This window comes from Dasypus novemcinctus, chromosome 13 (genome assembly GCF_030445035.2).
Source record: "Dasypus novemcinctus isolate mDasNov1 chromosome 13, mDasNov1.1.hap2, whole genome shotgun sequence".
Taxonomy (NCBI): Eukaryota; Metazoa; Chordata; class Mammalia; order Cingulata; family Dasypodidae; genus Dasypus; species Dasypus novemcinctus.
Window position 1 is genome coordinate 99,918,658 of NC_080685.1, and position 288,358 is coordinate 100,207,015.

Sequence of the window (288,358 nt, forward strand, 5' to 3'; positions counted from 1 at the left end):
GAGGTTGGTTCTTGAGGTTGAAGGAAAGAAGCTGTCTCTACAACATTAAAGTGCAAGGTGAAGTAGCAAGTGCTGCTGTTAGAGGTGCAGGAATTTATCCAGAAGATGTAGCTAAGATAATTGATGAAGGTGGCTACACTAAACAACAGGTTTTGAATTTAGACAAAACAGCCTTCTGTTGGAAGAAGATGCCATCTAGGTCTTTCATAACTAGAGAGGAGAAGTCAATGTCTGGCTTCAAACTTCAAAGAAGAGGCTGACTCTTTTATTAGGGGTTAACGAAGCTGGTGCTTAAAGTTGAAGTCAATGCTCATTTACCATTCTGCAAAATCCTAGAGTTGCTTAAGATTATGCTAAAGCTACTCTGCCTGTGTTCTTTAAATGGAACAACAAAACTTGGATGATGGCGTTTGGTTTATAACAAGGTTTAGTGACTATTTTAAGACCACTATTAAGGCCTACTGCTCACAAACGTATATTCCTTTCAAAATAGTACTGATCATTGACAATGCACCTGGTCATCTGAGAGCTCTGAGGGAGATAGACAAAGAGATCAATGTCGACTCCATACCTGCTAACACAACACACATTCTGCAGCCCATGGATCAGTCATTTCAACTTTCAAGTCTTATTATTTAAGAAATACATTTCATAAGGCTACAGTTGTCATAGACAGTGATTCCTCTGATGGAGGTGGGCAAAGTCAATTGAAAACTTTCTAGAGAGGATTCACAGTTCACTATGCCTTAAAGAACATTTGTGATTCCTGGGAGGAGTTAAAAATATCAACAGTAACAAGAGTTTGGAAGAAGTTCACTCTAAACCCCATGGATGACATGGAGGGGTTCAAGACTTCAGCAGAGAAAGTAACTGCAGACACAGGAGAAATAGCAAGAAAACTGAAATTAGAAAGTAAAGTCTGATGATGTGACTGAATTGTTTCAATCTCATGATAAAACTTCAATGGATAAGGAGTTGCTACTATGGATGGAAAAAAGAAAGTGGTTCCTTGAGATGGAATCTACTCCTGGTGAAGACGCTGTGAACATTATTGAAATGACAATAAAGGATTTAGAATATTCCATAAACTAGGTTGACAAAGAAGTGACAGGGTTTGAGAGGATTGACTCCAATTTTGAAAGAAGTTGTACTGTGGGTAAAATGCTGTCAAACAGTATCTCATGCTATAGAAAATTCTTTTATGAAAGAAGAGTCAATCAATGGGGCAAACTTCATTGTTGCCTAATTTAAAGAAATTGCCACAGCCACCCCAACCTCCAGCAACCACCATTCTGATCAGTTAGCAGCCATCAACATTGAGGAAGACCCTCCATCAGCAAAAAGATTATGACTCACTGAAGACTCAGATGGTGGTTAGCATTTTTTAGTAGTTTAAATTAAGGTATGTATTATTTTACTAGACCTCATGCTGTTCACACTTATAGATTACAGTATACTGTAAACACATGCACTGGGAAACCCAAATGTTCATGTGGCTCGCTTTATTGTGATATTCATTTTATTTTGGTAGTCTGGAACCAAATTCCAGGGTAAGCCTGTATATATGCATACAATGGAATGAAGTCCTGATGCACAAAATAACATGGATAAACCATGAAGACATCATGTTGAGGGAAAGAAGCCAGATACAAAAGGACAAATATTGTATGATCTCACTGATATGAAATAGAGTAAGCTAATTTACACAGAAAGAAACTAGAGTGGCAGACTTGGCCCAGTGGTTAGGGCATTTGTCTACCACATAGGAGGTCCGCGGTTCAAACCCCGGGCCTCCTTGACCCGTGCGGAGCTGGCCCATGCGCAGTGCTAATGCACGCAAGGAGTGCCGTGCCACGCAGGGGTGTCCCCCACGTAGGGGAGCCCCACGCGCAAGGAGTGCGCCCCGTAAGGAGAGCCGCCCAGCATGAAAGAAAGTGCAGCCTGCCCAGGAGTGGCACCGCACACACAGAGAGCTGACACAACAAGATGATGCAACAAAAAGAAACACAGATTCCTGTGCCATTGACAGCAACAGAAGCAGACAAAGAAGAAGACACAGCAAATAGACACAGAGAACAGACAACAGGGGCGGGGAGGAAGGGGAGAGAAATAAATAAATAAATCTTTAAAAAAAAAAGAGAAAAGAAAGAAAGAAACTAGAATGCAGGTTACCAGCGTCTGGGGTGGGGGTAGGGAATGGGAGCTAACACTTAATTGGTACAGAGTCTCTGTCTGGAGTGATGGAAAACTTTTGGTAATGAATGATGGTAATGGTAGCACAACATTATGATCATAATTATCACCACTGAATTATATATTTGAATGTGATTGAAAGAGGAATTTTCAGCTTATGTACATGTTATTAGAATAAAACATTTTTAAAAATCCCATAGGATTGTACAACAATAAACAGTGACCCCTAACATAAACTATGAACTATAGTTAACAGTATAATTATAATATAATATTTTCCCCAATTGTAACAAAAGTACCACACTAATGTATAGTACTAATAATAGGGAAAACTGCACGTGTGAGGGGGATATATGGGAACTCTGTATTTTCTGCGAGATATTTATGTACAACTACAAATTCTCTAATAAAAAAAAATCCAAACTCCTTACCTTGCCTATCTTCCAGCCCTTGCTTGAATGAATTGATGAATGAAAACACAACGTCCTCAGATCTGTGACCTCTGAAAGCTCAATATGCACTTGTTGATTGACAGTTTGGGCCAACAGTTTAATAACAATCTGGAATTAGGATTGCATGGCAATGTATGTTACTTTCCTTAAATATGATAATTCTTGCTTCCTTTTTCTATCAGGATAGAAGATCCCAGCTCTTCTCCTTCCATTCTCTCTACCCAAAACACCATGACTTTTGTCTTCATGCAGTAACCATGACTACATTGTTGCTGGATATCACAATCACACACACAAACAAGAACAATGGTAAAAATAATAACTAACTTTCATAAGACCTCACTGTGTCTAGGCACTGTTATAAAGTTTTTACGTCTATTATCTCATTCAAACAGCTCAACCACCCTATGAAGTAGGTGAAAATTTGGTCTCCACATTCAAAGGAGGAAGCTGAAGCACAAAAGGGACTAAGTAACTTTTTAAAGTTCACCATGCTGGTAAGAGAAAAAACCAAATGTTTCTGAGGTTTTTAGCTCTGCATAAGGTCTCTTATCAGCTGCTACCCTCAGCCCTGGTCTAAACTTAGCTCAGAATGTTCAGTGTTCTGATGAATCCCAGGAGGGCACTTTGGGGTGGATGAAGGCAACACACATGAAGGCCATCCTACACTGCAGTGAAAAATACCCAGATCCTCGCACTTACTAAAGGGATGTGATTCCACCAAAAGTGTAACCAAGCCGGTGACACGATTTGGATCTTATCCCTCGTTCACCCTGTAAAGACCCTTCCTATCCCTCAGAGCTGGCCATCACTCTAGCCCAGTTGAAGGACATGTGTTTGCCTCACACCTTCAAGTGAGCAACTGGAATCCATGTAGCAATTAATTCACCCTGAACCATACTTGTTAGCTCAGCTCCATCTGGTCAACAGGCGCTCTGGTGCTAACAGGTTCCCAACCCCTCACCTGACAGGTAGAGCCTAAAGAAAACTGCCTTGTGAAAAAAATCACAGTGTCTGCACTGCCAGGCAATGAGGACCCCAGGCCCGTGTGTTGATGCCCACCTCCTGCGTCCTGGCAGTGGGTACGAACCGGCGGCTTGGAGGCCTGCTGGTTCCCTCTCAGGAACGACTGTGGGGAGACCCTGGGGTGGGACTCCCAGCAGGCCGCCGCTCCTCTCCACGGCAGTGTCAGACCACAGACAAAAGAGGTGGGGACAGGGAGAGCACGTCTCTCCAAGTAGGAGAGCACATGGCAGGATAAAGGGAACCAATTTCAAAAGAAGCCACAGGGCATCTGGACACACAAGACCCCTGGGTTATAGTTAAGGCTCTGGAGGGTCTACTAATAAGCTTTCATCCACATTACCCTTCTCTTGGGCTCACCAAATATTGATACTCTCAGGGGTACTCCCAGGATGCCCTCCGCACAGCTGGCCAGGACTTACCTTCTACAAGGTAGAAGTGGCCGAGACCAAGAAACCAATACTGCTAATGCTCAAATAGTATACGCAAGCTGCTAGTATAAATGTAGATTGGGGAAGGTTTTAATACATACTAGTGGTGCAAGTGTCCCAGAGTAATGTGGATAAAAAGAAAGCAGGAGAGAAAAGAAGGGAAACAGCCTCAGGGAAGTCCAGCCTTTGCCCAGGAGCTCCCAGGCACTGGACGGAAGCCGGGCTGGGCCTGAATGTCTCCGTTGCTGCCTCCTGTGTCGCCAGTGCCTGTCAACGGCTCCCAGCCATTTCCAGGCGATCTTCTAGGTTGCCGTGACTGTCCTGCGCTCTGGGACTCGGCCCCACCAGGTGGATCACCCCCTGTCTGATGACCGAGGGTTTTTAAGTGCTAAGGAACAAGCTTTGTGGGTGCTGGTCTTCTTAACCTGCAAAATGGGAAGGTGAGAAAATGATTTCCAAGGTTCCATGCAGCTCTAATCTTCTAGAATTTAATAATGGCCTATAGTGGGTTATTATGAGGAAAAACCCTGTACTCTTCTTGGAAGACTTGCTGGCAGTTTCCACAAAAATATCCAGTGGCATCCCCAACTTAACCTGGCTTTTAAAGTTTAATCCAAAAGCCATAAACAGAGAACAATCAAAACATGCGAAGGGGGAAGGAGTTGATTGTATGTTAACTTACCAGATATGTTCACCATTGCTCATGAGGTGAATGGCATACCCTCATAGTATCTGACATCCTTAAAATTGTTGATTAAGTAACGACTAGTCGCCCAGGACTAAGCTGGGCCGTTTGGAGAATGCACACAGAAAACAAAGGGGATATTTTTTCCATCAACAGGAGAAAAAAAGATGTATCTACAACAAACAGCTAGCAAATAAAAGAAATTTCGAATCATACTATACTTAAAACATTTAAGCTCTGTCTACTGTATGTTTTAATATTGACCAAGAATAGAAGTCTAGCTAACACTAAATCTTTGAACACAAATAGAAATGTGCGATACCGCAATCAGTAAATTGCCACCATTAAGGACAAGTAATCGTTGGCTCCATGAAAATGTGCAGAGAATATTTACCTTAGCCCAATTATGCAACAAATCTTCTTTAGGGAAAATCTGACCTTTCTTGAAAAGGTAATGCTAAGATTGGTCTTTCTAATTTCAACACCATATAGACTTTGGATTTTAGCTGCGACAACCCTGTGGACAAGACTGGCTACATAATTTGTGGGGCCCTGGGCAAAATGAACTTGGGGGTTCCTTGTTCAAAAGTTATTAAAAATTTCAAAACAGTGAGAACAGAGCATCAGACCACATGTGGGGCCCTGTGTGACTGCACAGGTCACACGCCCATGAAGCCCATTTGTAGAAGATCCAGAATTAACGAGGGCTCATGTTTAACGATGGTGCTCTCTCTTTGCTGACTAATGTTCTAAGATCTTCACATCTATGAACTTATTTAATCCTCAGATGAGTCCTAGAGAGGAGGTACTATTATGTTCTCCCTATTATAAGGAAACTGAGGCACAGAAAAGTTAAGCATGCCCATGGACACAGCAGAGATCCAAGATGTGAACTGAGCTAGACGGGCTCCAGGCTCTATGACATGAATTCCACTTCTGGTAATCATTCTTCAGGTCTGAGTCTGGAAGTGCTACTAAGGAATTTCCACTCTGTGGAGTCTGGTTGTTTGTTTTTTAGTTTTTATGTTGTTTTTTTTTAAATTTTTTAAGAAGCTTTAGATAACACGAGCTCATTTGACTTGCCCAGAACAACTAACAAGGAGATGATGATGGACAACACCCATCCCAGGGAACCCCATGGAGTCTTTAGGTTTCTTCTCTTTTAAGATTAACACTGGGCTTGAATAACTCTCAGGTTGTCACATTCTAGGGAACTGCAAATACTGGGGGCTTTTTGCGTGTGTATCTTCGGGTCCATGAGGGCAAAGCAGCCTGAATGGAGGGCAGGGAGCTGGGAACTGGTTTTCTGCCTCCCATCCCCATGGAATTGAGACCCCCCAGCCGAAGCCTTCTGACACCTGACACCTAAGGCTCTGGGTAAAAATGGCTCACACCAAGGAAGTGCACCAGCACCAGCAGAAAACAATTATGCTGGAAGGACGGGGCCTCTGGGCAGAGCTAGGCTCGCCTGCAACAGTCTGCACTTCTAGCTGCCAATGTGACCTTACTCCTGGGAAGCTCCGTGGGAGGAACCTGGGCGCTGGGTACCCAGAGGATGTTGTGAGTGGGTCATGCTAAGAGGACGAAGAATAGCACAGTTCCTGGAGGGAAGAGCCCTAGGCAGCCTGGCCTTCCATCTTCTAAAACTGTGGTTCTCCAGCTTCGGGTGTGCATAAGAAGCACCTAAGGAGACTTTTTAAAAAACAGACGTCCCAAACCCTAACCCCTGGAGTTCTGAGTAGGTAGGTTTGGGGTGGAGCCCTGGAATCTGCCTTTTTTACAAGCCTCCCAGGAATTCTGACATAAGTGGTCCATTCAGGAAATACCGCCTACGACATTTATAGCCCTAACATGATAGGAGTTTTTCCAGGAGAGGCTCAGTAGTCACTTCCCTCATGTTAAGAGCAGGTGAGCCATGGAGCCACTTCTAGGAACATTTAAACAAGCAGATGATCCACTTAAAGAAGGAGAGACTGGACCTCAAGAGCTGCAAGTGGACAGCAGATGCCAAGGCTGACTTTCTGCTCTTGCCGATAATCCTACTCAATATTATTCTTTTCCTTGGAGAATAAGTTTTGCCCTATGCCGTGATTTTACCAACCACAGTTGAGGCTTTGTCCAACTTTTTATCTGTAAATGGCCGTCAGGATCTCTCTCTCTCTCTCTCTCTCTCCCACCCCCACTCCTTTCTCTACCTACTTGTTCCTCTAAATGCCACTGACTCCTAACTTTAAGGAAATTCCTTTTTTCTCAGAATGGATGAGAGTCATCAAATGTTGCTGCTGGAAGAGACCTTAGAGAGTATTTGGCCCAGAACTTTTACTTGACAGGTTAGTGACCTGAAATGGTGTGTACCCTTTTGCACAGAGGTCAGTCAGCCCATGCAAGCAGACCCCTCATGCTCACAATTCAGAGTCCCAAAGGATGTCACTTCTACCTACCGCGCTACATCACACCAAGTAAGCTGACACCGCAGGGCATGGCTAGACTCTCTTCACTGGATTTCCCATTAAAGGGATGCCGAAAACAGGTTTTTTTAAATCTCTGGAAATAAGTGGTTATGTCATACAACAGAAATACAGCAAGGGGCCGGAAAAATCCACTGTGCACATTTTTTTAAAAGATATAAATAAACAAGATAGTCAGAAATCAGATTATGCTTCTAAGTGGAAAGTAGGAAATAGAAGATAAAGACCTGACATGCTCCAAACTTTAGCTCTGGCTCAATTGTATAATCCTCTTTGCTACATGGTACTCGAATGCATAGAAATTGCAGAACTGAAAGAGATCTTAGAGGTCAGAGGTGGTCGAGGCCAACTCCTCATCTTGGAGATGATGACACTGAGGCTCAGAGACGAGGACACTTGTCTGAGGCCACACAGTACACATTTGTTACTCAATCAGGGCTATTCTTCCGCCACAGCGGATGGACTCTTTGGTCCCTGGCAAAGCAAATTTATTATTAATAGTTTAATATCTTTCCTGCAGCTTGAAAATCTCAAACAAATCACCTAAAAGGGAAATGTAATCAAGGTTTTTAATGAACATAAAGCCTCTGCGGCCTTTATTTGTTGTTGTTATATTACTTCTATACAGTGAAAATCAATTAGGCACTACAGGCAAGTGGGTGCAGAGAAGGCGGTCAGTCACTGACAGATAATTACTCTTTTGCTGAGATTAACACCTTATCACGCTATTAGGACCACTTATGAACCTTGCAGTCCTGACGAAACCTACCATTTAGGGCCAATCCATCCAGCTGTCCCCATTTCTATAGCCTCCTTCATGGAAACAATGTTGCACCAAGTGTCTTATTTAAGGCCCTTCCCATGGCATGTCTACAGTCACAGGGAAGACAAGAGATCTCCTCTGTTAAAAAAAAAATTTTTTTTAAAGGTGATTAGTTAGCTCTGAAAGCAATCAGGACTAAAGTTAGGGAGACCACTGAAGAAGGATGAGATACTGATGAAATTTCTGAATTGGAAATTTGAAAGTACACACCTACCTCTTCTTTTAAAGTTGAAGTCACAAACAAGAAATAGGGCCCTGGGTTCCTTTTCACTTTAAAGTACCATATCATCAAAGCCTAGAATTCTCTGCCATGTTCCGAAAGTCTGACCAAGCATCTCATTAGAATTCTTAACTTCCAGATTCTGATGTACAGGTCAGAAATTGGTGATTGATGAGGCACGTAGAGTAAATCACGGGAGAAAGCATTCAGATTGGTTTGCTATGTCCAATTAAAAAGAGAAACCCAGGTGTAATGGAGCTCCGATTCTGTTTTAACAAAAGCAAGCTTTTCCTGGGACAATTCTTACAACCAAAAAAAAAAAGAATCAAACAGGCAACAAATAATTTTACCATTACCAGGTAATATGTGTTAATTGCTCAGTTTATATACTCAGAATGACATACCATTAGAGACTGCGTATGCATTGTAACTAGAGCATTAATAAATTTAAAATGTGCCTATTAGGATGACAGCTTTGGAGGTGCAAAGGAATAACAGTTATCACTTGGCAGAAGCCGCTCTCACCCCATCTGCCGAGACTTTGCATACATTTTCAGCTTCCTGAGCAATGATTAGGCCTGTCAGAACCTCTTTAACCTTCTAACTGCTGGTCCCCACTGGCCGTAATTAGAGACTAATGAATTCAGAAGATGCAGGCCGTGAGGAAAACTGCCTTGACAGTTTGTGTACAAATTAAGCCCCAATTACTTCATGCATCTTTTGCATCGCTGATACAAGTCTCTGTTATTATTTTTGAATATGGTCATTTTAGCAGAAACGAAGAACTTGGCTAATGCATTTTGTCATTTTTATGGCTCATCATAAAGAAAAAACATACTGGGCAGGTCATGAATATGTGAAATAAACTACTGCAGATTATAAAAATAAATTAATTTTCCTCTTGGGAATACCCTACCACCTTTTTATTCTCCTGCCGGATGCACTTATTAATATGGTTTTTGTGATTTGGAGACTATCTGCCTTCAAAGGAGCCTGAGGAGCTGGGAGTTTGGTTTAGGTTTAGACCCCCAGTAAGGAGCATTTGGAGTTGATATGCCTCTTCATCACCATTCCCCTGCATCTTTCATCCCCTTCCCCCCTTAAATAGATCTATTGATGGTCTCCACAAGCAAGTTCTAGTCTATCTATTCTTGAGTAGCAGAAAGCAAGATTCTCTGTAGAGTGGATTTGAACTTGACCTACTCTGTGACCCAGACCCATCTATTTGGTCCCTGGTTGAACCTCCAAGTCTCCTTCTCAACCACAAATTATCTGACTCAAGTCCTCTAAGAAAGATTCTGGTGCTTAAGTAGATATGTCATAATTAAGTCATAATTGAAGCTATCTACTATGTTTGTTTCATCATGGCATTGTGTATGTACCTAAGCATTTGGACCTCACAAAGAAGAAACACTAATTCTATTTTCTTGCCTTGCTGAGAACTTTAGTTCTAAGACCAGAAGACACACTCTTAACCCAACCCAAAAACTAGGGCCATAGGACCACATCTCACTCTTGCCAATCTCTTTCCTGTGACTGTCCCTCTAACCCAGGTCTATGTATACCAGCCATCTTTGGACAGATTCCTGGTTGAAGACCAAAGACCAGCTGGACTTGTAGAATTCGATCCTCACCTGAATGTCTGCGGTTATACTCCAAGCAACTGAGCAGATAGACACCTTAGACCAATCATATTCAGAATTAATACTCCAGGGAGCAGATGTGGCTCAAGCAGTTGAGCGCCTGCTTCCCACATGGGAGGTTCTGGTGCCTCTAAAAATAAAGAATTAACACTCAGATTCTCATACCCTGTCAGTGTTCCTAGACCCCTGCACTGTCCATTCCAGACCTATCTGGGTAGCAGAGTCCATGTTCCCCTGCCCAGCAAGTTCCTAGATCCCATCCTGGGTCCCCCTTCTCTCATGTTCTAGGTTGCCATCAGCACGCTATAATACCTGACTCTGCGTTCCAATTGTTAAACAGAAAGGCGAAATAAAGATTTGGGCCATTGTCTGAGCATTGACTTAGAAACACATTTCATTACAATGTTTTATTAAAAAGCATTTACTTAAAAGAAGCCTAATATTTATTTCTTTAGCACATTTCTATTATGTAGGCAGTGTGGCATAAATTGCATCTGAATAGCTTCTCCTCTCTCAATAGGATTCATGCTTGGTGGACTGCTTCACAGACACTCTCCTCAAGGTGATCAAGACAGAAGGTTGAATCAAAAGATTAGGTTAACCTAGTATGAAACTGCTGCTATTCAACTATTTCCCACCTACAAAAACAGCAGTTTCACATGGCTCAACTGATGGTAATGCTCTTTGCTGAAGACTGGAATAGGATGCTCCTGGTTGAACTGGTTGAATACATGCCATTGAAATCAACCTTTGTGACTGTTCCTTCTTTCCTTCCACATCTACACAGGTCAAATGTAAGATTCCTAGAGAGAAAGTAAAGCTAAAATTAACAAAAGGGGCATAACTAGTGTAATATTCGCAGACTTAGTGAGTCCCTTTCTCTGGCTTTGTTAATATCAAATCCCTGGTAGGCTCTTTCTCTACTTGAGTGAAATGTGCATGTGGCACAAGTGTGCTGGGGTGACCAACACGCGATGTCCAGCTGTTTACAGAGGGTGTCCCATTAGCAAACCACCCTTTAAATATATCCTTGTTGACTTTGCAAAAAAAAATTTCTCTCACCACCATCTAGGAACTTTGCCAAAAACAGTATGTAGAAACTCTAGACCGTATGATTTTAAACATCTTTATAACGGTTTGGATGGCTTACCAACAAAAGTTATAAGTTCTGTATACACAACTGCAGATAAGCAGCATGAGCTGAGAGACACCTAGACTGGCTCTGTTATAGGGACTGAAATTCCCATTTTTCAACAACATCTTGAATTAAGGTTTGAAATGTTTTAATGAAATTCCAGGTATGCTTTGTGGAAGAGGTATCACATAAATCTAGAATCAGACATTTACCCCTTTGTGTGAATTGTTTGTCCTATTAGCTACTTCTGGAAAGCTGATATGATAGGACACGGCTGCCACAGGGATACAAAGACAGTGGGTGGGAAAGTCTTTATCACATGGCAAGTTTAACCGGTATGTCACCACTGAGGGCCTGAGGTTACTGCGGTGAGGGCAGAGAAGAAGGAACAGAAGAAGGGAGATTCTAAAAGGGTGCCTGCACATCAAGGCTAGCCTACATCACAGTTTCTATAAAGTTCTACTCATTCACATGGAGTTGGCTGCCTCCTTATAAATAGAATATTTCAGAGGAATGAACCTTCCGAATCGTGACACCGAGCGATTGGTACGTAGCGAAGGCTCCATGATGAAAACCTCTCAGAGGGCCTGGGGGGCACTGGCACTTCCGCAGCACACAACGGGGACACTTGGATACACCATGGAAGACGGAGTGACATGATTTTTCCTTGATTTAGGGTGACCAAGGAGTAGACAATCGCACGTGAAAAACCACACCCAGAGACCTGGCCTGCAGTGAGAAGGCACAGGCACACCTGCTCCACTGTGGACGAAGACGCTGCTTGTTGAATTAGTTGAACACATGCTATTGAAACCCAGCCTTTACTGCGTTATTATGCTTTGCAGGTATTGTGGGGCTTTTGTTTGCTTCTACAGCTTGAAGGTTGGTATCAACCCTGCACGGAGCAAGTCTACTGGTGCCATTTTTCCAGCAGCATGTGCTCACTTTGTGTCTCCATGTCACATTTTGGTCATCCTCACAATATTTCAAACTTTCTCATTATTACGATACTATCTGTTATGGTGATCTGTGATCAGCGATCTTTGGTGCTACTGTTGTGTTTTGGGGTGCCACAAACCGTTTCCATGTGGGACAGCAAACTTGATCGACAATGTGTGTGTTTCACCTGCTCCACCAACCGGCCATTCCCCATCTCCCTCCCGCTCCTCGGGCCTCCCTAGTCTCTGAGACACAAGATTGAAATTAGACCAGTGGTAACCCTGTAATGGCCTCTAAGTGCTCATGTGAAAGGAAGAGACTCACGGCTGTCACTTTAAATCAAAAGATAGAAGTGATTAAGCTCAGTGAGGAAGGCAAGCCGGACGCCCAGACAGGCCGAAAGCTAGGCTCCTTGTGCCAAACATTAGCCAAGTTGTGAAGGCAAAGGAAACGTTCTTGAAGGAAATTAAAAGTGCTACTCCAGTGAGCACACGAATGATAAGAAAGTGAAATGGCCTCATTGTTGGTAGGGAGAAAGTTTTAGGAGTCTGGAGAGAAGGTCAAACCAGCCGCATCATCCCCTTAAGCCAAAGCCTAATCCAGAGCCAAGCCCAAACTCTTGTCAATTCTATGAAGACTGAGAGGGGAGGAAGCTGCAGAAGAAAAGAGTGAAGCAAGCAGAAGTTGAGGTTTAAGGAAAGAAACAGCTTCTGTAACATAAAAGTACAAGCAGAAGCAGCAAGGTGATAGCTTTTTTTTTTTTTAGCAATGAATTATTTTTTAGAAAGGCATGTATAGCAGTTGGTATTGTTAATTCCAAAAACAGTTACTGGATTATGTTTATAAATTGGTCTGTTCCTCTGGGTACATTAGATTTTTTAGATTCAGAGGTTTCGCTTTTACTTGTTTAAATTATGACTAAGGCTTTGATTGGACCACATCACTAGGACATTGAGTCCCTGCCCCCTTGCCAAGTGGGGACTCACAGAGAAAACTCACAGAGAAAACAGCAGAGGAGACAGTGGAGTTTTGGATGCTGGAACCCTGGGAAGTAAATACACAGAGAAGCAGATATGTAAGGAAAGAGAGAAGGTTCCATTAGACACGGCAGAGGCTCCGGGAAGACAGACAAACTGTTCACCTGATAGTTTATAGCTGGTTTTGTAGAGAGACCAGAGCAGCTGAGCCTGGAGAGAAAGGAGTCCCAGGAGAGAGATAAGGCTTATCCCAGCCTACAGCTGATATTGGAAAAAGCTGGGACCACAAAGCTTAAGAGGAGGAGGAAGCCTGAACCCTTGCAGATGTCAGCAGCCATCTTCCTCCAACATGTGGCAATGACTTTGGTGAGGGAAGTAACTTAAGCACTTTATGACCTGGTAACTGTGGCTTCTACCCCAAATAAATACCCTTTATAAAAGCCAACAGATTTCTGATACTTTGCATCAGCACCCTTTTGGCTGACTAAGACAGTTTGTTTAGACACAATGCTCCTGTACACTTAATAGACTATAGTATAGTGTAAACATAACTTTAATATGCACTGTGGAACCAAAAAAAAATTGTGACTTGCTTTGTTTGGTGGTCTTGAATCAAGCCCACGATATCTTCCAAGGTAAGCGTAGACAGGCTGCTACAAACTCAGGCCTTCTCGTAGACCGGCCCTTTTGGCAAACCCCTAATTTGACCCCCATCTGATAGAATGGTGGTGATAGGTAATAGAGTGGGAGCGTGCGGGGCAAGGGGGTTCCAGGCCTGTGGGGAAGCCGCTCTCCAGCCTTCTTCAGGCAGGTTGGATGGACCTTCAGGGGAGAGGGCAGACGAAATTGATGCCAACACAGGTAGCTGTGTTTTAGACTCAGAGAATTGTAGGATGGGAAGCTGTGGACCAGAGAGGACATCCTTGCTCAACATCACACTCTACGTGATCACCTTTCTCCTCCATGACGGAGACAGAGCAGGGTTCCTAAGTACCTGACGGTACTCTGTGTATGATCTCATCTTCATGGTGTTGACCTTGAAAGGAACTTCAGGAAATGGTATTGTGGGCCAGGGTCAAAACATGAATATCATTTCAGATCATCCCCACTCAAGCTCTGGACCACTCATTCCTTCCTTAGACTAGCATTCGCTAGGAGGTAGCGCCCATTCTTTGTGCCTCTTCTTTGTGCCTCTTCTAGTCCCCATTCTCTACTTCTTGACTCAGAGATGCCCACATTCCTTCAATACAGGGCCTCTTCATTTCATGGGGGGTTCTGTGGCCTTTAGAAACATAAAGTGAATTTACATGGAAGCTGGCAAACAACTTAGGATCCAACGGGGAGATATGCCTGGTACTGTCACTCCCTGGCACTGCTATACACAGAAAGCACCACCAAATTCCAAGGCTGAAGGAGTCTTCAAGCAGGTGGACCCAAGTGGTGGGAGGCAGTGCATAGAGGCGAGCTGAGCCCCGGAGTCCAGTTCCATCTCAGCCACTGGAGGCGTGTAATGCAGGGCAGCCACGACGGTGTGGATGGAACGCGTTTTCAGTCTCATTCACCTTATATTCATTTTAGAACAGACCCCTGTATTTTCCTTAGAAAGACTCATTCATTCTCTGGGTTTGCTTTTGAATTTCGGATCAAATTACCGATAATACTTTCAGGAGGAAAGTGTTACATTCATTGAAAATGGGTTTAAAGAAATCGAAGTGTGGTTGCCTGGTTTATTCTGAAAAAGCAGAGAATGCTCACCACAACGCCGGGGCAAAGTCTGCCAGCGGCCCAAATCAGAACACCAGTGTCCCATCACTAGGACACCTGCACAACCACGAGGGGCACACGCCACATGGGTACTACATACACACGTCGCACTGCAACAAAAGATTCACAAATACTGCTCCTACAACGTGTGGCACATTTCTATAGTATGCTGTTACTCCATTCTATGCAACTCTATTCTGTCAAGAAATAAAATGTGCTCAGAACCGACTTAATTGCTTTCAGAGCCGGCTGATGTGTCAGGGCCCACAGTTTAGAAAACCACCCTGTGAGCCTTGGCTCTGCTTTCCTTCTTCTAAGATGATCTCAATTACCAGCCCCCGTGGCATTAGTGAGGCAGCCTCCCATTGGCTGGAGATTTCACCTGCTCTGCTCAAACAGGAGATTTACAAAGTTCTCCCTTTCTATTTCCTTCTAGCCAGAGAATGAGGAGAATGAAATCTCTCCTGACTTGGAAACAAGGGAAGGGAAACGGAATGTGTGTGTGTAACTGTGATCATGATTAAATAAAATCCTCAGACATCCTGCCCAGGGAGCCCCATCTCCTGTTTCTGCTTAGTGTTTCTGTTAGTTTTTCTCTTCCATCTGGTAGGCCCATACAGCTCTTCTATTCCATCAGGCCAGTTTTGTAAAGTACAGAAGGGGAGATTAAAGAACATATTCAACATCATTGCAGGGAAGGCAGTAACCCTCTAACACAAAATATTTTGTTTTTAACTGCCTAAAACTAAGTAACTTCCAGAAAAGGGCCAAGCTCCAACTCTGTTCTCTCTATATAAAAATTTTAAATCACATTGATTACCCATCTGGCATATCTCCTAATTATGCATCCTTAGTGCACTAATACTCCCTTCAGAAGCAAAACAGTAAATATACAAAGGGAAACATGATTAATAATTTCTTTTTGTTTTGTCATTCAGGTAAGTCCCCATTCATTCATGTTTCCCACTGAAAACATTTCATAATGCTGTTCAAGGAATAAACCCAGAGACAGACATGATAAACTGTCCTCTGATTATCTTTTTAAAAAATAGGAAGGGAAAGGCACAGAAATAGAATTCACTTTTCAGCAGTAAAGCGGTGATAGAGAAGCACCTTGCACTGATTTTATCTTTACACCTGTACACGTGGTCAGAAACAGGTTTTACTGTCTCTTACCTCTTTTATCATGTATCTAATAAGTTCAGTGTTGCTTCAACAAATCAGTTTGTCTGGATAGCCAGGCAAATGTATTTGGTTGAACAAGCTACACTATTTACACTTGAAAGAAAACACTCTTTTCTAAGAAGCTGCATCATATTAGCCTCATTGTTCTAGAATATTAGTGTACTAGATGAATTATGTGCATTCAGACAAAATCACAAGGAGTACCCTATGAATTGCCAGCAGTGTATCTTTAATGCTTTTTTAAAACTCATATCTGTACAGGCACACCTCAGAGATATCGCAGTCTCAGCTCCAGACCACTGCAATAAAGCAAATACTGCAATAAAGCAAGTCATGAATTTTTTGGTTTCCCAGGACATATAAAAGTTATGTTTACACTATACTGTAGTCTATTCAGTGTGCAATAGCATTGTGTCTAAAAAAGAAGAGTGTACAGTCCTTAATTCAAGAACTGCTAGCATTATCTTGCTGCTTCACCTTGCACTTTGATGTTATGGAGAGGGCTTCTTTCCTTAAACCTCTGAACCAACCTCTGTCAGCTTCAAACTTTTCTTCTGCAGTTTCCTCCCCTCTCTCAGCCTTCATAGACTTGCTCTGGATTAGGTTTTGGCTTAAGGGAATATTGTAGCTGGTGTGATCTTTCCAAACCAATAAAACTTTCTCCATATCAGCAGCAAGGTTCACTTTCTTATCATTCATGTGTTCACTGGAGTAGCACTTTTAATTTCCTCCAAGAACTTTTCCTTAGGCTTTGCAACTTGGCTAACTGGCACAAGAGGCCTTGCTTTCATTCTAGCTTGACTTGACGACATGCCTTCCTCACTAAGCTTCTTCATTTCTACCTTGTGATTTCAGGTGAGAAACGAGAGACTCTTCCTTGCATTTGCATACTGTACGGTTATTAGTTGGCCTTATTTTAATACTGCTGTGTCTCAGCGAGTAGGGAGGCCCGAGTTGAGGGAGAGAGATGGGGAATGGCCAGTTGGTGGAGAAGGCAGAACGCACACAAATTTATCGATGAAGTGCTCTGTCTTTTATGGCCATGTTCTGTGACGCCCAAAGCAATTAACAACAGTAACATCACAGATCACAGAGCTCCATAACAGATAGAATAATAGTGAGAAAGTCTGAAATATTATGAGCAGGACTAAAATGTGATACAGAGCTCTGAAGGGAGCACGTGCTGCTGGAAAAATGGCACCGATAGACTTGTTCGACGCAGAGTTGCCGCAAACCTTCAGTTTATAAACAGCGCAATATCTGCAAAACACAAAAAGTGAATCCCAGTAAAAAGAGGTGTGCCTGTATACTGCTACCACTCAGCACCCTTCGTCTGTCAACAGGAACCTATGCACCCTTGTCTATCAGTGGAGAAGCCACTAGTTCAATCAATTAGAATTCTATGATTTTACATGAAATTTTTATCATGAAAACTTTAAATGTAGTATGTTCTTTCATGAAGTAGAAAAAAAGAGAGTAAAAATCCAGGCTATGCTACCCATTGTTAGTTAGCTATTCAATGGCCACTTCCTTTGAGAAGAGAACCCCAATATTCTTTGGCATGGCAATCCAGCTATCTGTTTTCTCAGAATCCTTTGCAACATGGTATGACCCTGTGACCTAGTTCAGGCCAACAAAAGTTAAGCAGAAATCCACGGTAAGTTTTCAGGAAAGCTTTCATTTTCCTAATTGTAGGGGAAATTTTGGGTATCATTGCCCTTCCATCATTCTCTTACCATGAGCAAAAACATGATGTCTGGAGCTGAAGCAGCCTTCTTTAGACCATGAGGCAAAAAAAAACCCAAGAAAATCATAAAGATATTGGTTCTGAGCTCTCTTGAGCCACTGCACCAACACTGGAAGTTCACCAATCCTATTTGTTTAAGCCAGTGGTTAGTCAGGTATTTTGCTACTCGCTTCTTAACTGAGATGCATGAACAGTTTCACATTAGGCTCCATAGCCCAAAGATTCTGTGGGGATGCCTCGGGGCTAGTGTGAGAACAAGGTAAAGGCTAAGCTGGCAGGAAGAACTCTTGGTGGCACCAGATGTTCCCAGACTGACTCACCTTTCATGTTACATAGTTTGCGGTCCTAAGTAAGAATTCATTTGAGAAGAACAAATTCTTCTGATTAAGATTTTATGTTTGGAAACCCCCCAGGATTGAATGCTCTTTCCATTGGGAAATTTGTGGACATTATCAATAAAAAGAACATTAATCATTAATCTTAGGATTTTAAAAATTTAATGTCTGTCCCAGAGGAAGGATTTTGATAAGGAACAACTTAGCCTGGACCCTCTTTGGTTACAGCACTTTCTCTGTTTCCCCTCTGACCTGTTCTGAGTACCAATCTGAAATCAGATGGCTTTTTTTCCCAGTTGGGTTTGTTGGTTATTCTACCAAGAGATGCAAAGAGGGACCACATCATCCTACATCTTCACTGAATTCCAGGGCTATCGGAGGCCATGTAGGTGATGAACACAGAGGTCTAAGGAATGTTTTTCAATTAAAAATAGGTACTTCGTAAGAGAAGAAGACACAGAGGTCTGGGAAGGCATCTTTCTACTTTGGTGTCTCTCTTCTTCTGTGACCCTGGCCCTGAGGCAGGGCTAGGATTGTTGGAAAGTCTTGAGATCAACAATCTGATGAGCTTCCTTCTCTTCCAAAAGGGCTTGAGGCATATTTCCCGTAATGGCAAGGTCAGAATCATTTTGCTCGCCATATTAATACTCTACTCTTGCAGTCAGCATCACAGAGTGTAAACTTTGAAACTAGAGAAATCTGGCTTCTTTCTCAGGTCTGTTGTCACTTAAAGCCTGTGTGACTGTGAGCTAGTCACTTAGCCTCTCTGTACTTGACAGCATAACTTCTCTACACTATGTTTTCTCATGCAGAAAGGGTCTATAAGAACAGCATCTACCTGCTAGGGTTTTTATGAAGCTTAAATAATTTAAATATGTAAAGAGCCTAGAAAGGTTCCTGCAAAACAGTAAGCACTAAAGGTGTATCAGCCATTATCGTCGTTGTTTTGTTGTTGTTGCTTATCTGTTACCAAGTTTCATCTCTCCATTGGCAAATGGGGATAAAAATGGCCCCATACAATTAGCCCTTAGCAAGTGTTGAATAAATGGACATGGACACTCTTGTTGCTAGCTTGTGCGATTTGCCCTACTGGAAATGCTTCTTGCCTAGGCGCTGCCTGATCAAAGCATCTGGGATCTTAGATCCCACACAATTTAAATTTCCTGTTTGAAGCTTTCTCCAGCTCCAATAGTCCTCCCTATCGTCTCCTGTTACAAATAACTGCAACTATTAATGTTGGCATCTTGCAATTTAATACAAAATCATAGCTTGTCTTTTATTGTTCTTTATTATATCAATCTTCCTCTCAAAACTCTAAGCTTGCTAAGTGCAAGGACTCATTCTTTTCCCACTGCTAGAATACATGTTAATACATTGCACAGTGCTGGGCACATGGGGGCGCTTAATAAATATTTGTTGATTGCTCTATTCTTCTGTACTCTTAAGTTCAGAGTTTTAGAGGCAGGCATGGGGTTTCTTTTGAAGCAGGTTACATCTGTAGTGCAGCAAAGTACCAAAAAAAAAAGAAAAAGTATACACATGATCTCACCTAAACTAAAATCGGGCATAAACCCAGTATCAGAGGAGACTTGGAAAGGGTTTCAGCCCCTCTGTAATTCTGGAGGGAGAAAGGCTTTACACTTCCTGAAGCAAACAACCCCCCAGACAAGAAGGGGGCAGCATCTTCTTGATCTTATTTCATCAGTCGCTATTCCCCCTCCTCCTCTGTCTTACCATGGTCAAATTCAAGAAACAGATGTTTGCATAAAATAAAATAAAAAAAAACTCCCTGGGGGAATTGTGGCTGTTTATCCAATTTCCACTATGCCTTCCAGACTTAGGTTGTGTCCAAGGAAGCCCAAACAGCAAGTTGAAATGTACAAACTTCAGCCTGTGGAAGGGTTCAAGGAGAGGTGAGATGGCCCCACGTCAGGGGCACTGCAGAGGAGATCTCTGCTGGGGGGTGGAGCGGAACAAGCGAACTGCTTTTTTCCACCAAGAGAATTTTCCCAGCTCAGGGTCCATAACCCTACGAACCATCCTACTTTCTAAGTGAAGACAGGCTTTGGGCTGCCCTTCTTTGCTTCTATCACCCCTGTGTGGTCCTCCTAAATGCAAAAAATAATTAAAAATTTTTCTAACCCTGCTTGGTCCACAATGCAGTTCAATATTGATTATCTGAATGTGTGTGCCTCTTTCTTTCTATTCCCCTACTGAGCTTTTACCTATTTTGGTGGGCACACGAGCCGTAGATGATTGCATCAACGCAGATTATGGCTCTGTCTTGGTGATCTAGAAACCTGTTAAGTGTGTCTATTTCGACTTCTTTCCTCCAACATTACTTTAATAAGTTGTATGTGAAGCAATAAGGGTGAATGAGAGACGCTTCTTAATGCAATTTACAGCATCTCAGAGGTGAGAATTGAAAGCCCAGCTCTGATTGCAACATCTGCTCTGAACAAGGGCATCCGGGGAACTGCCATCAGATTTTTTGTCTTAAGGATGATCACCGTGTATGTTCACAAATAAAAACATGAAGCATTCTGACAGCCAAGCAAACCATGAAGAATTAAACCTCCCAAACAGGAGAACACAGTGCAACATCCTTGCTGCTGCTCATTTGATAAAACTCCTTCATTCATAGCCCCACCGCCTCCCCTGCCCTGTCAGGTTTATCCCTCTTAGACATGTGTTTGCAGGAGGGCAAGGTTCCATCTGGAGACGGAATGGTCCAATTTTTAAGGAATCAGTTTTTTAATGACAAAGTCAGACTTTTCCAGTAAAACACGCTCAGAACAGCATTTTCAGTAGTGGTGATGGGATCTCTATAAAATAACCAGCAGGTCTTGAGGCAAACATGTTCAATGCCTTCCAAATCCTGTCCCCTGAAATGATAGCCCCTCTGTTCTCTGGCCTCAGTCTATCTTACCATAATCCTTGCTATGCTGGTCTCTTCCCACTTTAGTCTTCATGTTCTTCTCCCACAGCTGTGCTTAATGCCAGTCTTCACACAAGAAATCTTCTCTCTGACCTGTCACTGACCAAAATGTCCTACTGCCTTTCAATGCCTATCAAGGTGTTCTTTCTTCAGGAGGCCTCTCCTGATCATCAGGTTGGATGTGGTTGCTCTGCCCTTTACAAGCAAGCAGACCTGTGACAGTCATGTAGAAAGCATCTATCACACCTCATGTGATATGCCTTTCTACCCTTGCCTGGAGCCCCCTACAACTTTGCTCTCCAAGAAGTCTCCCATAACAAAAGAGCTTGAATGTAATACAGTGCCTCATACATGGTCAACCAATAGTAACTGAATGGACTTTGGAGATGGACTCCACTGGGGGAGAGGGGAAGAGATACCAGGAAGAAGAGAAAGACAGTAACTGAAGGGCGTCCTCCCCTCCACCCACTGTATTTGTGCCTCTTTCTCTGACTAACTGGCAGTGTGAGAAATTATAAGGGAGGAGGGCTGGATGGAGGGCCAATTAGAAGGCTTTTATTTTATCTTTTAGCCTGTGAAAATACTTTGATGGCTCAAAAACTAAAATAATGCAAAAAGTATGGGAGATTGAATTATGCCCCCCAATTTAGTCATGCTCTTAATCTTTCTCTTCCTATGGGAGTGGAGATATTCTTTTCAGTTAAGGTATGAGCCAATAGAATGAGAGTGGGTCATGATCCAGATTACTGAAGGTCTTACCAAAAGAACTGGGAAGTCACAGAAGCTACAGAGGAGAGGACAATAGCAGAGATAAAAAGCCAACGTGCCCAAAGATTGCCTGCAGCAGATGCCAGAACTCCAGTCTTCCCAGAGAAAGCAAGCTTGCTACTGTCTAGATCTTGGACTTCTAGCCTCAAAACCAAAAGCCCATAAATGCTTATTGTTGAAGCCAAACTGGTTTGTAGTATTTGCGATGACAGCTCTGGCTAACCAAGACAAAAATGTGTACGTTTCAGGCTCAGTGAGAACTTCTGCCTGATAAACACACCAAGCCTCGCTGGAGTGTTTCAGTCAGTTGCAATAAGAGCCAACACACTTCCACAGACCTCAGACACTGCAAAATGTGCTCGGTCAATTCACAGATTATCAGGGACTTTTTATAACCAGACTGGCCAGTAAAAATACTGTATTTATTTACAAGTAGGTTAACTGGGATCATGTAGACAAAATAACAAAGTGATTGACTCTTTTACCACTTTGTTGCATCATGCAAACCTAGCCCAAAATCCAGTTATATTTTAGAGGCCAAGTGATTTAAGAGATCATGTTTTATACCACAAACTTACAAGTTCTACTTAAATAGACAAAGGTCCAGCTGCAGGTTTTTAGCTAAGAGACATTTTTAACTTACAGTAGTATTGTTTCCCAGCATTCCTTGGGAATCCTTTGATCCTAAGTTTCCTGAGACATCCAAGTCACAAAACCTACTAGACCCAATTCAAAACAGTTGAAGGTTCCGAAAGTTCCTCAGTGCTGAATGGTATAGCAAAGTCCCATAGTGATTTCACTTATGTGGAAAACATTTCAGGAACCATCCCAATAAATTCTAGAACAGTATTGGCCAGCCCAGTATTTCAAGAAAAAAGGCCAGTTCAATCCCATCTGAAATAAATTCTAACCATTTCAGCAAAAGCATTCTTAAATGTTATAAGAAGAAGTTGCTGATAGAATAAAATTGATGACAGAATAAAGCCTAATGATAGGGCTGAGAGTGAGATGTACTGCTCAACCAGAGAATGATCATTTTCTCTCTTCCCTCTTCTTTTCTCTTCTCTTCTCTCTCTTTTGCTTTTCAATATTATTTTTATGACTTCTTGGCATTAGAAAAAGACTCTTCAAAACTATGACCCAATATCAGGCAGAAAACAGATGAGTCTCTTAAACTAATGGCTGTTGTTGAGGACTCCTTTAGCAATATTCAGCTAGGAGGAAAAAAAGGAAAAAGAAAAAAAAGGAACTTTGTAATAAACGACCTTCACAGAAGAAGACTATTCATGTTAATTAGTAGCTCTTTTCAAACATGATTCATATATGCATTAGGCCATGCCATGATGAACAATGCACGCATTGTAGTAAACATCAAGACAAGTCTCAAGTATGGTTATCAAAATTTTAGAAAACTCTAGCTAGGGTTTTCTAATAAGATTGTGACTTGCTCTTCCTGGTGCATTGCACAATAGTATCTCTCCTAATGGCTTTTAGCTTTTGCCACTGCCAACTTTTATATTTTAAATCCACACAATTATGGACAATTTATGAACATTATGAGGCTTTTCTTTTTTGCACTGATTCTGACTGATTCAAGCTAGCTTTTATCCTTAGCAAATCAAATGCATTTTGCTTACAACTCTAGATTCATTCTCACGTATTCCACTTTATTCTTAGTGTTCCTTATTATGCATATTTAATTTAAGAATGCATTTTCTCCATTAAAAAATTAGAATATGCTGAAAGAAGTACCAGAAGGTGATAATTTGCTTTAGTTTGCTTTTATTAACTATGTAAGCCCTAATGTGGTCTTCTCAAAGTTACAAGCAAAAGAAAAATGTTAAAAAGAAAAAAAAAAAAAGCCAGAAGAAAATCTACTTGAAATCATAGACCTTCTTTATGGAATGAGAATGAGCAAAAATACCTTCATTTTGTGTGACTAGATGGATAAAGGGAGAGCATAAATTTGCTATAGCGTTTCTTAAGTAAATATACCACTCAGTAAGTTTCTTCAAAGATTAGTCCAGCAAGATGTACCTAGAATGAAGTAAAGAGTATAGACGGAGTAAGGTATGAACCTTCTCTACATTCCATTCCAACCTTGAAAGATACTTTAGCATATTAAAGGCCCTGACACCCATCCATACCCCCTCCCCTCAAATATATTTTGGGAAACAGAGCTCTAGGGCATTGGGCCTGAGGAAATTCACCAATCTTTTGGAAAGAGTCCTTCGGGTACACTCTTGCACTACCATTTACCTGTTCCCCCCACCCCAAAAAAAAAAAATTTCGTGGGATAAGCTTTAGCATTTGTCCTTGCTTTACACTCATTTAACAAAATAGCTGGGAATTTAGACTATTGAGAAAGAAAGCAAAAAAACAGTACAAATTTCTTAAGTTTTCAATCACTGATTGGAGGCCACCAGCCAATTGACTGTTGTTTTCTTCTGTGTTTTTGCTTACCACATTTGAATCCCTCCTCTTCTACCTCCAAGTTATTGATTTAATGGTGAGGGTAAACAGAGCAGCCGGAGTCCTACCTCTGTGATGGTGTGGGAGCAGTGCCTCTTCCTCCCCACCTCACCCCCATTGCTTTCACCGCCACAAATACCTACGTGAGTTTGCTCTGTGCACCAGGGCTCCATATCAACCAAACTGCCTGCGTGCAATAGGGAAGGACAAAGAGCACGTTTGCTAATCAATAACCCGTTCACACTTCGCTGAAGAGCTATTGTTTGATATTGTTTAAGAACTTAAAATCTATAGACACGAGTTGACTTCAACCGAAATTCAAATAAATTAATGCTATCTACCATGCATCGAACACCTAGTGTACAGAGGTACTTTTGATACCAAATATTACCTAATCTTCGTAATACAGCTACGAGAGCTTGGGTCGGTTGCCAGGATGAAAATCTCTCTTCCTCCACTTGCTAGATCTTTGAATATGCACAAATTACTTCATCTCTCTGTGCCTGTTTTCCCATTGGAAAATTAGGAATCATAATAATAACTGCTACTGCACATCGTTGCCGCAAGGATTAAATGTGTTAAAGCAGGAAAACCCTTTGAACCTCTCCAAACCCATTTCCTCCACTGTGCACCCTGGATCGTAGCCCTCCAGCGGCCCCCTGTACTCCTTAGCATTTTTTAATTTTCAATTTTCATTCTTTGCTTTAAACCACAACAGAGAATGAAGCTCGGGCAGGATTAAAGTCAGCTCTGCTGGACTCCATACCCCACGATCTCCTCCCCACACTCTGCGCCTCTCTGTGATTGACTTACTACTCTTGCTGGGGTGCTCCTAACTTGAATGAAGATAGAACACTTTGGTTCAGACCAATAAATGCCCTTGAAAATGTAGTATAAAAAGAATCTTAACTAATTAGTTTACTAATTATTCGCTCCTGAAACCATTTTTTTTTAGCTCAAATATAACCATGATTGAAAACAAAACATCAAAAAATAATAAGGTGCTCTTTTTTGTCATCTTGGCAATTAAAGTTAATCGTGTACACAATTGATTACATCAAAAAATCACTAATATTCAGAAAGTCTCTTTCAGAAATATATGCATTTTCTACCTCGTTTTTAAAAAAAAGGAAACAAGGGTAAGGTAGGAGGGGAACCTTTCAGTAGAGTCTCAAGCATGATGCAATGATGATTATCAGCAATCTAAGTTTAAATCCATTAATTGCCCTTTTTAGAGGGGTCCAAGGATTCAAGTGTTTGTTTTCTCTAGGTGTTCTGTTTAACAATATATTTTCAGATTGATGCCTCCCACCCAAATGCTGTGTTGATGTCTCATTTTATAGCACTTATACGAGCCTGTATATTTGTACCTCTTGACCCTCCGTGAGTGCTGGGTCAGGTTAATCTTGCCTTTTTTATGTCATGCATTCTAACTGTCTGCCTCACAAGAAAGGCATGTCTGCCACAGCACAGTTCCCTAAGGCTGATGATACAGCCCAAAGCCTTCATAATAACGTGTATTTGGCATAGATTGTCTCTGCCCCAAGCACAACCTCATGCCCCATTTACGAGGCACTTGGAATTCTCCTTTGCTAGACTACATTTTCACCACAGCAGCAGAAGGCAGAGTACCTTCATGGGTGCATCCTATGCAAAACAACATCATCCTTTCGGCAAGGGAGGGTGCTTGGTGGAAATGGATTGACATCTTGAGCACCTTGGCCCAAACAGTTGGAGAGGGACCAGCTTTTATGGTGTTTAACAAAATCAGACCAAAAACTGTCAGTAATTGAGGCATACGCCTCTCCATTTCCCAATTTCTCCATGCCGAACCTCTAGACAGTTGCCACATATCTGATGGATTTGGATGCACCATTGAAATGGAGATGATAATCGATGGTGAGCAGCACCGCTGTCTTTCAAGACCACTGTACGAGGGAGAGGCCTCAAAACCCACTGATGGTGGGCAGAGGTTCCCTCTTGGCCCGGAATTTTCTGCCTATCCCCTGACCCGCTCCTGCTTCTCTGGAATCCTTTATTCACCTCTTGTTGACATCAATAGCATGACTCACTCTTCCTCAGGGCCAGCTCTGAAGATGTCCCATCCTCATTCCTCTATAAGCCTGATACCTCCATCTGTATTCTGGACCTATGCTTCCAGGTGCCCCTGGGAACTTTCTCTTCACCTCAAATCCCCTAGCATTTTGGAATCTGCAATCTCTTCTTTGCTACTTCTCTCTCTCTCTCTCTCTCTCTCTCTCTCTTTCTCTCCCCCCTCCCCTTTCTCTCCCCCCTCCCCTCTCTTTCTCTCTTATACACACATACACACAGAAGCAATTACAGTTGCCTTCTTAAGTCTATTATGATACCATAATATTAAGTAAGAGAAGAGACACTCAACAAATTCAGATTGGGTAGGTCTCACCCAGCACAGAACACAGGAAGAAAATATTTTTATCATCTTTTTTGAGGTATCTTTTACACATGATAAACTATATCCATTTAATGTGTACAATTGAATGAGTTTTGACAAATGCATACATCTGTGAAAAACATCACCACACTCAAGATATAGAACATTTTCATAATTCTCCTAAATTACCCTGTGCCCTAAAGTCCATCCCTCCCTCTACTCCTGGCCACATGCAACTATTGATCTGTTATTTGTCTTTATAGATTAGCTTGCATTCTCTAAAATGTCATATAAATGTAATTCTACAGTACATATTCTTTTTTATCTGGTTCCTGTCACTCAGCATAATCACTTTAAGATTCATCTATATTCTTGTGGATATCCGTAGTTCATTCTTTTTTATTGCTGTGTAATATTCTATTGTTTAGATATATCACAATTTGTTTATGCATTTGTCTCTTGCTGGGCATTTAGATTATTTTCAGTTTGAGGCTATGTTAAATAAAGTTGCTTATGAACATTGTGCAAAAAGACTGTGTGTGGATATTATTTCTTTCTTTTGGGGAAATACCTAGGAGTAGAATGGCTAGTTGTATGGTAAACATATGTTTAACTTTTTGAGAAACTGATAGTTTTCCAAAGTAGTAGTACCATTTAACATTTGGCCAGCAGTGTATGAACAATCTGGTTGTCCACTTCCTTGCAAACAGTATTATCAGTCTTTTAAATTTTAGCCTTTCTATTTAGTATGTAGTATTATCTTATTGCAGTTTTAATTTGCATTTCCCATAACCAATGATATTGAGCATCTTTTCATGTGTTTATTGGCTATTTGTAGATCTTCTTTTGTAAAATATATATCCAAATCATTTGCCCATTGTAGCAGTTTGATATTGCTTTTGAATTCCAAAAATAGGTACTGGATTATGTTTGTAAACTGGTTTGTTCTTCTGGGCATATTAGATTATATTGGATTCAGAGGTTTCACTTTTACTTGGTCAAATAATGATTAAGGCTTTGATTGGGTCATGTCAGTAGGACATAGTAGAGAAATGACACAGTAGAGGAGGGAGTTGGAATTTTGATGCTGGAGCCCCAAGAAGTGAACACACAATGGAGCAGATACTCAAGGAAGGAGAGAAGGCTTCGTTAGACACAGCAGAAGCCTGGGGAAAAGAGATGAGCCATTCGCCTGATAGTCCACAGTTGGCCTTGTGGAGAGTGCAGAGCAGCTGAGGCAGAGAGAAACAAGCCCTGGAAAGAGAGGAACCCGGGAAGCCTGAACCCTAGCAGGCATTGGCTGCCATCTTGCTCCAACATGTGGCAACAAACTTTAGTGAGGGAACTAACTTATGCTTTATGACCTGGTAACTGTAAGCTTCTACCCCAAATAAATACCCTTTATAAAAACCAACAGAGTTCCAGTATTTTGCATCAGCACCTTTTTGGCCGACTAATGAACCTATTTCTTAAATTGGATTTTTGTCCGTTACTGAATTTCAAGGGTTCTTTATATATTTTGGATACAATTCCTTTGTTAAATAAATGCATTGTAATTATTTCCTGCCATTTTCTGACTTGATTTTTCATTTTCTTAATGGCATCATTTGAAGAACAAAGGTTTTAAATTTTCGTAAGGTATAATAGCATTTTTCTTTTCTTTTTTCGTTTGCGTATTTTATGTCCTATGTAAGAAATCTTTGCCTACCTCAAGTTCCTAAAGATTTTCTCCTATTTTTCTTCTAGAAGTTTTTATAGTTTTAACATTTACATCTAGGTCTATGATACAAAATCATTTAAAACTTAATATTTTATAGAAACAAAATTAGCAAATATTATTCTAGAATATAACACTGAATGACTTGCTGTCAATTTTTTATGGCTGTGCTTCCAGTTATTGTTTAGTTTTGTTTTGTTTTTTAGAACATGTGAAAGGAGAAGAGAGAGTTCCAAATAATGTAAAAGCTCTTTTTTTCTGGAAATTTTATTTTACACACTTTTTATGATCCTTTTTTTAAATTTCAGAATATGTTGAGAAAATTTTCCCGTAACTTTTAATATTTTCAAACTTTTCTATTTTCAAAGCAAAATATGAAATAGGTACAGAGAACTCCATTTTATTAATATGTGAATTATATTTAACCAGTCCTTTCCTTTGGTATTTACCTTATTTCCTGTTGTTTACTATTAAAAACAATACTGCTCTGAATATCTTTGGGTGTGTCTTAGTTCCCCAATCATTCCCTCAGAATTTATCATTTTCTTGTTAAACTCAAGTTTTCTAAATGTTTGCCACATTTTGCCAGAAAGAATGTACCAATTTACAAACCTCTTAGTAGTCTGTGAAAGCACCACTGCGCTACACTCCCCCACTCACAATGTCAGATATTGTCTGCCACCCACAATGTCGGTGAAAATAATTCATTGTTTTAATTTGTATTTCCTTGACTAAAAATGACCCTGAATATTGTTTTCCCTAAGATATTTTATTGTTTGTATTTCTTCTTTGTGGATAGCTTGTTCAAGTCCTTGATCTAATTCTTCTAAGGAGATACTAATCTTTTTATTGAATTCTAAAAGCTTTTTATATATTAATCTATATTAACCTAATGTATATTAACCTGTTTCTACCAATATTTGCATTGAAAATATTTCCTGGCTTGTCATTTGCTTTTGTTTATGGCATTTTTAACATGCAGAGGTTCTAGAATTTTATAAAGTCAAATCCTCAGTGATGTATATGTTTAAAGCTATATAGATAATATTTCCTTTTTAGAAGCTCTATGGATTTTTAATTCACTTTATAATGCTCTACTCCTTCTCTGATTTATTTTGGGTATGAGGTATGATATAGGAATGCCTTAGCTCCAGATCTTTGGAACGATTTCAGTGGAATGAGATGCCAGGGAATAAGAGTGAGGGAAAGGAAAAATGAGGAAGGGAAGGAAGAAAGGTAATCAAAGGGGGTGCATTACCAGGTTGACTTCAGCTTCAAGGTAAACACAGCAATTGCTCAGTGATGCGGGACATCAACAAATAGATCTTGCAGAACCAATGAATTGGGCACAGCCCAATGAGGCCATTGGGGATGAGAATTGAGGGATGAATCTGTCAATTCTCTGTCTCCTGTCTTTTAGTGGTTCAAGTTTGCACTTTCCCCAGATATTCCAGTAGCTGCTAGGAAAGTCCAGATGCGATAGACTCAGCTGGGTCAGACCTGGGTGCTAAACTAGCTGCAGCTCCCTGTTTGGTGGGAATAATGGAGTCTGAGCCCAGGGAGCCTGGGAGAGCAAGGGTGTGAGGTGAGAAGCCACTGGAGCCGAGGTCCAGCCAGGAGGCAGTGTGGCCCAGCTGACCTAGGCAGACACTTAACTCCGTCTAGGAGACAATGTGATGATGTGATTTTAATCGCTAACCATGTACCCTAGCTTCATACAAATGAATAATCCATCTTGTTTCATCAATGTGAAATTCTACCTTTACCATGTCCTAAATTCTTTCTTAGAATGCTGGGTTTGTTTCTGGTTCCATCTCTGTCTCTTTATGAATCTACAAACATTCATTTACAATAATTTTTAGCTGCCTGATGCTTTTCATTCATTGTTTCAGTGTTTTCTTGGCTCTTCTCATAAGCTGTTTTGTGTAGGTAAAGCCATAATAATTTTAACTGGTTACACAAAGGAATTTGGATTTGTGTAGTAATCCCATTAAATTAATATACTTATTTGGGGGCTGCTAAACAGCTTTATAATACTATGCCTTGCCATTCATGAATACAACAGGAACTTTCATTTATTTGTATTTTTAAAATGCTCTTCAGTAAAATTTTCTAGTACTTTTCATGCAGATCCTGCAGAACTTCTTTACGTTTATTCCTAGATATTTTAAATGTTGTTTCTCTGGTGATCAGAACTCTTTTTCATTACATTTTTAATTGATAATTTCCATAATTGCTGACATAAAGTAAACTTTGTGTATATTAATTTCAAAACTGACCACCTCTGTGAATTCTCTAATTAGTTCAAATAATTTCCTCAACTGCCCAAATCTGCTCCTGCACCTACCTCTTTTGCTGCCATAAACGGCATAACTGTCCATTTAGTCACTGAGCTACAACTGGCAGTCATCCTACACCTCTTCCTTGCCCCCATAACCAGTCATGCCTAAGTCTGGATTGTCTTTTCTCTTTAAGTTTTCCTGTGTCACTCTTTTCTCTCCCATTGTCCCTGCTGCAGCAGACTCCAGATGATTTTTGGGCTCCAGATAGAGTGTAACTCCTCGATTTTTTTCCCCCATAAGCCAAGCTTCTTCTGACCTCCAGGCTTTCCTATATACTACATGCCATTCCCTCTACCTGAATCACTTGGCCTGCTCTGATTTTGACCTCACTGAAAGTTTCTAAACACAATCACCAACTGAGACCTCTCTCTCACCACACTTCTGCTCACCCCGTATGTTCTCACCATAGCAAATTTCTCACATCTCTACATCTCTGTAACTCACAATTCTATTCTTTGCTACCATGATCCATACCTTTGTTCAGCTTTAATCTACCTGGAATGCTTCTTCCACTTCCTCCCCTACCCAACTGTCCAGCAAACCAACAATCTATTTATCTTGTTAAAATGATTCAAAATCACCTACTCTTTGAATATCCTTCTCACCACCACTCATTTTAGAACTGATCACTCTTCTTTGTTTGCACTTTACTAGATCCTGTGAGACTTGATCTATCAAAGCCATTTAATGGTCATATTTGTTTCTACATCTTCCTGTCTCCTTATAGTAATAATGCATATTATATGTAATAGAAAGCTTGATAAGATCATTCCTTTATTTCTTTATCCACAAGTCATTTTTAAGCATTATGCTAAGCATTAGGAACATAAAGATCAATAATAGAGAATCACTGCACCCAAGAAGTCAAGAGAAAGGTAGAGAGACAAATATGTATATACACAACTCAGCAAGTGCCCTGTCAGAGATATTCACCAAATATTTATATTCAGGTCATAGAGAAAGAAGAACCAATTCAGTTAGTATCATCAGCACCTCATACTGTACCTGACATATTTCCTCAGTAAGTATCTGTAGTGTATTGAGGGCATCATGACTTCTTGGCAAGGAGAGAAAGAGCAAGCAGCCAGCTTACAGAATGACCCAAAGGAAGCTTCCCATTGACTTGGTTCCTTTCCCCTCTCATCCGCACCTTCGTATTCATTCAATTTTGCATCTGGACTATCTCTGCTGGGAGCATACTAAGGGACTCAAGGCAATTGCCAAAGGGTAGAGCAGCTAATCCCTATTCTGCCAGTAAGTTTGTGGAACTCTCTGCCAGACTTTGCCTCAGCCGGGAACTCAAAATCCTTTATTTGAAATTGAGGCCAGCCGATGTGTGGCAAGAAATAACTAATCAAACCATGGCCTTCAGCCACATTAAAGAGCCCAGCACGAGCGCCACATCTCCCGTTCAGCCTTCTCAGAATCTATCAGTCATCAAAAACTGATGGAGCCAAAATGGTGCAGGACCTTCTCTAGTCCAAAAGCACCTGAGGAATTTATAAACAGAGAGATCTTTGTTTGAATCACAGCTTCACACAGTCCTCGGCATCTCTGAGCTTCAAATGCTTCATCTGCACAATGAGGATAACTTCCTAAAAGTACTGCTCTACAGGATAATGATATATAAATCTTGAGATATTGCCAACCAGCCCAGAAGAAGAAAATTCAGGTTGGATCGATGGCCCTGGCCAGTTGAAGTTGGTTTGTGGTTGGACTCACTCCCAATGCTCTAAATTCCAATATAAGCACCACAGAGTCTTCATCCATCTGAAGTCAGGTGCTTCACATGCAATTCTACTCAGCTCTTATTTTCTTCACCACAGGTAACCCTGGTTAGTTCAAATATAGCACCAGCATTGAGAAAAAGGGGGCGGAAATGGTTTCCTCCTATGGCCCCTTATTAAAAATTATCCAGGGAGGGGGTGTAGCTCAGTGGTTGAGCATCTGCTTCCCGTGTACAAAGTCCCAGGTTCAATCCCTGGTACCTCCAAAAAATTATCCATTCTTCCTTATTTGTAAGATGAGGCAAAGAGCAAAGAAAGACAGTGAAGTGGAAGAAGAAGAGAGCAAGTGAAAAAAGAAAATAAGGCAAGAAGGCAGGAGATGGGGTCCATATTAGTCTATCGCATCTCTAAGACAAGGGACAAGGAACCATAGGACTTACACACACACACACACACACACACACACCTACACTAATAAAATGTTACAATTTGCCTCCCCTAGAGGACCAGAGGATGGTTACCTCAAACAGGAACTGGATCCCCACTAATCTCTGAGAGTCTAACAATGGTTCCATTTTTGTGATTATTCCTAACAAGTAATTAAATTGGTTTCTTTTTTATTTCCTGATGAGAAAATTTAATTACTAACATCACCAAAATGTTCTCCCTCACTGGAAAAGTCCCCAGATTTTTCAAGTATTTGAGTTTACATGACTCAATTTGGAGTTGGTTTTAGGAGAAGTAGTGTTGTTTTTTTATAAAGGAAATAGTTATACCAAAGCTTAGCATTCTACTCTCTGTAGGACAATATAAGCATTTGCCTTTCTTTCTTGAGATCTTTCTCTAATCTTTTATTCACCCTCTGTTTTAATAGTACTACTTTCCACACAACGCTTTGTATCTGCAAAAAAACATGTTTACAGATTTTTCAAAATAAATGCTGTTTCCCCAAATGTAAACCCTGGGACTCAGATGGATCCTTTGGAGATAACTACTCCACAGAAAACCAAACTTTTACAAGCCGCCTCTGGCTTCCATTTTTCTCCGAGCACAGGTCACAGGAGGTTGGGTTTGCAGATCTTTAAAGCACTTCAGCCTCCCTCCCTGCCCCCCTCCAATAAAGCAAAAACAAAATTGTGCGACAGCCAAAATGGACAAAGACATATCAACACACAGCAAATGTATATTTCTTTAAGTCAATTGCCCAGTCGCAGAAATTGAGTGCAAAAAAGACTCAGGGAGATGTATCATTCACCACTACTCCTTCTGCTACTCAGGGGAGGTTGATAATACTTCCTCCTACTTTAGGAGAGTTCATTTTCTAGGTGGAGTCTAACTCTCCAACCTTGGCACCTGCCACTGCCTGGGAACCTTTATAATAGATAAGATGTGCTCCTTCTGTTTACAATGCTCAGCTCGCTCTTCACTGGAACAGCTAAAAATCTCTTCACGAGACTAGCATCTGGCCCTGTGTGCCTTCCATTTTCCCTCTCTTCTCCAGGGACCTATGCATGCCATGATTCTTTCTCTCGGGCTGAAACCTCTCCTCTCATCTCTTTTGCAAGGCTTCTAGATGTTGGAGACCCTCTTATCCCTCTACGCGGTGCTGCGGGGAGCTGGCTACCTGGTCCCCGCACAGTACAGCTCCTCCGCCTCTCGACTCTGTGAGGCGCGGCCACCGCCAGCGTCACCTGGCAGGGTGACGCCCTCGCCGGCTCTCTGGGTGGCCGGCCTTGCTAGCAGCGCTGGAGTAACCTCTGCATCAGGAGGGTTCTTCATCTTGGTGTGACTTTCCACATCCCTCGCTACCCTAGAGTGGCCGGCGAGGCCAGCGCAGGGGCTGCAAGGAGCGGAGAGGGGCCTGACAGCTGAAAAGTGATCCTGTGACACAGAGTCTGACTGGCACTCCGTCCCTCTGTCGGGCGTCAGGGAGCTGCCTATTGGAGGGATCCCTTTGGCACCTCGAGGGGCGTCGTCCACAGAGTAATCACGGTCTTTGGTTATTTTTAAAAGTAATTCTGTGAACCCCTCCCCATTGGAGAATCTAAAATGGTACTCAGGAAATGGCAGGTAGGATAGGATGTGTTGGGTCACTGTTAGCCACTTCTCTGAGAAGAGCACTCTAAATAAGCAGGAAGAAGAAAGAAAGAAAATATGGGACCTTATCATGCAATGATGTTTTCGCTCTTCTCCTTACCGCCTCTGTTGCAAAAACACAGACACACAAACACATACACACACACTCCTTCCTTTCCTCCTTCCTTCCTCCCTCCTCCTTCCTTCTTTCCTTCCTTCGCCTCAGATCAATCACCAAGTGCTTGCTTTATATGCTATAAATGATTTGTTTTGCATAATTTTTACAAAAGTTATTCCCATACAACATCTAAGTATTCAGCCGATAATTAAAATTCATTCATTTAAAGAAACACCACAAGAGGACATTTTCCTAAATTCAAAGTCTTATTTTATTTTTAAATGGGGCATTCTTTTTAATTGAATCTGTAGTATCAGCACACAATTTATTGGGCTCAGAGTCAGTCTGCTTTGGTTGGAATATCCCAGCTCTGCCACATCTAACTGTGTGACTTTGAACAAGTTACTTTGCATCCCAAAGGCTCCATTTCTTCACTGCTAAAATGGTTATAATAATGTTAACTACCTCATTCTGTTAGGGTGAGGATAAAATTAATCAACACATATAAAGCACTTTTAACAGCCTGGTATTTAGTAAGTATATAAATTTTTTTGATGATGATGATGATGATACTGGTCTTGACTTTTTATTGAATACCTATTATGTGCTTAGAGCTTTGCTAGGCAGGTGAGGGTATGAGGGAACAAGTTAGCTATTGTCAGTTGCCCTGACAATTTACTGATGTGATTGCTCCTGTAGATACGGCTCTGTGGGCACCAACATACCTCTGGACTCTGCAGGGCACCTGATAGAATTTCTGTGACACCATTGTTCTGCATATGACTATCATTGTGAGCGTCTGCAAATTCTTCCAAGTGAACTTAAGACTCCTCAAGGAACACTGGGTAGAGAACACTGTACAAGAATCCTTTCTCATGAAGCAACATTGCAAAGTGTGTATAAAGAAAGAATGGACTTCAGTACAGTCACACCTTCCCCCTCTTCTCTAAGGAGCCTTGACTCCTTCCTTCTTTCCATGATACACCAAAGAGGAAGATAACCTCTCTCAGTTTCCCCAAAAGCATGGCTCCTAGTGCACAGCAATAAATGTCTGTTGAATGAAATTATTAGCCAGCAGACAAATTAAGATAACAAATTTTCAAACAAACAGTCCCCATCTAGGGAATCATTTCTTTGTCTCAACAATGTTTCGGGAAAATGGCTCAGAGGCTTGCAGCCATCTCTGGTAGAAATCCCCTGGAACCCTCTCAGTGACTGCCCCACCGACATGTCAACTACCTCTTCTTCTAGGATATCACCAATCAGCACTTCATGCTTACCCGTAGATAGGCTAGTGGTCTTTCAAGTGTTTAGAAAATCGATGGCGGTGGACTTGGCCCAGTGGTTAGGGCGTCCGCCTACCACATGGGAGGTCCGCGGTTCAAACCCCCGGCCTCCTTGACCCGTGTGCAGCTGGCCCGTGCACAGTGCTGATGAGCCCAAGGAGTGCTGTGCCACGCTGAAGCGGACAAAGAAGACGAAGCAGATAGACACAGAGAACAGACAACCGGGGCGGGGCACAGGGGAGAGAAATAAATAAATAAAAGTTTCAAAGGGAAAAATACTTTTTTAAAAAAGTGTTTAGAAAAATGAACTGTAGCTTCTCATATCAAAAAGTTTGGGGACCCTTGGCCAATAGCTAATGTCATGTCAAAATGAGCTTTGACAGGCTCTATAAGTAATTACCCTTCTTTCCCTCTTAAATAATTCCTCTCATCTGCTAAGTTTTGCATATTCACAAAGCACTTTAATTCCAATTATTTCATTTAATTTTCACAACTACCATGTGCATTAAGCAAGATATGCATATCAGTAACGATAATAACATGATAATAACAATAATAAAATAACGATAATAATAATAATAATAATAATAAACTTTGAGCACTTTATGTACCAGATGCTTTTTGCAGATTAGCTTGTCATACCAATCTTATGATTATACTAATTGAAAGATGAGGAAACCATAGCTCAGAGGGTTTCAGGAATTTGTCCCTGTTTTACAGATGAGAGTTATAGTGACCAACCCCAGCAAGTGCTATTTTCAGGCCCAGAAGCAAGTTCTCCAATTCCTTTTCCAAGGCACCTTGCTGATTTTCAGCATCACCAAGACACCTAAGGTGAGTGTCAATTGCGGGACCTAAGAACATCTGGTGCAAATTTTAGCCACAAAGAGGTCAGTCACAGTGGTCAATAAACTGTGCCTGCAGGTAAAGATTTGTTCACAGGCACAAAGGCCTCTCATGACCAAAGGCAAAGTACATGATCCCAGGTGGAAATTACTGAGAGGAATCCTTTTCTTCTGAGACTAGAGCTCAGATCTATAGCTAGTTAGCACCAGTTGCACTGGCAAGCTCTGTCTACTAAATGCAAACCAGGGCATTTGGCAATGGCTCTTAAATTTGGCTCACTCCACACCTCTCCTGGACCCAGGAGATAACATAACCAAATGTTTTCCAATGCTGAAATAAATGAGTATTTTGCAGGTAGGAGGAAATGCAAACATCTCTCCTACAGGGGGCTCGCTCAATCCCATCCCAAGGGCAAGATGGCTCTCTTCTTCCCAATGCATCAAAAGGTTAAATCTGAACAAGAGCCCTGGTAAATGGTCACAATGCAAACAAAGTCATGTAAATAAATGCATCTCTGATCTATGAAGCCCGGAGATGCCAAATATACCATCTGCACCATTTCTCATGATTACTTGATTTTTTTTTTTTTTTTGCATGTCTCAAGCAATGAGAATGACTATGTTTATGCAGACTAAGGCATACATCAGTCGACACTCTTGGAAAAACTGTTTTCAAATTTCAGACTCACAGACCCAAGTGCAATTTGAGTTTTTCTATGTTAGGTTGAAGATGAAAGAGAGGGATCTCACTAGAAAGTAATAGGGCATACGTCCAGGGCCTAAGAGGGTACTGGCAATTTAGCACTGTTTAGTGGGTTCTGAACTGTATTTGCAATCTATCTCACCTTGCCCATTCGTTCGTATTCACATAGCAAAACCATTATTACCATCTAATTATATTAGGAGCTGTGTTCAGTGTTAAAGGTGCAAAGAGAAGTAAAATATGATGCCTCCCTTAGAGGGACATCACTTGTGTTGTCAGAATTTGTTTGGCATGATTTACAAACTTCTTGAAAAATAAAAACCAGGGGTCTGCAATGAGAATCAAATGTGGAGCTTCTTAAAAATACAGATGACCAGGATTTATCCCTGCAGTTATTTATTAATAGGTCTAAGGTCAGATATCTGTATTATTTTATAAATGAAACAAAATGAAGCTTTTAGGTCACGGGTCAGAAAGTGTCTTCTGGAAAGACCCAGATAGTAAATATTTTCAGCTTTGCCCATTTTACAGTTTCTGTTGCAACTTCTCAACTCTGCCATTCAAGCTGGAAAGCAGCCACAAAGAATTAGAGAAAGAAAGGCTGTGGTTGTGTTTGAATAAAACTTTATAAAAATAGGCTGTGGGCTGGATTTGGCCTGTGAACTACAGTTTGCCACCTCCTGTTCTAGATGATTTTTATAGTCAACTCAGCTTCATCTATTTGTCTGTAAATTATCTTCATTTTGGAGGGTGGGTGGCAGGCACCACCACAGATGTGAAAGGGGAAAGGGGGTTGCTTTTACCTTTTAAACATTTTTCAATCAAGACAGTAATATTGTTTTTCCCATCCACATCATAGCACAGAAAATTAGATTTTTATCATTACTTGAATGCAATCTGTGTATACTTACATTGAATCAGACCAAATCCTTTTCAGAGATCCGTAATTTAAGTGCCATTCTCTTTGGGGATGAGGAATGTTTTCTAGATAGAGTCTACTGCAAGGAATCAGTCTGCTTATACTCTGTTTATCAGAGATCAGAAAAAATGCTTATGGATATTTCTCAGTTATTAGATATATCTCTGTATCTTATGATCAGGTATAAAAAAAAAAGAGGAATAATTGTCTCTGAAGAAATGCTCAAATTTCAAGCCTAGGCCTAAGCTTTTAATTTATTTATTATTATATTTGATAGGTTCAAGGAAAACAAATGAACTTTTGACTATAAAATCTTTGATGTTCTTTTCAGTTCTAAGATTCTGAAATGCTTTTCTTATTGAAAGGCTAATTCACTTCAACAAATATTTATGAAAGAACAACTTTGGGTCTAGTATTCCAACTCTTGAGTAATACTCTATTGTGTGGGGGAAAGAAAAAAAATACCTATAACATAAGTAATAAGTGCTACAGTAGGGGAGCATAGCGGCAGGGACAATTAATTCTTCTTGAATGGGGGTCAGGGAGGGGAGCAGTCCTCAGTACAACTGCGGGGGCAATGGGCAGTTAAGGAGAAGGACTTTTAAACGGGTTATTTCAGTAAGCATCAATGACCATTTACTGCATAAGCTACAAAATCCTAAGGCCCAAAAGTGATAAGAATTTGTTCCCCAATGTTCACTGCTTCACTGTGAAAACTAAGGCAATGATTTTGTGACTCCTTTTTTGGAAAAGCATTTCAGAAATCATGCAAGGGGAAGAAAACATCCTTCCAAGCACCTTTATCACCACGAAGCAGACTTTTCTCTCTCCTAATGGTAAAAGTGTTGGACTAGGTATCAGCAGCCGGAAAGCAGCTGGCCCTTCACTAGGGAGAAAACCAGACTAAGGACAGAGAAAACGGACAGAAGTACACTCTCCTGATTTTTTTTTTTTGATCATATACTCGTTTAGTATAAAACAGCTATATTTTTTCTGTCCTGTTCACAATTATCTTTCTAAAATTTATTTCATTCCCGCTTAGCTATACACCAATTAGAATATTTAGTCCACTATTTCCCAGTAATTTTATTTTAAATTTAGGACCCAAATCCTTGTTTATATATAAAAACCTGTGTCTTATTCAAAACAAATAAAAAGAGAACACTCATTATAAAAATCATTTGATATTACCATTAACAGCAAAAGACTGCATTGCCATTGAGCACTTTTCCTTATTTAGACATAGTGTTTAGCTCTTTTTCTTTATAGGGTGGGTTTGGATAGTTTAGCCTCAGAGAAGCTGAAGAAAGGAATAAAAAAAACCTCTAGGTATAATCTAGGGAAAAATCTGAAATGTTAAGAATTACATGGTCGCCCATTATTGCCCTTATCTTTTAATAATGGAACCACAGCTAAGAGCACCATGCAACAGAGCATTCTTGTATTTTTTAAATTTTAAATTGCAAGTGTCCAATTATGCACAAGGTTCAAGGCAGAAATGAACTGAAGGAACTCCCTTTAAAATTCCTTTAAAAATCAGGACAAAGAATGTCATATAACTAAACTAAAATGTTTTAAAAAGAAAAGTATTATGCATGTTGCATGGTGGAAGATCTGAGTTTTATTAATGCAAGTTTTAAATGCTGATTAATCCTCGTGAGAGTCAGTTTCCCAAAGCATTGGACTGTATTCAAGTATTTTTCAAAACCGCACATCATTTCCATTATTCTGAATATTAATTGAACAACATTATAACTAAGGATACAAAGCAAGATTTAAAACATGATTACAACTAACTGCCAGTGCTCACATCTAAATAAGTCACTGGAAATTCAAGCTTAGAAGAAAAAAATGTTCATCTGTCATATCAGAATAGCAAAACTCTCTCTCAGCCTTTTTCACAAGGGAATTTGGTGCTTTAGGATGTGAGAAACCTCCAGTCATGACTTAGTCAATATACTTAGATGGGCAATTCTGGATTAGAAATCAGAATTACAATTTTGACTTGCAATTTGGGACAATGTTAAAGACAGTATCTTTTGGGGGGAATATTATCTAGTCGATAGAATTTTCCCATCTCTTTATTTTCTATTTCGCATTCCATCTCTGTCTATACTTACAAATCAAAGAATTACCCAAATTCAATCAAACAAAACACTATGTTTTCAAAACAACTCATTAGGCGCAGACAGAGTCAAACAACTGCAGCAACCAATGTCTTCTTTTCACAATAATCAATTGTTTGTCTACATTCAACTTCTTTCATCTCCCAAATCCAGTTTGGGGGTGGATAAAATCCCCATTTCCGCCACCAGAAGCAGTGTAAAATATTGGCTCCTGTTACCACCATGGGGATTTTAGTTTTGTTTTTTCTCCTTAAATGGTTGCTGTGTATCTGCGTGATAGCTCTTTGTTTGAAAAAGATGCAACAGCCACCCTCACATCTAATTCTAATGAGATAAATGGCATGATGAAGGGAATATTAAAAATTTACAGCCCTCTTTACTAAGTTTATTTGTCAGCCATGCGTGCTGAATATTGCATAGCGCACACACACAAAAGCATACCGTCCTAATGATGAAAAAGATATGAGGAGATAATGATGCAATCATAACACGTCTGATGGAGTTTGCATAGCTCGCTTGTTGTTTGGCACGTCATTTAATTGTATTGCGCCAAACTGGCAGAATCACACAATATGTTAGTGTAAAGGGTCCACACTTTAAGGGGGAAATCTAGAAGTGTTAACTATACACTGTCTAATTATACAACCTTACTGTCCCAGAATGTGATTTCCGAAACCATTTCTGACATATGGGAAAAGGGTAGAACAGCTGGTCATTAAGGTTTTCTCAAGACTATTTAGCAACACACTTGAATGTAATTAAAGTGAGACACTAAATACTGCACTTGTGGTACAATGTATTTTTAATTTTTATGGCATGTGGTAAAATAAATAGAGGCAAAGCATTCAAGTTTCTTCCCTCGGCATCCAACTTGTCAAAGATGCAGTGTGGGTTTGTGTTTGGCTGATTGAATGCAGAGTCCTGCTGTAAGTCAAAGACATCCATCTGAGGTTTACAAGAATTCCTTAAAGGGACTGGATTTGGCAATTTGCAAAATATTGGAGACCCCAGACAAAGGCTGACATGAAGGCATTTGTTCATCTCTTCATTCATTCATCAGAAATGACCTGGCATTGTGTTAGATGATGTAGACAGTGCCCCTGCCCTCAAGTTGCTCACAGCTTACTGTGCTTAAAATACAGAGTGATGGGAGGTCGTAAAAGGGGATTACGGGAGTACTGAGCAGGGCACGTGGTCCAGACTGGAGGTGTCAGGCAGTTTCCTGAACAGGAATTATCTAGGCAGCTAAGAAATGATGGGGCCAGGCATGAGGTGTACAGGGCAGGGTAGAAGGGTATGGCATGCAGCAGAAGGATGATTCAAGCAAAAGGAGCAGCTGAAGTAGGGGCTTGGAAATTAAAGAGAATATTATAATATGGATGTAATCTTAAAATTTATTGAACACCTACAACGTTTTGGCACTGGGCTAAGCCGTTGACATATCTTTTCTCATTCAATCCTCACAGCAGCCCTATGAAGGAGGTACTATTATTATCCATACTTTACAGAAGAGGAAACTAACTGAGGATCATCAGTGGCAAAACAGTGGGTGCCTGAACCAGGATTCAAAGGTTTGTCTGAGGCCCAAGTCAATCTTTTCTCTGTATTGTCTTCACTAATTCACGTGTATTTAGTATATGAATTTAGTTTTCAAAGACCCTAGTACGTAAATTCATTAATCCTTATAAAGATGAAAAGACAAGTTATAGACTGGGGGGAAATATTTGCAAAACTTATATAAAATTCTCCGAACGCTCAACAGTAAGGAACTAATCACCCAGTTCAGTAAATGAGCAAATTATTTGAACAAACACTTCACCAAAGAAGATATATGATGGTAAATAAACACATGAAAAAAATGTTCAACATCATTAGCCCTCAGGGAAATGCAAATTAAAATCACAAGAAAATACTGCTACACCCCTAATAGAATGGCTAAAGTTAAAATATTCATATAATGATGATGATGACAGTACCAAGTGCTAGCAAGCATGTAGAACAACTGGAACTCTCATACCTTGCTGGTGGGAACACACAATTGTACAGACACTCTGGAAAAGGTTCGCAGTTTCTTACATAGTTAAATATACACTTATCGTATGATAGAGAAATCCCACTCCTAGGAGTTTACCCTAGGGAAATGAAAATTTATGTTTGTCCAAAAACCTGTACTTGATTATTTAGAGCAACATTATTCATAATCTCCAAGAACTGGGAACAATCCAAACGCCCTTCAACAAGTGAACTGATAAACAAAGGCATACATCCATTCATTGAAATACAGCTCAACCATGGAAAGGAATGAACTAGTTATACAAGCAACAACATGGAACTCGAAGGCATGATACTGAGGGAGAGAAGCCAGTCTGAAAAGATCACACAAGATTACATGCTGTATGGCATCTGAAAAAGGCAAACCTCAAAGAGATGGAGAGCAGCTCAGTGGTTACCATGGGTTAGAGGTGGAGGGAGACAATTTGACTATAAAGGAGCAGCACGAAGTAACTTGGGGGGATGGGGGGACAGTTCTGGATCCTGATTGAGGTAGTGGTCATATGAATGTATACACTGGTAGTACACACAGAACTATACACCAAAAAAAAAAAAAAAAGACAATTTTACTATATCTAAATTAAAATACTAAAAGCCCCACGAAGTAGGAATTTTTATTTGGGTTTTCCAAATAGAAGCTCCTGAAATACTAAATTGGGTACTAGGAATTTCTTTGTAAGGTGATCCCAAGAATCACACATGAAGAAATGCAGGAAGTGAGACAGGGACATGAGAAAAGCTCATAAAGGTGCATTAGTGTGGGGGTTTTTTCTGTGGATAACTTGGGCTTAATCTCCCTGAAGATCCTCTGAGAAACAGTCTGAAATGTATCTCAAAATCACTGCACTTGAAGGAAAGAAAGTTGAGGCATGTATCTATTGCCTCCCGCTTTCCATTTGGCTGAGGGGTTGCCCGGAGGAAGCATAAACTCCCTGTGCTTCTAAGTTTTGCAAGTCCCTTTGGAAAAAAATCAGGCAAGGAAGAAGAAAGATGCAGGTCCTTGACATCAGAAGATGTCAACATGCTAGGGACTGTCTATTACTGTTATCAGCCCAACAGCAGCATCTGCTAACAGGGTGATAGTAATAGATGTTCTACATGTTTGGCTTTGCAACAAATGGTGGGGATATTTACCAAATGAATAAAAGAAATGCATACAATATTGATAATAAGAATTCTAATGATTAATGAAAGCACTTAGCATATGCCTGGTACCACCTGAGGCCTGCTAGACTTCATATTCTTCCTATAATTGTTCTAATAGTCTTGTGAGGTAAACATTAATAATCCCATTTACAAGCAAGGAAACTGAGGCTCAAAGCAGTGAAGGAGCTTTTCACACATGCACAAAGCTACGGAGTCTGCCTGACATAGAAACCCATCACTTTCTGTCTGTTAGGTTAGTGCCTACTCTGATTCATGTTGCCTTATAGCATTACAGAAGAGATAGTAATTCTGAGGAAATAGTGCACAACATGAGGGAAATGTGAATTATGATTATATCAAAGTCAGCTCTAACTGGGCTGAGGTCCTACTTGTGAGAAAACCCAGGTTTCTCTTTTTAGCGATCTATGTGCACTTGATTGGTCATTAGAACTTCCAATTAGATAGTGACCGAGAAAAAAAAGAGGAGGTGAAACCCACACTAATCCACTTTGTTCTATACACAAATGTCTAGAAAAAGTTGAAATGTTGACTAATAAGAAATTGAAAATTGGCCATGGATAATAATTATCTTTGCTACTGCCATCTTCTCATTAGCATAAATGACCAAGCTGATGATCTAGCCGTAACCATGAAACCTGCAGCTTCAGTCTTCTTACACCCATTGGGGAGCTACACCTTTCGTGTTCCTCACGCCTTCATAATGGGCAGTCCTTCATCCCTGAAGATGGCTTTGCTGACAAAAGGTCAGCTACTTAGAGTTGTTTTCTCTCATAGGAAGAATGGGATTAGGCATTCCCTCGTTGTCATCATAGTGCCCAGACACAGTTAGAGGACATGGACTTTTGGCCAAAGAACAAAAGAATGCTAACTGGCCCACGTGGGCATTGAACTCCTGATCTCATTAGCACTGTTTTCTCACCACCTCAGCTGACAGACAGCCCAATTATGCACACTGAATCAACGACGGAAGTCACCCCTTCACCTGGAGCCAAGAAAAGCCTACAACTGCTGGTTTGTTTAGAAGAGAATGTTTCTCCAGTCAAGTCTTCACAGTATGAACATCCACAAGTGATTTCTAAGAATGTTCCTTTCTTGCATGAGTCAATCTAACAACAATTGCTGTTAATGTGGTTTCCCATCCCAAATGCAATAAAGGCTCCAGGAGTCCCATTCTGAGACTGATAAGCTGGAGTGTGCTGGAGTATACCTTCTCACAATGACTCCTGGGTCTGAACCAACCTGAATCTTCTGCAGTTGTGAACCGCTTCCCTAGCCCATTCTTTGAGACCCTCCCAAGCCCACTCTTTGAAACCCTTCAAGCCCTGATACTTGACACTCTGCCCATGAACAGAATACATCTTTGGAGAGTCCACTGAGGGATCTGAGGCAGACACACTTCCCCAGTGGATTTAACAATTGGAATGATTCTTATTACTCTATGACAGTATAGAGGTTCAAAGCGGTTCTTAAACATAAGTTCAACTTCCTTGTTCTGAAAAGTAGCAAATTTATATGATTTGTTTCCATGGGTTGTATGAGTATATATGTATATATAATTGTTTATTTAGGAATGTCTTTTCTAACATAAGTCAAATTCCATTTAATTAGTTTTATTCCTTTTTTAAAAAACTGAAGTTACTTAAGAAACTGAAGCTCCTGGAGATGTGACCCTTAGTCAAGGGACATGATGCTAATAAACTCAAACATGATGGCTCAATTCCCAGACCAGTTACGTGGCTTTTCTATAGCCTTGGACAACAACCCTAGCCAGAGCCAATCAGCTCCCGCACGGTATAATTTACCTAATGGGGACAGTGAGAGATGGAGTATAAACAGTCCATTGTAGAAGCATCTTTTCTACTGGAAAAAAAAAGGCAAATTCCAATGGCAAGGGTTTAGCTTTATATTGCCCTCATATACTAAGGGTAGCCCTACTCATTAATGAATGAGAAGATATATGCCCAGTTCTGGACTCAGACTGTGGCTATATTTCATAACTCATTATACTGTACAGGAGATCTGTTGACCCTATATATTTAGCTGCTAACCCTTTCTTTCCCTCTACTTTTCCCATCATGAGCCAATAATGCTGTTACCAACCTCCAACCACCACCATCATGTTTGCATAATAAACATTTACACAACATAAACACAATTTACAGCCAGGGCAAAGCCCAGGTTCATTAATCAAACCAGACTAAATTTGATAGACATTACTAGTGCCCAATATTCCATTCTTTACTTCCAGGTACAAGAATTACACATCCCCATCCTTTGAAGTTAGGTGTGCCCATGTGAGTAATTTGGGCCAATGAAATGTGAGCAGAAGTGTCTAATACATTTAACTGCTTACATGCAACTCTCTAGACTCAGCCCCTGTGGCAACAAACCCAAAGGTGAACCTGAAGCCTCCTGTTGAGATGTCAGCATCAGAAGTGGTAGAGCCTTATCAGCCTGGAATCCTGACTGATATCTTTGTGGAGAAGAGTTGCCCTCCACCATACTCCATCACCTCTAAATGCCAGAGTAAACAAGAAATCAACATTTGTTGTTTTAAGCTACTGAGACTTTGGGGCTGTTTGTTTCCACAACTTACCCTTATTGCCTCACCAGGAAGAAAATATTTCAGCATTCTCACTCAGCCATTCAGATAGCAGAGATCAGGGATCTAAAGTCTTGGTAAGTGGCCTGGGAACATAAATGCTCAGTAAGCCCCTGACCCTGACTGCATAACTGGCTTTATATGCTTCAGTTTTCCTTCAACCTAAGCCCCTCTGAGTGGAGACTTGACACTATTCTTGCCCAGCCCTCTCCAGCCCCTCTAAACCATCTCTCCATATAACATTAGGTATCTCTTGCCATCTGTATTCCTGATACAATTCTGTATTAGTCAGCCAAAGGGGTGCTGATACAAAGTATCAGAAATCTACTGGCATTTATAAAGGGTATTTATTTGGGGTAGAAGCTTACAGTCACAAGGCCATAAATCGTAAGTTACTTTCCTCACCAAAGTCTGTTGCCACGTGTTGGAGCATGATGGCTGCTGACATCTGCAAGGGTTCGGCCCTCCTCTATCCCCTTAAGGCTCTGTGGGCCTAACTCCTTCCTTTCTCAGCTGTAGGTTAGTCTAAGGCTTGTCTCTCTCCCCAGGGCTCATTTCTTTCTGGACTCAGCTGCTCTGCTCTCTTCACAAGGTCAATTGTAGACTATCAGGTTCATTCTCTTCCCAGGGCCTCTGCCATGTCTAACGGAGCCTTCTCTCTTTCCTCATGTATCTGCTTCTCTGTGTGTTTACTTTCTGGGGCTCCAGCATCAAAACTCCAACTTTCTCCTCTGCTGTGTCATTTGCTCTGTGGGGGGGGGGCAGGGGGAGCTCAATGTCCTATTGACATGACTGAATCAAAGCCTTAATCATAATTTAATCAAGTAAAAGTGAAACCTCTGAATCCAATACAATCTAATATGCCCACAGGAACAGACCAGTTTACAAACATAATCCAATATCTATTTTTGGAATTCATAAACAATACCAAGCTGCTAGACAAACCTTGCCACCTAGCTTCAATTTAGACCCATCTGAATCTCTCCTGGTTTGTCACATTCCCTTTCACATCTTCATGAGACCAGTCTTGCTTTCAGACACAGGTTTCCCCCCACCCTGCTTTCTCTTCCATTTCAGGTCTTGTTAGTCAAGTAATCAATGTGCCTCACGCTGAATCCATCTGCATTTTGGTGCCAGTTACTCCTGTCATATCCCAAGACACAGTCTAGTTAGATATGAGTCCACAGTAACCCAAGGAGGATGAAGTTACAGAACTAACTCATCCATATAGTAGAGCAGGCAGGGACCAGATTATTCAGCAAGGCCTACAGATGGGGGTTAAGTCACTTGACATGAGGCAGAAGCTGAGAAAAAATCAGGGCTTTATGGTCTCCAGAAGTAAAGCATATTGACAGCATGGTCAGATCACTGTGAAAAGCAGGTGGTCAAAATGTTTAAATTGAAACAATTTGATGGGACAACTAACAATTCATGGTCTTTTAAGAATGTTGATCAAAGTTTTCAATGGTCAACATTTTCTGGATTGGGTAGAGGGTGTAATAAGTGTGGATTTCGGTATTTCCTCAGTCCCCTGGGTATGTGTGTGGTAGTACAACTAGCTAAGATGGTTTTGTCTTCAGAGACAGAGAGCACCAGTCCCTAATAGCTCCATCATCCAATGTTCACCAAGAACTAGCTGAGTTCCCACCAAAATTATACAATGACTTAAGGACTCCTTAAGGAGTCCTTGCTATTAGGACAAAAACAGTTAATGCACACTGAGCACTGGGCAGGTATTATTAAGCAGTAGGTACTTTTGTATCAAATTGCATTGATGCAACTCTAGATACCATAGGATTGCAGGAAGGAGATATATGAATAGCTGGATAAAGTTGAAGAAGTCTTCACAAAGAGAATGGGATCTTATCTGGAACTTAAAGGAAGGGTGGAAATTGGATAGGGCTAGAGAAAGGGTATATCTGACAAGAGGAACAGCATGAGTGAAGGTTTGAAGGAGGGAGAGGGGTATTAGACAAATAGGAGACCAGCCTGATGAGAGAGTAGGGTTGTCAAGCAATAAAAATAAGTTAGGGCAGCTGGATCATCTGGAATATAATAAAACTTAGCAGGCAGAATAGCTTAAACTCACCAGGGCAGAAATCAGAGAATGATAGAAAAATTTGTTGAGGTGTCAAAGAAAAGGAGGTGAATGTGAACCAGGTTCCTAGATCATACTCCTGAGAGACCTTGACTAAGTCATCATACTGCTCCAAGAGCCTTCACGGGGCATTCTGGCACATGAAATTTTTTGCCTCAGTGACTATAAATGACTTGTGCAGTACTAAGAAATAAACTTCTGCTGAATGTCCAATCTTCAATTTAAACAGATACCAGCCTCACGAAGATGCTAAGAAACTTTGGAGGCCTCTCTGCCTAGGGTCTGTGAATAGACCCAGGTTTTCAGCATTTGAATTTGTGGTCTTTCAGTATTAGAAAGAATCAGGACCTTAGCAAAATGCAGATGTTCCACATAGGGAGCTGGGTGACTGTGTCCAATATTGGGGACAGGTGGGAAACAGACATTCCCACCTAATTAACCATGGACAACTACAAAAGTTATTTTCCCACCTTTATTTGAAGCCCCAAGGTGGGCCAGGTTCCTTTTGCTTCCTATTTTTAGAAGGAGGGAAGAAGGGATTAAAGACTTGCCTGTAGAGGCAGAGTTAAACAGGACTCCAGGGGGAGTCTTCCTCAATTTGTTGTTACAGTCCTTTGTTTCTTGATTTAAGAGTCTGTGATGTTTAAGACATACAGATCTAAGTTCTAGAACTCAATAACTATTTACATGATAAACATCATATATCTGCATTTAAAAATTAAAGTGGAATAACCAGTCAGCCCCTTGGTTATTTTCTACACTAATTTTATAAATATTTTAACATTTTGCAGAAATGACTTTTAATTCAAAGTTTTTTGGCATTGCGTTGACTTGCAGTCATATTTAGTAACTACTTATTGACAATTTTGAGAGGAATCTCATAAAATGAATGATATCTGCTGATTCTAGTCCCCTTTAGTACCATTCTAGGATCTAGGAGGTTAGAATGAGCTGAGTCTTGTTTCCAGAGAGTAAAAACTTAGCAACCCAAAGGCTCAACCTTGAACAACTCCTCTGTATTTCTAGTGGGACAGGAGAGGTTGTAAGGAAAGTCTACCATCTGCGCCACTCCCTCTTCCCAGCTTATATGGATTTACATACCAACTAAGGGCAAATGGAGCAAACAAATGTAAGTATGGCAACATGCTTAATTTAGACTCAGGTGCCCTTTTTCTTCTGGGAGGGCATGGGAGTTTGAAGCTTTTGTGGACCCCAGAAAATACTGATCTTAAAGTTAATCCATTCCTGTGCATGTAAAGCTATTGTAGGTGGAACCTTTTGATTATATTACTTCAGTTGAGGGCTTGATTAGATTGCGTGATCCAGGGTGGGTCTTAATCATCTTACTTGAGTACTTTATAAATGGAGGATTAAAAAGCTGCAGAAGGGAAGAGGAAAGATGGCAGCAGAGTTAGGAGCTCCAAGAGGCAGCTCGTCCTACAGGGCAGTTAATAATCACCCAAAACTATCTAAAGCAGCTTTGGAGAAACCAGAAAAGTCATACTGCAACATCTTCAAAAGAATGGAAGAAGGACCATCTGCTGTGAAGATTCTTGAGTACTCACGGAGGCCAAAGCTCATCCTCCACTGGTGGTACAAATCGCCTTAGGAGCTATTCCATGGCTGGAGTTGGAAACTCAATTTCCCAAAAACAGGGGCAGATGGTTGGGCATAGGCTTCAGCTACTGATTAATAAATTCAGCTGGCTAAAATATAATCCTAAGAAAAGCTAACTTTGAACCTGTCAAAGTTGGAAAGAGGCTGGTAGCCACCATATTAACTCTGCTCCTGGCATGAGGGGAAGCAGAGCTGAATGAAAATCAGAGTGATAGTAGGAATGGGCTTCTTTCCACCCAGGTAGGATTGCAGGCCTAGCCTAGGCCCCAGCCCTACCTCCAGCAGAAGGAAGATAGGGGGACCAGCACCAGCTTCTCTGAGCAACTACAGGCATTTTTGGCTGGCACAGACTGGATGGTCAGACACCTGGGACTCCAGGCCCATCATCTCCGAATAGTGAATCTGATAGGAGTGGAGCTGTGTTTCCTTGGGCTCTCTGGGCAATGCAAGTGCTTTCAGCCCACATGGACTAGATTGTTGAACACATTCCATCCCCACCCTACCCCCATAGGATAAAAGGGGGCAACCGAACTCACCTTCAGTCCACACAGACTGGATATTCAGATACCTGTAGCTCCATCTCTGCCCCCAATAGGATAGGAAGCGTTTTGTGTTTCCTCAGCCTCTCTGGACAACTGCAGGTGGTTTCAGCCTGCACAGACTAGTTTGTTGGGCACCTGTTGTTCCATCCTCACCCCTAAAAGGCAGAAGGGACAGTACTCCCATAGTTTCTCAGGGACAATGGAGGCACTTTGGCCCACATGGATTAGATTGTTTGGCACAGTCTATCCCCAACCCTTGCAGGGGAGAAGGGAGGCTAGAGCCCTGTTATTCTACCTGGTTAACTGCAGTCAGTTTTGACATACATGGCCACACCTGCAATTCCATCCCTGCCCAGACAGGGAAGGAAGGGGCATGAAGTCTCTGGGAAACTGTGGATGGTCTTGGCCTGCATGACTTGGATTACTACATGTGGCTGTGGCTCTGTCTCTACCCCTGGCAGAGAAGAAAAGTGGGAGAAACTTCACGGTTCTGGGACAAAGCAGGCAACTTCAGTCTCCACAACTTACAGCACCAACTACATCCTCAACTCCTACTACACAACCAGCAAAGGAGAAAGCATAAGAATGCCCTAAACTAAAAAAAGAAACAATCCAGAATAAATACATCTAGTAAGCCAGATGCAAAGACACCAAAAAAAAAATTACAATTTATAACAAGAAACAGGCAGATATGGTTAAGTTAAGGGAACAAGATAAGCCTCCAGATAACATAAAAGAGTAAAGACAATAAATCATAGATGTTCAAACAAATCTTCTTAATAAATTCATTGTGATGAATCAAGAAATTAAGGATATTAAGAAGACATTGGGTAAACACAAAGAAGAATTTGAAAGCATACATAGAAATATAGCAGCTCTTATAGGAATTAAAGATACAATAAATGAAATTAAAAAGGTACTGGAGGCATATAACAGTAGATTTGAGAAGGCAGAAGAAAAGATCAGTGAGCTTGAAACTATGGCCTCTGAAAGTGAACATGCAAAAGAACAGATTTTTAAAAAGAATGGAAAAAATTGTACAGGGTCTCAGGGAACTAATGATTGCAAGAGATGTGCAAACATTTGTGTCATGGGTGTCCCAGAAGGAAAAGAGAAAGGAAAAGGGGCAGAAAGAATATTTGAAGAAATAATGGTAGAAAATTTCCCAAACCTATTGAAGGACATAGATATCAATGACCAAGAAGCATAACATAATCCATCTGAATAAATCCAAACATACCTACTCTGAGACACATAATAATAAGAATGTCAAATGCCAAAGACAAAGAGACAATTTTGAGAGCAGCAAGAGAAAAGGTAAGCTATGCATACCTATAAGGGACACCCAATAAGATTTAGTGCTGATTGCTCTTCAGAAATCACGGTGGCAAGAAGGCTGGATTCAAGATACTGCAAGAGAAAAACTGAGAGCCAAGACTCTTATATCCAGTAAGACTATCTTTCAAAAATGAGGGCAAGTTTAGAGTATTCCCAGATAAACAGAAACTGAGAGAATTTGTAACCAGGAGACTGGCTTTGCAGGAAATACTAAAGGGAGTGCTACAGCCTGAAAAGAAAAGATAGGAGAAAGAGACTTGGAAGAGAGTCAAGAAATGAAGATTATATCAGTAAAAATATCTAAAACTGTAAAAATAGTGTAAAAATAGATGAAACCTAAAGATTTTAGTATGATTATTCCCAAAGCAAGCAAAAGAAATTAAATAAAGATCAGAGCAGAAATAAATGAAATCGAGCACAACAACAACAAAAAAGCAGAGAGAATTAATTAACAAAACCAAAAGTTGGTCTTTGAGATTAGCAAAATTTAAAAAAAAAAACAAAAAACCCTTAACTAGACTGACAGAGAAAAAAGAGAGAGAAGATGCAAATAAATAAAACAAAAAATGAAAACAGGGACATTACTACTGACCCCACAGAAATAAAAGAGATCATAAGAGGATGCTATGAACAACTGTGCACCAACAAACTAGATAATGTAGATGAAATGGAAAAATTCCTGGGAAGATACAAACAACCTACATGACCCTAGAAGAACCAGTCACAAGTAAAGAGACTGAAACAGTCATCATACAACTTCCTAAAATGAAAAGCCCAGGAATGGAGGGTTTCACTGGTGAGTTCTATCAAGCATTCAAAGAAGATTTAATACCAATCTTTCCCAAACTCTTCCAAAAAATTGAACAAGAAGTAATGCTACCAAACTCATACTATAACACCAACATAATACCAAAGCCAGATAAAGATACTAAAAAAAGAAAATTATAGACCCATTTCCCTAATGAATATGGATGCAAAAATCCTCAACAAAATACTTGCTAATCAAATCCAACAGTACATTAAAAAATTATTCATCATGATCAAGTGAGTTTTAACCAGGCACGAAAGGTTGGTTCAACACAAGAAAATCAATCAGCATAATATACCACATTAATAAATCAAAGAAAAAAATCTCATAATCCTATCAATTGATGCAGAAAAGACATTTGACAAAATACAGCATCCTTTCTTGATAAAAATATTACAAAAGAAAGGAATGAAGGAAACTTTCTCAACATGATAAAGTCCATATATTAAAAAACCCACAACTGATATTTTACTCAATGGTGAAAGACTGAAAGCTTTCCTGTGGTGATCAAAAACTAGACAAGGATGCCCACTCTCACCAGTTATTCATTATAGGCTAAAGTTTCTAGCTCGAGCAATTGAGCAATAAAAAGAAATAAAAGGTATATAAATCAGAAAGGAAGATATAAAACTTTTGTTATTCACAGATGATATGGTCCTATACCTAGAAAGTTCCAAAAAATCTACCACAACGTTGCTAGAGCAAATAAACAATTTCAACAGATCAAGATTAATACAGGAAAATCAGTAGTGTTTCTATACACTAGTAATGTGCAATCTGAGGAGGAAGTTAGAGAAAAAATTTCATTTACAACAGCGACTAAAAGAATCAAATATTTAGAAATAAACCTAATGAAGGGTATAAAGCAAGAACTTAGAAAACTACAATGCATTGTTAATAGAAATCAAAAAAGACCTAAATAAATGGAAGAACACTGTGCTCATGGATTGGCAGACTAAATATCATTAAGATGTCAATTCTACCCAAATTATTATACAGATTCAATGCAATCCTGGTAAAAATTCCACCAGCATCTTTTAAAAAACTGGAAAACAAAATCAATAAATTTATTTGGAAAAGCGAGGGACCTTGAATAGCCAGAAACATCTTAAAAAGGAAGCGCAAAGTTGGAGGACTCTCACTTCTGGACTTTAAATCATATTACCTAGCTACTGTGGTAATAACAGCATGGTACTGTCATAAAGATAGACATATAGACCAATGAAACCAAATTAATGGTTCAGAATCAGACCCTCACACATACTGTCAAGTGATTTTTGACAAGGCTGTCAAACCCACCCAACTGGGGCAGAATAGTCTATTCAACAAATGATGCTGGGAGAACTGGATATCCATAGCCTACAGAAAGAAAGAAGACCCCTGTCTCACACCTTATACAAAAATTAACTCAAAACGGATCAAAGACCTAAACATAAAAGCAAGAACCATAAATCTCCTAGAAGAAACTATAGGGAAACATCTTCAAAACCTGGTGGTAGGTGGTAGAGTCTTAAACCTTATGCCAAAGCATGAGCAACAAAAGAAAACTTGAAATAAATGTGACCTCCTCAAACTTAAACACTTTTGTGATTCAAAAGACTTTGTCAAGAAGGTGAAAGGCAGCTGTGATGGTTAGGCTATTGTGTCAACTCAATCAGGTAATTGTGCCCAGTTGTTTCGTCAAGCAAACACTGGACTAACTGTAATACAAGGGCATTTATGGACTTCAGTCACCATTGACTTTACTGCAGCAGTAAATCATAGATAGCTGGTTATAATTACATCAATCAGGGAGATTGCCATCAGCAATGAGTGATACTTAACCCAGTCAGTTGAATCCCTTAAAAGGGGAAGTGATTCCAGCATTGAGAGAGAATTTCCAACATCTCCCAGAACTTGTTAAGAATCTTCACTGGACTTTCATTGGAGGTCCTGGTTGCAGCCTGCCTGTGGAACCTGGACTTGTGCATCCCCACAACTGCATGAGAGACACGGATAAATCTCTTACTATCGACAGATATCCCTTGTTGATTCTATTTCCCTAGAGAACCCTGACTAATACAGCAGCCCACTCAAATGGGGAAAATATTTGGGAATCACATATCCAATAAGGGTTTGATTTCCATTCTATATAAAGAGATCATACTGCTCAATAATAAAAGAGCAAGCAATCCAATTTAAAATGGGTAAAAAGACTTAGGCATTTCTCCAAAGAGAAAATACCAATGGGCAAAAAGCACATGAAGAAATATTCCGTATCACTAGCTATTAGGAAAATGCAAATCAAAACAACAATGAGGTATCATCTTACACTGCTTAGAATGGTCATTATTAAAAAAAGAAAAACGAAAGAAGGCTGGAGAGGATGTGGCAAAATAGAGGCACTCTGTCCTTGTTGGTGTGAATGTAGAAAGGTGCAGCATCCCTGAAAGACATTTTGGTGGTTCCTCAGGAAGCTACATATAGAACTGCCATATGATTTGTCAATCCCTCCACTCAGAATATATCCATAAGAACTGAAAACAGTGACGTGAACAGACATTTGCACACAATGTTTATAGTGACATTATTCACAATTGCCAAAAGATGGAAACAACCCAAATGTCCATCAACCAATGAATGGATAAACAAAATGATGTATACACATATGATGGAGTACTATGCTGCTGTTATTGGAACACATATGATAACACAGATGAATCTTGAAGACATTATGCTAAGTGAAATAAGCCAGGCACTGAAGGACAAATATTGCATGGTCTCACTAATAACTAAATACAAAAAATAAACATGTGGGGTTAAAACCTAGACTATAAGTTATTACAAGATAAGAGGAGGGCTGAGAAGGTTTACTGGTGCTTAATTTATGTAGAAGCTTTAATTAGCTTGACTGTAAAAGTGTGGAAATGGGTAGAGTTGATGATAACACATTATAGTGGGTAGAACTAATACAGTTGGTTTCATAAATGGGATTGTGGCTGAAAAGGGTAGTCTAGGTGTGTAAATGTCAATTGAAAGAAAGCTAGTGAATAATCCAGGGACTGAATATCAGTGAACCCAGAGGTGGATGAAAATTGTGATTGTACACATTCTTGTGTACAAATACAAGAATGTCCTTCTATGAACTAGAACAAATATACCTTACTATTGCAAGGTGGGAAGAATATAGGGAAATATGGGGAAAATACAATTAATGATACCTATGTTGCTATAGTCAAAAGCAATTCTGTAATATTCTTGCATCAATGCCTAAGTTATGTACTGTGTTACTAATAGGGGAGAATGGAAAAAAATCTACCCAATGTATGCTATAGACCATAGTTAGTCGTAATAGTCTGATGATATCTCATAGTTTGTAACAAATGTTCCACAACTATATAGTGTGTTGGTGGAAGGGTGTTCTATGAGAATTCCACACATGGGCATGCTTGTTTTGTAAGTTCACAACTTCTCTAATAAATTTTTTAAAAAGCCATGGAAATGGAAAAAATCGGCAGAGATAGAGGTACCCAGAAGCTGAGAGAGAAAGCCGCAGATGGAACAGCTAGACGCTGAAGGCAACATGGCTCAGAGGAGAAAGCAGAGCCACCATTGTGCCCTGTCCTGGCAGGAGTCCAGAATCACCTGCAGCCAAACTTCAGTGGAGAGAGCTTCACCTGATGCCTTGATTTGGACATTTTTCTCATCCTCAGAACTGTAAGCTTATAAGTTCATTTAAAATCCCCATTGTAAAAGCCAGCCCATTTCTGGAATATTGCATTGGCAGCCTTTAGCAAACTGAAACAGAAGGCATTAACGAAACACCAGTGAAGCTATTAAAGGAAGCATACCCTTTTCCTCCCAGAACAACCTTGGTTTCTATTTCTCTGCCTGCTCTTGCTCTCTACCTATTGAAGGTTCTTACCACTCTTGGCCAGCAAACTCCGTATGCTCCTTAGAAAGAAGTGTGGCTCTTCTTGCAACCAGTCCCAGAGGGGCATCACAGTTCAACTTTTCCTTCTGCTCAAAACTGATCTCTCATAGACATTGTTTCTGAAAGCACTTTCCAATAAACTACCTGCATGTGTATCTCCATCTCAGAGCCTATTTCTTTGGGAATCTGACCTAAGGGAATTATTGCCAAGAGTGGCCTGATGAATAAAACTCAGAAGGCATTCTGGAGCTGGGTTATCTGCTTGCCAGCTGGCAATAAGCAACCCATCACTGATGGCAGGTCTAGTTCTAATATTCCTAGCATGTGCTAGTGGTAAAATTGTTAAAATTTTCACAGGTGGTGAACTGGGAAGGGATACCAGTGGAATGGGATAAACTGGAGGTAAAATATCTCAGGTGTTTAAGAGATTTGGGGAAGTAATAATTCAGAGAACTATGAAATCAGATGGCTGATTCTGAGTGCTACTGATGCACTGAAGAAAAGGCCATGAAAGTCTGAGGTTAAATAATCACCAACTTAAGGGCAAGTGTAATACCGATGGCCTTCCTCGAAAGATGTAAAGAGACTCTCATGTCCTGCAACCGGAGGGCAGAAAAAACTGACAATTAGGCCCACAATATAGTTATAAATGTAGTAAAGCTCCAGAAAAGATTTAATTCTCCAGAAAGCCTTCTAAACCAAGTTCAGGGTCCTAACTTGGAAGGACTGGCATCCTCAAACTTGGGATATAGACATCTGGGTGATGAGCTCAAAGATTTTGAAATCCTAGATTCCCTGAGCCCTTTGGACCTGCAGAAATGACTTGCTCATCCTCGAAAAAGGTTAGTATGCTGTACTTTCTTGAAAATGATGGATAAGCCCCTGCCTTGTAAGACCACAAGCACACAGAGTGCAGCCCCACCTCCCTTCCTGGCACCTGGTCAATACCTAGGGTCAGGTCACAATATAACCCAGCTTGGCCTGCTTAGGAAGAAAAGGAACTACATGGTGAAGGAGCTGCAGGGCCTGACCAACACGTACCAGCAGGCACCACGGAAGTTTACATGAAACTGGATTCTGAAGGTGTTGGGTCAAAGGGTGACTGGAACATAATGTTGGATAAAGGACATTTTATAAAGCATTTTCCTGTGATACAGAATTTAACACCCTGGCAAGGACACAGGAGATGGTGCAAATACACTGCTGGATGGCTCTTGGAAGCTTGTAGATGACCCATACAAAGTGAAGTAGAAATCCCAGACTGCAATAGCAGATGGTGGACAAAGAGATCAAAAGGATCAGAGAACTGTGCACGCTAGAGTGGATATACTAGGGGTAGTGGATGCTGTGATGTGCCTCCCAGATCCCTCTTTAGGAATGAAGGGCTTATTTCCCCCAGCTGCTGGTAGTACTGCCAGTTGACTGCCCTTAGCTGTCAGCTCTCTCTGGAAACTGCCCTCAGCTGAAGAGAGCTGCCTTTCTCAAGGCCATGACCCTCTCCTAGAAGCAGGCTGCACAAGACTGCTTGATGTAGGAGTATAAACGTATGCTCCACTCTCCCCAACTCAGGACAACACTAAAGGGTTGGCCCAGCCTCAGAACTCCATAGGAGTCAACTAAGGCCTTTTGTGAAACTGCATCACAGCCCCACTTCTCCCTTTGCCTCATTTGTCTACATGTGCCAATACAAAGTTCACTCTAATGAACTTCTACATGTTAAACTCCATCTCAGAGTTGCTTTCTGAGGATCCCAATCTGCCACAGTAGGTAAGGGGAGCAAATGGGTCAAATAGTGGGAGAAGCCAGAGCATACTCCATTTACCAAAACTAAATACATTTGTGTATTCCTAGTGAGAAAGTCACCAACGTCATTGAGAACCTCAGTAGTGATTGTCCTGTGGTGGCCAAAGTTGATAGTAGGAGTTGCTGTTATAAAACTGGGGTCTGATTACTCTTAGAGAGCCCAATTTCAGAACAGCTACTCCTATCAGGATGTTGTGTAACAGAAGCCAAGCTATGGCACTTAAGTCTCAGAAACAAGGTGGGTACAATTATAGTAATGAGTGTCAAGGTCAGAATGGCAATCAGGGATAGATGGAGATGAGAAATAGAATACTGTGTTCCCTGGGGCAAATATTTGAGCAGCCAACAAGGTTACTGCTTAGTTTACACAACCAAAGGAACCAAGGATGATTAAGAGACTAAGGGCAACTTCCCCAACGCCATGATTTCTTGCCCAGTTTTTGGACCTGAGCTCATCACCTGAAGAAGAAGCCATGTCCCATGAGGGAAGACCCTGCAAAATCATGGCAAGGGTTTAGGGTATGATATCCCCCGTACTCTGCTAAAGTACCTGTGGCCATTGATTCAGATAACCATATATGGAAAAAGGGTATACCTAGATATTTGAGGATTGTCCAACACAAGGTCTGAGGCTGGATAGTGATACCTGGAGGCCCCTGTCATGATGGCCCCTGTTAGAATGGGAGCATGTGGGGACAAGATGATAAGTGGAGTCCTAGCCCAGGTTCCAGCTCACAGTGGATTCACTGGGTCAGTGGATCTAACCTGTGGTCTTTACCTTGGCCATTAATTAAGTTATTGAAACGTACTTGTTCATTTGAAGAACCACTGTATAGCTTTACTGATCTATGGAGTAAGAGCTATTATAGTGGGAAGGGCCATGTGGATGGCTCTAACACTGTTCTTGCCCTAGGACAAGATAGTAAGTGAAAGAGAATATTGTTTCCAATGGGGGAATGGCCAAGATTAAAGCCACTTCTAAAACCTAAAGCATGCATGAGTGGTGGTCCCCATCATACTTCCATTTACCAGTGTAGCCCCTACAAAACCAGAGGGATCATGTTAGATGACCTTGGACTCCTGAAACTCTGCCAAGTCATAGCCCCAATTGTACCTGTTGCACTAAATGTGGTATCTTTCTAGAGCAGATTAACTCAGGTTCAGGTACATGTTATGAATCCTCTAACCTAGTGTATTCACTCTTTCTCATCCCTATCAGGAAGAGGTTTAGATGCAATTCACATTAATGGGATTGACAACAGTAAGCATTTATGGTCTCATCCCAAGCCTAGATCAATTCTCACATCCTCTATCATAATACAGCCTGAAGGGACCTGGACCATCTGGGAATTCTATAGAACATCACATTGTTAGACCATATCAATGACACCATGTTAATTCACCTGGATTAGCAAGGACTGACAAGGGCATTGGAGGCTTTGTAAACACACACACACACATTATATCTCTAAGGGATGAAAGATAAAACTTATCTCAGTATCCAATACTTTGGGACATGCCAGGAATCCCTCACCCACCCCACCACAAGTAAAGATCATATTATTATAACTCATACCTCCTACAGTCAAGAAGAAAGCACAATGCTTATTAGATATCTTCTTGTTCTAGAGAGATAGCATAAAGAATACACTCTGGCCCATTTACCAGATGACATGGAAAGCTGCCAGCTTTGACTGGGGCTCACAGAAGGAAAATAATCTCCAGGAGGTCCAGGCTGTGGTGGAAGGAACGTGTCCCTTGATCTATTCAATCAAGTGGATCTCATGGTATATAAAGATGTTTCTAGAGTGTATGGCAAACTCCAATAGAAGAATCATAATGTAGAATCCTAGGGTTCTGGAGCAAGGCTATGCAATCTGTAGCAGACTACACACCATTCAAAAAAGAGTTACTTGTATGTTACTGGGTCCTGATATACATATAGCAACTGATCATGGGACATCAAGTGACCATGTGGTCAGAGCTTCCCATCATGAAGTGAGTTTTATAAGACCCTCTAAGCCATAAGGTTGGGCAGGAACAAGAGCCATCAATTTTAAGGTGGGAGTGGTTCATACAGGATCAGGCATGTGCAGGGTCAAAGGGTACAAATAAACTGCACAAGCAGGTGGCCCAGTAGCCTTTGTCAACCACCACTAGTGTGCTTTCCTTCAGCACACACATATGGCCAATGCGAGCAGAAAAGGCCAAGCTTGGTTTATGGATGGGTTTGACTTGTATATAGGTGCAACCTGAAAATGGACTCCTGCTGAACTACAACCCCATTCAGTGGTGGCTCTGCAGCAATGACTGGAAATCCTTCCAATAGGCAGAGGTTCAGGTGGCATACTTGATCATCCATTGTGTATGGAAAGGGAAGTGATCTAAGATAAGAGTATACCTTGACTCATGAGTAACAGTGAATGGCTTGTCTGGACAGGGACCTAGAATGAGGAAGATTGGAAGATCAAAGACAATTAAATCTGGAGAATTGGCATGTTGATGGACCTATGTGTTTGGGCATGAAATGTGAAGATCTTGTTATAGTATGTTAATGCCTGTATTAGTCTGACAAAGGGGTGCCAAAGCAAAGTACCAGAAATCTGTTGGCTTTTATAAAGGGCATTTATTTGGGGAAAAAGCTTATAGTCCCAAGGCTGTGGAAAGTTCAACTTAAGGTACCATAAGAGGTGATTTCCCACCAGTCAGTTGCCACCTGTTGAAACAAAATGAGGCATGACCTCTGCAAGGTTTCAGCCCTCCCCTCTGGGCCTCCTCTCTCAGGCTCAGCTGCTCCATTTCTTCCAGATTTCAGCTATGGTCTGGCATAGGGCTTGTCTCTCAGCACTTCCTTTACCAGTCTCAGTTGTCCCACTCTCTTCACAAGGTCAGCTATATGCTTTCAGGCAAAATGGCTCAACCTATTTTGCTTTCAAAAGGAGAAAGCCTTCTCTTTTCTGTCACATGGCAGGATTAAAAATGAAAGAGCTCTCTCTTCCTGTGTATCTCTCTGTGTGAGTCTATTTATATCAGATCCAAAGGGGGTGGGGACTCAAACTGAGTCATGCCTTACTGACATACTACAACCAAAAGCCCTAATCTTAACAGGTAACATAATCAAAGTCCCCTCAAAAGAGTGTCATACCCAAATGAACAGTTTAGTTTACAAACACAATCTTTCTTTTTTTTTAGGATTCATAAAATAATCTCAGACTGCCACAATGCCCATGCAGAAAATAACCCACATGGAGTAAATAGCCAACTGTTCAACTAGGTCAGTTGATATTAGTCAGTCAGACTCTGTCCTCAGTTGCTCTTAACCTACTATGATGGGTTTCATGAGTGGAATATCCATTGTAATAGGAATAGAGGCTATGAAGGGGACCAAATGTGTGGTTCCCACTTACCAAAGCCAACTTAGTTATTGCCACTGTCAAATGTGCAACTTGACTCTAACAAAAACCAAGTGCTGATCCCCTACATGGCATCCCTCAAAGAGACTAACCAATGACTTGATGGAAAATTAGTTAAACTGAACCCCTTTCACTCTGGAAGAGGCAGCAATTCTTCTTGATTGTAATCAACATACATACTGCCTGAAGGGCCTTAGCCAGCCTTACAGAATACTACAGAATATGTGATCTACTGACATGAGATGCTACTTAGTAAGTCACTTAATATTCTGATTAATATCACCTCCGACTAAGGGACCCTCTTTACAGCAGAGGAAGTACAGAAGTGAGCACATAACCAAAGGATCCATTGGTCCTGTTATATGCAACACTATGCAGAATCTGTAGACCTAAGAGTTCAATGAAAGGGTCTTTTGAGAATCTAGCTGAAGAGCTAGCTTGGAGATGATACCCACCAAGGATGGGGCACCATCCTTGGGGGTGAAGTATACATCTTGAATTAGTTCCATTATATGTGCTATGCCCTATTAAGGAGAATACACGGGAATGGGGACCAAGAAGTAGAGGTAGGAGTGGCCCTGCTCACCATCACTTCCAGTGACTCACTTGAAAATTTTGAGTTTTTCATCCCTATGACTTCAGGCTGTAAGAATGGGAACATAGTAAGAATCCCATTAAACTTTAAATTACAGCGGCCACTGTCTGTTGTGTCCAATAGATAATCAGGCAAGAAAAAGAGTCACTATACAGATAGAGATAATTGACTCTGATCATGAGAAGGTGGGTGTTTTAGTTCGCTTGGCTGTCAAAATGCCAGAAATGGGCTGGCTTTTACAATAGAGATTTATTAACTTATAAGGCAATAGTTCTGAGACTATGAAAAAGACCAAATCAGAGAGCATCATCTAGGCAATGCTTTCTCCCAAAAACCAGCTGCTGGCAATCCTGAAATCCTTTGTCATATGGCAAAGCGCAAGGCTGCATCTGCTGAGCTCTCTCTTTTCTTCTGGGTTTCATTGCTTTCAACCTCTGGCTTCAGTGGTTTTCTTTCTCCAGAGTTCCATTGATTTCAGCCTCTTACCCTCATGGCCTTCTCGTTCTCTGTCTCTTTTCATGCTATTCATAAAGGACTCTAATAAGTGGATTAACCCCCACCCTGGGCCACATTTACTGAAGTAACCTAATCAAAAGGTCCTACCCACAATAAGTTCACACCCTCAGGAATAGAGGAGCATTAAAAATATGATTTTCTGGGGTACATACAGTTTCAAACTACCACAGTATGGTTGTTATATTTAGGGTAGGAAAAAATATGTTTTTTGCACACAGGTGACCAGTTGAACATTTCTTGATACTTTCCAGCCAGATTATGATGACAGAAAAAACAAGTACTGCAGCTGTTTTTTAAGGAAGGCTTGAGACAAGGGACTCAGACCCCTCAGAGATGAGGGTCTGGAATACTTTATCAGGTAACCACCTAGACTGGCAGAGGTGCTGAGAGTAAGGGGTAATCTGGAGTGGACAGTGGAGGGAAGAGAGATGGTGAGTATCAGTTGTGGCCTGAAAACCAGCTATAACATTGAGGGATGTCATCATTCCCATTAATCTTAATATTGTAATTTTCCCAGGTAAAAATAGCCTCTAGAATCCTGAAGATGCTATTCCCAGCTTGGGTGATTTTACTAGATAAAGGCAGTTTATCTGAGTGTACCAGAGTAGACTGTAGTGTTTGTTGTGATGTGCCACCCAGAGCCCCCTCCTCCCAATCCAACACATAAACACTTTAGTGACCAAGGCACTCATTCCCTCAGAAACTGGCATTGGCTAGTGACTGTTCACAGCTGAATCCATCTTTGGGCATTGGTCTCAATAAGAGAAGCCTCCCTAAGGTTACATCTTTTAAATAGAGGCAGCTCTCATCTATGAAGATCTTCCAAAGTGACTGGCTCATGTTGGAAAGGGAAGCTTATGTAGGAAATGGAAGTACAAAACACCTGTCATCCTTGCCTCAATTCTGTATAACTCTGAAGGGCCATATTAAAACGTTAGAGGTCACAGTGACCTTGGCTGAACCTCTGTTATAAATGCGTCTCAGTCTCTGAGAGAATAAACCACCAGCACACAAATCTCTATTTCAGAGTCTATGTCCCAGAGAGCCCCATTTATAATATAAGAGTTAAGAGACCAAAGATCAGACAAAAATAAAATATCTGGACAAACACACGTCATGATCTAGGCCTGGTTCTAGGCAGCCTGAGTGGTGCTAGATATTGGGCCACCCACCTTCTGAAGCATATCAGCCCCTTCTCCCTGTTCATGCCTCACCTACCTGCATGATAATCATTCACATTATTCAATGATTCCCAGTAAGAGCCTATGATACTCAATACCACCTGTTGTGGGTTGAACTGTGACACCTCCTCCAAATATGTTGAAGTCCTAACACCCAAATACCCAATACTTGTGAATGTAACCTTATTTGAAAGTAGAGTCTTTGCAGGTGTAATTAAGTAAAGAGGAGACCATACTAGATTAGGAGGAGCCCTGATCCAATGACTGGGCCCTTATAAGGAGAGGGAAATTTGGTTACAGACACAGAGAGGCAAGACAGAAATGTGATGAAGTAGGAAGAGATCAGAGTTGTGCTGCTACTAGCCAGACCACACCAAGGATTGCTGGCAACCACCATAAGCCAGAGGAGGCAAGGAAGGATCCTCCCCTAGAGCCTTCAGAGAGAGCATGAACCTGCAGACACCTTGATTTCAGACTTCTAGCCTCCAGATCTGTGCGACAGTTTATGGTATTTTAGTGTAGCCTCCCTAGAAAATGAATAAAGCATCTAGAACCACATAGGCAAGGTCCAAAGAATTCAACTCTTTGAAGCAGAGGCGTGGGATTTCCTCCAAAGTAGAAGATGCGTATGATTAATTTCTTGGAACTTTGAATGCAGCTCTAAAGATAGCAGCATCGGGGACAGGCTTTGAAGTCTGACATTCAGAAGCATTGGTAAAGCACTCCCCCTCTCCTTGAGGAGGGCTTCCAGCGAGTGTGCATGGATAGAGGAGAGCTTGCCCTCCTGCAGTGTGGCACAGGACCCTCAGGGAGCCATGAATGGATTACAGGTGTGCTAGGAGACATCGGGTTATTAGTTGACCTAATTTCAATATTTTTGTGTCTCAGGGAATAGGGTCGCCTGGTTCGAAGGAGACAGCCAGGAATGGACGGTTGGCTGAGCAGTCAGAACATACACAACATTTATCTTTTAAGTCCACCATCGTATAGGGACATGGTTTGTGCTGTCCCAAAACAATTACAGTAGTAAGAGCAAAGATCACTGACCACAGATCACCATAACAGATATATTAATGATTTTTAAAACTTTGAAATATTGTGAGAATGACCAAAATATGACACAAAGACACAAAGTGAGAATATTCTTTCAGAAAAATGGCGCCAGTAGACCTGCACAATACTGGTTTGCCACAAACCTTCAATTTATTGAAAAAGAAAAAAAACACAATATCTGCAAAGGACAAACAACAAAAAAAAACTAAGTGCAGTAAAACAAGGTGTGCTTGTAGTTTGGACAACTTGGGGTTAAGAAAACATGTCTGCAGTTCTTCTCAGAATCTTTAATATGGGAACGTGCCCTGTGACTGAGAGAGGTGAAAAGATTTTACTAAACTTACTTGACTCCAGAATCCTATAAACATCGTGGAACAGTGTTCCATGCACCACAGCTTGGAAAGTGTTGCCCTACTGAAGCAGATGATATCCAAGGTGTTCTTATAAGCCTGGCACATTCAGCAGGAGGCCACAAGAAAGACATTTAGCTATTATCCATCTCCACAAAGCCTCCAATGAGCATGAATCACCAAAGATAGACTGAAATGGTAATTGGACCAATCTTTTTGTTCTGACACTTTTAGTTTTGGTTTGAACTCACTTTGCTTATGAGCCAAGATATAGTTAAAATCAGAGCCACTTCTGTCATCCACCCATATCCTCTCACGTTTGGAGTTTCGTGCTCCCCCCATCCAAAGGCTTCATGTAATGAAATAATTCATGTTAGATTTTTTCTTAAAAATTGTAAAATCGCTTTGAAAACACTGGGTAATTTTCTTTGGCCATTGGAGAATTATTTACCAGGCTCTAGTTATTTATGCTCTGTTTCTTTTAATCCCATGCAACTACATTACAAATACACAGTATTTAGCAGTTTTCAGGCATCTTTGTCATATATGATCTCATTTAATCCTTCAAACAATTTCATAAAGAGGAGATGATGAGACCCCATTTTATAGGAAAAGAAGCAAATAACATATTTGTATGCCTGCCTTGGGCATACTTGAACGTACTTGAACTCAGTAAATCTCCTGTGAGATAGTGGGAGGTGTTATCCTCATGTCAGACATGAGGAAATTGGGGCTAAGAGATCAGAGTAACTTGCCAAGGTCACATCACCTTTTATAAGGCGGGCCTGGAATTTAAGCCCATGTTTGTTCTACCCCCCCCCCCCCCCCAAATCCAGCCTTCTTCCACTATGTCCCCTCTAAAAAGAAAGCTGAAACCAAGGGCAGCTAAGGACTGGCCCATGTTCACACAGTTTGGGAAAGGGCTGGGATTGGGACCTACCTGGCTTGGCTCAGCCCAGGGTCCTGTTTTCTACACACTTTACCAGGCCACGGGAAGTTGCGAATAAGCCATGACCTGTGAGTAACAACCTAGTGGGAGGAATGGGGAAGATGAAAAAAAAAACAGTGACTCAAAATCCCCTTCCCATTCCGCAGTGTTCTCAATATTGAGAAGTGGAGGCGACTTTGCATTTCCGAGAAAAAGGCCCCCAACACTTTATTCTCTTTTGTCACACAGAAAGGGACTGGAACTGCTGCAATCTACTTACAGAGTTTTGACTATCCTCACTTCTTTTCCTGCCTGAAAAGGAAACAAGGTAAATTCACCGCCATCCCCCTGCCAAGTGATAGGCTACTATTTCCACTAATCAGATGACTGTAATTCAATAACATTCACTGAGCTCTTCCTGTAAGCCAGTCCCCATGCTGGCATGGTGGGGGATAGCAATGGAAGTGAGCGGGACACACTCTCTAAGAACTTGCAGTCTAAAAGGAGAGGCAAAGTGCGAGAAGGACGACTGAAAAAGTACAGGCGGCCAGGAAGGCAGGAGGTGAGATACTCACAGAGCTTGAAAATGAGCCCTGGCCATGTAGCACGGGTAATGCTCCCCCTAATCCCAGAACAATTACGCAGGGCCTCCTACTTGCAGTTACCATGTACTTTAACTCATCAGGGGGCATTTCCTGTGTGGTCCCTAAAACACAACAAGACTAGGGCAAATTTTTATTGTCACTTTCCAAAACCACGGCTTTTAAGAAAACTTTCCTTGAAACCGGGTTGGAATGGAAAGGTAGTTAAGCTTCTTTATCCTGGTTGCACTCTGAGAGTCCCTTGACCCAGAGTTACAAAGAAAAGGACTTTCATTGGTTGCCAAGTTCCTCTCTTCTTGGCTCCAGCTGCCAGCTATCTGTTTCCTATCTGTCCCTTCCCCTCACAGTAGTCAGGGGAGTCTAAGCTGGGAACATCATGCAGGGTTAGTGCTGATGGAAATGGTGTGGGAAATCATTCCAAGTCATTTCTTCCTGATTCAATCTTGGGGGATTGGCAGAAAGAGTACCCCGAATGGATGGAGCAATGGCTGGGAGTCAGGAGAGCAGAATCTGCTTCCAACTTCTTTTGAATTATTTTATTCTTCTATCAATTTCCTCAGCTATTGAGTGGGAATCTACAAATTGGCCTTACTTCTGAGATGAACAAAAAGTTTGAGGATAATGAGGGAAACACGGAAAAGGGCTTAGGCGTCTCAAAGAAGAAAAGGCACTTTATAAATCCAAAACAGTTATAGCCTCTTGGGTTAGCAATTCCAGTGGGCTCGCTTATGTTGGCCACACTGAGATGTGCCAGTGCCCAATAATTTTCCCTCTTGCATATTTCGATTTCCAGATCATTAGGCTGAGAGAGGCAAGTACTTCCCTTGAGGAAATACAGAGTCCCACCCTCTCTCCCTCCCCACATAGAATCAGGGAATCTCTGAGAATCTCCAAGCTGGAAAGGACTTTAAAAGTCACTTAGTCCAGTTGCCAGTATATTCTCTCAATAAGCAGACAAGTGGGAATATCAAATAAAAGTGCATTTAATTCTCAATTATTTGGATGCAGATTGTTCACAAACATAGAGTGAAAGATTTGTGTATTTGGAGAAGTCACTGGGTCTCTTCTTACCTTTTCCTTCTCCTAGCTAAACAATCATAAACCATTCCGGTGTTCCTGAGAGGACTGATTTCAAACTTTTGAAATCACATGAAGTGAAGCCATCTTCATTTAACTAGGTTGACAGTGCCTTCATTTTCATTCCAGGAACTTTTGGCTATTCCCCATTCAGAAGGGATTGCCTGCATTTGAAAGAGGATGACAGAGGAATTACTCTCCCTGATATTACCCTTCAGCAACATCCCAGTACTGAGAGACACTGCTAACTGCTATTGCCATAATGACTAGCAATCACGGCACAATTACTGAAATGAATTAAATTATTAATTTCAATAGCACCCCATGGAGCATTTATAAATTCTGCCATCTGGGGAACATAAATACGGAGGTCCACATTCTAAACTTGGAGGCATGGCGCGCAGTGCCAAGGGCTGTATCTTTGAAGGCAGTAAAGATTTTTTAAGATACTATATGTGGAGCAGCAAGCTGTGCATTTGAGAGAAGACTCTGTCCCTGTGTTTCTGTTAACTTTACCATTTATTTAAGGCTCTCTTCTCCCTTATTTTTTAACCAGTTGTTATCAATAGACCCAAAGTATAAAAAGCTTGGGTTAGGGAATGGGAAATAATTATTTAGCCATCCACCCCCTTTCCTTCCCATTGAAATTTGCTTTTGCTTTCCCCCAGAGAATCTTTTCTTATTGAATAGCTTCAAATATGTAAATCTGTGTTAATAAATTCCTCATACTGAGACAGCTATTCTTGGATTCTGAATGTTTTCAAAATCTGGGAACTTCACAGTAATTGTTCCTGAGCAGAGGGAAAGAAGCGTCCTGGACTTCTGTGGAGCTGACTCTAATAAAAGAGCTTTGGCTTTCCTTCCCTACGAGGAACCCCTTGACCAGGTGCTGGGGTTCAGCAAGTCTTCCCTATTTGCCATCTGCGACATCCCTCAGGGCTGGTGAGAGCCGGGCACTTCTGAAGAGCACATGTAAATGACTTCCAGGGAACCCTGCAGGGGCCCTGGAGGCCAGCGTCATCCTCCCATGGATTACCAGCCCAAAGGCAAGCGACAGCCCAGCCTCAGTGGCTGAATCACATATCATCCTATCCACAGTAACTAGGCTTCTAATGCATGGATTTACTTAAGGTAATGAAGAGAACTGCATAACTCCTGCAGGGCAAATAATTCTATAGTTTAAGCATAGATGTGCAGCTCTTAATCTTCTTGTTCTCTGTGTATCCAGGACTCTGGTGCAATTTTTGTATCTTTGCTAGCTGAGGATGAAGACTGTTATTGTACAGCTGTATAGCGGGGCTGTTCCCTTCAGGCCTTATACATGGGTGCGTCTGATTAACTGCATTTCCTGCCCTACAAATACATATAGGCCACAAGCCATCGTGCTATCTAGCTGAGCTTGGAGTTTACTCAGTAAGTCTCCCCCTACCCTCCACTTAGCCGCCAGTTGCTAATGCTCATTAGCTATTCACATAGCTCTGGTATGTGATTAAGTGAAAATTTGGGGGGTTGAGATGTTTCTAGCACCTGTCTTTTAGGTTGATTTCCTTCAATTCCCTGTGGAGTCGAACATCAAGATAGTTTGAGATGTGTGGTCTGGGCCATTGAGAACTGGTGGTTTGCGCCTGACTAGAAATTTGTTTCATCTTTCAGATGCCATTCTTACAACTTAGCCAAATTACCTTATTACAGTTATTAGCCATTTTAGGGCAAGAGAATAAATAGAACCTGCCATCACAATGGATTTAAATGAAACTTCTGATCTTCAAACCAGCGTCCTTGTCAGCAGTTTCCTTTTCCTTCGCTGGGTTGTGAACATAAAGATGCATCAAATTTGAGGAGATGGACCTCCAGGGACTCCCATGCCCTGGGTTTATTAATGATAACGAAGGATCCCAAAATCAGTGATTTATGCAATTTAACCCCAATCTCTGTGGGAGTTAGTAGACTGGAATAATTACAGACTAAACAGTCATGATAAGGAGGAAATGTACTGTAGTTGGAGTTAGTGGGCTGAGAAAACAAACGTTTCCAGTCTCAGGAGAATCTTTTTGCTGTTATAAAGGAGGAGAAGAGGAGAAGCAGAGTCCTTGCTCTGATCTGTGTGAATTCATAGCTGGGAAAGACTACATAAAGTTATCACAGAAAACAAGAGGTGATAAACACAAAGACCCTTTGGCATCCTGCTCCCTGCTCAGCCTACCACCAAGCAACAGGAAGACAAACAGTCTGCCTTGTTTCTGAGGTGAAAATCCTCAACAGTCGTGGCTTTGCTGTCAGAGCCAACGCTGATGAGCCTGGAGGCACCCGTGTAACTTTGCTTCTGGAGCCCGAATCTGCTTTGGATGCGAACACAAGGGAAAACTCTCTCCCCAGAGAACTGAGAAACTTCCTCTTCTCAGGTGAGCTGGGGGTGTTCAGGGAGGAGCTACTTGTAAGAACAGCTCTTGGTAATTGCTGGGCTTCTTCCCTGTCTGGTGTCAACGTCCATCACCCTACACAACCAGCGGTTCTACATTTAAGAGCTGAGTCCGACTGTGGCCCAGGTCAAGTGGCCTGCGCAAGGCCGTGACGGATGGCCCAGCTAGACAGCGAGCCCAGGAAGCAGGGTTTCCTGCCGTTCCTCCAGGGTCCTTGAACCTCTCTACCTGGGTGTACACTGCCTGACACTACCATAGGGTGAACAAAGGGAAAGCAGAATAAAGGCATTTCTTTCTGAGACGAACTCATAATGTGCCATTAAAAGAATTAGGAGGAAGAATGTCTGGGAAGATTCCAAAGTATGTTGGTTATCCCTTAAAGGACAAGTAATATAAAAGAGGAGGATGTTTTCTCACTTACTTCTTGGGAAACATCTAAACAGCCCTCACCTCAGGAAGGGGGAATGCCTGCCTGAGACAGGTTCTAAATTGACTCAGCACTTCCCCTTCGAGGGTAATTGCTTACCTAGGTGACATTCTTTCAGGTGAATTTTTCTTTATTATAAAATTTTCCCGGCCAATTTAATAGGCCCCTGGGGCCACAGGGTAGAGAAACATTAAAGCTCTATGGAGAATTATTTAGGGAAATCATATTAAGCCAGGGAATTCAGACTTGCATCACTTCTAATGTGGCCACTAGAAGGCAAGCACAGGGCCATCATTCGGCAAACATCCAAACAAGGTCTTTGTGGGACTCGTCTGGTTTCCCATAGCCTTCATTCTTGCACTTGGCTGTTTCCTAAACTTTTCACGAGAGAGTCCTCATCACATCACTCTCTTTTAGGTAGGCTTTGGAGGAGGTTTGGAAGAGACTGGTCTCTGCTAAAGTTCTCTGGCCTTAGGGTCCCTGCAGGCTGAGGGGTTCAGTGTCTAATAACCCTGTAATAGACCCTAAGTGTTCAAGTGAAAGGAAGAATCACACATCTCTCACCTTAAGCTTAGTGAGGAAGGCATGCTGAAAGCTGATAGGCTGAAAGCTCAGTCTCCTGTGCCAAACAGTTAGCCAGGTTGTGAAGGCAAAGGAAAAGTTCTTGAAGGAAATTAAAAGTGCTGCTCCAGTGAGCACATGAATGATAAGAAAGTGAAACGGCCTCATTGCTGATACGGAGAAAGACTTAGTGATCTAGACAGAAGATCAAAGCAGCCACATCATTCCCTTAAGCCAAAGCCTAAGGCAGAGCCAGGCCCTACCTCTTCATTTTTATGAAGGCTGGGAGAGGCAAGTTGCAGAAGGAAAGTTTGAAGCTAGCAGAAGTTGGTTCATGAGGTTTAAAGGAAGAAGCCATCTCCATAATATAAAAGTGCAAGGTGAAGCAGCAAGATGATGGTTAGCATTTTTCAGTCGTATTTTTAAATTAAGGTATATACATTTTAGACATAATGCCATTGCACACGTAATAGACTACAGTAGAGTACTGATACAACTTCAACATGCAGTGGGAAATGCAAAAATCTGTGTGACTTGATTTATTGCAATATTTATTATGTGTTGCGGTACTGAACCCTCAGTATTTCCAACATATGCCCATAATTAAATCCCAAGACCTTTTCCCCTTCCCCAGTCAACAGAATCACGGTTAATGGCCTTCAGAACAATGTTCTACGGAAACAAAAAAATCCAAGAAAAGTCTTGTCCATCCCCTATGGACCCTGTTTTGCTCTACTAGGACCACAGTCACCATGCATAAGAGCAACGTTGGTGGGAAACAGGGCCTGTGGGGCATTTAATAGGTGATTGTGCATATTCCCCCAATAGTGGGTGGAAGCAGGATGCCACTTGGAGGAGAGAGAGAATGAGTGCCCTTTCAATATCGTGCGCGTTCCCCACCTGTGCCCCCACAGGGCTCTTGAGCAAGGGGCTTCTGCATCACTCCATGCAGCACCAGGCACATTCTCCTCCAGGCTTAGCCACCAGGCTCTCTGATGGTGACAGGGGCGGGGGGTGGGGGGAGAACAGAGGCGCTGCCCTCCTGCCAGAATGACACAACACATGCACTATGAAGCAACCCAAATTACTTGTTCTCCCTCCCTGCATAAAACCATTGTAGATCAAAACAATTGTTAAACTTGGCATTGAGAAAAATATGACTCCTTCAAGGTATTAATAGCTACACTGCTTTCTAACTTCTCTCACTGAACATGGTTCTAGCTTAAAGAGCAAAATCTTAAATTGAGCAGGAAAAATCACACGGAGTAACAGGGCACATTTTTCACATCCTCTTTTGCCAGCACCCTGCGCGCGCACACACGCACACACTTATTCTTTTATTTATTTTCCTCCACTATTCATATTCATTGGCATCATCCTTCCCTCCCACTGATGATCTACTCCATTGTCTTCTTGCCACACAATTCAATTCAAGACAATCGTTTCTTATCCACTGTGTGCCAGGCACTGAGCTTAGAGTCATCCGTTCTCAGAGTCATCTTGGATTCTGCTCTCTTGCACACAGTATCTAATTGATCACAAAATCTTATCAGTTCTGCCTCTGAAATATCACCCAAATGTTACAAGATCTCCTTCCTTATTGCTCTTCCATGGTTCTGTCCCCATCATTTTCTCACCCAGAAAATTGCAACAGCCTGTTGCGTCCCCGTGCCTCCAGCATCTATCCATTTCCAAGCTAAATCGGACATAGATCTGATCATGAACTAATGCAGAGACTTCCAATGGGACCTCATTATCTACAGAATACAGCCCCAACTCTAGATAAAATGACTTTTAAGGGGTCCTACAGAGGATGGCCCTTGACTACCTTTACAATTCCAAGTTTCTTGGACTCCTGCCTTATCCTTCTGTCCAATGACAATGCTGCGTCTCACTCACTCTTGTATTCCTAATCCTTCACGTTAGGTCTGGCACAAAGCAGGTATGAGCTAAACCTCCGTCAGGTGATATGTGGCATAGACATATTGGTGGCAAGATGGCAGAGTGAGTATATTAGTTTCCTATTTGTGCTGTAATGAATTACAAGGTGCAGGTGACGCTGTGTTCCTTCTGGAGGAAGCAGGGGAATGGTTATTGAAAAAAGAGAGTGGACAGAAGGGCAGGATGTTACATGCCAAGCAAATGATTTGTAGTTCTATCTGAAATGCATAGGAAATCATCAGGAAAGCCAACAGGGATGTGATGTGATTATGTTCTAGAGCAGCATCGTTGAATAGAACTTTGCACAATGATGGAAATGTTCACTGTCAGCACTGCTCAGCATATAACTACTAGCCGCATGGGCTATTGAGTACTTGAAATGTGGTTCAGGTCACTAAGAAACTGAATTTTTCATCTTATCCAATTTTAATTCATTTAAATTTAAATAGCCATTTGTGGTTAGTGGTTACTATATTGGATAATGCAGTTCTAGAGAGATCATTCTGGAGAGCAAATTGAAGATGACTTGGAGATGCAGGAGACTGAAGATAGGGAGCCCAAAGGCCAACCACCCAAATGAAAAGTAATTACAACCCGAGCCAAAACAGAGGAAGTAATGATGACAGTTGGTTGAAATATTAGAGAGAAAGGTAAAAGGTATTTTGGGGAGGACTTGATTGAATTTAGGGGTAGTCGAGTCTAGAACAAATCTGTTTCTCACTTGGGTGGCTGGAGGCAGGGTGCTGCTATTCAGCAAGACAGGAACTATAATAAAAGGAGCAGGGTTTAAGAATTTTATTTGCTCACGATCTTACTTTTGAGGTACCTATGAAAAGGAGACATTCCAAAGTAAGTATGTCTGGAGCCCACGAGAGGGAGATCTGGGCTGAAGGAAAATATCAGCAAGTATGTCACGGCTGAACATCCGGACGTGGATAGTTTCAACAAGGAGAAGAAGAGAGCATAGGAAGCAAGAAGCAAAAGACAGAAGTGTAGGGAGCACAAATGTTTGAGGGACAGGGAAAGACTGAGAATGAATTCATGAGCTACGAGGAGAACTAGGAGAGAGTGGGGTCACGGCTTCTGAAGGAAGGGAGAGACTTCAGGTGGAAGTAGTTTTCTTGAAGGTCAAGTGAGAAAATGAAAAGTTGCCATGGGATCTTAAATTGGTGGCTCAGCAAGAGCAGTTTCAATAGAATGGGAGTTGGGCACTCAGGGAATGGCGGAAGATGGAGAATTTTAAGAAATTGTGAGCTAGAAAGTAAGGGCAGTAATTGTAGACCCCAAGTGTTAACTCTTTTTTCAATTCCCTAGACTATAGAGAGAAAAGGTAAAGTGGATCAACAACAAACTATTTTTTATTTCGTTCTGCTTTTAAGATGGTAAAATCTGTACCCATTTATAAGCTGAAGGAAAAAAGATCAAAGCTTGGGGGAAGCTAAAAATACAAGAGAGAGAGGGAAAGGGATGGATAAGGTCACCAATTGCCCAAACCAAGCCATGTAGCACTTTAATTTTCCATATGATAAAAGCAAACAAAACCAGATGTATAGATTCCATTTTTAAATCCCAATTAAAAAATAATTACGTGTACGCAAGCAGTGCAGTCTAATGTAAAATGTAATCTCTAATGTAGATTTCTATCATTATGCTTTCCCTATCAGCCCCCCTTTTTTGGTACACAAATTTAATTAAAGTGTGTCTGGTATGTCTGTCAAAACCTCTGACAAACTAGGGAATGATTGATGGAGCAAAGTCCCTGAATCTCAGAGAATCAGCCATTTACCATTTGCTGAGCTGAGGCCAGAAGGGTTTTCTTTCTAGACAGCTTCACTGGAGATTTTCTGTTGAGTGAAGCAGCAAGAGGATGAGCCCACAGCCCACCCGGCCTTCTCAGGCTGCCCATTGCTATTGCTCTGCCACCACATTCTCAAGCCCTGTTGTCGCGTGAGGGACAGGGCAGCACTGTTCCGACCTGGACTCATCTCCCACTTCAACTCTGACAGTTCCTAGCTGGGCTTGGGTTGTCCCCAAGAAAATATCTCAGGCAGGACCAGGGGAACTTAAGGAGAAAGAGGAGGAAGCCAGAAAGAGCAGAAGGGCAAGGAAGAAAGAGAAGAAAGAAAAACAGAGGTGCCTGTGAGAGTGAGGGTGAAAGTAACGTCCCTGACTACTAGGTGGCATCCAACACATCATTACCCCTGGCCAATTTTGGTCATGGGAGTACAGAAGGAGGAGGAAAGAGAAGGGAAGGGAAGGAAGAGGAGGAGGCTGCAAAGGAGGAGAAAGAGCAGGAACGAGGAGGAAAGGCAGGAGGGAGAGGAGTGGGAGGAGGGGAGAGGAGGGAGGGGAGGCTGAGGAGGCCACTGCACCCATGCTTTGTAACGCTCTAAACCCTTTACACATCCCCACATCATCAGCCCACATTTCCAAGCAAATGCGGAGTTGAAAATTGTTCAGTGTGTCTGTGACTCTCACGCAAGCTTTCCTTCTCTTTATTTGCACTCACGATGGTGGCAGTCTAGCACTGTTTATTCATTAATGCCTCTAAGTCAGTAATAAAGAAGAAGACATGGGATTAACAAATAGCAAAGCCAACAGCTATTTCTTGTGTCTCCAAGGAAGGGAGAACTTTCAAGATAGTCCATATCTCTTTCTCTTCACAGCTAAACAATGTAAAAGAAAACAAAACTTCCAACTGGAAGAGAATTTATAGATTACCTATATGATTTTTAGAAAAGGAAAATATGATCTAGAAGTGCTAAATGAACTGCCCAAAGAAGCACACTAGAGCCCAGGTCTCCCAATCCCCAGCCTAGGTCTCTCTAGGGGTGTTGAAATTCTGATCCTTGGAGGTGTTATGGAGAAAAGATTAGGCAGAGGAAGCTGAGTTGAGAGGGCAGACTGTGCTCCCCCACCTGACCCACTTCAGCCACATTCAACCATAGCAATTCCTTCTCATCTGAATCACACACACATACACACGTATAAATAGCTTTTCCATTGAAATTTCTGTTTCTGAAGCTAATATTAATAACCAATGCCTTAAACCATAGTTGTATTTCATGCAAAACAAGAAACAGGGCCCTGTTCTACAGATACATTTTCAAATACAGAAGACTTTTTTCAATATGAATATTATTGGAATTGATGAGGGACCTGGTTGAACAATGAGAGTGGGTGGAAGGGAGAGCTAGTTCAGGAAGATGCCATACAGAAGGTGGGCCTTTCGCTCCAGAGTGTAGGAGGGTGGATCTCAAACTTTCGCAAGCAGTGGAATCATCTGGAGGGTGGTTAGAGAACAGACTGCTTGGGTGGGGATGGAGGGAGAATTTGTATTTTTAACAAGTCCCTAGATGCTGCTGCTGGTCCAGAAACCACACTTAGAGAACCCCTGGTGTAAGGCACAGACTGCTGACTGGGAGAAAGTTCTACAGTGAGGTTGTCATGCCATTTCCCATTGAACTGCTCATGTAAACCAGGAAGGACTTCTCTCAGAGGCCATATTATTCAATCACTGAAAACATATTCGGGACTTTTTAAGACATGCAAAAGTGCTTATCTTATAGTGTTGAGTAAAAAGAATATGAATTCAACGAGAAATTATAGTAAGAAGAAAACTGAAACAAATGTGCTCATTATTTTTTTCCCTGCTGCATAAACGAATAAATGATTCTGTCTATAGGTATATCAGTACCACTCATTCATTTTAAAAACCATTAATAAACATAATTTGGGGTGGAATTATTTATATGTGTATGAATGATACGGGTACTCATTCCTCCCGCAGATATTTCTATATGCCTACCATTTGCCAGGCACATTCCAGACTCTAGGGGAAGACTGACACTCATTTCTTTACTCAAATAGGATATCACAGAGCTAATAGAAGTATATGGAAAGCTTTGCAGAGGAAGAACCATTGGGTTTGATAGCTATTAAGTCCTGCTTTGGACAATTTAAGATTAGGTTGTTTGTGGGACATGCAGGGAGAGATGTCAAGCAGGAAGCTGGAGGGAATTCATGAGGGAATTCTGGGTTGAAAGTGTGGATTGAGAGTCCATAACTAATTATGGATATAAATGATTTCTCCATGAACACAGGTAAAGCATGAGAAAAGGAATATCAGATAGAGGAGGAGTAACCAGTAAAGAAGACTGAGAGGCTGAACTTAAGCTAATAGAAATGCAGATAAAATAATGTTTAAAATTAAGGGCAACTTAATATGTCTCTTTCAAACAACAATGATTTATTTGCTTGAACTAAGAGCTCTTTAGTAATTTGGTCAATATGCCCTATAGAAAGAGAGGTGTTGAATTACACATAATGCCTCTTATATGTCCTAATTAGAAACCAGCCTCACTCGGTATTTTCACATGAAAGTCTGGTGTCCTGTTTAAGTCAACAAATGATCATCCTTCTCAAATTCAACTCTAAAGCCTTAATTAATAATTTTCTAATAGTTATTAAAAACATTCAATCATTTAGTCACAGGCATATATAGTGTTGGTCAAGTTCAACAATAATAAGGTAAATGTGGGGTAAGAGAGGAGTTTCGCGAGAGTACACAAGGATGGATATAAAACATGTAATATTACACCATAAACATATAGGGGACGACAGACTAATAATGTAAACCATAATGTAAAACATAGGATAACTAAAAATTTAGAAAACTGTATATCCTAAAGTATGGACCACAATGTAAGCACAGATGTCACCTTGTTTGAAAGCTATTGTCTCAGAGTCTGTACATCAGTTTAAGTAAATATGATATGAATAAGTTATAAGAATATCGCTGTGGAAGGGAAAAGGTTTTATGGTAGATATGTGGGAGTACTGTATATTGTATATACGAATTACTGTGGTCTAGGGCTCTTGTGAAGAGAAGTTCAATAATTAGGAAAAAAGAAAAGAAAAAGATAGGATGTAGAATTTTTCCAAATCAACACGTATTCTATATCTAACCTTTAAACCCATCGCCATATTCCATTTTACTAGTAAGGGATCCTGACATTATATTGGGCTTCACTTTTCAGGAAGTTTTGGATCACAGAGTGGTTCAACAATGGCAGTGGAGGAATACTGGTATAGGATACTATTGACAGGTGATATATGGCTGACAGGGAGCTATACAGGGCATATGTCCAGGGTGCATGGTAATGTTTGGATATACTCATAGTGGCAACAATTAAAAACTACAGCTGGGGGGGTACTGGGTTCCTGGCCAGGCGTGGTCCCTAGGGGAGCAGCGGCAGTCCCCCAGGTGCAACGGTAAGGACCAGGAAGGAATGAGGGTCCAATGGTGAGACCATGATACTAATGACTATGCTTGTGAGCCTATACACTTGAAATAAGAACAAGGCCTAGAGCAGCACTGTGCCTAGGAATTTCCTCCTGACAGCCTTCATGTTACTCAAATGTGGCCAGTCTCAAAGCCAAACTCAGCATGTAAATGCAATGCCTTCCCCCCAGCGTGGGACATGACACCCAGGGATGAGCCTCCCTGGCACCGAGGGATCACCACCAAGTACCAACTGATGATGCAACTAGAAAATGACCTTGAATTAAAGGTTCAATGCGGATCAACAGAATATCCCTGTCTACATATAATAACATGACTTTAAAATGCTGTTTGACCTAATGTAAGGGGGAAATGGAAAGGAGAAATGAGTTTATATGGCTACAAGTCTCTAAAAAAGAATCTGGAGGTTGTCAGAAGGATTTCCCTTACGCACAACTGAGCAGAGTCTAAGAGACAGATAAAGTAGATACAACCCCAGGTATTGGTTCTTTTGAGGGCTAAAGAGACCCACGGGTTCTATGGTCATGGCAGATGGGGTTCACTGCCATGTCAGATGGCCCTTCTGGACTCAGATGGGATCTCTTTTCACAAGACTTTCATGCTACTTTACTGGAATTGTAGTAGGTGTTGGGGTTTAAGATATATTTAGGGGATTTGAATCTCTGGACTGACAATATGATAGCCAGGCCCTGAGCCTCAACAGACTTCAGCTCCTACACTCTGATTTATTGGACTTACCCCACTCAGCTAAGATGGAGTTGAAGAAGGACAACCACCACACCATGGAGCCTAGAGTGCCTACAACTGAAAGCAGGAGGATTGCATCCAGTACCCATGTGGAATCTGAGCCTCCTCTTGACATAGAGGTGCAATGGACACAACCAATCCAAGGTCCACAGAGAAAAGGTGGCATTGGTGTGGGAAAAGTGGCCATGGTGGCTGATGGGTATGGGGAATGGGAGGAAGAGATGAGATGTGGAGGCGCTTTTGGGACTTGGAGTTGCCCTGGATGGTGCTTCAGGGCCAATCACCGGACACTGTAAATCCTCCCAGGGCCCACTAGATGGAACATGGGAGAGTATGGGCTATGATGTAGACCATTGACCATGAGGTGCAGAGATTCCCAGAGATGTACTTACCAAATGCAATGGATGTATCATGATGATGGGAGTGAGTGTTGCTGGGGGGGGGAGTGGTGGGGTGGGGGTGGTGGGGTTGAATGGGACCTCATATTTTTTTAATGTAATATTTTTACAAAATGAATAAAATAAAATAAAAAAAAATAAGCCAATTTCTACCATTAGTCTAGTGGGCTTGCTGATTTGTGATATAAACGCACACTTAGGCACACTAACACAATCTTTTTTCCTCTTTCTGATTACCTTACCTCTTTTCCTTGGTTATCTTTAAGCCACAATTACAACACAGAGATGTTGTAATTGTCACATCCCAAGACACTATTGTCATCAGCTTTTTCAATTTTAAATAATACTCATTACTCAGTCCTTTGGGTTAATATTCAAGTCAACATATATTTAATAAGCCCCATTGTTTATGCTTATGCAATAGAGTATAAGGATATGGCTCCTGCACTCACTGAACCTTCTGAGCAACGAGTAAGTCTTTTTGGCCAGGGAAAGTGGATTTCTCTAGTTTAACACATTATTATTTATGTATTTGAAAGTATATATATATATGACCTGGTTCAAATAAAATTTGCAGATATTGTTTTTAATATTTAATTCAGTGTCACTCTGGAAGCCCTTTTTGTTTCAATGTTTGCTATAATTTTTTTTAAATATTTTTAAGTCTAATTTATGTGTAACCCATATATATGTCATATGATTCTGGGTAATCACTCTAATCATTGTGCACGACATACCTGTGTATAAGCATATATAGGAGGTCTTAGGATGATGTCATGAAATCCCCTTGATGTGGCTATATCACCATATATCAAGTTCCATTTTTAAATTTGCTATGATGAGAGTACACCCCACAGACTTTATCTGAAGGTAATATAGTAAAGGCTCTTGTGGGTAAACAAATTTCAGTAAATTCATTCAATGGAATACTATCTAGTAATAAAAAGGAATTATCTACTACACATAACAGCATGATTAATCTCAAAAAATATTATGGTGAGTAAAAGAAACCAAAAAAGAGTACACTATGTGATTACATTTATATGACACTCTAGAGTCTAATATATAGTATTAAAACAGATCAGTGGTTGCGGGGCCAGGGATAGGGTTGGGGATTCATTGGGAAGGGGTGCAAAAGAACTTTTTGGACAGTGATGAAAATGTTCCAAATTTTCATTGTGGTGATCATTATATACCCATCTGTCAAGTATATATACCTCTGTCAAGATTCATCAAACTGCACACTCAGTATGGGTGCATTTATTGTAGGTAAATTATATTTCAATAAATGATGGGGAAAAGATTTTGAAATGCCATTAAAAATTATAAAAATGAAATATTACTAGGCAATAAAGTTGAAAGAATTATTATTGGTACCAAACTACATAGATTAATCTCAAATTCATTTGCAGAATGAAAGAATACAGATATAAAGGGGAAATGCCATATGATCCCGTTTATATGACATTCTAGAAAAGGCAAAACTTATAGGGATGAAGACTGATCAGTGATTTTCAGTGGTTGGGGATGGAGGATTTGACTATAAAGGGACGGCACAAGGGATCGTTTCAGGTTATGGAACTGTTCTGCATCTAGATTGTGGTGGTGCTTCCACAAGTCTATGCATTGTCAAAACTGTAGAACTCTGCACACAAAGAGTGAATTTTACTCTGCAAAAATTAAAAATAAGTACAAATATTAAAATGTATGCTCTTTAGTAGCCACTACTTTAAAGAATATTGCTTAAAATAAATCCATATTGTCACTTTATAGTAAAGCAGTTTCCTGTACACACACATACCCACTTTCCTTTTCAGAACTTTCATACAAAGTTATTTATTTGCTTGTAATCTTACTTCAGGGGAATCTGATTGACTTTTCCAAGATACAATGGAAGGTGGCTGTTCAATCGTTTTTGTTTGCAGTGCCACAGATTTCTACTGGTTGGTTAAGAGAAGTCCCCAGAGACAGATATATTACAGCACTTGGAGAACAATATTCACACCTACTGCTGAAGAGTGAAAAGAGATACTCAAGGTTCAACTCTGCAAAACAATTTAGTGGCTAAATGCATTACTTAGGAATTGAATCCAAGAAGGCACTTGGGAAAAAACAGTTAATAATAGTGGGACACACCTCACAGAGCGTATGTGTATTTAGATTTGTGCACAAGTCTTGCATTCAAGCTTCAGCATGCATATTAGACTTCAAGTACACATCTCTTTATACACTCTATTAGCTCATGGCCATTACTTGCCAGTGATGATTGCTGGTGTTCACAGAACAGCATGCTGATGCATTTTTTCATACCATTGTATGTAACATGTTTTCTAATTCTTCTGCTCTATTCATCATTTGACCCCAACGATGGGGGATTATGGTATTAACTCTCCACCCAGCACACATTCTTTACAGACTCTCACTAAATACTGTAAGCCTGCAGGAGTGATGAATAAAAGTGAAAGCATACCGTCTGGTCTTAAGCTGAGCACACAGAGGGTCGTGATCCAATTGGAAGGGAAGCAGAATTTTTAAAAAGAAAGAGGTTTGACCAAATTTTAATCCTTGTCATTTTCATTTCTCTTACCCTGTGGATTTGGGTGATTTTATTTACACTGTCAGCTTGAGCCTAGGGATTGGAAATCAGGCTTTTATGGAGATTATTAAAAGTACATACAGTACGCTTAAGGTTGGGCTAACCAGTATATGCTACTAAAAACATGAATGTTTATGCCCTGGCATTAGATGCCACTGGTGTACATTTCATCCTCCATAGAAGGTTATTCTTAGGAGTTGGACCTGCTGCAATGGTAATGAGATGCAGGCTGTCACCGTGTTTCGAATAGGTAGCAAATGACCAGGGACGGAGATGAATTAGCAATACTCAGATGAGAAGGTAGCTCTTTATACCATTAATTCTAATGCAAAGTAATTCCACCATCCTTCTCCTAAAGGAGAGGGCATGTAAATTGGGGGGAAGTAGGAGGTCAGAGCTAAAGCCTCAAGGATTTATCGATGGGTTGGATGGGCTACAATGTCATCCAAGACTGTAAGCTGGGTGTTGTTTGGCCTAAGCTTCCCAATCACGTCACTGGTGACTTTTTGTTAGGTAATGTCGTGTAGGCCTGGATTACAGAGATAAAGCGCTATACCTCAGTAACACTCTTTAAGATCTCAATAGATGAAAATGAAATTGTTAGCAGATCTCAAATACCAGAGCATTCATGCTTTAATGAGGCAGGTTTAGGATATCAAAGACATGGATGAACTACTTTACATAGTAGCTGACTAGGCAGGGCTTGTGCTCTTGCAAGGTTATGTATTAAGAAAATCTAAATAGCTTTAAGCAGGTTTTATAGAAAGCCATGAATCACAGCTCTACAAAGGATCACCAAGAGAAAACAGGGTATTCCAGGGACATATTTTCAACTACAGAAGTCAACGGCACTCTCACGCCTGCTGCTGCCCTCCCTGGGGGCCACTGTTCACTGGAGAGTCATCGCTGTGCTGAGGCTGTGGAGTGGGTCCACCCTATGAGTGTGGAGGAAGGCAGGCAGCAGAAAACAAGTGACCAAGTATTTATTTCACTTGGCACTCTTAGGTCTCTAGACCTGGTCAATGACGTTCAGTTAAAGGACTGAGGGTCATCTCTCTTTTTACAGCTTAGACCTCTTAAGAGTGAAAATGTGCTATACAGCCATATACCCAGGCCATAGAAAGGGACCACGGTGAGAGGTGGACCATCAGTGTCTTGAGTATTTGAAACTCTCATTTTGGACTACTGATTCTACATCCTGACTTGTTCCTCATCTTCTTGGCTTCAGACCTGCTGATTTGTTTTCCCTTTTACAGTTCTGCCTACCCTCCTGTCTCCAAACCAGCCATTCTCTGGCTAAAATAGTCAGTTCCTTCTTAAACTTTGATCCAGATTTTTGCTCTCGCTGCACTGCTCTCATGCACACACTGAGTAAGCAATCCTCAGCTGGTCCAGCCTGTCCCATGAGCAGCTCGGTCTCAGTGTGACTCCCCTTCCCCACCAAGAGTGATTTTCTCACCAGGTATACCCCAGCCCACAGGTAGATCTGTTTGAGGAAGACAGTCAACTGCCACCAGAAAGAGGCAAAATTTGTCCTTCAGTGTTATGGCATACAAACTGCTCTGACTCAGGTTCATACCACTCAATCCCTCCTTTTAAAAAATAAAAATTTATGTTTTGGTGTTTATATTCTTTTAAAATCAGATTTGACATGTTGAACTTACTGGATTTGCACAACCATTCTATAAGGCAGAAAATATAAATATGAGTTGTACCTTTAGTATAATGGTTCTAATGAAATAAAGACAAGTTCCCTGGCCAATATTATACAGCAAATGAATTACAGAGCTTAAGCCACCAGGTCAGTGCTTAACTTAATACTCATACTCCCTTGGACTGATATTCTCTGGAGAACATGGATCAAATCCATATGGTCACTCTGTGTGAAGATTAATACATCATTTGGATGATATGATGAAGTTGATGAGAATGATAGGAATGAAAAATATATTCTTCATCGCCAACCATACAAAGTATACCAAGTTTGCTAAGGCTGCTGATGCAAAATACCAGAAATGGGTTAGCTTTTATAATGAGGCTTTATTTATTAAAATAAAAACTTAGAGTTCTGAGACTGTGAAAATGTCCAAATCGAGGCATCATCAGAGATGCTTTCTCGTCAAATGTTGGCTGCTGGGTCCTATACTCCTGCCGTGTGGTGAGGCAAAATGGTGGCCCTCCATCCGGGTCTCCACCTTCTCCTCCAGGCTGCTTTCTTCCCAAGCACAGCTGTGGACAGTCAAGCACATGACAGGGCTCAATTCTTCAGCCTTGAGCTGCTCTGTGCTTCTAGCTTCTCAGGGGTCTCTTTCTGTGCCTCTCTGCTCTACTGATTCCAGCCTCCAGCCTCAGTCTTTCAGGGCTTCCTTGTCTTTTTGTGACTGCAGGTAATCCCCCATCACATAGCAGGGTCAAAATGGTGATTTTCTTTCTCTGTGTGTTTCTGCTCCCAGTTCTCACTTTACATAAGACCTCAACAAGAGGCTAGAGATCCAACCTGGGTCACACCTCACTGGTATAGACCAATCAAAGGCCCTAAAGCAATCTAATCTAATCCAAAATCCTTTAATTGAATCAAATGCAATCAGGAAGCCCCACACCCGCAGGAATGGATTAGGTCAAAGAACATGATTTTTTCTGAGATTCACAAAACTTCAAACTATCACACAGATCAATCTCACTTTCCTGAATTTCTTATCTGCGTACCTTTATTGTTTCCTGTATTTGGAATGTCTTCCACCAGACCTGTTTGCCAGGAAAACCTCATTTATCCTTTAAAACTGGATACATATGTGGCCACATTTGTGAGGTAACTGCCCATCCCCTCCTCCAAACACACAGTTAACTGGGTCATATACAAAATATCATACCTAAGAGATGATTCTTTATTTCATTGTTCATCTACATGTTTCTTCCACTAGATTATGTACAAGACCAGTATGAGTATCTTATTCCTTTTTGCATTACAATACCTACCACTGCACCTGATACATTATAAATATTCAAAATTGTTTTTGAAACCAAGTGTGTTGAAAATGATAGTGAGGAGGAAGAGGAGGGGATGATTCCCCTCTTTTAAGGAGAAATAAAGAGATTTTGCAACTTTTAAAACTGGTTTTCAATTTAGAATAATAGTTAAGGTAACCAAGGCAAGGTGCTTCAAAATGCAACTTCCAAACACTAGGATTATAGCCCAATACAAAGCTTTACTTGCTCATGAACATCTGGTGTGGTTTGGACAGTTCCCCTGGGTTCCCCTCCGTTATGTGGTGACTCTGAGATCTGAGCTTCTCCTGTGTGGCTCTTCCATCTGGGAGTCCTTTGGTGGCAGCTGTTCAGGTAAGAGAAAATGTGGAGAACACACACCAGAGTTCAATACACTATGTGGTCTAGAAGTTCCACTCGTCGTTTCTGCTCACATTCCATTGGCCAGATCTCAGGATCACATTGCCCATCTAACTCCAGGGCAGGTTAGGAGATGTAATCTTCCTGCATGTCCAAAGAGAGACTCAAAAATGGTAAACCCTGAAAGTTTTCTTGCCATAGTCTGCCCTCTGGACACCTGCCATTGATAGAGCACATTAACCCTTCCCCAATGGAGACAGCCCAGAGGCCTATCCAGTTACCACCTCCAGATCAATGTCCAGAATATCTAGGTGATGCCTTGTCTTCTCCCTCAGTCCAGATTTAGTGCCACTTTTTGAAAAAATAAGCCGTCTGCACCCTACTTCCCCACCATCACAGTCCATATATCATACTGAGAAAAGGAGAGGTTAAGTACAATAATAATCCCATTTAACAAAAAGGAAAAATAAATGATCCTCGGCATGCCAAAATCCCTATCATGTAGCATTGGGATTCCCAAACACTCTGAGCATTGTGAGTGGGCGTGAATTGGGCTTTGGGGAGAACTTCCTTACTTGTTACTCTCCCTGACCGTATCTGAAGTGGGAGCACAATTTCCTTCATCGTAGAACACTCAGACACGTGACTTCTGCTTAATCTGCAATGGGTTGGGAGCCCAAGAAGTGTTTTAAGTCTTAAACAAAAAGAGGCTTTTTGAATCCAGGCCCAGGTTTATTTGGCAATTCAATTCTCATAAAAAAACTTAGAAGGCGTACCATCTATTTGCTTCCATTCAATCCACTGCACCATAACCACACCCAAAATTATTTTCTAGACATTGTAATCAAATCTGTCTTTTTTGTCTTTGCCTCTTCAGATCTATGCATTTCTCTCTCTCTTCACACAACTACCTAAATACATTAAGGCTATGAAGGGCCACCCTCCTGATGTTATTTTTGCCTCAGATTGCTTCATTCAATAGAGAACAAAAAAAGCCTCCCCCTTTTTTAGTATTTTTTGGTTTTGATTCTGAAACAAATTCACTTTGCCAACCCCAAAAGACCTAAATTTCTAGATTTTTCTGTATTCTATTCTATTTCTATTTGTAAACTAGTGAATTCTTTCCTGAGCTCATCTCTTTCTTGTCATACTTTATAAACATATCTAGTATTAGCCAACCATATTATTATATTTCTGTTTTCTAACCTTTTCCCCTAAAGACATAAACTCACTGGGCATATGAACTACTTTTTAAGTATAATAGAAGGCAATAGTTATACCAAATTATTCCCCCCTCTATAATGTGAATCTCTGTCTTTTCAGTCTCTGGTATGCTTCCTTTCTGCCTGCTGCTAAACTATTAAACCAATGGTATGCATTTAGGATAGTACAATAGTCAAGGAATATGGCTTGGTTATGTCAATACCCCATTCCTGGTATCAATTTCTGTATTAGCACAATAAATACTGGTTGATAAACAGCAATTCCAGTGATTTTAACACATTGGGTTAATTTTCACTCATATCACTAATGCAAGTCTAGCAGCTCTCCTTGGAGGTTCTCTTCCAAGTCAAGAACCCAGACTCCTTCCATCTGGTGATTCTGGAATTTTAAACTAATGGCCTCTGAGTTCACTGTGGAAGAGAAAGTGAAAACTGGAATATTGTTTAAGTTTTTTTTTGTATTCTTTTTTTTTGTTTTGTCTTTATTTTTTTAATATTACATTAAAAAAATATGAGGTCCCCATATACCACCCACCCCCCTCACCCCACTCTTCCCCCCATAGCAACAATCTCATCCATCATCATGAGACAGTCATTGCATTTGGTGAATACATCTCTGAGCACCGCTGCACCTCGTGGTCAGTGGTCCACATCATAGCCCACACTCTCCCACGTTCCACCCAGTGGACCATGGGAGGACATACAATGTCCGGTAACTATCCCTGCAGCATCACCCAGGACAACTCCAAGTCCCAAAAATGCCTCCACATCTCATCTCTTCCTCCCATTCCCCACACCCAGCAGCCACCATGGCCACTTTCTCCTCTAGAAGTGGATTATATCCTTCTGATCTAATTTTTTGGCCAGAACCCTGCCACATCCCCCTAACTAACTGCAAAAAAAAAAAAAAAAGAGAGAGAGAGAGAGAAAATGAAGACTTTCAGTGTGCTCAGGAAAAATAAATGGGATTGGTAAGTTTGTAGCTATATATGCTATACGAAAATGTGTCATTCACTTGATTCCTCATTGATTTATCACTAAGAAAAGATTTTCTCTCTTTTCTCAGTCACAAACTAAATGCTTGAATAATAATAACATCTTATTTTTATATGAAAAATACATGTTAAAAGTTCTTTAAGATTACTTATTAAAAAAGTACTTAAACAGGAAAATATTTAAGTTTTGGGAAAAAAATTAAACTAAAAATCAAAGAAGAGCTGCAAAGGAAAACCACTAGGCAAAAGAGAAAAATCGATCAATGGAGCAAAATCACCAACAAGCAGATGCCTAAGTATCAACAAACCCATACTAAGAAAGAGGAAGATGGGAACAGATGCGACTCAAGCATTTGAGCACCTGCCCCCCACATGGGAGGTCCCTGGTTTGGTTCCCAGTGCCTTCTGGAAAAATAAACCAAAAAAAAGCAACGACAAGCAAAACAAATGATAAAACCAACTTGGTGAAGCCCACATGGCTCAGTGATTGAACACCAGCTACCCACATACTAGGTCCCAAGTTCAATCACCAGCCCCCGGTACTTAAAAAAAAAAAAAAAGAGGACGATATGGCTCAGCCAAAGGAACAAACCAAGAATACAGATGAGACACAGGATCTAAGATAACTAATAAATGATGTTCACACAAACCTCCTTAATCAACTTAAGGAGATGAAGGAAAATTTGACTAAATGAATCAAGGATATTAAGATGACACTGTCTGAGCATAAAGAACAAATTGAAAGCATGCAACAACAACAAAAAAAAAGGAACAGAGCTTATAGGAATGAAATACAAAAGGGATGAGATTTAAATATAAAAAGCAGATTTTAAATGTTAGAAGAATGAATAAATGAATTTGAAGACAAAACATTTGAACTTGAAAAGATAGGAGAATTGACAGAAAAGAATGCAAAAAATTATACAGGTCTCAGGGAATTGAATGACAACATGAAACACGCAAATATACTTATTATAGGTGTCCCAGAAGGAGAAGAGAATGAAAAAGGAGTAGAAAGAATATTTGAGGAAATATTGTCTGAAAATTTTCCAAACCTTATGAAAGACCTATATATCAATATTCAAGAAGGACAAAGTACCCAAAAGAGAATAAATCTGAATAGACCTACTCTGAAATATGTAAGTCCTGCTACATTGTCTCAAAGAGAGGTGAGAATCTTTGGAGTATATGGGCAGTATCTATCAAAGGAGGCAGACCAATGCACCAGGCCTTAATACTGACGCTTGTACTTATGAATCTTGTCTTTTGAAATTGAAACTTGGCCTAGTAATATATATTGCCTAAGGGTTATCACCTGAGGGCCTCCTTGTTGCTTGAATGTGGACTCTCTCTAAGCCATATAAATTCTCTAAGCATATAAATTCACTGCCTTCTCCCTGATGTGGGACATGGCTCCCAGGATTAAGCCTTCCTGGCACCAAGGGATTAATACCAAGCACCAACTAATGATGCATTTGGATCCTATGGGACAGATGGGTGGAACTGTCTTGCTTGCAGTTGCAGATACTCTCTGCTTCTTGGAATGGGTGTTGTCCATCATCATCCTTTTGTTAGTTATCCTGGGTGAGTCTGATTAACTGGAGAGCAGATGTTGGCTGCAGTTCTGCTGAGATTCAGAGCTCACCTGGTACATGAACAGCCAGAAGATTAAGTCTCTGAGACATTCATTTAATGGGTATAGTGCTAATTTTAGGTTCAAATAAATGGGACAGAAGAACCATATGTAGGAAAATTACAAATGAATCTCACTGGGGGAGATTGGTTATCATATATTCCAAGGTAAGCCCACTGATGGGATACTGATATCCTGGGGTTGTCTGCATTGCCTATAGTGTCTAGATGTCTCTAGAGCCCCCAGGAGCACCCCTACTTGAGGTACTGTTTACTGTTGCAGACAGTAAGATTCTCCTGAGATGTGTGTAAGCGTAACCTCTGGAATGGCCTCTCGACTCACTTTAAAATCTCTTAGCAATCTCTTATTGCATTAAATATTTCCCCGTTCTGATCTAGGTCTTTCTCCAAATGGTCAAGGACCAGATGGCTTCACAGGTGAATTCTATGAATCATTTAATACCAATCTTGCAAAATTCTTCAAAATAATTGAGCAGGAAGGAACACTACCAAAATCATTCTATGAAGCTAACACACTGATACCAAAGGCAAATAAAGATATTATGAAAAAAAGAAAATTACAGACTAATTTATTTAATTAATAGAGATGCAAATATCCTTAATGAAATACTTGCTAACCAAATCAAAAAACATATTTTTTAAAAGTATGCATCATGATCAGTGGGCTTTACACCAGGCATGCAAGGATGGTTCAACATAAGAAAATCAATCAGTGTAATACACACATTAATAAATTGAAGAAGAGAAATCACATGATTATTTTGACAGATGCAGAAAAGGCATTTGACAAAATACAATATCCTCTTATGATAAAAACACTCTGAAAGATAGGAATAGAAGGAAACTTTCTCAATATGATAAAGAGCATATAAGAAAAATCCACAGTAACATTGTACTCAAAAATGGAGAAAAACTGAAAGCTTTCCAACTGAAACTGGGAATAAAACAAGCATGCCCATTCTATCCACTTATTTTATGATGCTAGAAGTTTTAGCTAGAGCAATTAGTCAAGAAAAAGAAATAAAAGTCACCCAAATAGGAAAGGAAGATGTAAATCATTCATTATTCACTGATGATAAGATCCTACACCTAGAAAACTCCAAAAACTCCAAAAAGTCAAAAACAAAACTATAAGAACTTATAGATGATTTAAGCAAAGTGGCAGGATACAAGATTAATGCACAAAAATTGAAAGCATTTCTATACAGTACCAATGAGCAATCTGAGGAAGAAGTCAGAAAAAACTCCATTTATAATAGCAACTAAACTAATGAAATACTTTGGAATAAATTTAATCAAGGACATAAAGGACCTGTATTCAGAAATTATAAAACATTGCTCAAAAAACCCAAAACCAAAGATGATCTAAATAAATGGAAGGATATTCTTTGTTAATGAGTCAAAAGACTAAATATCATTAAGACGTCAATTCTACCCAAACTGATCTAGATTTAATACAATCCCAATAAAAAAACTCCAGTATCCTTCTTTGTAGAATGGGAAAAGCCAATTATCAAATTTATCTGGAAGGGTAAGTGTCCCCAAATAGCCAAAAATATCTTGTTTTGTTTTGTTTTGTTTTTTTCAAAAATATCTTTAAAAAGAACAACATTGGAGGCCTCTCAATTCCAGAATTTAAAGTGTATTATCTAGCTATAGGGGTAAAAAACACACTGTTACTGGCATAAAGATAGACTGACCAGTAGAATTAAATTGAGAGTTTGGAAATGACCCTTACATCTATGCTCAGGTGATTTTTGACAAGGCTGTCAAATCCACTCAGCTGGGTCAGAAGAGCCTTTTCAACAAATGGTGCTTGGAAAACTGGATATCCTTTTCTAAAAGAAAAAAAGAGGACCTCTACCTCACACCTTATATAAAAATTAATTCAAAATGGATCAAGGACCTAAATATAAAAACTAGAACCATAAAATTCCTAGAAAAAAATGTAGGGAAACATCTTCAAGATCTTGTGGCTGGTGTTGGTTTCTTGGATCATACACTGAAAACACAAGCAATAAAAGAAAACAAATAGATAAATGGGACAGCCTGAACAATTTTGTGGTTTTTAATGATTTATTTTATCTAGTTACAATCTCCCCCTCATCTCATTGTTTGCACTTGCTGTCTTTGCTTCTTCTTTTTAGGAGGCACTGGCAACTGAACCCAGGACCTCCCGTGTGGAAGGGAGGTGCCCAATTACTTGAGCCACTTCTGCTCCCCACTTGTTGTGAATCTCATTGTGTTTCCTCATTGCATCATCTTGCATCCACCATGCCAGCCCGCTATCTTGCTTAAGAGGCACCAGGAACGAAACACAGTACCTCCCTTTGGTAGGTGGGTGCCCAACTGATTGCACCACACCCACTTCCCTACTAGTTTTTTTTAAGATACTGAGATAAAATAAATGCTAAAAAATATGGGGGATTCCCTTATGCCCCACTCCTTACCCCTTGCACATTTTCCTATATTAACAACATCCTTCATTTGTGTGGTACATTTGTTACAATTGATGAACACAGTTTGGAGCATTGCCACTAAGTGTGGGTTATGGTTTACATTGTAGTTTACACACTCTCCCTCACAATTTTGTAAGTTATGACAAGATATATAATGGCCTGTATCTGCCATTGCAGTGTCATTCAGGACAATTCTCGAGTCCTGAAAATGTCCCATATTACACCTATTTTTCCCTCTCCCTCCCCTCAGAACGTCCAGTGGCCAGTCTCCACATCAATGATAACAGTTCTTCAATTGCTAGACTCACAATAAGTCCATAGTACAATAACAGCAATTCTTCTCTGGTCCATTGTCCATTCTCCAATCCTGAGAACTCTGGGATGGTAATGCCCACTGCACCTCTAATAGTGAGGGGGCCCAGATCCAATCAGGCAGCTGGATGGGACCATCCTGCTTGCAGTTGCAGACTCTCTCTGTTCCGTGGGATGGTCGTTGTCCATCATCATCTCCTTGTCAGTTGTCCTGGGTGAGTCCAGTGAACCGGAGAGTAAGTGTTGCAACACTGTTGAGAATCAGGGCCCAACTGGCACACAGAAAGCCAAAAGATTTAAGTCTCTTGACATATACCTATCCACTCTAGTACTAACTATAGGTTCAAATAGAAGGGGCAAAAGAGCCATGTGTAGGGAAACCACAACCGAATCCAACTCTGTCACAAATTCCAAAGTAGGACCTACTGCCAGTGCACCAAACTCCTGAGCTATCAGCCCTGCCTATACTGTCTGGATGTCTCCAGAGCCTACAGGAGCCCTGCTACTTGAGGTGAAATTTACTGTGAGGACTGCCTCGAAATTTAATGCTTTTGTATTTCAAAGAATTTTGTTAAAGAGGTGAAAAGATAACCAACTCAATGGGAAAAAAAAATCTTCATAAACTATAAATCTGATAAGGGACAGGCTTCATCTTATATAAAGAGATCACACAACTCAATGACAAAATGACAAGCAACCCAATTTTAAAAATGGGCAAAAGAATTGAATAGACATTTCTACAAAGTGGAAATAAAAATGGCCAAAAGACACTTGAAAAGATGTTCAACATCACTAGCTATTAGGGAAATGGAGACCAAAACTACCATGAGATATCATCTTACACCATACAGAATGGTCATTATTTTTTTTACACTTTTTTTTATTAAAGTTAATAGATCACAAAGAATGTTACATTAAAAAACATAAGAAATTCCCATATACCCCACTCCCCACCCCCCACCCCCCACCCCATCATTTTTATAAATTGTATTTTTTTGAAGATATATACATCACCAAAAAAATGTTACATTAAAAAATATGAGGTTCCTGTATACCCCCCACCTCCCCCACCCCAGTCCTCCCACACCAACAACCTCCTCCATCATTGTGGCACACTTATCACACTTGGTGAACACATTTTGGAGCACTACTTCACCACATAGATAATAGTTTATCCTGTAGGTTCACACTCTCCCCAAGTACATTCAGCGGGTTATGGCAGGATATATAAAGTCCAGCATCTGACCCTGCAATATCATTTAGGACAACTCAAAGTCCCAAAAATGCCCCCACATCACATCTCTTCTTCCCTCTCCCTGCTCTCAGCAACTACTGTGGTCACTTTCTCCACCTCAATGCTACAATTTCTTTTATACTAGTCACAATACTTTCATACTGGAATATCAATAAGTCCACTCTAATCCATATTTTATTCCTCCATTCTGTGGACCCTGGGATGGTGATGTCCACTCCACCTCTCGATCAAGAGGGGGCTGCTGACCTGGGTTAGTCCAAAGAACCAGAGAGTAGGAATTGCAACTCTGCTGAGGCTCAGGTCCCAGCTGCCACATGGGCAGTCCAGAGATTCAACTCCCCTGAGTATACACCATCCCTAGCGCCAACCACGGGTTCAGTAAAAGTGACAGAAGAGGAAGGTCACATCTGAGTCCAGCTCCATCACACTCAGGAGCACAAATTCCAAAGTAGGGCCTTCTGCCATGGCACAGAACTCCAAATCCATCTGCCATGACCATATACCCTGTGGATCTCTGTAGACGCCAGGAGAACCAGTACCTAGAGTTGTATATACTTTGGTTCTCTCTGGGGTCCTGCTGAAGTTGCATAAGCATGACCCCTCTGATGACCACCTGACTCTTTTTGGAAGACTCTTAGCCATATAAATTCAAGTGCTGGAGAGGATGTGGCAAAATTGGAACACTCCTTCACTGTTGGTGGGAGTGTAAAATGGTGCAACCTCTGTGGAAGACTATTTGGCAGTTGCTCAGGAAACTAAATATAGAAAGGTCATATGATTTGGCAATCTTAGTACTAAGAATATATTCAGAAGAACTGAAAACAATGACACGAACAGATATTTGCACACCAATATTCATAGAGGCATTATTCACAACTGTTAAAAATGGAAACAGCCTAAGTGTCTGTCAACCAATGAATGGATAAACAAGATGTGGTGTATTCACAGATGGAATATTACTCAGCTGTAAGAAGATATCAACTGGGGAAGCACATGACAGCATAGAGGAACCTTGAAGATCTTATGTTGAGTGAAATAGGCTAGACACAAAAGGACAAATATTGTATAGTCTCACTAATATGAACTAAATACAATGAGTAAATTTATGGAGTTGAACTATGAAATGTAGGCTAGTGGGAGATGGAATGTGGCATGAGAAAGGGGGAGGCAATGCTGGGTGTGTAGAATGTTTAATAAGTTCAAATGTAAATATGTGATAATGGGTGGGGGCTTGATGGTAACATTATAATGAATGTAACAAACACTGTCGATTTATACATGTGATTGTGACAGAAGCTTAGTTGGAGGACAACTGGAGGGTAATATAGGGAATGTATAACAATGATTTTGGCAATGGAGGAGGATTGTGGTTAATAATATAAATAAAGGAATGTTTTACTACAAGGTGTTAAGAACACTGGGAAGCGGATTTGGCTCAACTGATAGAGCATCTGCCTATCGTATAAGAGGTCCAGGGTTCAAACCCAGGACCTCCTGGCCCGTGTGGTGATCTGGCCCATGCACAGTGCTGATGCACGCAAAGAGTACTGTGCCACACAGGGGTGTCGCCCGGGAAGGGGAGCCCCCCACGCAAGGAGTGCACTCCTGAAGGAGAGCTGCCCCATGTGAAAAAAGTGCAGCCTGCCCAGGAGTGGCACCACACACACGGAGAGCCAATGCAACAAAATGACGCAACAAAAAGAGACACAGATTCCCAGTGCCGCTGACAAAAATGCAGGCGGACACAGGAGAACACACAGCGAAGGGACATAGAGAGCAGACAATGGGGGCGGGGGCGGGTGAGGGGAGAGAAATAAATAAATCTTGAAAAGAAAAAAAGAAAAAAACACAACTTTAAAAAAAGAAAGAATGTTGTGACGATGGGAAAATTATAATTAATATAGTTTATAGACTATAGTTAACAACATTGTAATGTTTTTGTAGCAAAAGGAAAGTTGGTACTGCATTAATGCTAAAGGTAAAAAATACAGCATTTGGTTTAGTGAGATATAAATATGATCAAGCATTTTTTTCTCTTCATTTTTTTCATTAATAAAGAGACCTTAACTATGTTATTTAACTGAACTGTGTTCATCTGTGTATCTTTCTGAACACTTGAGGTTCAATTGAGTTCGTTGTTGGAATTAGATGAATTAAAAGTGCCTGGACAGAACTTTTTAGGAATAATGCTTCATAACTTGTTGAGCTGCCTTTTCCTCTTATTTTATTTTTTGAATTTGAAATAAATTTATTTTTTAAAATTTAAGGCAAGTGTAATTTTTTCCAATTTAACAAATGAAGTAAAATGGAAACACAGAGGTTTTAAGGGACCTCATGAAGCACCAAACAAGGTACCAGACCCTTTGTCCTGATACATTCACTGACATTCTTCAACCAAATCTGTATAACGCAGATATAACGTCGTACTTAAATTGGCCATAATGGGGAAGGGGTGGGGCATATGGGAATCCCCTATGTTTTTTCTGTTAACATCTATGCAATCTAAAGCTTCTTTAAAAATAAAACAAAATAAAAAGTGGCCATAATGGACAGTCAGTAACGGCCATGTAGGTCCCCACCATGGAGATGACCTAGTGAACTGGTAACCCTTTTCTCTGGTCACCCAACTTCCTCTCCTTTCACAGACACACCTCAACTCAAAGGGATGGGAGACTTAATCCACCAACACCTAGGTAATGTGTTTAGTACAGTGGAAAGAGCATCAGTTTTAAACTAACAGGCCTAGAGTCTTCCATCAGCTGTCTGTGTAATGCTGTGAGCCTCTAAGAAATATTACAAAAGCACTGCTGATGTTCAGACAGTATGAATGTAGGACATTCTCAATGGCCAGTGTCTGTGTTGCTCTAATATCATCTCCGAATGTATTCAATACGTGCATCCTCACTTATTATTTATTGAGCAGCTACAAAAGGCCTATCATTTTCCTAGGTGCTGTGGAAAACATAAAGAAATTTAAGACATAGATTCTGTCCTCAACCTAGTACTAAGGGCCAAGCAGGTGAGGCTAACTAGAAATGCAGCAGAAGTTCATAAAGAGAGTTCGTGTCAACATGGGCTGGAAGACTCAAGGAAGGTCTCCTGAAAAAGGCGATTGCCCGAGTTGAAGGTGTTCAGGTTAGAACTAGTCAGGGTAAGGGAGTTCCTTCAGCATAAAGCTTGGTGGATCTGGAGAACCCTGAGGAGACCAGGCAGACTGGAGAGAAGGACAATCACAGAGAAAAGACCGTTACCACCAGTGCTACAAATTCACCGTGAGCAAATCACAATTTTATGAATTAAAAAGGGCAATGTGCCAGTCCCTGAGGGATTGTTGTGTCTCCAGATGGTACTGATGGACACAGTTATAACAGATTCTACTAACCACAAAACTTTCTGACGAAGTAGAAAATAAACAAAATATACCCTTTGTAGGATTTTGGTGTGTTTGCTGCTTTCTCTATTGTCTTCCCTGTCTTTCTACTGTCTTTCTCCTCAAAATTTCTCTTTTTTTCTACACCTCCACACTTGGTATGACAACAGAGGCAAACCAAATGCCTAGAACGGTAACTTGACACATGGTTGGCACCAAAGTATATTTGTTAAATGAATTCAATAAATTTCTGAAAAAGTTCTGCTCGGCAGAATTGCAGCTTCTTGTAGCCCTCAAATCAAGTAAGGAGAGTACAAGGTCACTTCCTGAAAAATGAGATAAAGAAGACTGTTGATCAATTCTTACAATGAGATTAAATAAACTCATAAGGAATGAAAGTAGCAGATGCTTCAATGAGATATGGAGAACCAGAAAAAGCAGAGTGCCCAGGAAAGACCCACCTCTGGAAGTTGATAGGCAAGTCTAAGTACCACTTTTCCAGGTTCAGCACAAACTAGTAATATGGTGTAGCCTTGATGGGCCCTTTGGCGAAGTGCCTTCTTTCTCTTCTGCTCTCCTCAAGCTTCACATGAGCAGCTGAATACCACAGAGGACCAGAGTAGAATAATCTCCAAGCCATGCCTATAACAGCTTCTTGTCATCTTCAAATCAAGCAAGGAGGGTATAAGGATACCTCCTACAATGTATTAAAATTAAAGTGCTGTATTCTCCATTTCCCTTTCCATCATGATTCCTTCTGGAGACCATCGATTGAAACAATGTTTCTCAGTCTTTAGGGGATGGGTAAAGAAAAGCTAGAAAAAGGAATCATTGCTCAAACGTCATCAAATTAAGATTTCCTTTTGGAGTGCTTAATAAAATAGCCTTGAAAGCTAAGCTTTCAGAAGAAGGGACTTCTAAATTTCAAAGGCTCACTTTACATAAGTAAATCAATACTGAGTGAGAATATAGAGTTTTACTCTTAGACCCAGGCACAACAAATCTAGAATATTCCATAAGGACATTCTCACAGGCTGGGAAGAAAAAATGAGAATTATTCTGGAGCTGGGAGGAAGACAAAACGGAAAAGACAAGGAAAAGGACCCAGCTGGTTACATGTGTCACTAACCTCTAATGCTAGGTGTTCCCCAGACCAAAGGGGCTTCTTCCTTACTTTTCTGTAAGCACACCAGGAGAATTTCAAACCCCCTGTGAGAAGCTTTGTACTGTAACATGGACTATATGGCAGCCTTACCAGATAGGTCAGCCTGGCTGAAATAATTAAGTGGTTTGGAGTAGAGCTCCTGGCTTTGGAATCCAGATGTTCCATACGCTCTGAGGGAAGACGCAGTGGTACCAAGAGGCCAGAGGCTATGCAGGACTCCAGAGTTGGAAAATGGCTACAGAGTGCAGGGAATCTACCTGACAAATGGTGGGAACAATGGGCAGGATTAAGCATAAATCCTAAAAGACGAGATAAAGAAGCCATTCCTCCATGGCACCAGGGGAAGCAACAAAGGCCAGCAAGGACACAGAGGCGGTGATTCCAACATGGCCTCCCCACCACCATGAGGGGATGGAAATGAGCTCTTCCAGCTAAGGTGAGACCACCTTAGCTGACGGGAGGAGGGAGAGATAAGAATCCCTGAAAGACCGGAATTTACCACCACTAACATCCTTCAAAAAAAAAGAAAAAGACTGTTACTAATAAAAGGAGTTTCTTGTAGTTGGCAAGTTTAAGTTCCTTCCAGTTTCCCTCTACTTCCCCATAAGAGAAGGATATGGATTCAGAGCAAGATAAGAAATGATACTGCACATGCAAATACCTTTTAAGGCATTTTAATTTTATTAAAACACAAAAAAGTTTTTCAAATCATAGGTCTAATTTGGGGGTAAAAACATCAGTTACTGCATTTTCCTCTAAGAGACGTTAATAGAGTCTGGGCTTAAAAGTGCTCTATGAATCTGTATTTGTCATTTTGAAAGAGAGTAAAGCAGGATACTCATGGGAAGTCACTGTTATGTGTCAAGCACTTTGTGTTCATTATCTATATTCCCCAAACTACCAAAGTCAGGGATTATTCCCATTTTACAAATGAGGAAACTGAAAATCTAGCTGGTAAGTCCACTTACCCAAGGTCACCACAGCTGGAAGATGCTGAAGCTACAATTGGAACACTGCTTCATTACTTCGGCTGACCCCTTTCGCTTCCCTTCCCTGCGCAGAGTCTGCAGCTCCACCCAGCTTGTGTTGTAGAGACCAGCGCATTGGCACAAAGCCACCGCGTTTCCAGAGAAGACTCGGCACTGAAGCTACCTGTTGCCCGGGAAGGGTCACTGAAATGTTTCTTCAGAACTTCAACCTCCAACTTCGCTTGACCTCAGGAGGACCAGCCTGGCCTCTCTCTCCTCCTGACAGGAGACTTGCTCTTTCTCACTCAGCCTCTGAGTTCTGATGCCATATTGAAAGATTTCTTTTTCTGTTGGGATGCCATATTTGCATTCTCTCCAATTAGCACATTCATTCTTGGAAGAAAAGCCCAAGTTGCTGTTCTGGCTCCTCAGCTTCTCCGACTTTTGGTGTGAAAGGCCATTGATTGTCTTGACAAACCAGGAACTGGGACCCCATTAGTTGGGCCACTTGACTTGGTGCCCACCTGCTTCCTTGTGTCCTGGGTGTTTCATAGGAACCTTCAGTTTACCATGGAAAAAGCTAGGGGTCGGGGTAAGAGCGCCAAGGGTCAAGTGCATGCTCGCTTGGAATAACGTGCACCTGGAGAGAGGATGAAGGCCTTCAGAAGATTCTTGAAGCAAATGCTTGCTAATAGGCAGGCATTGCTTCCTGTGAAGCGTGAAGCATGTGGTAGGACAATCATGGTGGGTTTTCTGAAATCGTGGAAAAGACTAAAAATGGCCCATTTCTTAGGACATAAGGAAAAATAGGCAGTGAGCCAGTGGAAAACAAGAAGTACGCCAGAAAGGAGCAGAAGCTTTTCTGCTTTTCCTTACTAGTTCCTCTCTACATTAAAAGCCAATTTTACTAGCATTTTGTCAGCCAGAGCCCTTCGTAAACAAGCACTTCCAAACTGTCAGTCCAGTGAAAATGGAGATTCCTAAAGGTGCTTTTGAGGCCTACAAATCTGAAATGGCTTTGTGAATTAATACAAACCAAATAGTATCTGTCTGTTATTAACCACTTAGTAATGATACACACTTTATGAAGACCAGTCATTCCTATTTAGAATATTTATAATCTTTAGTTAGCCAGCATATTTGAATTTTTATTCAAATTTTGTTACTGAATGGGCTAAGAACTAAATAACTAATATGAAAATCCATGCACCTCAGAATAGGGGGGAGAGGGTTGCCTCAGAAATCTAATAATTTCTTAAGTGTGGCCTTCCTTGGATCCTTTCAACTCTCTGTTTATCTTTCTCATTTATAAATGAGGACAATGATTTCTCCCTTCCCAGGCTATTAATCTTAAATGGGATAGGCAATAGCACATGCCTAGCACAGACTGGCTCATAGGAAGCCCTCAACAAATACAGCTGCCATTATTATCATGGTCATCATCCTGTTAAATACTGCTAGTGTGAGGTTACTAAGTGTCTAACCCTTTCCCTCTTCTACTGGTCCCTGTCCACGCTTGCTTCTGCACTGCATACCTCCCATGAAACACTGAACACTTTCTTCAATTCTATTCTCAGCCCCTCCTTTTCTCATACAAAAAATAAGAGTTGTTTGGGAGTGTAGGAGACTCTCTCCAGCTAGCTCTGCCTCTAAGAGACACCTCCCTTTGCCCTGGTTCTTCCCATCATTTCCTCCTCCTCTAGGCTAGACGGGGATAAACTTGTCATTTCCTTCCTTCACACTCTCTGGAGAGCTGAGTACTACACACTTGAAAGCCTAAAAACTTGTCATTTCCACCTTGAACTAGTGGTTGACCTCCCTAGACAGCCTGGGAAATGAATTAGTGTCCTTAAGCAGAGGGAGAATATGAGCAGTGACCTGGTTCTCCTAAGCAACTACGGAAACTGTCAAGCTGTAGTTAAAGTTCCTTTTTTCCCAACCCCTTTAATTATGTTGAAAACTATGTCATATTGTTTTTGAAAAAGTTAATGAAATAGTAGGTAAAGGTGAAACAAGGAACATAATTTATTTGGATTTCCTTGCAAGCTTTTGATAAGGTCCCTCCTAAAAGGCTATTAAGGAAAATAGATGACCAGAGAGCTATGGACAAAAGTCTTTTTGGTGTATATTAAAAACTGGTTAAAAAGAATCATTGATGCTGGCTGCTTCTAGGAGTGGAGAGAGGTTAATCACACACTGTCTCCAGTGTTATTATTTGGACTGAGGGTGTTTGAATGATTTATAAAGGAAAAGAAAACAAAGTTGGTCAAAGATACAAAATTATTAGCCTGGTACAAGCCTTCAGGGTTTGGGGTATAAATGAAGGATCCTTTGCCATCAATAGGGAATGTAGCCCTTGGAGGGAGGGGTGGAATTACCCAGAAGATGAAACGCCTCCAAGGATGGGAACTAAGCTCTGAAGACATTTCAGAGTAAGACACAAATGCTTCTCATCTGTGTTGCCTGAGCACAGCTCAGCTCGCGGCTGAAGGGTAGGACACAATGACCTTGCAAGTGCCCTTTCCACCCTTCTAGCAGATGGTGGTTTAAGGCCATGAAAAATTAGAAATGAGTGGCATGGGTGGAAAGCAGTAAAGCACTATAAAGACACCATTTTGCATGCTTTTCATTCCAAAATTGCAAAAGAATAATTCTATTGGTAAAGAAGAGCCAAAGGAATGTAATGGGGCCTAAGACATTAAATACATCTCCTGAATAATTTCAGTGTTTAACCAGAGGCAGCAGGAGGCAAATAGTAGATGCTGAGGGCCTGTTGGCTGCTCCTGTAGGGCATGTAAAGAGGCTTTTTTGTTCAAAGAAGATTGACTTTCCCTTAAAGGACTTATAATCTAATGTACTTCTTCATACAGTTTCCCACACTCTCCCCAATATTTTCACTGTAAAGCAGGACAGAAGGAATTATACAAATATCTGGATGCTGATGAGGCAAATCCCAGGTCTTTTCCCAGCCATGGACTTCATTAATCTTTACGGCATTTATTGATTCTCACCAGTGTTTACTCAAGATCAAAAGAACTCGTACAGGCAAAAATCACACTACAGTCAGTGGCAAAGTTAATTCTAATCTAGATTTACCAAAACCTCTTTTCTTTTACCTAATCAAGTAATAAAGTAGTCTGGGTCATACAAAGGGTGTTATTTACACAGCAGGAAAGAACATCTCTTTAGAGGTTTCTGTGTATGAGTGATAATACATTGGAAACAGAAATACCCCTCCCAAAGAGTCCGGGAATAGACCCACACAAATATAGTCAACTTACTTCTGAAAAAGTTGCAAAGTCAATTCAACAGAGAAGGAATAGCCTTCTCAACAAACGGTGCTAGAACAATTGGATATCCATATACAAAAAGAAAAAAAAAAAAGAACCTCAACACATACCATATACAAAAATTAACTCAAAATGGATCATAGACTTACATGTAAATGTAAATTGGAAAACTGTAAAACTTCTAGAAGAAAACATAGGAAAAAATATTTGCACCACTGGGTTAGGCAAAGAGTTCTTAGACAAAACAACCAAAGCACTATTGTTAAAAGAAAAAATTGGACTTTATCAAAAAATTTTTATATCTTTGCTCTGTAAAAGAACTATTAAAAGAATGACAAGACAAACCACAGACTGTATACTTGCAAATTCCATATGTAATAAAGGAATAGTATCAATAATATATGAAGAATTCTCAGAGATAATTAAACAAATCAACCGATTTTAAAAAGTGAGCAAAAGATTTGAACAGTCAATTCACTAAAGAATATACAGATAGTAAAAAAGTACATGAAAAGATGCTCAACATCATTGGGCATTAGGAAAATACAAATTAAAACACTGCATACCTAGTTGAATGGCTAAAATTTTAAAATATTGACCATACCAAGTACAAGGATAAGGAGTAGCCTGAACTCTCATATAATGCTGGTGGGAGGGAATGCAAAATGGTACATTTTGACAGTTTCTTATAAAGTTAAAAGCTCACATATAATATGACCCAGCAATCCTACCCCTAGGCTTTTCCCAAAGAGAAATGAAAACTTACGTTCACAAGAAAACCTCTACACAAGTATTTATAGCAGCTTTTATCTTAACAGCCCCAAATTGAAAACAACCAAACGTCTTTCAGCAAGTAAATAGGAGACACACTGACATGTCCATTCAATGGAATACTACTCAGCAGGAAAAAGGAACAAATTACTGATACATGGAACTACATGGGTAGATCTCAAAACCATGACACCAAACGAGAGAAGCCTGGTGCAATAGGCTTCAAGCTGTGTGCATCCATCTATACAACATTTTGGAAAAGGCAAAAAGCATCAGGATGGAGAACGGATCAGTGGTTGCATGGTGTTGGTAGTAGGGGAAAGTGTTGAACACAAAAAAGCAACACAGAAAATTTTGAAGGATGGTGGAACTGTCCTGTATCATGATTATGGTAGCATCAAAACCCTTAGAGCTGTGCACTCCAAAGAATGAAATTTAATGTATAAAAATTAAAACCAATTATTAAGCCAAGAAAACCAAAACCCTAAACAAACAACCAAAGCTATAAAACAAAAACAGAATACTTCTTTTGCACAATCATAACAATACTTTATTTATAGTTCATGTTGACAGACTTTATTTCCTTTGGAAGAAAACCATCCAGGATTGGGGCACAGGCTGCAGCTGTGTTTCGTGCTGACCCTGGCTCCTCGGGTGGCACTGTCCTTCGGGCCTCGGCCTTATTAACTCACAGCGCTGTCAGGCATCCTTTTATAGACTACTCTGCCGCCTTCAACTGTAAAAAGGATTATTTGATGTTCTTAAGATTGCACTTCACCTTCAACGGTGCACACTAATTATTTTTTACCATGGATAATGCATATGGCAACTAAGCATGTGCACTGCTTCCTACAAGTTCTAGGACAAACCCCTGTGGTTGAGATGTTGTCCCTAGAGCAGAGCTGCAACTCCTGGGCACCAGGGACTTGTAGGGACTGTGGTTGGCAACTACAGCTGCTTTGGGTTTAAAAGAAAACTTTTTCAAATCGTGGACCAAAAAAATTGATGGGGAGGGGTGGAATTATGTGGTGAAATATTTTTTCCCGATGATATTTGCCAAAAAGTATATTTGGGGGCAAACAATTATAATTGAAGAAAGCAAGTTCATGCCATCAAAACCCAATTGCCCCTTTAAATAGAAACATCCCAGCCCAAGAACCTCATGTGAAAATGTCATATACCAAGACTTTTTTTTTTTAATACAAATACCCACTGAAGTATCTGGATTTAAAGCCACCCAGAGACTCAGAGCAAGCCCAGCCCCAAATATCACATCTAATTACTCAAATCTCAGGACTTGAGTTCATAAGCAGGAACTGAAACAAAAGGTGACGCTTTAATTTTTCCAGCCAGACCCGGAGGCGTAAAACCTTTTTCTCGGGAGCGTAGGCAGAGAGATGAACGACATTGAAAAATGGCTGCTCCTCAGAGAACTTCTCTTCAAAACTGGGGTCAGGTAGAAATTAAAGGCTCTTTCGCCTACGTTCCTGGCAATGTGTACGCTTCTAAAGTTCTTCAGACACGCTGTTGTCGTTAATTGTCGTGGCCTCGATCATTGCCCAGCTGTCCTCAGGAGGCTGTGGACTCCTCTAGGAGAGCCAAAGAATATCATCTCTATGTGTCCCCGGAACGCAGGGGAGATTGGTGTATGATGTGCAACTCAGAAAGGTTTGAAGAAGAAAAGAAAGATGGAGGGGAGCAGTCATGGTGAGAGAAAGAATAAGAAGGGAGGGAGGGAAGAGGGGGGAAAGTGGGTAAGAGGAGGGAAAAGGAGAGAAGAGGAATGGAAGGAGAGGAAGAAAGAGAAAAAAGAGAGAATGAAATGGGAAGGAAGGAAGAACAGTGCACCAAGGGGAGAAGACGAGGACAGCTAAGGTGGGCTGGAAGGAAGGGCATGTCTGGTGTGGGAAGGGGCAGCCATGGGCCAGCCTGCACCCCTGGAGGCCCTGTTACCCAAATCTGCCTGTGGCCGTGTGTGTGGCCAGGACACTGTCTCTGAAATCACCCCCCACCCTTTGTCCCTCTTGCTGTACAGCCCCATAGATGTCGGAAGCCGTTGCGTGGTTCAGCACAGGGCCAACTGAGCAGCTGAGGCCGGAAGCGGGAGGCTGAAGCTGCTGGCTGGGGGCTGCTCGGTCTGCTCCCCGGCTGCGGGCCTGGGCGCCAGAGCCAGAGCAGCCAGGTCAGGGTGGCGAGGAGCGGCTGGCATCGCGGGACGCTCACAGTCTCTCCTTTCCAAGGGCCCAGGCCGGCAGTGCTGGGGAATCGGGAGGGGCTGGGCAGCCAGCAGCCCAGAGTGAGAACTTGCCCTTGCCAGAGCCAGCTGCTGGCTGCCATCTGGGTAGGGGCAGTGCCAGTTTCCCAAATCTGCCTTCCCTTTGGAGAAGGGGGGGAACTCTGTGCGGAGAAGATAGCTTCCCCTTCCATCCTGAGGCTCTCAGTCAAAAAACCAACCAAACCAGCCTTTGAAAAAGGAAGGGGTGAGGCTATGCCCACGTTTGGCTATTTCCAAAGGAATTTGGTTCTCCCGGAGTCTTTAAATCCGAGAAAAATCTTCATTCACCCTTGATATTCTTTGGTTCTTTCATTTTAGTTAGTGGTAACTTTGATATTTTAAATTAAATCAAATTGTTGGCACAAACAAAGCTGGTGTCTGTGGGTCTGTTGTATTTGTCACGTAGGGATCATCTACTGTGAGGTGGAAATGCCCTGAGAGCTGGGCCTTGTCTTTTTTAATTCACTCTCTGCCATGAAGAACGCTGCGCCCTGCCTGCACTGAGACTGACTTAATGCTCCCTGATCCAGTCATTCACTCATGGGTTGAGCACTCACCAGCACCTTCTCAGGGTCAAGCGCAGGGGCTGGCTGATGAAACGGTGAACATCAGCCGGTTGAAGGGAAGCCTTCCCTGCACTCCTCCTGGAAGTCGGGGGAGTGAGAGCACGTGTGGCTGTGCGCGCACACCCGTGAGTGCTACCGTGACGCTCGGCCGGAGAGCACAGGTGGGTGTTTGCCATGACTGTGGTCCCAGGAGGCAGGTGGGAGAAGAGTTGGCACTTGGCAGATCACAGACTCAGGGGCTCCTCCACAAAACCAAATGGCAGGCAAGCTTTAGCATGGGTGAGGGTCAAAATATCTACCCACTCTCCCACTATGGGCACTTGCCACTCAATATCATAGACACTGGCTGGGAAAGTCCACTACGGCCACCCTGCTACACACTGGCTGGACGTGAGCCCTGGATTTATTTTTTATCATTTCCTTACCTTTCAAACCCTTCTCCTTTACTCTGAGTGAAGTACAGAGACACCCCAACATCCCGCCGTAGTAAGAACTCATTATACAGAGTCCGCGTGGAGGTATGCGTGACAGAAGTGCCTACTGCTTCCGGGGGCCTCCAGGCCCTCGGAGAGCTCCGTCGTGGGGCTGCAGTTTAGCTTCCCTACCCTGGCTAGGACCCGGGTTCTGCAACAACCCTAAACGAGGCCATCCTTCAGGCAATAGCTGGAAGAGGCAGGCTGAAAACCAAGGAGGGTCTCCGAGATTACGTCAGCCCCTGACCTACGGGTTTCGTCTCCCCACTCTGGATCCTTAATGTTTAGCCTGCATGGGGGTGGGGGACAATTAGGCCCCAAGAAAAACTGGTTCACATGGTCCAAACACACAAGAATAATACTCTCTTGCATTTAAGTGTTTGCTGAGTGACTTTACCATAACTTAAAAAAAAAAAACACACATGTAGCTGTAGCTAACATACATTGTTCGATGAATTTAAATGCACATGATCTCATTTGATCCTCACCACCTTTCCGGAGATAGACAAGGGTTATGGGTTGACTCGTGGTCCCCAAACAGATACAATGAAGTCCTAACCCCCAGCGCCTCAGAATGTGGCCACTTTACTTTTTGGAAATAGGGACATTGCAGATATAACTCTTTAAGACCGGCCATCCTGGAGTAAATTGGGCCCTGAAGACCATCTGACTGGTGTCCTTCCAAGAAGAGGAGAAAAGACACCAAGACAGACACACAGAGGAAGAGGCCACATAAAGACAGACGGCATTTATGCCAGGGAGGGCTGAGCACTGCCTGAAGCTGGAAGAGACCAGGAAGGATTCTTCCCTAGAGCTACTGGAGAGAGAATGGCCTTGCTGACACCTTGGTTTCAAATGTGCAGCCTCCAGAATGGAGAGAATAGATTTCTGTTGTTTGAAGCCACCCAGGTTGTGATTCTTTGTTACAGCAGCTCCAGGAAACTAAGCCAGCAGAACAGCTCCCATTTTATAGATAAGCAAAGGTAAACTGCTGGCAGGGTAAGGGGCAGAGCCAGACCATCTCAGTGCTCTTCCTGCAAGCCAAATTACTGACTGGTAATATTAACTTCAACATGCAGGTGCAGAAAGCCACTGGAGAAGAGAGAGGAAGACTGGACGCTGCCTCGATGGATACGGAGTTGAAAACGTGGAGGATCTGTTGATGATGAGCCCCAGCTCTGACGCCCGGCGCTGTCCTCGCTGACCATGCGATGCTGGGCAGGTTGACCGGTGTCTCTAAGCCTCTGCTTCCTCACCCATAGGAAGGAAGCAGCACCTTTCTCATGAGGTTGCTGTGAGAACTGAATGCGATGACAGAGGAAAGTGCCTATTGCAGGGTCCAGCCCAGTGTAAGCGCTCAATACGTGACAGCAGCAATTATTATAGTGGTTACTTTTATCATTTATTTCTGAGAAGGCAACTCTGCTCTCAGCCCAGAAAGGCCTCCCCGGGGCTCTTCTGAACTGGTTTGTGCTCCCAGGAGCTCCTGATATCTAGCAACCGTCTCCTGTATGAGGTGGCAGGAAATCATTCTGGGAAACTGAGGCATAGAGAGGTCAAATCCCATGAATAGCAAATGTCAGGGCTGAGATTTAAGCTGGGTAGCTCAATCCCAGAGCCTGTGCTCTTAACCCCTGCGTGGTGTAGCCCCCGCACTGTAACGAGGGATCTGCCTGCAGGTCCAGAACTGTGTGCCGCACGTGGCAGGATGTCAGAGATCAATCATAGAGTCATTGGGAAGGTGCTTACAGGCAAGGCACCTTTCTCAGCTCCTCAAATCTCATTCTGAAGCTCTTGCTTCTGCTCCTACCAAAAGCCTGGGCAGCCCTGGAGTTCCTTCCAAGAGATCCCCCGAGACTTGAGATTTGCTGAGCCACAGCCAAGGAGGCTGAATGACTTCCCTAAAAGTCCTCAGCCGTAAATTCATCTCCAAAAAAAAGAACATTTTCTAGGTGCTTATCAAGACATAGCTCTTGTGACATTTACTGGGCTGAGATCTTACTGAAAAGGTGTTTCCTTCCCTTGGGAGGGCCTACAATTGAGGAAGAAGAGGCAGTTCTGATGCACATATGAAAATGCCAAAGGACAGGTGACAGGTTTAGAGAGACTCTAGAAAGATCATAGGGATGGAGTGGTCTTTGTGTGGGCCCAGCCTGAAAGAAATAGATCTACTCAAGATGCAAAAGTACACTCTGAGGGACTATGAGGAGAGCTTACACAATCAAGAAGAGCACAGAGAAAATGGGAAGAGGATTGTTTGTTAATCCTGGAACTCTGAACTCAGGCGTCAGCTCCTGGACTGCAGGAGAGTGTTTCAGGACAGGTCACAGGCAATCATACTTCAAGGCACCGGCTGCCTCCAGAGGTTCCATGGGGTGGGTATTAGTGTTGTACAGCTGCTATAACGAAAGATCTCAACCTTGGTGGCTGACAACAACAGAAATTTATTCTCTCGCAATTCTGGAAGCTGGAAGTCTCCTAACAGGTGTATGCAGGGCCACGCTCCCCCTGAAGCCTCTAGGAGAGGAAACATCCTTGCCTCGTCCAGCTTCTGGCAGCCCCAGCCGTCCCTTGGCTTATGGCGGCACAGCTCTGGTCTCTGCCTCCAGCCTCTTGTGGCTGTCTCCCCTCTGAGTCTGTGTTTGAATTTCTCTCTTCTTATAAAGACACCAGTGATATTGGATTAGGGTCCACACTAATCCAGGACAACTTCATCTTAACTAATTACATCTGCAAAGACCCTATTTCCCAATAAGGTCGCATCTGCAGGTACCAGGGTTTAGGACTTGAACGTGTCTTCTGGGGGGGGACACGGTTCAACCCATAAAAGGGAGCAAGCATCCATATCTTCAAGAAGGGTTTTTATAAAGGCAAGGAAGCAAGAGTTAGCTTAATATGCTAGAATGCTGGAATCACATTTCAGCCTGGGCCTTGCTGGATGTTTCACCAATATCCTTGCCTGGCATCTCAGCACAGCCCAGAGGACTGTCAAGGCAGGGAGTTCTTGGCCCACTCTAAGTATCTGGAAACGGAAGCTCGAGAAGTCATGCACCTAGGATTTGTGCCACTTGCACCTTCTCCCAGGACTCCAACTCCAAATACAGGGTGAATTTGGCTTCTCAGGCAAGTGAAGATCACTGAGGACAACACAATACACTCGGATTTTGCCATTTTCATCTGAATCCCCAGGATCTGAGTAGATCCCAAATGGGTACTTTTCGGGACCAGACCAAGCCCAGCCATTCAGAGAACAAAGCCTCCTTCCCCTAAGCTCTTAGGCCTCCCCCATTAAACCCAGGCTCATGTGCCTCGCACAGGGGTACCCAGCCACTACGATGTGTTGATTTTTTAAAGAATAAAATGAAACAACATGTGAGTTTTATCTCTTTATCTCCTGAGTCCAGAGGGAAAAAAAGAGCACAATCTGTTCTCCCAGTGGGACATCCACCTGATTAGAAGTCATAAAACAGAGCAGTCCTTTCGTTAATAATGGCTGGAATATCTCTGACCCATGGTTACTGGAAAGAAAAAAAAAAAAACCTAACTACAGATAAATTCCCTAGGGTTTCAGATCCGTTTTGCAATAAGCTGTGTTATGAAGGAAACCTGGCCCCAAAAGATAGTCTGAATGCAAAATAAAGATAGTTCACATGCTTTGAAGCAGGTACAGGGCTCCTGTGAAAGCACCAGAATCATATTTTTGGAGGATCATTATATTTCCTGCTTCAGACTTTATTTGGGTCCCACAGTTCTTTTATGCAACTCCTATTTTTAGTGATCAGAGGCGCCATGTCCTGCCAGGCAGGGGCCTCAGCAGGGCAGGTCTGGGCAGGAGGGGCAAGGGTTGGATGCCCGGGGAGGCAAGAGAGCTGGGCAGGCACTAGGCAGGCACTCTTCGGGGAGCAGGTGAGGCCCGCAGAGCCAGACAGGCCAGAAGTGGGGCGGGGGGTATTCGGAGGGAGAAGACTAAATGAGCACCATGGGCTTAGGGAACAAGACTCCAGGGACCCGGAGGTAGCGAGCTCGCAGGAAGGGGCTGGGGAACAGACATAGCAAGAGGACCCTTTGAGCTCTTTTGCATGCCCTGTCATAAGAGAGAGGGCAGGGGCTTACATGCATAGGTAGGTTTAAGCCAAAGAGGTACAGGATGACTCTGATTAAGGCCAAGGGCAGAAGTGCCAGGCTTGCTGGGAGGGTCCCCGCAATTAGAAGCCTTTGGAGAAGAAAATGGAAATGAGTGTGGTCATTACAATTTGTAATAAAAGAAAACCATCCTCTTCGTTTGGCATTCATTCATCCACCGTCTAATCCTGTGATACGAATTTTTGTTGAAGAGGCAGGAAAGAGAAAGCACAGCGTCTCCTGAACTGGAATTGGCCAGAGTTCCTTCTCTGCTGAGATTTATCGGATTCTTTTCCTGGGGGGTGAGTCCCACCATCTGGGCTAGCCTCTAGACTTCCTTATATAGGAAGATAATTCTAAAATCCCTTTCTGACCCACAGTTCTTCCCACCATTTAACCCATCTGGCATTTTTCTGGTTTTCGTGTGTCTCAAGAAAACAAAAAGCAAGAATATCATTAGGAGGTGTCAGAACACAGAGGAAGGGTCCCTGCAAAAAAATCTAAGAGATGGATTCCAGCCCTCTGTATGTTCAAGGAGACCCACCTACCTCTCTATTCTGAAGAATCCACTTCTCCCTTTCTGCACTCTTCACCAGCCCCATCTGGGCCTGACATGGGCCTCTTGGTCTGTCGGTCATGTAGTCATATCTCTCCTTTGTCTCTGAAGGCTTCCTCCTCCTCCTGGCCTTTGTGCGCTCAAAGGAGGCCTGTGCCACAGCAGGGAAGAGCAGGTCCAGGGAGGAGATGCTCTGAGGTGGAAGGTATTGTTTCACGGCCAGTCATATTCTGGGAAACATTCTGGAAATCCCCTCTAGATTGGCCCAACCTTTTATGAAAGGAGACACAAGGGACATTAGAGAAGACTTTGCCAGCCAACTAGAGTAAAGAGAGAAATGTGCTAGAAATAGAAAGACGTGGATGGGTTGAGGTTTAGAAAGCTGATGCTGAATCCTGGACAGCAGTGGGCACGTTGACAGCACCATCTTACTCACTGCACCACTGCGGTACATAAACCAAGCCTCCAGCATTTACTTGTCCATGTGACCATGAACCTGCTCAATGCCAAGTGCTATACTAAATAATGGAACATACAGGAGAGTCCTTACTGGTTGACAAGCACTTATTGAGAACCTACGTTGAATAAAGCATGGGGGAAGGAGGCTGAGGCAGTACACAAACTAAATGAAAGGCATATCCTTCTCATCAGACTGGGTGAGGGAACAAAGCAAAGTCTCATGAAATAGCCAGGTGGCATAGCTTAAAGAAAACCTCATTTTTCTTAGTAGTACATTCCCCCATGGAAAGAGCTTCACTTCTGTTGAGAAAATGCTGGTCCTCCTGGGCATTAGAATCAGCTGGTGCCTTTGATTGAAGAATTACAAAGAGCAAAATTTCTCTGTAAAAGAAAGGAGGAGATATCCAATGGACGCTTTAGGGAAGGGTTCAGAGAGAGGGGGACCCAGAGGCTTACGGCTGAAGAGGAACTTTGAGAAGAGAAGGTGGAAATCTTGGTCTTTATTTATTTATTGCCAGATAGCATATCATTTAACTTTCTCCTTTATCTCTCCATGACATCGTAGTTAATTCTACATTACTCATTAATGTTTTGTGGGTTGGGTCTGTTTGGGGTGTGTGTGGGGGGATGATAAATCCCCAATTCCAGCTCCAAGACTGTCACAGGCAAAAGCAGAAGGTTCTCATGTGAGGAAAACTATGTGCACATTACATTGAGGACTTTTTTTTAGCACTGCATGAGCAAGTTTAGATGTGAAATACATGTGCTCAGGAAATTCGAAGTCGGGGAAGTGATTAGAGGGGGGAGAGTAAACAGGATAGTCTTCCTAAAAGAAGCAAATTTTTAGCTAACAGCCCCTTGGGTGATAGAGTCAAGACACAGAAATTCAAAGGTTTTTGTGTAGTTTCAGAGACCCCAAAATACACATATCATTTTCTAGCCGCAGTGCAAGATAGGAGCAGGTACGTATGCAGAAATACATGTACACTCAGCTATACCGACATCTACCATAGAGGAATGCACAGGTGTGAGCCAAATCACACACCTGGGCCACACAGCCAGAGAACACTTAGCATATTTCAATCCATGCAAAAGTGGTCATTCCTCTTGCTGAGAAGGTTGAAAAGCGTTCATTAGTATTAGAACTATGTCATTGCAGAAGTGCAGAAAAGTCAAATTTATAACATGTTTGACATTTTTAGTAGAAAATGCAAATACTTAGCAGAGAAGGTTGGGCACATCCCTTAAAACCATTCCCTCACAAAGTTGAGCTTGGGTTTAGGTCTTTCACAGAGAAAGGCTATTAAATCTAAACCGATCCCAAGATCATCGTATCAAAGTCAGAATGTACACTTCAAAAAAACACAAATAATCAACACAGAAAATAAAAAACACAAACAGCAATGAAACGTAGTTTAAAAAATCTTCAGGGAAGGAGATGTGGCTTGAGCGATTGGGGTCCCGTCTACCATGTGGAGGGTCCCAGGTTCAGTTGCCAGGGCCTCCTGGTGAAAGCGAGCTGGCCCGTTTGGCAAGGTGAGCTGGCACAACAAGACGATGCAACACAATAGGACTCAGGGGAGAGACAGTGAGAGACACAACAAACCAGGGAGCTAATGTGGCTCAAATGATTAAGTGCCTCTCTCCCAAGATGAAGTTCCCAGTACCTCCTAAAGAGAAGACAAGAAGAGAAGACAAGCCGACACAGAAGAACACACAGCAAATTGACAAAGAGAGCAGACAGCAAGCACAAGCGGCAAGGGGGTAAAAAAAATCTTCAGCTTCACAGTAAGCCAAAGAATGCAAATAAAAATGACAGGACACCATTTTTGCCATGATTTGCAAAATCTAAAAAGAATAAAGATGTTCTGTATTAGTTCAGATGGGAGTGTGGAGTGATGGGCTCTCTCCTACAACATTAGTTTGGTACATAACCCTAACAGAAAGCAACATTGACAAAGATGTGCACTGAAGGATTTCCAACCCAGGATTCTCTAAAATCGTGAAAATTGGAAACATTCTAAATGTCTAGCAAAAGGAGTTTGTTAAAGTATGATGTACATTCAAAGAAATGCTATGTTACCATTTACGTTAATAATGTAAGGTTTCGTGAGTGGGAAAATGTTAATACACAGCAAGATGTTGAAAGTGAGAAAAGCAGGTTCCAAACAATATACAAAATGATATTCTTTGTAATAACAAAAATAATTGACATATTTGGTTGTTAAACTAGAATATGAACTGCATGATAGCAGTGGATCTTTTGACTATTAACTGGTATCCAGAAAAGTTACCTGGCATAAAATAGACCCTCAATAAATATTGGTTAATTAAATATTACTTACTATGGACCAGGCACTTTTGTAAACACTTTACATAATATTTCATTCTCACAACCGTGCTGTGCTCTAAGTCTTAATATGAACACCACAAACTGTGAGAAGCTGAGGCACAGACAGATTAAGCAACACAGTCCAGGTCACCAAGCTAGTAAGTGATGAAGCTAGGATTCAGACTCAGAAAGTCTTGAGTTTCCACTCAAACACTTTTCTATACATATATACAGAGAAAAATCTGGAAGGATATATGCCAACACATCAACAGCTGTGATTTGCACATCCTGGATGTTGAGATTACTCAAGGTTTTTTTTTTTCTTTTTTTTTTTTTTTTTAGATTTATTTTTATTTATTTAATTCCCCTCCCCTTCCCCGGTTGTCTGTTTTCTGTGTCTTTTTGCTGCGTCTTGTTTCTTTGTCCGCTTCTGTTGTCGTCAGCGGCACGGGAAGTGTGGGCGGCGCCATTCCTCGGCAGGCTGCTCCCTCCTTCGCGCTGGGCGGCTCTCCTTATGGGTGCACTCCTTGCGCGTGGGGCTCCCCTACGCGGGGGACACCCCTGTGTAGCACAGCACTCCTTGCACGCATCAGCTCTGTGCATGGGCCAGCTCCACACGGATCAAGGGGGCTTGAACCGCGGACCTCCCATGTGGTAGACGGACGCCCTAACCACTGGGCCAAAGTCCGTTTCCCAAGGTTTTTTTTTTTTAAGATTTTTTGTTTATTCCTCTCCCCTTCCCCCCCATCCCCCAGTTGTCTGTTCTCTGTGTCCATTTGCTGTGTGTTCTTCTGTATCCGCTTGTATTCTTGCCAGCAGCACTGGGATTCTGTGTCATCTTGCTGCGTCAGCTCTCCGTGTGTGCGGCACCACTCCTGGGCAGGATGGACTTTCTTTCGTGCTGGGCGGCTCTCCTTCTGGGGCGCACTCCTTCGTGTGGGGCTCCCCTATGCGGGGGACACCCCTGCATGGCACAGCACTTCTTGCACACATCAGCACTGCACATGGGCCAGCTCCACATGGGTCAGGAGGCCCTGGGTTTGACCCCTGGACCTCCCATATGGTAGGCGGACGCCCCCTCCATTGAGCCAAGTGCGCTTCCCTACTCAAGGTTTTGTTTTTCCATCTTGCGTGTAAAAGTTTTCTAATTTCTCTATAATGCAGATGTAACAATTTATATTATTTATATATATATAAATAAATAGAAAATAACAGGCAATTTTCTTTAATGGATACTTTCTCTGGCCAAAAGCAGAAGAAAAGTAATGCAGAGGAGAGGGGTCCCCATGGAAGAGGGAAATGATAATAAACATGCAAAAAGTAAAGGGACTATGGTTCCCAAGCCCCCGGGTAGAGTGCCCTGTAGAAAGATAGATTTTCATTTTCTAAAATAAGCTAGAAAATTTCCAAAACCCACACACCCCCTAATTTCCTATGTGTTATGTCCCATGCCTTTCAGCCCAAGAGGATTCCAGCACACTCCATTGGGGTTGCCATTCACCTGGACGGACCAAAGGGCCATCGGCCTGTGCAGACAATCATTCAGGTACCATTGTCCAACAGATATTTCTAGAGTTCCTACACTGTGCTGAGCCCTATGTAGGAATGAGAGGGACAAACTTGAATAAGATACAGCCCCATCCTTCAAGAAACTCAGGGATAATTGGAGAGACTGACAAAAGGAAAACACTGTTTAAAAAGTAACAAAAAGTGACTTGAAGGAGCACAAAGGGAGGGCCTCTAATTCCTGTAACATCCTGTACTTAGCTCTATAACGGAGCTTACTCCATTCTCTATTTTAAGTGTGTCCTCGTACATGTTTACATCCCTGCTCCTGGCACAGAGTAGGCTGTTTAATGAGCACGTTCACCTGAATTGTCATCTCCATCTGGAGATGATCCTGCAGACAACTTATTCAGCGTGGCCCACTGAGGACAGGTCAAGCAAGAGGCTATACCAAGAAGACAGTATCCTAGAAATCTCTCTGGCTAAGAAGGAGCGAACCAGATGCAGGGACAAGAGGAAGATGGCACTTTCTAGGCTGGGTGAACACAAGTTCAGGGCTGACATATGAAACAGCTGGATTTGTTCTCATCAAAACAGATATGGCTGAAGCAGAGATGAGACTGGGGTGGTGAGCAGAGCTGAGTCACGAAGGGCCTTTCATTTGTACGATGAGGTTCAGAGTTTATCTTGCAAGCTATGATGATTCAAAGAGAAGAGACAGCATCCAATTTTGTTATAGGAAAATCATGCTGGTAGCATCATGGGAGGTAGAAGAAAAGGAGCAAGTTGGAGGTAAAGGAGGGCAGTTAAACTAGGAAACAGCTGCAGGAAACCGACCAGGAAATAGTGAGGGCCTGGAAGGAGCCAGGGGCTTCAAGGCTGGAGAGAAAAAGACACCCCAGTATTATTTTCCTCTGGACCAGATTAAAATCCTTCTCGGGCATACAGACCTGTTAAAAACTGGCACTTGAGTGCAGAAAAGGCAGAGACCGTCTTAAGGACTGAGCCATCCTGCCTGCTCAGCAGCTCCAATCCCCAAGGTTTCACACCCCACTAGCACCTCATAGCACACCCCTCCCACAGGCAGTAATGAAGACATCCAGGCAGCCAGAGCAACACTCGGAAGCAGCAGCAGAGGGGGGGGAAAGTGCATTACAGAACCCAGCATCTGTGCCTCGCAGCTGCCAAGCAACCTCCATGTGTTCCTGCAGCTGTCAGCATGATAGCAAGGGAAGAAGGAACAGAAGGGTGCAAAGAAGGTGCAGCCACAGGCTCTGAGCACTAGGCAGGTAGGTGGGCTCTGGGCAATGCAAGGCCCGTCCTCCGGAAGCTCCAGGGAGCTGCTGCTTTCCTTGGAGATGAACTGCCACGCAGGGAGGGCCCTTAGACAGACGGGCCACTCCTGGGGCTACACGTAGCAGGAGACCTAGACCTTCACCTGAGCCAGGTGGCCCAGGAAAGCTGAGATTGGACTGGCCTCACCTGCCTCCTTAGTTCAATTGAAGGCCCCAGGCTCCATTTCTGAGGGTGCAGTATGACCTAACACTTGGTGTTCAAGTACATAAATCAAAGTCAAGTATATTGAGAGGATTCCATGACCCCCTCATCACCAACTACTCAAAGATATGACCCAAAGGTATCATTGTTCCCCCAAAACAGGGAATTACTGCTTTTGACATTCACCTGTGTTAAGTTGGGGACATGAACTGTGTTGCTAATCCACTCATTCATCCATTAATTCAGAGATGTATTAAGTACCTACTGAATTCATAATAATGTATATATACCAGACTTTGTGGCAGCTAAAAGAGACACAGAAGCCTGGAGTTTTCACCATGCTATACAACTTACAAAGAATTCTCGCCACCACCATTTTTCTACAACCGGAGCTAATGTTTACTCTTCTGCACTGGGGCAGGATTCCAGATAGTCACATCCATAGATGGTTGTGACTGCCCCAGGCCTCTGCCAACTGGTCGTCAAACACAGCATTTTGAAGACGACCCCAGGCCCAAGCGACACTGTAAGGTCAGACTTAAACTCTCAAAGTGCTTGGCCTGACATTACCTGCTAGTGAGTAGCAGGATGTGAACCCTCGAGGAGCTTATGATATGGTCAAGGAAGGAAGCTATCAGAGAGACATGAAACTATCCTAGGGTGACATGAGAACAAGTCCCTGAAAGTGTGGGCAGAGAGCACACTTCTTTGGAAAATAACAAAAAAGGGAGAGTTCACCAGGTATACAAGGAAAGCTTCGTGAAGTATGTCAGAGGTTTAATAACTTACATAGGATTTGAAGGAACTTAGGATTTGAACTGGAGTCTGTCGTGGTTGTTAGGGGAACAGTCTCCAGAGACAGATTCCCTGGGTTCAAAACTCAGCTTTCCCATGTATAAAATGAGGATGATAATAATGATACCAACTCGAGAGCTGTTCTGGGGTTTAAAAGAGGTAATCTACATAATATCACTGGCACAGAACATGCTCAGTAAATGATTAGTGTTGTGATTGCACAGTAAGGGGTTAGAATCCCTTCTGCAGAAGCTCTTTACTTCCCACGTGTAACATCCGGGACTCCGAGTGGCAAGCAACAGAAACCATCTCTGATTAATGATGAGCTGTGGCTATTTAAAGAGAAGGAATTTATTGAAAGGTAATTCATAGAATCACCAGAAAGGCAGAAGAACCAAATAAGAAAATGGGCAGGAACCAAAGGAGCCTGAGCAGCCAGGGCCACAGAAAAAGCCGTGCCTGAGGAAGCACAGTGAGGGTGCCTCTGCCAGTGCTGGACAGAACCCCGCAGCTGGCACGTACCCACGCAGACAGCGGAGCCTGCCCTCACCGTCTCCACAGCCACCGTCTTGAACATCCTGTCTCTGCATCTTAGCTCCCAAATCAGAGCCTGGGAGGGGGCATCTGTGGGGCAGGCCTAGGGGATATGCCCGTACCCTCACTGCCATAGAGCAGGGGGAAACAGCACCCCAAAGCTCAACTTTTACAGTGCAAGGAGAGCCCTTCCTCCCATCAAGGCTCATACCCAAGTGAAGTGTCCACACACTGGGTGGGGGGTGGGCGAGAGGGGGAGTTCCAACGCTGAGCAGCTTAAAACAACAATTGTCCAGCACAGCCCGCCAGGCTGTCCACGACAGGTTCCTACCTGCCCCCCCAACCCCTGCGACTTTCTGACTCAGGACTTGACTCTCTGGCAACACTGCACTAGGCTTATCATGCTCCTGCAGGCCTCCACGCAAACTTATTCAATGCTTCTTATCCTTCTTCTTCCGCTCCTTCTTCCGGTTACTGTCTATACATTCTACCAGACCCAGTTATTATTTCCATCTTTTTTTGAAATCCTTCCTCTCACCTCTAAAGATTGGGTTAGCCGCTCTTCTCCAGATTTACATCACATTAAATAAATAGCTCCCCTGCAACATTTAATATTTTGAAACAAGCTGCTCAGTGAGCTCCAAGTTTAGAATCAGAATATTCAGAATCACCTGGAAAGCGTATTTAAGCACAGCCTTCTAAGCCCCTTTCCTAGTTTCTGATTCAGCCCATCTGGGGTGGAGCTCTGGAATCCGCCTAACAAATGGCCAGAGGATGCTGCTGCTGAAGGTCCAGGAACCACACCTGGCAATCCACCTTCCTACTCATCCTTTAGAGCAGTAAGTCTCAACCAGGGGCAGTTCTGTGCCCCATCCCCAACCAAGAAACATTTGACAATGTCTGAAAACATTGGGTTTCAGAACATGGGAAGTTAGAGATTGGAAAGGATAGTTTCTAACCTTCCTTGCATCGAGGTGTGACCACCTGAGTAAAGTCTGGTCAGCTGGATTTAAGTGGAAGTCATGCATACAACTTGGAGTCACATCCTGAAAGGGGAGAGAGGCACGTGTCCCATCCTTGCCTTCCTCCCTGCTGCTTGCAGTGTGGACATGGTGAACCATCTTGGATCAAGCAGATGTGGGCAATTCCCTGGGAAGATAGAACAAAAATTAGAATGAGCTGAGTCCCCTGGAAAGACACACGGAGCAAAGCTGCTATGGGAGCACCGGAGCACCTTCCTCCAGACGTACTTGAGAGAGAAGAGAACTTCCATCTTGGTTAAGCCACTGTTATTTTGGTCTTCTGTTACATGCAGCCAAACTCATACCCTAGCCAATATTACAAATCCAACTTGAACTCCAGCCACTTCCCTCACTGTCATCATAGATTCCTGGGCGTAGAAAGCTAGAAAATGCCTATCTGTGTGGGGTGGACTTCAGCAGTTTCTAAGTGGACCTTTCTCCCCTACCCCAAACCCTTCTCCACCCACTGATTGCTGAAGATTTACTCTCAGAGAAAAACCAAGGCTTTCATCCCTCTTAAGATACAAATGGCCCTCTGTATAACACAGGGAATCCAGTGGCAGACGATGGACTGTGGTTAACAGGACAGATATGAGGACATTCTCTCATGAACTATAACAAATGCATAATACTAATACAGGGTGTTAATAACTGGGAGGGTTGGGGGAAAAGACACTGAATGTGAGATATGGGCTACAATTAGTAGTGATATTTTGATGGTGCTCTTTCATAGTTTGCAACAAATGTTTCACAACAATGCAAGTTGGTGGTGGTGGGAAGATGTTTGGGAATCCAATACGATGATATGCATGTTTGTTTTGTAAGTCAAAACTTTTTACTATACACCTATTGTTTATGGATGTTCATGTATGAATGATGTACCTCAATAAAATTTTAATTTAAAAAGTTAAAATTTTAAAAGATATAAATGCCCCAGGAGGAGTAATGCTTTATGGCATTATTAGCATTTGTACCTGTGTAACAACAGAATTAAGAAAGTTATGTTAAGAAAGGGGAAAAGGATTTAGAATGCAAACATGGCAAAACCCAAAACACATAGGTCTCAAACTGCCCGGAAGCTAGAGCAAGACAAAATATTGCCACCGCAAACCCCTCCCTCTTATGACTGCCTACCCATGTCTTAACACTCTAATTAAATCTGGAGTTGGTCTAATGACTTAGTGGTCATTTTTGTTGTTGTTGTTTTGTTTGTTTGTTTTCAGGCGGTACCAGGGATTGAACCCAGGACCTCATATATGGGAAGCAGGTGCTGAACCACTGAGCTACATCCTCTCCCCTTAGAGGTCATTTTGAGGAGAGTGGAGCCGTCCCAGGCAGATCCCCTACGCACATTATCAGATGAGATCCAGGAAGGTCCTGTGCCCCTCCGTAGGGAAGGGGTAGGCTACCTCCTCAGGAGCAGAAGAGGGGCCAGTCTTCTTCCCCCTGCTACCCCAGGTCTCTGCCTCCAGTAGCTGACACTGGCCCTTCCCCTTGTCCTTGACTGACTAGACACCTAATTCATCTATTTCCTCTTCACCTGGGGATCCGGTACACTTTACAGTATGTGGTTGGCTCAGTATCCTCTGAAGTGAAGGAATCTTTATACTCTGTCAACCTCCATAGCTTTGGGGAACATTTTAAATAGCATTTGGTGATGGAAAACAAGATACAGTCACCCTATGACAAAGATGCTATTGAGGAAGGCCCCGTAATGTTTGTTATATTACTGTTAAGTGACAACACTTGCACAGCTATTTTTTATTCATGCAAATGAAGTGTGCATCAAATGAAAGCAACTGCCAGTCAACAGGTTGGTTTAAATACCAGACCTCTTTTTTTCTTCCCTTTTATTAAATAAAGTGCTAACAAGGACAGAAAAGAAACAAGATGGTGTCTTTTGATTTGTTTTAATAGTGTTTTTTCCCTCTCTTCTTCCTGCAGTAGGCCTGGAAGGTCATAAGATGAGTGGTTTTCATTTCACATCCCTGAGCCGTAGGAATCCAGAGATGATAAAAAAAGAAATGCACTTTTCTGTTCTCCCTTTTCATTTGGATTCCTCCTGTCAAGGTGCCCAGAATAATGCTTCTGGAGCAGATGGAGAAGGCACATGAAACCACGCTGGGAAACCACGGTTCCAGAAACAGTGTCTGTGTCAGCCTTGCTCTCAACATCAAGGCTGGCCTCGGTGGAGCCCACCTCGCTGTCCTCTGTCCCCTGCCCATGCATCCCATGGGACCCGAGGAAAGTCAGTAGGAAAGGAGCCACATCTGCCCGTGCGTCCCACGGGACCTGGAGCACTGGGCTACTCGTGATGGCTCTCAGGTTGGTGCCCACTTCTAGAGGTCCCATATTTTCCACCACGTGGCCCTCGGGAACTAAGAGCCCAAGGACGTTTGGTGATGGTCTGCAACCACAGCATGGTTCTCTCCACTTTGGCACGATGGTGATGTCAGAAAGAATCCTGAGGATAGTCAGGAGGAAAAGAGCCACATCTGCAGCCAGAATGAAGAGGGCTCCCTGCAGGTGCCCCAGAAGATGGCTAATGATGAAGAGCACTTGTCAGGTATCTGCAGGCCCCTGGGCCCAGAATGTAAGGATGGGGTGGGAAAACATCTGAGACTCCACTTCTGATTTTGTACTGTCAGAGATTATTTTCTTATTATGGTATTGTATCCACATCCTCAATTATACCTCTAGAATAAAGGGATCTTGGGAACACGGCCAGCATAGTGATAAATAAGTTCAACAGCTCCACAGCACATCTGTTTAAACCATCACCTGGTTTAAACCTCAATGCAGGAAGCAGAGGCGGCTCAAGCAATTGGGCTCCCATTTACCTTATGGAGGTTCCTGGGTTCAGTTCCCAGGGCCTCCTGGTAAAAGCAAGTTGTCCTGTGTGCAGAGCTGGCCCATGCAGAGAGCTGGCATCAAAAGATGATGCAACAAAAAAGAGACACAGAGGAGAGACAGTGAGAGACACAACAAACCACGAGCTACGGTGGCTCAAGCAATTGAGAACCCCTCTCCAATGGTGAAAGGTCCCAGGATCAGTTCCCAGTGCCTCCTAAAGAGAAGACGAGAACACAAGCAGACACAGAAGAATGCACAGAGAATGGACACAGAGAGCAGACAGCGAGCCCAGGCAGCAGGGGCTGGCAGGGGGGGGAGGATAAATAAATAAATCTTTAAAAAAACAAAACTCAGTGCATGGTGTGAGACAGGGAAGACTGAATAGTCAGTCCTGTCAGGGTCTCATTAGGGTCCTGGAGGGGGCCAGTAAATGGCACTCCTCTTCACCCACAATGAAAACAAATTATTAAATCAAGCATAAGGCAGGAGAAAGAGTCCAGAACACAATCTTTATTACAAAAAAAAAAAAAGCCAGTTGGAAGGACACTGCTTAATGAGAGCCCCAGGATTAGGCAGGTTGACTGTCAAAAGGAGAAGGGGAAAGATTCACGGAGTAGAGGGGGAAGAACTCTCCTGCTCTGTGCAGAGGACTCGCTCCCAGAAGGAAAGGGGATAGATGAGTCATACATGTCCAGATTGTTTTTCCTAAATGTATGGATCAGATAAGTCACTCTACCTCGCCTGGAGCAAGTGAGTAAAGAGAGTCTAGAATGCCCCACACCTCGAGGATAAAAACATAAGGAGGGGGGAGCAAGTTCTCCCTCCCCAGTATCATAGGAGACTGAGAACTCTGACACAGAGAGATGTTAGGAGAGTTCCTTGCACCTGGTAAGCAAAAGATGAGGCCAAGTCTTTGGACTCCCAAGCCCAAGGCCACCATGCCCTCTACGGACATTGAAGTTCAGGGAGAGGAAGGGTCCATCGTCATGGCAATCACCGGCCATTTCCCACCCTTCCACATTTACTGTATCTCTGCCTGGTTTGGCTTCTCAAACTTCACTAAAGTTTGCCGACATTCTCCTTTTCTAAGTTGAAGTTTAAAGCTGACCGACACTTCTCTAGCCATCACCACACCATAGCCTCACAGAAGGCTCTTCCTTGTCAACGAAGATAACCCTCAAATCTTTATAGCTCAACTGACACCTAAAGCATGTTTTGGGGGATGGAGCAGATGGTTTGCAGTGCAAGCGATCCATCCTCAATTAGAGGTCTAGGCTTTAACCTTGAGTAAGATCCTCAGAGAGCTATGTTCTTTCTTAGTCTCCTTGTCTTCCAAATTGACATTAAAGAAGAAACTGCACAACAAAATTCTCTATAGCATTTATTACAGTGTTACTGGTCATTCAGGTCCCTAAAATCAATACACACAAATATGCCTGCCTTTTAGCCCTAAGATGACTTCCAGGCCCTGAGCCTCAACAGACTTGCAACTCCTACACTTTGGTTTATTGGACTTACCCCACTCAGCTAACATGGAGGTGAAGAAGGTCAACCACCACACCAGGGGGCCAAGAGTGCCTACAACTGAAAGCAGGAGAATTGCATCCAGCATCCATGTGGAATCTAAGCCCCCTCTTGATATAGATGTGGAGTGGACACAACCAATCCAAGGTCCACAGGATGGAGGAATAGAGTATGGATTAGAGTGGACTTACTGATATTCTATTCATGAACTATTATGATTAGTAGTCGAAGAAAACGTGACATTGGTGTGGAGAAAGTGGCCATGGTGGCTGCTGGGGGTAGGGAGTGGGAGGAAAAGATGTGATGTGGGGGCGTTTTCAGGACTTGGAGTTGTCCTGGGTGGTGCTGCAGGGACAGTTACTGGACATTGTATGTCCTCCCATGGCCCACTGGGTGGACTTGGGAGAGTGTGGGCTATGATGTGGACCACTGATCATGAGGTGCAGCGGTGCTCAGAGATGTATTCACCAAATGCAATGAATGTCTCATGATGATGGAGGAGGTTGTTGTTATGGGGAGAGGAGTGGGATGAGAGGGGTGTGGGGTATATGGGGACCTCATATTTTTTTAATATAACATAAAAAAAATAAATAAAGACAAAAATAAAATAAAAAATAAATAAAATAAATTTTAAAAAATGTTTTATTAGGACAGTCTTTGATTAAGGTCATATAAATTCGGCTATAAATCATGTTGATAAATTATGTTTCCCTTTCTGATTTGGTCATCATGAAATTCAAAACAAAATTTGTGGTTCAATGCTTGTTCAATAGTATAAGACCCTAAAATTTGTTCTCTCTTTTTTTGTTTTTGTTTTTTTTTTTTTTGGTGCCAAATTATTTTATTTGAAGGAATGGTACAAATGAAAGTTCCCAGACTGTGCTTGTCAAAGAGATACTCTGCCAGGACAGAATCTGGACCCCCATCTTGCACAATTTGGTTACGTAGTCACCCAATTCTCCCAACATCCTCTCTTACCACACTCCCAACCTATGATGCCTACTGCCTCAGCCATCTGTTCTGTTTATATTCCCTAGACTACAATACTTGCTTTCTACTTTAGACTATGGATTCTTGCAGGAAATCATAAATTTCCTAGGAAGATAAATAAAATGCATCCCCCATCTTCTTTATCTAACCTCCAATAAACTAATTATAAATTTTACTTTAAAATTTTAAAAAGCATGTATTACCTAGGCTTTTAAATTTTAGAATCAGAAAAAACAAAAATTTAACTTAAATATAGGTTTCCAAATATTCAAACAGTTTTTATATACTGCCTAAAATCAAATGTGCAATTAGAACAGCTTTTCTTTTTAAGTCAGTTTTGGTGACTCATAAATGATCAATTGCATTCTAGTTTTCAACACGGTGATTTAGTTAGACTTTCTTTTCTTTTATCACTACCTAATTCACAGTATTAATAAGTATTCATAGGACAAAGAATTTGACTAGGTTAATGCTGATTTTATTTCTATAAATATATTCTAGTTTCAAAATCATTAAAGGCTTTATTTTGCCACTTTGTATGCCATGTATAAAGAATAGACAGTTAGTAAACTTTGATAAAAGATCCCATTAAACATATCTTCCGGAGGCTCTGTCTATTGGCATCTGCAGCTAAATTTCATCTCCATTGCCTCTTGAGATTGGAAAGAATTTTTTGTTGTTGTTCTTGTTTTGGTTAGTGTTTTTCTCCAGAAATATCAACTGTTGCTGTCATTCTTATCAAAGTAGGTTATCTCATTGCTGGCTCATACTTTTAAAATTTTCATTAAAAACTGATATTCTTTTCAACTTCAGGATTTCCAATAGCTATTTTTTAGTCATAGTATGGCCAAGGCTATGTTTTTGCCAAATATTTTTTAATGATCCAAAGCCTAGCAACTAGACCATTGTCAGCAGTTTGGCCTTTTTATCGTAAGTAAAAGGGACAGAATTGAAACCACTAATTTTATTTTCTGGATTTTCTTTACTTATTCTGCTCTTTTATTTACAGAGATTGAAGAGAACAGATGAGGGTTTTTAAAATTATTATCTTGCTTTTTTATCAACGAAAACTATGTGGTAATATTTATTTTAAAAATTAAATTTTAAATTCTTATGTTCATCCAGATTAAAGTCACATAGTAGATATTCACTAATTCATGTCATCATTCATTCATTCAACCAATATTTATTCAGGACCCTCTGTGCCAGCCATCATCCTGGGAGACAGAAGAACAGCAAATGCATACTATGGAGAAATCAGAGAAATAAAAGCCAAACAGTCTGGCTATTGGGGAGCCAATGGGCAGCTTTAGAAACACAGCACACCCAGGCCTGGCATAGAGCAGGTGCTACACAAAGTAGGTTGACTGGAATGACATCCACCAAAACAATTTCAGGTCTGTAATACAACAACATATCAACACGCCCACGTGAGTACATATCAACCTAAGAAGCTACGGGCCAAATCCATGTCCACTGCTCAGAGAGCAAGTTATCTGATGCTGCTTCAATAAATCATCCCTTTCATTTAAATAAATTTTCATCATTTATTCACCTCTGATAGTTTTGTTCCCCTAAAAGTTGGAAGTACTTTAAGAGTATAGGCTCTGGGGATAGACTGTCCAGGTTATGCTTTTCAAATAAGGTATAAATTGCATACAATAGAATACATCTTAACTATCTATACCTACATAACCACCACTTAAACATGATACAAATTATTCCCATCACCCCAGAAAATTTCCTTATATCCCTTGCTAGGCAATTGCTTTCTGATATCTCTCATGATAAATTCATTTTTCCTGTTCTAGAATTCCATGTAAATGGAATCATCCAGCATGTACACTTCTGTGTCTGGCTACTTTCCCTCAGTGTTTTTGACATGTTGTATTGATCAGCAATTTATTCCTTTCCAGTGCTGAATGATACTCCATTATATGACTAGACCACCATTTGTTCATCTATTCTCATCCAAGGAAATGTAGGCTGTTTCCAGGCTTTGGCTATTACCACTAAAACTGCTATAATCATTTTTGTATATAAGTCTTTCTGTATACATATGTTTTCATTTGGGAGGGATTGGTAAATGCCTGGATTTGGTATAATCGGGTTGTACAGTACAAAAATTTTCAACTTTTTAGGAAACTACCAAATAGTTCTCCAAAGTGGCCGTCCCATTTTACATTCCTACTAACAATATATAAAAAATTTGGTTGCTCAATATACTCACTTTTGAAATTGACAATCTTTTTTATTTTAGTCATTGTATGTGAAATGTTCTCACTATGGCTTTAATTTGCATTTACCTAGTGACTAATGACTTTTCAGTTGCTTGTTGAAAACTGAACATACCCTTCCATGAAGTGTCTGTTCAAGTTTTTTTGCCCATTTTATTAGTTTTGTCATTTTATTGTTAATTTGTAGGAACTTTTTATATATTATAGATATAAGTCCTCTTTCACATATATGAATTGCCAATATTTTTCTCAGTCTGTGGCTTGTCTAGTCATTTCCTTAATGATGGAACAGACCTGACCCTATTCCTTTCTCCCAGTTAAACTCTGGAGAAGGATTCAGAAATACAATCTTTCTGACGTCTCTACCCATCAATCTTCTCTTTTCATCATACAATGGAAGGCATTTATATAGTTCCTCTTCTAAGTATCTTTGCTCTTTTGCTTATGGTCTTGAATTTGGCATGTCCCTAAAGTCATATATCTATATCTCCCTAGTCAAAATTAATAGTGTCATTCTGTAAACACACGTAGCACTTCATTTGTCTCTTTATTATGTTTTTCTACATTAATAATTTACAGATCTTCAACCCAGACCTTCTCTTGACCTCTGGACCAACATATCCAACCACACATACTTAGCATCTCCTCTTGGACATTCCCTTCAAATTTTGCAGCCTTCAAATGGAATTACTTATTCCTAACTCTTGCAAGGATATTCCCTTCTTGGTCTGCCTGGCATAAGTGGTAGCACCATACACCGAGTTCTTAATCCAGAGCCCAGGTGCTATTGGACCCCTATATCCAATCCATCAGCTAAGCTCATTGACCTTACATTTCCCCTAACCCCAAGTCTTGAATTTATCCACATATCACTATCTCACTGCCCACCCTAACCCAATCACCATTATCTCCCATCTACATTCCTGTTTTGCCCCCACAACACTCCAACTATATGGTCTTCAGGTAGTTTCTAGAACGTGCCAAGACTGCTCTCTTCTGATGCTTGCATTTGAAGATCCTTTGCCTGTAATGTTCTTCCCAGCTCTTCATATACCTAGCTCAAAGTCACCTCTCAAGAGAGGTCTTCTCTGATCTGAAATAGCATCACCCACCCTGGCCCACTTACCCTGATATTCTCTAGTCACAATACCCTCCTTCTTCCCTTCATGGAATTCATCCCAAATAGTGGTCACCTCTGTCTGGTTGCCCTCTTCCACTAGGCTGTACGTTCTAAGGAGATAGGTTCCATGCCTTTCTTGTTCACCACGTATCTCCAGCTTCCGGCAACGTTCCTGGCACAAAGTAGGCATTCACGAGGATTTGTTGAATGAAGGGATGTTTCCCTCACCAATTCAAGTCTAGGGTCATGTCTTTTTCATTTTCCTATTCACCCAGCACATTTCTTTACACGTAGTAGGCAACATAAACGTCCATGTACATGAATTGCATTGACTTCCTTCACTGTCTTTTTGCAAGCTGCATCACTTCCCTCGATTCAGCTTTTCTGATCTCATTCAGATATCCTCCAATCTTTTCCTCCCATATCCCACCTATGCCCACAGCCCTCTTCTAGCCACATCCCAATTTTGCTGTTTCTTTCAGACTTAGGCACTGCATGTTTAGGGCTGTGTCTACAAGACACTGAACAATAGGCAACAGACATTTTGTGAAGAAAATCCAGGTGCTTAACAAGCACTGACTAATCAGCTCCATCAGAGAGCAGATCAGGTAGACGTAGCCCCAGGCACAAAGCCCTACTGTTCCCACACCTTCCTCGCCGGGATGACTCTCCCCTCTCGTAAGGGTGGTCGAGTCTGATCCCCTCAGCCAAGGAGCAGATGGAGAAATTGTTTGCAACTGAGATGAGAATATTTTATCAGACTTCCTACCAATGAAGTCCACTGAATTATAATCTGCCAACAAAACACCGACAAAAAAAAGGAGGAAAAATCTCCACAGGACATCCTGTAAGGTCTCCTCAGGAATTAGTGTGTTTTTGGTCAACATTCAGGAGATAGATGATAAACTTCCAAGGGCAGCTGAGAGAGCCCTGGTGCCTCCAGTTTCCCAGCCTCATGGCAGAAGGGAGCTTGGGTCAGGGGCCAGGAAGTCTGTACTCCAGACCTGGTTTTGGCCCTGACTTCTTAGGTCACCTCCTGTTGATGAAGTCACCCTGGAGTCTCTCGGTTACTCCAGTCTCTCGGTTACTCCATCTGTACAATGGAAAGAACACCACCTATTCCCACCAGCTGGGCTGTGAGGATGCTGGGCCATTAATAGGACAGCCAAACAGGTGAACCAAAAGTTGTTTGTGAAATTGATTATCCTTTGTTCTGTTCCCTCTCACACAACCCTACCACAGACTGTATAATAGTAATAGTCACTCATGTTTACTGAGCAGCTAACAGATGCCAGATAGGGGTGATGCATTTATCTGCACTTTAAATAAACCATCTCCTTTAACCCTTATCAAATCTTATATGAGGAGAAAGGGGATGCTATAAAGGGCAAAAATATATGAAGAACAGCATATCGTATTAATAGAGGGACAAAAGTTTTCCCGTTTCAGGGTTGCCTAAGCTCTGACTGGCAGATGCTTCTGGAACCCAAAGGTCTTTGCAGCATGCCTGGCATCTGGAAATACGTTACAGGTAAAGTGAAACAGGAACGTCTTCTGCATAGCCACACCTCTAAAGTACTCCTCTCCTACCATTCCCATCCACAGATACCATATATGTTCACAAACACAAATGATGATAGTCCAAATGTACTGAGCCCGTACTATGTGCCAGTCTGTACTGTTTTATGTGTCTTATTTTAATTATTCATCACATCAACCCTTAGAGCTGGTACTATTTCTAGCCCCAACAAGATGAATCATGATGGAGAGTAATTTGCCCAAGATGAGAGCTAAGTGTAAGAACTAGAATTTGAGCCCAGAACCTGCTCTCCTAACCACCACCCTACACTGCCTCTCGGTGCATTAGTCCCCATTTTAATATTTTTAATTAAGTTTTACAGTTGGCATGCACATTTAAAACGGTAGCAGAGGGTGTTTTGCCCTCAGGAAAAAAAACAGCTGTTACTAAAACAATGGTACCCAAGAAGAGAGGAAATAGGTATGGACATATATGCACCACAAAGTAGAAGGGGCAGCTAAGCAGGAAGTGGGAAATAGGGTTCTCAGTTCTGTTCTGTCAGCACCCAGCCATAGGATCTAAGACAAGCCTTTGCCCTTCCCACACCTCCATCCCCTGAGGCATAAAATGAGAGGAATGAGCTGAGTGATCCTGGGGTTTCACGAACGCTCCAGGTCTCCCACAGAATCTAATAGAAGTGAGTGCGTACAGAGCTGTCCTTTGATCAAGAGCCCAGTTTGTGCCTCAGTGGCTCAGGTGATTTAATCCTCACTCTCCACAGTTGAGGTTCAAGCGTCATTTGCAAAACTTCCGCCCCACCGTGCCTCCCGTTCTTCGCAATCCCAGGCCATCTCCGTGGCTCTCTGAAAAGGCAAGCTGGCTCCAAGGCGCCTGTTCCAGCATCACTTCTGTTTACCCCACCATCAGGACGGTGTCATTTAGCCAGAGCCATCATTCAGAGTCACACCAAATGGCCCATGGAAGAAAAGTTGGTTACACTAGAAGAACAGATGACAAGTGACAGGCTCCGCTCCTGATTTTCCACAATAACAGAAGAGACCAGCAACTGCTGAGGGAATCCAGCCCCCGAACAGACCCCTCCCTGTCCAAGCCTGCACAGTCTGCTCCTATCTGCTTTCTCTGCGGGCTGCGGAGCATCCCTTGTCCCTGGTGGAGCCGTCTAGCCCCCTCTCTCCATCTATAATAAGAGAGGAGCTACTCGTGGGCAGCCCCAGTGACCTGAGTTTTGTGGCTACTCACTTTGTAAATAAAAATAAATCACTTAACTTCTTTGTGCACCCCGTGTTGCCAAGGTAAACAGATCAGACGTGAGATGGTGGTGAGACGAAGCAAAAAGACCAAAAAGTCTGAGGCAAAAACGGACTGAAACCAGAAGTTCTGACCCAAAAGCAGCAACTGGTGACAAGTGTACTCACCGTGCCTGTCCCTAAGCAGGTCTGTTTCTACACCCCTTTATTTTGGCTAAGGCAAGACAAAATGGGCATTTCCTTGCTGCCTATGGCATAATCAAAAGTACCAGGAATTGAGGACCAATATTTTGGGAGCTCTTCAAGGCTGCTCTCTAGAAGCCATTCAGTTCTAAGGGTAAAGTCCTACTAAGAAGCCAGGCACAGTGTGTGGTCACTTAATCGTCATTTATTGAGCATTTATGAAGCTGAACCCCCTAACATTGCTGAGATGTGGCCACTTTTGACCTACAGAAATGGAAACGGCACACAGGGTACCCTAACCCTTGGCTCCAGCAGCTGTCTTAGCAGACGAAGATATCAAGGGAGAGAAGACACAGCCTGTCCTTTAAGAGGGACCAGGAGAGATGCCCAGGAAGAATTCGCCGCAAATGGGGTATGCTGGTGCTGTGAGAAAGATGCGCAGAGGAAGAGGGGGCCGGAAAGGCAGGGTTCCGAAGAGGGCGCTTCCTCCACTCGTTAGGAGGAGGCCAGATCCAGTGGAGAAAGCGCTAAGCCTCCCTGGCCGTCTCAGCCCCTGAAGGCGAGTCGGCAAACCCAACCCAAGCCAGGGTAGAGGGGGTGAGCTCTCGACCTGCCACCCTTGACTGAGTCTCTGGCATTTGTTATTTTTATGGGTCCCTGAATGCTTCCCTTGAATATTAATTTTCTTCAATTCTTTAAGTATATATTAGTTATTACATATTTTTGATTAATATTTGATGGCCGCTTAGGCTGCCGAGAGCGCCCATAAATTTCCCGAGTGGATATCTGGCGCTAGGTAAGTGTGGGAGACCCCTCGTGTGGAGCGGAGGCATCAATCATTTTAAGTCTCTGACTCCACACCTTAATACCCAAAGATATATTGCTCCGAGGCCCATAACAAGCCATTAAAAAGGACTGTCTTGTGGCGGTGTTCCTGTCTGTGGAACTCAGCGGGGGAGGGAGTGCCGCAGAGCCCAGGGAGCTCGCTGACGTCTTTTTGGACATTTTCGAAAGATTGCCTGTTCCTCACGCCAGCATCTCCTACACAGTTTGTGGGACCCATTGCGAAATGAAATTTCAGGACCCCTTGTTCAAAATGACGAATTTCAAGACAGTGACCGTAGAGCGGTAAACCGAGCCCGGGCCCTTCTAAGAGCCCGTCCCTGTGCAATTGGACAGCCTGTGTACCCCTAAGCAGGCCCTGTGTCCCTCAGCACCCTCCTCCCTCCCTGGCACCCTCTTCCCTCCCCGGCTCCCTCCTCCCTCCCCAGCTCCTTCCTCCCTCCCCAACACCCTCCTCCCTCCCAAACACCCTCCTCCCTCCCCAGCACCTTTCTCTCCCCAGCACCCTCCTCCCTCCCCAGCACCTTTCTCTCCCCAGCACTCTCCTCCCTCCCCAGCACCTTTCTCTCCCCAGCACCCTCCTCCCTCCCCAGCACCTTTCTCTCCCCAGCACTCTCCTCCCTCCCCAGCACCTTTCTCTCCCCAGCACCCTCCTCCCTCCCCAGCACCTTTCTCTCCCCAGCACCCTCCTCCCTTCCCAGCACCTTTCTCTCCCCAGCACCTTTCTCTCCCCAACACCCTCCTCCCTCCCCAGCACCTTTCTCTCCCCAGCACCCTCCTCCCTTCCCAGCACCTTTCTCTCCCCAGCACCTTTCTCTCCCCAGCACCCTCCTCCCTCCCCAGCACCTTTCTCTCCCCAGCACCCTCCTCCCTCCCCAGCACCTTTCTCTCCCCAGCAGCCTCATCTCCTTCCCAGCAGACTCACCTGCCTCTGCCTGGAACTTAGTCTGTCAGTAAACACTTCCAGTAAAAACAACGGCACTAATAACTCTTGTTGAGGTACTGTGGGAGGCACTCTATTCTCATTTACTCAGGAGATAACAAGAAGGCTCCTCTCATGACAGACGAGTTCTACAATTGCCCCCATTCTACAGATAAGGACACTGAAGCTCATACGGGCTCAATAACTTGCCCAGAGTCACAGAGCCTGGACGTTGGTCAAGACGTGAGGCGAGCACCCTAGCACCCAGTTATAGGGGTGCTGAATAAGTGGGTGAGCCTGGCCTGATTAGGAAGAAAGACTAAAACCAGGAAGCCGTAAGCCGAGACAGAAGCCCATGAACAATCGTCAGGTAGTCCAGGGCGGAACACACGGAGGGGTAAATGCAGAGAGGATGGTGCTCTGAGCTCTGGCTGAGCACTAAGGTAGAAAGAGACCTGTTGAAAGGAAGCTGGGCTGTCAGGATGCCTTCCCCCCCCCCCCCCCCCCCCCCCCGACCTCAGTGTTTCTACCACCGAGGCTTTCAAGGCTCTGTCCCATGAGCTTCCGGGAGAAAACTACCAAAGATCATAGCTGCATCCCCTCTTTTGGTCCCCTGATCTGGCTTTTGTTTTACATTCACTGTAAAGCGCCTTATTGTGCTTGAGATTTAGTTGCAGGTGCTGCCCTCTAAATGCACAGAGATATGGACCGCAGAGTAAAGAGGGAGGTTTTTGTTCCCCAAACTGCAATGAAACCTGAAGATCTACGGCCTCAGTATAAGTTTGCACACACTCACCCAAATTTTCAGTCTGGCCTGAGGCTGGCACATATGAGCCTCAAGTGTTCTAGAAGTGGGTGGAATGTGAACGAAAGCAGTTTCAAGAAAAGCTTTGACATAAACCACAAGTCTCTGTCCTTTCTAACTTTCTTAACCTTTGGAGAAGACTGATTGCTGGACTTCGAGTGAGAGAGGCAAAATGGAAGGTAATTAACACTTTTTGCACCCTCATCTGTGCCGATCCCTATGAAGGCATTGGATTCGTTACATCTCATTTCATCTTCATGACACCTTGTTAGGTAGGAAATACTATCCCCATTTTACAGACATCAATCTGAGGTTCAGAGAGATTTGATGGTTTCTTCCTTGTCTCACAGCTTCTAAGAAAGGAGCAGAGCTTTTCACAGGCAAACCCAGCTTCCCATCACATCACAGATGCCCTGAAACGACCAACTCCAAAATGCCAGTTCAAGAAATGGAAAGGAGTCTGAAATCGACTTGCACACTTTGAACTTGCCCTGAATCTACTGGCTTATTTCATCAAATGTACTAGCATTTGTTCACTTTTCACCAATACTCCGACCACGTCAAGAAATTTAAGGTAAATAGCCCACCTCCACACAAAGGGTGCTCGTTATAGACAAGATTCCAGGTTCGCTCCTCCCCTAGGAAATCGGATCCTGGTGCTTATCAGAGTCCCATGGCTGTCAAGGGAATTTCCTTCTTGCCGGCCTTACCTCGGGGCCCATCCACCTTCTAAACAACCCAAGGAACATCCTAGTCTTTGTTTATTGAAATCTCCAGCACAGAAAATTTCAACTGCCCTGAAAACATAATTCAGAGCTCTACCAATTTATCACCAATAAGCTACAGCCTAAGTTCATTCTTCCTGCTGGGAGCCAAGGCTGTCCTTCCCGGACTCCAGATCTACTCTGGGACGCGAGCTCAGAGCTTGGGGAACATTGCACAATGGACAGCCCACAGGCTAACTGCAGGAACTGAGAAGTTCTCCTCTGCCATTCCAAATCCTACCTTTCCTCTACAGCCGCCCCTCCTCCCAAAGGCTTTACATAATTTCACCCCTTTACCTTTCCCATTTACTTCCCTATTGTCAGTCCTGCAGTTATTATTTGGACCAGGAGATTTGAACCAGGAGACCTTTGGCAATGTCTGGAGATGTTTCCAGTTATCACAACTACAGGAACGGCTCCTGGCATCGTGAGGGGAGAGGACAGGGCGGCTGCTGAATAGCCTGCAAGGCACAGGACAGACCCACCCTCCTCACCCCCACACAAAGAATTATCCAACCCGAAGTGTCAACAGTGCGTCAATCGGGAAATCCTGATTAGACCCGGGATGGCAAGTTTGTGCCACGAGTGCTTCCGCCACCCGACTCTCTCTGTCCTTCGCTGTCACATCTGGTTGATCAGGGTATTCACTCCCTTTGAGCCCAGTCCTGAACGCAGAATCCTCCCACTAAGGGGCTCCAGGCAGCCTCCAAAGCGATGGGCACCGAAATGCAAAATGAACTTAATTGGCCATCCTTACATTAGACAAATTTTGTGTTGGCCTTATTTACCTATTTATATCGTAAACCCCTTGAGGCAAGTATCGTGTCTTCTGCACTTTGTGTCTTCCCCCAAGAGCTCCGAGAGGAAGGAAAGGATGGAGGCAGGGGAGGAAAGAATAAAGGAAATACAGAAAACTAAAGAGACAGAAAGGAAAGAAAAAGAAATAAAAGGGTAGAAGAAAAATGGAATAGAAAATAGCAGCAATAAAGCTCAAAACTAGGCATCACTGAGGTTAATACCTAAGAAATAAATGAAGCAGTCCCTTTCTTGCAGATCTTACTTTGTATATTCTTCACAGTGAAATGAACTGTCGCAGGAAATTTCACTACAGTCAAGAGGTTGACTCACCACCATGAAAACCTAGTCGCTTTATTCTTTTGGTCATTGTAACTGAGCAAGCCTTGCTCACCGTAAGAATTGCCCAGTTTCTCCCAGTCTACTCCTCCCCTACAAAGCTCAGAACTTCCTGACTCAGTTGTGAGGACTAGATGGTATTTGGTTCCAGTCTCTCCCAAAGACCACACAGAGAATGCCCCAGGGAAGGTGAATTCAATATCTTCCCCAATACTTGCCAGCCCTCTTCTTGGTGTTGATTGCGTATTAAGGCGAGGGCTCCCATTCTAGTCAAGGTCATGATCAATGGCCAGCAATGGTGGCATTTAGCTCAAATAAAATCCTTAATGCTTCACTATGGATAGAGACATGATGGATAAATGTTCAGGATTTTTATAGCTTAGATCTTCAAAAGAGTTTTGGCAGCCCCTTCGTATTTAACAGTCTATGCCATTAAAATGACATGACCACATGTCTGTTTTGGACTTTTCCCTAATAAATGTGGAAATGTACGCAAAAATTCTCATGTGTACAAAGGGCACTCCTTATAAAATAACAAGGCTTGCTATTGTGTAATCAAAGTGATCAATTGTTGGAAAAAAATGCTGTTTAAAGGCACGTTTAATTTTTGGCACTGTGCATCTTGGGATTTTTTTTTTTTACCCACAGCATTGCCAACTAAAAACCCGAGCACAGTTTGTTTCAGATGCTTCTATGCATCTCTACCAGCTGAACTCACCCTGTCTAAGGTACAAAGCGTTTGCTCAGTGCAGCTTCCTGTACTCAGCTCCCACAGCGGCCAGACTTACAACCCCCTTCCACTGATTTTTTAAAATTTTTCTTGAATTTATTCCTATTCTCAGAGTCCATCTGTTAAGTCTCTTAATCGGTGGCATATTTGGGACCCCATGCCATGCAAAAATTCCACAAAGGAAACTTCTTCTTTCGTTGTAAAATATAGCGGCTTCCACCTTTTCTCTGAAAAAGAGAGTTGTTTCTCTAAGCTTCTAATCCCCGTACAGAGAAGATAGAGGAGGCAGGAAGAGACCGTCCTCTTCCTCTGGATCATTACACAGTTCCTACACCCTTTTCTACGTGTAGACCCGAATGACTCAAGGAATTTAACCTCAAGGAACAACTGAGCAACAGCCTGTGGACACTTCATGAATGTTTCAAGGGTTCAGACGAAGTGGGCACTGCACGTGCATTTGGAGTTTGTAGAACTGTAGCATTTTTCTGACAAAATTCCAGGGAAGAACTCATAGGACCACCACCCTCTTCACCCCTTTCCTAGTGACTTCTGAGCTGTTTTTCTCTGTGCCCCTTGAATTTCCAAGCAACAAGATCTACCCGGGCCTGCGCGGGCAATGTCTCTGCTTTTGCGACTACAGCGAAAGCAAAAGCATCTCTTGTCGCCTTTGCTTCCTATAGAGAAGGGACCCGTTCTCATGTTTTCCCCCAGCTCAATAGCTCGGGGCTTTGCTAATCTTGCTGAGCACTTCGGTTTTTAGATGGTATATCAATGAAGCATTCAAACAGAGTAGTTTATACACAAAAATTCTGTCTGCTTTGTAAAAGATTATCCTTTCATAAACTCTCTGCAGAAAACATAAAAGCAAATAGGGGACAGCACATAGAACAGGAAAGATGTTAGCAGGGAGATTAATACTGAATGGGTCGAAATGAATGGTGCTTACTAAAAACGAGGTCCAGATACTTTGGCTGCAGTGAAACATAAATAATGGGAATGACACATCATTTATTCGGGATAATGAGTTGATCCAAAGTAGAGGCCTAGGACAAGAGATTAAAGATTAAATATCCATCTCCTGATGAATATCAGTAGCCAACTTTAATCTTTTCCTTCTGAAAGTACAATTTTACTTGAACAATTATATGTGACCATGCTACAGTAAAGAAATAGGACCCTTAAAAAGAGAGAGAAGGCACTTAAATCACTTTCTTATCTTATCCTGGTGGAAAACACGGTTTCACATTTCAAGATAAGAAGTGGAATTTTGTTTCCAGGCTATAAGTCTCTAGACACTGATTTAAAAAGTAGATTCCTCTCCCCCTGTGCCCCAATACTCTGCATTTGAGAAATCTGGCTTATGGGACTCTGCTCACATCTCTTCATTCATTCATTTAACAATGAAGTGTTTCAAGAGAAAAAGAAAAGTGAAACTGGCATGAACCAATATGGATTTTACAAAACCAGTCAGATCCATAGGGTAGAGTAAGACAAGCCTTACTAATCACACTGTCCAAACTCCTCCTCCCAACGTTAAGGAAACTTACCTCCCATCAGTAAGGTCTGTGAGCAGGGTGTGTCCCGGCGGCTAAGAAGCAGAGCTGGGACTAGTACCCGGGGCCTTCTGGCTTCCAGCCCCCTCTTCCCACAGCACCCTCCTGCCTCTCTATTCCCTCAAGTTGGAAATAATGACCAAAGCAGCTTGCTGGGTGAGCCAGCTCCCCACATGCTAAATTAAAGGCCTGAATTCATGAAAAACTTAGACTATTGGAAGCCCTGAATAAATAAATAAGGGCTGGAAACAAAAAAGGGGATGTGGGGAGTTGGAACAGAGGGAGAAAAATGGAGAAGAGGGGCACATAAAAGGAGCAGACAGCAATCACAGATGCCAGCCACGCCAGGCCAATGGCTCTGCCAACCAGGCTCAATTTTGGAATAGTCCATCAGCGGCCCTTGCCACTCAAGGGGCCAGAAGAAATCCTGTGGTTCGCCCATTTCTTACAACCCAGTAGCCACCCATGTTCAGAAACCAAGACCAGGAAAGTGGTTTTGTGACTGGTAGATACCAGTGGAATGGGGAGGGACAAGATTCAAATGTCAAATACATCATTAAAAACAACAACGAAAACAAAACCCAACAGGCCACCAACCCGGCAGGAGCAGGAGACCATCACAGGTTAATTCCACAGCAGCTCACCTACAGAGAGCAAGGTCAGGATTTGGCTGGCGTCCCATGCAATATCAGTCTGGTGGTTTCAGTCTATGCTCCAGGGAACACTTGTCTTGATGCCAAACCGGCATGCATGCGCGGCTGGCAGGCTGTCCTCCAGGGGCCAGGGATGCGGAGCTGTGGAAGGCTATTCACTTTCACTTTGCAACTATTTGCATGCCAGGGCCTTGCCAGAGCTGCTCTTTGGAGAAAGAGAGGTATCTGTGTTTCAGAGCGAGGCTGTTTACAGGCATCTTGACCCACATCATGGTGGCGGGGCTGAGAATACCCTTCCCGCCATTGGGTGGGGACTCGAAGTCCATCGTTTCGCCAGCGGTGAAAATAAATGAAGCAGTTCCTAGGTAAGACAGCTATTACTGGGGCCACCTCCACATCTCCTTCGCAGGAAGGATGGGACAATTAAGAAAACCCCAAGGTCTTCACGAGACACAAGTCACTGCCGGTTTGGAAAAGGAAAGATGTGTTAAAGAGAAAGCTTTAAAGAGGGGTTCTGGAAGGCAGGCAAGTCATCATTCATGCAGATATTTTCTTGAGCACTGAGCATGCACACCACTGGGTATCCAGCAAAGAAAACCACCATCCAGCCTCCCTAAATTAAAGGGGTACTCAAAGGGCGGCCCCTTAGTAGCAAACACCGTTTTATGCATGTGCCAAGATGAAATACCATGGTGCAAGTTACTAAGAAGAGGCTGATATTGCAGGAGAGGCGAGAAGGAAGGAGGGAGAAGAACTTCCCAAAAGAAGCACCATGTTTTCACTAAATTTTTAGAAAATCCAGCCACACTGGAGTGGACTGTCAGCAACAAGTAATACCAGACTGGATGTGGCACTGTGCTAGGAAGGACGTTATACAGTGTCAGAAGTATGACACCCCCATAGACCTTCCACCTGCAAAGAACTTCCAGTTAAATACTCCCAGTACTTCAAAACACAACCCACACTTTCAAGGTGTAACCGATATTCCCTTGCACACAGAGCCTATTAGTAGATTTGACCATGAAAAGACTGCAGCCTACAAAGTGAAATAATTGCGCTTTACCTCCCCAGAGACAATTTAGTGATTTGTAAAAGCAAAGACAGCTTCCCCTCAAATTAATCCCTAATGGCCCGATGGTGAGGCAGGCTTGGGATTTCTCTCAAACTGGCACTTGCCAATGCCGAACTCCTAGCAAATAGTTACTCAGGCTTTATAGGAATTTGCTAAAGTGGCTTTTTTCCTCCGATTGTCAAATTCTCAGCAGCAAATTACATGGTCCTTCTCAGGGCTCCCAAGTGGCATGTCCATTTGGTTGTGAGACCAGGTTTGTCCTTAGGGACAAAGCTACTAGTAACATGGGGGTCGTGACAGCACTAATTCCTATTTTCTCCCAAATGTATCCACGGGAAGGAAAAAATAAAAACCTCACTATTGTCATAGGTAGGTGGGTAGCATGAGTAAGAAAATCCTTCTTTATGGCTAAAACAAGTAGCATATTGCTTGGGCTTCAGGCATGTTTCCCCAATTCCCAATTAGGGCCTAACTCAGAGGTTGATTTCTAGTTCAGACTGAAGTTACATTTTTTTACAAGTATAGGTGAACTTTAGTACATGCTCTTCAGACTTTCACTTACAACAACTCCATAGCAGCCAGTTCTAGCTACATGTGACTGAGGCCGGCTAAGTTTGATCCTGTATTAACCTGTTAGCCCTGTGCCATCCTTTATAATTTGTACTGATTCAGGGGCTACACACCCCAGGACCTCAATGTCTACTTTACGGGGAAGAAGCAGCAAGAACTGAAGGATACAAGGCCAAGACCCACAAGGAAAGCAGATCACAAAACCTATCAGAGTGGACATTAAATGAGAGCTTCTTTCAGACAGCACCGAGGCCCAAGGGGTCTTACCAGAGTATAGGGCAGCCAAGTCCCCGAAAGGAGATGAAACCCTCCTGCTCTCACTAGAATGTATTGAGCCCAGTCGTTTTCAACCCTAGCTCTGCTACACTAGAGTCACCTAGTAAGTGTTTTAAAAATATCCATGCGCTCAAATGAAGGCAGAAATTCTGATTTAACTGGTCAGGAATGGAATCTAAGCACTGCATCTTTAAAAGTTCCTCAGAGTATTCTGATATAAGCCAACATAAGCTCAAAAAAGGCCCCCACCAATATCAGGCACTAAGCCCTGGAATCAGTAAATTTTACCTTAAATGGCAATAAAATGAATTTTCAGGTGTAATTAAGTTAAGGATCTTCAGATGGGGTGATTATCTCGGAGTATCGAAATGCAATCACAAGTGTCCTTATAAAGGAGAATCAGAGGGAGAGATACCTCACACCGAGGAATGGGGATAGCCCAGGAATGTGGCAGCCACCAGAAGCTCGATGAAGCAAGAAAGGGATTCCTTCCCAGAGCCTCAGGAGTGAGCATGAGCCTGCAAACACACTGCAAACACAGCCTAGTGACACTAATTTCAGACTTCTGGCCTCCAGGGCCGAGAGAGAATAAATCTCCATTCTTCTAAGACACCAAGTTTGTTAATTTATTCTAGCAGCCACAGGAAACCAATACAGCCATGGCTGGCAACCACTGCTCCAGTCTCACTAGCCACTACTGAGGTGCTCAGAGAGGCCAAGCTCTTTGCTAACTCCAAGCCTTTTCACCTGCTTTTTCTCAGCCCAAAACACTCTTTAGCCTGGCCTTCATTTGTCTGACTCCAGGAGGCTTTCTCTGACCCCTGATCCAACCTAACTTAGATTCTACTCGCTTGTCATTTTCTTTTAGAACTTTGTTCTTATCCTACATAACCTTATCACAGTTTGCAATGAAATATCTATTTGTCTAGTTACTTATTTAATGTCTTTCTTCCACACAACAACATAAACTCTTTGTGGACAGGGACTTACATCATTTTGTTCACCACTGTATTTCAGCACCTAACACAGTGCCAGACATAGAGTGAATGATAAATAAAAACTTATTAAAAGAAATAATCCATGACACTCTTAATATTTAGGACTGAATGCCAGGTAACAGTCAGGGGCAGGAAGCAGGAGCGATCTCCTGGGAGAGGGAACAGCAAGATTCAGGAAGAAAATCTTATCTGGGCCCCAGGTGAAATGGACACAGTCTAGACAGTGATGGGAGCTGGAGTCACGGAGGATATGCTCGGGGAGTTTGAAAGTGCGTACTTGCTTCTGGGTTTTAAACAACAACCACAGTTTCAGACTACATTAGCCATAGATCATGGGGCCCTTGATAGAGTACCAGGCTTGTCTAGTATTGGGTCAGGAACTAGGTGGGGAAAGAAAGTAGGTGGAACAGCCTTACCACTTGTAACAAGACATAACTGGAAAAATGTAGACACAAACAAATATTCAAATTATACAAGGCACGTCCATTTCCCTTCATCTGCATGAAAGGATAATGGGTGCAACCTATCAATCTCCAGGAGCTTTAGGATGCTTTCACTATCCACCTGTCCCTAAGTTAGGGGGACCTAATTGTAATATTTGCATATGTATTTATTTTAAAAATCACATGAGCAAATCCTGAATCACAGTTACAAGCCATTGCACTATTCCTTCCTGTCTGCTCCTATGATAGTAAACAAATTCACAAGGTAAAAGTGATTGGGGGCTGAACCGCACAGGTCCCTCACTCAGTGAATCAGCAATGCCCAGAGATATAGAACTTTGAAAACCTAGGAATTCCAGGGTTAGAAACAGCCATTAAACAAATGATCAGAACTAAAAGCCTCATCTTCAGCCAAAAAACTAGAATTATCAGATTAGTGAAGAAAAGGCCCAGTAAGGAGGGACTATCTAGAGGGGAATTCAGTTAGGTCCTTGGCTTGCAAGGACCAAACTCACCCACTCATGCCAGGAAAAAGATGACCCTTTAACACTGCCTTTGCTTTGTTTTGTTTTCATTCCTCCATTTTTACCTCAGGATCGTGTTGATTTTGTATTTGTAGATGTAAACATTTTAATCAGAGTAATATCAAATTCAGTAAATTTTCATTGAGAAATAATTTTCCAGAGCAAACTCTACTGGTTCAATTTATCTTTTTTTAAAGCAAATTCTCTACCATGTGCCTAAAATTGGTTTTCTTTGTATTTATCCTGCCTGGAGTTTGCTTAGCTTCTTGAATCTATGGGTTGATGTCTTTCATCAGCTTTTGGAAAGTAATCAACAATTATTTCTTCAAATATTGCTGCTTCCTCATTATCTTTTTATCCTTCTAGGGTTCCCATTACAAGTATGTTAGAGCATTGATTGTATTCCATGTATATCCTTTGCTCTGTTCAGTTCTCTCCATTTTGTTTTTCTTTCTGTGATTCAGTTTGGATACTTTGGGGCCTACCTTTGAGCATACTAATTCTGTCTTCTGCTATATCCAACATGCTGTTCAGCCTAGCCGGTGAATTCTTATTTTCAGAGGTATATTTAAATTATAGAATATGTTTGACTCAAATTCAAATTCTTAGATGAACCTCTTCAGGAAGTACCTTAAAAGCAGAAGCCTTTGTTATCCCTCCCAGAGGGTTTGCTCATTCCTCTGAAAGGCAGCTAGAGAGGCACTGATCGCCTCAGTCAAATCAGGAGCTCAGCTGCCTTGGAGCTGGACTGCAGCTTCATTAGACTCCACCACCTGTTTTCAATGCCTCAGGAACAGCCGTGCCCTTGTTGCAGGCCCCTCCATCTAGAGCAGGGGTTCTTACCTTTTTTGTCCCACGGACCCCTCTGCCAGACAGGTGAAAACCAGGGACCCCTTACGAAGCCCACACTACACTGTGTGTTATTTAATTAAATAACACACTACACTGTGTGTTATTTAATAAACATATCACACCCGCACCAGCACGCCCCCACAAGAATACTGCTTTTCTGAATTTCAGTTAAAGCTCACGGACCCCTGGTTAAGGACCCCCGCTCTAGAGGGCTGGTCAGCTTCCACGCAGCAGTGGGACACTTCACTCTGCCTTTCCAGCCCAGCTTCCCAGGGCTCCAGGGCCCCCCAGTACTCAGCAAGACCTTTGGGAAAACTGGGACAGGCGTTTGGCACTCCTCTGGACTCTAGTTTGTCTGCTTACTTGGCTATCCAAGGCAGGTTTGTCTTTCCCCAGCAGAGCTCCTCTACCTAGGCCAAGTGTGACTGATTCTCAGCCTGTGATCTGACTTGCAATTGTCTCCAGGCAAGAAAATAGCCATTGATCTCAGCTAACCTAGGAAGAGAACTTGCCTCTAGAATTGTAATTTATCTAATACTTTTTGCTTCCCAGCTCTTTAAAAAACATACTTTTTATAATTCATTTAATTTTTTCTAGTTATTACAGCATGAGCTGATGGCCTGCAACCACCTACAATTCAAAAGCTGAAGTTCCCATTAGTCCAAATCAATTCTACAAATAATTTTCTATATAGAATAGGCATACTTTTCCCAGTATTTTTCCATCTCATTCTTATTTTACTGGTATGATATTCATCTAGTCCAATTTTCAGATGTAAATTTACAACCAAGATTTGAGTTATTAATCAGTATCTGACCATATGATCAGGATTTTGACTGTATCATTTATAGCACCTGCCATTGTAAATTTTCATCTGTGACCATTGTTTCTACCAAATTTAATTTTATCCATTCAAATTTTGTAAATCTAAACTTAATCGGGAAGATCCCGTTCATTGAGGAATTTTTAGGCTCTAATATGTTTTACCAAATACAGCTTTAGATACTCTGATTTTTATTTTATATTGATTATTTTTACAAGTTATATCCACTATAAGCTCAATAAAAGACCAATGATCTTTTCTGAAGTATTACCTAATCTCTAAGAAAATTATGTGCAATGCTTTTCAGATATTCCTGAATTTCTTTAATGTCCCGAATTGATCTGTTGCAACTAATACTTTTATTTTATAAGACTCTAACGGCGCCCAGTGTTGATGGTACAAAGAGCAACATGATGGGATTGAAGTCGCAAACTAGCGATGGCAAGATCAACATGCCTTGAATCTTATGACTAGAGCAGCAGAGATCCTGAGAACTGAAAGAGTTCTAAGGATGGGTATTGCCTCCATCTCCACTTGCTATGTCCTTGCTTCTATACCTCTGCTCTTACTGCCTCTCTCTAAACAAAGCCTCCTCTGTTTAGTCATGGGTAGTCTACTGCCTCCTAACATCAGCTTGTCCAGAGACTGTTCTGGCTGTTCTGTTCCTTCCTTCCGTGTCATAGCCTTTCAGCTTCAGTGTCTGCCACTAATCATCTCATATTTTTTTATATCTACCATTGATCAACTCATATTTTTTTGGTAACATGTCTGAGTTAAAACTCCTGAGAGATGGATTATGATTAGCCGAGTATAATCCAAAGGCTTAAAAGGGCCCTTGCTCAGGGAAACTTGTTCAGGAATCCCTCTTACCCAGCATTTCTCAAAGCATAACCTCTAAATCACCTCTCCCTCTACGTTCCACAGCCCCAGGCCTTGCCCGTGACTGCCGTTCCCCCACATAAGGGAAACCAGGCAGGAAGCAGGACGGCTCCTTGGGCTCTTCCCTACCTCACACCATGGGAAGCATCCTGTGCAGCTGAAAAACCTCCAGCGTTAGGCCAGCCTGCGCTCAACTTCCAACAAACTGAGATCCTCGGTGAGTTCCTATGTACTCAGTTTTATTAGTTTCCTGACCCACAGAATGATATCTACCTGACACAGAGAAATGGCATAATACATATGAAGAACCTGGCGTAGAAAAAGCACCCAGCAAATATCAGTTCCTCTTTCTCTGAGAGCAAGTCCGACGTGTCACTTTCATGCACAGAAGATGGCACAATGCTAGTCTGTGGCCAGAACCAAGGAAAACACACGAAATGAACCCAGGAAATAAATGAATGGATTTGCTAGCAGAGAGACACTGTTATTTTTTCTCCCCACCAAGCCTGATTTTCCCAGAGATACTGCATTTCTTTGGATAACACAGCAACCACTCAATTCAGATATAGTCTCTCAGGCAGGCAACATGTTTACAGTCAAAACGCTCACTTCCACTTCAAATTTCCAATCCCCTGCTGCTACTTTCTGCAAACTTAATTAATTAGTTACAGCTAACATTTGTTCAACCTCATGCAGCGATGGGAGACTGAAGGAAATGGGCTCATAAATTAAAAACATTTCAAAATATTGTCTTCTCCCAAGAAAACATTTCTTTAAAAACATAAAAATGAGCACACCATTTGGATAACTAAGTTTTCAAAGGAAAACAAACAAGTAAGTTCCAACTCATGTTGACTGTCTGTTTCACTCTGGTCAATCCATGGTACTACACATTTATTATCAAGCCAATGTTGTAACCATTGTCACCCCCATAACAGATACTCAACATCACCTTACATCTATCTCCTTTGTGATGTTCAGGTAATTACATGACATATAGCCCTGGTGTGGAAATGCCTGCCACACACTCCATCAGGCAGCAGATTAAGATGTGCCTAAACTCTAAGTGATAATGTTGTCTTGGAAAAATAGCAACGCAGGTGCCATATTTCAGGCAGTGATGTGTATTAAGAGGGGAGGGTACATTTCTTTTCCTTATTGGTTTGGTTGTTTCAACACCAACACATAATTACATTGGCTAAGACTAAATAGTAGGAAGCGTGGATAGGAAACAGCCCTGCAGGAATCCATGGGCCTGACACGAGGCATTCTGATCTGGTGGCCTGGTGAAAGGCTGGCTGCTGAGTAAGGGGGCTCTTTGGGGGAAAGCACCTCCTGTGACCATTGTGGCACGACTCATGTTCTGCTTGCTGTTCTTCTACCCTCTGCCATGTGTTTTACGGGTTTCCTCATCTAAAAGGAGAAATCATATCTGCTCTGATTGGTGAGCACTCTGTCTAGTTCTATACACAAGTAAACTGCTATTGCTGTTTTGCTGTTATTAGGCCTAACAGAGGAGAAAGAGCTTTGAACCAGGAGTCAAGTCACCTGAGTCCTGATGATAGCTCTGCGCAGAACTGTTCAAGTCACTTCTCCGTAAAGGAGACGCAGGCTAGATGAAGACGTCTTCTTCCCTGTGGTTCTCTTGCTCCAAGTCAGTGGCTCTAATTCAGGTCTATTTTATTTTATTATTTTTTTTTTTTTTTTTAAGATTTATTTTTTATTAATTTCTCTCCCCTTCCCCTCTGCCCATTGCTCTGGGTCCATTGGCTCTGTGTTCTTCTGTGACCGCTTCTATCCTTATCAGCGGCACCGGAATCTGTGTTTCTTTTTTGTTGCGTCATCTTGTTGTGTCAGCTCTCCGTGTGTGCGGCACCATTCCTGGGCAGGCTGCACTTTCTTTCGTGCTGGGCGGCTCTCCTCACGGGTGCACTCCTTGCGCGTGGGGCTCCCCTACGCGGGAGACACCCCTGCGTGGCACCGTACTCCTTGCGCGCATCAGCGCTGCTGCATGGGCCAGCTCCACACGGGTCAAGGAGGCCCGGGCCAAGTCTGCTTCCCTAATTCAGGTATTTTAGGAAGCCAAAAGAGTAGGTGGTTGCACACGCTTGTCAGAGGTGGACAAGTCTTCAGTCCATTCCCTAACCCCTGTTATTCTCAGCGCCCTTCAGTAATTTGGGAAGAATTGGGGGCAAGGGACAGTGCTCCATGGCACAAGTCTGAACAGCACCAAGGAAAAACCCAGAGGCACTGTCTTGTATTCCCCAGGCCCTACCATGACGTTAGCACTGCAGAGACACGGTTTCCATACTGTGCCTATCGTTGTGAAAAGCTCACTGCTGACGAGGAGTGGGGAGAAGAGCAAGGCTGCTCCCTCTGTCTGAAGCACTGTTGGGCTATTTTTAACAGGGATTCTTAACCCTTATTGTTCCACAGACCCCTTTGCCAGTCAGGTGAAAACCATGGACCCCTTACTAAGTCCACACTATACAGTGTATTATTTAATAAATATCAAACCTGCACCAACACATCCCCCCAAGAAAAATGTTCTTATGAATTTCAGCTCAAGCTCATGGACCCCTTATTAAGAAACCTTGCTGTAGGCAATTCCTACACAACTTTTAAGACTCAGCTCAGAGTCAGGTTTTTATCCGGTCCCCTCCCTGTGTTTTTCTATGCAGCACTGATCACCCAATATTGTAATTGTCCATTTGTCTGTCTGGTCCTCCTCTCGTGAGCTGCAGGTAGAGACAGGGGTTTTTTATTTCTGTACCTCCTGTGCCTTCCACAATGCCTGGGACATAATGGGAACTTAATAAAAGGTAGTTGAATAAATGAAGTGTGTGAGCACACATATACAACAACTTCTGCGGAGACAGAAAAGCAGGGGAGAGAACATCTTCTTTCCTGAGGTGTTCCTCTGGATGCTTCTCTCTGGAGAGGTGGTAAGAGACTGTATGACCCGAGTCCTGCCAGCTCAGAACATCGGCACACTCAGCGCAGCAGGCAGAGGGGTCTAGAGTCAGGCTGCTCTGGAGGAAAGACGGGACCCGGGGCAGGGGTGCTTCACCTCAGAGAGCTCTACCAGCTTCGCTGTGGAGCTCCTTATTGAAACCCACACTCGGCGCACATCGCACCAGAGTGGAAAGCTTGGGGAAACGTCGAGGAACCTGCTCCCCTTGCCACCGTCTTCTCCCTAGGCCTCCATTCCTCAACGGGAAGTCCACGAGTCCTTCATCAGGGCCCATACCACCGTGCCACCAAAACAGTCACAGTGAAAAACACGTGTTTGTTCTCGCTAAGGAGGCACCTTCTTACAGCAAAGACTGTCAGGGGGTTGCAGCTGAGTTGTGCAAAGTGGTGTAAAGGATGGATGCAATAAAGATAAGAGTGAGTTCCATGGGAAGGTTGTTTACCAGAGCAGAGGAAGGTCTTCCTCAGGGAGAAAGAGTGACACAGTGTCCACAGCAACGAGTGAAGGGAAAAAAGTCTGTGGACACTTCTGCAGGCTCTGCAAGACTGGGAGAGTGGTGGTGATCGGGTGAACGCTGACAGAGATTCCTGTCAACAGTAATGCTGACTAGCGACACAAGAAAACTACCCATGGCTACTATGACAATAGAAAGCAAACTCGAATTAATTTTGTACAAGTAACACTAATATTTATGTATGTAAAAATGTTTGCTGTTATCTAATTATAATAGGTATGGAAATTAGTATAATGTTTAATATTTCAGAATATTTTGTTAAAATATTAATTTTGATCAGTTTTAATAATGTCTTGCTCATATATATATTTACATGTATACATGTATATTTGTATTCAAATAGTAAGAAATAGAGAGAGTGATATAAAGCATAATCTCTCTATGTAGATACAGTTGCCTACTCAATAGCCCTTCTTCACTAAAAGAACCAAGATTTTATTGAAGATGGCAATATTACCAGCTAAAAAAACAATATTTTCCAACATTACTTACAAATAGGAGTGGCCATATATCTAACTACTCACCAGTGAAATATAAACAAAGGCTGTGGGGAGGAGCTTCCAGGAAAACGTATTCAGGTGGCAAGTCCAGTTTGCCCCTTGCCTTTCCCCTTCTCTCTACTGGGGACACAGATGCCATCCTTGAAGAGGATCAGCCAACTTGTAACTCTGATGTAACAAACGCGTGTTTGCTGATAAGGTAGGGGAAGGCTGGGTCTCAGTTGTCATTAAGATTTTCCAAATCAGCTTTGGATTACCTGTGTCTAGACATCTCATAACCCAAGAAAAATAAAACACCTAAGTTCTTAAACCACTACCTTAGGGGCCTCTGTTCCTAGCAGTCAAATATAATTCCTAACTCACACAAGAGGAACATTGATTCTTATCCTCGAGACATTTATAGTTTTATTGACAGGACAAGATAGGCATTTATTTTTGACCTCGTTAAATAACAATATAGACTTGTGTATGATTGAGTGTATCTGAAGTTTCTGAAAAACATCATGAAGCACAAAGGGCATGAGCTAATCCTAATGCATGGGAGATGTTAGTAAATATGGATATAGGGAGAGGGTTCCTGGCAAGGAGAACAGCAAGAGTTCAGACACAAAGACAAAAAGAAGCATAAAATGAGCAGACTGGAAGGAAGAGTAGAGACTGGGGCGGGGCGGTGGGAAGAGATAGCAGAAGATGAATTTGGGTAAATAGGATGAGGCTAGGTGATGGTGGCCTTGAAATTCAGGCCATAGAATAAGATCGTGGCTGTTAATCATCAATTCATTGTGCCTTTTCCTGGCCCCTTCCCTGCTCCCTGGTCTTATGTTTCCAATTTGCCCTTAAGGTATTTTGATCAGTCATCCCAACTGATTGCATGTTTAACCTGTCTAAAATAGGACTTACCGTTTTTTCTCATCCAGAGGTCAGTGATGTTATCAATCTTCCATCCTTCCAAAACAGAAATCGTTGACCTATTTTGCCTCCCCCAACTCCTAAATCCAATGTCACCTAATCCCATCCTTCTTTCCTTCATCTCTTGAATTCGTTTCTTTCTCTCCATTTTCACCCTCTCTTTTATCTTTTATCCCTGCCTCCCTCAAATCCTCCTCTTCTTGTTATAGATCAATGCTAGAAAAATCTTCCTAAATTATTATTTAACACACATTATTTCCAACTCCCACACTTCCAGAGCCTAAATTTTCCTACTGAACTTACATGATCTTTCATATTATTGCTACCCCACCCATCTGCCTTTTCTCCTACTACATAGAAACATGCAACCAGTGTTGGAGTCATCTGGATCTACTCAAATGAACTACCTCATTCTGTGCTTATTCCCAGTTCCCACCCACCTAAAATGTCCATTGTTTTCTTTGATTTGGTTTTCTAAATCTTAATCATTCTCAAGGTTCAGCTAACTAATTTTTCCTCACACATTTCAGTCAACACTGATCTCTCTTTTTCTGAACCCTCGTCCCATTTACAGTTTATAGCGTACATTGACCATGCTGCTATCAACTCTTAGGGGGGGAAGGACCTCTATGTAATGAGTCCTTGCTGTTCCCATAGAAGTCATCCAATCTCTGCCAGAGAAAATCCAATCATATACTCTTCAACAGAGTAGGCATTCAACAATTATTCAACAAATAATTTATTAAACTTTTCTGACACTGTTTTGGGCAATAAAAACTCAATAAATACTTACTGATCAGGTGATGGAAATAATCATCTGATAAAGGTTTACAAATAATGACACTATGAACATATGCTTTAGGGAGACTAATTATTTTTGTCTTCCATATCCATGAATGCTGACTCTGCTGTGTGAATTTTAGATACACTAAGCTGATAAAGCTTACATTTAATTATAAAACTAAAGGAAGTTCCATTGTTATATAGAATTTATTACGGTTTAATGACCACTGATTATAGTTTGGTTAATCCCCACTCATGGACAGATTTACCTTGAATTGCCAGAAAATTAAGTGTACTATTGTTCAAAAGGTGGTAATTATTTCTAGTTGAAAATTGAAAGGTATGGAACTAAACCAGCTGTGCCCATCCAAAATTCCTAATGAATTCTGAAAACCCATATCATTTCTTTTCATTTATCAGATCCACTTCATATTGTAGTTTTCTTTTATGACACAAAGAAAACAGTTCAATTAGCAAGCACAAAGAGAGGAACTATAAAATGTGAATTTGAAGAATTACATCTTAAACCATTTATAGTCTTCTTATAAACAAATGATCTTCTTGTTGATTTTCTCAAAAACAAGAAAACTAAATATTCTACCAATAAAAGCATACCTTTGAAATCTTATTATTATTAAATTAACTGCATTGCTTTGTTTTATCAAGTCATATGATTCATCAGAAAAAAAAACTCTAGATAATGTGTTTTTAAAATTTTCCTTTTATCTGAAATCACTAAGTGATTGGGAGTATTCACCATTAAGTTCTTTAATGACAATATCCTTTTCTTTTACAAATGGCTTTGAAGTTTTCTACCACCTTTTACAAGTATTTGGATACTTCCCCAGCAAGGGTGGGCAGGAAGCCAACACAAGCCACCAGGTGCCAATATTACACCTGACAAATTAGCCACACGACTGGAAAAGGGTGGGTCCATCCTCTTGCTAGAGGTTCATTTCCTCTCGTTTTCCCATGAACAGGAAGTCATTGGAATGGGGAAAAAAGCTTTCCTTAAAGACCCATATGACCAAAGGTCTGGACTTGTTAACTCCTTGCTAACAAACAACTTGGAAACAAGTTCAAACTAATCATAAGACTTTATTTACATTAACTTGTTTAACCCCACTGATGGCCTGGCTTCCAGGATGTTGTGATTTATCTAACACAAAGGGTGTCCATGGGAGCAGATGGGGAGGGCCCCTGGATGTCATACGGAATAATTACAGCTGATAGAAGAGGGAACTCTACCACAGCCCTTGCCCAACACTTAGGAACCTAAATAATGAAAGGGTCCTGAAAATAAATCACTGAAGTCATAGTATAGGGAAAGAATGCTGTTTAATTCAACAAGATTAATTTGAAGAATTTGATCAGGGTTGATCAGATTTGATTCCATAAAATTCTGCACTATATTCACATAATACTCAATTCAGTTAAGTCCCCTGAACTAATGACTTGTAACTGCTTCCTAAAGATCAGTTATTCAGCTGGATGAGTGTTAAACAAAGCATAATAAAAAGAATGGTTTCTCACTGCAAAGTAATCCAAAGAATAGAGATGTATAAGACCCACCTTAACCTGACTTCAAGAGACAACTACTATAACATACAGTGTAGCGTATTTGTAATACATAATTATTAATATATATTTTACATACATATGCTTTTTTAAAGTATTACAAAAATGAAATAGTACAGTGTACATTATACAACTTGCCTTTTTCACCTAAAGATTTCATCACTGACATCTGTCCTTGACGGTATGTGCAGTATATTCATTCATTCTGATGTAGCCAATCAATTCCCGAATGTTTTGCCAATTTGATAGGTTGGAAAGAGCAACTCAGTGTTCTTTTATTTTAATTTCTTTTATCACTAATGAGGTTGAGCATAGTTTTCAAATGTATACTAGCTATTTGCATTTCTTCTTCTGAAAGTTGCCTATTTTCTATCTTTTGCCCATTTTTTTCAAGTGAACTATTTATATTTTTCTCATCAACTTGTAGGTGCTCTTTGAATAATGGATAGTAACCCTTTTTCAGTAATGTATAATTCAATTTTTTTGCTCCCAATCTGTCATTAACTTTGTGCATATTTTTTAATGAAGTCAAATCTGTCAGGTTTTCCTAAATGGTCTCTGGATTTTTCATCTTGTCTACATAGACTTTCCAGCAAGATTGTTTGTAAAAGACTCATTTATATTTCCTTCTATTATCTGTATAGATTTGATCTTCATGTTTATAAATATATTCCATCTGAAATTTACTTTTGCATATGGTATGAGTCTACTTGGATAACCAGTTGGCCCAATATCATTTACTAAACAGTGTACTCTTTTGCCACTGATTTGAAATGCCTCCATATTTTCTGTTAACTTCCTCTATATTCTTAGGTCTGTTTCTGGACTCTAATATTTTCAATTGGTTGATCTGTCTATCACTACTCTAGTGTGTTAGTTGCTTAAGATGCATGGTTTGTTTTGATAACTATTAGGTCAAGTCTTCACTGATCTTTTGTTTTGTTTTGTTTTCATGGCTATTGTCAGGCATTGCTCTTCCAGATGAGCTCTAGAACAGGCTGCTCAAGTTCCTTTAAAAATCCGCACTGGAAAATGGAGTTGCATTTCTTTTGTTTTATATATACATTTTTTTATTTTTTAAAGAAACTTAGATTATATAAATGTTACACAAAATATATAGGGGATTCCTGTATGCCCTGCTCCCTAGCCTTCCCACATTTTCCCACATCAGCAACATTCTTCATTAGTATGGTACATTTGTCACAATTGATGAACACATCTTGGAGCATTGTCAATAAGTGATGATTATGGTTTACATTGTACTTTACACTCTCTCCTATACATTTTTGCAAGTTATTACATGATACACAATGGCCTATATCTGTCATTGAAATGTCATTCAGAATAATTCCCAAGTCCCAATAATCCTCCCAAATTACACCTATTTTTCCCTCTCCCTCCCCTCAGAACCTCCAGTGGCCACTGCCTCCACATCTACTATAAAAGTCTTCCATTCCTAGGATCACAACAAGTCTACAGTAGAACAATTGCAAGTCTACTCGAATCCATCGTCCATTCCCTAATCCTGAGGATTCTGTGATGGTGATGCCCACTCCATCTCTAATTGAGGGGGGTGCTTAGGACCTATAGGGCAGATGCATGGGACTTTCTTGCTTGCAGTTGCAGACTCTCTCTGCTCCTTGAGATGGTTGTTGTCAGTCATCTTCTCCTTGTTCGTTGTCCTGGGTGAGTCCAATGAACTGGAAAGTAGGTGTTGCAAGTCTATTGAGATTCAGGGCCCAGCTGGCACGTGGACAGCCCAAAGATTTAAGTTTCTTGGACATACAACTGTCAACTCTAGTACTAACTATAGGTTCAAATAGAGGAGCGGTAGAGCCATGTGTAGGGAAAACACAACTGAGTCCAACTCTAACATACTGGGAAGTGTATGGAATTGCATTCCAATCTGCAGAAAAATTGGGTAAAATTTTGCATCTTAAATGCATCTGATTCAAGACACAGTTGTTTCATAAAATAAAATATTTTATAGGGTCTTTAAAAGTTAAAACATAATAAATGGGATATTCTGACATTTTTATTTCATCATATCAAGGATTTCAAGAGTAAATGGATACAATTCCTTTTGATGGAGAGTTTAATCAACCAAACAGTAGCCCTATTCTATGCTAAGAAACTATCATATATATTATGAGCATACAGAGATATATGTGTCATAGTCCTTGTCCTTGGAAACTTAAAACCCAGTTCGAAGATAAGGCAGCTTATATTAAGAATCAAATGAGTTACTATAGACAATAAAAGCACAAAGAGTTCAAAGGAAAGAGATTCATGGCAAAGAGAAGTTAGAGGTTCTTTCTCTCTCATCTAATCCATGGAAGCATTAAAGGCCAGCCAAGTTAAGTCATTCAGTTAGCCAGTAACAGATAACATCAAATCTGCTGAACCCCATTCCAGTGATTGGTAGTCCACTGCACCAATCTGACTCCCTTCACATATTTGTAGACTATTTGGAGTGATCTAGAAATCTGTATCTGTAAAGTAGAACACTCCTTTAGAAAACTAACATTTATAACTGTATCAATACCCAAAAACTAGGTTCACCAAATCAGTTAAAAATGAAAAGGTTGCATGAATCTATTCTATTTCGGGAATTTCTTTTGATCTATATGGCATCAAACATCATACACTAATGAATGTTTCTCTTTTCAACCAGTGGTTTTGACATTAGGAAACATAACCCATATCTCAGTAATAAAATGGGAAGAAAATTTTTTGCCCCTCCAGGCAATTCATTCCCTTATCGTATTTTAAAGCCCTCAGGTAACAAACACTAAGACCCACAGGAATCCTTATACCTGTGGAGAAGAGATTTCTAAAGCTCAACATCAAATCCACTTTTGATTTTCCCCTGAGTTTGTTTCTGTCAATGTTAGGCAGGTAACACATTTCAGCTTTTAAGCCATGAAGTATCTTTTTTTAGAAAAAAAAATTGCATTCACAGCTTTAATCTTATATTTCCATGAGTATTGAGTTAAATGTTGTAAAACTATCAATTCTGTCAAAACCTAGCAAAGAGAAAACAAAACACCATGCAATCTTAATGTCCAAACTGACTAGTGATTATCAGAAATTAAATGTGCAGGAATTCCAAATCTTTTTTGATCTGAGATGTCTAGATAACTTTTGTTTTTCCATAATTGTATGAGGTTTCTACATAGTATTTAAGAATCAATTATATTGCAATTGATGTAATTAACTCTAATAATCCATTAAAAGTCAGTAGGAGGGCTATTCAAGTCAATAGAAAAGAAGGAGTATATTATGAAAGTGTTATTAACCTATACAGAATTTTACCAGACATTTTCTTTTCTTACATAATAAATACACAGTGGTTAGGAAGGCTGTCATTATAATTTAATGTGAACAATAGTCCATCACTTCTTTTCCTATGCAACCCTTAACTAATTCCATGTACCATGCAAAAGTAAAATGAAACCTTTTCTAAACAAGGTACAGTCATATCAATCATCTCTTACTCCATGATTAAAGAGGTCCTTTCCCAGTTAAGTGGAGGAGAATTGGGCACTAGCAGAAGTTTAGGACCCACCTTCTCTTTCAGTTGACAAGTCTCGGTTTCTGATAGCTGTCTGTGCTTTGTAACTAATCAAAGAGTAAACAGTCATCCAGAAAGTTCTGTTTAGAATACCCTGGCAACCATTAAATCGCCATTGGAAGCATGGCTGCATATTCCCTTGAGCATCGGGCGAATCTATGGAGCAATCTGACCCTTTGAACTAAGTGAGACTTGAACTACTCGCCTTCACAACTTTCCACATACCCACACTACTGAGTACTCTTGTTTTGCTCTAGCTGTGAACCTCACAGACACCTCAAACAGCCAACCTCAACAGAGCTGGCCTGGTGATCTCTGGGACTCCAGATCACAAAGCAAGTTCTAGGAGCTCAGGCCCCTTCCCATGCCATCTCCATTTCCAGTAAAGTGAGATGGGAAGAGAAGTCAGGAGAGGACAGTTGAAAAAGCAGGTCACTAAACAGACAGACTGTCCTGCTCTGGAATGACACTCACCTCTCAATTCTGTTTTTTCAATTTGATAATGAATCAAAATGTTGTACTTATTTAATATTTGCATGAAAGGACACTTCCCTATTAGTCTTAGCCCCATATCCTACTATACAATTCATTAGGATTACACACTGTTAACTTCTGCTGGCTCCACATACATACCATGGTAACTGCTCCCATGATACTGGCAGCAAGCATTATCAGGGATCATACTTTGCGCACACAAAAAAACAGTGATGCCCAGCAAGGAATCGAGGAGACAGGGTGCTGAGCCAGGAATCCGAACGCCTGGGATCTGTACAGGCTCTGCCACAAAACGTCTAAGTGCTCAAAAACTATCCTCACCTGTAAAATGGGTCAAGAAAGAACCCCCATCAGAGAGGCAAACATGTGAAAGAGTTCTTGTAAATCATAAAACTCTACGCAAATGTGAAGATTGTATTTGTGCTTATAACATTGCTCAAAGTCACCAAGACTTTTCAAAGCCAAAGGGAAAAGCGATAAAGCCAGAGTTCTCAAACTTTGGTGCATAAGAGATTCATCTCAGGAGTTATTTCAAAACACACATGCCTGTTTCCCAGGCAACTCTTATTCGAACTATAGGCTGAAAGACACTGGGATAAAAGATTGGCTGAAAATGGATTCCCATTCATTCATCAGATAGTTTAAGCACTAGGAACCCTTAGAGGATACAATTAATTATAAGATATGGCTCAAATGTGGAGCAACTTCAGCTTTAGATGTAGAGCGAAGACAAACATTCAGGAAAAGTTAGATAAAATATAAGGCTCTATGTGTCAAAGCAGAAAAAGCAGCCAGTAAATAACATCACCTCTACTTTCTCCCTTGAGCTCTGAGAAGCATTAATCCATATTCCCTGGAAGGACATTCTGACTCACTCCTAGATAAAGTATGTGTAATTGGTGCCTTCACTCCTAGGCCCCAAGAGTCAATGGGAGTCCTACAAGGAAGAGAGTTTGGCTGGCGCGGTACCTCCATGTCTTCTCCGAGAACACCAGGCTTACAGGGAGGTAGCATCTCGGATTCGAAGGGCTCATCTCGGATGTGGAACAATGAACCCTTTTCATTCTGGAGAGCTCCTGTTTTGTGTGGTAACAGCAAAGAGGGAATAAATCAGCCAGAGGCATGGGCAGCCATAGGGACTGGAACATGAGACTTCCCCTCTGAAGGTTTCCCTTTGAACCTCCTCCCGAAGGCCGGTCCCTGAGAGAGCATTTCGACACAGCACAGCAGTGGCTTCAAAGTCACAGCAACTTTCTATGTGCCTGGGAGGAGATGGAGAATGTCACCTTCCTTTTCACTGAAACTCCCGTTGTCACTTTGTACAGGTCCCAAGAACACAGAGAAAAGAGCCCTGAGGCAGGAGTCAAGAGACCTGGGTTGTCATTCTCCCCTACCAGTAACGGGCTGGGGAACCCTTGCTCTTTCTTTGGCCAGCCCCTTGTCCAAAGTGGAAAAATCCAGGAGACTGACATCTACCCTAGTTACAGAACAGAGTTAGCATGAAGTCTCGATGAAAATCTTATTTGGAAAAAATTAAAAAGTGTCACTGAAATAGGAGAAATTAACATTCAAGTCCCAAAGTGGCATTTTTTAACCTCTGAGGTGCCCACAATGATCGTGAACATTGTCCCCCAATTCACTAGATAAAGTTTTAGCTCCTGCTTTGCTTTGAAGTTATAGGTTGGTCCTCTGAGAGGTCATCATCACTGATTGCTTTGCAGATAGAGACTTGCAATCCTGGATTGTACGGTCTATTGAATTACTTCTGACCTTGACAGGTGTGCTCTCTCCCCAGGCCTGCAGAAGCTTGACATGCTGCCACTTAGACTGCAAGGGTTCTTAACAAGGGTCCGTGAGCTGGCACCGAAATTTTAAAAACACCACTATTCTTGTGGGGACGTGTTCATGTGGGTGTGATATGTTTATTACATAATATACGGTATAGAGTGGACTTAGTAAGGGACCCGTGTTTTTCACCTGACAGGCAAAAGGGTCTGTAAAACAAAAAAGGTTAAGAACCCCTAGTTTAGAGCAATGCTTTCCCACCCCCAGTCTCGACCTGACCACACAGATTTGGAGGTAACCAAGAACATCTGACCCCAGCTGCATTCATGTGACATCTTTGTTCAGTGCAAAACTCACTCGAGAAAGGAAAAAAATACCTCAACCAGGAAATAAATCTTTTACAGCTATTTCATCCTCCCCTCACATGGAACTGGAATATCACTTTAAAGAACATTCTTGTGGCATTTCCAGTTCTTTTCCTTTAGGACTGCAAATAGGAGTAGCCCGTCCAAGGGGAAACTACTCCCCAGCAGAGCAGTTCTTCAAAGGGGACTTCTTCGGGCAGGAAACGGGAACGTCTGATACTGTAGCTGAATAAACAGACTCATCAAGCTGAGTGCCAGATTGGAAAACCAGGCCCTCAGAGCTTGCGGCCGGCCAGCCACGGGCCTCCTGTGCGCTAGAGCGCTCTGCCTCTTCCAACTCTGACTTTCTGTCTCCCTCCCTTTCTCTTCCATTCTGTCTCCCATCTTCTTCACCAAAGGCCATAATGTTTCTGGGTATATAATTATGGTCTTTATTGTTCGCAATTGGCTTATCTAATAGAGTCTACAGGTATCAAAGCCCACATTTGAATCACAAACTCTCATCATCTCTACTCATGCAGTTCACTTTATCTCTCAACATTCACTTATGCCCATCATCACCAACCCTCCTCAGAAAGTAGCTTGTTTTACAAGCAGAACAGAAGATTCACAAATGCAATACTCTAAGTCCTGGGTGGTGGCCTGATGGAATCCTAGCCCTTGATGGAACCTCCAAAGGTCATTCTTTTCAGGAAATACACTACAAATATAATAACTCAGAAAGATAATTTTCTACTCTGGATTTCCAAAGAGTCCAGAATCTACTAACCACATTATGACAAAGTCAGGGCCTCAGTTTGTAACAGAAGTACTTCTAAATATCTAATCTAAATTTCCACTATAATTTGTTTTTCCACTTGAATGGCCAGTCATAAGTGAAATTCCAAACCATAGGTCATAGCAAGGGTTAGGCTTAGAAATTGGAATTTGTCTTTTCCATATTGGAAAATGTGGATTTTAAAAAAATTTTTTGAAGTTATACCAGTAAATGTTGTGGTTATTCAGATAACCAGGACATTAACTGATTTCGGTTGCTAACTGTTTATTTCATACATGCTCCTGTGGACAGAGACAATTCTCTTTGTGGATTTCCCACAGTACATTTTCAGTACCATCCAGATTTTTTCAACCATCCAAAATTGAGCTGAGTAGTCTCATCCTGACCACTTTGTTCTTAATATGTAAAGTTGGTTTTTTTTTAATATTTCCTTTAGAAAACAATTCTTGGGTGATAAACATACTTGAAAAAAGGTTTATAAAACTCTTCAGTACCTAATTTTAAAATGTGAAATTTAGTTAGTTTTTACCCATAATTGGCTTCTGACACATTCATTATCATACCTTCATGACTGCCCCATGTAAAGCATCTCTTTAATTGGCTTTATAACCCTCAAGTTCCAATAAAAACAACAAAGACCAAAAATAAAAGAAACGATTAAGTGAATACCTGGTCAATTAGCATCTCTGAGACCTAAGGTATTGTTATTTCTTTCCCAATGTAAGTGCTTAACCTCAACCATTCAAACATTTATACAGAATAACTTGTATTCTAGAAGACTAGCTGAAGCCTACACTGTATATTAGTCTATTCTGAATATTTGTCAATAATTATTGGGGAGTAATCGTAAGGACAATCCAATTGTCCTTCTGTCATCAACCACCACCACCACCAACAGAAGTCCACATTAACCACGAGTTAGTAAATTTATTTTAGTATCTGCCTGGAGCTGGGTTGGGTCTACAATTGGAAAGGTGAAAAATTCTAATTTAGCCACCCAGATGCTGTCTAACAATATATAGAATTTAGAAATAGCTAACCAACAAATGGATTTTTCACTTTTTAAATGAATTTTGCAAAGGCTCTACCATCAATTGCCAATCAAATTAAGAAAAATGAAGGTCAGTGACTGTTTCTAACCAGTAGGACTTTAAAATACATCTCTTCTCCATTTCACACGCATAGATTAGGTTTTCTATTGTGCAATCACCGGTGCAAACATCCCCTTAGACATGCCGAAGGGACAAGGTGGGAGACATTTGTTTCAGTTACCTTTGCCCAGGCTTTATTTATTCTGCAGATAAAATACTTTGGACTTCTTTACCCAACCAGTCACCTTGCACAAACGGTAAACTCCCTCCAAACTGTCTGTTCCCATGCGACCCTTGAGAAAACAAAATGGGGTGTGTGGGGGGGGAGTAAGCATGATTAAAATCTACTTTCTTTAGTCAACATCCTAAAATTGGGTAACTCCTTGATATCTTAAAAGGGATTGTCCTGGCCTCAGGTTGAGAGTTAGTGAACTCACTATTGATCAAATAACTGAAGCCAGTGATAACCAGAGTCAGAATTCTGAGTAACAAACACTTGCATCTGTAACCATATCCTGTTCTTCCCCATATCATCATGACATCTTATCCACATCCACGCTCTTTAACCAATGGTTTCTAACTCTTAGATCATGTGCACCTATTAACAACAAAAGAAAATGAACATATCCAGCGTGTGTATTTTTAATAAATTGCATATGAATTATTGTACTACGTGAATCAAAAACAAATCCACTAAAAAAGTCTTAGCTGATGATGAACTAAAAATCAGAATTAACAGAAGTTTAATATCTTCTTTCTATATACCAATGGATCATTTTGGATTCTCTACTTAAACCCAGAGATTGAAGAACGCAGGGATCTGCCACTCTCTCAAACTTAATCACTACTTTGCCCTAATCAAAACCTGTTTTCAAGAAAAGATCTGCGATCATTCATTATAATTTTGTGTGAATAAGGACTTATCATTACATTACTGCTTCCAGCAATTTTTGCATTTTAACTTTATGTCTAATTTTAGGAAGAAAGTTTTATTTCATGTTAATATCAGAAATGTCAAAATAATTCAATGGACTTTGAAGGACAGAAAATGTTTCCTGATGTTGGGAAGTCTGGCTTTAGGGACAGCACTTTGGTTAGAAGAGGAAAAGCAGGGGTTACATGTTGGCTAGGAGATTTTTCCCGAGGCTGAGTTAACAAAGCCAACTCCAAATTTTTACTTAAATTGTGTGTTCGTTTAGTGAAAAAAGAAAAACGAATTAAATTGTATGTTCATTTGGACAGCAGGAGGGGGAATACTGCTAGACATTAGGAAAGAAACACTAAAGTTCTCCAATCCACCCTGTGGCTCCTTCATAACCAATAAAAACAAACCTGGATAAACTCCCATAAGACCAACCTGGAAACTCAAAGGCTTTGTAGCCTACGGTTGAGGAGTCAGGTAATTTCCCCAATTCAAGGTAAGGAAAAAATCAAGAAGAAATCACTTTTACTTCCAAATAATCAATGATGAGTACCTGCATAGTTCAAATACTTATGAGTATTTGTCATAAATTTGTGAAAAGAATTTTCTCAGATGGAAAAATAAGCAACGACCTAGACTCTTCTAACTTTTTTAATATGAACTTGAGGTTCTTTAAAATATGAATTATCCATTAGTCCAGGGGTTCTTAACAAGAGGTCCATGAGCTTGAACTGAAATTCAAAAACACATTATTCTTGTGGGGTTGTGTTGGTGCGGGTGTGATCTGTTTATTAAATAATACACAGTGTAGTGTAGACTTAGTAAGGGGTCATGGGTTTCACCTGACACAAAGGGGTCCATGGAAAAAAAAAGGTTAAGAACCCCTGTATTGTACATATATATTGATCTAATTCATCATATAGTTGCAAAACATGCTACTTGAATTTAACCTATAAAAACAAAGGGAAGTGGAACATGGAAATGTCGATCAGCTGAGCTGTTGAGTGTCTCCTGTGTATGTGTATGTATATATACTATATGTATACATATGTATATTTGTGTGTATACACATTTATCAGTAAAATAAAGACACTCCTGCCATTCAGTTTACTATCTAGTTGAGCAAATAAGGTGCCCATGAAAAAGTATAGTGACATATTAAAAGGCATAATATAACAATGTTAACACAAACCATATCAAATAAGTATGTGCTAGCAGAAAGAAGAGTAGGATATAATAAAGATATGATTATTATGAATTTCCAGAGAAAGTAAGAAAATGTACTCCAGATAAGTAAATTGGAATGAGAAATGGAAAGAAGTATAATTTAGTAAATCATACCCAAGGGACACAAGTTTCACAAGTGTGAGAAAAGGATCCATGCTGATGAAGTATGAGCTAGGGCATTAAAGTTAATGAATTGAGTGAGAAGTCTTATATGAAAATTAAGCCAAAATTTCATTATGCTTGAAACATTCAGGTAATTTTGGCAAAGTGTCCTGTTTCTGTTTTTGTTTTGTTTTTTTTACTGAAAATATCCACTATAATATCCTTTCATTCTATGTGAGACAGTTCAATCTACCTCTATACACATAGCATGATACTAGATGATCCTGGTTTCGTGGCAGGGAACTTGAAAAGGGTGCCCAGGAATTCAGCTTGCTCTTGGGCCTCTTCAGGCTTTGACCTTTGTGTCTGAAATGTCAAGGTATCTCTTGTGTCATCACAAGCCCCCTCCCTTTGCTCCTCACAGTTGTACCACTAAATGGACATAAACTATGCCAAAAATGATAAGACAGAGATTTGCTGAGCACCGCCAATTCTTCTGTCAACATTCCTGTCCTGAAATCTTTTTGTACGTAACAAACCTAGATCACCTTCTTTTAATGGCACAAAGAAGAAAAACTGAGCGAAACAATCGTTACTTCTCTCCAAAAGATCATTCTCAGGAAGGAAACTGAAAGATACAGTTTTCCTAGTTTATCATGTGCTGTCTGGTTTTGCCATGTTACCTTATAATTGTCACAAGTTGCTCCATCTACCCACCATCAGAATGGGCAAAATCTGACATGTAACTCCTTTTCTATTTCCAAGTATGAGACAAAGAAGGAAGTTTCAGCATCATATACATATACATCAGGAACTCAGTATAAGCTTGTTATGTGACAGATAAATATGCCAGCTTATGTTTTAAAGAATTCATGGATGAATCTGCTCATCGAGATGATTAAGTTGTGCATCAGATAACCACAAATTTTATCAAATTTCATTGTCTGGTTATTGAGAGAGACCACAAATGATCAGACCAGAAATTATTTGCTGGTTTCATAGCCAAATAAACTTAGTATTGATATTTATTATTTGGCACTTGATTGTGAAAGCTGTGATGTCAAACCAGAGCTAACTGACCTAGCTCCACGAGGACAGGACTGTTCCTGTCTTGTTCAACGCTAGCATACCTCATGTTGTAGGTGCTTGTGAATGCTCATCATTAAGAAGACCACTATCAACTCTTCACTCTTGAACGTTCAAGCCAGTCTCCTATTGGGTGTTGAAGTCTACTTCTCCAAGTCCTGGAATCTGACCTAGCCGGTGGCTACTTTGAAAAATTAGAATATGGCTAACATGATCTGCATAATTTCTAAGGTTAGGTCTGAAGAAGCTTTGCAGTTTCCACCTGGAATTCTTAAAACACTTGCTCTAGAGGAAGCGAATCACAGTGTAAAAAGTCTGACTATCAAGAGACCACCAAGCTGTGAAGAAACCTGGGATAATCTCATGGAGAGAGAGAAAGATTACCATGTAGCTCAATGCCAGGCAAATGAAGAGACCTTTAGATGGCTTCAGCCTCAGCAACCATCTGATTGCAACCACATGAAGAACCCCAAAAAGCAACTGCTGAGTCCACCCACCCCAAGGACCATGAATGGTACTAATAAATTGTTTTAATTCACTAAGTTTTGGGTTGTGTATTACACAGCAATAGATAACTGGAACCATGCTCAATGTTTTTTGAAGAAATACACAAATTGATAAAAAGAAGCCACTTAGAATAAAGGGTTCCAAATGAACCCAATGAAATCTATTAAATAAACTATTAAGGTGATATAAACTACAGTAAAGAGTATCAGAAAATTGGACAACTGTGGATAATTAAGCTCAAGAGGAAGTCTGCTACAGGGTAGAGAAAGTAATTTTTTGAGAGTGGAATTTTCCAGATCTACTAAACCATCTTGACTGTATTCATTAGATGATTATTCAATGCCCTACTTCCCTTTACACAAAGTAAACTCATGATTGTTTCAGCCATAATTCTAGGTACAAAGTGGGAGAAAACATATTAACTAAGAGTAGAGCCTGTTTTTTCTATGAAAACCCTAACTCTTCTATGCTTTTAACTGTAAAACAGACTGTGGCCAAGGTGTACTGTGTAAAACAACTAAATATAGCCAGAGATCAAGGTGGGTGGGAATGGAAAACAGAGGCTAAATGCTGGGCACTAGAAGCTGTTACATCATCATATCCCCCATAATTGTATTATTATGCACACAACACTCTTCAGCTGGATATGGTCACTATTTCATAACGATAAAAAGCTTAATTAATGGCATGATCTATATCTTTCCTTTCTTTGATGATTGTAAATAAGCCTGGGTCACTCTAACATCATTCTTACCATAGGCATAATAGCCCTACGTCTTTTGGGTGAGGAAAATAAATATCAAGAGGATATACTTAATCTTCCTCTGAGTTTTAACTTTGCGCCTTGTCAGATGAAATCACACTGGGGTCTGGCCCTCCCTCTCCTGAGCATCCCTTTCTTAGGGCTGAATGTGAGCTGTCTAGTACGAAAAACCAACTTACAGTCTCCTTGTATACAGAATACTTTCCATCCCACCCCAATGTGAACTCAAAACTCCCCATTCCCAAAAAGTTCCTAACTCTGCCAGAGTTCAAAACCACATGAATAAAATAAACACTTTGACTAAGTCTGTACAACCAACTTAATAATGCCATTTAAAACAAATAAAAATGTATATACAATTGACAGTCTCCATGGATCCATTGAAACAAAGCAATGCCAAATGCCCCTTCTTTGGGTGAGCAGGCAAAACATAGAGTTCAAGCTCAAGGTGACTTGTTGAGCAAGCAGCTCTTCATAGTCACTCTGAGCATGCTAGGAGAATGGCTTAAGCTGGGACAGAATCTAGGGCAGTTATTAGGGAGAATTATCAGATTCCATGAACTCTAACTTAAACACATGGTACTATCCTTCCTATCTCCTACTGCTCCCATTGTTATTCCATTCAAATAAATTCGAAACAAGTTATTGTCTGATATTCTCTGGCACTGGGATAAAGAATTGCTTAAGACCTGCCCTCAAGGAGCTTTTCAATAGATGGGTTACAGAGAATGACCACTTAATTTTCCTATGGGAAAGATAAGGGGCACTGGTACCAGATATTAATTGTTGAGGCTCAGTACCATTCTGTCCTCAGATGCCCTTTGTACCACAAAGGCTAGAGCCTGGAAACTATATTCCCCAAGTTTCCTTGTCAGTAGGGTTCTTGGTACAACTTCCCCTTGAGAGGGGTTCTTTCAAGCACTGGAAGGTGGAAGAGAAGAATAAGAGAACGTTTCTCTCTATCAGTAGCTACAGGCAGGTGTGCGAGCATAAGCAGATAGCAGATCTGGAGCTTTGTGTCAGCTTTTGAGCATCCTCCTGAGTATCACCCACTTCAGTGCTACAGACAGCTGAGATCATCAGTGGCAAGTTGGCCTCCCAGTGATTCCTTCATTTACAGTTTCCTGAAGATTAGTAGTAATTTCCTTGACCTTCACTCCCTGGTTCTCCCAATGGATCTGTAAGCCTCTGATTCCTTATGTTGAATCCCTCTCTGACTGAAATACTTAGATTACATTAGTCACAATGGGATAGATATGGTTCAGTAATAAATAACACTCCAGCTCTCAATAGTTAACCAAATAAAGTGCTCTTTCTTGTTCAAAATGTAGGCTGGGTGGCTTCCATCTTGTGGTTCCACCTCTAGAACATGTCCTCTAAAATCCATGTGGAATAGGAAGACAGAAGAAAAGCACAAGCCGCTCTTAACTCCCTGGCCTGGAGGTGGTCCAGCATTTCTTCTCACCTTCCATTGCAATGAATTGGCCCCATAGTCTCAACTAAATTAAAGATTGTGGTCTTTACACACAGGAAGAGAAAATAGTATGGTAAACACACTGCATTTTGTTTTCCACAAGAGGCTTCTATTTTCCTGACTATTATATCCTGGTATATTTGGTATATATACCAGATCTAGTGTCCTCCTATAAAAAAAAATTATAAAATATGTAGCATGAACTGTGGTCATGTAGTGTGTCACTAGAAGCAGATATAGTAGTAGGCTGGATGGCTGGAGATCCATATCATGCAGTGGAAAAATACCTGGTAAAACTGTTGCCTGTTTTAACTTCAAAGTCAGACCACATGATTCTTGAATTAGAGGTGAAAATTAGAGTGTGTTGGTTGTTATTGGCTGCTTTTGGCAACATAATAGAATAAAAGATTATCAGAAAATAATTAACTGGTTTCTTAAGCAAAGATGAAAAGGAAAAGCAAACTGCTTTCAAAGCCACCTAATGGTTTCAATTTCTGTATTAGTCAGGTAAGTAATGCTATCTGATGTAACAAACAACCCCCAGAAGTCCAGTGGATTAAAATATGCTAGTTTATTTTTCACTCCCAAGAAGGCTAATGTGGCTATTCCTAGTTGTGCAGCTCTCTTGGGTTTGGGGATGAAAGTTCAGTGTGTTGAGTTGGTTTTTTTTAATTCAGTTACTAGTAGTCTCTTTCGTCACTGCTGGATGAAAATGGCAAAAGTGATTGAGATAATTTCCAATTGCTCAGTATCACAATCATATTGTTTCAAGAGTTTCCTTCCACTCACAGACACAACGATCCATTTTTGGTTTTGGAGGAAGAAATAAATATACATTTTTTAAATGTAAATTTTGATTTTATAATGTGCAAATGCCATACTCCTTCATAAAACGTCATCAACAAGAGTAAAACCATTTCTTCCCCATAACCTATCTCACTCTATGAACGTGTCACACCCCATGCTTCATTCTCTGCCTTTTTGGGGGGAAAGGGGTGGGAAGTAGTTAAGACAAAAGTATAAGGCTTTACCTCCTGTCCCAATGGTTCCTGTCCTTTGGAGTGATCCCCAGGTCAATGAGTCAGGGATCAGCCTGCTCAGCAATCTGAGTTTTCTAAATTAACTGAAATCCATGTTCAGCAAGACTGGACTCTGCAAATTCCGTCATTATTTGGCAAATGGTTCCAGTAAAGTTATGGGTTCACAGCACCTTTCTATTTCTGTTTGCCCTCTTGACTGGTGAGGTAGTTGACATGAAGCTAAAGTCCTGGAGCCTTGATGAGCTTTGGAAGGCACTTCTGAGTATAAGAACTCCACTTATATAGTTTTGGTAGCAAAAATAATAACAAAATGTAACATTCATTATATGCTTGCCAGACATTCGGCAAACACTCATTTAATCCTCTCAACAACATTACAAGGTAGGCTCTATTATTATCTCTGTTTTTTAGATGAAGAAACTGAGGCAGGCTTGAAGAAATTAAGTCATTTTTTGAGGAAAGATAGCTATTAAGTGTTACTTCAAGAACTTTAACGCCAAGCTGTTTGACTTCAAAACCTGTAGCTTAAACACTCTGTTATTAGTCTGTTTCTATAAAAATGACTCAGAGTTAGCATAATGATGATAGGAATTGGGCAAGGCCAATCAGCAGAAAATTGAGGGGAAATGCAAATTCCCATGGAAGTTAATCCTAATAACAATAACAATTAGCAACATTTCTTGACCACTTACTATGTGTAAGGCACTGCTCTAAGCCCTTTACATGCATGAACTCATAGGGTCCTCACAACAACTGTGAAATGTGTCGTTATTATCATCCTAAATCTCTGCAGCTAATGAAACTGAGCCACAGAGGAATAGAATTACAGGGTCACACAACCAGCAATTAGCAGAAAGTAAAGTCATTAAGATAAGAGCATCATGAGCCTATTTGTCAAGCATGACTATAAGAGGGGGTGATGTATAAAGAGTTTTAGGAAGTTCTTCCCATAGCTTACCTACTGTGATCTGCTCACATGGTCAGAGCCATCCTTAGACTCCAAAACCCTGTCCCAGTCTCCTTCCTCAATCTGAATGTAGGATGTTTTGGATAATCCCTGCCTATCCTCACAACAGTCCCTTAACTGTTCCTCGCTCAGCAGAAAAGGAGGGTTCCAGTGCCAAGGAGCTCTTCTGTCCTATTGAAAGCAGAGAATGGTATCCTCTGAAATAAGTACAAAGAGCAAGCAAATTTAGTCAGTTTATGCAAAACACAAAATGGCATCTGCCATCTGGAAACACACACCAAAGCCGTGAGCCGTCAAGCCCTTTTCAAGACTTTGGCATGTAAAATCATCATTTTTTCTTAAGACTGAAAGGTCCATGTGAACTCCAAGCTGCAATAAATGTGATTCTCCCTCTTCTCTTACCTGTCACTAACCTTCTATTTTCCCACCACACCTTCCCCCCAAGAAATACACACATGCGCATTGATTTTCCTTCTCAGTGGGGCAAATATGTCTGAGAAAAAGGAATCAACAACAGTTTTTTTAAAAAGAAAATAATAAAGAGAAGATCCTCCTTAACTATCTTCTTTCACTTACAATCCTTTAGACAAATAAACTCGCCCTTGTATTGCCTAGGTATAACTGGAGCCTAATTCATCATTGACATTCCAAGGGTCCCAAAATTGTGGTTTGCTGCTGTTGCTTTCTTTGTCATTACAACACTTTATCTTACCTCCATCTACTCACTTCAAGGAGATGAAAGAAGCTGAGAACAAGGAGGGCTGCTCAGGCTTTGCTTAGTGCCGGGCTGGGTAAGCCAGGCATCAGGACAGAAATGTGTCCAGTAGGCATGATAGGAAATAAAATAAGAGGCTGGTAATGCTTACTCAAGAGTTGTAGCTAAACATCAGGAATCGAGACCTTGGAAATCATTGATACAGCGTTAAGAGGAAGGCTGGTCAAACCAAATGGACTGAGAAGGGACAGAATCGCTGCTGAGGATGAAGTTCTCCATGAGCTTGGAAGCAAGACGACTGGAAATGGTCAGAAACAGTGATCCAGACAATTGTACACGTAATGGTAACAAAAATACAATAACTGCCATATGTCAGCTCCTTTACATGCATAGATCATTAATTGTCAGGACAACTCTATGAGATAGGCAGATTACATCTGGTAAATGTGGGGTCCGGAGAGATGAGATTATACTGCTAGTGGCAGTGTCTGGATTTAAATACAGGTGCTCTGATTTCAGGGTCTGATATAATATAACCACCGTATTTTATAGCCTAACATATGTACCCACAGAGTAGAACTAAAAAGATACATACCATTAGGCTAACAAATTTCTCCTGGCGGTAGGATAACAGATGACTTTTATTTTTATCAGCACTTTTCTATATTCTATATTTTATAATCAGAACATTTCAAACATTCCTGGGACTAGAAAAGCTAAAACTTGGTTAAGAAATTCAGGAGCAGAAAACCACATAAGGCCAGAAGTCAGTGTCAGGTCTGACACGATAGTCAGGATCGGTCTGAGTGGGTTTCGCTGCTCCAGACAGGGTCTGCCACTGTCTGTGGCTGTTTGTGACAGACCTAGCTGCAAATGTTCAGCTCTTCCCTGTTTACATCATTCCAGGGGCAGTCCTCCAACGCTGAGGAGCTGATTCCCACGGTTGGACTTTGGGGAATACGGAAATCATGGTAAAGGACAAGAATCTGGGGAACAATTCCTATCCAGCGCTGGTCTGATCAGAGCATCGGATCCTCCATTTCTGTTCTTCGTTAACACAATCTACCCATATTTGATTGATCACTGGCTGACTCATTCAGTCACCCTCCACCTCCATTTGGTAACAGGATAGTTTTCATTTGGATTAAAATTGATGCTTTTTTTTTTTATCTTTTTTCACCCTTTAGATGTAGGGAGACATGCTAAAGCTTCCTAGAAGTTGGTGTGCCCTTTAACCTGCTCTAATGGAAAGAGGCATGAGCTTGGAGTTCATCAGACTCCTGTTAAAATCCTAGCTCTGTCCATTATCACCTCTGTGGCGTAGTTTACTTCTCTGTAAAATGCAAGCTGCTAGAATTGCATTGGCACAATATACTATTATTATTATTATCAGTTGCAACAGCAACCATAATATTAGATACCATCACCCACAAGTTCCAGAAGAAGACTGACTCCTGCCACTCCTGGGAAGTTTCCCATTGCTATAGAAATAATGTGGGAATGGACTCTAATACAGTATTGAAGTAGCATTCTCCAACTCCAAGGGCTGAGGAGCTTTTGCTATTACAGAACCCGCTTCAGGCCAGTCTTTCGAGTGTCACTTACACCAGTTTGGAAGTAATCTGCTTGCTTGCCCTTCAAGCAAAGGATGTCATGATCGACTAATAAAAAGTGACAAGATGGGACACAGTGAATGAGAGGGAGGTAAAGTTGGGGATGAAAAAAAAAGAGCCTTGTTCTTTTGGGGAATGCAAAATGCTAAGCATACTGTGTTAAATCGTGCATGTCAAATAATGGACTAATTAAGAATCATCATCCATTTTATTCACATCTCATTTTGTTGTCCTTTCAAAGATGTATTTTCAAATTAGCTGTTAGCTCTTTAAATAAGTACCAATGGAAAAGAAAAGAAAAAAAAAAAACAATAATGCACTTGCTCAGGGAACAGAGATGGGGACTTTGTGGGGGATGTTGGGAAGTTTTACAGTCGTTGCAACAACTTCTTGAATAATGGAATTTAATAACATATAATAAACTATAATCCAGGAGAACTCTGATTCAATCCCACTAATTGTTTAGCTGGTGAAATGAAAGCTAAGTTTATCATACCAACACACTACTAATGCCACTGAACACCGCAGGGGACAGACAATTGTTTCCAGCTGTATATCTCCTCCTACCAGAGGGCAATGGGTCCCTGCGTTCCAAACTCTGGACTGAAACCGCAGCTTTCAATGACAATCCTAGTTATAGGACTTTAAAGTCACAAAAATGTAATTTTTGTAATCAACAAACTATTGTATTAAGCAAAGAACAGAGGGGTAACTAGATGCAAAGCTTCCAATTAGATTACAAAGAATAATAACCAATATGCTTTCATGCTAATGCCAGAAAGTACAAAAACCTATAATAAATCTAATTGAACACATGATCATAAGGACTGTTTTTCTACCTACATAGTTCTGTTATATTAAGGTAGACTCCAAATAGAGAAACACAATGTGGTTTTTTTTTCCATTGGTATTGAAAGGGCACTTTTTTTTTTCCTTTTTAATTTGGATCATTTTACCAATGTCAAAAAAACGGGAAGGTATAATTAAGAAAAAATGTATTTTCTGTCATTGCTCATTGATTATATCTAAGCATAAAAATGAAGGAAGGAATTGAAGCAATTATCTGGATAATTCTTATCTCCCCAAAAGATTAGAGGTTTCTAATAAAAACATACTGCTTTGCCTGAATTCTTAAGATAATAGCCTTAATTTCCCACTTTATTTTATGTGTGGACCTGTCTATTGATGCAAATTCTTTTGTAATCATTTAAAAGGCTCTTTAGAATTTTCTGGCAATTTAATGTATGATTTTTGCTAAAAAGAATTAACAAACCTTAACATAGCTCAGAAATACACAAATTCTATACAGCATTTTGCAACACCTCTATTAAAATTGCTAAACCTAAAAAAATGTTGGGAATAAGTATTACCTTACCTTTCCTCCAAAAGTCCATAAAACCTTGATTGGTGACATTTTGAAGGAAGGAGAGGAGTGAAATAATCTCTGTAAACTTGATAGTCTAAAAACAGGAAAATTAGTATCGTGCCACGGCTATGAGCAGCTAATAAAGAGAACATGGTTAAAAGAGATTAAGGTTCAAATTAAGGTCAGAAAAGAGACTGATTGAGGAAAACTGCCATGTTCCGTTGCATGGAAACTTAAGTGAGACAGTTTCCCCCTGAATCGGTCTTAGGTTGAAAAATTACACTGTTGGGGTTAATAAAGAGACTGGGCATTTGTTTGGACTGAGACTTCAATTAAAATGTTATTTGGGGCAGCCAGAGCTAATGTCTTGCTTAGAGGTAAACGGAACTGCCTTTTAAGAGGACGAGAAAAAAAAGAAGCAAAAAAAAAAAAAAAGATCACCTAATCTGTCAAAGACCCTGAATAACTGGCAGAAAGAATTGTGTTTGCTGGACCTGTGCCCAACTCAGCAGTGAGCATTCTTAAGGGTTTTGTGACATCATCTGAGGCAGCTGAGGTTTTCTGCATTTTTGATTGTTGCACTGGGTGAGGAATCTAGTGTTCAGCTGAGCCTTCTTTGAGACAAAGAAAAAAAAAATCTGGTTGGTTTATTTGCCAAGGATTTTTTTTTTAATGCCACAAAAGGGGCGGGTCCAAGAATTCTGGGTCTCAGTCTCCTGAGTCTACCCTAGAGACAAGAACTGATGAATACAGTTAATTGAATTTCTCTGTCCATACCAATTTGCCCACAGTTAGACAAAAACCATCAAAGTTTGCTTTCAGATGAGCAGAAATCCACCTGAATAAGACAGCACCTTCTCCACATTAGCTCCTACATCCCACAGATACTAGTTAAACCCAATGGCTCTGGCCAGCATGAGGCATACCCTGGTCAACAAAAGCAGACGTGTCTCCCAGAATTTATGAGACTCAGAGGGGAAGGGGCAGCAATAAATACGTAAAATAAATAAATACAAATGGGTAAGAATGAAGGAAACAGCCTGGCAATGGAGATATATTCAATTCCTCTCTAATCTTCCTCTCCAATTCTGTGAGCAGCAACTATCTGGAGACCTCATCATTAGAGCACGGTGAGGGGTGTCGTTGAGGAAGATGGTTAATGGGAGATATAAAACATGAGTTTTCTGTTTGGGAGTTTGAGGTCTGGTTATGGAAACAAAGATATGCACAGAGAGAATGAAATGGGACAGTTCAAAATAGCAGGGGTAAGAGCCAACATGAACTTAGAGTATGGAATTGATTTAGCCTCTACCTACAGAGTTTCTTGACCAATGAGTGGTACAAACAGAGTGATGGACTCCTACAGGAGTTCAGAAGGAGAAATGGTCCCTGGGTCGTGGGGGAAGTGGACTCAGGGAACAGCAAAAAAAAAAAAGAAGGCGAACTAGAGTCTAAAAAAGCAGAAGGGAACCAGTCCAGTTCCTTGCTTCCTTTCTAACTTAAAGTCTAGAGACTTTTGCTGGATGTCAGCTCAAACTGACCCCAAAGTCCAGTTCTCTCGTTTAATCTAACAATAATTATTAGAACACGAACTCTTATCTCCTCCCATTTCACCAAAATTAAAACAAAATAAAGTTAATTGAAGATGTTTAATCTACTGGGCATTATTTAAGAGGATAAGCTTGGTTGAAAGAAAAGCGGTAGTCAGTGCCTTCAGACCAAGCCACACAGAGGCATAATGCAAAACGGGACTGAGAGCAATTTTGGGGGGAAAAAAATGCCAATAATGAGATCATTGCAATGGGTACCCCGGGAACCAGCAAGCTGAGAAGTAACACAGTGTCCATGAGTGCCGTGTCTGTCCAAGTTGTAGCAAAATCTGCCAGGCCCAGATTGACTTCATTAGTCATTTAAAAGCACATAGATCCCAGAAAAAATTCTCCTCCTCCTCACTGAGAAAGAGTTGATCACCAGTATAAATAGAAAATGATTGAAACACCAATTCTTCAAAGCATAAATATTTCATTCACCAACCAGTTGCAGTTTTGCACATGGCATTTAAGAAGAAAGTATGCAAAAGTATGCAATACTATCACACAAGCAGTGCTAAATTCAACTTTAACAGGGAATTTGGTTTGATGTGGATTCATACTGGATACAGAGTTAACACACAGAGTACAATGTCCCGGATGGAGTCAGGAAACTTGGTAAGAAACCAGCAAAATTATATAGCCCATTTAGCCCGATTTACTATCCTTTTACTCCTTTGAGTCTACTTTACCAATAAGACTTCATTCACCTCTTGATTCAGCAGACATTTGTCAGGTACTTTCTAGACACCAAGCACTATAGTAGGTCCTGGATATTCTACAGTAAAGAAGAGGAATTTTTTTCCTCTCAGCATTCCAAACCTACCTTAAGTCTTTTCTGTCCCCTAACACAGCAGATTGTTTCCCCACAGTATTTGCCATGACCTGACATTATTTCACATCTGTATTTGTTTCTTGTTCATTGTTCATGAGAATATAAGCTCCAGAGACAGGGAATTTGCCTTACTGTCTGTGGTATCTCCAACATCTAGGCCACGTTAAGGGCTCAAAAATACTTGTTGAATGAATAGGGCTTATGATCAAATAACTTATTTTAATTATGTAAGCAGATGGAGCTGCTGGTGTGTGAACAAATGTAATAAGTGTAATAAGGGTTTCTAACCTAGGAAATCCTGAGCAAACAACATTAAAGTTGGATCCTGAAAAATGAGGAAGAGTTTGTCTGGAGAAGGAACTGAAGAAGCCTTTCAAGGAGAGGCAGCTGCGTGCATAAAGGTGCTTGTAGAGTTGACGTACAGGGGTTATGCCAATGATGTGGAGACATGACGGGGGCCGGGGCGGGGGGGGAGAGTTGCAAAGATGGGGCAGGAGACATACACAGGAACCAGATTACGAGAAATCTTGTTGGGCACTTTTGGGATTTTGGACTTTATCCTAAGAGCAATATGAAGGGTTTTAAGCTATGACACTATCAGAATTTCCATTTCATTAATCTCTCTGATATGCAAAAATGCCGTCATTTTCATCTGAGCATTCTGAAATCAACTGGACATAAGAAATGGCTGGAATACTTTAGCATGTGGAGACTGAAGGAAGTCGAAAAACTTCGTCATATTTATCAGGCATAACCAGAGGCACACGTTGTAACAGGTAACATGTGGAAGGAGGGTGGTAACAACCAAAAGATGGATGTCTTTCTTCCTGAGAATATAACAGAGAAAGGCAACATGCACCCATGGAAAAGTTAGAGGAGACAAGAAACCAATGGGCACATTGACTGTCTCTTTCCACTTGAAGCCCAAGGCTGCCATGTAAGGCCCTTCTTCACCGGGCATGGCAACCCTTTACTGCCTTTTCCTCTACCAGGTGTGAGAGGCCACCCCAGGTCTCCAAGCCCAGGACACAATTTGTTTCCTCCATGCCTTTGTACAAGCTACCTTCACTCTACCCTCATTCAACCCCTCACTGAGACTTCCTGGCAAACTGCTGGCATCCTGCCCAGAACCTAGAACTAGAATATAACACATATAAATATTTGTTGGATTAATGTTAGAGACAGGGCTAAAATGTCATTTTTATTATACCTTCCCAGCTAACCCTTATTGAGTGCCTACTTTGCACCAGGCACAGTATTGAGGCCTTTTCATTCATTTTTATTGAACCTTCATAACAATCTCAGAAGGCAGGTATTATCCCTGATTTACAGACAGGCAGGCTAAGGTCCAGAGAGCAAAAGTGACTTACTTAAGACTTCTCTCACTGTGCAGTAGGGACTCAGACTCACTTCTGTTCCTCTTCTAAGCCCTTCATGGTATGATTAATTACTTACCTATGCTCACCTCCTCCTTGAAGGCTTACTTGTTACTCTAATTGCCACAAAGAGAGCCCAGGGGCTCCCAACATAGTCTGGGCCAATCTCTATGGATGGCAATCCCACCTCACAGCAATAATTTGCATGAGCAAGTCTCTCCAACAACACTATTAGTGCTTTGGATGGATCTTATTTTTATCTTGGAGTCACCAGTATTGAGCAGTGTTTGGCACATGATGGGGGTTTAAATTTATATTTGTTGAAGAATAAATAAATGTGCCCTTTGAGAAAGCACATTGAGAAAACACATTATACACAACTCCAAACAGATAACAGATAAAATGGAGAATGATCAGTCACCTTAACAAGAGTTCCACACGCCTTATTCTTTCCCTCATCTCCGTCCATCACAATGATCCTTCACACAATGATTTCTCTGGTAAGTTGAAAATTTGCTTCATTTTCATAATTAGAGACACCGAAATTGTGCCATTATGTAATGGGGAAAAGGGCATCATGAAGACATTTATATGACTTCACATGAGTCATGGGTCCATGTGAAAGCTGAGAGGCCATGCAACTAAGGAGTAAGCAGCAACAGGAATTGTCCACTGCCACCTGATTCTCCTCAGAAGGACCACAAAAGCCATATCACATTTAAAAGGCAGAAAGAAATGAGAAATAACACTTTTAAACAACGTGTGTTTTAAACTTGGAAGACATTTCGCAGGAATATTTAGCACAGATGCACAATAGCTAAAATATTCCACGGCAACCTTATTCAGAAGTTGGAATCTCCCCGATGAGATACCAGAAACAGCATGTTTATTGGTTCATAAAAGACATGTCACCGAACAATTCGTAGTAGGGGTCTGAGGGAAATAACTCACCCATTGTGAAGTCAATGTTCAAATCAATATCCCTTGGGGAGAAAAATATTGCTCATTGATGTAGATTGATTTTCCTTTTCCTTAAGAAATTCTCAAGGGCTAAACAATATGTTTTTCATAGTGAGTGTAACTAAACAAGCTCTACATTTTTCTATCCTCAATTAGCACAATAATTGTAATTACGGATGCTTTTTGACCTGTCGAAAAATAGATGCCAATTACATTTCTTAAAATCTTTTTTTACTATCCAAACAACAGGACCACAAAGACAACTTGATGTTTACCTTCTGCTCTACTTACCAGCACTATTGTAAGTGTAAAATACTTTCTGATGTTTTAAAGCAATAAAGAATTGGCATAAAAACTAAGAAAATTGAATCCTAGATTATTTCACCTACACATTTAATAATGATTCATTTTTTTAAAAAAATTTTCTCACTGTTTCTTTCTAACCCTTCCCACTCCCAAATGATTAAAACGCACATAGCAAATTGAATCTAGCCACTTACCAATTACCTTAACAAACGACTTTTTAATGGGTTTTGGAGATCGAGTCATGTCCCCACAAAGGTGTGTACAGTTCCCAATCCCTGGACCTGCGGGTGAACCCACTTGTACAAGTCCTCTGAAGATATTATCAGTTAAGGTGTGCCCAAACTTCAATATGACTGAAGTCCTTATAAGCAAAGGAAACTGGGCACAGAGAAGGAAGCCACAAGAACAGCTAGAAGCTGGAAGTCAATGGAACACGGAAAAGAAAGGAGCAAATGCTGCCATGTGCATTGCCATGTGACAGAAAAGCCAAGGTCCAAGGCTTACTGGCAGCCAGCCCCAGAACGCCACATCTTTCAGGGAGAAAGTGTCACCTTGCTGATGCTTGAAGTTTGGACTTCTAGCCTCAAAATCATGAGCCAGTAAATGCCTGTTGTTTAAGCCAACCCATTGTATGGTATTTGTTTTAGCAGTTAGGAAACCAAAACAATGTGCAAAGAGAAAAGAGGGCTGATTTTAATTTCTTTTATTCTTAGCATGTTGATTCAGGCTAGTGAATCTTTAGACTTCTTTATAAGGCTACAGGAGATTATACTGTCCAATTCATAGCCTGTCTTCTTAGGCCAAATTTGCGACCCAAAGAAAGCTTGCCTTCCACCCTTTTAAATCTCAAAAGTTGCAAAAGAAAGGACAGATGGATAATTTGGGGAAAGAAGAAATGTCACTCAATTAATGTTTGCTGAAAAGGGTGTCAGAGACCATTGGCAGAATTTCCACTCATTGGCAACTCCATCAAGCAGCCAAAGATTAATTGAGCACCAGACTACTGGGTTGTATAAGGAGAAGAGAATAATGGTTTATTGGTAATTACAGAGCTAGAGCTGTGGGGCCAGCAGGAGTATGGCTTGAGCCGCCATCTTCCCCACGTAGGAATAGTCCACTGACAACCCAGTGGCCAAAGATGCGATTTTTGTCATTTTTTTCCTGTGACAGATATCAAGCCACATTCATGCACCCAATTCCTCTTGTGTCTAAAAGAACACATTTTTTTCATGTGGTTTTAACAGGTAAAATGAGAAGCAAAGTTCATTGATTGGCATTGGTCATGGCCTACGACTTGACCTTAGGAAAAACTCCAACGGGTCTATTTCTTTCATCAAATACACTTTCAACTACAAGCATTTAGGAACATACTAAATGCTATGTAGAATGACAACAAAACAAAACAAAAACAAACGATTTAAGCGCTAAGCCCCTTCCCTAAAAATTTGCATCTCTAAGAAATGAAAAAGAACTTGATCTACCAGAAGCACTAAAATCAAATATTTATTAGTCTTTTAATTTGCCTATGTATTTAAAATTTTTTTGATTTAGGAAAAAAAACAAATAACTCAAAAAATCAAAAATTTATTGTCATGCGTTGGTAGGGGTATGTGGTTGTTTACTGAAGAGGACCTAGCATTGAGAAACAAGGAACAGAAATATCTATAGGCACATGGAATAAACTACAATCTAAAGCAGGCAGGCGGGGGTAGAGAAAATATGGTGCTCCAAGAATAATAGTGTAGTAAAAATCAGAATATACCTGGGGTTTTATCCAGCCAGAATGGATCTCCCAGCTGTTTTGTACATAAAACATACATACATACAAAGACTTCCAAAAGCCAGAATCCAAAAGTTATCCTAAGGAATTAACCCAAGAAAAGATTTTACTGGCAGGCACAGACATAACTTTACCAGTTTTATGATGATCCACGTGTGAGGTCTGTGACAGGCTGAACAGGCAGACCTTTCTACCAAAGGGTCCTACCTAACCCCTCCCGCCAAAGCAGGGCTCTGAAGGTGTCAGCAAGATTTGGCTGACTGGACCATTAGTGGAGCTATGGTTAATTATTGACTGATTAGGGATTGACTTTATCTTTCCATCAGGAGCTGGCTCAAGAGTTAATGGTAAGCAATTCAGAGCCAGGTGAATCTACCCACATGCCTTTTTCTCCTCCTTTGGGTCACTTCAGCTTGTCCTTCACCACTATTCCCATTCCGGTCAGAATGGACAAAACTTGGGAGTACTTGGGAGTCCCCAAAAAGACTGGAAATGTGAAGCCAAGTTCATGGTCACGAGTGTCCAGGGACAGAGAGGCCTAGAGAAGGTCTGCCTTTTGCAAAATGTCACTTATTGGTCCAGGCTTTCCAATGAAGTCCTCGGGAGAAAAGCAAAAGAGAAAAGCGAAGACTTTTCCTTTCTAACAGTGCCCGTGATTCCCATGGGTGAGAAGCAGCTCCCACCCCCACCCGAAGGGGGCCTCTCCACTGAAGGCCTCTTGGCAGCCAGGGAATCCGCCTGGGCCACTCAGGCCCAGCTGCCCCAGATAAGAGGTGGCCAGTGTTAATGCACAGGCTTCCTCTGCACCTCAGCAGCGCCTTCCTTTTCTAAACAGTCTCCCTTTAATGTTGGCGAATGTGGTTTTTCCATTGACTCAACATCTAGCATCTGGTAGTAAGCCAGTGGGGAAAGCTGGAGCGGGGGAGGGAGGGCGGAAAGCAGGAGAGAGTGATTCCAAAGCCAAAGAGAGAGGGGCAGTCAGCCACATTTCCAAACAAGCTAGACACCTGCTTTGGAAAGACAGTGACCAACCCTAAACTTCTCGCTTCCTCTTGATTTAGATCAACCTTTTGTTCCCTGAATGTCTGTGATCGGCCCTCTGCCCCTGCCCCTCTCCCCTCCCCCAACAGGCATTACTTAAACTTGGAAATTGCCAAGTATTCATAATACTGCTCTATGAATTTGACTGTCTTATCTGAAGGAAAGAAAAAATAAGATACCTACTGAAGGGCATCAAAGAAGGAAAAGAACTTCTAGGAAAGAGATAAAAGAAAAAGGGAAGATGGAAGGGCAGCAAGTCGACAAAAGGGGAATTGGAGAGGAAAAGAGTAAAGAAGAGAGAAGAGGGGAAAGTCAGAAAATAATAGAGACAGGGAAATGAAAAGTAAAAGGGAGAAAACAAAGGGCTAGAAAGGAGAAGGACTGTAGGAAAATGAAATCTGAAATAAGAATTCTTCCCCAGAAGTTCAGTTTCCCAAGCTACAGAAGAGTCCTCAGGTTTAGGATGGAAAAGCCCCTCCTGGGTTTCTTTGAGCGCCACAGGTCAGGGGGCATCTTCAAAACCAAATCTTGATTAGAGCCAGCTAAATGTTTTGACTTGAAGGAGACAAGAAGGATTAAAAAGCAAAATAGAGCAGCATGGTAAGAAAGAAACAGGAAAAGAAAGAAAAAGTTAAAAAAAAAAAACTCATGGGGGACACAAAGGCAATGATAGAAAACACTTCTGAATCAGCTAGTCATCTGCTAACAAGCTGCAAAGATTCCCAATGACAAGTTGTCACATTAGTTTAGTGAAACTGAAGCAATGCTTATCCCCTTTCCTGTGCTTAATCTCTCCCTGCGTGCCTCAAAAACATGCTACCACATTTAATAGGATTAGTTTCGTTCACTTTCTCCCCCCACCCCTTTTATTTTTTACAATTCTATTTTCAGTAATACAGGGATCCTTGAATTCATGGACTTCCTGTGGTGTCCAGTAAAACCTGGCATGCATGGTTTTTACCCTTTAGATTAAAGACCTTATTTAAATCTGAAAATGCAATTTCACTATTTTTGTATCTTTTCCTCCAGTGAATTACTTTCTTTGCATGGAAATGTCCACAGCTTGGTGGGGGATGGGGGAATTGCTGAAGGTAAAAGGGTCAGGAGAAGGCAAGGACCATGAAAAAGGTCAGAGGGAACTAGTCCCTCCAGAGGTTATGTGAAGCCAGAGGAGAAACTATCTGGTCCTGACCACAGACAGACCTGGGATCCAATTCTGACTCATCTACCTACGGTTTTGTGGATTTGAGCGGGTGGTGAAACCTTCCCCAATCTCAGTTTCTTCATCCAGTTAGTGGGGATAATTCTTATCAGGGCTGTTGGAAGAATGACACATAACACACTTTATTTCACCACTTCTAGATTCACTTTTTTTCAAATTTTATAATGTCCCTGAAATCAGTACGTGTCTTACAATAGATTGTGTATTTATGGTCATTGTGTTTTCTTTCTCTCTCAAAGGCCATCGTTAAAACCATGGTGCATTTTATAATCTATGGCATTTTAGAATTAAGAAGACGATCATATGGTACGTAAATATATATCAATAAAACTGCTGAATAAATAAATAAATAATTGTGCAGGAACAGCTAGAGATAGCAGCTCTGAACAGTATGGGAAACAGAGAGATTGAGAGGTGAAGAATTTTCTTGTTTACTTGTCTGATTTTGTTTATTGTTATTATTATTGAAATAATGAAAATGCTCTGATAATGTTGACATGATGAATGCACCACTATGTGATTATGCCAGATACCACTGATTGTACACTTTGGAAGAATTGTATGGTTTATTAATATGTACCAGTGAAATTAGTTTTAAAAAAAGAATATGGAAGTGTTTGAGGTAAAAAAAAATGACTGACACAGTTGTGACACATACAACGTGCTCAATAAACGCGAGGACTGCCGTAGGGAAGGATCACCATTGCTGTGCTCTCCCTGAAAGCTCACTGTGGAAGATGCGAGGAGACGGACAGGTTGACACTTCCGCCCCTCACCCAGATTCTTCTAGACTAGTGCTCCTAGCTGAGGTTTCAGAAACCTGACTAAATCAAACACTGATAATAACTGCCCCTGTTGGGTCAGAACCCAAATCATCCAGTCCACTCTGCTCTCTCTTTACAGGGTCACCCCCGGGCTCGCTTAGCGGGTCTTGCAAACAGTAATTATCTGTTGAAATGAATTATTCCATTTTCTTGAATTTTCTTGAGTCAACTTGGGTTCTGGACTCCCCTTCCACCTACCACCTCCACCCCAGAATAGCGTCGAGAAGGAAAAGGAATGCAATCACCTAACAGGAGGGGGGGAGGGAGGCAGGGAGGCAGAGAGACAGAGAGACAGAGAGAGGCAAAGACGAGGCAGGGCAGGCTGTGGGGGGGGGGGGGGGGGGAGGGAACGACATGCCTGGGGGGGGGGGCGTGGAGGGAAGATAAGCTGGCAGAGGGGAGGCTGGCTGCCGGCGCCCCGCGCGCGGGCCCAGGAGGCGCAGCACGGGGAGACCCAACACGACCCCAAGGGCCTGGGCCCCTCCCCGCCTGCCAGGCCGGCCAGGGTACCGCAGAGCTGGCCCGCGGAGGAGGTGCGGGGGAGCCCACCCTGCCCGTCACGCCCGCACTCGCGACCCCCTCCCCGCCCCCAGGAGAGGAACGGGGACGTCGCTCCCAGCGAGCGGCCGCCAAGCTGTCGAGGGCCAGTCCCTCCCGGGCCAAGCCCGGATTAGCGAGCGAGCTCCTGCCTACACCTCGGCGAGGCTGGAGCAGCGGCCAGATTGAGCCTGTCGGTCTCGCCGCTTCGCCGACGTGCCCCTCCGCCCCTCAAACGACACCTCCACACCCGCTCCCTCGCCCCCGCGGGAGCCTCCCAGCTGGGCTGCAAGAGGGGGGACGCGCGCTCCCGGCCCCCCGCTCCCAGCACCGCCCCCCCGTGCCTGCCCCCCACTCTCTCCTCCTACCTCTCTCCACAGCCCACTCTCCCACATACACAGCCTCCCGCCACACTCCTCCCCGTCCCACCTGCACTCTCTGGCAACCCACCCCAATACACTCCCTATCACCCCATCCTCCACCCGCCACCTACATTCTCCCTCTACAGCCCCCTGCCCATCCCTAGTCTTTCGCCCCACTCGCTCCTCCACACTCTTCCTGTGCCCTTGGCTACCCCCAAGTGTGGACTAAAGCTCCCCTCCCACCATGGGTGTGATCAGCTAGAAGTTGCCACTGGTCTCCCTACAGCTTGGTTCCAGATGTGTGTTTCCCTCTCACTCTTTTGGGTGTTCTTTGTACAGCCATTTCCCACCGGGGTACAAAGAATAGCCATCCAAGCTGGAATCTTCCACACTTGCCCAGAGACACCCAGCAACGTCCCGAAGACCAGCTTCTAGGGGTGAGGCTTTGCCAGTCTCTTGTCTAGGGAGTGTTCCTCAGGAGCACACCTGCTTACTTTATTTCACTGAGATCAGAGTACCAGCCAAACACTAGCAAAACACCTTCCTTGCGGTGTTTAATTAGCCATATCCAGTTCTAAAACAGGCAGCCAGTTTGATGTGTGCGCTGCCGGGTCAGCCCCTTCCATTTCTCTGGCTTTCTTCCTCTCACACTGCTGCAGAGACCCAGCCAGAGATGGCTCCTTCCCGCCTGTCTTTCCTTCCCTTCTCACGGCTGCCTTTGGCTGGGTTCTCCCCTAATTACCTTGCGGGGAGGGGGTGCTTGTAGTCATTGGTGTGAGTGTAATTTTCTGAAGGGTTGTTTACCTACACGGGTTTGTGGGAGTTGTCCATTCCAATCTAAAGTCATCTGATATACCTTGGGTTGTTGTTATACCTAGGAATGTTGACTCCTTTTTCTTCTTGCTCCCCCTTGAAGAGAGCTTTTTGCCCTGTGGTTTCATTGGTCTGATGGGTGGCTTCTGTAGGGAAGGTTTGCCCTCTATAAAGCAAGAAACGTTGAAGGACCAAAATAAGGAAAAAACAAAGAAACAATAAACCCCAAAAAACCAGACACCAGATTAGCAAATGCCTTCTGTCTCTGAGTGGGCCTGACTTGAAATTCTAGGCACAGGGCCTACTTCCAAATAAACACCAATTCTAATTTACATTTTATGGCATAGAAGGTAGGGTTAAGCTTAGACTTGCTCTAGGTAGCATCTAGACTTAAGCTAAAATGTGCATACATGTACATGTCACCAGACCATCCAGCTCACTGCACCAAAAAAAAAAAAAAAAAAAAAAAAAACCCAGGGACGTCCTGCATACAAGGAGCACGGGTCAGTGTAAGTGTGTAGAGCACACTTTTATAGACGAAATAGATTCCATTTATTGAGTACCCATCATGTGCTGAAAAGCTTTACATACATAAAAGCCTCTCAACAGCTCTGAGTTGAATATTATCCCCATTTTACAGGTAATGAGAACTGAGGCTCAGGTTAAGTAACATTCTCAAGGTCACAGAGTCAGTAACTGACTGAGCTGTAATTGGAAACACAGTGTGACACTCCATTTCCCAGGTCCAACAGCTGATTGCCCAACTGAGATGGCTCACGGGTGATTCTGATGATCACCCCAGTTTTTAGAGTCACTGCTCCACGTCAAACCACCCTGCCATCCAAGTCACTCAGTCTTGCCTCTGAGCAGCCTTCTACGTGTTGCATGAAGCATTTAAAACATATTTAAATAGCAATTTCGAAAAACTATGCAGCATATGGATTTTCCTTTTGATCTCAAGTTGATGACAAACAGACATTTAGATACTTCATAAAAGAAATATTACCAGAAAAATTATAGAAATCTGGCTTTCAACTGTGTCTTGCTCTAATTTAAACAAAATGCAACATTCCAGAGTTACTCTATCCCCAAATAAATCTTTCCTGGGAGCTTCCTTCTCTTTTTCCTCTGTGCCTGACCACTAATTTATTTCCAACTTGCTCCTTATCCTGAATAATACGCCTCGCAAGGCGGACAGGAGGGGTGACACGAGTCCTAACACCAAAGCCCCTGAAAATAGAGCGCCTTCTCCGAATTCACACCCTTGACATAAATGACCAAAGGGGAGCTGGGAATAACCGTCCAATAGCCTCAGATTAATTAACCAAAAAAAAAAGGGGGGGGGGAGTGGGAAGAAGGGGAGATTTTCATCCCTTAAAAGGTCCCCTCCATCTTCCAGTCCCAGGAGAAAGCCCTTCCTCACCCCCACTCCCACCCCCACCCCAAGTGTTCCTGCACCGGCTGCGAGAGCGCCGAGGCGGCGCGGGCCCCGCAGCAACAGGCTGGCGGCAGGAGAGGGGGAGGCCGCGGGGACAGCGCGGGCCCGGAGGCGTCGGGTGTTCCCGGGCGCGGTCGGACGTTCCCCCGCTCCGCGGAGCGCGGGAAGCAGGTGGCCACCCTGCGCGTGCGGGCGTGCGCGGAGCCCAGGAGAAGGGAGAAGAGCCGCGGCCCCTGCGCCCGCCCCGGGAGAGGCGCGGTCCGCGGAGGGGGCGGCTGGGCCCGGGCCGGGGACCTTGGGCGCTAGCAGAAAGAGCGGCCCGGACCCCCCACGCGCCGCGCACGCTGGAGGGGCGCGCCCGCCGCCGGGAGCGCGGCGCCGCGGGGCAGCATCTCCCGCTGGCGCTCTCCCCGCGGAGAGGCCGCGACACCGAGGCGGGGCCAGGGCGCGGAAGAAAGGGCTAGAAGGAGGGAGGAGATCGGGAAGAAGCCTGGGGCAGGGAAGCCCCGCTTCCGCCGAGTGACTGGAGCGGCGGCGACTTCCAGCCTTCCCTCCCAACCCGAAACTTTTCCCGCACACGCCGGCGTGTACCTCGCGGGCTCTGGCGGCCCCGGGTCGCGGGCAGGGAGGAGGCCCGACAAACAGTAAATAAACACACGTCCTCCGGCACACTCGGGGAGGTACACGGACACCCGGGAGGGGGGAACCGGGCCTCTCGGGAGGTGGCTGAGGACGCGAAGGCAGCGGGCGGCCACACCGCCGGGACGACTGCCGGCCTGCGGAGAGGAGCGCTGGAAGAGCCGCGGCGGCGCGGAGGAGCAGCGGGGCCCCGAGGCTCGGCGTAACTTTGGCCACTGCGCCCCCGCGCGCAGAGGCGTCCTCTCGCACTCTCCCCCCGCAGCCCCGGGCTGCGGCCTGAGCCTTTGTATTTTAGTGGCAGATAAAGCGAGCTCATCTGAGGAAATTGGGGGGCTGGCTGGGTGGTGTAAATTGCCTAAATTCCGCTGCGGATCGACCCCGAGATCCTGAAGGAGAGCGCCCCTTTCTATCCCAAGACGCCTCTTTCCCCTTCCGTCAGCCCTTGGTTTCCAAGTCGTCTTCAGTAGTGTGGACTGAACCAGATTGCTGTGTGGTTTTTTTCTGAAATCACTGTATTTCCATATCCTAATCCGCACAGCGCTGGGGAGGGGGTGGGTTGGAAAAAGGCAACTACTTTCGGGGGGCAAGGGCACCCCTCGGAAGGCGTGCGCTCGGCCTCGCCGGAGCCCCGCCGGGCCCTGCGCGGCCAGGCCGAGCGGCTGGATTACGTAAGTAACCGCCCTCCGTGTGCCCACCACCATCTGTTAATATCTTGATGGTGGAAAGTTCTGCGCCTCAGGCAAAGCCAGGGCTGGCGGCGAAGTGCTGCGTTTCCCAACCTTTCTACTCCCGGGTCGGGAATGTACCTCCCTTGTGTTGTGTTCACCCACTTCCATAAAATCAAATAGTAGCGTCCGCCCTCAGTCACTGACGATTCCCTCGTCCCTGTGGGTGTGTGTTTGGGGAGGAAAAGAGTGGTTTCCTTCGAGGTCACTTTATTATGTGATGAGTCCTTTCGACGAATTTATATATTTATGGCCATTCTGGGCTCCTTTAAGCTATGTGGTGGATCCTTGAGGGCCGAGGGGGATGGGGCTTTATTATCTTTTAAAAATCCCCTTTTCTGCCAGGACCACTGGCTCCAAATTCTTGTAAGGGTTATATTTCAACTTTGGAGTGATTAGCTTCTGTTTACTTTCAAAGCTGTTGGTTAGCAAACATACTCGGGAGACTTCTAAGCAGTGGGGTTCCCAGGAGAGAACCGTGGCAGCTGCTACTTGCCACTGATCTTATGGCATTTCACATCCTCCCCCCATACCCATTCAGAATAAATCCAGGTCGGGCCTGGCCTCACACTGGGCGCAGGAGATGGCAACGCCTCGAGAGCCGAGAGCCGGCCGTCGGTCTGGCTGCCTGCGGACAGCCTGAAGCAGGCCGGCCTGCTCCTGGGGTGCTTGGGGTTTTTTAAAATTTTGCTTTTGTTTTTTCTTTCTCCCTCTTCGTGGTGGCGGTGATGGTGGCGGCGGCGGGGGATGTGTACCAGCGCAAGATCTACAGCATCCCTCTCCCAAAATCCACGCCCGCGTGTGGCCCTCAGATGGAGCTGCAGAAAATTCCCAGGACTGATTTGTGTAGATCTGACGATGCTTGTTTGTAAGGTTTTGAATTACTTACACGCACCATCTTTTCTCCTTCCCCCACCTAACGGCTGTAAGAGCGAACAGGAGGCGGGGGAAAGCACACGGAGGAAATGTCAAGGCGAAGTGTGTTTCACCCAGAACCGGGTGTCTGCGTGATAGTCCCAGGAGCTGGACTAAGAACACGCAGCTCACCCTTCAGATAAATACGTAAACGCAACACACACGGGTGGGGTTTGCTGAAAAACCATTCAGGACTGGTGTTAACTTTGAAGACCCTGGGGTTGCACCGGTAATGGGGCGGAGGAAGGGGGTGTGTGGGCCCTAGGCTTCGCCGCTGCTTCCAGACTCCTCTCCTCCGCGCTGACTGTCCCTTCGCCCCTAACGGAAAGCAAACCGGGAGTCGCCCGAGAGACGGGGCTCGGGCCTCACGCCTCGCTCCAGGGCGGCCTGAGACCCGAGAGCGCGCCGCCGCTCGGGCTGTGCAGGTCACCAGCAGCCGCCTCGCGCATCGCCCCGACAGTCGGGGACCGGCAGGGCGCCGCCGCCGCAGCTCGCCGCGCCGGGCTGCACACCGCGCTCGCCGGGGCTGCGTCGCGCGCGCTCCTGTCTTGTCTTATCGCGCCGCTCCTGCGCCCGAAAGCGGGCTGCGAGCGGCGGCGGCACCGCGTGGCAAGCCGCGAGTCCCCGTCGTCGCCCGCGCTGGGGGCCCGGGAGCCTCCTTGGTTGTCAAACCTGTGACCCCGACTTCGACTTGAACCTGCCCTCCCGGGGGAGGGGGGTGGTGGAGCACTTGCTGGGGGCTCGCGGGGAACTTTTCCCGCCGCCAGTTCCCGGGCGTGGTGTGTGCACAGCGTGCATCCGAGCGCTCGGTGCAACTGACACAAACTTGCGGGCGAAAGTTCAAGCCATTTCTTTCCAGGGTCCGACGTTTTTCTCTCTCGTGCCTCCCTGTTTCCCTGTTCTCCCCCTCCTCCTTCCCTGCCCTCTTCCTTGTTAAACGTCAGACGGAGCAGATGGTCTTAAGGTGTGGAGGGCGCAGACCCTTTACTCCTCCCAGTTTATTTGTGGATTGGCGCTAATTTTTATGTACAGACTGGGATCTTAAAGAAGAACACAAAAAAGAAAGAAAGGATCTTTGACTCATTCAGAGAGCCCGAATTTCCCCCGTTCCATACACCCGCTTACCTCGAAAAGACCCAACCAAGGGAGGTGATACTGTCCTTGCACCTAATGGGCATGCTGACAGATTATGGCTATTAAATTCTCACATCCCGAACAGAATTCTTGCTACAATGGCCGATCACTGCAAGTGTGAGTTGCCTGTGTGCGTCCTTCTGTGTTGGTCCTGTAAAGGGGGGCGGGGGGGTCAGGGGCGGCGAAGTGGGACGAAACGAAGGCTGGCTTCTCGCGCAAGTCTCTTTTCTGATTGCCGGCGCCTAACCTGGCCGGCCTGCTTTTTCCTTCTTTTCAAAATTTTTGAATTTCGTGCTAGAAAGTTTCCTGCGGTGTATAGACTAGAGCATATCACCGCTATTCTTTTTCAGAGATGTAATATCCTCCTCCTAGTTCGCTGAATTTGAGGCTGAAATTGGCAATGTCCTAGGAAAGCTGTGCGCGTGTCGCCGAAGAGGGTGGTGGTGCTGGGTCACTGTACTTGTAGCACACCTCATAAACACCCTGTTGTCACGACACGACATGATTCAACCTTTGAGCTGATTAAATTCGAGGGACACATGTATAATAATGGTTTCTTTCCTGCCTAAGAAAAAATGAGCGTCTATTCAGCTAGATGTGACTGTTTCTGCTTTGCAGCCCTTGCAGATCCTGGCTACTACAGGAGCTTTAAGTCATAAACCCAACTGCTTTATTAAAAGACGGTGGCTGTAGCCCGTGAAAAGGACGGTGAGCTGCGGTTGGAGCCTTGCTCTTCAGCATTTGTACCTTGCAAGCCCCAAGGAACTCTTTAAGAGCCACAATATCTAAAGATACCTTGTCTTTTCTTTTCTCCCCAAGAAATGCCACGCCAAAGCGAATTTTCTATGGCATTAAGTTGGAGCCCGAGATTTAAGCGTTTGGAATTCCTTTCCCAATAAGCTTTAAAGTTTGTTACCCTGGAGTCAAAACTGTGTAAATCCTGTAGTGCGCCTCTCTGTGTCTTGGGTAATTTGGGGGTGGGTGATGAGGGGTAATCTCAAGGTAACGTTTGTAACTTTGTGTGTGTGTGCCAGAAAGGCTGTCGTAGCTACAATTCAGATAACATAATTAGAGGTAAACAAGGCTACATTCTCTTCTTCCTATTAATTTTGACGGGAGATTGACTTGTACTCAGCCAATGCTGGTAGATGCGGGGGGAACCTAGAACAAGTATTATTTTAGTCCCAAATCTACCTATATTTTATTGTCCACCCCCTCCCTCCTTTAAAAAGAAGCAAGGGTGACATGTATTCTTGATACAACCTATGATCCTTAAAAAAAAAAAAAAAGCGGAATGAGTTGAGGCTTCTCCAATCCCTCCTTCTATGCCACCCCACCTCGAATACCCTCATTTTCCCTCCAGTATACTTTTCCGTGCCTTCCTCCACCCAGGTCCGAGGAGCGCTCGCTCGCTCGGCCACTCGGCGAACTCCATCGGCTGTATCTGGGAAATGAAAAAAAGAGAGAGAGGGAGAGAAAGAAGAGAGAAAGAAAGAAAGAAAAGGACCTGCGTCTTGGAAGGGCGAGGGGGAGCCGGGCCCCGCTCGCGCCGCCGCCCGCCTCGCCCGGCGCCCGCAGATGGCTCGCTCCGGCCGGGGCGCCGCGATCGAGTCGCCCCGAGGCAGGGGCTGGGCGGGAGCGGGGGGGAAGGCCGGGGACGGAGGCCCGAGGGGGGAGCGCGGGGCCCCGCTCCCCTCCTCTCCCGCAGCCCCTCACCCCCACCCCTTTTATATATTTTTTTTTTCCTCCCAAGTTCTCTTGCCTCGCTGTCCCCCCTTGAATCCGAAGGCGCCTCGCGATTGGGTGCTGCGGCCGGGTACGTCAGTCAGACTGTGACGTGCAGTCTTCCTGTTTCCTTCAGCTGTGTCTTAAAGTAAATCTTGTCGTGGAGCGGAGCCCTCAGCTGAGGGAGCGCTCGGAAATCAGCCACCGCGGCCGCCGGGGAGAGCCGAGCGGCGCCCGAGAGCCGTCGCCGGGCCGCCCGCGCCCTCGCCGCCTCGCCGCCGCGCGTCCGGGGCGCCCCGCGTCTCCTCCTCGCGGCCCCTCGCCCCGCGCGCGCCCTCGGGGGCTCTCGGTCCCCTTCCCCGGCGCCTCTCACTCCCCTGCGCTCGCCCGGCTCGCTCTCGCCCCGACTCACCGTCCCTGGTCCAATTAGCACATCCATCCCCCGCCAGCCGGCACCGCGTGTGCGCGCGCGTGTTTTCCTCGCTCTGCCGGCAAAAAAAAAAAAAAACCAACCCGAGCGAGCGAGGCTCCATCCCACTGCTCTCGGCACCGCGTAAGTATCTTCTCCCCCTCGCGAGTCCCCTCCCCTTTTCCCGAATCACTTGTCCTGGCTTGTTCTTGAATGAGAAGAAAAGAAAATAGACTTCCATTACTCACACCCGTGTAAACATTTTTTTTTTTCCAGGAGAAAATGGTGTTATTTACATGTGTCCTAATAAAATAGCCTCTAAACAGTTTCTAAGCTTGAGCCTCAGTGGAACTCAGCGCTCCGCTCCTCCCAGTTCCTAAGAGTAAGTGCTCCGCTGGGCTTTTATTTCTTTCTTTCCTGCCGCTGGCTGGGGGTGGTGTTTGCGATTGGGGCAGGCTGATACTGCTGGACTTGTCGCTGATCTTATCAACCTTTTGTGTACTGTTTCTGGGGTCTGAGGAGGCGTTTGCTTCCTTTCCTCCTTTCTCCTGCCCTCTCTTCTCGGGAGAGAGGACCGCGAGGCGGGCCGGGGGGCTTTTTTGTTCGCCTGGATCCCTGCTTCTCGCCCCCCCTCCTCCTTCCCACCTCCCCGGTTAAAAGTCCTGGGCTGTCCCCACGTCCTTTTCTCTTTGTCTTGTTTATTATAGCAGCCTTTCTTCCAGGCTCTTGAATTTGCTTGTCATTTGCATACCTTTCACTTCTCCTTTTTTAACCCTAGCCGAGGACCGGAGAGTGGGGAGGAGGGGGAAAAGGGTGGGGAGGGGGGGGGGCGCTCGATGACTTCGCTCTCAAAAACGCTGTGGCAGCCAAAATGTAGAAATCGGGGTTGGAGTCGTGCAGAGATGGGTGCCCGGAGACGAGCGCCGCGCTCCCCGGCGTGAGCTCGCGGGAACCAGGGCTGGGTCAAGTGGAGTTGGGTAAGGAGGCGCCGGAGTCTCCGGGAGTCGTGGGCTGGAGAGACTGGGGGCCTGAGCCCCGCGGACGGAAGGATCGCGATCCTTGGGAGGGGGTGGGGTGGAGACAGGAGGTTGTTCCTGGGCAGCGGGTGTCCGAGGCTAAGAATCTCACAGCCATCGCTGGCAGGCGGTGGTGGTTGGCTGCCTCGGGCTTGTCTGGTCTGGATGGTTTTGCCCCAGTTGGGAGGACTGGGAGAGGAGGAGAGGAGAGGTGAGAGTAACTGTAACTGGGAGAGTAATTGCTACTGGGAAGAACAACGAGGAAGGCGGCGGGGGTGGGAGGGGGGCGCCCCGGAGGGGGCGGGGAGAGCTGCTATCTTGCCGGAGCAGAAGAGGAAGGGGCTATGTGTGTTTGTGTGTGCGCGCGCCCGGGGGTAGACCTCACCCAAAGACCAGTTGAGCAAGTTGTTGTTGGTTCTTCTGGTGTGCCAACCAGTTAACCTGCGAAAACTGAACGTGCGTGGACGCGGTGGCTGGGAGGGGGTAAAGGGGCAGTAGCCTTCGAGGGATTCACTGGTCTCTCTCCCCTTCCCGGCTTCTGGGGAAGTTGAAGGACCTCGGGACAGGCAAAGGGCAGAACTAGGAGGAGGGGGTGGATGACAAATCTTAAGTAGCCCTAGGAGGCAGGTTGGAGTGTGAAACTGCGGTTCTCGGTAATCCAGAACCCTACTCTGCCTGGGGGCAGGCTGGAAACTCACCTGCTTGTTTTTATTTTTCCGAGAAGGTCTGTGTTGTCTCCTTGAGGTTAGAAGAACAGAGCAAGCACAGGGTGGCCTCTCAAAGTCAAGGCTAGAAGCGTCTGTTGTGCCTTCTGTTTTTCACCCATGCCCTCCCTTAATTTTTTTTTCCTGCTTTCCTAAACTAGGTAGACAGAGGTCTATTAGCAGAGTGCTCAGGGGCAGGGCCTGGCAGGTGTGTTGTGTCAAGAAAGGCAGGTGCACATTTCCTCTGTGTCTGTGGGTGCCTGTACAGTCTGACCCCAGTGCTGGCTGGGGGTTTTGGAGGTTTATGAATTTATGGTCACGCTGGTTAATAGGATTGTCTGTGCTAATAGGAACTAGGCTATTGTTGTGTTTTGAACCCTGCCAATGTGAGTTATTTTGGTGGTGGGGGGTCAAGTTGGTATGTGTTTGTTTATTTTTCTTAAGGATGTTGGCAGGCTGCTGCTGAGGCTGTCTCAGGCTCTTGTCCGCCAGTCTGCCAAAAGCACCCGTACTTCAGGCAGCAGGTGGAGGGAGATTGACTTTCCCTTTGCTTTCCCCCAGTTTATGCCTATCTCCCAGGTCTGTGCTTGGCAGAGAGAGAGAGAGAGCAAGTGAGCTGTGGCTGTCCTTTTGTGTGTGTGTGTTTTGGACAGCCAAAGATGATGTGTAATTGCCAGGAATACCAACGTCAGTTTGCAAGTGTTACTGTTGTTAAAGCTTATCTTTTTAGTCTGCTTTCTCGCTGTCCAGAAAGAATAGGTGTGTGCATAAACTCTTTCAAGTCATATGTTAAATGCTCTCATAAAGTAGAATGAGCCTGTCATTGTACCAGACATGTGCCAGATGTCCTAGATAATACTTTGATGGAGAAGGAAAAATCTCAAGTACATGAGAGGTAACGGTGCTTTTCTATTTGATGCAAGATGTGGGTAGTCAGTTCTATGAAGTGTTTCTTGCAAAAACTTGAGTATTTTCAAAATAATGTGGACTCTGTGGTGAGAAGAAAAAGGAGAACCTTTGCTTTGTTAACCTGTCCATGTGGCTGCAACATGGGCATGTTTATATAGGTGAAATAGGCTAAGTTAGGACTCTGGCTTGAAGTGTAAGGAAAGATGTTGGACATTCAGTTAATGTAAACACTATACCTGAATTCCTAAATCTTGATTTTTTTCCCCCTTCTTTAAATGGAGTTGTATAGCAGTAGGTTAGATGGCAAATGGTTCTTGTTGGTTTTGTTGTTTGAAAGGAGATCATCGTTTCCATGAAAATGAGATAACGTGTCATTTATTCTTTAGACTTAAACATCAAAGTTTCCCCCAATATTCTCCTTGGATGCTTTTGAATTTCTTTGGTAATTAAGATGTCATCTATGGCTATGTTCATTTGCTTTATTTTTAATAGGGGTTATCTGTGCTTGGCACTTATTGATATTTTATGTGTCCACTATGCAGAATTCTATTTAGTTTAATCACCACCTTGTGGGAAAAAAAAAGCCATGCATACATAACATCCATCTTTGTTCTCATTCATTTCCTAGCATAGTTTCTGCATAAGCAGCACTTGGAATTTTTAAACATAAGTGAGCTTATTCTGTAAGTTGCCAGTCTTGCTCTTTATTTGTTCAAAACTCAAATAGGCCTGTTTTTTTCATAAATTTTCTGTATCATCTCAGGAATTGTCTCATATTTGCAGCTACTAATATAGGGAGTTTCTAAATTCAGGATTAACAAAAAAAATTATATAAATGTTATCAATTTTATAACATGAAATGGATTGTGCATAATATATTGTTATATAATTCTAACTATGAAAAGCTAAGGACATATACATAAGGAATTTTTCAAATCTTATTGCCTAGTGCATTCTAAAGAATCCAGGGACATTTAGGGCAATTTAACTTTCTGCAAAACAAAAAAAGTATAAGTTCTTTTTTAAGATTAGTCTCAACCTCTCTTATTTATTAATTTGGTGAACTATTACTTTTAAAGTAAGTAGAAATTGATGTTTTAGGTATGTCTCAGAATGTGCAGTGAGTGCTCATTTTTCATGTAAGGAATTATTGATAAGATGGGGGTAATTTTAATAATGAAATGTTCCTATTTGAGAACGCTCTTATTATAGGAAATTTTAAATCCTGATCTAAGATTTTGACAATGCAATCTTAGTTAAATGAAGTATCAATTTAAGTCAAATGGGTTCTTAAAAATAAATATCAAAGACTTTCTTAACCTGATAGTAAGCAGATACATCTATGAAGGAAAAGTTGTTAATTAGTAGAAATGAAGTCTCTAATATAGTACAGTGAAGTGGACCACTTAGCAATTTTTCAAATCACCTGATTTTACCCCCTTGAGTTACTAATTTTCAGATTGATTTAAGGTGGGTTTTTTATGAATCCTATTGATATTTCATGACCAGGTTGACCCATGTAGCTTAGAAGCTCATTTAAATGTTGTTTTCCAAAGGGAGTAAAATGTAAACTTGAGCAATTTTTTCAGTAATATATCTAAATAATTCAGACAAGAAAACCAAGCCAACGTTATGCCTCCCTGTCCCATCAAAGATTTGTCTGAACTATCTGGATAATTACCATAATAAAACCTTTCTTTGTCCAGAATCTGGACTCCAGATAGATGCAGTAAAAGTTACACACATACCCCAAAATAACTTCTTTATTAAAGTACAGTGCTTAACCACTTTCTACTTCACACTACAGTGTCCCTTTAAAATTTTTCACAGAAAATTCTTTTCCGCTAACATCATCAGCTTCCTTAAGATTCTACACATTAAATAGAAAGCGATATAATTCAGATGATAATGAATCCTTTGGAATATTTAAAATTTTCCTTGCTCTTATATAGATGCCTGGACTTATATTATCTTTTTCTGGGAGAAATCTGCTGTGTTCAGATATCCCTTGCAGAGGAGCTATTAAAGCAGATGTGTAGAATACATGCCAACTGGTGCAACCAGACATTTAGCAATGAAAAGATATTCCATATAGATTTTTGCATTAATTAAATAGTTTACAGAAGAGTGTATGTGCATCTGATCAATAATATATTTGGGTTCAAATTCTGTATCAATATTTTTCTACCTACTTGCTATGCTGATGTTCACCAGTGCTGAGCAAAAGGTTTTTTGTGGCTATGTTGTATATAAAGGAATTTTTTATATGTTTACAAAAGAATTTTTAAAATCTTGGGGGAATATGACAGTATCAGTGATAAAGTCATTACATTGCATCCTCTACATTCTGAATTGGGAAATCATGAAAGCTCTTTGCAAATATTTTCAAGAGATTTAATTTACATATGGTCATTTAGCAGTGCATTTTCTTGTATGGCAAACATTCTTACATGTTTATATATATGCATATATGTATCTTATTTATGAAACATAATACAAATGATGTCATCCAGTTATAATTTTTTAACCTTATCTGTAGCCTCCACAGATTTTTTTTGTTCCAATGTCTACTACTATTACACTTATTTCAAAGTTTAGGTCTAAGCTATATGGAGAGATATATTTATTTGTGCCTGTTGATAGAATGCCTTTTCTTGCAGGATTATATAATTGATCCTGAATTAGGTCTGATCTGGACTTTTTACAACACCTAAAAGTATTTCAATTTTCTTAGCCCAAAACAGAAACGAATTATTATTTGACCTAAAAATGGTCAACGGCTGAACAAGAATTGCAAAAATCAGTGTAGTTTGGTAAGTTTGGAGGGAGTAACAGGATATTTTGTTCTTAGTCAATGAGCTTCTTTACTTAACATTTATCCTGCATGGAAGATGAGAGCCGCATTTCTTTCCACCTTAGGACAAGTAGAGCCCTCCTCTTGGCTCAACATGATGCAGGGCTGCAGCTGTTGATACCTAGGCTAGATGAGAGGAAGTGCAGGTGACGCAGAGGTAAATGGCAGTGGGAAAAGGATGGATGCTTGAGGACGAACTTGTGCTCATTCATCTCTTACACCAGCGTGGAGTGTCTCTAAAGCAGAGGAGCTCTTCTTCCCATAGCGAGAATGGGCTGGAGGAAAATCCAGGTTGAGTGTTGAGGTGAACGGGGGTTAGAAAAAACACTGCGGAAAGTTGGTGCAACGTTTTGATTGGAGACCCATGTGCTTTGCAGGTGATATTAAAGAGAAAAAGATTTGAGCACCTAAAGAAAAGAGGTAAAAATTTTAAATGATGGCAATGGACTCTATTTTCAGAAAGCTGGTATACACACAAAGTGTCTTCCTTGTAAAGACTACTGCTCCCCAAACATACATGTCTGTCTGTGATTAATAGAGCTTTGAAATAATTTGTCCTTTTCCTGGTTTATCTCAGTTTCTCCTTTTTCCTTCTCTTACCTGACAATTACACCTGATTTATCACATCTCATGTGTTAGTGAAATGTCATTGCATTTTTGTATTCCTGTAACCCAATTTTATTATTAATGTGTGAAGAGTCTCAATGCATTTTTGAACCCAAAATTGAAGTTTTGGAGATCTCTGTTTCCATTCCAAGTTCAGGAAATTTTACCCTGAAGCATACAAAAAGAAATGTAAAGACATATTTCTTTCCTAATACTCTAAAACAGACTCTTTAAAATGTTTCTTCATATAGAAGCCAGGAGCAAGGATTGCAGGATGAAACCTTTGTCACTTAAAAAAAAATTTTTTTTTTTAAAAAGCACATTTTTGCCATATAAGCATTGGGCATCTTCTTGATTTTTACAGGTTATTTCATGCTGAAATTATGCCTGTTTGCCTGGATAGTCATTCTTTAAAACTAGCCACAGATGCAGTCCTAGGGAGCACGTAGATGTTTTTACAGGTGAACCGAAAGAGATGGGAGCTGTTCCAAACACTCTGCATGCTGCCTTTGGCAATAGACCCTGTTATTGTGAAGATGTGCTCTGTTAAGCAAACGTGAAGTTTAATATTAGATAAACCCTGTGCGAAAAAAATATTTTCATTTTCTTCATAAAATGCTCATTGTATGCAAAAAGATGTGACATTTTATATTTATATGGAATTTGGGTTTAGCATCACTAGTTAATATGTTATTCACAAAAATAAGGCAAGCACCTTTTATAAAATGAAAGGAAGAAGATTCTCTTTTATATTGTTTTCCCAAGTAACAATGGAAGTTCATATCCACAATGGGTATTTCCCTTTCTCACACATTTGATTAGTGTTCTTTTCTTTCTTCTTTATATGCTTTCTTTCCACCTTTTTTCTTTTTTTCCCCTTGTGATTTGGCACAGGAAATAAAATTCACAAATTGTGCATGTGAAAGAGTTTCTTTAGATATTTGAAGTGCTGTTTTGGCAGATTTTAACAGAAGACAAGTAGTCCTGAAGATGTATTTACCCTTGCCTAGTCCAATAATGTTATCCCATGTACTGATTTCTAAAATATGACAGTGTCTTTCTTTTGCAGTGGGTCCAACTCTGTAATTATTTAAGTTATCAAAAAGACATGGCGAAAATTTATAAATATTTCTCATATTTACATTAAGGTGTAGCAACATATACCATCTTCACATATGATTTTACTAATCAAAAATGCATAACATATAAATAAACATACTTGTCAAATGGGTATTTGTGCATTTATTTCAAGTGCATTTAATTCATTGGAATAAATTTATGTTGGTAAGATGCTGATGAGGTGGTCCTCTTTCCCATTTCACAAACAACAAAAATATTTAAAAATTCAATAATAAAGGATGTGTACCGAATATTTGAATTTAATTTAGAGTCCTTTCCTTTTAATAGCATTAAAACAACAACAACATAACTGGGATTTTTCATCCAAATTTCACACAACCTCAACATTTAACCTTATTTCTTAAATGTAGACTCTTTTCATCTTCTTTTATAATATGACTCTCAATGCCCAAAATTTCATCAATTGGTTGTCAGAGGCTGTGTTCTTCTAATCTACCATTTCTTCTGAAGATAAACAGTATCATTTTAGGCATTTGTGAAAGAGAATCATATTACTGGTGCTTAAGCAGTTTTTGCTTTTTTTTTTTTAATCTTAATCCATCTTAAACCGGTAGAGCAGAAATATTTAAAAATGTTTCATTTCAAGCAGAGTGCATAATAAATTGCAATAATTGTAATGTGCCATAAATCCCAGAGCCTATGCATTTTGCATTTGATTCAGGATTGAGGTCAGGAAATTTGGAGAAATTTAAAGAAAATGATTCATCAGTCCTTTTGTTCTGTTGGCCAGGGTCCCGGGATTCTTGAGCTGTGCCCAGCTGACGAGCTTTTGAAGATGGCACAATAACCGTCCAGTGATGCCTGACCATGACAGCACAGCCCTCTTAAGCCGGCAAACCAAGAGGAGAAGAGTTGACATTGGAGTGAAAAGGACGGTAGGGACAGCATCTGCATTTTTTGCTAAGGCAAGAGCAACGTTTTTTAGTGCCATGAATCCCCAAGGTTCCGAACAGGATGTTGAGTATTCAGTGGTGCAGCATGCAGATGGGGAAAAGTCAAATGTACTGCGCAAGCTGCTGAAGAGGGCGAACTCGTATGAAGATGCCATGATGCCTTTTCCAGGAGCAACCATAATTTCCCAGCTGTTGAAAAATAACATGAACAAAAATGGTGGCACAGAGCCCAGTTTCCAAGCCAGCGGTCTCTCTAGCACAGGCTCCGAAGTACATCAGGAGGATATATGCAGCAACTCTTCAAGAGACAGCCCCCCAGAGTGTCTTTCCCCTTTTGGCAGGCCTACTATGAGCCAGTTTGATATGGATCGCTTATGTGATGAGCACCTGAGAGCAAAGCGCGCCCGGGTTGAGAATATAATTCGGGGTATGAGCCATTCCCCCAGCGTGGCATTAAGGGGCAATGAAAATGAAAGAGAGATGGCCCCGCAGTCTGTGAGTCCCCGGGAAAGTTACCGAGAAAACAAACGCAAGCAAAAGCTGCCCCAGCAGCAGCAGCAGAGTTTCCAGCAGCTGGTTTCAGCCCGGAAAGAACAGAAGCGAGAGGAGCGCCGGCAGCTGAAGCAGCAGCTGGAGGACATGCAGAAACAGCTGCGCCAGCTGCAGGAGAAGTTCTACCAGATCTACGACAGCACTGATTCTGAGAATGATGAAGACGGTAACCTGTCTGAAGACAGCATGCGCTCGGAGATCTTGGACGCCAGGGCCCAGGACTCCGTCGGGAGGTCGGATAACGAGATGTGTGAGCTCGACCCAGGACAGTTCATTGACCGGGCCCGGGCTCTGATCAGAGAGCAGGAGATGGCGGAGAACAAGCCGAAACGAGAAGGCAACAACAAAGACCGCGACCACGGGCCAAACTCCTTACAACCAGAAGGCAAACATTTGGCCGAGACCTTGAAGCAGGAGCTGAACACTGCCATGTCGCAAGTCGTGGACACTGTGGTCAAAGTCTTCTCGGCCAAACCTTCCCGCCAGCTTCCTCAGGTCTTCCCGCCCCTGCAGATCCCCCAGGCCAGGTTCGCAGTCAATGGGGAAAACCACAATTTCCACACCGCCAACCAGCGCCTGCAGTGCTTTGGCGATGTCATCATTCCGAACCCCCTGGACACCTTCGGCAACGTGCCGATGCCTGGCTCCACCGACCAGACGGAAGCTCTGCCCCTGGTTGTGCGCAAAAACTCATCTGACCAGTCGGCCGCCGGCCCCCCGGCAGGCGGCCACCACCAGCCCCTGCACCAGTCGCCTCTCTCCGCCACCGCGGGCTTCACCGCCTCCACCTTCCGCCACCCCTTCCCCCTGCCCTTGATGGCCTACCCGTTTCAGAGTCCCTTAGGTGCTCCCTCCAGCTCCTTCTCTGGGAAAGACAGAGCCTCTCCTGAATCCTTAGACTTAACTAGGGAGACCACAAGCCTGCGGACCAAGATGTCATCCCACCACCTGAGCCACCACCCCTGTTCCCCGGCCCACCCGCCCAGCGCCGCCGAGGGGCTCTCCTTGTCGCTCATCAAGTCCGAATGCGGTGACCTTCAAGACATGTCCGAAATCTCACCTTATTCGGGAAGTGCAATATCCTTTTATTTTCCCCTCGAGGGAAAACAAAACAAAGACGCTGTCCCCAGAAGGTTAGGTTTACGTAAAATCACGTAGACTAGTGTGCTCTGAAAAAGGCCCTCTTTCCCGGGATTCAACGTCATAGGTTCCTGTCAACATGTCTGTGACATTTCTGACCACACCCCCGCTTAAAAAGGACCCTCCGTCTTTGCCACTTTGCCAAGTCGTTCATGCCTGAAGCTGCTGGTATTTAGTAAGGTGCTCTTTCAGAACTGGTTTGCCTGCCGTCTTCCTGTGTCATCTCCTTATCCCACCCTCCCCTTTTTTTTAGAGTAGATTCCATAAAGGAAAAATAAAATCTCGTTGTCAATACTGATCTTTTATAAAGGATGGTAAGTTTTGCGGTGGAGCAAAGAGGAAAAGTCAGTTTTCAGATCCCTGAGATTCCCTAAGCATTCTCCCTTTAAGCTGTCAGCAGGACTCTGGCCTGATAGAGAAGGCCTGGTTAAGTCTTAGGAAGAGTGCTCCCTATGTGGGAGGCTGAGATAGGAGAAAGAGGGATGTGCAGTGGGGAGGTTGGATTTTCTCTTTAGTCTTTAAGTGAGACTTTTCTTGTTTTTAAGGAAATACACAGGTACTGATTTATTCCAACGGCATCGGTCTCTCTCCTTCACCCAAGGTCTGTTCTTTGGGTCTGTGCAGCTGCCTGTATGCATGATTAACCTCTGTTCAGCCATACACAGAAATCTTTTGTCCTAACAGTCACAAAGCAAATTATTTTGGAAAGCGAGAGAGTGCAATTAAATATAAAACTCAGCTGTATTAGACTTCAGAGAGGTTGTCTTTTTATGACTCTTTTTTTTAAAATTCCAAACCTGACTTTCATGTAGAAATTCCAGTTATATTTTTTATTAGACCTATCCTGAACTTCAGCTATTTTTAACTGATGGCTGTTTTCACTGTGAATTGGCCTTTTCAGGAGATTTTTTTTTTTTTAATCTTGTGGGCATTGGCATTCTGGGGTAGTAGAATAGTAATGTTTTAGGGCAGGTGGAAGCATGTTTGTTTGTTTTTTTAATGATAAATTACCAGATGGATATAAAATTTAGCAATCACGTTGGCTGTTGCTATATCGAGGGTTTTAAGCAATAGTCTTGATGACTAGAGGTTGACATTTTAGTCCCTCAGCCCACTCCAGAGGCTGCCACGTAAGTGCAGAGTCCCCGATGTGGTGGAAATGTATTGGCCTAGCTAGTGAAGGCTGCGTCAAGCCAACTCTCAGGATAGTCGTGAAGATGTCTGAAAGGTAAATGGGAGCTACAAGTATGAATCCCACTTGGGCACTTAAACAGAGTCTCTTTCCATAATGAGAAGCAAGAGAATAATGTCATGAGGGAAAGAGAAGAGAGAAAGATGTGGAGCACTTAGATACATAGAAAGTTTGTCTTGGTTTCTTTGCTGATTTAACTTTTTCCTTTCAAAGACCTGAAAGTTCATTCCACCAGTCGTGAGTCAAGGCTATGCCAAGCACCATACCTCACTCATTACAAGCAATAAATATTGGTCAAAATGATTGGAATATAGCTATTAGTCACGCGAAAGTCAATTTAAGATGACCTAGTGACGTGAACTTTTTTTTTTTAAGCCCTTGCAGTAAGGGCATCTTCTGAGGTTCTTGCCAGGCTAATGGACTAGACCCCGTTGTTCCTCGGAGTTCTCTCAACTTCATTTTAAAAAACATAGCAGTGTTGGTGGGTTGTTTATCATACACACACACATACACACAAAGTAAAGGGACATGCCTGTTCTTGGTTAACTATTTGAAGTCAGATTTCAAGTTCTGTAAGTTCATAGTAAACACTTTAGTTCCATAGGCCAATTTTTTTTTTTCGGACTTTGTTTCCAGATAATGATGCCTGTGCCTTTTATTTATTCTTAGTAAGTTGAACCTTCTAGGAAAAAAAGTTTTTGTTTGCTTTAAGTGTTAGCTGTGCTCATTGTCTTACTCTCTCTAAATTCTCTGAGGAATCTGAGAATTTGAAAGGTAACATATTCTATACATTTCTATACATATTAAAGAAAATACAGTTGTTTTTTCTCCAGAGAAATAACTTGTCTTTCCTACCAATTGTACAATTATGTTGCAAATGGATGGTTTGGAAGCACCTTGTTCAAATGAAATGTTAGTTGCTAGTACGTGAAGTTGTTTCCTTTTCATAGCTAAACAAATTTGGCATCTTGTTGCAATGAAGCATTACATTTTCCACCTTTTGGACTTGTCTTCACTGGTTTTTTTCATTCACTTCTACTATGTGTCATTTCTCAGGAAGAAGGCAAGCAAGCTTTCTGTAGTCCACACAATTCTGAGGCCAGTAGGATCTGAGAGTTGGGTGGGGGACTGGGCCCGCTCTTCTGCCATCTCCATCTTATGACATAGGGAAAAGAGGCAAAATCCTCAAGTTTTAGTTTGAAAAGCCCCCTGGGAAGCACAGTGAGTGATGTCTTACTTCAGTTTTAGTTTTCAGGATCGTATTTGAACTTGGACAATTATTCCTAGAAGAGTAATAGGAATGGGTAGAAAGGGGATAAAATGATAGCACTCTTTGTCATTATTATGTTTTTCTTTTGAGTTCACGTCTTTTCAAATTGTTTTAAGTAATTCAATTCTTAAAGAAGCTTTTTTTCACATCATCTGTTTCCTTGACCGAAGTAACCAAGACAAGAACTATTATGAGCGTGAGTGTTGGTAAATCCATTCGAAATTCATCTTGTTCAACATATATATCCATAAAATAGAATTTACTACACCGTTCTCCCTTTTCATAGGAAGGAAATACTGAACGTGTGTGTGTTAAACTGAATGCCAGCACACCTGCTCCAAGAGTTCATGTCTTGGGTATAAAAAATAGGTTCAGCATCTTTGCAAATGAATCCATTTAATCAAATATTAAGTTTTATTCAAATCCCAAAAGAAACAGCCAACCAATTGTTTTTCTTCGTGATATTCCTTGTCATTCATCCTCTTTGCATCTCAAGAAAAAATAGCCTTGGTTAGGCCTCAAGCATTTGCATATGCCCAATTAAAACACAAGAGTGGCATTATAAGCCGGTAAGATAGGCAGGTGAGGAAACTGAACCTGTTCTCTGTGTCAGCCGGCTTTCTCTGCTCAACTTGTGTAGAGAATGCTAAAAATACTTGAAGTTTGGAAAGGAAAACTCTTTAGTAATTTGGAATTAAAGTCGAGCCGAAAACATGGATTAAAATGGATTTCTGAAAGGTGGAAACAATCCACAGAAGTTGGCCTTTTACATCTTTAGAAGCCTTGTGGGGCCTTAGTAATTCTAATATCTATAGGGAAACGTTTACATTAAAGACTGAAAGACTCCGGGTTCTGCAGTCCTCTCCCTGCACTCTGAAAAAATATATCAAGCAAATAAGTTTAAAAAGAAAAGATTTCCACAAACTGCACATTCCACTGTTTATGCTGGACTTCTTGTGGAGCAACGACTTGCTCTGTCACTACCATCATTAAAGGAGAGAGTTTCAATCTTCTCTCTTGAAGGTTTCTAGGGGGAAACCTCAGAAACACAGCAAATCAGAGAATAAGGAGAAAGAGAAAAATCTGTCCATTTCAGAGTGTTTCAGAAAATGCTAGGGAGTAGCCCCAATTCATTTGGTTAGAATGGCAGCATGTAAAATCTCTAGCTACAATCCAGAGTTCAACTGGAAAAAAAAGAATTTTCTTCTCTCAGCCTTCACCACCTATTCTTCTTCCATTTGCCTTTTTGCTGCCTCCACTGCTCCTCCCGCTGCTGCTCTTTAGGTAAGGTTATATTGTACTTGGTAAACAGACAACACTTAGACTCTCAGGTTGTTTGAACACCGATTTAGGTTCAGCTGCAGTACAGTGCTTCTCTGATCTTTTATATTCCTGAGCAGATGTCTTTCATTAATTTATGGATTTATCATCTTTTCTTTTTTTTCTTTTTCTTTTTTTTTTTTTTACACCTGGCAGCTGTCTCAAGTTTCAGCAGTTATTGTCTATTTTGCATTACACATAGAATTGAATGTCATCTGTCTTCACAAAGCTATGGCTAAGAGAATTGAGGCAAAGCCACATGAGCTGCTGGGACAGATCTTGTTTGCGTTCCATCCCCCTTCACCCCCACCCTCTTTACCTCCTTAATATTTATTTGTGCTCATTTTCCTTCCTGGCCTTGAATGGAGCTTAGCTCGTGTTCAGTACAGCTGTATGTTTACTGAATCTATTCCATCATGAGTCATTGTGCGTGTGTAAGTATCCTGGAAACAGCTAGTGCTTTCTTGGAAGAACAGTTGCTTTTCAGCACAAGCACTTAAAAGGGAAATTAACCAATTGGTCAGTTCAGATTTATTTTGAGGAGGAAAAAAAAAGGATTATCTAACTCTTGGCTTTTAAATGTTTCATTAGTTATTTTTAATAGTTTATTAGAAGCATATATTTTATGGGAATTTTATCTTAATTACACTATGAGCAAGAGATAAAGATTTATTCTGTGTTCCATTTCCTTTGCCCAATTCCAAGTATTACCAACAGGAAACATTTTAAAGCAAAAATGAACTTGAGAAATTCAAATTAGAATCATTTCTGCTTTAAATAAAAGCCTCTCAATCCTGATCAACCTAAGAGGAATAGCTTATATGAGTTAGTAAAAAGAACTAAAACATCTTAGCATAACTGAAATAGATGGAAAGCTTCAGGAAAATTTGATAGCTCCATGCCTATCTGAGAAGAACAGCAAAATCAATTTCTATTTTGTTTGGCACCAAATTTTAAAAGATGTGAGGTTTTTTCCCTCACCAGTAATTAAATGTACAGGGTTGTTTTAATGTAGCTATCTGAAAAAGAAGATCAGATCTGAGAATATCTGTTTAAGTTTTGACTTGCCTAAAACTCTTATCACGAGGCAAGAGGAGACAGCTTGCCACTATTATTTCACTTATCCATGTGGACAGATGGCCCTGAAGTGTGCTGTGCTTCTTTAGTCTTCTCTATCAGTCTAATGGAGGTTACTGGAGGGCCTTTCAGCTCTTTCCTTGGCACAAGAAGTATGTCAGTCATAAATTACCATCTTTGTACTCATGAAGGATCTCAAAGGAAAACACAACTTCAGCTAAGCTGCTTGGGTTTACAAAGAGAGAGCCAAAATCTTGCTTTGGTTTTTATTTTCAATGGGGAAAAAAAGCACAGTACCTAACTTTCTCTTTACCAAAACCAAGATGATCTTTTGAAAAACCATGTAGGATATTACTGGGAGTACTCATTGAGAAAATGCTCAGTAGACTATTCGGTTAAACATCCTGTTATAAGTAGGCAAGAGCTTATAATATTAACTTAATTATGTCTCCCTAGTAACTTTTTGGTTTCCCTCCATTCTTAAGATAGGTCATGATGCACTCGAAGATCATTTGGAAACCTTTACCGTTTCCTAAATAATTGTGCTTATTTGACCTTTCTCCGTAAGGTGTGAAATTTTGGTAGCGTAGTCCTTGTGTGTGTGTGTGTGTGTGTGTGTGTTTGCACACAGATGCATGTTTTATGCTCTTTTTTTTTTCTTCTTTTTCCCAGACTTGTCTTTTAAGAGAAGCTCCTTAGAGAAGCTTCTAAGAAGGACCCTTAATTGACCTTGGGGGGACCACATTGATTTTCTCCACGTGCATCTTCATTTCTGATAAATTATAAAGCCATTAATTTGCTGAGGAAATGGCAGGGCCAGGCTGCGGCACAGATGTGACCAGAGCCATCCCAGCTCTGAGTCTGCTGCAGAGTGCCAAGAATCTGGGGGAGAATCAGGAAGCCTGGATTTTTATGGTTCGCCTCACGTTCTCTTGGGAACTGTTTTAGTTGCTGCTGTTTACAGATCTAAAAGGTAATGATGTTTCCAGATAAATAGGCCTTCTTATTTTGGGTAAGTGGCCATTTATTGATCTGGTAACCCACATGTATTGATTTGTTAGCCCCAACTCCTATGTCACTCTCCAAGGAGTTAACTATACATTCAGGAGAGGCAAATTGTATTTGGTTTTGGATCGTTGCTTTAACAAAAGCAACACCCCCAACCCCCATTCTCTCTGTGCCCGAACTACCCCTCCCAAATTTTAGCTCTTATTTAAAAGCAAACAAATAAAGGGATAGAATGATATGATAGGGAGAGAGTGAGTCAAGATGCTCTGTTAGATTAGCATTACAAGGTAAAATGTGAACTTGTGTAGCAGTATTCGAAATGATGCATTTTATGTTTTCGCATACATCAGTATCATAATTTGATGCAAACCGCATCGTGTGGAGCAAAGAACAAACAAGACTGTAATTACGAAGAAGGCACAAACTCTTACGGTATGACTTGTGCAGCACGTGTTGGGTGCATTTGTCTCCTTAGCAGCAAGTAAACGTATAGATCACATAAAACAGGGGAAATGTTTTGCTACCCTCACCATGCGTAGCCAAGTTTCTCCAACTGAATGATATATCCTCACCATTATTTATGGCAATTTCTGTGATGCCATGGGCATTTGGGGACAAGCAGCAGCAAGTTAGCAATGGATCACATGCCGGATGCCATTGACCCACCAGCCAGTTACGCCACGGCTTAGTTAGCTTTCCACGTCTCTGGGGGTGGGGTGCTGGGGTGGTGTCGGCAGTGGAGGTAGGGGTGGCAGTTCCTTGTGTCTAAAGAATTTTTTTTCCTTAACCAATTGCATCCTACATGCAGGAAGGATTGTCACCCAATCACTTGAAAAAAGCAAAGCTCATGTTCTTTTATACCCGTTATCCCAGCTCCAATATGCTGAAGACCTACTTCTCCGATGTAAAGGTAGGGACATTTTTTTTTCAATGAATTTTTTCGCCTCCATGTGTAGTAGTGATTTGAACTCTTAGAAGATGATGGAGATGAACGTGGCATCAGTTCATTAATACACCTGTGTTGTAATTGATTTAATGCACTTGTCTCTTTGTCTGAAGGTGAGCCAAGCAAAGATGCCCCTTGCGTATAGAGACCCAAGGATTTTTCTTAATCAGCCACATAGGCTTTCGATGCAGTCTGGGACACTTCAACTTTAAATGTTTTAGTAGCTTCTTGGAAGAAATTTCAGCTGGTAATGGATGGATATGCTTTAGAAAATGTTCTTTTTTCCTCCCCTCAGCAACTGTAAACTGTTTCTGTTTTTGTTTCTGTTGGTTTTCCCATATTTGTGCTTAAGAAAGCAAACTCTAGCACCTCTTTTTCCCCCTGTCGAAAAGGAGCGTACATGGAAATTCTCTATGCAGTAGCTGCTTAAAAACAAAAGTGATGATTGTCTCTTATTTACAACTTAATTTGTTGTTGATGTAGAGTACACTGAGCATACGGAGAATGAATAAAGTGACAGATTCAGGACACATTATTCAAATGAGGATATGAAAGCTGTCGGCCTACAGCTGCAGCCTCCCTGATTCTACAGAATATTGGGACCTCCTGGTTCTGTGTGTGTGTGCACGCGCGCCTGTGTGTCTGTCTGTGTGTGTGTATTTTAAGTAATTGTTTGCATCAACTTGATGTTGTGTTAATCATCTGTAACTTTTTAAAACATAGATTGGGTTTTGATGATGATAATGACACACATGGTATCATTATCCCAGGAACTTGATAAACATTACATTAGCTGAGATTAGTTTATTAGGGTTGGGTGCTTTTCTTCCTCCACTCCTCCTCTCCCCACCCCCATATGTACAAGTTCCCGTTTCTGCCACTGAGAACTCACAAGCTGCCGAAACATGCTCGTGCCTCTGCGGCAGCCCCCGCCCCCCTCCGCTTGTTTTGTACTCAATGCTCAAGTTGCTTCATTGGCCCCAATTTGCAGGCCATCTCATTTCGGTTTCCTTCGCTGATGTTTTATTTGGCCTTATAAGAAAAGTTCTGTTTTCCCTCCTGTTTGCTTTTGAATTGTGTATCGACTTAAGCCTTTTATCTTTCTCCTTCCCTGGCTGTGCTTCTTAAGTGGAAGGCATGTTTTCTCCTCTCTCCATGCCAACAACCTGGACGAGATGGGGAGGGCAGAGAAAGACAGAAACTTAAACAGCTGGTTAAGAATCATTAAGCAAAACAACAAGGCTGAGTGTTACAGTAGGCCAGAAATAGGAATTGGGCTTCGTGGGGGACCCTCTGGAATAGACAAATTTAAGGGAATTTGTCAACTGGTTGAGGACCAGCCAGCCTGTAGGGCCCAGGAGAACCTGGCAACATCTTCTTCCAGGGAATCCTCCCAACCCTTTAGCCCTTGGAGGAGGACCTGGGGGAGGGCAGTGAAAGCACTAAGGCCTGCGTGCATGCGTACCCGTGTATGTGTTTGGATATCCATGTAATCTCCTTCACTCCTGAGCAGAAAGATCAGCAATGTTGATATAATCATGAGCATACCCTTCATTATTTATATAGCACCTTTCAGCCCGAAGGATGCCAAGGAGCTTTACTAACTGCATACATAGGACTCACTCATCTACCCTGGAAATACAGCCACCTGGAGGGTGGAAAGCAGCAGCCATTCTGAGTCAGCAATGCTACCCAACAAGTAGATGAAAATATTAGAACCAGCCATGCTTGTGTGTGTGTGGAAGGGGTGGAGGCCAAGGTGGGGGAGATCGTTGATCTGTAGGTTTATAAATATTATGCAATGCAAACCCACAAGAAATTGTTCCCACTCCTTTAGAAGACATCTAGTAATTCGGCTTTGCAAATAACCCACACGCTCTGTGTAAATAACAATTAAATACCTGGATGAATATTTTATTTTAAAAAAACACTAATATTCAGATTATAGATTCTATCTATGCTCTATCTATACTGGGAGGAAAAGGCTGTTAAAGTATATGTGAGTCTAGTTAACTCCCAATTATCCACTCTAATGGAGGGGAAACAGTAGGGCATATAACACAAAACAGAAAAATCACTGAAGGTCATTTCCCTTTTATTTTTGAAATGAATTATACATTTTTAACTTTTCCAATTATGTTTTTCTTTGGCTGGTAATAAATTAATTTTCCTTCCCTGAGCTAACTTTCCTGATGGTACCCCTCATGGACAGGGAAATTAGCCAGGCAAGGCAGTCTAGAAACTTCCCAGAAAACACTGGAAAAGCATTCTGGCATTTCTTTAATATCAAAGATAATCTAGAAAGCCAATGTATATTCTCACATTTACATATGTAAGTATCTGTATATTATGCCATATATATATTATGCATTTATACATATATAGAGATGCAATCTATCTATATAGATAGATTTATAAAGATATGTTTTTAAAAATATATGTATTAAAACTTTTTTTAATTTTAAAAAATAAACAAATGCATGTATATATACATCTCTCCACAAATATATATAAATGTGGGTACTAATTTGCCAGGCTGCGGTAGCTAGGTGTTTCTCTATATGAGAATATACAATCCAATATTTTATTTTGGTCAGGAGTCAGGAAACCACTGCAGAATTGAGAGGTCCTTCCCTAGAAACTGGTGAAATAAAACTCTGAAATGAAACCCTGCACTGAATATCTTGAAAAAGTCCTATTTGTGTGTCTGTGGGCTGAGTGATGCTTGCCATAAAGATACCAGCCTCAGCTTCACGGTGGCCCCATTCATGTAAGAGAAAACTCCTGATTCTAACAATACGTGCTTTCCCAAATCATAAAGTCATTTCAAATGGTGACTGGATGTTAGTTTTGCAAATTAAAACCAGGAGAAACAAGAGCAGAAACTATTTTGTTCCGTGACTAAGGTACAGCTGAGGTGGACATCGAAGTCACAGTTGGAGGACAGTGCTGGACAGACTTAACCCTCCGGCCAGCTCCAGGAGGTGAGCCAGAAAGGAGGGCAGCACACCCCTTTTATTTTTCCTTTGGAATGGATATAGTGCTTAACTCCCCATGAGTGACCTCTCTTTGGGTTGGAGGTATATGCTTTTAATTACCTTAAAAAGAAAGTGGAAGGAAATCATATACAATCCAGAGATGCTGGCAGATTGAGGGAATTTCTTCTTCTCCAGTAATGGTGTGCGGGAAGGATGAAGCCAGGGCTTACTGAGTTTAACTTCTAGAGTAAGAGTCTAAACAAAGTTCTGTGTTCTCACAGAGAGTCCTTCTTAATTCCCTCACAATGACGTTGACCCTGACAAAAAGCTCAGCTTGCCATAGCTTCAAATCCTTTGAGAAGGGCAAGTGGGCAAATGTGAAAAAGACGCCACGGATGGATGGGCCGCACATCTTCCTGTTCACTACTGGGGGCAGATTTTAATGTAGAAACTAATAACTCTTAGGCCACTAAGTATAACAGATTCAGTGTCATTTTAGCTTTGAAGAACAGACGCTCACAGGCTTTTCAACCCGGCAGTGTTAAATGATGTATCTCATTCCCTCCACCCCTTGAGTCAACTGCTGCCTAGCCAGATTAAGGTGTCAGATTGATTTGTTTTATACATCTTTTGACCATGCTCATTGAATATTTAGGAAGTTTCTTCAGCCCATATTGAGGCTGAGATGTCCCGTGGGAAGCATTAATCAAAGTCACGGAGACTCGTACACTGTGGAAACACAGCCTCTTTATTGTAGCGATTAGTTTTTGCAGTAACACATTAACACACTACAGAGCTTTCCTTTATAGAACAATTGATCCTTTTCTTGTAAGCCACTACAGAACGGTGGAAATTAACTCTTGAAGGTTTAACACTTTTTCTCACCCAGTGTGAATATCTGGAAAACAAACAGGGAGCCTACTTTTGCTTTTAGCCCACGACTAAAACAAATTTCTGTTCGCTTCTAGTGGAGGGAAAGCCTGTTCCTCAAGCTGTTGTGCTGGTCATTTCACTTGTCTCATGTTTGGGGAGCCTGTTGTTTTTGTCCATTCTTTCTCTCTGGTATTTCCATTCTCCAACAATAAGCTTTAAATCTCCCTTTATGTTCCATTCCTAAATAATGGCAAGTGCACTTACTTTTTTGTCCTCCCCATTAGGTCATTCATGACCATTCTAGAAAAAAAAAAAATACCCTTCTATTTTTTTCCTCTCTACAGTACTCTTGTCCATATGAGACAATGTCTTGTAACAATGCAGAAGCCTAATCTCCATGTCAAAGCAATTTTCATTCCCCAGTGCACAGCCTGCTATCATTTTGTAATGTTTTGTTTCTTATTCTAAAAGAATTAAAAAGGAACAGTAAGCCGTCACGGGGGCCTGTAGTCCTTATCTCAGTGTCTGGAAATTTGGACAGTGTATTTTACTGCTGAGATAAAATGGAAAGAACTCCAAGTTCAGCAAATCGTAATGGGTTTAAGTTCTATTGAAATCGGCAACCAGAAGATCAGATAACGGGGGTCCTTCGGTTGTCTTTTTAATCGGGTTCCCCGCAAGGCTGAAGAGAGACAGAGCAGACACACAGAGTGAAAATATAATTCTTGGATAGGTTAAGTACATGTTTGAACTCTTGCAAGCAGAAGCGATTTGCTGATGACTTAATCATTTTCTGGTCAATTATCTGTAAGGACCCTTGCAACTGCATGGCAATTATGATGCAAGTTGGCCTTTTGGGAGAAACACCAGTTTCCCTGCTTCTGTTTCCTTGTTACTTCGATTCTCTGCCATAAATTTTCATTCATTTATTATCTTTGCTAGTATAGAAACAAGTTTCTGTGTAGTAATTACAGCCCCAATACACACTTTAGCTGTCATCTTGTTGGAGTCTGGATGTTCTCATGGCCAGTGTTTGATAAGTGTTCTTTGTTGATTTTTGATGAATGTACATCTTTTGCTGGGGGCCTCGAGAAGGGAATGCCTGTGATGACAAAAGGCAGGGGGTTGTCTGTCAGCCAGCCTGATATAAAGCTATGGATTTATTGGTTTTGACTTGGCAAGTTGAGATGCATCTGTCCTTTACGTGAACAGAGGACTGTCAATAAGGATGGGATCATTTCCAGTGAATCCAAGAAGACATTTTCATTTCAAAGGTCATAGGGAAACCTTGGTAAACGAAGTTTTAAAACCTAATCATGTTATAGTAAGTTGGCATTTAAAAAAAATGTAATAAAGATTGTGTCTATGTCTTCTGTGCACTGTGTCTTAACCACACCTCCCAAACAGCGTGGACACCAGCCAGAGGGAGTATGGGTCTTATCCAGTGCTGATGGTAGAAAGCAGACAAACGGGCACGGGGTCTGCCCAGAAAGCACCAGACATGGATACTGCAGGCAGGCGTTAAGTAAAATCACGGCCAGCTAGACACAGGGATCACTCACTACCAAAAACAAGCAGACGCCATGTTCTTCCTGTTTTGCGTGAAAAGTCATTTCCCAGCATTGAACAAGGCTGTGATGTGGCGTCATAGAATTCTCATTTAAAAAAACAAAACAAAACAAAACATGCTAGCGGTGAGGTCATGTGGCTCATCATCTCTGGTACCTGAGAGTTACAACTCTTCCTAGGAGTCTACAGCTTGAATGGATTTCCATAAGAAGTATACAAAAGTAATTGTTTTACTGAAAGATTAAGAGCAATGCTTATAGAAAAGATAGCTTAAGGAAAATCAGATTTACCATGTGAATTTTCCTTTTGCAATTTGAAGGGTTGTGGTGTGATTTCCCTTACTGATAACGTTTGACAGACTCCTGTAAATAAGTCATTCCTCTCGCCAATCTTGCCGCCATTTTGGAGGAATGAAAAACATACTTTTCCAAGTCAAGAGGGGAGGGAGACTTTTTAAATGCTTCAAATGCTTGAAATAATAAGTGAAGGAAATGGCAAAATTCTTATCCTTTCCAACATTTAAATTTAACAGTTCAACAGATGCATTACCTCTCAGCTCATCAAGTGGTTTAGCAATTTCCGTGAGTTTTACTACATTCAGATGGAGAAGTATGCGCGTCAAGCCATCAATGACGGGGCCACCAGTACCGAAGAGCTGTCTATAACCAGAGACTGTGAGCTGTACAGGGCTCTGAACATGCACTACAATAAAGCAAATGACTTTGAGGTAGGAACTGATCTTTACTTTTTGGTCATCTCCCTTTTCCTTTTAAAAATGTATTTTCTTTAAAAAAAAAGTCCCAGATCTGTTTTTGTCTTGGTTTCTCACATCGGCAACCCTGAGTAGAGTAATAGAGCAGCAGTGGGGAGCTCCCCGTCATACCCATCAGAATCACAGAAACTAACTCACTTCCATGTCTTTTCCCATTCCCTGGTTCTGCTGCTTGTATGGAGGGTTTATTGGGCAATGGAGAAGGGAACTGGAGAATCCAAGGAAGATGGAAGCAAGGGGCAAAAGCAGACATTTTAGTGTCTTCCTTTCCAGGGCAAAAGTCTCTGCCTCAACAGGTGTTCTTCATATTTGGGTTCTGGGAGGACAGATGAGCTAATACATGGTAACTGGAAAAGGTGTTTTCTAAAGTCTGGGAAGGAGAGTGATTCCATGAGTTTTAACTCCTATAGCTTTTCTTTTATGGAGGAAATAGTATGAGAATTTACTCAATATGGATCATAAGAGATCCATCAACATCTTTTTTTGTGTATTTTTTGTCCTTGTTTTTGTTCTTTTTGAAAGAGCAGTTTCATGCGTCCAGTGCTTATGTGTACTTCACAAGCACGTGACTGGTTGTTCCTGCACTTTGAGACTAGTATGTATTACAATATGCATATTCTAGATACACACAAAGCAGTGTAGACAATCCCCAGAAAGCAATATCCGTGTAACAATGAAAGAGTGTGGCTATGAGTAAGGCATTTCTAGTGTTGTGCCTCAGCAAACAGTTTTCATCCTAACATGACGACTCTCAACAAGACAATACCAGCAAATCTCCCAGTGCTCACAAAGGCATTTTGCTGAGCCCTGCTGGCTGAGGCAACAATCGTTGGAGGTCTAATGTAGCAAGAATTCCACAGGCTGAAACTCATGATGATGAGTGGACATGCTGTGGGTCTTTCAAGTTGGTCCGTTTCTTGTACTATCTTGGAGGATAATGTAGGAATTTTCTCTTCCACATCTGCTAATGCTGGGGCCTTGTGTTAATAATCTTGCCTTCCTCATGTAGCTAGGTACCCATCAATGCCCAGGAAGCTCTCTACTTTGAAAGAGAGGGCACTTTGCTATGCTTCATCAATCATGGGCCCTAATTCCCAGGGTCCTCTCTCCTTGCCCATCCCTTTAACAGACCCTCTCTCCTGTTTCGGCAGTGCAGGTTGGTTATGGTGGATTGTAAAGAACTGAATGAAGAAGCTTAGCGGTGGAGAAGTCATGGTTTTTTACTTACTTTGAAGGTTTGAATGGTTACACTATAGGCCACCAATTTATCTTTGCTATCCAAGACAAATATATTTTCTTGCCAAACATGAGGTGAATTAAATTTTTCTTTTGCTGAACACATGAAAGGTGAAGATCCTTCTTGTATTGCTTTACTGTTTAAAAACCTCTGCTGTAACTGAGGACTGGTTTACCATATTGGCAGAACACTCTTAACAGATTTCTTTTAAAGCAGAAATATATGATTATAGCTAAACATTATAAAGATATCTTAATCTAGAGCTTCAGTTGCTTTTTTCTTTCTGATAAGCCTGTTCCTCAAAACCTGAAGCTAAGAGACTTCAATCATGCGCTAGTGAACTATTTACAGTTTATGACATGAATTTTCAGTTGGCAGCATGCATCAAGCTTCATAAAATAATTGCCCAAGATGCATGGGATGATTTCTGCGTATTTGCCATATAGCATACTCAAGAGAACAAATCCTTAAAGTGCACATTAGGATTTGCAGGGTTGTTTAAACCTTACCTGGATGGAATTTAATCCCCTACTCACAGCTCAAGGGCCAAAATGGCACAAACGGGATGGCGGGCATCAAGAGGTACCCAACAAGCTGCTCCATTTAGCATCATCTAAATCCTCCTTTAATATGATTAACATCTGATATTTCTCTCTTTGTGAATCATATCCATTTTCAGCCAGGCCACTTCTCCTTTATCTGCAGTGTCTATTTTAAGACTGCTTCAGGGCAAGGAGTATGGGGCCTGGGGAGGAATTTTGTTGCTTCTCATGTGACTTCAGACAAGTTATTAGACTATTCTGGTTCTAATTCCTCTTTCTCTTAAAAGCAGGAAAGTGTCAGAAATGTAGTGAGAAAGAGGCAAGACCATGAATCACACCCTTTTCCCTCACACCCTCATCTATAGGTACACACACACACACACACACACACACACACGCTTCACAGAGGATTCTAATATTACTCAGTAGCTTTTAATTTAGCCTCTCAGTTTGGCACATTTACTAACAAAAGCTTCAGATAAGGTGATCCCTTCTTTTCCATGCCTTTGTGCGTGGAGGTCAGTGCTTAAGTGAGATGCTTAAAAATCCACTGGCCTTATCATTGCAGCCCTAGCAATGTGGGCCATGGCTGCGAGCCAAAAGTAGACACGGCACCTCGAGCCGAATACCTCAACTGATATCTTGTGTGCTGCTTACTTTGTATTTAATTGTCATAGTAAAATGAATCTGTGGCTTAAGTACAAGCCAGGGAAGAGGAAGGCAGAGTCAAGAGCTATATGCCTTCTTTCTTTTCCAATTCTTAAACGGAGTGTGCACATGGACACTCTGAAGTTGTAGCTACATGATGCCCCATGATCCAGGTAATCGAGAGGGTTCTATTAACTCACCTGAGTGTTAGATGGTCAAATCATGAAGTGCCTTATTGAATGCATTTTTAGGTTTCTCCACCAGTGGTTGGTAGCAATCATAAAGTATCTAGTATTTCTTGACTGTTTACCAGGTTGCCAGCACTCTTCTGAGACTTTACCAACATCAGCTTATTTAACGTGAGCAATAGGAATGGATACGGGCTCTCATTTGCTGTTTAGAAAGGAATTCTGGAAGGGTGGGGGCAGGGAGAGAGAAAGGGGCCTGAGGAGGCAGCAGCATCTCCTCCACATGCCCCCTCCTCCTCCTCCTCCTCCCTTTCTTCTCTCTCTTCTGTGCCTTGCCTTTCCTCGGCTTTCTGCTCCATCTTGGCCTCGTAAACGTGCTGGGGTCACCTCGTCGGGGCTTAGCCCCCTCCCTCCACAGCCCCTGCAGCTGATGACTCTCAAGGCCAGAGAGGTTGCCGACCCCTGGCCCACAGGAAAATAAAGCAGATGGGGAAGGTTTATCAGCAAAGAGGGAGGGGCTTGTGCCTCTCTCCTATTCGAGACCCTGCATTTCCTGGCCTCTCTGAGTCAGGACCTTCTAAGTGACGGGAGCTGGCTCTGCCTTTCGTATCTGTCTACAGTTGTTCAGATGCTTGGCACAGCATTCAGACTTAGGGTGGGGAGAGCTTGAGGAGACTCAGGGGATGTGGAAGAAGACACTGAAGGAAAATAAAAGAACGACGCTTTTAGTTTGTGCTACGGGGTGGGGGACATCGGCAAGACACCGTGGGGCGGGACTTCTCCATTCTGAATGAGTTTGCAGAGGTGTGCAAGAGAAGGGGCGTTCGGTTACACCCTGCATCTTTCACTCCTGCTTCTCACGTTTAATGAGATTGGCAACAATACATTGGTCTTTCCAGGTGTTATGGTATATATTCTCACCTCACTTGGAAGCGCTTCCAATTTTTTTCTTTTTATGCAGAGGATGGGAGGTTTGGGATTCCTTCCCAGTTTTAAAATCATATCGATGCTTCTGGTTTTAGGGACGCTCTGAGTTTGCTTTTACTGCTTTTCTGTTTCCCTCATAACTGTGTCAGGTAAGGAAGGTAATGAACTTTATATGGTGCGCTAAGAAAGGCAGACTGATGCACAAGTTTTGAGGTTTGGGCTGGCCTGGGGCAACTGGGAAAAGAATGTGAGTGACATCTGTCTCCAGGCACATCAGGGCACTCCTTCTCCTTCTGGGGTGCCATGAGGCGGCTCCTCCCCCATGGATGTAAGGCACATGGCCCCCTTAGGCCCCTCAGCGCCTCATCCCTCACCTGTGAAACATTCGATGCCCAGCAAGAGCGTCTAACAGCCTTTTCCCTCAGTACAGACCTGGGGTTTTGGATGGAAGTCTTAGGAATAGATAGAATGGGGAACTTGATCCACTGATCATCACTTTTGTCAATGCCATTTCCCAAGGCCCTCACTGGGAAGACGCTCCATCACGGACCCTGTGTGTTTGACATTTTTCTAGGTGACACGTGACAGGCAAGAAGGGTTCATCCACAAACTTGTGTTTTCTCATTTCCTCTTGGAAAGAGAAAATTTAAAAGCAGCACCCCCTCACATAACCCCCCTCCATGCACATAAGCCCGCCTATACACACCTACTGTATATCTTTCTCCCCACCATTCCTACCCCCATTCCCAAGCCTCGCTCGCTTGCCACAGAACACGCATTTACGGTTTAATGTGTTTGGAAGTCGTTTGTTCGCGTTGTCATCTCTTTAAAGAAAAATGAGGACAGGTGGATTTAGGAAGCGCTTCCCTCGGCTCCAAATAGGTACTTAAATATGAGTGATCATTTGGAAAACTGGCACGTGAGTGAAAACCTTTTACTGCTGTTACAGTCTTTTGGCCTCCACACCACTGAGCCGCTTAAGTGATCGCACAACACACTCTTGGAGGGCGGTGGAGGGGGGAAGAAACCCTGACCATTTCTTTCTTTGCCAGTCCCACCACTGACAAGCCAAATTGATCTTTTAAGAGAGTAAATGGATGTTCTCTAAATCTATGTATGCACATGGCTGTCTGGACATGTGTTCCTTCTGCAGAATTAGCGGCCTGGAATTTGAAGGCGAGAGCAGTAAAGAAACCAAGTTGGAAGTGGGGTTAAAGGGTTGGGGGTGGGGTAGAGGTAGAATTCCGTGGCAGCACACGCGGCTCCATTTTTATACCGCCATCCTTTTGGGAGGCAAGGTGTTCATCAGTATAATGAAGCGGGCCCATTGATTTATCATCTATTTGGTAATGTCATTGCATTTTTAGCTCCCTGTGTCTTTTTTGTCATTGGGTTACATTCAAGCACAGTAAGATCAACTTTAAAACCTCCTTACTCAACAGCTTTATTAGTTATAGCATTCCATGACCTTTCTCAACATTCTTAAAGAAAAAGATACAGTGTAATGTCGCTTTACTTTGCTTATTGTCCTTTGTTGGGGCGAACAAAGCATTTTCTACAGTGGCTATAGCACATAATTATACAGCTTTCAATAGCAGTGTCTTGGCACATATCAAAGTTCAGAGGAGCCTTTAGAAAAAAAAAAGATGTTTTGTGGCAGCCTAGGGAGGGTCTCATCTTTCCTTCAGAAAATAGTTCAAGGCTCTTCTGTCAAGCTTCCCTACTTAGAGCTTTTTCTCCTCCTGCTTCATAAAGTTTAAAGGGGATTCAGTGGAGTTCTATGATCTATTTCCTTTGAAAGATTGTTCCTCGGCACAGAGAGGCCCTTTGACTTCAAGAGTTCACAGATTCATGTCTTTAGGTATCATATGTCTGACCTTATCAGTTACTCCATTTAATGTAGGAGAAAAAGTCTCAACTCTTTGTGTTTGTCTGTTTTGCCTCTGTGAAATGATTTGGTGAAAAGACCATCCTTTTTAACACACCACTGAGAGACCGTTTCTGACTGTAACCTACCCTGTGGCTTTTCTCTCTTTAAAAAAAAAAAATTGTCCTTGTGTTTTGTGTATGGATGAGTTCACAGTGAGAATAGAATTATACAAGGGCAGGCACACACACAAAAAAATCTTTCGCTTTCCTCCCTCCCCTCCCCACCCCCCCCACCCCCCATGATCTATTGCTTCTCTGGCGGCCGGACCGGCAGGCAGAGCCCTGTGGCGGGCAGGGCCGGGCGGCTGCGCTGGGACAGCCCCGGGTTTTCCCTTGCTTCGCCCTACCCCTAAGGCCTTCGCAGTTAATTGTCCTTCAGAGAGCAGGAAAGTTCAGACCCAGTGTGGGGAGTGATGTGTATTGTCTGACATTCAGCTCTCCTTGCCTCGGCTCATTCTCTGCGTCCCACAAAGGGTTATCAATGGGAGAAAGAGCAAGTTCTCTCGGAGAGCTGCAGGTGCTGGTTCTGGCTTTCAGAGGGTGTCATCACTGTGTTCAGCCCATCTTGGATTAAATGTCTAAGGACGTTCTGACAACCTTTTGAAAGGCTTATTTCACCTAGATGAAACGAACTCATTTAGCAAACTGTTTGAAGTTGGGGATCCCCCTTCCAGTGGCAGAGGACATTTTAAATCAAATTTGCTCCTTTTCCTCCCAGGATTTTATTTACTGTTAACCGTTGGGTTCTTTTTCCGGCCATATGCCAGAAAATGTAATGAGCATACACTCATGTCTCTAAAACACATCAGCATCCGTTTGCAACGACCAATATTTATGCAAACATTCCTTTTGGTGAAGGAGAGAGTATAATTTTTGAAGATAGATTATTCTAGCCTAAAAAAAAAAAATAGTAGCATTTCACCTTTAACGATTGCCTTAAGCCAGTCTTCAATTCCATTTTGTAACATGACAGAAAACAAATACAATCTGTTCCCCTCCTTCCCTTTTTTGGCGGAGACACAAAGTAAAGAAGCAGTACAGAGACAGCTATCTGAGAAGTCCAGGAAACGGAGAACTGTCTATTAATGATCATTATACCACTGTTCCTGTTAAATCGGGTGAAGCCAGGAAAAACAAATACAGTCGTTCTTCCGAGGAGCAGTTGAATTAGCAAATTAGAAAGGTTTAAGATAACTTGCACTGCAGAGTTCACAACAACAACGTCCAGGCTGACGGGAACCACCGGGAAAGGAAGTCCCTGCCTCGTAGTAGTTGCTTCTGAAGGAAGAGACCCAAGCATGGCCACGGTGGACTGGGGTCCCCATGGGCTGTGACAACACTTTCACCACAAACCCTTTGGTATTTAAAGAGAACCTGTGTATGGAAGTTGACCCAACTAATACAGTCATACCAAAAAGGCGGTCATAAAAAATTAAAGTTATTCTTATGAATCTTTCATTAGGAGCAATGAAAAGGGACACGAGGAGAGCCAAGTCCTTTGTGCTACAAGCTCTTCTTCCGGGCTCTGAGCTATTGTTCTTTCAGCTCCTCAAACAGACTTTCACTTTCAAACTGACAAAAGTCACTTAAGAGCCAGACAGCTGGACTGACACACCCCCCTTCACGGAGCAGGAGCCCCGGGCAGGTGCCCAGGCCGCCGAGAGGCTTGCTCAGAGCGGGCGGTGGCGGTGCTCTCCTGCCTCGATGTCGCTTTTGCTCTAACTTTCGCGGTGGTCCTTTCATTGCTCTTCTGTGTCCCCCCCCCCCAAAGTCCCCCTCCAAATTTCTTGTGTTCCCCATATTGCGTGGAGCACTGATGTCCGCGGTAATACCAATTCCTTGCCCCGTGTGGCTAAGGTGAGGGTCATGAAAGTTTGTGCGCTCCTGGAAGGCAGGGGAGCCTGACGCGGAACACCCTCTTCTTCCTTTGCTCCCCGGCTCCTCGGGAGCCATCCTTTTCCATCCAGTCCAAATCTCTTGCGAGCTTTCCAGAGCTCCGTCAGGAGCAGCTGGGATTGGAGGAAAACCCCCACCAAAGTGGAAAAGATAGGGACAAGCCCCCTTCAGATTGAAGGTGGGGCCAGGGGTAGAGGCAGGAGCTCTGCCCGCGCCCCAGCCCCCAGGGCAGCAGCCGCCGTGGGCCGTGGCGGGCCCCCCCAGGAGGATACCGCAGGCCTACCCTCCCCTGTCACCTTGTGTACAGTCTGGTCGGTGACACTGATGGTGATTATGTCATTATTTTGCTCTAGGGGCCCTGGCACATCTGCAGAGCCCAAGCACATCTTCTTTGTTGCGCTGGCAAACGTCCCACGCCGCAAATGCTTCATTAGCCCTGCTGCCGGCCTCCTTGCCAGACGCGAGTGCCCAAATCCAGGCTTCTTTTTGCTCCGTTCTTTTGTGTCGCTGATGATCATGTATTCATCTTCCTGGTTCTTCCCCGTTTTCCTCGACTTCTGAACTCCAGATGTCCCGGTTTTCTGGCCCACATCACTCCAAACTCTACAACCAAAAACAAGGTGACTCTTTGCCCCTTAACCCAGCACACCTCTTCCGGCCTCTTCTACTTTTTCACTCCCCAAATGAGAAGTGACTGTGACTAGCTGCCCACGTGAGGACCTAGGTTTTCAAACTTGCAATCTGAAAAGCTGCCCAGGTATTCCTTACAGATTAGGAAGGTGGGCAGGGTTAGACGTAGGGGTTATTAGATTCTGCTCATGATACATATGCCTTTCTCTTTCTTCCAGCCCTCTCCTCCCCCTTCCCTCCCCCTTTCTTGGGCTCCTTTAATTTTTCTGCGCTGTGCTTCCTTTCACCATTTCTCAGAAAGCAGTTTAAAATGTGAGTGCAGAAAATATTCTTCACACCTCGCTGTGCATGTGATGGTGGTCTGAAGGTTCCTTTTCTCTGAACGGCATCTTCATCTCCACCCTGCTCCAACCAACATCTCTCCCCTCCTCCTTCCGCTGCATAACCTCCCCGGCCCTCCACAATGACCTATTATTAGATATTTAAAGTGGTTAACACTTGGCTGTTTTGGAAACGAGCTGAAACCTTTCTCTCTGTCGAAAGTTTTATTTTAGATATTTAACAGAGCCGCAGCTCTTTAAGGTATGTTGGTTTCTGCGTTAATCATTGTAAATTTTAGAGCTTACTATCTTGGCCTTCGATGGCTGCTGCATAATCGGTGTGTTTAATTTCCCCTTAAATTTGAATTACTCGATCTGTGTTAACATATTACACACGGTTTCTCGGATAGAGAGACAGACCGGTTTTTCCCCCCAACCACTGTCACATTAGAATTTTTAAATGTCTCCATCTGTGATGAAAACATAGATTTTAGTTTTGAGATGCAGCTAAAGGGATTACTGCATATATTTTATGAGAATTGTGGTCAGATCATTGCTCTGGATTCTAATTCAGAATCTTAGGACAGAGTCCCTAGAAAGGATTCAAGGCATCTATCTCCCTTGGAGGAGTGAGTTGCTGGTCTTGTACCAGGTTCCCGAGCTTTCCGGTCACTGGCCCCAGTTCTGAATATTAGGGGCCCTCCAGGGGCAATCAGGCTGAGCAGTGAGGGGAGAGGTGGCCTGAGCCCAGGGTCAGCCCTGTGCAAGGGGCACGTGGGCAGAGGCTGGTGCCTCCGTGGCGTGAATCGTCTTCAGGGACTCGAAATGTGCCCAGAGCATTCCTTACCTCCGAGGATTAGCTCTTTATGGTTTTATCACCCACAGGTTTACTTAAACCATTTTTAAATCCAACCCTCTTCTCAGAATATACCACTCCTTGAGATAATAAGTGTTTAAATGTATTCCTTGCTGTGAAAATAGCACCTTCTTTTTCATGGCTCTTAAAACGATTCCCCTTGAACTCCAAAAGGATATCCCTTGCCATAATATCCCGGGATTTGTGAGCAGGGTTGTGGCCATGTTCTCCATTTCCTTTCTGATTTTATAGACTTTGATCATTACTCCCTCTTAATCTTCATCTCTCCAGATTAAGGAGCTCTAATCCTCGTTAAAAGCCTAATCTCATACAGTAAGTGGGCTGCCCCTGATCATTTTAGCTGCCCTTCTGTAATGCTTTTCCGACATGACTGTATTTCCTAAGGGACAGTTATGATGACCAAACAATGGGGCAGAATTCCAGGTGCAGGCAGCCACACCGAAGTCTGATTGTTGTGTTTCATGCACACTCAATCGAACTTTTTTGATTGCCCCAAAAGTTTGCCCTTGGAAGTTGCATTTCTTGAGTAGCATCTCAGTAGCACTTACTGGTTAAAATGATCCTGTGAGACCAATTTATCAGACCCTCAGCAGGTATTCTGGCAAATCGGATGGACATACCCAGCCAATTTTTTTTTTTTTTTTTTTTTTAATGAGCAGATCCACCCTGTTTTCCAGACATTTCCAGTGTTTTTTGTAGAAAAAGTACCTGGGTGTTTGACTTCATGAAGACACAGCCTTAGACTTGGGCTTGAGGCTATAAAAATGACGACTATGTCAAGAAAGCTCTGGCTTCCACTTTATTTGATATTCTTCTCAGGCAGGAATCAAAATGTTCACCATTTTCTATCAAAGCACCACAGCAAAGTCTTAGAAAGAAAACCCTTTGGAGGGTCTCTCCACTGCCGATGGTCCTGAATCAATAATATTTTAGTGCTTAAGAGCATGGAATCTAAGGCCAGACCCTGAGATCAAATCCCAGCCCCTCCACTTTCTAGCAGTGAAACATCGGCTCGTGTCTTACAGTTTCTGTGCCTGTTTCCTTACCAGTAAAGTGGGGGCAGCAGCAGCGACTACCTCATGGGGCTGTGGTGAGAATTAAGTGTACAGAGTAAGTGCTGTGGAAGCATTTGCTCTTATTTGCAGAACCGAGTAAAAAGTACTGTGCCACTGCCACGTGGATACCCACCTGTTGCATCATGTCTTATTGATCCTAAATAGGAAAACAAGTAAGCAGGGAACTCTCATATGTTCCCTCTCCTCAGAATTGGGACAAATATCCAGAAAGCATTCATCCTGCCCCCAAGATTCCAGCCTAGAAAAACTCTGGGATTCTGGAATTACCTGTTTCAGAGGAGAAGCCTCTGATGACAAGGTATAATGAAATGAGCTCTGGGCTAGAGGGTCGACCTGCCTTCTTTGGGCTTTACTTGGCTCACCTGAAAAATGACGAGATGAAACTCAGAGCTTTGTTCTAGTTTTGAAATTCTGCCGCTCTAAGAGATCATTCTGCACTCTATGAAGTTGCTAGAATCCTAGACATAATGCAGAGCGTTAAGCAGTGAGTGTGGAGGCCCTGGTTAGCTGGACAGGCTCCACTGGGGGCCACAGGTACCCTTGTGCTCTGCTGTGGCTTAATTGTCTGGGTAAAATTCTCCAGGGTACCCATTTTCGCTTCCTCCCAAGGCCTTCTTTGCAGATGCAAATCTCAACAGTGCCTTTGGAGACACAGCAACTCCCTGGCTGGGATTATAGAGACTAATTTATAAAATTAGTAAACAATTGATTGACTGAATTGGCACCAGCTATTATACTTGCTGAATACATTTACTTTTTGCCTTGACTAGAGTGACCAAACAATGAGAAAATTGGTCCTTAAAGCCCCCATGCTCAAGTCCTAAAGTTCTCCAGGAGATAGTTTTGACCTGAACAAACTAAGCAGGAGACTGCACACCCCACACAGATTCAACCTAGGCCATTCCCCAATGCAGAAAATCAGCATTTATAATATGCCTCACCCTCTGTGTAAATACACAGTATCTCCCCTCTCTTGGGATGGAATGAGGCGTTTTAGATGGTACTACTACCTTCACTTACTAGGCTTGGTTGGTAATTTTTGTAAATCTTACACCATCTTTCCCTTGAATATTCCCAAAATGATAGTAATCAAGATCATAAAAGTCTTTTCCACTGAGATTTTTTTTTCCCCTGTAAGTTTGTGGTTGGTACATGTCAAATATTCACACAAGTCATTGGGAAATGAAGTTTTCATATATCTTATAGTTATTGCACCCAACTTCTTTTTTTAAGGCACTCTTAAAATTTTTTATTAAAACCTGGTACTAAAAGGGACTTTTAGTTCAAGGTTATTTACTCACTGAGAGCAAGTGTGGGACATGAGTAGGGGTGAAAGCAGAGAAATGACCCAAAGCTAAAGTAGGAGAAAGAAGATGAAAGAAAGGCTATGCTTTCAAGGTCACTGCATGCCCTTTAATATAGGACCTATTTTCAAAGATTTATCATTTTACATGGCCTGAAGGTGAACAAGATAATCTGTGTCACCTCCTGAAGTTGGCTTGCAGCAGGGCCAGCCCTCGGTCTTGACAGGTTCCTGAAACTTCTCACCCTGACTATCACCTGAAGTGCCACGAGGTGTTGACAGAGACAGAGAGACCTCCAAAGGCCTTGGGCTTATTCCGGCATCTGTTCTGTGCCTTCCCCAACTAGTCACCTTTCTCAAGAAAGAGATGTCTAAGCCCTTTACAAGCTCCTAAGTAGCTTTTGAAGCACAGCCCATCCTTAGTTTTGCAAGGGGTATTTGTGGAAAAAAGACGAATAGAATTTCCTAGGAAACACAGAAAGGAATTTATCTGATGGAACAAAGATCTTTTAGTCAAAACCCAGAGAAGGGAATGAGGCTGATAACCACTGTCCTTTCCCAAAGCATCCCCAGATATTATTTTGGGTGTGATAAGCTCTTGAAAGATCATTGGCAATATCTCCCTTGATCTGGAGTTCTCTGAAGCTCTGTTTGATTATCATCCGCATCACCTGGTGCTTTCCTGGGTGCTCCCCATGAGCAGGGCTGTCCCACCATCCTTCTGATCCCCACTTCCCCTGAGCCCTTCACTCACACTGCTCCATCAACATGCTCCTGGGGCATGTAGGCTAGTTCTAATGTCAGCTTAAGCAAAACTTAATTATGAAGGTAAATCTGCTGCAGAGAACAATCACGTAATGTATTCTCCAACAAAGCAGGAGTAACGGTGGATAATCTGTGCTCCAGCTTCTCCATGCACTGTTGGAGCGTTCATGCCATGTTGATTTTGAATAGTCTCCCATCCAGTAATAGAACCAAAACCGGACCCTATTTATTTTATCACCTTGCCTAGTACTTGTAGCAAAGATTAAACTTCAAGGACTATCAGCTTGTCTTGGATTCGGACAGCAAAGACACATCATTCATGGTACTGATTAGAAGGAAAGTTAGCTAACACACAGGGGGACTGTCACACTGCTTGCTATGCTTGTTTTTCCTTTAAGGTTTCCATCCAAGTGGCTGGCTCTATCACGGAACACAGGTAGATTTCTCTAGCACATCTAAATATTTACTGGCAGGACAAGACTGAAGTTCTTCTGGTTCTTAACCGTCTCTGTGTGATCTGTTAGCACTGTAGACGCAGGCAGTATAAACTGCATAAACTGTGTCCAAGGATGGAGGGACACTGTGGGTTGCATTTGGGTGAGTCCATTCCAATTGCCCTGTAAGAACAGCTGGTGCACTTGACCCAGCAAGGCACAGCGGGGTCAGTGCAGAATGTGAGTGCTAGGCCTCCAGCAGAGCTCCTGGCCCCCAAGTTTTGCTAAGAGCAGGACTTGGCAAACTAGGGCTCTAGGCCAAATCTGGCCCTTGGTCTGTGTTTTTATGGCCCCCAAGCTAAGAACAGTCTTTACATTTTCAAAGTGTGAAAAAAAAGAATATGCAACCGAGACGAAATGTGGCCCACAAAACCTAAGTATTTGCAACCTGGCCCTTTCCAGAAAAAAATTGTTAAACCCTGGCTGAGGGTTGTTTCTCTCTTTTGTAGTCCATGAACTCTCTGAGGCCACTTCTAGTTCTGAAGTTCCAAAACTCTGTGATCTTTGATGGAAGAGTCTCGATCCAGCTCTCACCTGAACAGGCTACCAGATGTGTAATCCCAGCAGAACTCTTCCAGGTTTTAAGATTCAGGAACATCTGAGTAGTATCTCAGGTGGGAGTGGGGAAGGAGGCAAGCAGATTAGTTTTAGTTTTTGATGCTTTTTCATTGATTTTGTTTTTGTTTTTTGTTTATTTAAACTTGGAGTCACTTCTTGAGACATGTGCACAGTTTGGGAAAGAGAGAAAATCTACTCTATTACAATAAATTGCATGGCAATCATTTGGCTTCCTAACACACAGAACATCGAGACTTCCAAGTAGGAGCAAATAAACTAGTTGCTTTGAGCATGTTCAGGACACCAAATTTCAGCACCATGAAATAATTTGCACGGTTGCAGAGTTTTACTATTCTAATAACATGTCATTCTGTTCCCCATAAGCTAATACCTCCTTTTCTGGGGCTATAAAAGAAACACTTTATTTGTGTTGATACTGATATGCAGCATTGCCACTGAAACACTTGTATAATTTGGAATGTATACACCATTCAATAGCAGATAGAGTAGGAAATATTAATCTGCTACCTGGAAGTCACAATTGTTCAAAATGCTCAATTCTAACTCATTGTTAGTAATCGTATGGCGTTTTTATTGATACATAGTAAAAGGGTAGAGAAATTTTATTGGGAATTTTATATTTTCTAAATACCCACCCTTAAAAGACTCAAATTCAGGTGAGGAAGCACGTACTAGGGAGTGCCCCTGACCTTGAGTCACACTGTTGTCAGAGAGGAGCACACAAAGGTGATGGCAAATAGCAGCCCCCCCCACCCGCCCCACAGACCAAAGTCCAGTTTCTGTGCACCTTTTACGTGGAGTCCCACTGTCCATCAAGGCAGCTCCTTGACACCCCTCCTTGGCAGTTTCCGTGTGCGCGTTCTCTCTTTTATTACATTTCCTCCAGTGGGCCATTTCCACCGAATCGTTTCTGGTTGCTACTCTACCGGTGTTTCTAGGGGTGGAGATGACTCTGTAGGATTTCCATCGTCTAACCTGGACACAGCCATACCCCCAGCTCAGTGTGGGTCCCTGCCATGGCAGCAGATGGGCAGAGATGCCTTCCTTTTGCCCCATTTTCTAATCCCTACCACTCTTTCATTCTGGCCGAGAGAAACCTTGGGGTGGTTATGGGGGCCATCGGCTCAGGCTCCTGGCCCAGCCCTTTCCTGGGTGTGCTTCCCACCCCCTCACCCCCTTTCCCCATCCCCTGCCCCCTTTCCCCATCCCCTGGCCCCTCCGCACATTAACATGATACAGCATGGGGAGCACAGAATAGAAACAGCTTCCACCAGCTGAAACCTCTGATCCCAAACTCGCTAGAGAATTTGGCTTTGGGATTTTGGCAAGTAGGCTGTTGCCCATCAGGTCAGCATGAATAAAGATTTCTTTCTCTCTCTGTTAAAGTCAAACATCCACTGAAACTACCCAAAATACTCTTTCTCAAGACAATTAAACCCCATCTCTCAAGTACATTTTCTCTTCTTGAATGCATGGTGTTTGTTTTGTTCTTTTCCTGTGCGACAACCAAGAAATCTCCTATATGTAAAATTTGAAAGCAAAATCAATTCCAAACCAGTCTTATCATTTTTAAAGTATGTTTATCCAGCTTTGTAGTAGGAACAAGCAGACTATTTGAAGGCCACATACTTTTCAAACCTTGGTTGCAACACGTTTGCCCCATTTTGAAACTGTCTTTATCTAGCCGAGAAAACGAAAATCTATTTGACAAAGTGGCACTCTGACCAGTTTATCTTGCAATATGGCTTTAGCTCACTGAGTCTATTGATTTCCTTAAATTAATGTTTACAGAATGCTACTGAATTTTGCTCAACAGGACATTGTTCTTTTGCTGCTTTGTGGGAAAAAAAATGATACAGACTGTTATTACCGTGTGTTGCTTTGCTTAGGCCGAGGAAACAGTTTTTTTAAGGACAGCCTTGAACTATAGCCACTTCCTACAAGCACTTACTCTTCACATATTTAAGTAGCAAAACATGTTACTAGGAAGTGGGCCCACTCTTAGGGCCTAAAACTGCATGGGCATTAGGTAACTCTAATCCTTTAAGGTCCCCAAAATCTGAATTCCACTTGGAGCATCAGATTGAAAGAGACGTTAGCCCAAAGCCCATTTGTTGTTGCAGACCCTTCCTCTGCCTCCTTCAATTTAACAGGGCAGGCATCTGAAAGCCGCTGCAGTGCCAGAACTCCTAGGATAACGCTGGTCTTTCTAACATAGGTGGGAGCCTCCTAAGACAATTTAAATGCCACTTAACCTTTTGTTGGGATTTCTAACTATAACGCCTTGCTAAAATCAATCTCATAGAGATGATTTGAAAACTGGCTTTCCCGGGGAAGCACACATATCCAATTCTGCTGCAGACAGGGCAGAAAACAGAGATGAGAGTCACAATCTTGAAATGACCAAACTCAAATGGAGGAAACACAGAGTAACTTTTCTCAACCTGTCGACTCAGCTAATAAAAGCACCCAGGCAAACCGCCTCAAAGCATCTCTCAAAGTGATGCTTTGCCCACATTTACTAATCACAGTTTTAGACTTCCCAGGAACAAGGGCTCTTCTTTTAAGGTTCAAATTAGCACCTTACATTTGGATGATATTTTGTTTTCTAAAGCACATTCATGTTTGCTTTTTCATTTGATCCTTGCCTGTAATGAGAAGGTATCAGAATACAATCCTATGTTTCACTGTGTGTAACATCCCACACCATTTCTTCTTTTCTAAAGGGCCAGTTAATCCCCAGCTGTAAATGCAGGATAAATGCATGCACGATTGCAAAGGGAGACCCTTAGTAACAGCATCTTGTGGCCATATTTCATAGAGCCGTGATTCCCCTTTTCTTTCTCCAGCAGGAGAGCTCAGTGAGAGTTAGGCAGTGGAGAGAAGCAGCAATAACCTATCTGTTCTTGTCTTTGCATCTGATAATCTCTGTGAGGAGTTACGAAAGCATCTGAGATTATCCATTTAAGTCCACTCTGTCTGCAGTATAAGTCCCCAGCCTGTGCCACTGCTGTCAGGAGATATGTCTCTCCTTGATCAATATTTACTTAACAAACAGCAGGGATGGGAGAGTTTGTTTAGAGGAATCGTGTGCACACCAGGGTGAATGAATGCTGGGGAAAGTACTTGCACTGTTTGTCTCCTGTCCTAGGATCTTTGTGTGTGTGCACATGTGCAAAGCCCCTTTTCTTTTAGCTGCTCCGAAGACACTTAGAAGTCACCTAGGAAAACGCTTTGCGTTGTGATTGGCACATTGTTCCCATCGTAAGACCGCTCATGATGTAAATTAAGTTTTGGAAACACCAGCCCAAAGTTTGCTTGTTTTTTTTCCCCCCCCCCCCCCCCTTTGTGCTCCTGTGCAGGTTGAACCTTTTGGAAAGGGTCTTAGGCTACACTAAATGTTCAAGCATCTTCCTTTGACTCCTTTCCCATAAGCGGAAGGGAGGAAAATGAAATGGAGGTAATAAAAGCAGTTTGACAAGGCAACTCAAACTATATATTTCTGATAGAATTACATACTCTTTGCAAAAGCCCGAGGAGGAAAAATAGCTTTCCAGAATTTCAGAGCCACTTGCTCAGTGTTTGGCATTAGATTTGTTTCAATCTAACGATAAATATGAGTAACATGGCGCTGAAGTTTCGAAAGCACTCTTCTGTCAACTTCGCTGAAACAATTGCTTTAAGGCTCAAGTCAGAGCCTTCTCTGCAGTTGACTTAGAGACATCTGGGTCTAGTTTGAGAGGGTTTGTTTCTGTGTGTGGGTAGGGGCTGGGGGGGACTGGGGGAGTTATTTATTTATTTGATTTTGTGAATCGGAGTTGTAAAAGCCATCTGAAATATTCATGCAGAATTGTCTGAGAAGCCCGTTTCTGTTTTATTTACTGCACAGTAGAACAGCCACAGCGGATTAGTTCTACAATACCCGTAACAAAAGCCCAACAGCTGATGCATGTGATGTTAGGAGGTGACAAAACAGTTAAAGTATGCTGCTGGCTACAGGCAAGCAGTCAGCAGATGCAGACAAAAGGGTTTGTGACAAGAATAACTCTCTCTCCAAGGCGAGCAGTGAAGAGTATCCAAAATACCAATACCCTTTTCTCCTTGACATTGTCTTCTTACAGTCAGCATTTTATTGCCCTTTTATAGTATTAAAAAAAAAATGGAGGAGGAAGGAAAAAGAAAACCCACACACAAACTAATTCACCAAAATAACAGCCAAGCATTTACTTTTCCATCAGTGAGCCAGACCTGCCCATAGATATGTTTCCTTTTCAATTTCCTCATTAAAGTAAGTTTGAAGTGAAAAAAATTTTTTAGTTTAAAAACTGACCTGGAAAGATGATCTCCCTCAACAAGGCTGTGATCTGTTGATGAGCCATTTCAGCCTTTGGTTATTGGGGAGGGGCTAGGGAGATGTAAGCCTGCATCCTTTTTGTAAAAAATCATTTCATTAAGGAAATTGGGCCAGTGGACCAGTTTTCCAAGGGGATCAAGGATGCAGGGGGTGTCCATGGAGAACTGTGCAAGAGGCAAGATTTAGGTCCCCCACAAGAGGCAGCAAATGAGCTGATGGTTATTTCAGAGGTTTGGAAAATCAGCTACTCTGTCTCCAGAAAATAGGAGAGGCTGTCTTCTTTTTAACCTTTGTAATTCCCCCTCTATTCTCTGTGACATTCATTCAGCTGCCAAGTGCGTTTGGCAAGGTTTGGGCCAGCGAGCACACTTCCAGTGACCGCTAACCTTGGTATGTCCTGACACTTATGATGAGTATCTGCAGGACACAGAAGGCAGGCAGCCTGCTATGTCAGACTTTTATTATGTACTGCAGAGGCTGGGGACAGTCGGTTTAATAAAACAAATCATCCTTGAAGGTAAAGCAACTGGGAAGAGGAGGAGGAAGACGGGGAAAACTGTATCTTTGCTGCTCATTCCAAGAATAATAACAAATAATAATAATAGTAAAAGAACAGAAAAACAACCTCCCACCCAGTAAGGAGCAACACAGCCCCTGGCTGAGCAGACTTGAAATAGCTGAAAACATCTTCCCATTTTCCCATTTCACCAAAGCCCTCAGGGTCCTCGTTTGCTCTGAGGAGACTGAAAGTACAAAGAATTGTGGTGAAATTGGTCACTGCCGATGCCAGCCCCTTTCGAATTTATGAGTGTATTTAAGGACTTCATCACAATGATATTGTCCTCCAGAGATCAAGGCCAGGAGAGGCAAGAGCATTTGGGGTGAGGTTCCTATATTAGGGAGCTTTCTTATCAAAGCAAACTTTCCATTCTCCTCTCCTGAAGAACCCTCAGCAAAGCAGCTCCCACAATAGCTTCAAAGTTCCAGCCAGAGACTTTGGAAGCCTTTTGTTTTTTCCCTGTGGCATGTCCAAAGGCACGGCTTCCCCCGCCCCCTCCGGAGCCTGCATTGTCTTGCATTCCAGTGACTTGATTGACTGTTGCCACCTGATGCTCAGGAGATACTCAGGGTTCGTTCTGCAGATTGTTGGGTTCTATTAAAAGAAACCTAGATAAGGGATTACTTGTCACTAAGGGATTTTCTGCAGATGTTTATTAGTGATTGGAAAGGCATTAGGTGTGAAAAGGTGCAGGAAAACATGGGCAATATCATTCACATAAGCCTGAATTCTTACAGGCAAACAAACAAAATCAGCAAGGACACCCCCTTACTCTGTTCAGTAGATCTGGGAAGCATTTTCAAGCAGAGGAGTGAAGGCGCCTCTTCCCACGGGTGGTATTTTTACCTGTAGAGGGACTACCTTGGCACCTCCTCCGAAGGCAAGTTGCTCTCTGACAGTATACTTCTTCTAGAGCCACCAAAAGGCATTAGTTGCTCCGGTATTGAACAATCTTATTTTAACTTTCTTTTATACGGGCTGGTCCATTGCATGGGTATTGCCTTAAGGAAAGCACTAGAGTAAATTAACAGACCATTTTATTTACTTGCAAGGAAGTCATCCCTTCCCAAACATAACCCAGTAAGCGATGTCTCCTCCTGGGAATCTTTTATACCATTCCCATTTACTCTGAAGTTCCCAGCGCCTCTGGGGCTTTTCTCGGTCACAAACCCAGAGCTCTGTCAAGGTGTTGATGACTCCCGTAAGTGGAAAGTGCTGAAAGTGTATGAAAAGGAAGCCAGCATAGCTTAATAACAAGACACCTGGACAAGTTATTGTCACAGGATTCTTCATTCTTTATCTGTGTAATGATGTCTGAGATCTGTTTCAAATCTTCAAATTCGACCTTTTTCAATCATTTTAAACTTCCTCTTTTTTTTAAGTGTTGAGGGAAAAAGATAATATGGAGTAAAGCAGAAGGCAAGACCTCATAATGATCTATTTATCAAGTGACATTGCAAAAGATACTCTGCTAGGCATTGTGGGGAAAGAAACCATGGTGCCTTAGCTAAAGACACCTTACGCTGAGTTCATTGAAACGGGATATAAGTAGGTGCAAAGTTAAATCACATGACTTTACAAATAAAAAATAAAAAGGTTACAGGCCAGCCCATGATTGCGATTATAATCACTGAATATTTTAAGCAAAATTAAGCCCACTAAAAACCATTACCAGGCGTGATGAACGATCAGAACAACTAGGGGGAAGCTGCCTGCAAGCCTCAAAGAAGCGCTGCCTTGATTTGGTCTCAGGCAAGTGCTAGAAACTCACGACCTCCTTCCTCGGGCCAGTGCTGTCTAGATGCATCTCCTGCCCCTACCTGCTCCAACAGGGCCCCTCTTCCCCGGTCCCTGGCACCCCGACCTCCCGCGGGGCCCGCGGAGTGTGGGAGGGGGCCTCCGCCTGGCCTGGCAGCTGCCCCTCTGCCCCGCGCAGCTCCGGGCCCTGCCCTGCCGCATCCCCGAGTTCGTGGAATGTAGATTGTTCACCGCGGCTCTCCTGCCAGGGGCCACTGCACCCACACTTCTTGCAATATTTATTTTAATAAATACTTTTGGTTCTGTTTCTGCAACATTTGGCTAACAGCTCCCAAGCCAAGTAGTTAGAGTGGCTCGCCGCACGGCCTAACTCTTCTCCAGCCAGCCAGATTCTCTCTCTCTCTCAATCATGCCCATTTGGCAAAACGGGAAGGATGATCTTTGGGAGGGGGAGGAGGAGAATACTCAAAAAGGCCGCTTAAGGACTTTTCATTTGGTTTAAGAGAAGGGGGAGATCTAAGCTCGCCTTCAACCCCCTCGTGCCCCTCAAATACTCAATCCGCTCATACACAGGAGGTTTTGGGGGGCGGAAGAAACACCAACTCTATAGAAAACGACAGGAATTCTTGGGAGGGAACGGCTGTCGGCTCCCGTGGGCCTCTGAGTCCCTGAGGAGGTGGCAGCGCTCTGGCTATCCCCAGGCAGCTTTGGGAGCTGCCTTCTCAGCCTGGCGCTAGCGTACACGTCTTTTGGAGGCTATACTCCAGGGTCTTACTCTTCTTAAACTCTGACCAGCCCCAGAGAGGGGCCCTCTTATTGTTGCAGGGGAGTTATTAGGCTTTTCAAGAAGGGAGAAATGACTTGGCGTCGGAAGCCATGGACTTCTTGGTCTGATTTTAAATGTGAAAAAACAGCACTGTCTGGTGATTATCCTAGTTTTCTTCAAGTTGCTGTCATTATGAAAAGGTCCATGGCAACAACTGAGAAATGGTAGGAAGAAAAGGGTCAAACATGTGCAACCTGACAATACTTTCCTTGAGTTTAGTAAGTGGCATGTCTGAACGAAGATGAAAATCTTTCCTCTCGTGTGTATGGAGACAGATACACATACAACTGCAGTCCATTTACTTCCTCATCTATCTGCACTTCAGGTGAAAAATAAAACATTACTAATGTATACGTAGGCACTAAAAGAAATCTACTGAATGTCAATATGTACCTGCAAAAATAAGTTCATCGAGTGATTCTGTCTTCTTGGTATGTGGAAAGATAGGCCTTGCTTAACCATGAGTAATTTTCAAATACTAAATGAATACACAGATAGCTACTACTTTCCCTAGTCAAGAAGTCCAGACTGCTAAATAATTAAGAGAACATACACCCAGGCACACACATTGCTGGGGAAGAAACTGCTTAAAAAATGGGGACCCTGAAATGAATATTTGGAGATGTCCCTGGAATCTAATGGCTCTTAATATCTCAAGACTCAGTTTTTTCATTTTGAAATGGGCATAATAATAGAACTTATCTCATAGAGCTATTGGGAGAAGAGAATGAAATAATTCACTTACACTAAACACATAATCAGCACTCAATAAATGTAGAGTAGTACCTGCACAAATCACTCTGTCAATGGAGCTCTTCTGATCTCAGGATAGAGTTTCTGATGTAGTATTTTAAGATTCAGTTCAAATTTTATATTTCGTGATAATGTGAATGGCATTACCTTCCTCCTTGAGGTAAGAAGAGCACTTTCTAATGGAGATTACTTTAATACACCATTTAGCCTTTGAGTCAACAATCCTATGACACAAGTAGGAAATTGAGAATTTCAAAAGTTTTCTTCATTTGAAGTGTGAGTTTCGTTTATATCGAAGCCCAAGTAGTCATTATTCTACTCTTGAGAACACGTTCTGTTTTCATAATGGAAATCAAAAGGAAATAGGATTCAAATTCTGAAAAAAAAAGTGAGTCGGAGACTTTCTTCTAGGAGACACCCATTTCACAAAGTGAAGAATCACAACAGCCACGTCCCTCTTCCTGCCTTAATATTCATACGGCAATCTTAGTTTTTTGATAGGCCTGGATAAGTCCTTTTACAAGTCTCTGAAAGGCTACAAAGCTAGCCACCTCCCATCACAATGGTACTATATATAACAACTTTACATAAGAGAAGAGAGCCCGGCCATTTTTAGAAAATGCAGGTGCCGCCGAAGCCCCCTTCTGAAAGAAAGAACTTAGCTCAGTTTCCTTTGAAGAACTGGAGACTTGAAACTGAAAACTTTATTAATGCCATTGTCTCCTTGTATCAGCAGGTTCCAGAGAGATTCCTGGAAGTGGCGCAGATCACGTTACGGGAGTTTTTCAATGCCATCATCGCAGGCAAAGACGTTGATCCTTCCTGGAAGAAGGCCATCTACAAGGTCATCTGCAAGCTGGATAGTGAGGTCCCCGAGATTTTCAAGTCCCCGAACTGCCTACAGGAGCTGCTGCACGAGTAGAAATTCCAACCACTCTTTCTGAATGTATGAATAGTAGCAGTCCCCTTTGGATGTCCAAGGTCTCGGTGTCTAGATTTTGATTTCATGTCTATGTGTATGGGAGGCGTGGATGTGTTAGGAAATCAGCTGGTAATTCCTCCTCAAGATCTTTCTCTCACTTGCTTTTGTTTTCCATTGCAAGGGGATGGTTCTTTTCCTTCCTCCTTTAGTTTACGTTTGCCCAAGGCCCTTAACATTTGGAGACTTAAACTAGGCTAATTTTCAGGGAAAAAAAAAAAAAGTGTTGGAGAGTGTAAAGTCTGTACGACCAAGGGAGGGCATTTGGTAAAGATGCTTCTGCTGGAGTGATGGTTTACTATAAATGGTGGCCAGCCGAGGGGAACCATTTCCACAGATGGTGATGTGTCTCTTGTTTTTACTGCCAAGAAAGTCTAAAAACTCAATGAAGCCACTTCATAAATTTAAATATTTTGTTTGGTTTGAACTCAGTAAGTTGCTTTTTCTTACATGTTAAAAAAAAATTTAAAAAAAACACCAATGGCGGATAAGCAGCTCACTTAATAAAAGTACCCCCAAAAGGCCAAAAGAAAAAAGAACAATGACTAAAAACTATCAACTTTTCCCTAAGAGAAATGATGAATGGCCCATACTAGTACCAGTTTCTCATGGAGGCAAAGCAATTTTGCACAAAACTGACTCAAGTTTGAGACTGGAAATTCAGGTACATTCATCTAGCCACCCCTCTAAATTTGGCAATAGGATCTTCAAAATAAGTGAGCAAGTATCTTCCTTCACAGAGAAAAAGCTTAACCTCTTGTCATTTCCTATTTATCCTCATCTTGCTTCAGATATTAAAAGGCACATAAGTTTCAGATTTACTCTTTGCTCAACCTTTGTTTATACGCTTGAACAGATTATTTGTTTAATATTTAATACTTTTTTTCTAAAACACTATTTTATGAATACTTTTCTATGGTAAGGAATAAAGGAAATTCCATCTTGATCATAAAATTCCTGCCTACACTAGAAGTTTGTTGACAGCTGTTAGCTGACCTAACCCTCACCTCCTAAAAGGAGCACATATGAGAACGACCTATTTTCATAAGCAATTCCACACCGCCCGATGGGTATTCGAAGTGGTGACAGTCCAATTAAGTGTTTCCTCATTTTAGGTGCAGCATTTTAAAGCAATTGATAAAGTCTCTTCTAATTCAGAAACTAGGATTGACCAAAATGTGAGATGAGAGTATAGCGTAGGAAAGTTTGGGGTTAATCAAAAAGACACAATTTCAGCACACATAAGAAAGCTAGCTGCTATTTTATGCTTTCTTTAATGGTTCTCCTTTTCTTTTCTTTTTCTTTTTTTGATTTTTCAAAGGTATGCCATGTCCTGTACTTGCTTTCAAAAAAAATCATATGGCATTCACACTTGTCATTTTCTAAGATGGGTTTTTGTGTGCAGAATTCATTGTTCTTTCTAATCGTGTTTTGCAAACCCCTCTCCCCTCAGGTAATTTGATATATACTTCCTAAAATGACAGATCTAGTATTTGGATCATATAGAACACAGTACCATTTTTCCTTAATTAAAAAAAAAAATCCATTTGACTTTGGAGAAGGCAGGTTGACCCATGTGACTAACTAGCTGACCCGATCGCTGTAGTTTAACATCATTTATAAATTCTGCTGATGGACAGGAATGCCTGAACACAATTATTGTCAGCACAAAGCCTTCAAACCTGCTGACTTTAAATTAAACGGAGCAGTCTTATGATGCCCTGTTCAGTAGCCTCGCAAGCTTTCTCCGTGTGGAGAGTGGGCAGCAGGATAATCTGGGGCGTCACCCACGTGGCTCCACACGTTCTCTCTCTCCTACACGATGCACACAGAGTTAATAGATCCAATTTGTTGTTTGTTCTTGCTTGTAGAAAAAACATGCTTGGATAACCGTTACCTTGGGATAAGATGGGAAAAATCCAATCGGCACGAAGTAGGGAAGCATTCTTTGTTCATGGTCACCCTCTTTGGATTTGCTTACTTTGAAAGAGTATGGCATCCGTTGTCCCCAGCAGTACACCAATGGGTCTTTGGTGTTCCTTTGTCATTTGTATCAGTATTACCTTGCCTTTTGCAAGGTAAAAGGCAAAATTTGTAGACAGATTGCTAGGTATCTTCTTGATCTTAAGCAAATTCAATATTATTGATTCCAGACTTTATTGGGATTTTTAGTATTTTTCCCTGCCTTTCTAATTTACATAGACAAATTAAGCAAAAGTGTATGTTCACAACCAAATGGTGATGTGCTTATCTACTGATAATATCCTCTAACCATTCACTGAGGCATAGAAGTTATTTCAGAGTAAAGATTGCATCATGAGGCTAAACTCACCTCTTTGTTCTGAAAATAGAATTCAATCACTTTGCTTTTAGGTGGTTTGTCCCTTTTACAGTCATAAAATCTTGTGCCTCCCAATGCATTAAAAAATGACAAAATCTTGTCTCTCAAGACTTCTATTTAATTAAGAGTAAAAAAAAATATTCACCGTCTTTCAAATGTTAGATCAACTTTAACTCCAATCCAAGTGAAAATTGGCTAGTTGGGAAAGATGACTTTCTCTGGTGGAAGGGTGAAAGATGAGGGACAGTTTACATAGGAAAAGAAGTCTGCAGTCCATGTTGAAATACCACATTACTACTTATTTTCTGCTAGCTCTAAATTATTTTTGCATATACACTTGAGTTTATAGTCTGTGCCTAGACCTAAAATGCACCAGCGGGGGGATTTTTTTTAAATCCTTCAAAATACCAGTTTTTTCCCACAAGTACAATTGTTCTTGTGCCTTCTGTGGCTTTCGATTTCATCTTTTTTGACTTTATTTCCAATTACTACAGCTGCAATAAACACTAGATTTTTTTTCTGGCTGTTTGACATAATGTTGATAGCTATGCATATTTTGTGTCTTTTTAAAACAAAGCGGGAGAATACGTTTTTGAAGAAGAGAATTTTTAGAACAGTTTGATACCGCAAATTATTTTTTCCTCAATTGTTTGAGCAGCATTCAAGTTTTGAAAATTCTTGTAGAAGCCAATTTTTTGTAACTGTGGTGCAAATCTTGTGTTTTCTTAGCCTAATGAAACGTAGTATAGAAGCAATATTTCATACCATGTGCTATATATGTGTATGCAGATGTGTGAACACATAAACACATACACACATATACACACATGTAAAATATACATATATCTATGCGTGTGAAGTGAAAAGCTTACCTTTTCCTATCTAGATTTAAGAACCTATTTTAGACATTTGTTATGTTTTGTGGAAAGAATGTTCTATTTGCAACAACAAAACATTTCATTCTTACTGTATCTCTGGCTGTTTAATGAAGACGTTTCACATTAAATGGTAAAACACGTGGAAGATGTTAGAATGTAGTAATTATTTAAGGAAATGTTCACCCACATATTCCTGAAGTTTGCTTTGTGCCTCTGAGTATTATTTAATTAAAGTGTTTTATGTTTGCAGAATCTTTGTTACTGTACTAGAGATGTGGGTGAATATCATTTTTAAAAGTTAAAAAAAAAAAAAAGAAACAAAAACACTAAACCAAGAGGGGAACTTTTATAAAGCAATGTAAATATTTAACCTCATGGCTGTTGTTATGTAAGACATGAGATTTTAATAAATAACTACATTCTCACAACATCTGTTGATTTTATTAGGAACACTGCAGTGACTGTATGGACAGTTGAAAGCATTCTTGAAAATCCTGCTCTCTACTTTTAAAAGATAACAGTCTCTTTCATCAGATGTCAAGGGCAAGGGCAATGCAGTTTCTGTAAATTTATGAAATTTCTTTTCTATGTACATGAAGACATTTAATAAGTGACTCCTCCCCATACACCCACATACAGGTTAAGAGTAAGTCATAAAGTGAATGATTTGGGGGCTTTAAAAATGGGATGTTCCCCAGAAGCAATCATAAACTCATCAGAGAAAAAGTGGTTTACAGACTCCCCTGAAAGAAGCACTGTATATGGGAGAACAGTGCAAAATTTCTTTGCCGTGTATATTATAGAGTATTCATTGGTGTGAATAGTACAAATGTTTCCTTCCGGTTACAAACTCTGTGTTTGCCAATTACAAGAAGCATTGTTTTCAAAAAGCTCCCCTTAAAGAATGTAACTGGTTTATATGAGTAAGCAGTTACTGTATTGCACTTACACGTTATGTTGAAGGAATTGCAGTTTTGTTTTCTGTAGATCTGTTGGTTGTAAACCATCTATAAAACTAAAACTAAAATGTTCATATTCAGAGCTGGGATCAAAACTGGTATTTAACCTTTGCATCTTCTTATAATTATCCTTCTAAGAATATAACAGAATCTGGAAGCTTCTGGACTTTGAGTCTTTTCAGCTGGGCCTTCTCTCAAATCTGACACCCTCTAAAATGCACAAACATGACCAGAAAAGACAAGCTGGACTTCTTTTGTGAAAATGTATTCATTCTCTATTTTTAAAATACCCAATTCCTCTACATAAGAAGAAAAAAATGTTTTAATTGTATATCACCACTTCAAAATTAGAGTTAGAAAAAAATATATTTGAGGTTGGTCTCAGTGCTACCTAGAAGAATCAAAGGCTGTGGCTTCCCCCTTGTATTGTCCCAGCCATTTCTCATATGTATATAGTTACAAACCCTGACAAAACACTGCCTTTATATTATTTAGCAATATGTTGTAAATAGCATTATTAAGCTTTTTTTTTGTAATAAAGACCCTTTGATTTAAATATAGTACAATAACTGAACTGATAAAGTCAATTTTTGATTTTTTTTTAGCTAGAGGCAATTTTCAATTGTGGATTTTTGTTGTTGTCTATTGTTCTGAAGACTTTGCATAATTTATTGGTTTAATTTATCCTAATTTATTTGATGAAGGTGTACAATTTTGTATTACCAAGGATGTACTGTAATATTAATTGATATGATAAAAACAATGAGACTCCCTGTCCATATTAAAAAGAAAATAAAAAGGTGCAGTAGACAATTGATTTTAAAGTAAAAGTAAAAAATTTAGTTTGGCAGCTACTAAATTTTAAAACAGGAAAAAAGTTATTGGGGGTGGGGAGGGTGGGAAGGGGGTTTTACTTTGTGTGTTTTAAGCTTTTGTATACTCTCCAAACTTTTACCTTTTTGCTTTGTACCACTTAAAGGATACAGTAGTCCAATTGCCTTGTGTGCCTTCCATCTTCTCTTAAACTGAATGTATGTGCAGTATATATGCAAGCTTGTGCAAAATAAAATATACATTACAAGCTCAGTGCCGTTTGATTTTTTTTTTCTTTGAAAATGTATGACATCTAATTTTTGGACCTGCATCATCCAATGGTAGCACATCAGGGTAGAGGTGACTGTAATATCAGTTAAGGAGTTTTCCTTTAGTTACAATTCTTTGCTATTCAAACCTGTGAGTGCAACTCATGGAAATGGCCTTTTTACTTGAGAGGATTGTAGTGATCGGCTAGATTTCTCTCTGAAACCTCATCTTTCAGATTTAACTTTATTTAGCTCTCAAAATTTTAAAACAACAAAAGCTTTAGCTCCAAGTGGTGGTTAACTCTTAATTCAATGATTGCTAACATCTAATAATTCTAGGAATAAGAAAAGATATTCCCGAAAGTCACAGAATGGCAAATGTGTTACTTGGAAAGTGGGGCTCTAGAGTTGGTTTTGTTTCTACTCTGGTTGAACAGAAGACTAAATGTTGTTGTAAAATTTCAAAACCTTTCTCAAGTGTTGCTTTCGACTTGATTTATAATAAGGGCACTTGTTGTATGGTGTTTGAAATTTCCTTTGATTTCTTTGGCTTTGGATTAAAACCATATCTTTTTTATCGTGGCATCAGGAACCTGAAGATTTAACAGAAATCATTCTATTTTACATCATTTTCTGCAGCTGCACCTTCCATCTGTCCATCCATACTATTATGGACTGAGAATTCTTAATATCTCAGATTTCTTCTTTCACGTTCACATACATCATAAAAATAAAACAAAGATTTAAAACTTTATATTTTGACTGTTGACATAGGGTACCTGAAATCGATGCAATATCAAAAAATTATCAAATGATAATAGCATCTTTCTACTTTCAGCTCTTCTTCTATCAATGGCACTAATTTAAACAGTAGTTCTCCAAACTAAATCACTCAAAAGAACATGTCTGTGTACTTCTGTGCCAAAATATTCATTCTGTGATTTGAGAAAAAAGGAATTTCCCTTGATTCCACTGGTTTTTGGAAGGAAGAAGACATTTGCAGTAGCATAACATAGTGACTCTTCCAACTTATTTAACAACTTACCTGCTTTAAGCCAGATTGGATCACCCATGGTAGCAATCAAATCACCGAGAGGTTTCAGAAGTGATGATGTTTTCTGACAGTAGATTTATTAGAAATATAGCTTATTGCCTTGGTGATTCCAAATCATCTGATTGCAGTGGTCTAGAATAATACGTACCACCATTCTCCACATGATGTGAACCCTGATCATAAACTTTGTTCTTCATATGTCTTGGCATTTATTAGTGTCCATTTTATAGTTAAAAGTATAGGCGTGACCACAGGATGACAAAGAAAATCTGATTTTATTCATTTTTGTCTCCCTTAAAATAATTCTAAATGATTTACAAGTTTTTCCTTAAGTCTAGCAGCTAAAAATCTTCACATCTTCACAGTTAATTTACTAACACATGTTAAGGTAAAGAATAGATGCCCCTGAATAAAAATCATAGAAAAATATAAAATATTTACAATATACCTGGGGTCTATGAACCCTCCTGTTTTTTAAAAGACATAAAATACAAGGGCAGTATATACAAAAGAAGACAGCAGATGCAATAGCGAGACAAAGTTGTGAAAGATTACTAAAGAAAGAAGTGGTATTCACCCCCTCACCAACAAGCTAACGTTTTAGAGGGAGGTTAAAACTCAGGAAATATCTAAAACTAAAGGTAAAGTAATTGAGAGAGCACAGCTTCAGGTGTCAGAAGACCTGGCTCCAAACAATTCAATTCTAAAAACATTTACATGGCATATCTTGGGAAACCTAAGGAAGGCACCTGGCCCTTGAGTCTCCCAGGAGAGTCTCATGAATTCTAAAGGGCTAGAGCCTGGATAGATTCGGTGCAGGCACCATGCTGCCTTTCTCCTAAGGAACCCTGCATGCAAAAAGATGGTTTGTTAAAGTGTCTTTTGCCTCTTGCGGGAAAGGCAATTTAAGTTTCAGAGCAAGGCAAAGGCAAAATTCCAAAGTTGGTCAAACGTGACTTTGGATCTTTTTCTCTTTCCATTCTCTCTCCCTCAGAAAGTGTCTCTGCCCCTTGCCAAAGCATTCATTGCTCTCCTGTTGCTTCGGCCCGACTTCTGTTCACAGGGATGAGCCATCTAGTAAAGCTGACATTAAGATATCATTGACTTGGCAAGAGGATCTGGCTCAAGCCATTGGGACCCCGACTACCACATGGGAGGTCCTGAGTTCAGTTCCCGGTGCCTCCTAAAGAAGATGAGCAAAGAGCGAGCTGACGCAATGAGATGACGCAACGAAGAGACACAACCAGGAAAACACTCAATGAGAGACCCAACAAGCAGGAGAGCAGAGGTGGCTCAAGCCATTGGGCGCCTCCCTCCCACATGGGAGTTTCTGGGTTTGGTTCCTGGTGCCTCTTAAAAAAAAAAAGGATGAGCTCACAACAAACAGACAGTGAGTGCAAATAATGGTGGGGGGAGGAGTGGGGAGAGAAATAAATTAAAAAAAAAAAAGGCATCACTGACTTGACGTCTTTCTATTCCCAGTGGCAAATACAAAAAAAGATACCTGCACAGGAGTATATTTTTCCTGGTTCCATATTTAGTTATGATGACAGCTGGCAGCCTTTCCCGCTCAGTGCAAGGCTGTGCCTTCCGAGGGACCCCACTCGGGGCTGCACCCTGTTCGCCCCCCGCCCGGGCCTCGTGGCTTCCTTGCTCTCATTCTCTTCAGGACTTGTTTCCTGTCTCTGGCCACAGAATCTTTCCAAATCGTCCCCAAATCGTTCATAAGCACTGACAGCTGGAGGGCCTTCCTCCACTGCGGATAGTTTTATTTTCCTGGTTATGGAGAAAAATGATTAGCCCTGAAGAAATTTTAGAGATACTCTCCCTCCGTGGCTTTTGTTCCCAGGCCTCTCGGGAAACGCAGTAGTACCTCGGGAGCCACCCGGTTGGGGCCTCTTTTAACCAAAGGGGTTCATTTTCATATCGGGGTCAAAGAAACGGCTCATTAAAAAAAAAAGAAGTTCTCTGCTAAAAACAAGAAAACACCTATTATCTCATTGGATTTGGTAAAGCAGATATTTAGCTATGAGTGAGGATTAAATAAATCATACCATTGAACCCTTAGGTAAAGAAGTTCCCTGCTCAACAACAGCAGCACAATATTCTCAGTGGATATGGTAAGAGCCGATTAAGAATTCATGTAAAAATTAACGAGTAACGTGATTTCTATCAAACCTTCAAAAAAAAAAAGACTTTTACACCCCAGAAACAGCAGAGAGCCTGGTGCGTGGTTTGTGCGGAAACCGCCCTCAGTTCCCTTCCTTCTTCCCAGGCAAGGCCTTTGGTTACGGGATCATGGTGTTTGAAGTTGTAATCGAAGAACTACCCGCAGGTCCACCCCAAGTCCCCAGGACATTCAGAATTTGAAGAACCTAGACGTTCTCCAGGAACCCCCAGCCTTAGTCCCATTCCGGCTGCTTCCCCGGGCCCTTGCCTTCAGCCTCCGGCGTGGAGCTGCTGTGGGGTAGGCCCCCCAATAGGAGTGGAGCAGCTTAGAAAGATTAAGGTGCCACAACAGGCCGAAACAGGATCACTTAGGCTGCCTCCACCCTGGCAAAGGGGAGGGTACTATTTGCAAAGCCCCCTGCTGAGTCGCCCAGGTGCTAGCTAGACAGGCTCAGGAGATAGTTTGGCAGTCACCCTGGAAAAAATGCCTGTGTCTCTGCAAATAAATCTGCCGGTGTAGAAAGCACTGGGTTTTCCCCAGTGCTTGTGCAAATAGCACTCTGTGCTTTACCGGTATTGGAAATTCCTTGGTGTGAGTAGCTCTAAGACCACGAAAAGTGAATCTATGGATTTCTTGTCATTGCTGTTACCCTTGACCTGTTGGGAAATAATTCCAAAAAAATAAATGGTCTTATTTCCAATTATTCACAACTGGAAAATCTTTGGTAACCAGAAGAAATGTTTCCCCTAAATCCCCTTTCACAGATCTTGGCAACTGACAGTAAGGTTGAGCAGGAGAGTCTGGAAATCTGGCACAGAGGAGGATAAACGTGCATGAGTCCAAGCATGATTCGGGCATGTGCTTCTGAAGGCAGGACTCTGCATTCTAGAGGAAATCATAAATAATATCTAGATTGCCAATTGAGTACTAGTGGTGTCTTTTCTTCACTCAATATCTATGGATTTTTACACTCAACACTGTAGTTACATTTGTGAAAAATCCAGTTGAAGTGGATACATTCCTAAGCCAAACGAAGGTATCAAATTCACTCTAGAATTTAAAACTTTAGCAGAACCAAGACCAAGAAACTGAAAAAATTGTCCAGAAAACTGAAAAGTCTCATCACAAACCTGAAAGGCATCTGGCCTTTATGATCTTATGGGTGAATTCTATCAATCATTCGAAAAATAGAACATATTGGATTAAAAATTTAGACCATAAAAATATATATACACTAAAAAATTCATTCTATGAAGCCCACATCTATGAATACAAATGTAAAAGCTCCCAAATAAAAATATAAGCAAATCCAATCCAGCAGTGTAGTAAAAGAATATTATACTACATACAAGCAGGGTTCACGATTTGTGCCAAATTTGGATGAAGGAAGCTCTTGATTTGGGCTGGGGTGAAAAGCAGGAAGGGGTTTCTTGATACATTTCCTTCCTTCTAATGGCAATGGAAACAAATATTCCTTTTGGGTCTTTCAGCTAACTCAACTAGTATTTGCTCTAATTTATCTTTTACCAGAGCCAAGTGGCCTTTGTTTTTTGGCCATTTAACATGCCAGCTTGCCTAACTCAGCAGCCACATCTCATTTTAATATGGTTTTTTTAGAACTCTATGAGTCTTTGGAAAAGGTCAGATTCCCCTAGTATGGCTTTATAGATTTTCCAAGAGAGAAAGGGGAAAAAAAGGAAGGAAGGAAGGAAGGGAGAGAAGGGGAAAGGAAGGGGAAAAAATAAGTAATGCTGCTTATAAGGAAAATAAGTAAGGCTAGTCATTCTACATAAAAGGAATCATGACACTTTCGTGTTGATTTTAAAATTAAAATCTATTTGTTTATATGCCGAAGGAAAGGATTAGATACTAACCTTTAAAGAAGTGTTGACTTGGGCAACACGGACTCCGGGCAATTTGTGAAGTTTATAAGAGTTGTCGTTATGAGCAACATAACTCTGAGGCCTCATTTTATGGTGGATATAACATCGGAAATGTGCTTTCTTATTTTTATCATTTTAATTTTCTAAACCTATGTGAAGTAGAATCAACCCCAGTACACCAACTCCAGCCTTCCCAATAATTCTCTCCCTTGTATTTTTCTTGCTGATTTGGGCTCCAGAAGAGAAAGAGAATCTGTGGTAGAATATTTGCCAGAAACGCACAGAATTGACAGTGGCAAACATGCCAGAAAAGACCTTTTTTTTTTCCTCTTTAAGAGTGGTAAACTTTTTTAAACATCGGTAGCATCCAGAACTCGGCAGGGTGTGAGAAAGAAAGCGCTCTCCAAGTATCTGGGAGCAGGCAGTGTGAATGAGAAACACCTTTTTGGAAAGAAACTTGGCAATACCCGTATTTTCTTTTAATGTGCATGCTTTTGCCTCCACCTCTAGCAATCAACCTTATAGAAATATTTGTACACATGAGCAGAGAGGACTCACAAAGGCAGGGACAAATGTGTGACTTTTTTTTTTTTTAACAACTCAACCTAATTTCTACCTCAAGCTCCTTTTCTGTCCGATGGTAGAAAATAATCCAGTCACTTTCCAGCTGCTCTGCAGTTTCCAGGCAGGTTCCATCCCTTCCTGCTCCTTTCCCGTAGGTAGTAGGTCAATTCCTGGCTTACCTGGAGGCTTCTGGTCATTGCTGCCTTTTCACAGTGCTGGCCACGAATTGCAAGTCATGAGACCTCTGATCCAGAGTTGGCTTCACAGCTATGACTTTGTTTGCTAAGATGGCCCACATGGGGCTTCTCGCCCACTCCGGCATCCTCAGCCCTTGAGAGCCCACTTTATTTCTCATCATAGCCATCCACTGGTCTGGGCACAACAATGTTTGTCTCTTTTTTCGAGCCACTCTGAGGCCGAGGTCCCCTCGGCACCTGGCACCTGCACTGCTCTGTGCCCTATTGCAGCTGCACCGAGTTCAACATGGCGCCCACATCCTCACTGCCAGGACTGTAGGCACAAGTCCTCCCACTGGGCCACAAATATGCCCAAGCTTCAGACTCTGCCCGGAGCACCAGGTGCAGGGTCCCCTTTCAGAGCCATCCCCCAGGGTCTGATCATGTCCGTTTTGTCCCTTAACCCAGGCAAACCTCCTCCAGCTGGGCAGGGTGGGTTAGGCTGGCCCCTCATCCACCGTCTTGCTGTTCCTTGGTGTGGGTTAAGCAGTATGCCTTGATTCCTTTAAAGCTTAAACTTTCAAAACTTTTTGAAAAAAAAGCCCCTCTTTTCTATCACAAAAATTCAGGCCCGGGTAAATTAAGAGTCTTGCCTTTTAAGACATTCTCTCAACTCTGAGTTTTAAGACTCCAGTTAGAAATTCAAAAACCAGACATTTGTTCTTTGCTCCTTGCATCCTTTCTAGCAGTACTTGCCTCTTACTGGATGAGGAAGAGTCACAGATGCTGGAGTTTGAAGCAGGAGGAACCTCAGTTATTATGTCTAAATTTGATGTGGCATGTTCAGTGATACTCATTGTAGGATTATATGTAATAATGGAAAATTTTAGACAGTCTAAGTGCCCATCAGTAGGTTAAACATTTAATCATGTGATTTTGTGCCAACTAAGGTAGACTTAACTTGGATATGCCTGCCCCAAGAACATCAGTTTCCCTGTTACATCACCATAGTCATGCTGTGCTTTTAGTTGTCATTTTTGCATTTTGATTCCATTGTCTTTAGAACATTACACAGCCACTAAAAGTTTGGAGTTGAGTCATAACCATGCAGTGACATGGAAAGTTATTCATGATATATTGTTGAATTATAAAAGTAAATACAGGAATATTTTTCTATAACATGATTCTACTTTCGTGGTTTTTTCTTTAAGTGAATGCATCTAGATCTATTCAACAAACATGCTCATATACACACTAACACACACACACAACTTGTGAGGATACCCATCAACAATAGTAAAAAATGCTGCTTCTGAGGAGTGGAAGAAGCCAAGGAAGCATTTAGCTGAGGGGGTAAATTTCACTTTTATTTCCTGCATTTCCGAGTGTTGGAAATTTTTTCAGCAAGCATGCACAGCTTTTGTTTCTAAGAGACAGGAAGAGACAAAAGTAGAGAGGCACAGGGTGAAATGTGCCCTTCACTGACAAGGAGGTGAGTTCCTGACCGGGTCAACGCAGGGCCCAGTCTTGCTTCTGCCATGCCCTGGGCGGCCTGAGCTGCCCAGCCCACCCCAGCTGTTAGCGCGCCCTTCTAAAGAAGGTAGGAGAGGGGAGCAGCGCGGGTTCTGGCGTAGGCTGTGGAATCAGACAGACCTGCATCTGAAGCTTAGTCCATGAGTTGTTCCAATTTTATCTTCTTGATTCACAGTTGGTTATTTAGTAAATTAACACCTACCCCTCAATCAGGAATAAATGAGATATTTTATGCAGAGTTTTTCGTATAATAGGTGCTCAATAAATGGAAGGAGGCAGAAGGTGCTATTGCTAACCTCAAGGAGTGGCAGGCAGGGTTGCCCTTTCGAGATGGGATTGACATTTTAAAAGCTGACATTGGTGCCTTACTTCTTTTTCTTTTCCTTTCTCAATTTAAGGACCATTTACCCCTTATTGAGTGTGTGGTCTGGGAAGCGAGCAGCGTACACAAACAAGAGTGAGCTATGTAGCCTGTCCTCGAGAAGTCGAACACTGCCAGTGCTATGGATGGGAGGAAAGACGTTGGCTATACAGAAATTACTGTGTTAGCCATGCTTTGCTTCAGTCCGTGTGAGCATGCAATTCCAGTTCCCTACCAGGAGTGAGGAAGAGAGGGAGTGGAGTGAGGAAAGAGGCAGGGGAGTGTTATTAGGAAGATCAGAGCTCGGCATGGGTCATCAGAAAAGAAATTAACTGGAGAAATGGATGGCACAAAATTCAGGCTATAAATTGCATAGCGGACAAATTGGGTCAATGGAGGGAGATGGTGAAGAAGGCACTCAGCTGTTGAAATTTGCCCCAAGCTCAGTGAGACTTAATGCTCACCATTCTGGGGATTGGAGACTTGGGCAGAGCATGGATGGAAGTAGAGCTGGAAGGCAGAGGAAATCTGGGCCACCCACACCCCACCTGCCCTGACCTCTCACCCTGAAGCTTCAGGAAAGGAAAAATCAATGTGCTCCCGAAGTCCAGGAGCCCAGGGGCTAAGGCTGGAATTTGACCCATGCAGAGTGTTTACTGATCTAGAGATGGATAGGTGCAAATGAGCTCATCTTTATCTTGAGAGGAAATTAGGGAGCTCAGCTCAGACCAAGACAAAGCCACATTTTATTTAATAAAAATTTACCACGCCACCACCCGCCAACAATGGCCACAACAGCACATAAAACATGTTGACTGGCCTTGTCGACAAAGGTCAGTTCTGAAAAGTCAACAAATAGGGAAAATAAAAGAAGCTTAGAGGAAACCAAAAAAATTATCCCAGAATATCTTACACTTATCCACTCTTGCTGATCTGTATCTTTCTCCCCACACCCCCAACCCCGCCCCCCCTACATCAAATATTTACTGAGTTCAAGGGCAGTGCTTTAAGGTCTAACTTCAGAGTTAGCATGAGGTGAAATACTTAAGATGGTGCAATCCTGTTCTTGCGAAGAACATATTAGATCCCAAGGTTGGTTATGGGCAGTTCTTGTCCCCTGACCCAGATGATATTTGTTTTATCAAGTCAGGGACTATTTTTGTCATCATTGTTAATCTTCCTCTTGCCAGATCTGTTTTAGCCGAGGGCATGCACTTGAGGTATGCTGCAAGAATGGAGGGCAGTGTTGTGGGAAAGAATGATCCCTAATTCTTTCTGCCTACAGCTTCCTCAGCCCTCTTTATCTGACCTTAACTCACTAAGCAACACTCTAGATGGTAAGTCCTGCAAGGCCATGACCTGGTCTCAGAAAGTACCTTTTTGAGCTGAAAGAGAAAGATAACATTCCCAGGATGAGTACTGTTTTAAGTCTGTTGGAAGGAATTTTGACTTGCCTAGCTGGGGAGGTCTTGACAGACTGTCTTGCCATTCAGGAAGTCCCCAGCCCAGTGAACCGAGGCAACTACTTTGCACTCATGTTTGGCCTCAGTATTCCCCAGATCTGGTCCCAAGTTTTCCTGGAGGCCTATCCTAAAACCTCTGGTACTTCCAGTTGGAACTCAGGATGAACTGACGCTTCCGACCCACGACTGGAGTTAAACAGACCCTGGTACAAATCTTAATTTCTCTGAGCCTCAGTTTCTTCATTTGTGCAAATAGTCATAACAACGCTCTCCTTGCAGGACAGCCATGAGGATTAAACTAGGTATTGTATCTGAAAGCATTTAACACTGTGCCTGTTGCTTAAAATGGGATTAATATGATTTAGTCTCCTTCCTTCCGCTCAGCTCCTCCAGCTGCTGGGGTATCCCCTTTCTCTGTTGCATACATTTGACATAGTGGAATCAGGCCAATGTCACTGGAGGGGATACCATGGTAGTAAAAATGGAGAGCGACAAGAAAAAGTTGAACATAACATTCAGAATGACAATTTCATTTAAAAACCGCCTTATCAAAAACCATGCAAGCACCACCGACGTTTGAAGGAACGCATACATATACATATGTAAATAAACTTCTAGTTATATAACTGCTTCCTAGACCTGAATGAAGCCAAAAATAACCTCCACATAAAGACTTTTGTTTGGGGAGCCTTTTTTATGAGAAACAATGGAAGACATTGTAGTCTTCCTCTGGGTATCAGTGATATGACTCAGTTACTCAGTGAACTGATAAATTACCTGAATAGTTTGTACAAGGGAGGAGGGATATTCTTTAGGACTTAGAGCATTCTCAGTTGATACTTTCTACCTAGAGTTCTACATATTCACATCTTAAGCTATCACATCAAAAGTTCTAGTTGATTCTGTAACCCTCAGCCAGTTCCGCTCTTGAACATCATGAGAATGATTGGAATCTACCAAGTTATTTCCTCTTTTGCCAACATTATGAGTTCTCCCAGGTGTCTCAAAACAAACTCGCTTCCTAACCTTTACATAAAATGGCTATTTGCAAAGTAGATTGTCAAATGCATAAAGTACAGGTCAAAAGCATATTTTGCATGTCAATAGTCAAAGAGTTTGATGGCAGTAAATACTTTCATATTAAAGAGTTCTCCAATGTAGTCAACCTGGACAAAGGAAAAAATCAATATAAACAATAGAGCATTGAAAGCATATTTATATTTTATTCTGGAATGATAACACATCAGTCTTGAGAGGAAGTCACAGCATTATTGCTTCTATATCCAGCCTATTTCTCCCCTGTTGGCACTTCCCAATATCATCAGAGTCAGATTGGGAGAAGGACAGGGAAAAGAGATCCCAAACTCTAGCAAATGATGTTCTTAATAGTTGTGGCACTTGAGGCTGACAGGGAGTTGCCTTTCCTTCCAATAGACCACACACAACCCCAGCTTCCTTATCAGCCTGTGGCCTACAGTCTGTATGGTAGAACCTTCGAATGTAGACAGTTAAAGGCCAAATGCCAGTTAAAGGCCCTTTCTTGTTTGACTGAGCCCAGGGCAGAGGAATGAGAGTCCTGCCCTTAAATTTGGTTTACCAGTGAACACTATTGTAAATGGTACAATTACAAAAATGTTCTTCCATGAATTGTAACAAATATGCCACACTACAGCAAGGTGTTATAACAGGATGGAGTTTGGGAGCGCCGTATTTTATATATGACTTTTCTGTAAACCTACACCTTCCCTAATTTAAAAAAGAGAAGAAAAAGGTTGGTTTGCTTATTTAGAGCAATGTGACAAATGAGAAATTAAGGACAATATATTGAGTTTCGCATAGAACTGTACTTTTCTCAGTTTATTTTTAAAGATCAGATCATTTTGATTTTTTATATTAAATTGCACGTTTTATCCAGTGAGAGAAGGATTCCCCCCTGTCAAAAAACACCTGGCCCAAATGGTTTTATGGGTGATATTTAGCAAATATTTAAGAAAAAGGTAATCCCATGGTTATTTTAAGCATACAAGATATATTAAGACATTTAAAATCTCCACATTCATTCCACAGGACTTGCACCAACTTGATATCGAAATTGAATGTGTGGGGAAGTGGCCGTGGCTCAATCAATTGGGCTCCCGTCTACCATATGGGAAGTCCTGGGTTCGCGTCCCAGGGCCTCCTTGTGAAGGCAAGCTGGCCACACCCGCAGAGAGCTGATGACCCATGCCTGAGGAGAGCTGGAGCAACAAGATGACGCAACAAAGGGAGACAAACAGATACAGAAGAATGTGCAGCGAATGGACACAGAGAGCAGACAGCAAGCGAGTGGCGAGGGGCAGGGATAAATAAATAAATAATAAATCTTTAAAAAAAAAAAATGTGTGGCTCTAAAAGCCAAAAAGATTTTATTCTAAATAAAATGCTAGAAAATCAAATCCTGTTAGGATATCAAAATAATATGAAATAATCCAGTAGACACTTTCAGTTTAAAGGAAAATTACTGCTCATAAAGCATTCAATCAATTAATACTAATATCTTTGTCCACTATCTCCGTTAGTATTCAAAGTGGCCTTGGAGCTCCAAAACTTAATACTGAAAAAATAAGAAATAGAAATTGGGATGGGAAAAGGTAAATTTTTATTATTTTTTGATACTATCTACTTAGAAAATCCAAGAGACTCAATGAATAACTATTTAAAGAAGACCTAAATAATTGGACATAGAAACAACTATGATAACAGTAGTAATTATAATAATAGTAACTAATATTAAGTCCCTTAATGTGCCAGGAATTGTCTAATAAGCATAGATTTTTTTCCTTAATCATGTCATAAATGTTATGAAGCAGTTGATACTATTATCCTCATTTATTCAGAAAAGGAGATTGGGTAAATAGAGGTAAGGTAATTCTGAATGAAAAGATCCAAAATGATAAACACACTATTTTCCTAACACATTCTATAACTTTATTCTGTATATTAATGCAATCAATTTACTCTACAAATTTATGCAATCCCAATCAAATTTCAAAAGACTTTTATTTTATGTATCTAACAGAATAAGTAATTGAAAAATTAACCTATGCCTTTCCTGCATACTAGTCTTAAAGGAAATGAAGAGGAAAGAGGGATGGGGGGGAGGCGAGGCAGGGAGAAGAAAGTAAGGAAGAGGGGGTAGAAGGAGGAAAATGTTCTTCCTTTCCACTTAAGAAAGGGAGCCTCATCTTTATGTTGCTGGATTTGATTCACTCATTTCAAGGGACTTTATAAGCTTTTAACCAGACCTGTGGGTTGATTTTATTTTCCCAGAGAAGGAAAAGATGGAGGTTTTTATGCCTCAAGAGGAAGAGATGAACGTTGACCAACTCCATGCCCTGGTGACTGGCAGGAAATGGGAATTTAGGGTTTCTGGGGATGGGAACAGAAAGCTGCTTCCCTGAGGTGTAAGGACAGGTAGAGGTGCTATAGGGATGTCTGTGCTAACAGAGTGCTGGACATGGAGACAAAGATGTCTACAACCAAGGTCGTCATGGTGGCGGGGGTGCCCCAGCTGAGCCTTTAATATTTAGAAGGATTTAGGGTGTTTTAAAATACATGTTTTTTAATAGAGAAGTTTATGAACTTAAAAAATAATCATGCATAATGTGCAGAATTCCCATTTATCACCCCTCCACCAACATCTCGCATCATTGTGGAACATTTGTTACAGATTATGAAAGAACATCATCAGACTATTACCACTGACTATGGTCCATGGTTTACATTTGGTATATTTTACCATTTGCCCCCCGTTAATAACGACATGTTTTAGTATTGTCCATTTGTTATAGTTCATGAGAGAACACTCTCATATTTGTACTGTTAACCACAGTCCATCTTCCACCACATGGTTCACTGTGGTATACAGCCCCACGCCTTGTACAATCTAACCGACGTGTACACTCGGTGGCTCTCTTTCATCACGGAGTTATGCAGTCACTCTTTAAACATTTTTCTTAGTCGAAAAGAAAAAAATCCCATACCCCCCTATTATTGAGCCCCAGGTTTGATAATAGTACCTTCTTTGACATTGGTGCAAAAATACTACAAAATTGCTGTTAACTATTCCCCATAAGTTACATTACTTGTATTTTTCCCATGCATCATCGTGTTCTCACTACCTTGTAATAGTGACGTACATTTGTTCCAGCTCATGGAAGTACATTCTTGTATTTATTCTAGTAACCAAAATCCTCATCCACCTCTGGGTTCACTATGTTATTCGGTACCTAAATTACTCTCTAGCTTTCTTTCAATAGGCTTTTATGTCCCTAAACTACCCCTTTCAGCAACGATCTCATTTATAAACCAGCCACATTAGTTATACACTCTAAAATGGGTTGCCATCAACCCCATCCATTTCCATACCTTTACATTCAAGCTAATTAAAAATTCTATATACGTTTACCATCAGGACCTCCTCTTAGCCCTCAACCTGTCTCCTAGTAAACTATACTCTAGGTTTTAACTCCATGTGTTTATTATTTGCATTTAGTTCATATTAGTAAGACCATACAATATTTGTCCTTTTGCCTCTGGCTTATTTACTCAGTATAATGTCCTCAATGTTCACCATTTATCATATGTGTCTCAATTTCATTTCTTACAGTGGCATAGTATTCCATCATATGCATATACTACATTTTGTTTATCCATTTACTGGTTGATGGACACTTGGGTTTTTTCTATCTTTTGGCAATTGTGAATAATGTCACTATGAACATTGTTGTGCAAATGTTTGTTCGCACAACTGTTTTTAGTTCTTGTTAATATATTCCTAGTGGAGGGATTGGCAGATCATAGAGCATTTTTTAATTTATTATCTTCCTGATGAGCCATCAAAATGTCTTCCATGGACACTGCACCTTTCTATATTCCCACCAACAAGGAAGGTGTGTTCTTATTTCACCACATCCCCCTAGCACTTGTTTTCTGGTGTGTTTTTTTTTAAATAATGGATATTCTATGAGGTGAGACATGATATCTCATGGTTGTTTTGATTTGCTTTTCCCTAATAGCTAGTGATATTGAACATTTTTCCATGTGCTTTTTGGCCATTTGTATTTCTTCTTTGGAGAAACATCTATTTAAATCTTTTGTCCATTTTTAAATTGGATTGCTTGCCCTTTTATGGTTGAGTTGTATGATTACTTTATATAGTATGGAAATCAAACCCTTATCAGATATGTGGTTTCCAAATATAATTCTCCTATTGGATTGGCTGACTTTCGCCTTCTTGACAAAGTCCTTTGATGTACAAAAGTGTTTAAATTTGAGGGAGTCCCATCATTTATACAATTTCTCTTTTGTTGCTTGTTCTTTCAGGGCAAAGTTTAAGAAATCATTACCTACCACCAGGTCTTAAAGATGTTTCCCTACATTTTCTTCTAGGAATTTTATGGTTCTAACTTTTATATTTAGGTCTTTGACCCATTTTGAGTTAATTTTGTATAAGGTGTGAGATAGGTGTACTCTTTCTTTGATATCCAGTTTTCCCAGTACCATTGGTTGAATAGACTGTTCTGGCCCAGCTGGGTGGGTTTGGCAGCCTTGTCAAAAATAACTTGACCATAGGGTCTTTTTTTGAGCTATCTAGTCAACTCCATTGGTCTTTATATCTATCTTTATGTCAGTACTATGCTGTTTTTCCCACTCTAGCTAGGTAATATGATTTAAAGTCTGAAAGTCTCCAACTTTACTCTCCCTTTTTAAGATGTTTCTTACCCTTCCAAATAGACTTGATAGTTTTGTTTTCCATTTCTTTTTAAAAAGTCTGTTGGAATTTATATCTGGATTGCATTGAATCTGTATATCAATTTGGCTAGACTTCCAACTCATGAATATGGAATGTTCTTCCATTTATTTAGATTTTTTTTTAATATTTATTTATTATTTTTTTTAATTACATTAAAAAAAATATATGAGGTCCCATTCAACCCCATATTTAGATTTTTAAAGTTCCTTTTAGTAATGCATTTCTGAACATAAGTACTTTATATCTTTGGTTAAGTTTATTCCTAAATACTTGATTCTATTAGTCATTATTGTAAATGGAAGTTTTTTTCCTGACTTCCTCCTCTGATTGCTCATTACTAGTGTATAGAAATACTACTGATTTTTGCATATTAATCTTGTATCCTGCCACTCTGCTGAAATTGTTTATTAGCTCTAGCATGTTTGTTGTAGATTTTTCAGGACTTCTTAAGTATAGGATCATATCATCTGAAAATAGCAAAAGTTTTACTTCTTCCTTTTCAATTTGGATGCCTTTTATTTCTTTTTCCTGCCTGATTGCTCTAGCTAGATCCCCTAGCATAATGTTGAATGACAGTGGTGACAATGGGCAACCTTGACTTGAGATCAACATTGAGTACAATGTTAGCTGTGGGTTTTCATATATGCCTTTTATCATGTTGAGAAAGTTTCCCTCAATTCCTATATTTTTGAGTATTTTTATCAAGAAAAGATGCTGTATTCTGTCAAATGCCTTTTCTGCATCAATCAAGATGATGATGTGATTTTTTGCCTTTAATTTGTTAATGCAATGCATTATGCTAATTGATTTTCTTACATTGAACCACCCTTGCATGCCTGATATAAAACCCACTTGATCATGAAGAATTATTCTTTTGATGTGTTGCTGGACTTAACCTGTGTGTACTTGTTGAGAAATTTTGCATTTATATTCACAAAGGAACTGAATCTATAATTTCATTTTTTGGTAATATTTTTATCTGGCTTTGGTATTAGGGTTATATTGCCTTCATAGAATGAGTTTGGTAGGTTTCCTTCTTGTTCAATGTTTGGAAGAATTTGAGAAAGATGGTATTAAATTTTCTTTGACTCCTTGGTGGAATTCCTCTCTAAAGCCATCTGGTCCAGGGCTTTTCATTTTGGGGAGTTGTCTGATGACTGTTTCAATCTGTTGTGATTGGTCTGTTGAGGTCTCCTGTATCTTCTTGGTTCAGTATAAGTTGTTCTTACGTTCCCCAGAATATGTCCATTTCATCTACATTGTCTAGTTTGTTGGCATACAGTTGTTCATAGTATCCTGTATGATCTCTTTTACTTACATGGGATCAGTAGTAATGTCCCCTCTTTCATTTCTGATTTTATTTATTTGCATCTTCTCTCTTTTTTTCTCTGTCAGTCTAGCTAAGGGTTTGTCAATTTTGTTGATCTTCTCAAGAACCAACTTTTGGATTTGTTCATTTTCCCTAGTGTTTTTTGTTCTCAATTTCATTTATTTCTGCTCTGGTCTTTGTTATTTCATTCCTTTTGCTTGCTTTGGGAATAATTTGCTGTTCTTTTTCCAGTTCTTCTAGCTGTGTGTTTAGGTCACTGATTTTAGTGCTTTAATCTTTTAAAATATAGCACTGAGGGCTACAAATTTCCCTCTCAGCACTGGCTTCACTGCATCTTGTGGGTTCTGATACATTGTGTTCTCATTTTCATTCATCTTGAGATACTTACTGATTTCTTTTGCAATTTCATCTTTGACCCACTGATTATTTGGGTGTGTTGTTTAATCTCCATTTATTTGTGAGTTTTCCCTTTTTCTACATGTTGTTGACTCCCATCTTTATTCCGTTATGATCAGAGAAAGTGCTTGGTATAATTTTGATCTTTTTCAATTTATTGAGATCTGTTTTGTGGTCCAACCTATGGTCTATCCTGGAGAAAGATCGTGACCACTTGAGAAGAATGTATATCCTGCTGTTTGGGGGTGCAATGTTCTGCATATGTCTAATAGAATTACTTTATTTCTCATATTATTTAAGCTTTCTGTTTTTTATTGAGCCGCTGCCCAGATGTTCTATCCAATGATGAGAGTAGTGTATTGAAGTCTCCAACAGTTATTGCAGAGACATCTATTTCTCTCCTCAGTTTTGCCAGTGTTTGCCTCATGTAGATTGGAACATCCTGGGTAGATGCATATGCATTTATAATTGCTGTTTATTCCTGGTGAATTATTAATATATACTGTACTTCCATGATTCTAATAACAGCTTTGCTTTTTAAGTCTATTTCATCTGATATGAGTATAGCTATTCCAGCTTTTTTTTCTCTTTGTTATTGCATGCATGGAATATCTTTTATCAGGCTTTCACTTTCAATCTGTTTATATCCCTAGGTCTAAGGAAAGTTTCTTATAGACAGCATATAGATGACTCATATTTTCTTATTTATTCTGCCAGTCTGTATCTTTTGATTAGGGAGTTAATCCATTAATATTCAATGTTATTACTGGAAAAGCAGTTCTTATTTCATCCATTTTGACCTTTGGGTTTTATCTGTCATATCTTATTTACACTATTCTTTTTACATTTTTAGTTACTTTTACTGATATAATCTTCATTTCTAGACTCTCTGCCAAGCCTTTCTTTCCTATGTTTTCTTTTTAGGCTGTAGCACTCCCTTTTGTATTTCCTGCAAAGTCAGTCTCTTGGTTACAAACTCTCTCAGTTTCTGTTTATCTGTGAATATTCTAAACTCACCCTCATTTTTGAAAGACAATCTTGCTAGATGTAAGATTCTTGGCTGTAAGTTTTTCACTTCCAGTATCATAAATATATCATACTCTTGCTTGTCACCATGGTTTCTGATGAGAAATCAGCACTAAATCTTACTTGCCATCCCTTGTATGTGTTATATAGCTTTTCTCTTCCTGCTCTCAGTATTCTCTCTTTATCTTTAGTATTTAAAACTCTGATTAGTATGTGTCTAGGAGTAGGTTTATTCAGATTTATCCAGATGGGAGTGCATTGTGCTTCTTGGACACAGATATCAATATCCTTCAAATAGGGTCTCTTGCCATTTATTTCCCTGAGACCCTGTACAACTTTTTCCATTCTATTCTTTATCTGTTCTTTCGTATGCTTGCTTTCAAAGACCCTGTCTTCAAGTTCACTGATCCTTCCTTCTGCCTCTTTAAATTTGCTATTTTATGCCTCCAGTGTACTTTTTATTTTATTTATTGTGCCTTTCATTTCCACAAGATATGCTATTTTTCTATGTATGCTTTCAAATTCTTCTTTGTGCTCACCCAGTGTTTTCTCAATAACCTTAATCTCTTGGGCCATCTCATTGAATTTATTAAGATTTGTTTGGACATCTATAATTAGTTGTCTCAATTCTTTTATGTCATTTGGGGAAGTTTAATTTGTTCCTTTGGGCCATATCTTCTCATTTCTTGGTATGGATTATAATTTTTTGTTGGTGTCTCAGAATCTGATTTACTTGATGTATTTATCCTCTCCTCAGTTTCTCTCTTGAGTTTAAGTCTTTCTATTTGATTGGCTTTATACTACAGCCCATCTTTGACACTTGGTTCAAGTTAATTTGGAAATTTATAATGGCTTGTATTTAGTTGATCTGAATTTTTTTCAGCTCTTTTTCATCTATTTCTTGCCCTTTATCCCTTGTTGGTTGTGAAATAGGAACCAAGAGTGTGGTTGATACTGTAAGCCACTGAGGCTGAAGCTGCCCACATTGCTGCAGGAACCAGAGAAGATTTATCCCACTTTTCTCCCCTGCCAGGAATAGGGACAGAGCTACAGCTGAGTGTAGTAATCCAGGCCAAATCTTGTTGTAGTAGCCCAGAGAGACTAATGAAGCTTCAAGTCCCTTCCTCCCCTGCATGGGGCAGGGATGGAGCCACAAGCGTGCAAAACAGTCTTGTCTGTGCAAGCCAAAAGCAACTGCAGTTGTCCAGAAAGGCTGAGGGAGTACTGTCCCTCTTCCTGCTCAGTCAGGACAGAACCAAAGGCATGCCCAACAATCTAGTCTTTGCAGGCCAAAAGTGGTTGTAGTTGCCCCCAGAGAGGCTGGGAAAATACCACCTATCCTATTGGTGGGTGGGGATGGGACCACAAGGGTGCCTGACAATCTAACAGTGTGGGCTGAAAGCAGCTACAGTTGCCCAGAGTGGCTGGTGCAGTTCCTCTCAGCATCCTTCCTGCTGGAGGTGGGACTAGAGCTCAAGCTAGGGCAGCAAACCGACCTTGGTAGAAATAAGCTGGTCCCTACCATCACTGTGATTGCCAATCAGTCTCACTTCCTCTCATGCTGGGAGTGGAGTTAAAATAGAGGCTACTAGCCTCTTTCCAACTTGGACAGGTTCAAACTTTAACTGTTCTTAAGATTGGATTTTAGCAAGCTGAATTTACTAATCAGTAGCTGAAGTCAGTGCCTAACCATCTCTTTCTCCCCCATCTTTGGGAAATGGAGCTTCTAACTTCAGCCAGGGCATAGCTCCCAAAGCATCTTGCACTGCCAGGAGGGGATGAGCACTGTCCACATGGAGTGCCCTACTCATGAATCTTCACTGCATATGGGCAGTCTCTCTCCTGTTCTTCCAAGGATATTGCAGGATGTGCTTCAAGTCTCTTGAACTCCCAAACAGGTAATTTAGATAGCTCTGGCTGATTACCAACTGCACAGCAGAACAAACTGACTATTGGGATGCCCTGCTCTGCCACCATATTGCCCCTCCCTTTAGCCTTCAGGGTTTTAGGTGGGAAAATGATGGAAACAGAAACACAATTAACTGGAGACCCTGACCTGGGATTCTTGGGCAACCTCAAGGGAAAAAGAATGTCCCCCAGATACCTGAGGTCAGATATCAGCCAGCTCCGGAGATGGAGGCTAGAGCAATGTCTTAGTTTGTCAGGGCTATCATAACAAAGTATCACAGGGTAGCGGACTTGAACAACAAGAATTTATTGTCCCATGGTTCCGGAGGCCAGAAGTCCAAAAATAAGGTGTTAGCAGGACTATGCTCCCTGTGAAGAGGCAGAAAGCATGCCATGCCTCTCTTCTAGCCTCTGGTAAGTGGCATTCCTGGGCTTGTGGCAACATAACTCAGTCTCTGCCTCTATTACATGGCCATCTCTCTGTGTCTCTCTCCCTCTGTCTCTGTTTCTTTGTGTGTGTCCAAATTCTTCTCCCTGTAAGGACACCCATCCTACTGGATTAGGGCCCACCCTAATCTAGTTTGGCCTCAGCTTAATTAATAACATCTTCAAAGACCCTGTTGACAAATAAGTTCACATTCACAGGACTAGGGGGTTAAGACCTGAAATGTCTTTTGGGGGGACACAGTTCAATCCATAGCAGGCACATTTAACTTTAGGGGGAAAAAAAGAAATAGCATATTGTTAGTTTCTATATGTTCTGGATCAACTTGTACCAGAAGTATATAGAGAGATAGATGACGATTGATAGGTGATAGATAGATATAAATGACACATGGGATTTAAAAGATGAGAAGAAAGGTAAAGGGTGTCTCTTACTTTTTCTGTGTAGCCATTTTTAGTTTTTGAAAATTTTCAAGTGTTACTGCTTGTCTAATTTTGAAAACAAATTTAAAAGAAGACATTTCAGTTTTTTAAACATGACATAATGGCAGATCAGTAACACTACCTCCCTGACGCATCCATTTGTTTATTTAACACAGAGGTATTGAGTTCATCTTATGTGCCCAGTGCTCTGCTATGTCCTGGAGGAAAATCTTGGACCAGATCCGGTCTCTGCACTCAAGGGGCTCACCTCCATATGATGGAAAACACCGGAAGAGAAACATCACAGCTGGGAGTGCCAACTTGCCTCCCAGGTACTGCAAGCTCCCTGCTGGTTGCTGCCCCAAAGTGATCTGCCAGCAGGTGTGACTTCTCAACTCATAACAGGAATGGTGCTTCCTAAAGGTCTTCAAGTTTCAGTTTTGCCAGAACTGTTTGACAGTGTCCTGGTTTGGCCTGTGATAAAGCGGCTCTCTGGGAATTAGTCAGGCAACTTCTCAAACAGCTGCTGAGAGTTGTCTGAGAAGAGTCATTCTGGTGGGCAAGGAAGTCGCTGTGGTCACAGCCACAGCTACGCTGCAGGGCATTCTCGCTCTTTCCTTCAATAAACATTTGTTCCAGGCTCCAGGAAAACACTGATGTGCAGTGCAGATATCGTTCATACCTTCATGGAGGCTATACTGTAGGGGGGAAGACAGTTATTCACCAGAAGAAAGGAACTGCACAGAATGAAAAGGAGTACATTAATAAAATAGCATATTAATAAAAGAGAGTAATGTGAAGGAAGAAAATGTGGTGATCAAGAGTCCACAGGACTGGGTCAAGAGTGGGCAGAGCTCTCAGCGCTGCAATCGAAAGGGTGAGCAGGTGTCACTGGAGCAAAAAGGAGGGAAAATTTTTCTAGGTCCAGCACATAGCAAATGCAAAGGCCTTGTGTTTGGAGGAAATGGGGAATATTTGGGGACCTGAATGAAGACTCTTGCACTGTAGCCAGGGAGCCAGGAAGGGGATGACTCCAGGAGAGGATGGGATGCTCTATGGCATCAACAGAGGAAAATCATTGTTCTTGTCTTTGCTTCAAAAGATAGATAAAAGTGATTTATCTTTAAGTAGAGAAGGAAATATATCCACATGTAACTGACCTATGTCATCCCATATTAAGACATCTTTCCACAAAAAAATATCTTCAGTAGAAATAAAATGAATTCTGCAAGATGGGGGGAATATAAATGAGACTGGAAAATATTTGTGAAAAGATAAAGACATTGTTTCTTCTCACAATAAGAAAAAAAAAAAGCCAACAGAAACTCTAGAAGCAAAAAATAAACTACAAGAAAGTCAAATTAAAGTGCAGTTCAAGCAAATGAAAATGCAACATGATTTTAAGCAACCAGTAAAAGAATAAAAGAAGATTGTCCATTATAGAAAAAAAAGATACACAATACAAACAGTAACCAAAGGAAAATTGTTGTAGCAATACTACCATCAGACAAGTAGACTTTAAGGTAAAAAATAAATAAAAGAAGGGGGAGTCTTTTCATCTTCCCTCTCTGTAGCAGGGAATAATAATAAGTTTATTTGATGAATGATTTTGAACTAGGAAAGAGGGAAATATACACCTGAAATCCTGAATGTCTTACTATGTCCAAAATTTATATCATTGTATTAATATAAATGCTTTTTACTGTTTTTTTTTTCCTTTGGAATCAAGATATGGACTAAAATATGTTTAGAGAAAAGAATGTAAATGTTATCAATCTTGAAAATGTGAAAGCAAAATCTAGTTGGCCAAAGTTAGGAGGTAGAGGGAGAGAGAAAGGGGTGATACTAAAGCCCTTGCCTGGGTAGTTAAAAGGAATAGTCAAAAGGTGATAGAACTAGAACGAGAGATTTAAAGATTATATGTAAAGTTACAGAGGTAATGAGCAGAAGGACTAGGAGCAGCCTAGAGCTGTTTTCAGACTTCTGTCCATTGTGCCCAACACCTAAGTGATCATATTCAGTCCCATAGCTGGAGATACCATCTACACACTGACAACTCCCAAGTGTGTAGCTCCAGCTGAGTGATCTCCCAGACTGTCACATCCCTCTCTTTAATAACCATTTCCACTTGGATATCTACTAACCATTTCAAATTTAACATACCTAAAGCCTGAATTTCTAATTCCTCTGCCCAGCCAAGCTAACTTGCTCCACAATCTTCCCAAACTCAGAAAATTCTATTGTATCCTTCTAGATGCTGAGAGGTCAAAAACTTTGGACAGGACTTCCATCTTTTTTCTCTCTCACTCTCTCATCAGCAAATGTTGTAGGCTCTAACACTCAAAAACATACCCAGAAACCAGCATCTCAACGCTGACCTAAGTAGCAGTATTTCTCACCTAATATTTCCTTCAGCCTTGGCTCCGTCTCCACCCAACACCTTCTCAATTCAGCAGCTAGAACAACCTGGTTAAGATGTAAGTAAGATGATGCTATTCCTCTACTCCAAACCTTCTATATTTCAGAAACTACCATCTCACTCAGAGTCAAAGTCAAAGTCTCCCCCATTGCCTCCAGGTTTTGCCTACCTGGTTCCAGGTATGTCTCTGATCCCATCTCCTCATCCCTCTCTCTCTTCCTCTGGTTTTGCCATCCAGAGCACCCAGTACACTCTGATTGAGCAACACCCTTGCTCTTGCTCAAACACACACAAAGAATATCCCAGCCTCAGGGCCTTTGAATTTGCTCTCCCTGTTCTCTGGGATGCTCTATCCCCAGATACCCAAACGATTCCATTGCTCACTTCCTTCTGGACTCTACTCAAATGTTTCCTTATTTTGGAGGCATTCCTTGATCATCCTATCTAACGAAGAAATCTTTAACCCCTACCTCTTCTTATCTATGGCACCCCCAACTTTATCCTGCTTTATTTTCTTTCATAGCACTTCTCATCATCTGACCTATTATAAACGTACTTGCTCATTTATTTTCTTCCACTGGAAGCTCCCCTAGGGCAGAGCCCTCATAGTTTTTGGTTACTGGTGCATCCCCAGGACTTGGAACAGAGTCTCACACATCAGTAGTGCTCAATAAATATTCCTGGATATAATGATCCAAAAATACTAACGTAATTACAAAAGTATGAAGGAGGGGATTAGAGAAGCAGTGAGGAGAGCATATAAATGAGTTGACTTATGAAAATATCAAACAGGTAAAATAAAAACAGAAATAATTAAGTGACTGCTTCTAGAACAGAGGAAGTATTATTGCTATTCATTTTAAGCTGTTCCGTACTATTTGATACCTTACCATGTGCATTTTATACCATGAATAAATTTTAAAATTTAATTCTCATAACACCTTCCCTGAATCCTGCCCAAACAAAATGATCTGTGCTCTTTTCTGCGTTACTTCTGAACCTGTGTTACTGTACTTCTGTCCCAAAGGTTTTCATTTAGTTCATGCAAAACAGAGACTCTGGAGTCAGACCCTCTGGGTGTGAACCCTGGCTCCACCATTTAACAGCTGTGAGACTGTGGATAACTTTCTAATTCTTTCACCATCTGTAAAATGGGGATAATAATGGCATCTCCTTTATAGGGTTATTGCTTAAAGAGATCATCCATGTAAAATATTTAAAATAGGGCCCAATACTTATTAAATATTCAGTAAAAAGTAGCTCTTATTTTGTCTATATCTCTGCATTGTATTTGTTACATGTCTACGCTGAACTCTAAGAAGGCAGGGACCATTTCTAAATTTTGTAAATTTGCAGTTTACAGAAAATGCTTTATAAATATTAGCTGTTATTATCATATGTGTCACTCTATATTGTGTCTGATATATATCCAAACCATACATATTTTTAGGGCAGAGGCTATGTCCGATTCAGTGTATCTAGCACAAAAATTGGTCATAGTAGCATTCACTGGACATCATTTGTGACTCAATGAATGAGAACATAATCTCAATATGTCTCTGAGTCTACACAGCCCAAAGTCTGATGTTACATTTAAAGAAATTGCCTCTTGACACAAAAACTGAGAGCACTTCAGATCCCTCTACAATCTCTGGATGAAATGCTAAAAGTGAAATGAAGTGCTAAAGCCCAGCAAACACCTAAATAGTCCTCTTTCCCCATCTCTGCCACATCAGCAGCAACTCCCTGAAACTCAACCACTCTTAGCTCCCACTTTCCACTTTCACCTCCCCAAATTCTCTGTATACTTAAACATCTTTCCACCCTCCCCGGCCTCTTCCAGCTCTTTACTCTGGGAATGGCAATAATAGCAAATGCTTATACAGATTATGACATATTCCAGCGACTTTGCATATATCAACTCATTTAATCTTCATAATCATGTAAGATAGATGCTATTATTAAAACCTTTTTGTATGTGGGGAAATAGAGGTGCAAAGATGTTAATGGCCTAAGGTCAACCAGCTGGTAAGTGGTAAAGGTGGGATTTGAACCCTGTCTGTCAGGCTCTGGAGCTTATGCTCCTAACTGCCACATCACATTATGTATAAAGCGCCCACGTTTCTCTAACACTCTCTATTATATGTCCACTCCCTAGATTTTACATAACAAAGGAGAGCCTGAGAGCTGACTCTATAAGCAATAATCATTCCCTGTTAGAAACTAGGGGAAGAAGGGAAATTGTCTACGTTCATAATAAACATTTTGCTGATAAAATAATAATAACTTGTGTCCCTAATATAAATAAAAGGAGCAAAATGCATGGGAGGAAATGTGTGACCGCAAACGGTGGGCATATGCAAGCCAGGGAGTCCCAAGCATCAGTGTTAGGTTCTGTCTTTAGGGACTGTGACAGCAACCATCATCCACTTGCAAGCGCCGGTCCCTTGGCCTTTATTAAGACCTCCACCAGCGACATCTAATCTCTTGGGAAGATCTAGTCTTCTGAGATGGCTGTACCCTCTTAAAACTCTGCACCGTAGGCAATATTTGGGCAGCCTCCCAGTTTCCCAGCCCCTGCTGTACACACCTTGGATAGTCCCCTTCCTTGGAGTGTGGCAGAACCTGTGAATGTGATGAGCAATCACAAAGCTGACGGAATGCAATAATGTCCCTAAGTTGTTGGCTTTGAGTTCACCAAAAAAAAAAGAAAGTATTCTGTGTGTGCCTGACCTGATCAGGTGAACACTTCAAAGAGAGCCTCTCCTGCTGGCCTTGAAAAACCAATCATGTAAACTTCCTGTGAAGAGGGTCACACGGCAAGGACCTGAGAACTGTCCCTGATCACCAGCCGCAAACCAGGGACTTCAGACCTACCACAAGAGCCTGAACTCTGCCGACAACTGGTGAGCTCAGAGGAGCACGGTGCTGCCCCAAGTCGGGATTTCAGCCTGGTGAGTCCCTGAGCAGAGGGGCGCCAGGACCCAGACTTCTGCCCCACAGAAAGCATGGGATAATACATGCATGTTGCTTTAAGTCATTAAATGTGTGGTGATTTGGTATGCGGCAATAAAAAAATGTATGCTAACGTCAGTGGCAGGGTCCCACAGATGTTGTGGGTCCCAGGGGCAAAAAGTCACTGGAGCCTAACGTGTTTCATCTTGGGGAGCTTTAGGCCAGGAGGCAGCAAAAAGATAACTGCTTGGGGGACCCTGTCTGAGGCATGCTCAGAAGTGCTGCAAGTCCCTGCAGGGCGGGCTCAGCACCCAGTGCCTTGGGCAGGGTACGAGGGGCACATCCACCGAGCCCTCTGGGCTGCCTTCGCCAAGGCCCTGCAGAAACGAGTGTGAAGCGGGCCTTTCTCAAGGACACAGCCGGATCTGGTTCTATGTGACCAAACCAGAAAGGCAATGAATTGGAGGGAGATGGGAAGAAAGACAGCCATCACAGGAAAAGAAAATTGTCCTCACGCTTCGCTGGCAGGAACTTTAGAATAAGACTGGTCCGGGTTCAAATCCCTCGTCCCATTTCTCGGTCCACGCTCTTGAACCAGTTATCTGAATTTTCTGAGCCTCGCGTTCATCATCTCTAAACTAGACTTCAAATTACCTCCATTACCAGGTTGTCCTGAGGATCAAGGAAGAGAACGTGGACAAATGCCCTGGTGCCAAGATAAGTAAGTGGACACCCAATAGGCGGCGGTGGTTGTTATAAATAACATATATAATAACATTGCAGTGTAAATCCATTTTCCATTGCTGTGTAAGAGATTACCACACTTTCAGTTGCTTAAACCACACAAATTTGTTACCTCATAGTTTCCATATGGCAGGTGGCCAAGTGTGGGGCATCTGGGTCCTCTCACCGTAAAGGGGGCAATTCGCCCCCGAAACAGAAAGCAAGGCCTCTGTGGAAGGGTAAGCTCTTTATATCTCCTGGCCTCAGAGATAGTCCAGCCGCAGTGATGGCGATCCTTCCTGTGAGGCTTGCGCTCAGGTGTCAACTTGGCCAGGTCCTGGTGCCGGGTTGTACGGTCAAGCCAGCTCTGGCCTAATTGTTACTGTGAGGACATACTGTGGACTTAAATCATTAGTAACTTGACTGCTTCTGTGGCTGATTACATCTGCAATCAGTGGAGGAGATTGCTGTCAGCAGTGAAGGCCTTAAAAGGACAAGTGATGATTCCAGCGGTCAGGAGAGACCATTTCCACCCCTCCCTCAGGCAGCCAGCTTCTCCTGGGAATTCACCAAGACCCTTCATCAGCGGTCCTGACTTGCAGACTGCCCCATGGAATTTGGAGTTGCCCATCCCCACAGTTGCATGAGACGATGTTATAAAATCTCTCCATATCTGCAGGTATCTCCGGTAGGTTCTGTTTCCCTCAAGAATGCTGGCTAATACACCTCCCTTGGAGAGGCTGGCCCTAACATGGAAGTTATGGAGATGGAGAGGGCTGACTCCGTCACCTGATTAGTCCTCATCACAAACAGCTGACAAAGAAAGTGGCAGGGACAGGAAAGCGAGCCTGAGTGGGCCAGCCGCCTCTCCCAGCTCTCAGCTGTGGACTGGGAGCTGTCTCACTCTTGATCGGAGCTGTCTATTTGACTTAGCCCCAATTCATCAACAGATAGAAGAAATTCTTTCCACCACCAAGCACACGAGGCACTTTGTAATTCCGAGAGGTTAGCACAGCTTCTCCCAGAACTGGTTTCCCTGCCTGTGTGAGGACACGCAGACCTTCACTTAGATTCTTCTTGCAGCATCTGGGGAATGGGTGATACACAGGGGAGCACTCGAACAGGGCTTACGTGGGCCTGGTTCAGGCACCAGAGTGTCCCCAGCCACCACTGCAGTGACCGCAGCTCCCCACACTGCGCTGTGCACAAAGGACACCTCGGATATCCTGACGAGCTGGTTCCCACCTCCCACCTCCCTGCAGCGCCGACATGCCCGTACTCCATGTCATCGTCCCTGGAGCACCTGGCAATCCGGAGAGACCCTGGGAGCAGGGAGGGCTGATTATTCCGCTCTTACCGGAATGTTCATAAATGGATTAGTGTTAGGATCTGAGACTCAACCCAGGATTTCTGAATCCCTTCTAGCCTATTTCCACTCTCTTCCATTTTCTCCTGTGAATCTGAGGTCACCAGCCTCACCGTTTTCCGCCACACCTTTGGTAATCTGTTACTTCCTCTCAGCTGAGTGGATCGCGACTCAAGGCAGAGAGGCCTGCCCAATGCTACAGAGGTTCTGGATGGAAGGTGGTCAGAGTTTTCCTCTCCAACCCTCCTCGGCAGTCAGGGTGCAGCTTTGTGGCGCCATTGCAGGGGACACATTCTTAGAAGGTCCCATCACTCGACTTCATGCTTTGCTGTCAGCATCTTGGAGTTCTTCATAATTTTTTAACAGGCAGCCACATTTTCATTTTGGGCTGAGCCTGGCAAATGATGCCCCAGGTCCTGTTTGCAATCAAGAGGCAGTGACTTTAACACACATTGGCAAATTGGAGCCAGAAGCCAAATTCCTTTTCTTATTGACTAATCAAACCCTAGACGTTTATTTTAATTTAGTGCCATATGAACTGTACCTTCAATAAAGCTAGGTTGATTTCTGTGCCCCTAGGACCAAGGACGGGAAGAAGATGGGATTTAGTAGGAGTGGCGTGTGGGGCATCACGGGATGGCCCTCCACCCCGGGGACACCGGAGAACACCCCTCCATGCCCCCCATCCTGAGCTCTCCTTTCTACCCACGGCCCCTTCTCCACTGGAGCTGGGTCTCTGACAGAGTTCCCTCAAATTCTCTTCCAATAGATCTTGGCAAGCTTGTTCTTTCTCTCATCTCCTATTGCTCATCTGTGTTTGTTAAATATTATTTGGCACATAGTAAGCTCTTGAAAACAAGAGCCTTGGATTGCAGAGGGCGGGGGGTGGGTTTGCTGGTTGTGCAGGAATGAGGCTGTGCTGGCATCGGCCTGCCCTCCCTCCTCACTCCTCCCTCACCAGTCCCACCACCACAGCACACACAGGGACCCAGATGCATCGAGAAAGAGACGGAAGAGAGCCACAGGAGCTTTAGGAACAAGGCCTGCTAACTTCCCTAGAGTGGAAAGCTTGCCACCCGCCGAAACCAAGAACTGAGGCTGCCAAATCCACATTTTTGCTTTCTGAGCCTGCCCCCCTCTCTGGCAGGACTTCTGGGACAGTCCACCTAGAAACGCTACCACTGACTAAGATCTGGTGGCACCACAGTCTCTAAGTGACTGAATCCCAAAAGTCCCGGTGTGAAAAAGGGAAAGAGCATTAGGTGGGCATTCCCCTCCAGCCAGGACTGCTACTGGCCTCAGACCATTAAATAAGCACCTCTTCTGATACCAAAGCATTTTTCTAGGAGCTACAAGTCAGGAGGAGAGTGGACTTCTGATCGAGGACTCCCAACTTAGAGGGAAATTGCTCCTTTCAACGTAAGATGCCTCACTCGCCTCAGAACGAACGTGGACCATGATAACCACAAGCAACTGCATAGCGTTTTTTATTTTTCAAGATATTTTCTAGTCCAGCATTCTGTAAGATCTCCCTGGCACCCCTGAGAGATAAGCAAGGCCCAGTGTTGTCCCCATTTTACAGAAGAGAAAGCTGAGTCCCCTGTGTGGGAACACATTTGAAACCAGAGTTCTGGCTTCCATCTAAAAGTTCTCATTGCAAAGTACAAAAGATGAGAAGCCTTTTTTCCTTCAGCACCGAGAACACTGTGTTTTTTGCTTTCCCCCATCATTAGCCCGGCCTCCTAACGTGAAGCTCGGGCCTGCCCCTGATGAGCCGCACATTCCCTAAACAGACACTGAGGCTGTACAGGACGTGACGGTGAGGCCAGGCAACTCGCCAAAGAAGAAAGGAGTTTTTAAGGCTGGAGGGGCAAAAGGCTGGGAAGGGAGGGGGGTGAGGAGGAGCTGAGAGAGGCACCGATTGAAAAGAAAAGGAGAAAATTATCCCAATTCTAGCACTGCTGGAAAATGGGAAAGTTATTGCTGCACAAAGACCCTCTCAAACCGCCTGCCTTCCAAAATTTCTACTGCACTCTCTGCAGTTACTTGTGTATGGCAGAAGCAGCATCTTTGTATTATATGAACAGTCTGCTTCATAATCAAATACCATCTGTCGCTACATCTGAACTTGTTTTCAACATCTGTGCGTTCTGGTCTTAACAAAGCTTTAAAAACTAATTCAAAAACTTTCACAGATCACTGACTAAATATGTACATTGACCATCTTTCCACACTGGTTTGCAATGTTTCTTCTATAGGTGCCTCCCTCTGCCTGGGAGGAGTGGAGATTTCCACACTTGGAGGCTTTATTAAGCTTATTTCCTAATGGCCTTGGGTAGCCAAGTGCAAGAGAGGGACACTTGCTTATGCACCGAGAGGACCCATCATATTCTTTCTTGGTGCCAATACGGTCCCTTTCTGCCAATGAGAAACCTGTAAGTTGATCAGCTACCATACCCCAATTACTCAAAATGACACTACAGACAAAACGGCAACCAAGGGGAGAATCAACTCTATGGCTGATCCGCAGCTAAAGTGTGTTGGAACAAATGGCGAAGTAAAACCATGAGAGCTCTCGGGAGGATAAGGACGCTGTTACTTTGCACATGCTTCAGAAACGCGAAGTACATCTTTACAGAACTTTTGGCCAACCCACTGGCAGATGTTGACCAGTTTTGCTTATGTATACATCAGTTGCAGAACACTAAAACAGAGATTGAAATTTTAATTTAGTCAAGGCAGTTGGGCTAAAATGATGGCTTTTGTGGAAACCATTAAATAGGGCCGCCTAATGAAGTACAGTGCAGGGCTGGCAGACGGAGCCCCGATGGGAGGCTGCCGCTTCCAAGCAGGAGAGAGGGCAGGCAGTGGCCGGCCAGTCCCCTTGCGGGCGGCGTGGCGTCCTTGGACGAGAGCGAGGGCTTGTGGAGGGGGTAGTGGGGGAGCAGGACAGGAAGGGAGGCTCGGAAATGTCAGCAGAGGGGTGCCATGCTGTGCTCGTGCCATCTTAGCAGTGTGTGCGTGTGCGTGTGTTGGGGCCGGCGAGGGTGTTGGAAACAATCTCTTTTAAGGTTCAGCTGCACGTTTGCAGGGATGCGTGGGCCAGGAGGGGAGTGTGGTGCAGTGAGCAGGTGCCCGGCCCCTCGGAGGTGATCTGAGTGAGTGTGGAGCATAAAGAAGGGGAGGCCGGTGGCAAGTGGTGGGGCTGGGAGCGGGTGAGGGGGGAAGGCTGCCGGGTTAATGAGTCTGGTGATTGATTCCGCTGCTCCGCTCCGCTCGCCCTCTCCTCGGCTGTTGACTGCAAGTGGCCATTAGGTGGGTCCGGGCTATTCTTCCTGGCCCACTCAGGGTCAGCTGAGGCAAAGCAAAGATAACCTCAATATTGATAGAAACCCACTTTAGCGTGATGGGGCTGACTGATAATTAGTTAGAGGGCCGGGCATGGACTTATTGCACGGTGACAAATGTATTAAAGGGCACTAGACTTCTTGCGTGCTTTTCCATTGTTCTCCTGTCTTAGTGGGAATTTTCGCCAGGCGACCACTAGTGATCATGTATGTTTTAAAAAAATACAGATAGTACTACATTTCAGTGAAGATGGCATTTTTATTCAGGTATAATTATTTGCAGCATGTAAATAAGTAAGATTGGATTCAGTAAACACCTAAACTATCAGCTAGGTATGACAGAAAACAGAGGAAAAGATTCAGTCCGAATTCATCTTATAGGAAACTAGGCAAAACGGCAGTTGACTTTAATCAAATGATGGTTTATTTTACAGATCACTAAGGAATTAGTTAATAGTTGTTTGTCATGATCGTTTGAGATTTACTAGATACTGATGTATTAATTTTTTTCATGTTGGCCTCTACGTAGAGACAAGGCCTAAGTATAAACCAAACAAACAAAACATGTACACACAAAGCCTGTTACTGTTGTTTCATGTTTGGAATGTATATATATATATAACGTTGCTTTGTTTTTTGTCAAGGAAAGGATCATATTCTCTAACTCTTTGAGTGAACCCAGCAAAAGCCCAGGAATAAAGTTTGGAAGTTTTGTGTTCTGGAACAGAAAATCCCGACGTCTTCTAGAAGGGGACCCCTCCGTGCTGCCCTCCCGCCTGCTAGCTGCTCTCATTCATTCTGTATATAGCTGGTGTTTGATGGACACAGAGACTGTCTGGCCTCTTGAAATCACTCCATAAACTCAGAAGGTCCAGGGCCCCAAAGCTGGCAACCAGTGCTCGAGGAAAATGAAAATTCTATCATCCACTCTTAGCTCTAATTAACTCTAGATCCTTCATTATTATAGAGACACCTTAATCCCAGAAGGTGAAATGTGCAAAAGTCAATTCTATTTGGTTAAGAAATACTCACAGTCCACTCAAACATTGAAAGAAGCTTAAATTTCTTTAAAACGTAGCCACTGACAGCCTGGGGCAGGTGACCAAGAGAGTTCTGGGTGGGATGGGGAAATCAGGATATGGTTAAATATTTGCTAAAATACTTACGCTCTAGCTCTCAAAAATGGGAAGTTTCCCCCACCTAAGTGTAATATTTTCTTGCCGTCTTTGTTGAAGATTCAGATTTATCTCAGAGTGAACACATTTTCAGGAGGATAGGGAAAAGGAGAATTCCAATTAGACACTGCCTAATTTTCCTATCTCCTAAAGGGAGAAGAGCAGATGCAGTTCTGAAAGCCAAATCATTTGGAGGGGGGTGAGGAGAAGACTCAGGACTCAGTTGACCTCGCTGATGGTGGTGATGTACAGTTTCCAGTTCATTTCTTTTTCCCAGGATGTAGTGTCAGTGAGTGCCACTGCTCTTAACGGTTTGCCAGGATTTCTGTGTGAAATCCCCATCCTTTCTGCTGGGGGTTTGCTGTAACTTGGCAATTTGTAATCACACTGGGCTGAAGCACGGTATACACATTGTCGGTCCAGATGCAATTTTCTGTCGCAATTACGGAAAATGAAATCAAAGAAGCTGCTTGGGATTTTAGTTTATGGGGACACGGGTAAAAGAGGAATATTTGGGTTGACATTTTCTTGCTGCACATTTTAACTCCCTTATTTTCTTCATCTTTATTCACATTAACGTCATCCTAGACAAACTAACATTTAAACACACACACACACAATCGAGGTAGGTTGTTGCACTGTGATTATGGCACAAATGCAGTTTAAATTCGGTTTTTAGAGCTTGAAGTCGAGGGCGGAATTTCTAAACACCCTCTTCCCAGGTACGGTGTCTTTTGCTTTCCCCCAGCTACAGCAGAATCCTTCTCGCGCCTGAGCTGTTTCTCCCCAAGTATGTTTGGGTTCTCGGAGGCCTTACCTTTCAGCCTGTGTTGTTTACCTGGCAGGCAGCGGCCACATCTGCACAAAGCACTCTGGACAAGGCCCCACACAGTGCCACCCGCCCTGACCACACCGATAGGTCTTGACCAAATAGTCAATTTTCTTTACTAATCGTCTCAGAAGATTTGTCAACAGAATTAACCAAGTCACCGGATTTCTGTTACTTTGTAGACTTGAAGCTACGCTATTTCAGGCTTCCTGAAGGAATATTTACAGAATGAAATATAAAGGAAGGGGTCACCAGAGCCATCATTAGCTTAGTAAAGCTGTTGGAGAAGGAAAATGGTCCATTGACATGGAAGTGTTTTTCCAAAGACAAAGCTCTAGCTTTAACACAATGAGTTTTTCTCAAACTGAGGATGAAAACCCCAGGAAAATGGGTAGAAATCTTAGGAGAGAGCCTTGCATCTGGGGGGCATGCAATAAGGATTGACTGGCAGAAGGAAGGGAACCAAAGAATGGGAGGTGACATCAGGTACAGCTCACGTGTACCGTGTCTCCTCCCAACACCGGGGCTGCCGTTTTCTCAGACATGCTGCCAGCTTCAGCTCTGGTACTTAAACTCGTAGGGGGAGGGACGAAGGGCCTGCTGGAATCCCTGGAAATTCTTTGTGATCTGACCACCTGGGCCCGCCTATTCCATCCGGGGTTTATCCGACTCTGAGGAGTTTCACCATTTTCACCTTTCTCTAGTCTAGTCTTCAAAAAAGAAACGAAAAGAAGAAGAAATAAAAAAGAAAGCCAGAGGAATGAAGGAAGAAAGAACGGAAGGGAGGGAAGGTGGGAGGGAAAAGAAAGAAAAAGCCAGCAACTCTTGTCCAGATTCAGTTTCTGATTTCCAAGAAGGCTCCTCCAAGCCCTCGCTGCCTGGAGTTCTGAGCTGAAAGGCATTTCAGGAGCAGCGGACGAGGAAAGCCTTCGCACTGCTGATGCCGCATCTGGGGTGCTCCTCGGAGACCTGTGGCCAGCCTAACCTGGCCTCCCTTTGCTGAGCTTGCAGAACCTAGAGGATGAGGTCACATTTGGCCATGATTATAAATAGGCATCAGTGACAAATAAAACCAAGAGGGAGCTGTGCCTCTGATTCACAGGCTGACGTCCCTGAACAAAGGAACTGGGCGGCCATAGTTATCTGGGAATCTCGAGAAAAGCAAAACCCTTACTTGATGAGGTTCTTTTTTGTGTGCCTTCCCTTGAGAGTTTCCCTTGATGTCCTCTGACCTTAGAAAGATAGTCCTTGGTTTCTAATAACAAGATGAGAAAGGATTCCGAGGAATTCCCCATCACTTGGGATTCATCCACTGCTGACAAAGGAATCATGACACGTCTCCAAACCACACAATGACTTGATCACAGAAGCAACTTTATATAATGCGTTATCTAGTCACACTGAGACCTAACATGGGACTCTACATACGCTCTACTGTCCTCCAAGCTCCTTATATTATACCTAACGCATTAGCTTTGGAGAGCCCGCCCTTAGCTAACCCCTTAGCGGGGCTGCAGCAGAGTGAAATAGCGCCCGTCGCTTCCAGCTCAGCCTGGAAGAACCAAGGGCCAACCATCGGCAGCACCTGTTCATGGACCACTCAGCAGAGGTGTTTGTCTTCCAAATCACAAAGAGAATTCATACGGGAGCCAAGGTTCTTCCTGTTTATGGCGTGGCGGGATCGGCTGCCTGGGCGCCACCGTTCCATTCCCCCAGAAGCACAAGCTGCTGCTCGCTCTCTGAGAGGCTGAACTCTCCTTCACCTGAACCGCAGTGTCAACTTGCATTGGCGAGAAAACGGGAGCCCGGGCCCGAGTTCTAACAACTAATAACAGTATCTGAGCAAAGTCTGTTCAATCAGTAAATGCAAGTAAAACTCTCAAAAAAAAATCACCATCTGGACTCGGGAAATATGTCATCTTTCAGACTAGGCTCAGCATTAGTGTTTTTCTTTTCACAAATGTAGCACTCTGCCCCTTCCCCCTACCCCGCTGCCTCTGCCCCTTTCCTCCCTGTACCTCCCTCTTCACCCTCCCCAGTTCTGTCATTTGAGAAGCCCTGTCTTCACTTTTCTTTGTATTTAATTTTTCATATCATTTGCAGGACAGATCACATATTTGTTGTGATTTATTCAATACCCATCTCGTCTTTGACTTTGGAGAAGGCTATCACCTTCCCCTCCTGCTCCGGGAGAATCTGCCAAGTCCGCAGTTTGCGATTTTTGTCATAATCCATGTGCTTAAACAGTCAGGGGAGACTGTCTCAAGATTCTGCAGGACCCAAAGCTGCCTCCCACCCATTGTCTGTCCATGCGGGTTCAATTCTAAGGAGGCAGGGCAAGCCTGGGCTGAGGGCTCTGTGACGTTACCCTCCTTGAGAAGTGGAAACTCGTTTTATTTCTTCATTTATTCCCTAGGAATGAAGGTATTTTGGATTTGCTAAGATGGGTATGACTGTGTTTAATGTTTGTCCTAATATGTTGGAGACATTTAAGCGTTAGAAGACGAAACTTCTCTGTCATCACATTTAATGGCTTAGTTGTAGGCATTAGTTCCATGTCCAACATGGCACAGTTTCCGTATTTAGAAAGACACACACACACACACACACACACAGAAGAGAAAAATAAACACCCAAACTACTGAAGCACATCAGTAGTCTACTAATATCATTTTCACTAAGGGACCTCAAGAAACCAAAAGGGAAAGGAAACCATCAAGAAGATGTCAGCAATTATTTATCAGCCATGTGCAGAGTCCTGCTGGGGAAACTAAAAAGAGTCGGAGTCTGTCCCTTACAAAAGACCCAGATGAATGTCCATTACAAGCTAGTGTAGCAAGAAACCCGGGAAGGCCTTTTTTGTACACGCATCACCTTGTACCTTGCACATGATTATTTAGGCACATATTTTAGCCCGCTTATTGGAGTGTAAGCTGCTTGAAGGCAAAGTCTATGCATCACCATAATCAGTCGTGAGAGCCAACAGGAAGAGGTTTCCCAACGACGTAATCAATGAACGGTCCCTGGAATGGAGAACTCACGGAGCAGGTCAGGCCAATTCTGGTGATCCAGGAGAGGAGAGGCATCATGGGGAAGCTGTCCAGGAATTCTGTCTATGACTGCGCCTGCTCCTGGAGGGCTCTCCTCTTTTGTTTGTACTTAGGACAAAAGGACCGAGATGTCACCACAGGCCCCTCAAGGCTGCGCACATATAACCCATCTTTTCAGTGCAGACCCCAGGCTTCCGTGGACTTGTAGCGCCCTGCTTCGCCATCTGCATTGAGCCTTTGCCTCGGGGGAATCCCTGGCCCTCCTGGGACTGCCCCCCAGTTGGGCTCCTCGGTGATCTGAATTCCACAACCAGAGCCGAGTCATTAGAATCGGAGTCTCAGAATTTTGAGGTTTCCTCCTGACCTCGCTGTTTAGAGTTACGCCACTTCATTTCTTAAGCCTTTGTCAGGAGCCCTGTCAAGCCACGTGGGGTATGTAAAAAATCAATCCCACTGTGGAGTATGTGGTCTTGGGCAGGTCGCTGAGCCTGTCAATACCTCCATTTCTTCGTTCTCTAAAATGGGAAAAACAGGGCCTGTCATTCCTACCACAAAGGATTCCATAAGACTCAAATGAGAGGAAATTATACAATCGGGCAGTTAAACTGGAGTGTGTTTTACAAATGCAAGGTGCAACCATCCTCCCAGGCTGTCCGAGGGTTTATTTTGTGACATTGAGAACATTCCTTGATATTCACAGATCTTTGTTTTGCCTACTTACCAAGGCAGAAATTTGCTTTGAGATCTTGAGCAAAAGATACTGTCGTTCTACAAATTACCATGATCTAATTAGGCCTCCCTCCATAAATCTGTCATTTGAAAGCCATGCAGACCTGCTCAGCCCAGCCCTTGATTTAAACTGCTCCAGGAGTCTAGCCGAAGATATGTCCAGGACAGAATCCAACACAATATTCCAGTCTCCTCCCACCGCTCCCTCGAGGATGGGCTGTTCACCAATTTTGGCCACAGTACCAGTTATATAGAAGAGAGATTCATTATAGTATGGGCATAGATCTTAACCAGTGCCCATGCAACCTCGTGACAACATTATTTAGCATTCAGATTGGATGTGAGCTCTTACTGGGAAAAAGAGGATTGCTAAAAACTAGCATTGCTAGGCCCTTGAAGCAAAGAGAGGCAGAGAGGAAAGAGGCAGACTTTCTCTATGAATTGACAGGTGTAGCCAGCATCTCCTAAGTATGATGAATATTTTGCAGAGCCATATAAAATGGAACTAAGGTTTAAAAAAAAAATTGCCAGTGCTGGCCAAAGCAAATAATTTCCATTCCTAGTTGTTCTGGCTGAAGAAGATAAAAATAAATAAATAAATAAAGAGGGTTAGAAATTCCAAAGCAGTGGGTAATCCAAAAATCATTTATTTATACTGGGCTTCTGAACGCCTGTTTATAGTTATCCTCCCCAATGGTTGTCTCTGAGATTCTGGGAATCCATACTTCACAGTAGTAGCACCTCTGTGCCCACCCCCCAGGAAAGTCTGGAATGTGGAAACACTGTGTTTCCCCTCTCATCCCGCTGTCCCCAAACACATACCCCACACCTCTACCTTTGTATTGCGCCGCACTTCATTTCGGACTGCTTGGGTTTGAAAGAAATGCTCTGTGTGCAAAGCAAACAGACGGAGGTGGAATATCAACAAAGCATTATCACCCAGCGCATGGGCTGATAGGCCTGCAGGAGCTGCTCTGGACTGGGAGACCCCAACTCAATTCACACAAACTTATCCGAGCTGTGCCTCCCATCGCTTTCTTTTACAAACCAGAACTGAGAAGGACATGGAATAATCGTGTGACAGATGAAAATCTCAGGATTGACCAAAAGGGTGAGAGAGGAGATTCGACATGGAAATCCCAGGGGAGAGTCAAGCAATTTTCTCAGGGACTGAGAGAGGATCGGGCACTTTATGCAGTTGGGAAGGGGCTGGAGGAATATGCTGTGATGTCAGAGTCCCTGAAAATGCCTGGTGGCCTCACCTGTGTCCCCTACACCCCCCACCCCACCCACCCCATGCCCCATGGAGTTTCCCAAACAGCCCTTGGACCTAATCAACGGTTAAGGCCAACGCGAAGATCCCAGAAGGTCTAGCGCTGAGGGAGGAGGCAATTAGGGAGGAGGAGGGCAAGGAGAAGCGAAGCAGAAGGATCAGAAGAAATGAGGAAGAAAGAAGGGGGAGATGAATTAACCAATAAAGGGCCATTTTAGATTCCCCTCTCACATGGGTCAGATTAATGGGGGAGGCGAGTGCCCACACACATCAAGGCGAGAACAGAACCAAGCTTTTCAAGCAGAGCCTCACAGGAAGGAAAGGCTGAAGAAACATGAGCAGGGGCTTGAAACCGTACTAAGGAAAGGGGTCAAATTGATGTTTTCAAAATAAAAAAGGGCTGAGAAGAGAGCAGCGAACGGGGTGGCACCGGAGGTCAAACAGCACGTTCAAGTGTTTTATTGTTGCTATCAAAAAGATGCTTGGAGAGGAAAAGGAAGAAGGAAAAACTCTTTTAAGTTTTAAGTTCCTTTTTTCTTTCCTCAAAAAGAGGCATTTGAGAGACCGAGCTGAGGATTATTTTCGTCTATTTTGGGAGACGAAGCCGGTGTCATTGGACTCAGACCAGCCGGGGAGTAGAGAGGCAGGCAGCCGAGTCTGAGCCTGAATTTCTGAGGCTACAAGTGGTGGCGATCTGAGAGTGGGAGCCAGGCTCCTCTGGAGCAGGGGCGTGTGGAGAGGGGGGCAGGCTTGTCCCCGTACCCTCGGACCCCGGGCTCACTGACCCAGGCACACGGGACCTGCCATTTTTGTGACTGTTCCCTTCAGCTTCTCTCCGGTCTCAAGGGGGAAACACCTGGGGGGGCTGGGGACAGGGAACCTTCCTGAAGAAACGCTCTGGACTCAACGCCAACCTGAGACAGCTGCCGATGTTGAACAATAACATTGAGGACCTATGCCCCTCCCTGCCCCTCCTCCTCCTCCACTACCACCACTGAAAGAACTGTGAAAAGACCAAGAGTTGGTGGGCAGCCAACAAGAACTAAAGAACTTGCAGCTGGTAAAACCACCTGTGCCTTGTCAAATTCCAGCCAAAACAATCCCTTCCCCAGAGGCTCCTGGTAAGGAGAAGGGGAGAAAATTGGATAAGAAGACGAGGATTAAGAGGGTGGAAAGTGAGTGCAGTGGCTCCCAACCAAGCACTGAGCCAGTTGGGGAAGAGAATATTAGGAAATTGTGCCAATGGAGGTCAAGAATTCTGCACAGTATGCATGAGCGAGAAAGAGAGTGACAACTGCGTGCAAGCACGCCAGGCGATCCAAGCTCAGAAACCAGTGTTCCTGATGGGCAGAACTATACAGCACTGAAGCTGATGCCTGGATCAGGGTGGCTAATGGTGCAAGGAGGACAGCATGAGTTCAAGGGCTGGGTGCCCATGGAAACATTCTAGAAAAGGTTCCTTTGTCCTTTCCTGCTGTGATATCAAAAGCTGGCCAAATACTCCTTGACTTTATTGCTGATCTGCAATGTGTGTTCTACCTGGGAGGTTTTTATTCAGAAGGCTGAGGTCCCAGGACCAGGCTGCAAGATAGGAGAAAAAGAAGACATTGAAGGCCCATGGATAAGCAACACATCTTGGATTGAGATGCTTTCTCAGATTCAGTCTAAAGTGTGATTTCCTCCTCGTTCAATCTTTTTCCTTTCTTCTCCTCCTCATCGGAAATGAAGCTGCCAAAATTTCATTATCATTCTTCTAGCTGCAGTGTTTAAAAGTAATCACCCATTCATGTGAAGTGCTAATAAATACAGGGTCTAAAATTAGAAAGTTCTCCTTGTCCTTTGAAGATTAACTGATTCTCTCATGTTATCATTGGCCAGGTAATGTTGGCGAGAACCACAGCTGAATTTTTGCTGACATTCCCAGCTGTAACTGACATCACAGTTGATAGTCATTAAAGATTAGTAAGGCATTCCTTGTGTTAAGATTTCATTTTCAAAGTATTTATTTATTGAACTGATGTCTGCCAACAACTGTCTGTTTTGCTTTGTTTTTTCTTTAGAGCATCTAAAAGAGCTATGATCACAAGGATCACTTATTTAAGAATAAATAAGTGGCAGTCAGCATCCGTTGAAACTCCAAGAGCCTCATCCTGTAATTTATAATGGAAAGAGTAATACAAACGGTGATAATGGAGACAGAGAGGGTTTTTTCCTTATTAAAATCTTCAGGTTGAATCACAAAACTAGATTTTCCTTATAACAAACTCAAATAGTTCATGTTTATTAAAAGCAGCCCTTCCCCACAACCCTTTTGTGATATTCCTGCCGAAAAAGAAGGTATAACAAACCTAGTTATGACAAAACACCAATCAAACCCAAGTTCAGGGATATTTGACAAAATAACTGGCCTGTACTCTCCAAAAATATCAAGGTCAAAAAATACACAGAAAGGTTGTGAAACTTCCAGATAAATGAAACTAGAGAGCTATGATAACTAAATGCAATGTTTGGTCCTGCTCAGATCGTGAACAAAGAAAGAAAAGATAGAAAAGATAGCTAAAAAGGAATTCCTGGAAAATTTGGTGAAATGTGAATATGGACTATCTAAGAATATTGTATTCATGCTAAATTTCCTGATTTTGATATTTTACTGTGTTACATAAGAGAATGCGTAATTCGAAAACACACAGTGAAATATTAAGGCGTCTTAAAGGGACATGATATCTCTAGCTTACTCTCAAATGGTTCAGAAAGAAAAAGTAGTATGCGTGCATATATAACAAATGTAGAGAGAAAGAATGAAAAGCAATGGAACAAAATGTCAATAATTGGTGAATCTGGGTAAAGGGGTAATGTTCATGGTACTATTCTTGCAATGTTTAAGTTTAAAATAACACTTTTTAAAAACACCTCCTCCAATGATCTGCTTCTGAGATAACCAATTGCATATTTACAGTTTAATGCCTACCTGCTTTGGTCAGCACCTTCTAAAATGGTCCCAAACGGCCCCAGCTACCTGGTATTCATGTCCCGGTACAATCCCTTCCCCTCATGTATGGGCCGCAGCTAGTGACTTGTCTCTAACAATGAGAATATGACAAAATGATGGGAGGTCTCCTCCAAGACAAGGTTATAAAAGACTATGGCTTCCATCTTCCTACCATCTCTGTGACTCTTCTTGCTCGTTCACGCTGATGGAAGCCAGGTGCCATGTTGGGAGCTGCCTTATGGGGATGCCCATGTGGTAAGAGACCAGTCACCAGCCATCAAGGAACTGAGGCAGCAGACAAGGAACTAAGCAGACAGCAGTCCAACAGCAGACAAGGAACTAAGTCCAACAGCAGACAAGAAACTAAGTCCAACAGCAGACAAGGAACTAAGTCTCGCCCAGGTTCCTGAATGAGTTTGGAAGCAGATCCTTCCCCAGCCGAGCCCTGAGATGACTACAGCCCCAGCCAACACCTTTGCTTCAGCCTGGTGAGAAGCCCTGAACCAGAAGATCCTGTGACACTGCACCAGGAACCCTGACCCACAGAAAGTGAGATGATATTTCTTTTAAGACACTAAGTTTTGGGGAGATTAATTACACAGCAATAATATATTCTCCAACTTTCCTTCAAGTTTTTCTTTTCTTGGGGTGGGGGGAGGTGTTAACAGTACAGTAGACAGCCTCCCATGGCATTATACATAACATTATCTCATTATTTTTCACAACCAGAGTTGTAAAGTATTTTTCCAATTGAGAGCTAAAATCCAGCCCACATTCCGTTCATCAATTCATGCTTCCTGGCATGTGGCTTTGTTTGCTGAGAGGAGGTATCTTTTATTAATGCGTGCAAACCTGCTCTCTGGGCTAGTGGCGGCCATGATAACAACTACATAATATGCCATGGTATGAATGTTCTTTAATTTATTTAATCAGTCTCTCATCTTCCTAGCCACTTTGGTTGCTTCCTGTGTTGTGTTATTGCAAACAACCCTATAATTAGCTGCAATAATCATTGCATATAGATCTTTCTATTCCTGTACAAAAATTACTGAAGGAAGTTTCCAAAATGGGATTCCTTGACCATGCTTTGTGTCCATCTTTAATTTTGTTAGAGCCTGAAAAATTAACCTTATTAAAAATTTGCACCTGTTTACACTCTTAGCAAGTATAAAGAGGTTGCTTGTTTCCTCATCCGCTCACCAACACTGAATGAGATCAATCTTTTAAATATTTGCCGAGCTGATAAGTGAAAAATTTTATCTCACTCCTTTATAGATCATTTGTAGCATACCAAATTTCTAGCTTTCTCTACTCTGAGTCAGGACAATTTTATAGTCATCCTGAGACAGCCTTTTCCTTCAACTGTGTTGGCAATGTTGAAGGAAGCTGTTAAGAGATCAGAGAATCAGGCCCAACCAATGTCAATTCACTCAGTCCTATCTCTTGTGTGAAACGTGAATAGAGAGGGAAATACAATGCAAAGTGAGTGTAGTTAAGTGTAAGGTTTCAGCAAGGTCTTCCAGCATTTGAATTTCTAATCACAAATCTCAAGAAATATCTTGTTGATTCCTCACCAGATTTCCTTGTTTAGCCATCACAACCCCACACGTCATTGCAAATCAGGTCGCTTTCATTCAACAATTTTGAGGTGGGCTGTGTGAACAGAACCAAATGCTGGCAGGAATAACAAGGTTTAGGGCCACAGGCATTGCAAGTCTTACTTCAGTTAGGTATCTGTGTTAGCCCAAGTCCTCCAAGAAACAGATATCAAGATAGGATTAAGTGTGCAGTAATTTTGCTGGGGGAAATGCCTGTGATTTTCATCAGGGAAAGGTGAAGAGTTGTCAAATGGTAATGCCAGATTGACCCCAATAGATGGAGAGAAGGAGATTAGGTTGGGTAGAAGTGTCCTAGTCTTCTGTGCTGTCTAAGGAAAGGAGCAAAAAGATGTCATAGTTATCAAACCAAAATCTGCAGAGGCATCTGGTGTCTGCCAGGGTCCACCTGCCTCTGTATCCCTGCCACACTCAGTCACTGGCTAGGAGCAGCCCGGGGGAAGCCTGTCATGGTGGGAACGAGGTGATATATTTCAGAGCACAGCTGATGGGGCCCTGGGATGGTTATGCTCCCTGGGGTTGGAGACCTACTAGGTACATGGTCAAGGTCACCACCGCACATTATCAACAAGCAGACAGAGCCTCAGTAGAATCCTAATTATAGAAAATAGAAAAGGTTGTGATTCAATTTTAGTTTCTTCCTTCCATAAGTTCCATGCAACTGTTTACCATGTTCCCACATACTGAAAGATGACCTATCAAAAAGAGAAATTGCAAAATTAGCTAGAATTCTATGTATAAGAACAAAGAAATGAATAAGAATTTGGGGGTAGAGAAGAAAGGAAAGGAGATTGGAGAAGAAAGAGGGGGTAGAGGGGAAGCAGATGTGGCTCAACTGACAGAGTGTCTGCCTACCATATAGGCGGTCCAGGATTGAAATCCTGGGCCTCCTGACCGGCGTAATGAACTGGCCCACATGCAGTGCTGCCGCATGCAAGGAGTGCCATGCCACACAGGGGTGTCCCCCACGTAGGGGACCCCCACGCACAAAAAGTGAGCCCCACAAGGAGAGCTGCCCCATGCAAAAAGGGCAGCCCACCCAGGAGTGGCACCACACACACACACAGCTGACACAGCTAGATGATGCAACAAAAAAGAGACACAGATTCCCAGTGCCGCCGAGAATGCAAGCGGACACAGAAGAACAAACACACAAAAGAGCAGACAATGGGGGAAGGGGGGAGAAGGGAGGAAGGGGGAAGGAGAGGGCAGGGGGAGGGGGCAAGGGGAGAGAAATAAATTAAATTAATCTTTACATTAAAAGAAAAGAAAGAAAGAGGGGTAGAGCAACTTGGTAGCACCCTAGAGGCACAGGGCACCGAAGAAATTCTCAGGAGAAGGTAGGGGCAGAGAGGGGTGAATATTGAAGAATAGGAATGTAAAATCATCAGAATAAGGGTTATTTTTATGAAAAGCATCAGCAATCAGATATATAAATTGCCAATTTCCTACTAGGTTTTTAAGTGCTACTGATTTGAGGGGAGTCAAAATACTAGTGCCTTTCTGGACGTGTCTAGCTATTCTGTTTCAGTTCTTTTTGCTTAGTCACCAGGTTTATCTTGATATATTGAACCCTAAGCAACAATCCCATTTTTTGGATTGAATTCAACCGTATTTTTCATCAGTTTTTGTTTTAGAGCCTCACAAGCTGGAACTTGGGAATATCTCATACTATGCAAATACCACCATGATTATTCCATCTGTGTATGTTTGTGTTGGTCAAATCTTTCCCTTACCTTTTAGATTGTAAACTCATTAGCAACATGTCTTTAAGAGCATTAATATTTTCCATAGCCTCTGAATTTCTCACAACAGGATTATTATTTGATAATGTTCATAATGTTTGAATCTTGTACATCTTTATATAAAAGCAAAATGTTTTTGCAGGCATGTACTACAAACCCAATAGGCTTTTCCTTATCTATTTCCTCCCTGTTATCTTTGTTGCATTTGATACTGTTGATCAATCATTATTGAAGGCCCTTTCTTCCTGGGCATCCATTGTAGTAGCTTCTTGGCTCTCCTAGCTTCCCGTCTCCTCTTTCTCCCCAACTATCTTTGGCTTTCTACCACCTATTAATTTTGGATATCACACATCAATCTTTCTAAAGGTTTCCATTTCATGACTTCCATTATCACCTCTAACGTAAAACTTATTTTTAGACCCCCAAATCTTACATAGCTCTGGCCCTGTACTACCGACTTCCTCTAGGATAGCTCCTTTAAAATATGCTGCCATTATTGCTAATTTATTGGGTCCAAAGCATACTCTTAAATCACTTGTTCCTTTGCCATATATCAATGTCATCTACCATTGTCTTCCATTGCCTAAAAGGAGACTAGAATATCTTTGAATTCTTCTTTTTTATTTCCCTGCTCACATCTGAATATTTTACCAAATTGATTTCTCTTTTCTTTGTAAAACAATATATCAACGGCTTGTCTGACCTCAAGCCCTTTGCTACTAGGATTGCCTAGGACTTTTAGATTTAAGCAAAAATCAACTCAAGTCTCCTTTCTCCATTTGGGAGGAAATGGTCTCTCCCATTGTTTCCAGAGTTTTCTGAGGATATTACATTTCAGGTAGTCACTCAGGATCTTTTTTGCTGCTTCTGATGAATCTTCAAACTATTTCACCTTTCACCTTGTGTAGCTGATTACATTTTGTACCCCATATAGACCCCAAAATGAAATGTGACTCCTCTTTTTTACCTCAAAAATCTCTCACCCAACAAAGTTTTAGTGGAGCAGAGTTTAATGAAGATTTCAGTAGTAACAACAAAGGGCTCGTGTGATTGCCTACAGAGCAGATCACTAAAAACTAAATATTCAACTTCACTGTTTTAAGTATTTAGTTATGTCATTAGGGAATATTCACCAGCCAATCCTTTTACTCCTGTTTCTGGGTTCTCTCTCTCATTGTCTCCTACCTTCTTTGCAACTTAAAGTTCCCGCCATTTCTTAGGCACAAAAGTGGTTCTGACTGTTAAGGACTCTTTTTTTTTTTTTTTTTTAAAGATTTATTTATTTATTTAATTTCCCCCCCTCCCCTGGTTGTCTGTTCTTGGTGTCTATTTGTTGCGTCTTGTTTCTTTGTCTGCTTTTGTTTCTTTGTCCGCTTCTGTTGTCATCAGCGGCACGGGAAGTGTGGGCGGCGCCATTCCTGGGCAGGCTGCACTTTCTTTTCACGCTGGGCGGCTCTCCTTATGGGTGCACTCCTTGCGCGTGGGGCTCCCCCACGCGGGGGACACCCTTGCGTGGCAAGGCACTCCTTGCGCGCATCAGCACTGCTCATGGCCAGCTCCACACGGGTCGAGGAGGCCCGGGGTTTGAACTGCGGACCTCCCATATGGTAGACGGACGCCCTAACCACTGGGCCAAAGTCCGTTTCCCTGTTAAGGACTCTTAAAACAGTTTTTCTGTCTCATTGTCCACAATATTAAAAGCATCTTACAAGTTGGTCTCACATCTTAGTTATCTTTGTGTCTTTGTAATCTCTATGGCACCTGAACTCATGACTGCCATGTAATAGGTTCCCAATAAATGAAAGATAAATTTAATTCAGATTAGGTTAATTTCCCTTAGAAATGGGAATTGTTGTTGTTGTTGTTGTTTTCCACTCTGTAGTTTATCTTTCAACACAAATAACTAAACTACGAAAATTCATCCCAACAGGTAGATTGAACTTGGTAAGGTTCAAAATATATGATTACATATGATTCTGCACATGCACACAAATTACCAAATAATCTCATTGACTGATTTTCTTTGGGAACCGTGAAGTAAAAAGCAATGATTCATTGATTCAGTAAATATTCATTAGGCACTATCTGTATATAAAGGCCTGTACTAGGAGCTTTGTGGGATCTAAAGCTATTTCACACATA

At 42.2% G+C, this 288,358-nt stretch overlaps 1 protein-coding gene, 1 long non-coding RNA gene and 1 other non-coding gene across 16 annotated transcripts; 2 read left to right on the forward strand and 1 right to left on the reverse strand.

Moving 5' to 3' along the window:
- Positions 1 to 5,794: 5,794 nt before the first annotated feature.
- Positions 5,795 to 190,886, reverse strand: LOC105747345 (uncharacterized). The gene is made up of 5 exons (XR_009180240.2): positions 190,760 to 190,886; positions 119,401 to 119,590; positions 68,120 to 68,289; positions 66,459 to 66,547; positions 5,795 to 10,741 (listed from the first exon to the last, which is right to left on the reverse strand). It is a non-coding gene; the product is annotated as an uncharacterized lncRNA (long non-coding RNA).
- TRNAG-CCC (transfer RNA glycine (anticodon CCC)) lies at positions 32,592 to 32,663 on the forward strand. Its single transcript has one exon. It is a non-coding gene; the product is annotated as a tRNA-Gly (tRNA).
- On the forward strand, positions 190,443 to 241,192 carry PROX1 (prospero homeobox 1). 14 transcript variants are annotated; one of them, XM_058275210.2, is made up of 7 exons: positions 190,762 to 190,900; positions 191,033 to 191,138; positions 196,617 to 196,659; positions 198,716 to 200,507; positions 207,240 to 207,347; positions 213,336 to 213,530; positions 235,970 to 236,860. In XM_058275210.2, the coding sequence occupies exons 4-7, from the start codon at positions 198,783 to 198,785 to the stop codon at positions 236,156 to 236,158; spliced, it is 2,217 nt and encodes a 738-aa protein (XP_058131193.1). In that variant the 5' UTR covers positions 190,762 to 190,900; positions 191,033 to 191,138; positions 196,617 to 196,659; positions 198,716 to 198,782; the 3' UTR covers positions 236,159 to 236,860. The 14 variants fall into 14 exon arrangements, with proteins under 14 accessions (XP_004471052.1, XP_058131196.1, XP_004471053.1 ...); XM_071207734.1 differs by having other exon boundaries at positions 235,973 to 236,860; XM_058275216.2 differs by lacking the exons at positions 190,762 to 190,900; positions 191,033 to 191,138 and adding exons at positions 192,008 to 192,118; positions 194,014 to 194,068 and having other exon boundaries at positions 235,973 to 236,860.
- The last annotated feature ends 47,166 nt before the right edge of the window (positions 241,193 to 288,358 follow it).

Excerpts from the sequence above, each read along its gene's own strand:
- PROX1 (XM_004470995.5), top strand. The coding sequence starts at position 198,783 with ATGCCTGACCATGACAGCACAGCCCTCTTAAGCCGGCAAACCAAGAGG. Across the intron at positions 200,508-207,239 it reads CACCTTATTCGGGAAGTGCA|ATGCAGGAAGGATTGTCACC; the intron begins ATATCCTTTTAT and ends ATTGCATCCTAC. Across the intron at positions 213,531-235,969 it reads ATAAAGCAAATGACTTTGAG|CAGGTTCCAGAGAGATTCCT; the intron begins GTAGGAACTGAT and ends TCCTTGTATCAG.